General features: G+C 43.2%; 1 protein-coding gene across 1 annotated transcript; it reads left to right on the top strand.

Annotated features, from left to right (window-relative positions):
- The first annotated feature begins 64,692 nt into the window (after nt 1-64,692).
- Nucleotides 64,693-285,624, top strand: LOC126160954 (galactosylgalactosylxylosylprotein 3-beta-glucuronosyltransferase P-like). Its single transcript, XM_049916947.1, has 6 exons — nt 64,693-64,833; nt 223,653-223,941; nt 227,523-227,680; nt 264,844-265,020; nt 265,274-265,387; nt 284,940-285,624. Exons 1-6 carry the CDS (start codon nt 64,693-64,695, stop codon nt 285,045-285,047), a joined length of 987 nt encoding a protein of 328 aa, XP_049772904.1. The 3' UTR covers nt 285,048-285,624.
- Nucleotides 285,625-288,358: the final 2,734 nt, after the last annotated feature.

Below are 288,358 nucleotides of genomic sequence, written 5' to 3'. Positions count from 1 at the left end.
AGTTGTTTGGAGTACTCAGTATTGCGACGTGCCTGGTTTGGTATGACACAAACAGTGCCAGTTGGTGATGACATATTACTAGCAACGGAATTTTAATTCAATCTGCCACCTGCCAATGAGTGTTGGCGTGAAGATGACACAAAAAAGCAACTTATTTGACTACATTCAACAAGGACTCATGCTGAAAACTAATGGAAATGACAAACAAATAAAATAACACCGAAATAGAAAAAATGGAAAATTGCGCTAAGCAACATTAAATTACGCCAAACAGTTCTTCCATGAAGACTATTTACACACTGTACCTTCTCTTCCCGCAGCAGTTCTCTTGTATCTTCGTACTCTAACAGGTTAATATCGGTCGTTGCGATAGTTCCTGCGGCATTGTTTTGAGCTGAGTCCGCAGCGGTTGTGTATCAATTCCTGTTTGAATTTTCTCTCCGTGACCCCTGCGATGGATTAGGTGGCCTCAATTCCACATATTCGCTACGTTGGTCATTCCGTTGACCTTGACCATTGTATGTCCTGCTATTCCTTTCTGTTGGACCTTAGAATCCTGGTTCGAGTTCTGTTGCTTTCTTCAGTTTCTGTTTCGTCGGTAGTTGTTGTTGTTGTTATGATTATGATTTCCTCGTCTTCTTCTGTTTTCCCTTGGTGGCTGGTTATTCCCACTGAAGTTTGAATTTTGGTTTCGATTCGATCGATGTTTTCCCCCATTTCGTCCATCGTCATTTCTCTCTGGCAAATCTGGCCAGTTACGGTCATTATTTCTACTTCTTTTCCGCAAGTTGTGAATTTCATTCACGTACTCGAGTTCGCACAGTGCACTCCTGAACGCTTCGATTGAATAGCTGCATCTACCTATGAGCAGTTACTGGTACCGTAAAGGTAATTTAATGTAGCAGTGCCTTATAATTTCCTTGGGACTGTAGGGTTGATCCAAGAGTCGCTTCTTCTTGACCAGGGATACGAAGAATTTGACAGGACTGCGGAATCAGTTCTTTCCTAACATTATCTCCTGTTTTATCCTTTCCTGTGTGTCTTGTGACTAATATGTGCTAAGGAATGCGTCCTTAAATTCTTGGTAGGCGCGACAACTCTCCGTAACTCTGCGCATATCTTCTGCACTCGACCCTTCGAAGAAACCACGGATAAACTGGAGCTTGTACTTCAGTGGCCAAGATTCTAGTAGAACGTGATCGTACTGTGCCATCCAGGTCTTTGGATGTAACGCGTTGTTTGCCTGCTTGTAGACTTGAAAATTCTGGATGGTCAAGAAAAGTTTGTATCGAAAGGTTCGACGTATCCGCCGTACGAATTTTCCCTCTCGTCTGCAGCGCGTGATTCCATGTATCCGTGGCCCAACGATCCTCGTTGGGCCTGCTATAGTATCCCTTCGTGTTGTCAGATTCACGTAATAACGTTTCTGACCTCCGTAGACGTGTACAACTGTTTTTCGGCTCGGTCCCTGACATGCTGCGTGTTACCGACGGAGCGTGTTCTACTACGCGTTTCGCCGCGGCAGGAGCTTATTGCTGCTGCATTCGCCCTTGAGCAGGGGGTGTGTCCTCATATAGCGGTTCGGAGAATCGCAAAACATTTTCATCACTTCTGTAACGATCTCGATGGCGCTCAGCCGGACGAGATTGTGTTTGCAATTGCCAGACCCGCTCATGTGCCTGCCAAACGTCCTTTGCCAACTCGTTTTGTTGCGCGGCGACTCGGTTCTGCTGCTCTTTAACTTCAGAGATTTCGACTTGTTTGATTTCTATCTGTTCGATTCGCTTCGCAGCCTCACTCATTTTTTCCTGCGTTTCTTGAACTATTTTTTTTGCCTTGCTTTTGGAGAGTTGTAAGTGCCTTTTTTGTCTTACACACTTCAGTTCCTGCCAGTTTAGCTTGTTCTTTGGCCACTGATGCGTACTCTCCCGTTACTTGCGCTACCAATCGCACTGTTTTGGCATCGCGCTTCGCCTGGTCCGCGACCTCACGTGTTTCTACTGTCGTTTTCTTGACATTCTCTGGCTCTTCTTGGATTTCTGCAATCTCTTTCTTGACTGCATGTATATCGTCTGTGACCGTTCTTATGACTAATTTGTGTCTTTCCTCCTCTTCCTCCCGTCTCTTTTTCTCTGCCTCTTGTCTCTTCCTTTCTGCCTCTTGCATGAATTGCATGAGCCTCAAACTGAGATCCACCGCTAACACTTCCAGGACTAGATGAACGAGATTCTACCATTCTGTGACGTTTCGTTCGTGATTCTGGTCTACCAGTCTCACTGATGGTGCGTCTGGTACCAGCAGCACCTACATTTCGTTCTGCTGCGGTCTCCCGTTCCCTTTCGTTACCTGACTGAGACATGTCGTCATACTCTGCAGGTTCTACGTTCGACATTTCTGTCCGGTCTGCAACTGCATTTGCCTGAGAATCCCGTGTAATATCTGCCTGTTCACCTCCAATAATCTGACTTGGATCCATGGTTAACAAAACACAATTACTTCTGCTACTCTGTAGCAAACGTGCCTTGCTTCTGGTAAGCATGGACTCTAATTCTGACCCAAACGAATTTAAGCACTACACATTCCTGTGCCACGCAGAATCTGCTCTAAATTACGCTCCTGTGAGCTACTCCTAATTTCTGACAACGAATTCAAACAACAGCACGCTTGTCTATGCCCACAAACGAAAATTTCAATCCTAACAAATCAGCACAACGCCGTTCGTCGTCAGAAACAAACAACCAAGTGACGCAGAAGTCACAACCACTACATGAAAATACACACTTTCTCGAGTCTCGCTCAAGGTGCGTCAGGTTGTGACAAAATCTTTAATAATTTTCTGTATACGAAAAATAGGTGAGAAAGAAACATGTCCTCTCATACGATCACCATGATTTGAAACGTTTCGTTACTGCAGAATAAGTGAACAATAATATGCCATGTCGTTTGACAGAAGAAACAAAATTTTTACTCATGTAAATATTAGTTTAGGTAGTATTTCTGTGTTTTGTTAATTGGTATTTATGTATGTATGTCAGCAGATTTAAGTTTTTTATGTTTGTGTAATTGTATGTGGGTAATGTTTTGTTTGATTTTTAGGTGGTAACTAAAGCCACAGACATTTCAATTTTTTTAACATAGGAGTCACAAGCGTATGGGAACCATATTAACAATTTTAGGTCAGAGTGAACCTTCAGTAAGCAACTATTGCATGCTATATGGGCACTTTTTGCTTTTATGATTTCCACTTAGTAATCAGACTTTTTTGATTTTCACTTTGCTTATAATTATATCTCATCCAGGATTATACTTGTCCTGATTGTGGACATTTGTACTGTTTATAGGTATGTTCTGAACTGTTCATTCAGTGCGAGGGTTTTCTGTACACTATAGCTAAGCTTGACAGGAAGCAGCCGTGTCCTGCATGTGATGTTATTTTACAGAATGAATCAGGACGAATGAATGTAAAACCACAAGAATTAGTCCAGAATGACTAAAGGGTCCAGTTTTCGGCATGAAGGGATGCTACATTATTTCTGATGGGATCATAAGCAATAAAAGCTCAAATAATCGTAAATGAAAAGAAAAAATGTAAATGTAAGTCACATCTTGTGTAAATGCTTATGAACTGCAGAAATTAATATACTTATAGTGCTTCTCTTTCATCGTGTACAGTGTACGGACTGAACGATGTGTAAGAACACTCTACTCGAGTGCTGAACTATGTGTGTGATGCAAACGACAGAAACCGCGTAATCACAGAAATCAAGTGACTGATACAGTTATCAGTGAGTTAAGTACTTAGTCGAGTAATGCTTCACCGCACACATCCATCCCTCTACAATTGTGCGTTACGAAAGAGACACTCGAATGTGTCACATGAGTGGAAACCAGCTGTGTTTCCTCATGAGGCGGACAGCGTCAGTTAAAAATAACGTATCTCAAGGCTGCGACGTCATGTCCACCAACTACGAAAACTAAAAGCACTAGAACTCGACAAGTACGTTATGAACGCTCTCCACAGTGTCTACAGACGGTACCGGATGCCCTACGACCCTAATACACTCCTGGAAATTGAAATAAGAACACCGTGAATTCATTGTCCCAGGAAGGGGAAACTTTATTGACACATTCCTGGGGTCAGATACATCACATGATCACACTGACAGAACCACAGGTACATAGACACAGGCAACAGAGCATGCACAATGTCGGCACTAGTACAGTGTATATCCACCTTTCGCAGCAATGCAGGCTGCTATTCTCCCATGGAGACGATCGTAGAGATGCTGGATGTAGTCCTGTGGAACGGCTTGCCATGCCATTTCCACCTGGCGCCTCAGTTGGACCAGCGTTCGTGCTGGACGTGCAGACCGCGTGAGACGACGCTTCATCCAGTCCCAAACATGCTCAATGGGGGACAGATCCGGAGATCTTGCTGGCCAGGGTAGTTGACTTACACCTTCTAGAGCACGTTGGGTGGCACGGGATACATGCGGACGTGCATTGTCCTGTTGGAACAGCAAGTTCCCTTGCCGGTCTAGGAATGGTAGAACGATGGGTTCGATGACGGTTTGGATGTACCGTCCACTATTCAGTGTCCCCTCGACGATCACCAGTGGTGTACGGCCAGTGTAGGAGATCGCTCCCCACACCATGATGGCAGGTGTTGGCCCTGTGTGCCTCGGTCGTATGCAGTCCTGATTGTGGCGCTCACCTGCACGGCGCCAAACACGCATACGACCATCATTGGCACCAAGGCAGAAGCGACTCTCATCGCTGAAGACGACACGTCTCCATTCGTCCCTCCATTCACGCCTGTCGCGACACCACTGGAGGCGGGCTGCACGATGTTGGGGCGTGAGCGGAAGACGGCCTAACGGTGTGCGGGACCGTAGCCCAGCTTCATGGAGACGGTTGCGAATGGTCCTCGCCGATAGCCCAGGAGCAACAGTGTCCCTAATTTGCTGGGAAGTGGCGGTGCGGTCCCCTACGGCACTGCGTAGGATCCTACGATCTTGGCGTGCAGCCGTGCGTCGCTGTGGTCCTGTCCCTGGTCGACGGGCACGTGCACCTTCCGCCGACCACTGGCGACAACATCGATGTACTGTGGAGACCTCACGCCCCACGTGTTGAGCAATTCGGCGGTACGTCCACCCGGCCTCCCGCATGCCCACTATACGCCCTCGCTCAAAGTCCGTCAACTGCACATACGGTTCACGTCCACGCTGTCGCGGCAGGCTACCAGTGTTAAAGACTGCGATGGAGCTCCGTATGCCACGGCAAACTGGCTGACACTGACGGCGGCGGTGCACAAATGCAGCGCAGCTAGCGCCATTCGACGGCCAACACCGCGGTTCCTGGTGTGTCCGCTGTGCCGTGCGTGTGATCATTGCTTGTACAGCCCTCTCGCAGTGTCCGGAGCAAGTATGGTGGGTCTGACACACCGGTGTCAATGTGTTCTTTTTTCCATTTCCAGGAGTGTATGTATGAAACTTTGTCTGAAACACCTCTTCATATTACATACGAGAACATTTATTCACATACGAGAATAGCTGTGGAATGAACGCAGACTAAGAAAACTTCTATACAGCTAAACCACCATTGCTGATAAGATATTAATCTTGTGTCCGGTGCTGTTTCATGTATTGCGGCAACAGTCATGGCAACAAAATGGGTGTGCAGAACCAGACCAGCTGATCGCCTCTGGGGGCGGAGTCAGGCGCAACAGCTGATTGCCGAGGGTGGCCTGTTCCTGACCTCGAAGCTTTGCACTGCACCGGCCAACCACACGTCGAACCACTGACCTCTGTTCCCAGTGCACTGCACCCACACCGCCGCCACCAACGCAACTAACAAAGAATGCATTCACGAAGTTAGCCGGCTGCGGTGGCCGTGCGGTTCTAGGCGCTCCAGTCCGGAACCGCGCTGCTGCTACGGTCGCAGGTTCGAATCCTGCCTCGGGCATGGGTGTGTGTGATGTCCTTAGGTTAGTTAGGTTTAAGTAGTTCTAAGTTCTAGGGGAGTGATGACCACAGCAGTTGAGTCCCATAGTGCTCAGAGCCATTTGAACCATTCACGGAGTTAGTTTGCAAAAACTTCACACTTCTGCTAACATTATCGGTATGAACTGTTTACAAAACCTTTTTTGGTAAAGACATGAATTCATTTACGCTTCTGATATGTAAAAGACAATTTTGGAAACGAATGTTATAATGTTCTTTATACAACAAATATGTTTTTGTAAATTTTGTAATCAAAGCGCAATAAATTAGATTTCTTTCTGTATTCTTAGTAACTGGAATAACGTAACCTGTAAAGGACTTGGTAATTATTAAATAAAATTCAGTTATTCGCAGTCTGAAGACTCTGGGTAGGTTTTCTAATAGTACCCAGTTTTTCCCGTTGCCTGTAACCCGAATGGGGGAGTCAGTCAATATCTTTCTGGGAATGTAAATTTCCCAGACTGTTTTCGATAACTGTAATGTATAAAGGGGACAAAAGCCAAGAATATAGTGTCCATGTAAACCCAAATAACTATGCAAAGAATGTATATAACTAATAATATCAAATGTCATGTGGTATCTAACCAACTTTTAAAAACTTTGAACACTGGAATAATGTAAAAATATCAACCATTGTCAACGTTCTGAAAATGAGATGATACAAGCTGTAAAGTGTCTCTTTCACAAGTGTGAACAATGTGGTCAATTGTGACAGTGCATAACCAGTATTAGTGGAATTACTGCCCACAAAAAAGATGTGCATTTTTGGGACAATAATCCCAGTGGACCAGTGTACTGGTTGCCCAAGGGAGAACAATATTTATTCATATGGAATTACGAACAGGGCAGTGAATAAAGACTTTTATGATTCGAGCGTATAAATTTCAGAGAAAACATTTATCAGTCAACGCAATTGTATTTAAAAATAGTATCGATTTATTCTGTATATTATTCTTTGTTCTATGTTAAAACATTCATAACTGTGGAACAGTCGATTGATTTGGTGTAATTACTTAACTGGTATTGTTCTTGGATGATGATAGACACAATTGTACTTATGTTGCATTTTGGTTAAATATATGTGTTTATTTGCTCTTAAAAGCTTTATTTATTTATCTTTATCATTCCTACATGTTAGGAAACTAATGGCTTATTTTTCCAGAGTATCAGAACGCGCAATACAGCGCGAGCCTGTGCTTGATTGTTGTCGCCCATTTGCATGGCCACAAGACTTTATTTGTATACTGCCAGTATTAATCTACGCAGACCCGCAGAAATAACTTACAAAATTTATATTTTAATTATATTTTTAACTTTGTGGCATTTTAATTTAGTTTCTAAAGATTAATAGCAGTTCTCATTAAATTCTCGAATTGTTGCATAACGGCTAAATCTCAACTATGTAAATCCACAGGAAGAAATTAACTTACTCCGAAATGATCAGTGATAAATAAGCCCCCACAATACTATTTCTCTGTGTGAGCCTATAACATTAAGGCAGTATTAATTTCAATGCAAAAAGAACATGAGATATTTTGTTAACAAATGTCCTAGTAGAGTACTTCACACAGCTCTTTATATGTTTCATATTGCGGGCATTAAACCATCAAGTAATATTTCCATAAAGAATCTGGGTCATTTGTCTGTGAAAAACTGTGCTGTCAGTTTAGTGTGTGTGTGTGTGTGTGTGTGTGTGTGTGTGTGCAACTATATGTACATGTGGCTACAAACATACACTTCAATGAACTGCGCACGTATACACAATTAAAGCACACCACTTGACATACATACAACAACATATGTATTAAAAACAACACACTCTATAGAATGTAGTGAAACAAGTGACAAGATAACCAGCACAGAATAAGAAAACATCATTATTGAACTGAATGGCAAGGCTGTAAACGAGTCACAAGTAGCAAATTAATTTAATAATTATTTCTTTAACGTAAAAGAAAGCATAAGGAAAACAGTTCAAAGGAAAAATCACAGAAATATCGTGAAAAAGTAACTCCCATACAACTCCCATATGAATATGTCACCATCTCTCCTCCTGAAATTAAGAAAAAATATATATTCTCTAAAAAATAAAAGTTCATCTGGTTTTGGTAGTGTTTCCAATAGAGTACTAAATATTTGTTTCCATATAATAAGCCCAATCTTATCTCAAATATGTAATGCATAAGTAAGTCAATGCATGTTCTTAAACCCCTCTTTAAGAAAGGTTATAGGAGAGAAGTCAATAACTACCAACCTGTTTCACTGCTGATATAATTTTCCAAAATTTTTGAGAATGTGATGTATTCGAGAACAGTATCTCACCTTAGCAACAATAATATCACTCATCAGGTTTTCCAAGCATGACATAATAAAATGGCGCTGGCTTGTATTTTTTATGACCTGTGTAAGGCATTTGACTAGATAAACTGAAGCTTTATGGAATTGATGGTACAGCCAACAAAGGACGATGCCATATCTAACCAAATGATGCAAAAGAGTGTCTTAGTAATTCAACCAATACAGTCTGGGGACATAATTTTGGTTCCCCAACGCTCAGTCTTAGGTCCACTATTACTCCTCATATATGTAAACAATCTTCTGTCCAATATACAACAAGCAGAATTAGTTCTTTTTGCAGATGGCACTCGAATTTTAATCACTCCATACATACATATAGAAATGGTAAACAAAGTTCTTATAAATATTATTGACTGATTTTCTGCTAATGGTCACACCCTCAGTTTCAGAAAGGCACAACATATTCAGTTCTACACGCCTACTGCTACTACTCCAACAATAAGTGTAACATATGATGAGGGTGGAAACTTGAGAATTCTTTGGTGTCCATGTTTATGAGAATTTAAATTGAAAAAGGCATGTTTTGAAACTCATAAAACAACTTAATTCAGCCACATTTTTTCACCTAGAATCACTGCAAACTTGGGGAGGGACAAATCAGTAAGTTGAAATATTTTACGTATTTTCATTCAACAATGTCATGTAGAATAATGTTCAGAGGAACTCATCTTTATGAAAGAATGTCTACATTGTGCAAAAATAAATAATAATATGTGGTGTACACCCAAATGTGGTTAAGAATAACATGTGGAGCTCAGTCACGTTTATTTTGTATACATCTGTTTAAGGAGTTTGGCATTCTGACTACTGTTTCACAGTATATTTATTCCCCCTTAAGTTTTTTGTAAAGTAAGTACTTCACTACAGTTGAAAAGGAACAATGATATACATAATTACAATACCAGAAGGAAGAGGGACATTCATTACTCCACATTAAGGTTGTCGAATCAAGGCCCCGGGAGTAGACAACATTCCATTAGAACTACTGACGGCCTTGGGAGAGCCAGTCCTGACAAAACTCTAGCATCTGGTGAGCGAGATGTATGAGACAGGCGAAATACCCTCAGACTTCAAGAAGAATATAATAATATCGATCCCAAAGAAAGCAGGTGCTGAAAGATGTGAAAAATTACCGAACAATCAGTCTAATAAGTCACGGATGCGTATTCTCTACAGACGAATGGAAAAACTGGTAAAAGCTGACCTCGGGGAAGATCAGTTTGGATTCCGTAGAAATGTTGGAACACGTGAGGCAATACTGACCCTACGACTTATCTTAGAAGCTAGATTAAGGAAATGCAAACCTACGTTTCTAGCATTTGTAGATTTAGAGAAAGCTTTTGACAATGTTGACTGGAATACTGTCTTTCAAATTCTGAACGTGGCAGGGGTAAAATACAGGGAGCGAAAGGCTATTTACAATTTGTACAGAAACCAGATGGCAGTTATAAGAGTCGACGGGCACGAAAGGGAAGCAGTGGTTGGGAAGGGAGTGAGACAGGGTTGTAGCCTATCCCCGATGTTATTCAATCTGTATATTGAGCAAGCAGTGAAGGAAACAAAAGAAAAATTCGGAGTAGGTATTAAAATCCATGGAGAAGAAATAAAAACTTTGAAGTTCACAGATGACATTGTAATTCTGTCAGAGACAGCACAGCATCTGGAAGAGCAGCTGAACGGAATGGACAGTGTCTTGAAAGGAGGATATAAGATGAACATCAACAAAAGCAAAACGAGGATAATGGTATGTAGTCGAATTAAGTCGGGTGATGCTGAGGGAATTAGATTAGGAAATGAGACACTTAAAGTAGTAAAGGAGTTTTGCTATTTGGGGAGCAAAATAACTGATGATGGTCGAAGTAGAGAGGATATAAAATGTAGACTGGCAATGGCAAGGAAAGCGTTTCTGAAGAAGAGAAATTTGTTAACATCGAGTATTGATTTAGGTGCCAGGAAGTCGTTTCTGAAAGTATTTGTATGGAGTGTACCCATGTATGGAAGTGAAACATGAACGATAACTAGTTTGGACAAGAAGAGAATAGATGCTTTCGAAATGTGGTGCTGTAGAAGAATGCGGAAGATTAGATGGGTAGATCATATAACTAATGAGGAGGTATTGAATAGGATTGGGGAGAAGAGAAGTTTGTGGCACAACTTAACTAGAAGAAGGGATCGGTTGGTAGGACATGTTCTGAGGCATCAAGGCATCACCGATTTAGTATTGGGGGGCAGCGTGGAGGGTAGAAATCGTAGAGGGAGACCAAGAGATGAATACACTAAACAGATTCAGAAGGATGTAGGTTGCAGTAGGTACTGGGAGATGAAGAAAATTGCACAGGACAGAGTAGCATGGAGAGCTGCATCAAACCAGTCTCAGGACTGAAGACCACAACAACAACAACAACAAAGTTGTCTTTAGCAAAACAAAAAAAGGTGCACAATGCTGCAAAAAATTTTTGATAACTTACACAGTTGTATAAAATAGGTCACAAACAGCAAAGTAAAATCTGAAAACATACTGAAATAGTCTCTCCTTGACAACTCCTGATGTTTCATGGAAGAAGTTCTATTACCGTAATGTGTAAAAGGTGGTGGATAGTAATTACTACTAATTCACATGTGTATATATATATATATATATATATATATATATATATATATATATATATACATATATATATATATATATATACACTCCTGGAAATGGAAAAAAGAACACATTGACACCGGTGTGTCAGACCCACCATACTTGCTCCGGACACTGCGAGAGGGCTGTACAAGCAATGATCACACGCACGGCACAGCGGACACACCAGGAACCGCGGTGTTGGCCGTCGAATGGCGCTAGCTGCGCAGCATTTGTGCACCGCCGCCGTCAGTGTCAGCCAGTTTGCCGTGGCATACGGAGCTCCATCGCAATCTTTAACACTGGTAGCATGCCGCGACAGCGTGGACGTGAACCGTATGTGCAGTTGACGGACTTTGAGCGAGGGCGTATAGTGGGCATGCGGGAGGCCGGGTGGACGTACCGCCGAATTGCTCAACACGTGGGGCGTGAGGTCTCCACAGTACATCGATGTTGTCGCCAGTGGTCGGCGGAAGGTGCACGTGCCCGTCGACCTGGGACCGGACCGCAGCGACGCACGGATGCACGCCCAGACCGTAGGATCCTACGCAGTGCCATAGGGGACCGCACCGCCACTTCCCAGCAAATTAGGGACACTGTTGCTCCTGGGGTATCGGCGAGGACCATTCGCAACCGTCTCCATGAAGCTGGGCTACGGTCCCGCACACCGTTAGGCCGTCTTCCGCTCACGCCCCAACATCGTGCAGCCCGCCTCCAGTGGTGTCGCGACAGGCGTGAATGGAGGGACGAATGGAGACGTGTCGTCTTCAGCGATGAGAGTCGCTTCTGCCTTGGTGCCAATGATGGTCGTATGCGTGTTTTGCGCCGTGCAGGTGAGCGCCACAATCAGGACTGCATACGACCGAGGCACACAGGGCCAACACCCGGCATCATGGTGTGGGGAGCGATCTCCTACACTGGCCGTACACCACTGGTGATCGTCGAGGGGACACTGAATAGTGCACGGTACATCCAAACCGTCATCGAACCCATCGTTCTACCATTCCTAGACCGGCAAGGGAACTTGCTGTTCCAACAGCACAGCGGACACAGTTCCAATGCACGTCCGCATGTATCCTGTGCCACCCAACGTGCTCTAGAAGGTGTAAGTCAACTACCCTGGCCAGCAAGATCTCCGGATCTGTCCCCCATTGAGCATGTTTGGGACTGGATGAAGCGTCGTCTCACGCGGTCTGCACGTCCAGCACGAACGCTGGTCCAACTGAGGCGCCAGGTGGAAATGGCATGGCAAGCCGTTCCACAGGACTACATCCAGCATCTCTACGATCGTCTGCATGGGAGAATAGCAGCCTGCATTGCTGCGAAAGGTGGATATACACTGTACTAGTGCCGACATTGTGCATGCTCTGTTGCCTGTCTCTATGTGCCTGTGGTTCTGTCAGTGTGATCATGTGATGTATCTGACCCCAGGAATGTGTCAAAAAAGTTTCCCCTTCCTGGGACAATGAATTCACGGTGTTCTTATTTCAATTTCCAGGAGTATATATATATATATATATATATATATATATATATATATATATATATATATATATATATATAAGGTAACCCTATGTACAAATTAATTTCCATTGTGATTGTAAAATGACTCATTCCACATCATTACAATCATGCAAAATAATCCGAGGGTCATGTAACTAACTAACTCTCTTCTTTCACCTTGCAACATTCATTTCCAACACCTTGTCTTTATTGTCAATTCTTGCGCCACTTTTACCCAAAAAAATTATGCCTAAATTTTTATTTATGCTCACACCTAGAATGGCAAGAAATGCATGGTTAAATAATTCTCCATCAATATGTACACCAAAAACTACCTGGTTTATCCCTGTAACTGGCAATTGAACTGTGTCTTTGTTTTTAATGCGTTCATAAAAATTCTCTGAGATCTCACGTATGGAACTCTGAATGTCCACCAAAGCAGTACTAAACACCTCTTCCACTTTAATATTTACTACTGGCGGACTTTTCTCTGTAAAACTAAGTTTCAGTTCCGTCTCAGTCAAAAATTCTCTTCTGCCTTATGCATACAGTCTTTAACCAAGGTGCAGATCTGTTTTTCAGTAAATGGTTCAATCTCATTATCTACCACCTTTTCAAAACTTCCTAGCAACATAATACCCGTATTTTTCTTCCTCCCATTCCTCTGAAACTAACATCTGGTGAAACCCTGCCAAGTCACCCAATCCTTGGTCTCATAATCACACTAATCTTCTTCCAAGCACCAACAGCTTAATTTACTATCTTCTTAATAATCAAAAAGGTTTCGATCTCACCATCATAATCCCCACAATTTGCCATATTATTTACTTCACAGGCTCACCCATTCTACAACCTATACATCCTCTTTTTATCATATGCATCTGTTCTTCCCCCAATAATTTAAAATATTATCCCCATCAAATACTTCCTTAAATTTTCCATTATCTTCAATATTCTCTTCACCTGGCTTCCTTATCCCACTATCATAACAGTCTTCTTAAGCAATCAGTCTTCTGGTGACCATTTCTGAAAGCATTTACCCCTGGTCGCCCAGCCACTAGCATCAAAATCACTATCTATCTTATCCTCCCAAGTTTCATGGCTTTCATGATCCATATAATTAAACATCTGGTGATCACCAAGATCCAATAAATGTACCTGCACAACCTTTTCATTCACACTATTTGCAGCATAATTCAATTCATTAATATTTAATGTGTCCCTCATAGGTTCTACCACAAAATATCATCTGCAGCTACAATCTGCACAACTGACAGTCCATCACCTAAAACACATGAAACCACTCTATGCTCTTGATTAATCTCAACTGCACTGCAGGAGCATGCACCTTCATGTGCATCTCGACCCACAAAAATGCCAGATTCAGGCTCTGCTGCCTACACATAATTAACTTTTACTGAAGTAGATCTAATTTCACCTAATTAAAAATTACGAGTATTGTTTTTGCTATTCACATTCCCACTTATAACACTACAGCACTCATTTATTTGTTCATACACCGAAGTTTATTCTGATTCTAAGTCATTATGTACTAGAGATCCCAAAACCACTCAATCTTCTTCAAAGTTATTGACATTTCCATCATCTTCATCAAATAGACACCCAATATTAATTTCTTCATCATGATTCCCTGATTCTTTACAAAAATTCCGTTATTTAATTTTTCTTGTATCATGCTGCTCAAATAGATCCCCCCATAAATCGTTATCATCCAGAATTGCCTCCATTCCACAAATTCTTTCTTCCTTCATTATTTTATTTCTATTATTGTTATAAAACCCCCTGCTATTATGCCTATTTACTATTATCCTGTCTCCAGGTCCTGTTTCTTACATTATTCGTTGTCCCAAATTGCATCTGAGTTGGAACAGATTTTACGTTCCCAAATCCTTTCGATGCTGTTTTTGTCTATCCAGTTTAATTATCATTGCCCAAATTTTCTTGCACTAGTCTTGGTTAATTTCTGTAATTGTTCTTCTATCGACTCTCCTCGTTTCTGTTACCTTCATTAAATCTTATCCTATTTTCACTCATACTCTCACCCTGATTCCTATTTCTATTCTAATACTCCTGGCTCTTACCCCAATTCCTATCATACCCATTATCTTGGTTATTTCTTTGACTGTCACGCTGACAATTGCCTCTGCAGTTGGACCTATGGTACACTGCCTGATCCATCTTCTCTATAATATCCAAGAAGCTTTCAACTGAATGAGTAGGACAATGTAATGTTTCTGATAACTTCGTTTTTAATGTGGAAATGTCAGTGAGCAATCCGCATAATCTACCCAAACGTAATAACTTTCTCTGTTCCTCTTGGCAAAACTCTCTCATAGTGAATTTGGCTCCCCTGTACTCTGATCCGTTAAGAAACTCATTCTGCAGCAGTTGCTCCAATAGCTGTTTAAAAATAGTTACTCAGAAACATCTTATGGCACAACTTGCTCAGTGCTTTGATTTGCCCATTTCTGAGCAGAACCTTCTAGCAATCGTTTAACAAATGTTATTTTACTCTGTTCACTCATCCCTTTCACAAGCAGTCTTTCAAGCTCGAGACAATCCTTGAGCTCAAGACTTGTTTTCACTTGTCAGGGTGCTGGGTTTGGATAACGGTATCAGAGGTGATCCCACTTTATAAGAATCACTGCTTAATTCTAAATTAGTTACCCTAATCCGTAAATTGCTAACTTTACTATTATTTACAGCAGCTACGTTTTCGATCACCTTCCTTATATTTCCAGCTGCACATGTGAATTCACCAATCTATGAAAGTTTTGTCTCCTCATTTTGATTCATCTCAATCAGAGCTTCCTTGTCACATCATCCCTAGAGTTACAAATTTGCCTGTCTGAATGTCTCACACCTTTACTCAGCCTCAGCTGCCTCAATCCTGGAAAGTAGTCTTTGTTTTAGTTCCCTGAGCTTTAAATTCCACATTCGATTGTTTAATTACCCAATTTAATTCTCAAAAGCACCCGCAGAACAACCTAAATGTAAATTTTACAGTTCAAATTCTCCATATATTTCTCCATATCATTTTTCATATTACTTTCTTACTTACTCATCAAATGTTCAATTTTCCTGTCCAAACTGTAAATTTTGTTCTTTAGTCACTGTTCAGTTTCCTCAACTGGCTCATGGTTGAACTAAATATTGCATTTAGCGAAACCTCCCCTGGTTCCTACTGCCTCTTTAGGTCCGCAGGCTGATTCTAATTTCCTTCTCCATTGCTGAGATTACAATAACGCACCTGTTACTCAGCGTAACGTGGTGGTGTTGCATGAACTCTGTTGGTGCTGCTGCTACAGACTGCTCTGAGGCATAGAGATGCATTGCGTGCTTGTGGCACTGATGTTAACTGTTCGCCGCGTCTCATCACTGCTGGTCGACCATCAGTGACACAGTCTGGAGCAAGTTGTGTCTGCTGCTGTTGCTGGCTGGCCTTTCAGCGCTTGACGATCACTGTGCGCTGATGCTGACTACTGGTCACTGTTGTTCCAAACACAAACCTGCTCTGCCTACCGAATTAAATTATTGTAAACTAATCCAATAATTGTTTCGCTATATTTGACATTACGGTCTGTCCTTAAAAATGTTTTTGAAATAATAATATTTTAAATGATGATTGCCGATTGAAACTATTCGTGGGTTTCAGATGCTGATTGAAACTGTTTATTGGTTTCAGAGTCCTGCAGTCGAAGTACACTATTTTGTGTGTGTATGGGTATGTGCTGTGGACTGGATATCCTCCAGGTCTGCTTTTCGTTTTATGGAATAATTCCACTTTAGGCTGCGTCCTGCGACCGAACCGCCGAACCTTTCCATCAGTAAATGGGGTATGTTCTCAACTGACTCGGTTGTTTTAACCCCCTCCACTGACGGAATGACCCGCTTCCTAATTCCGTATGTATAAAACCAATACGGACTTGTAGCTGTCACGCCTTTGCGCTTACTGCTACGTATTTTAACTGTAAATAGCTCAGTCCTAATGGTAAGAGGTAGTAGTGAATTCACGTTGTTAGTGTTTGAATACAGCACAGCTGCCACAAGCTCAGCTCACTTTTACTCCACTCCTACCCTCGCCATTGCACCACATTAACTAGGTGCTACGTGGACCTTGCTAAATTCACTTGCGTATACATTTTTGACCATTACTCGCCAGTATTTACCTAATGATTAGTACACTCCTAACCGGACTATTTCCCTAAGATCTATGATGATTGAACAGGTGCGATCCACGGCCTACAGTGCCCTACAGTTCACACAGTAACACTGCCTACCTGACCCACTTAACTTGGTAGTGAGCTTATGTATCCAATCACCACTGCTAGCAGCAGTGGATAATCCTATCAGCACGACGAGAGCAGCAGACTTACCGTCGAATCCTCCTTATCGTCGAATCTGAAGGAGCAAAAGAATAAATCAATTTTTGGCTCGTTTCAAAGTGAAATGGCTTGAGTTGAATTTAAACTTAATTCTGAATATTACTATTTCTGATCATTCTAGATGATTCTACAAAGCAAATACTCTCTCAATTTCTGTGAGTTGGCTTGGTAATTACTACCAAGACAGGTTATGCAACTTGGGTTAACAAAATTCTATCCTTCAACTTATTTAATGATTTTGGATATTACTCTTTGGACAATTGATACAGAATTTGTTAAGTGACTTTACTTGAAAGGTTACTCAGAAAAATTTAAGTAACTATAAATAGGCGACTCATTCTGGTGTGACCATTGCTCTTTTCAACATTCTTATACGCTAAAGTATTCTACAACCAAAAGAATTGTAAATGAAAGAGGCGATGGTGGCCTCAGTCTGATTTCACTATACTATGTTTGAGGTTACTACACTTTACAATGAACAACATGCGTCGTAATTTTACTCATTACTATATTCTGTCCTCTGCACTTGCATAAAAGAAAACTGCTATTCTCCTTTTACATGTATACAAAGTTCGACTTAACAATTGCAAGCAGTCTTGCCTTTGGTAGACGTGTCGGTGCTGGTGGTGAGATGCATGTGGCTAACGCAGCTCTTCACGCCTCATGCCCTTAGTGGCGGCTGGAACTACGAGCTGTAGCACTCGTATAAGCTACTGCACGTCCGCCATAAAATCTGGGCGCAGGAACTCTTACAATCAGCCCCAGTGGCATAGAGGCGGCTTCAACAACCATTCGTCGCCTTTTACTCCAAAAACGGCGACGATATTCGCCTCTTCTCTGTTGCACAATCACTTTTGCGTGAGCACAGTTATGCATGTCCAATCACGTCAACACTCCCCAGACCATTCCATTGTTCAGTCCCTGTGTCTCCAGCTACCCCTAGCTACACTCATATCACCAAGAGTGGGGGCGTTCCCCTACCACCTTTTTACCGAAATCATTTAGTATTTAAGAATATTTATATTAATTACCCTGGAGTTCATACCAGTCATAATGATTTACTACTTGCGCTTTACAACATTAAATTATACAGTAATAACTTATAATTACCAAGAAAAAGAATACATTTGACTCCGAGAGCTTAGTGCATTGTCTGACAGGTAGCGCTAATTCCCAGTTTCGCCAATAGATGGCATCAGGGTGCACTCCCTGGCAGTCTCACACAATCGCGCCCGTTTCCGACGCGCGGGCTCCAAATTACTGTCAGCCCACCATCATTTCAGTTCCGTTACAGTTTCCGAATAACTATTACCTGCAGCTCGTATGTACTAGGAAAGGATGGCTCAGCATTTGGAATCCAAATAAAGAGAATCTTACACTAGTAATAAAACAACTCGGAGGTTTTTTTCTCCCACTACACACAGGAATATCAGTTTAGCAAACGTGTGGATGTCTTTACAGTTAACTCCAAAACGGAATATTATGGCTGGGAACAGAGTGGATAGTGTATTTCACCCTGTGAAAAAGCCAACAAACAGTATTTACAACGTGTTCCACTGCACACCCTGCACACCACTTCCATGCAGTATCAGTAAGTGAGTAACTTGCAGAACAGCTGGTGTTTGGTGTTTTAACAGTGTTCTGCAGTTTGTACAATTGGGTAATAGCCGTTAAGCACGATTAATGTGTTATGTACACGAAAAAGGAAATCGGAAAGGGAAGACACTGATGTCAAGAAACCGCAAACCGCAGTAAATGAAGAAGACAACTGGCATAAAGGAAAAATATGAACTGAAATTGGAAAAAGAAGAAGCAAATGCCCAAGCAAGGTTAACATATTCCTTCAAACACAGCATATGAAGAGACCTGGAGGATATTAGCATTTACTATAAACAACAATGGTAAGTAGTCATAGGACGGAGTACTGTTCGAAAATGTCAGAATCGAGACTGTATACTGCTTATGGGGTGCATGGAAAATCTGTTTACAAAGCTCCATTCACATCTGGATCTGCTAACAATGCATATAAAAGGGGTGGGCTAGGTGTTTTACACCTAGCAACACAACATTCATTTGCAGAGTGTAAAACTTATGGAATAACAACATTTAGCGGTAATTCGTTTGCAAAAATTGTTAACTTCAAGTTCTATGTAGCTATTTGACGTTGGAAGCGGAAGTGGTCTACAGCCATGTTCCAACGGGGGCAAAATACCAGTCATTTAATATGTGATTTCATGTACACGACTCATCTGGAATGTGTACTCTTTCCTAACCCTCATGCTCCATGCTGGCAACCCCGAGCGTGCATGATGTGTTTAGTGCGTACGCCTATGACCGACCACACTCAGGCCCAGTTTCTTACGAAGCTGCAATATGCTACGAGACTGCACGTGTGATCTCTCAACAGTGCGAATGCTGTGACAGTATTCGAGTTCCTGAAATGATGCATGTGCGCGCTAGAGGCAAGTTAGCTGCTCCATACTTCGGAATACCGTCGTGCTTTTTGCAGATCCGAGCCTTTCACCAGCACCCATACGAGTAATTTCGTGAACTCGAATCACGCAGAGGCGTTCGCGTTATTGAGAGATCACACGTCAGTTCTTGCAATTTATGTAGTGTCGTGAGAAACAGCCTGTGTGTAGTCGGTCATAGGCATTAGCGTAAATACATCATGCACGATCGGGCTTGCCAGCGTGCAGCATGGAGATTAGGGAAGAGTATACATTTCAGATGACGTGCGTAATCAAATCATATATTAAATGATAGGCGTTTTATCATATTCAGAGAGGCCTGCATTGGAATATGTCAGCAGCCTGCTACGGATCATTTTCCTTCACATGTCGTATAGCCACGTAAAACTTTAAGTTAACAATTTTTGCAAACAAAGAACCGTTAAAACATTTATGTTGCCAGTTGTGCAACACCCAGTCCGTCACGTTTAGATGCAATGTAACCAATCCTTTAAAGCAGCTCTTGATGTGACTGGGGCTTCAGAAACATATTTTCTGTGCATCCTATAATGCAGCTTCCAGCACCTGTTTGCTTGTATGCCTGCGAGAGTGGAAGCTGTATTGGAGGCTAAGGGTGGGCCAACACCATATTAAATTCCAGCATTACCGATGAAGGGCCCCAAGAGTTTGTAAGTCATTTTCAGCAAGGTCTCCGGTTAGTTTTGATCACATAGTGTATGAGGACGAAAACAACTTGATGATGTGCACTGTGTCCTCATACCTCGAGTTTTTTTGTTACTAGTGCAGTGTGATTTCGAAGATAGTCTTTATATGGATTCCTAATGCTGTGCTATTCTCTAGCAATACATGTGCGGTACAAGTACCGTGTATTTGGGATCGTCAGATATTTGAATATAATGTAAAGTAGAATGATTCCATAAAACAAAAAACAGTCCCAAGGGGTATGGGTTAGAGTATCTGTTTCGCAGCACACACACACACACACACACACACACACACACACACACACAGCTACACGAGATAGCTTAATTAGTTCGCAAGTGCATCCATATTTAGAAGACAAGACCAGAAGAACATGCGACCAGAAGTGTTACCATCCCTGTCTACAAATAGAACTTTCTTTCCTACCAGTTCCAATAATCACCTTAAGAAAAAAACCGTTAGTCATTCATATTATACTGCTGTACTAAAACGTTTTCTTATGTTTGGCTTACACACGTAGAAATACAATGATAGATTAACGTGGGATTTAAAACAACACTAAATACGTACAAGTGAAGGTTGACTTGTATAGAATTACATACATTGCTGGTAATCAGGAGCTATAACTGGTAATAAAACTATGCTAGATACGTCTATAGTTTTAATTGTTTTAATGCGGTAACTGATTACACAAACTACCAGAACATAGATACACATAGTTGTACTATAGACAATCTGTTGATGGAATTCTATGTTGTTCTGCTGGATGACTGTATATTTGTCGCCGGCAAATAAAACTGCAGTTTCTGTATTAGATGTATGTGCTGTACAAGCCCTTGGTTTTTAATGAAACGTTTGTTAATGGCTGGAGCGAGTTGACGACAGGATACTCCACCTGGAAATTCCATGGAGAACTATAAGTTCATCTACGATCAAATCGATTCACAAGCTACGTTACTGGGGTCAAATGCTTACTGTAGAGTCAAGACTGGATAAGACAATGATACGGGGAAATATGTTTGTTATCTACACCTACATCTACATGGATACTCTGCAAATCAGATTTAAGTACCTGGCAGAGGGTTCATCGAACCACCTTCACAATTCTCTATTATTCCAATGTGGTACAGCGCGCGGAAAGAACGAAAACCTATATCTTTCCATACGAGCACTGATTTCCCTTATTTTATTGTGGTGATCGTTTCTCCCTATGTAGGTCGGTGTCAACAAAATATTTTCGTATTCGGAGGAGAAATTTGGTGATTGGAATTTCGTGAGAAGATTCTGTCGCAACGAAAAACGCCTTTCTTTTTATGATGTCCAGCCCAAATCCTGTATCATTTCTGTGACACTCTCATCCATATTTCGCGATAATACAGAACTTGCTGCCCTTCTTTGAACTTTTTCGATGTACTCCGTCAGTCCTACCTGGTAAGGATCCCACACCGCGCAGCAGTATTCTAAAAGAGGACGGATAAGAGTAGTGTAGGCAGTCTCCTTAGTAAATCTGTTACATTTTCTAAGCCTCCTGTCAACATGGGCAGTATGGCTGGAGGAAACACCACCTTCCCAGCCGTTTTGTTTGGTAGTGTTAAGAGTAAGGACAAAGTCTAGTAAGAGGAGTGCAAAGACTAGAACATCCTTACAGGCCTAACTGTGTTGATGGCAAAGATACGCATTTCTAAAGGGGTCAGTTTGTTGAGCAGACTTAAAGCATTACCTATTAAGTGCTTAATAAGCTAGTAACATGACCATGGCATCACTTTTCGATGTGTTAGCTTAGTGTTCCAATGCTACAAAAGATAAAATTATAGGTGTGAATGTGATACGGTTCTATCAGGCTACACTAACGTCAATATACAATCATAAAATGCGCTAGAATAGCTGTCATGTTCGATTCAATCTATAATTATTTATCATTTGTATAAAACGTATGGGTTTTGTTTGTCAGCCTGGAATACATAATAGGTTGAATCCATAAACGTAGGATACGATTATGGTGTGAAAATATGTTGGAAGTCTATTTTTTCATTTTACTCTGGAGCTGGTAAACCAACCCAGTGTTTACATGTTATGGGAGTCTGGTCCGAGCCTCCGAGAGTTGGTTCAAATGGTTCAAATGGCTCTGAGCACTATGGGACTCAACTGCTGTGGTCATAAGTCCCCTAGAACTTAGAACTACTTAAACCTAACTAACCTAAAGACAGCACACAACACCCAGCCATCACGAGGCAGAGAAAATCCCTGACCCCGCCGGGAATCGAACCCGGGAACTCGGGCGTCTCCGAGAGTCGTCAGGAGTGAGCCGGACAGGATGCAATGGTGAGGATCTAGTTATGCTCGAGAACGTAAGTAAACATTACTGATAGCGACACTTTTATTGGGCAATAATGCAAGATTGTCTTGGTAAGCGCTGCACCACAGCCAGGCCGGTGGAGCAGCTCCTCGTCAGCAGTGGATGGCCGGCATGCACTCGACTTGCAGTATGACCAGTGCAGTGAAACGTCGGGTCGTGGCTGTTGGGTCATGAGGTGGCCGTGGATCTTTGGACTCTCCGGCTCTACGTATCGATCTCCAAAGTGAACTCGTTGACGACGAAGATTTGCGTTCAGGAGTCAGGCGCCAGGTACACCTGCAGTACTCACTGGCTCACAGCGGTCGGCTCTCAGCTCCCGTTCTGGAGACAGGAGCTGTCAGCATCGGCGTCTGCCGAAGGAGCGGGATGAGCAGCAGCAGTGCCCATCTGTCGAACGAAGAGTACGCGAAGGAACTTGCCCCCCTACTTGCAGCGGTGTACCGTAGGTCTCTAAAAGAGCGTAGCGTTCCAAAGGATTGGAAAAGGGCACAGGTCATCCCCGTTTCCAAGAAGGGACGTCGAACAGATGTGCAGAACTATAGACCTATATCTCTAACGTCGATCAGTTGCAGAATTTTGGAACACGTATTATATTCGAGTATAATGACTTTTCTGGAGACTAGAAATCTACTCTGTAGGAATCAGCATGGGTTTCGAAAAAGACGATCGTGTGAAACCCAGCTCGCGCTATTCGTCCACGAGCCATAGACACGGGCCATAGACGGGTAGATGCCGTGTTTCTTGACTTCCGCAAGGCGTTCGATACAGTTCCCCACAGTCGTTTAATGAACAAAGTAAGAGCATATGGACTATCATACCAATTGTGTGATTGGATTGAAGAGTTCCTAGATAACAGAACGCGGAATGTCATTTTCAATGGAGAGAAGTCTTCCGAAATAAGAGTGATTTCAGGTGTGCCGCAGGGGAGTGTCGTAGGACCGTTGCTATTCACAATATACATAAATGACCTTGTGGATGACATCAGAATTTCACTGAAGCTTTTTGCGGATGATGCTGTGGTATATCGAGAGGCTGTAACAATGGAGAATTGTACTGAAATGCAGGAGGATCTGCAACGAATTGACGCATGGTGGCAATTGAATCTCAATGTAGACAAGTGTAATGTGCTGCGAATACATAGAAAGAAAGATCCTTTACCATTTAGCTACAACATAGCAGGTCAGCAACTGGAAGCAGTTAATTCCATAAATTATCTGGGAGTACGCATTAGGAGTGATTTAAAATGGAATGATCATATAAAGTTGATCGTCGGTAAAGCAGATGCCAGACTGAGATTCATTGGAAGAATCCTAAGGAAATGCAATCCGAAAACAAAGGAAGTAGGTTACAGTACGCTTCTTCGTCCACTGCTTGAATACTGCTCAACGGAGAGCAGCGCGCTTCGTTACAGGATCGTTTAGTAATCGCGAAAGCGTTACGGAGATGATAGATAAACTCCAGTGGAAGACTCTGCAGGAGAGACGCTCAGTAGCTCGGTGCGGGCTTTTGTTGAAGTTTCGAGAACATACCTTCACCGAAGAGTCAAGTAGTATATTGCTCCCTCCTACGTATATATCGCGGAGAGACCATGAGGATAAAATCGTAGAGATTAGAACCCACACAGAGGCATACCGACAATCCTTCTTTCCACGAACAATACGAGACTGGAATAGAAGGGAGATCCGATAGAGGTACTCAAGGTACCCTCCGCCACACACCGTCAGGTGGCTTGCGGAGTATGGATGTAGATGTAGATGTAGATGACAGACGGCGTCCAGGTTACGTGGATCAAGCCTCCAGCAAAGACCTGCAGGGTAATGGCGGCCTCCACGCCCAATCATTGTGCAGCTTTCAGCAGCAGCGCCCTTCAAACTACATTTGTGGTTCAATAGATGATCGAAGACAGTTAGGCGTGCCGAGGGTCGACCTCCATAGCCTCCATTCAACTCGCTAGGGCTGAGACTACGTACTGGGCAGTTGGCAATCAGCCCTCAGCAATCCATCGTTTGTTGATGATGATAAACATAAGGCTGGAATTCTAAACCTAGCTTTCAATATCTCGTTTACGGTAGAGCACCTTCCCCCTTTCAATTACCGAACAAACGCAAGGATGGCTGACAGAGTGTTTAGTGTGTCTGGGATTGCAAAACAGTTAAGATCCTTAGATGCCAGGAATGCATCTGGCCCAGACGGTATCCCCGTAAGATTTTATGTTGACTATACTACAAATATAGCACGATTCTTCTCCATCATCTCTCAGAGATCACTGGAACAGCGGAAAGTTCAACGGGACTGGAAGAAGGCCGAGGTCATAGCAATCTATAAAAAGGGTAGACAATCAGATGCACATAATTACCGGCCTATTTCACTGACATCGATTTATTGTAGAATCATGGAACATATTTTGTGTTTAGATATAATGACCTTTCTAGAATCTGAGAAGCTCATCTGCAGAAACCAGAAAGGTTTTAGGAAACAGCGGTCACTCGAGACACAACTGGCCCTCTTTGTGCATGATATACAACAGGCTCTAGATACCGGTTCCCACGCTGATGCCGTATTCCTCGACATTCGAAAGACGGTCGACTCAGTTTCGCACTGTCGCTTGCTCCAAAAAGTGTGCGCTTACGGTCTATCCGATGACATATGCGGTTGGATAGAAAGTTTTCTAACAGACAGACAGCGGTATGTCATTCTGAATGGGGAGACTTCAACAGAGCAGGCCGGAGTGGCCGAGCGGTCCTAGGCGCTATAGTCTGGAACCGAGCGACCGCTAAGGTCACAGGTTCGAATCCTGCCTTGGGCATGGGTGTGTGTGATGTCCTTAGGTTGTGTTCGGTTTAAGTAGTTCTAAGTTATAGGGGACTGATGACCTCAGAAGTTAAGTCCCATAGTGCTCAGAGTCATTTGAACCATTTGAACTTCAACAGAAACAAGCGTAATAGATCCGCTGCTTTACACGATTTATATAAACGATCTGGTTGATGGTATTGACGGCGGCATTAGACTGTTTGCCGATGATACTGTAGTGTACAGAAAGTAGTATCCCACGAAAGTTGTGAACAAATCAATGAGGATTTGCAGAAAATAAATGAGTGGTGTAACGACTGGCAGTTATCTCTCAATATTAGTAAATGTAATCTACTGCTTATACCAAAGCGAAACTCCCCATTAATGTACGAGAACAAAATAAATGCCCAGTCTTTGAAATCGGTAACATCCGTCAAGTATCTGGGTGTGACTATTCGAAATGATCTCAAATGGAACGATGAGATTACACAAGTAACGGGAAAGGCGAAATCTATTTTGCGGTTTATTGGTAGAATCCTGAAGCGATACCGTCCTTCAAAAAATGAAATGGCTTACAGTACGTTAGTTCGTCCAGTCTTAGAGTATTGTTCGTCTGCATGGGACCCTTACCAGTTGGATCAGATTCAAGAGATTCAGAAGGTCCAAAGAAGAGCTGCAAGATTCATGACTGGTACATTTAGCCATCGCGAGAGTGTTACAAATCTCATAGAAACGTTGAAGCGGGACGTACTTGCAGATAGAAGACGCACTAAACTTAAGGGCCAGCTCACTAAATTCCAAAATCCGATCTTCGCCGAGGATGTAGTGCATATGTTATTACCAACAAATTTCAAAAAAAAGGGAAATTAGAGCTCGTACTGAGGCGTTCAGACAGTCGTTTTTCCCTCGCGCGATCCGCGAGTGGAACAGAGGGGGGGGGGGGAGGGGGGGGGAATATGACTTTGGTGCGAATAGTGCCCTCCGCCACACACCACTAGGTGGCTAGCAGAGTATATATCTAGATGTAGACGTAGAAGAAGGGGTGGGGTATTTATGTTGGCGCTTACCAAGTGCTCTGCGGCATTGGGGATAGGTATGATATCATGTGTCCTGGTTTTCCCTCGCTGTCAGCTCTCCTACTGACTTCAAAATTTGGCAGGTTCACCTTTCAGAGTCTCTTTACTGCTGACTGGTACCTGAGTACTCATTGTTGAGCTGTATCTAGCCTTCCTTACGACACTGCTCTGTCACTAGTATGATGCTGTCTCTCGGTTTCCATCACGTCATTTTGAATTTTGAATTTGACAGTGTGTTATCTAACATAATGAGGGTATCGGACAAGAATATCGTATTGTTAGCAATTGGTAGAACACAGAAAAAACTAATTTTATTAAAACTTACAGTAACAGAATTCTTGTAAATGAAATAATAAAACGGCCACCAGCCTAATTAGGCATAATAATATGGAAACTGTGGTGTCACCGCCAGACACCACACTTGCTAGGTGGTAGCCTTTAAATCGGCCGCGGTCCGCTAGTATACGTCGGACCCGCGTGTCGCCACTGTCAGTGATTGCAGACCGAGCGCCGCCACACGGCAGGTCTAGAGAGAGTCCTAGCACTCGCCCCAGTTGTACAGCCGACTTTGCTAGCGAAGCTACACTGACAAATACGCTCTCATTTGCCGAGACGATAGTTAGCATTGCCTTCAGCTATGTCATTTGCTACGATCTAGCAACGCGCCAATCACATTTGTTATTTTTCTATGGATGCCTGTACCGTCAGACCGATGTTCACCAATTATGAATTAAAGTTAAGTATTCCAGAAGCTATGTACTATTTTTGGCTACTATAATTCCTTGTCGTTTTCCAGACCTCACGCCAGCCTGCGTGAGCTTAAATGCGTGCCTTTCGGCTACCCGTCCTAGTGGATTGGCTGTCGGGTCAGTCCACTACAGTTGGCGACGAGTGTAAAAACGGTCTTCTTCTTTATAATTGCTTAAATTACTTGTCATGGCTTCGCCACAATCTCCAGATGTACTGTCCGAATTTTATCGCTTGCAGAATCAGCAGACGCAGGCCTTATTGGATGCCCTTGGACAGCTCGTCCAGGGTCAACGTGTGATGCAAAACGATGCGGCCGCCGCCGCTCCACCGCTACCTCAGCCACAACACGCAGTTGCACCACCTTTTCGTCCTTTTGATGCTGCACTGGAAAGCTGGACGGAGTGGTCACGCCAATTTGGATTCCATCTCGCCGCCTACAGAATTCAAGGTATTGAGCGGCAGCCTTTTTTGCTTGCTTGTGTAGTGGTGCAGACGTACCGTGTGATAGTGAAATTATTTCCCCAACGCGACGTAGCAACTCTGTCCTATAAAGAAATTTTGTCTGCATTAGATGCCTATTTCAAAGAATCAGTTAATGTAGTTGCCAAACGGTATACATTCTTTTGTAGAAAACGTACGGCCGGTGAAACTAATAGGGAGTGGGTTGCAACTTTGCAAGGCCTTACAAGGGATTGTGCTTTTGAGTGTGAATGTGGACTCCCTTATTCAGATACAATGGTAGGTGATGCAATTGCACACAACGTTTCTGATGTTCGTATAAGAGAACAGATTTTCAAACTAGTCAATCCCTCCCTTCAACAAGACATATTAGATCGGCAGGACACACTTGACTTTGTTCAGGAATCATTTGAAACTTCGCCAGCCGTGAGTCACGTTAACTGGCCCGCTGGGCGAGCTGCACGGAACAGTAAACAGCCCTCACGCCCGTCCGCGCAGCCACGTGTGCCGTGCCAGCATGCAAATGCAGTGAAATCATGCCTGCGGTGTGCTACTAGACATTCGCATGAGAATTGCCCGTCACGCCAAGCTAATTGCTTTTTCTGTTATAAAAAAGGACATGTTCAGAGTGTTTGCCAGAAAAAGCTTAGATCAGACACTCAAAACCATTCTAGGCTCTTTGCTTCGCGTCGAAATCGAACCAAGGATACTCAGGCTCGTGAACCTTCGCCCATGGACATTTGTGTAGTTCATTCCACTCCGCCCATTGCTACTCTCTCTAATAGTGACTGTGTTCGTCCCACACAAAGTGTGCGTCGACGTCGACGGAAATCCCGTCACGTCGCAAGTGATTCTGTACCAGTGTCTGTTCATGTTGCACGAGACAGTCGCTCTTGTCGTCAGCAGGACAATAAACTTTTTGTGGACTTGGACATTCATGGCAACATGATACCGTTCCAGCTCAATACCGAAGCTGCGGTTTCAATACTCAATCACGACACGTACAAACAACTGGGCAAACCTCCGTTGCATGCCGCAAATGTTAAGTTAAATAGTTATTCAGGACAGGCAATCCCTGTGTTAGGACAGTGCAGCCTTCTTGCATCATACAAGGGACAAACAAAACTTGTGTCATTTTACGTCCTTCGTTCTTCTGCTGCAGTGAACTTGTTTGGTTTAGATTTATTTCAGTTGTTTAACTTGTCTATTGTAAATCAGGTCCTATCAGTGAACCAGACTATGCCTTCAGCCAGTGTTTCTCGTCTATGTGAAGAGTTTGCAGACTTTTTGCACCGGGCCTTGGTTGCGCTAAGATCTATCAAGCACGTTTGGAAATGAAAGTAAACGCGCAACCGAAATTTTTCCGAGCGCGCAATGTTCCCCACGCATTGCGTGATGAGGTCGCAAGAACATTACACGATTTGGAATCACAAGGTGTGATTGAACGTGTACAGGCTTCTCTCTGGGCCTCACCCTTAATAATTTTGCAAAAACCTTCCGGAAAATTGAGACTTTGTGTGGACTTCAAGGCAACAGTGAATCCACAACTAGTGATTGCAACTTTTCCTTTACCCCGCCCGGAAGATCTTTTTGACAAACTGTGCCCGGGTAAATATTTTTCGAAGTTGGACCTAGCAGATGCGTACTTGCAAATACCGGTGGACGAAGAATCCCAGCGCGTTTTGGTGGTTAACACGCATCTTGGTTTGTATCGATTCAAAAGACTGCCATTCGAGTGTGCATCCGCCCCTGCATTGTTTCAGCAATATTTACAAACTGTTTGTGCGTCGGTCCCTACTGCAGCAAACTATCTGGACGATATTGTGATCTCCGGAAAGACGGAAGAAGAAAATTTAGCCAACCTCCGAACATTATTTCAGGTCTTGCGACAAAATGGTCTTCGCTTGCGGAAGGACAAATGTGTGTTTTTTGCTCAGGACTTACGCTATCTGGGACATGTACTCAATGCCCAAGGCATACATCCTAGTCCAGAGCACCTCCGTGCCATACAAGACTTGCCTTCGCCGCAGAATTTGAAGCAGCTACAGAGTGTGCTGGGTAAAATAAATTACTACCATAAATATGTGCCGCACGCCTCTTCCATTTCAGGTCCGCTTCTTCGCTTACGCCGTAAAGGTGTTCCGTTCGTCTGGACGACGGAATGCGAACGCGCCTTTCGCCAGTTGAAATCGGCATTGCTTTCCAATACTTGCCTTACGCCATTCGATCCCCAGAAACCCCTTTTGTTGATGGTAGATGCATCGGATTTCGGGATCGGTGCTGTGCTTGCGCACAAAGATGGCTCGCATGATCGCCTTATTGCCTTTGCGTCCAAATTGCTCTCATCAGCGCAAAGAAATTATTCACAGATCGAGAAAGAAGGTTTGGCTCTCGTATTTGGTGTTACAAAGTTTCATGATTTCTTGTATGGTCGTCACTTTACCATCATCACAGACCACAAAGCTTTGACATCGCTTTTTCATCCGAACAAGCCTGTACCTCCATGTACAGCGTAGAAATTCATTCGCTGGTCTATTTTCCTCTCGCAGTACGGCTACGATATCTTGTATTGATCCACTGCTAAGCACGGAAACGCTGATGCGTTGTCCCGTTTGCCTGTTGCCGAGGATAGAGCATTCGATTCTTCCGAACTTGCTTGCAGGTTCATTGATGCGGAAACCGATGACGTGGTCGAATCGTTTACGATTGATTTTCGTCGTGTAGCTACAGCTACAGCTGCCGACCCTGTCCTTGCTACCGTTCTGCGTTTTGTTGCTACGCAATGGCCCTTGTCAATGTCACGGATCGCGGGTCCGTTGGTTCGCCGATTTTTTGCTCACAAGGAGAGACTTTTTGTACGACGTGGTGTTTTGCTGTTGTGTTCTGATAATGATCAGTGCAGGTTCGTGGTCCCACGTTCGTTACAGTCCTCTGTCTTACGGCTTCTCCACCAAGGCCACTGGGGTATAGTGAGAACGAAACAACTTGCTCGTCAGCACTGTACTTGGTTCGGAATCGATGCTACGATTACGAAAATGTGCTCTTCTTGCATGGCGTGTGCCGAACAACAATACGAACCACCGCGGAAGTTCTTTGCATGGCAAAGGCAACGCTTACACATCGACTTTGCTGGTCCATTCTGGATGCTCGATGGTTGGTTGTGGTCGATTCCTTCAGTAATTTTCCTTTTGTTGTCCGGATGTCTTCCACGACGTCATCCGCCACCATCCAAGCGTTATCCGCTATCTTTTGCATTGAAGGTCTTCCACAGACAATGGCCCACAATTCATGTCCGCAGAATTTCAGTCATTCTGCAAGGCCACTGGTATTCAACATCTGACGTCCGCGCCGTTTTCGCCTCAGTCAAACGGTGCCACTGAACGTTTGGTCAGCACTTTCAAGTCACAGGTGTTGAAGTTGAAAGAGTCGCATTCTCGGGAGGACGCGTTATTGCTCTTTTTGTCCTCGTATCGCTCTCAGCCCCGAGATGGTCGCTCGCCGGCTGAGTTGCTTCATGGTCGCCCTCATCGAACCTTGATGTCTTTGCTACATCCGCCGCATCAGGTTCCTGTGCAGCGGCAGACACCTGCTTTTGCCCCAGGCGACGTTGTATACTATCGCAACTATTGAGGTTCACGGCGTTGGCTCGCAGGGCGCATTCTTCGCTGCCTCGGCCGCGCTATGTATCTGGTTTTGGGGGCCTCTGGTGAGATGCGTCGGCATCTCAATCAGCTGCGCCTCTGTCGTCGCCTGGGTTCTGCCGCTCCCCGTCTGCTTTCAGCGACGGTGCCGTCCGGTCAGCGCCCTGGGGACCCATCTACTGGCTCGCCTCATCCCCAGGTGTTACCGACGCTGCCTTCCATTTTGCCCCATGGCAACGCGCCGCCGCCGCCGCCGCCTGTTCTCTCGCCGGCGACGCCCGCAGTGGACGCGTCGCTGCAACCGCCGGGTGCCTCCCTGGGTCACGCGCCGCCGATCGCTTCCCGTGACCAGCTGTCCTCCGACATGGAACTCTTGCCCGCTCCGGACCAGATGTCTTCGCCCGTCGGGTGCCCCGACGCGATGGAGGTCGACCCTACGGCCCCTCCTGTCTCTTTACGGGCGCATACACCGCATGTTGGCGTGCACCCTGGACTAGGTTTTCAGGCGTTTCCTAGCTCCCCTCGGACCGAATGGCAGGGTGCGGGTGGCACAGCCTCGCCTGTTGTTAGGCTCCCCACCTCGTCGCATACGTCAACATGGGGTCCTCCCCACGGTGGGCGGAAGCCTTATAACACCGCCGTACGCCGATTTGCGGGGGAGGAATGTGGTGTCACCGCCAGACACCACACTAGCTAGGTGGTAGCCTTTAAATCGGCCGCGGTCCTCTAGTATACGTCGGACCCGCGTGTCGCCACTGTCAGTGATTGCAGACCGTGCGCCGCCACACGGCAGGTCTAGAGAGACGTCCTAGCACTCGCCCCAGTTGTATAGCCGACTTTGCTAGCGAAGCTACAGTGACAAATACGCTCTCATTTGCCGAGACGATACTTAGCATAGCCTTCAGCTACGTCATTTGCTACGACCTAGCAAGGCGCCATTCACATTTGTTGCTTATCTATGGATGTCTGTACCGTCAGACCGATGTTCACCAATTATGAATTAAAGTTAAGTATTCCAGAAGCTATGTACTATTTTTGGCTACTATAATTCCTTGTCATTTTCCAGACCTCACGCCAGCCTGCGTGAGCTTAAACGCGTGCCTTTCGGCTACCCGTCCTAGTGGATTGGCTGTCGGGTCAGTCCACTACAGAAACATTATTTTGAATGAATCTATCTTTGCTTGTGCAAGGCCGACCGCTGTGCCCGAGCGGTTCTAGGCACTTCAGTATGGAACAGTGCGACCGCTACGGTCGCAAGTTCGAATCCTTCCTCGGTCATGGATGTGTGTGATGTCCTTAGGTTGGTTAGGTTTAAGTATTTCTAAGTTCTAGGGGACTGAAGACCTCAGATGTTAAGTCCCATAGTGCTCAGAGCGATTTGAACCATTTTTTACTTGTGCAAAAGAAACTTTCATTACTTCCTTCTCAATGAAGTGCAATGAACCTCTACAGTAACCAGACGAACTACACAGTAAATAGCAGTAGTTACGAGTAGCATGTATAAGCAATCACAGAAATAATCAGAAACTTTATCCCTGTTAACCACAATCTCCACACCTACCTTTCAATAATGTAACACAAAAATTGTTCTCAAAGACAACGCAAGACTAAATAGCACCTGACAAAAGTTCAAGTTTGATTAACACACAAAAGCACATCACAAAAGTAACAATATAGCAGTATTCACATACTTTTTATGTGTACTCTTTTAGATAACCACTTCTGGTTCCTTTAGTTGGAAAATAACTATTCATTTGATTTTCTTTCTAACATAAAAGATTGGAATTGAGGCCCACAAACTATCCCTTCTTTATAAAAGTAAACTATACACACTTTTCAGAAAATAGTTTGCATTATGATACCAGCTTAGTTACTTCCCCACTTAAGATCTTTTATCTTGCAAAATTTTGAAACAATTTGCACAACTACGACTTCAAGTAGAAAATTACACTTTGAAACGTCCCCTTAGAAAAATTTATACAAGACTGTGCTTAAACTGACACACAATATTTTTATCGCGACGCAATCTGACTTTCAAAAATCCCTACAAAAGAATGGCCCTGACTAACATTAATCTATAACTTTCACAAATCACTTACCTCACCAAAAATCTTCGTTACTCGACCGAGCGAGGTGGCGCAGTGGTTAGCACACTGGACTCGCATTCGGGAGGACGACGGTTCAATCCCGTCTCCGGCCATCCTGATTTAGGTTTTCCGTGATTTCCCTAAATCGTCTCAGGCAAATGCCGGGATGGTTCCTTTGAAAGGGCACGGCCGATTTCCTTCCCCATCCTTCCCTCACCCGAGCTTACGCTCCGTCTCTAATGACCTCGTTGTCGACGGGACGTTAAACACTAATTTCCTCCTCCTCCTCCGTTACTCGAACTACTGCAATACAGCGAGCGCCACTACTGCCAGCTAAATAACAGATTCAAACTACGGAAGGCACTAACTACTAGTAGCAAATGAAAGATTTTAATAGAGAACAAACATTGTATTTAGCTTAATAGTCATAATACACTCTTGGAAATTGAAATAAGAACACCGTGAATTCATTGTCCCAGGAAGGGGAAACTTTATTGACACATTCCTGGGGTCAGATACATCACATGATCACACTGACAGAACCACAGGCACATAGAGACAGGCAACAGAGCATGCACAATGTCGGCACTAGTACAGTGTATATCCACCTTTCGCAGCAATGCAGGCTGCTATTCTCCCATGCAGACGATCGTAGAGATGCTGGATGTAGTCCTGTGGAACGGCTTGCCATGCCATTTCCACCTGGCGCCTCAGTTGGACCAGCGTTCGTGCTGGACGTGCATACCGCGTGAGACGACGCTTCATCCAGTCCCAAACATGCTCAATGGGGGACAGATCCGGAGATCTTGCTGGCCAGGGTAGTTGACTTACACCTTCTAGAGCACGTTGGGTGGCACGGGATACATGCGGACGTGCATTGTCCTGTTGGAACAGCGAGTTCCCTTGCCGGTCTAGGAATGGTAGAACGATGGGTTCGATGACGGTTTGGATGTACCGTGCACTATTCAGTGTCCCCTCGACGATCACCAGTGGTGTACGGCCAGTGTAGGAGATCGCTCCCCACACCATGATGGCGGGTGTTGGCCCTGTGTGCCTCGGTCGTATGCAGTCCTGATTGTGGCGCTCACCTGCACGGCGCCAAACACGCATACGACCATCATTGGCACCAAGGCAGAAGCGACTCTCATCGCTGAAGACGACACGTCTCCGTTCGTCCCTCCATTCACGCCTGTCGCGACACCACTGGAGGCGGGCTGCACGATGTTGGGGCGTGAGCGGAAGACGGCCTAACGGTGTGCGGGACCGTAGCCCAGCTTCATGGAGACGGTTGCGAATGGTCCTCGCCGATACCCCAGGAGCAACAGTGTCCCTAATTTGCTGGGAAGTGGCGGTGCGGTCCCCTACGGCACTGCGTAGGATCCTACGGTCTTGGCGTGCATCCGTGCGTCGCTGCGGTCCGGTCCCAGGTCGACGGGCACGTGCACCTTCCGCCGACCACTGGCGACAACATCGATGTACTGTGGAGACCTCACGCCCCACGTGTTGAGCAATTCGGCGGTACGTCCACCCGGCCTCCCGCATGCCCACTATACGCCCTCGCTCAAAGTCCGTCAGCTGCTCATACGGTTCACGTCCACGCTGTCGCGGCATGCTACCAGTGTTAAAGACTGCGATGGAGCTCCGTATGCCACGGCAAACTGGCTGACACTGACGGCGGCGGTGCACAAATGCTGCGCAGCTAGCGCCATTCGACGGCCAACACCGCGGTTCCTGGTGTGTCCGCTGTGCCGTGCGTGTGATCATTGCTTGTACAGCCCTCTCGCAGTGTCCGGAGCATGTATGGTGGGCCTGACACACCGGTGTCAATGTGTTCTTTTTTTCATTTCCAGGAGTGTATATATAGCAGGCATGTCAAGAGTCAGCACTGTCTTTCCGTTGGAAGGACAACACTACTTCTTCAAGACTGCATGGAAATCCACTACTTCCGTGTGCATTGTCTTTTACTGCTCAGACTTTGAGAAAAGAAACGGCCGTTTTACGGTGATAGAAGATCAGGACTGTGTTTATGGACCGTGAGAAAATTTTAACTTTTGACCAACATTGTATCAATACGTGTATGCATTTGATTTCTTTGTTATTGTAATTGTGAATTTTTTTTTTCAAATCTGTATTGGCCAGTGCCCAAAACAATTTGTAAAATTTTTTGTGTGGAGCATGGGGGCTATGTAAGTAGGCTGTTTATGTTTTCTTATTGGCAACGTTACGTAGCGCTCTGCGTGCTAGTTTGCATTGTTGTCTGCCATTGTAGTGTTGCGCAGCGGCAGCTGGATGTTAACAGCGCATAGCGTTGGGCAGTTGGAGGTGAGCCGCCAGCAGTGGTGGATGTGGGGAGAGAGATGGCGGAGTTTTGAAATTTGTTATACTGGATATTATGAACTGCTATATATACTGTATTATGACTATTAAGGTAAATACAATGTTTGTTCTCTATTAAAATCTTTCATTTGCTACTAGTAGTTAGTGCCTTCCGTAGTTTGAATCTGTTATTTAGCTGGCAGTAGTGGCGCTCGCTGTATTGCAGTAGTTCGAGTAACGAAGATTTTTGGTGAGGTAAGTGATTTGTGAAAGGTATAGATTAATGTTAGTCAGGGCCATTCTTTTGTAGGGATTTTTGAAAGTCAGATTGCGTTGCGCTAAAAAAATATTGTGTGTCATTTTAAGCACAGTCCTGTATAAATTGTTCAAAGGGGACGTTTCAACTTTGAATAGCGTCAGAACCTAGTGCTTTATAATATCACTTGTGAAGCAAGTGATTTTCGCTGACAACTTTTTATGTAGCTGACTTTAAAACACTGGCACTTGTAAAATATAAACAAACTAGAACACATTAGAGATTTTCATAGATTCAGTAATCACTGAAATTAATAATCTAACTACTCACTCCTATGTATTTTTGCATTCAGAGGTATGCATTGTTAAATAACACAGATGATTATCAGTTTTTCACACACAGGACGCTCGGATATTAGTATTATGAGGAGAGGACCTTGATAGGTACCATGAAAGGAAACAATTCATAGTTTGAACACAAAGTTTAGTATTATTTGCATTATTATTGCAAATTAATTCACACAAATACTCTGGTTCGTACTGTTATAGAGTTCTAACCTCTCGGATCTGATGAAGTGGTGGCGCAATAGTGGTGGCGAGCCCGTGGCGGCTACCAGGTCTCTCCTTCGGCGATAATATGCTCTATTAAATTCTTCTTGGTGACATGAATACCATTTTAGAGCCATTTCCAATGCGAGACCACCATTTTACAACCGCAATTACACCCGAGGCCATTCCATCTCTAATCAGGTACTGGATGCCTCGCTCGGCACCTGCCCTGTTCACTCATCGGATGCTGGCTACTGACTCCTCACTGTGCCCTCTCGCTTGCCACCCAGAATGAGCGCCATTTCCACCTTTGGCGCGCGCCAACTCACCTCCGTTGCGGAGGGGAAGACTATGTCTTTTTCATTATACAATGCAAAGTTCCTAAGTATGAACCAGTTTTTTTACATTATTATTTCATTTATATAAACAAACCTGTTTTAGAAAGTCTCATTATTTAAATATGCAGTTACAATTCTATAAAACATACACTCCTGGAAATTGAATTAAGAACACCGCGAATTCATTGTCCCAGGAAGGGGAAACTTTATTGACACATTCCTGGGGTCAGATACATCACATGATCACACTGACAGAACCACAGGCACATAGACACAGGCAACAGAGCATGCACAATGTCGGCACTAGTACAGTGTATATCCACCTTTCGCAGCAATGCAGGCTGCTATTCTCCCATGGAGACGATCGTAGAGATGCTGGATGTAGTCCTGTGGAACGGCTTGCCATGCCATTTCCACCTGGCGCCTCAGTTGGACCAGCGTTCGTGCTGGACGTGCATACCGCGTGAGACGACGCTTCATCCAGTCCCAAACATGCTCAATGGGGGACAGATCCGGAGATCTTGCTGGCCAGGGTAGTTGACTTACACCTTCTTGAGCACGTTGGGTGGCACGGGATACATGCGGACGTGCATTGTCCTGTTGGAACAGCAAGTTCCCTTGCCGGTCTAGGAATGGTAGAACGATGGGTTCGATGACGGTTTGGATGTACCGTGCACTATTCAGTGTCCCCTCGACGATCACCAGTGGTGTACGGCCAGTGTAGGAGATTGCTCCCCACACCATGATGCCGGGTGTTGGCCCTGTGTGCCTCGGTCGTATGCAGTCCTGATTGTGGCGCTCACCTGCACGGCGTCAAACACGCATACGACCATCATTGGCACCAAGGCAGAAGCGACTCTCATCGCTGAAGACGACACGTCTCCATTCGTCCCTCCATTCACGCCTGTCGCGACACCACTGGAGGCGGGCTGCACGATGTTGGGGCGTGAGCGGAAGACGGCCTAACGGTGTGCGGGACCGTAGCCCAGCTTCATGGAGACGGTTGCGAATGGTCCTCGCCGATACCCCAGGAGCAACAGTGTCCCTAATTTGCTGGGAAGTGGCGGTGCGGTCCCCTACGGCACTGCGTAGGATCCTACGGTCTTGGCGTGTATCCGTGCGTCGCTGCGGTCCGGTCCCAGGTCGACGGGCACGTGCACCTTCCGCCGACCACTGGCGACAACATCGATGTACTGTGGAGACCTCACGCCCCACGTGTTGAGCAATTCGGCGGTACGTCCACCCGGCCTCCCGCATGCCCACTATACGCCCTCGCTCAAAGTCCGTCAACTGCACATACGGTTCACGTCCACGCTGTCGCGGCATGCTACCAGTGTTAAAGACTGCGATGGAGCTCCGTATGCCACGGCAAACTGGCTGACACTGACGGCGGCGGTGCACAAATGCTGCGCAGCTAGCGCCATTCGACGGCCAACACCGCGGTTCCTGGTGTGTCCGCTGTGCCGTGCGTGTGATCATTGCTTGTACAGCCCTCTCGCAGTGTCCGGAGCAAGTATGGTGGGTCTGACACACCGGTGTCAATGTGTTCTTTTTTCCATTTCCAGGAGTGTATTTCGTAAAACTCTACTTCCTTACAGTAAGTCAATTATATTAAGCAGTAAAGAAAAAACACTTTACAATTCACATCATTAATTACACTGAACAAACTTACCTAAATTCAAAATCTACTCAGTAAAAAACTCTCAGGAAGACAGGTAAAACTCGTAGGAAATGTAGTAGTCAAATGTTACGAATGGGTAAACCAACGTGAATATGATTCCCCAGTGGGTGATTAGGAGGTAATCATTGCTAGGACTCTTGACATTACAGATAAAGAAGGTTAGGTCTTAAGGAAAGCAAAATGGCAACAAACCTTTCTTACCCTAAACAGCTGGAGTGCTTCTATCAGCATCATATGCTGGCAGGAAATGATCCCCATTTCTGCAGCGGTCCGGAGCAGAATCTAAGTTCACAGCCGTCAACTTACTACTTTCAAGAAATTCTACATGGAGAGGATGACTCCATGCTGTTGCCAATGTGATGGGCAAGAATTACTGTTGAATTCACGAAAAAGCAATAGAAAGCCTTTCCCTCCTATAGCAAACATGACACGCATTAATAAGTTCGTAGTTGAAACTTCCTGGCAGATTAAAACTGTGTGCCCGACCGAGACTCGAACTCGGGACCTTTGCCTTTCGCGGGCAAGTGCTCTACCAACTGAGCTACCGAAGCACGACTCACGTCCGGTACTCACAGCTTTACTTCTGCCAGTACCTCGTCTCCTACCTTCCAAACTTTACAGAAGCTCTCCTGCGAACCTTGCAGAACTAGCACTCCTGAAAGAAAGGATATTGCGGAGACATGGCTTAGCCACAGCCTGGGGGATGTTTCCAGAATGAGATTTTCACTCTGCAGCAGAGTGTGCGCTGATATGAAACTTCCTGGCAGATTAAAACTGTGTGCCCGACCGAGACTCGAACTCGGGACCTTTGCCTTTCGCGAGCAAGTGCTCTACCAACTGAGCTACCGAAGCACGACTCACGCCCGGTACTCACAGCTTTACTTCTGCCAGTACCTCGTCTCCTACCTTTCAAACTTTACAGAAGCTCTCCTGCGAACCTTGCAGAACTAGCACTCCTGAAAGAAAGGATATTGCGGAGACATGGCTAGTTCTGCAAGGTTCGCAGGAGAGCTTCTGTAAAGTTTGGAAGGTAGGAGACGAGGTACTGGCAGAAGTACAGCTGTGAGTACCGGGCGTGAGTTGTGCTTCGGTAGCTCAGTTGGTAGAGCACTTGCCCGCGAAAGGCAAAGGTCCCGAGTTCGAGTCTCGGTCGGGCACACAGTTTTAATCTGCCAGGAAGTTTCATATCAGCGCACACTCCGCTGCAGAGTAAAAATCTCATTCTGGAAGTTCGTAGTTGTTACTGGAGAAAGAGTGTCTTCATGAGTGGTCACCCTTAAAGCCAGAAACACTGTCCGGAGCGACACAGGACTATCGGCTGAACCATGTTTTCAGAGTGAACACAGCTGACTCTTCCACGCTGGTCGAACGCTGCCGTGGAGTAAAAGTTTTCGACACCCACAGAATTTTTAAAACGAAGTGTCCTTTTCAACGTCAGTTTGTTTCGCCGTCTGCGGACCTGAGATGCAGCTATCGCTAATTTCCCCACCTCGTATTCTGGCGCTGCATTCCACGAACCTCTTGGCACTCAAATCTTTGTTCCCAGTTTTGATTTTCGTTGCTTAAGTTCCCGTTTCTATTTCCCCTTTGAAAATTATTGTTACCACGCAGTGACAGTTATTTCTGTTATGATTATTATAATTATTGTGGATATTACTATTATTGCCGTTCTGATACCCATTTCCCTTTCTACTGTTCCAGTTATGTGACTTAAATTCCAACGCCTGCTCAAGTTTCTCAAAGAAATCTAAAAATTCATCAATGGAATTTCTCGGATGGTGGACAAGATCCCATCGTAAATATTTCGGTAAGCGTTTCTTGAGCGTTGTAATCTCCGTCAACACTCCCAGCGGACGATTTGCGATGCCTCAAACTTATAGAGTACACGCACAGAAAAATTCCTCGTGGATCCACTTCCGTATGTGAAAGTTGGTCCGTTTAAGAACTCATTTTGAAGTTGTGTTTGCTTCACTTCAGTCCAGAATTTGTTCAGGAAACAATTTTCAGATACCTCATATGTAGTAAATGAAGCACTCATTGAATTTGCCCATGATTGTGTATTGCCCTCTAGATGTATTTTCGTTAATTTAATCTTTGCCTCCTCTGATATTCCTCTCACAAAACCATCTCTTCACGCAGCAAGAAAATCAACTGGACGGTACTTTCACCGTTTGTAAAACTGTCGTTTCTGAACTAACCCATGGAGCAACTATCACAGAAGAAGACTGATTTGCTGCTAAAGAGTTTAATTCTTCCGTCATATCTTTAAACTGCTGTTCTTGACGTACAGCTTTTTTTTCATCTTCACTGAAAATGTTCTCTGTTAGTAAGCACCTCCTTCACACATTGTGTTGCTCTACTTGGGAAATTGTTGACAGACTTACTGGTCATGTCCTCAAGTGCATTTTGCCTCAGCACACAACTCTTAACATCACCACCCAGAGCGTTCTGCATTTTTACCAACTTTTCACAGAAAATTTTTCTACAGTTTAGACTCTAGTGCTAACCAGCCCAACCTCCTCAGAAATTTTGCCTTTCTCAGCCCTTATAGCTTCTAATCCTGAATCAATCATCCCTTTTATATCAGATTTAATTTTCTTCAGCTCAGTTTTTGCTGTTTCTGCTACAGCTGTCTCTGCTGATCCTATCTTTGTTTTTCTTGAAGCATCTCTGTACCCAATATCCCCATTTTACAGATCAAATTTGTCAGACTCTCCCTTAACCATGCCACTGAATCATCCGCAATTACCTCTCCCTTCTGTGACGTCGGACTACTACCGATATCGTCTGTGTTAACGCTACCATGTTCAGATTTTGCAATAACTGGGCCACACACATTATCTGATCCACACACACACACACACACACACGCTGTGGCGGTTCCAGGCGCTTCAGTCCGGAACCACGCTGCTGCTACGGTCGTAGGGTCGAATCCTGCCTCGGGCATGGATGTGTGTGATGTCCTTAGGTTAGTTAGGTTTAAGTAGTTCTAAGTCTAGGGGACTGATGACCTCAGATGTTAAGTTCCATAGTGCTTGGAGCCATTTTTGAACTTAATCATTGGAACCTGCATCACTGACGATGACCAGGTGGGTGCACACAAATTAACACTATCGGATCATGTACTTAACTTACCGGTCATGCTGGCTTCTTCTGCTGCTGCATGAAGTGTCGATACGATGAATTCGAAGTCGCCGTGGCCGCCACTGCAGCTATGCCGCCGTCGAGGTCTCCGCTGCTGCTGGCGACTGCAGACTCGAATTCAGCACGCCTGTGCGTAGCCATTAGGTTCGTTGGAGCAAAGCTAACAAAACCGAGTGCAACCGCTTTCAGACTGTCTTTAGTGCACATGTGCAGCTTCGTGACAGTTTCGACCGTCAGAAGCCTGTGGATTTACTCGAACGCATATTTCACGTGTTTCGTTGTCCGAGCACTTGTTGCGCTAGTTGATACCTCTACACTCTTCGCGTTGCGCAAATGTTTCTGATGTAAATAATGAATCAGTGCAACAGGTATGTATTTTTGTCATGCTTTGCACTACGCGTTTCGAAATGGTTCAAATGGCTCTAAGCACTATGGGACTTAACATCTGAGGTCATCAGTTCCCTAGACTTAGAACCACTTAAACCTAACTAACCTAAGTACATCACACACATCCATGCTCGAGGCAGGATTCGAACCTACGACCGCAGCAGCGGCGCGGTTCCGGACTGAATCGCCTAGAACCGTTCGGCCACAGCGGTCGGCTACGCGTTTCGAGAATTTTATTCTAACTGTCAAGTGAAAATATTTAATGAAGTATTTTGTGTGCTGTTTCTGTGTGTTTTGTACCTCTCTTCCACTGTATTTTGTCGTCCATTTGAGGTTAAGGTATCTTACTGCGTTTACTATATTATGCTGAGAAATACACACACACACACACACACACACACACACACTTTGTGAAATTTCACAAGTGGTATGAGTGATGCTGTGCATGTGTCGTATTTTCTGAATAATGGAGAAAGCACAGTATCTTATAACCACAAAAGGAGGCTATTTGCATGGCACGCAGCACAACACACAAATACTAATGTAAATATTTGATCATGACAATGAGAAAGTCTCCAAATGCGTGTTGCGAAGCATTAAAAAAAATACGTAAGAGGTGCAATGTTTCATTATTTAAAGAATAAATGAAAATCGGAGGCTTTCCCACAGCAGAAACTATTATGAAGAATGAAATTGAGGCAAACTTTTCTGCTTCCAGCTTGTGTTCGGCACTTCTTGGAGAACCAATGATACAAAATGTTAATTGAAGACGTCTGTAATTATTCCTGACACCTCTTGTCTCATTAACATCCTGTTTTCTTCTACATATTTTGTTTATATGCATATGATGCAAAAATTTGATCAGTATGTTAACGATTTTGATAACATAAATTTTGCGGCTGGTTGATAATACATTGTAGTTGATTAGTACCAACTGTAAGGGTCTACGGGTTGCACGCAGCTGTATGGTACGTAACGCGTGCTCGCCAGCCAACCTGTTTGGAATGCTAACAATTAGCTTGGTCAGTGCACATGCGTCCGGCCGCAGTGCGACACAGGGGGTAAGCCAATGGCCGCTGTCCGCAGTGAGCAGTATTAACTAGCGTGGCCTTGGGAGCGAATATGTCTCTTTTCTTAGGTCACCAAGGAGCCTTTCGATACGACTGTAATTAGGACGTTAACACAGTGATGATGGGTGTGCATAGCGTGTGTGTTTTATAATCAGCCTTTGTTACTAACACTGTTTAAACTTACTTCTCGGTGTTCGCGTATTGCCATACCTCAAGGACCCACCGCTTACAAATCTTGACAAATATTTCATCTAATTATCATCTGGGGCAAAAAAAAACAAACAACCCCCTTATAGAAGTGGCGTCAGCATGGGGATAATATGGAAAATTTACAGTCCTGAAGAGGTGCAGCAACAGCATGAACGTCTTCCGACTCTGTGGGGACATCCAACGCTGCATTTCAGGTTGGCTAGAATACGAAAGGCAGTGATGGATTTTTATTTTACATTTTAGTGACTCATTGGCGTTAAGTTAGACGAAATGTCGCAATCCAGTTAGAGTAAAGTTGTCGATCTACAAACTGTTATTAACGAACTGCAAGAAGAGTTTCGGCAATTAAAAGCAGAAAGAAGCGAGCGTAACATTCCGAAAGACTTGTCAAATGATAGTTCGTGCAGTACAGGTACAACTACAATCAATAATTTTTCATTATTGCCGTCAGTACCAGTGTTTAGTGGGAAACCCGAAGATGATGTTAAAATGTTTTTTCGTAAACTTGAAGGTGCCGCCCTGTTAGGATCATGGACAGATTCCGATAAGCTAGTGGTTGCCAAATTAAGAATTCAGTGAGCAGCACAAGATTTCATTAGAGCGGAGCCTACTTGCGTGAAAACAGAAGATTACAATGAGTTTAGAGAGATTGTCGTTCAGAGATTTAAACGTAAAAACGAGGTTAGGTTTTACAGAGAGCAGCTTCACAGTTTGCGAATGCGACGAGACGAATCTATCAAGCAGTTTGCCGACAGAATTCGAAACATCAATGCTCAAACGTATGAGTTAGCAGAAGATGAAAATGAAAATCGCATTCAGTTGTTTGAAGCAGACCAGAGAGCCTTGGACACATTCATTCATGGGTTGCACAGAGAGGAAGTAAGCAAAGCTGTTCGATTGGCACAATGTAAAACGTTTGAGGAAGCAGTAGAATCAGCTGTTGGTTTCGTTGAAGCACTAAGACGACCGAATGAGACGCAGAAACAAGAATGCAGTGTTTTCGATACAACAGTACAATGGTACAGATGTTATAAACTGGATCACAAGCGTACGGATTGCAAAGAGAATCGAATCTGCTATCACAGTGGGAAGCAGAATCATGTTTCGAGAGATTACCGCAAAAAGAAGAAAGGTAATGCGAACAACAGACAATCTGCCAGATCTTTAAACGAGGATGGGGATGTATGGTCCACCACTCTGTCCGCCCCTTGCGAGAAACAGTGATTCCTGTTAGTTCCAGCGAAAATCAGACCGAAAATGACTTCGTTCAAAATGGTTCAAATGGCTCTGAACACTATGGGACTTAACACCTGAGGTCATCAGTCCCATAGAACTTAGAACTACTTAAACCTAACTAACCTTAGAACATCACACACATCCATTCCCGAGGCAGGATTCGAACCTGCGGCTGTAGCAGTCGCGCGGTTCCAGACTGAAGCGCCTAGAACCGCTCGGCCACTCCAGTTGGCAAATGACTTCGTGATAGGTGCTGTATATCGTGGGAAAAATATCAAACTACTTATTGACACAGGAGCACAGACCTCATTAATATTGTGTGGCATAGATAAACGGGATAAATTGAAACCGCCACTATTAAAAGTGCGAGGGTTAAACGGAGGAAAACTACGTAACTATGGAGAAGTTGACGTAGAATTAATTCTTGGCCATGGCCAAGATGAAGGTGAAAATAAAGATAAATATGCAGCAAGGGTGCAAGTGGTTTCAAATAACGAAACGTGTTACGAAGGTGTACTTGCATTTGATTTCTTGTCCATTAACGAGGCAGAGATATTTGTCGCAGAAAGAAAGTTCAGACTAGGCCGTAGCAACTAAAACTTAGGAAATCGTTCTTCAGATCGTACTCAAAGGAGCAGCAATACTAACGTCGTGGGAATGGACCGCCCAAACGATGCATCAGTTCAAACCGTCAGAGTCGATGTTAAAATTGATCAGCCGCAGAAAATTCCCAAGGGAGCAGGAAAGACAATCTACATTGAAGTCAAGGCTCCCCGGTGCTAGGAAGGATCTTTGTTATTAATTGAGCGATCCGAGAAAAGTGAGTTACTGGATACAGTGCATTATTATGTTGCTAGAAGTATAGGTGCCGCTACAATGGTGAGACAGTATATCGCAAAAGTCTCGGTTGCAATAACGAATATGAGCAATGAGGATGTTGTTTTGCCACGAGGAACGAAAGCTGCTGAAGTGTCGAGTGTAAGTAAAATTAATGTAATACAGATTCCAGATGAGGTAACAAATGCGGCAGTTATAAACAGAGACTTCTGTAACAGTACTGCAAAATTGCAATGAGGAGACGAAGTTAATAATGAACTGAAGCGTAAGATTTGGAAGAAGGGAGAACATTTGACAGCTGATGAACGGAGGATTTTAGCGCCTGTTTTGTTGGAGTATGCAGATTTATTCCGAGAATGTGCAAATTTACCTGTCACTCATTTAGTTCAGCATCGTATTCATACAGGGAGTGCAGCCCTAATCACACAGAAACCTCACTGAATAGCATTCAGTCATTGAGAGTTGGTAGAAGAAATGGTTAACGAACAATTATAAGCCGGAATTATAAAACCAAGAGATCCTTCAGACCCACCGTGGGGTTCGCCTATTGCAATTGTAAAGAAGAAATCAATTTCTGGAGAACCACATCTTTGAATGCTGTGACCACACCCAAATTTATTCCTTACCAAATTTAGTGGAAACCTTAGATTCCTTGGGCAGATGTCGAATTTTTTCAGTATGTGATTTAACAAGTGGTTATCACCAGTTAACAGTGCATCCAGATGATCAAGCAAAAACTTCATTTGTAACAGCAACAGGAGTATACAAGTATCTTCGTATGCCGTTTGGACTTCGTAATGCTCCAGCTACATTTCAACGCCTGATGGATTTAGTTTTACGAGGGCTCACCCCAATACAAGCACTTGTTTACCTTTATGATATAATAATTTTTGGTGAGAACATGAAGCAGCATACTGAGCGACTACAAGCTGTTTTTGAGCATATAATAAGCGCAAACCTGTCTTTATCAATAGATAAATGTCATTTTCCACAAAGGAAAGTTAACTATCTTGGTCATGTTATAACCAGTGAAGGTGTTCGACCTGCTCCAAAATGAATTGAAGATGTAAAGAATTTTCCTGAAGCACAGAATTTGAAAGAACTACAATCATTCTTGGGATCGTCAAATATCTACAGACGATTTATAGCCGGTTGTGCGAATATAGCACTTCCAATGACACAGTTACAGAAGAAAGGAGGCACATTTAATTGGTCAACAGAGTGCAAAATGCCAATGGAAGAACTTAAAACTGCTCTAACCACAGCCCCAGTGTTAGCCTATCCAGATTTCAGTTAACCTTTTATTTCATCAACAGATGCATCCAGTTTTGTCTTGGGTGCAAACTTGTCTCAGGAAGTTGATGGTCATGAACATTCAATCTCATTTGCTTCCAGACAATTAAACAAAGCAAATTGTAATTATACTATTACTGAGAAGGAGCTTTGTGCTTTGGTTTTTGGTATAACACATAACTGATGTTTCTTAAGAGGAAGAGAATTTACAGTTATTACAGATCATGCCAAACTTAAATGGTTATTGAGCTTAAAGTATCCAAGTTCCAGATTAACAAGATGGGCATTAAGACTGAGTGAGTACCAATTTAAGGTTATCACCGACCTGGTAAACAATATGTGAATGCTGATGCGATTAGTCTAAAAGTCAATGTTTGTGTTGTATTTGTATTTTTTATTGGTCCTGTTGTCTACATGTTACAATAAAGCGAGATGAAGAGTTAAAGGCAGCTCAAGAAGAAGATCCACAATGCAAATTACAGAAAAATGATCAACGTTTTGTTGAAATAGATGGATTATTGTACAAAATCACTAGTAAAGGAAACCGCCTAGTTATTCCAGAAACCATAAAAGTGCAAATCATGAGAGAACAACATGATTCTTTATTATCAGGGTATTGCAGTAAAAAAGCAACAAACATTAAAATAGCTCAAATGTTTTGGTGGCTGAGCCGCAAAGCTGACGTTTTAGAGTTTGTTTCACAATGTGATTCCTGTAACAGACGGAATAATGTAGGAAAAATTTGAGCACCATTGCAAGAACTGCCAGGGACAAGTGAAACATTTGAACAAGTAGGACTAGATATCATAGGACCGTTGCCTCAGACTAAAGATAGAAACACATATTGACAATGTTAAATCATTTCTCTAGATACCTTCTTATGATACCAATACCTGATCAGAGCGCTGGGACTATAGCTAAAGTTTTTGTAAAAGAATGGATTCTTAAGTTTGGATCATCATTAAGTATAATTAGTGATCCAGGAATGAATTTTATGAGTGAACTACTTAAACAGACTCCCAAGCTCATGCAAATAACTCAGTCAAGGACTACCCCAGCACACCCTGAAGGAAATGGAAGAGTCGAACGAGTCCACAGAGCAATTATTAAAATGGTTAGCCATTACGTGGGCAGCAAACACGACAGTTGGGATGTCTGTTTACCGTACTTGGTAAGTTGTTATAATGCCAAAAAGCAGAGCTCAACTGGCCTAAGTCCATATGAGATCGTCTACAGAAGAAGAATGCATTCACCCTTGGACTTTGGACGATCGACTGCTGGAGTCAGCAATGAACACGTAAGGGATCTAGCACGCAAACTAAAGGAAGTATGGAGCGTAGTGAAACAGCGAAATCATCAATCCTTTCTTCAGCAAGTAAGACAACACGACCGCCAAGCAGCAGTGCCACAGTATCGAGTTGGAGATCTTGTGTATCTCAGCAATGTGGTGTTAAAGAAGAGTCAAGTCAAAAAGTTTAAGAAGTTTTGGAAAGGACCATATCCAATCTTGGAGGTGCTGTCGCCAGTCACTCTTAAGCTCCAACTGCCCTTTCGTTCCATTGTCGTTCATGTCACTCGTGTAAAGCCATTTCTGGGTATATTTCCTGTAGTATCGCAAGACGACAAGAACCGACCTAGAGGCAGACCTGCTGTTCTCAAACCCAGGAAGCGAGAATCGCAAGGTCGCAGTCCAGACTTCGAGGCCAAGGCATTGCTACGTTCCGAGCGATCCAGTTCCAGACACCCCTACAATCTGCGCAAACGTGTGTAGTGTGTGAGAGTGCAATGGATGTGTTTATTTCAGCCATGTGCTTATGTGAATGTGTTGTGAAAATTTAGCATTGAAGCTATTGCAAGAGTGCACAAGTGAAACTGAACCTTTTATTCCCTATGTTACCACAAGAAACTTATTTATTTTATGTTCATTGTTAACTCTAGTGTTTAGAACTAATTAAACATGTTCATTTTTATTCTAATGTTTGCTATGATAGCGTATTCTACTAATGTTATAGTAGTAGTACCACAGAGTACAGGTGGTCTGTTTGAACCACTATCAGACATAGTAGTTTCAACAAGAGATGCAAAACTTGTCCTTAAGTACAATTTGAGTGAAATTCAGCAACAGTTAAATCCTGTAAAGAAGCAAATTGATCTAATTCGTTCTGTTAAGGGTATTGATACAATTTTGGAAATGGGGTACATCTTGGTATAATAACTGAATCACAGTCACAATGCAGGTAGAGTCTACATTTGCCAATTATGATCAAGAGATTTACTGTTTTTTAAAGCTTTTGCCACATAAAACTTTAATTAGGTGTAAATGTGCCTGGTTTGATTTTGAAGGGAGTATCCTTCGTACTGTATTTGGTACTTTAACTAATCGAGATCTACTGGAAGTTAAACGTAAAGTATTAGCTCTTGAACAACAGTCCAGTACAGATTCAGCTAACCTATCTAATGAAATTATCATATTAAAGAATACGCAAAGAACCGTTACTAACCACACAGTTTTCATTGAACAGATTGTAAAGCAATTTATCTCACATTTCCACGTAATTCGTAATGAAACGAACGCAAATATCCACGAACTATTCCAAGGATTAAATGCAGTGAGTGCACACTTAGATTTAAACACTCTTTTGTTAAGGATTACTGATAGTTTATCAAATGCTAGAATTAGTGCCCTCAACTTAAGAACAGCCTTAGAAAGTAGTTCAAATGACTGAGCAGTGTACTACTACATCGTGAACAATTTTTACAGATCCTTCTATCAATTGAGCGAGGGCTAGATGCAACCTATACTATGATTTACCCTGTTAACTCTTACAATTTATACGATTACCACAAGTTAACCACCACACACTCTTAAATGACTGAAGATGAATTAACTGTTATTGTCTCTATATCCACTGCTAGATCAAAGCATAATTTTGAAATGTATAAGACTTATACTTACCCTGTGAAATGGAGACAGACAGGTATTGATGTAAAGTACTACCGAATGAATATCTACTGATCAGCAAGGATCGAAGATATTTTGTGTTCCTAAATGAAAATGATTTGCATATATGTAGACGTAGTAATAAGTTAATTTACCATGAATCGGTAGTATTCTTAGATAGTAGAGTGTACATCTGTGAGAAACAATTGTTTATGAATCATCCCCCAAGAGATGATTGCCCTAGAATTTTAACACTTCTTTATCATCCATTTCTTAAACGATGTTCTGAAGGTATAATTTTCTCATTTAACTCCACCTTTGATGTCACATATACATCTAAAACTTATGATACACCTGAGCTACCCTTTACACTTAAATTGAGTAATTGTGGATTAATCTTGAATGCCTCACATTGTGATTCATCATGTGAACTATTTGATATGCCTAGTATATTACCAACTACATTTTATGCAACGGGACATTTGCCATTAACGAGAATGTTATCTGTTTATTACAATGACTCATACATATTAACATATGGAAAGCATTCCTTATCATGTTTTTCTGAATACAATAATTTACTTAAGGATATCCATGAAAATTTGATTTCTTCCAATAATGAGTTACACTTCGTTGAAGCACCAAATAGAATTAAGCCCTTCGATTCATCAAATAATGTTAATGCATACTTGATTGTCAGCATTGTGTTTTTATTGCTTTTATTAATTTGTCTTTTGTCAACAGAATTTGTCATGTATGAAATTGTCATCCTGAAGGCACGCTTCTCTGTACCGAATGTTACTGTGTCTGCAAATGAAATACGTATTGTAATGCCTTCTGATGCCACGAATGGCGAAGTAGATTCATAACGCCCAGGAGGTCGTTGTGAGCCACCTGTGGTTGCTCTTTTTCTCTGGGGAGAGTGATGTAAGGGTCTATGGGTTGCACGCAGCCATACGGTACGCAACACGCACTCGCCAGCCGACCTGTCTGGAATGCTGACAATTTGCTTGGTCAGTACACGTTCACCTAGCCGCAGTGTGACACAGGGAGTAAGCCACTGGCCACCTTCCGCAGCACGCCGTATTTAATACCGTGGCCTCGGGCGCGAATATCTCTCTCTTCTTAGCTCACCATGGAGGCTTTCGATACGACCGTAATTAGGATGTCAGACACAGTGCACATCTTTTATAATCAGCCTTTGTTAGTAAAATTGTTTAAACTTACTTCTAGTGTTCGTGTATTGCCGTACCTCAAGGACCCACCGCTTACAAATCCTGACAAAATATTCGTGTATCCATCATCTGGGGCAACAAAACAAACAACCCCCTTATACAATGTTAATAATCAACAAGGTAGTAAACGCCCAAACTTTACAAATGTCAGAAATTATTTAATTTGAAGAAAAATTATCGTTGGTATAATCGAGAGTGGCGGTATTGTATTCACCGGTTAAGAATCTGGTATACAGTTTGTAAGGTGGCATCATTTTGAGCGACATTACAGCTACCACTCCGGAAGTATAAACATCGAGACAGGAAACCATTAACGATACTGACATCGGCTAGGGATCTTAATTTGTAGCAGAATATCTGCACGTTGGGCGATAGTGAAGCGGACGGAGATGGGAGGCTGGCAGGAGAACGGGGAAGACACAAGCGTGGCAAGCAGGCCTGAGAACTGAAGACAACAGCGCCCGTAAGCTACTCTGGAAACCCCAGACGGGAGGACCGCGGCTTAGTGGGAGCCACGTGGCCGAGGACAAGGAGAAGACACAGGGGCTCGCTCACAAAACGCGTGGCGGTGTGTAGGTGGTTTTCCCAACGGCTGGAGCGGAAGCTTCTGGAACAGTCTGGAAGCTTCTAGAAGCTTCGGTCGGTTGCAAAAATGAGATTGGTCGGCGCTCGGAAACGAACTCCTTCCAGCAACATGATTGGCCACACCCATTAAAAGGGGGAAGAAAAAAGAACAGGAGCTACGAAAGAGCGTAGCGACTGAGAAACACTTGTTCCTGGAGCATCGAGGACAGAGGTTGATCCTGGCGAGGTGAGCGACCTCGTTACTGGGACAGAGTACTTGTAGCGAGAGCTTGAGGATCGTCTGGTGTTCCATGGCAGCCGTGGAGGTGCCCACGGAAGCTTTTGGTGAAGTATAATTTATGTTATCTCGCTGAGCCGAGAACCTTTGCAGCGATAAGCGTCAGATCGCTGTAGTGGTCGTGCGAGGGAAGTAAAGCAAATTGCTGAGGCTTCACGTTGCTACTCGCGAGTGTAGTTCTAAATACAATTGCAATTGCCATAGCTGATGTCAGTATTCCGCGCTTGAATTAACGACCGCGATTATATATCACAGGAGAGTGCCAGACAGAGCGATTGCCAAATGTGAATAGGCAGAACTATAATGTTGCTCGTACTGTGAAATCTTGAATAGAGTGAAATGCAGAAGAGTAAAGAATTTAACACTACTGAGTGTATCATTTCATAGCTAGTACTTTCCTTTGTCATTTTTATTATGTCCTTATTTGTGTATTTCATGTTTGCAACCACCTGGTGGAGGCAGTGTTTGTAGGTCAGCACATCTGAACATTCTAGCGTATGTTGAGGATATGGTTAGAAACTAATCAGATTTGCATACGACTAGTTAACGTCACATATAGAGCAAAGGATAAGCTTACCCTTCTGGAGAGCGTATAAGTGTCAGGGCGACAAATTAGCTTTATAAAATCCGTTGTGCAAAATTTTTCACTTATACGTTCGGCTTCAGGCTTAACCATCAGCAGAAAAGAGCAAAACAGAAGCGGTAGCTTACAAGTTAATTTCATAAATATATGTGTAACAGCACAGCATGTTAATTTCCACCTGTACCACCTCGCCTCTAAAGCGAGCAAACTTAATGTGCTCGTGTCATTTGTACAGTTCCTTTAAAAGGCTAGGATGGAACTTCTTATCTTCAACGATAATGCTACGAGACTGAACAGAGAAAGCTCTGCGCATGCGCGCCGTAATCTCTTTGGGGCAGGCTTATTAAAGGCTTTGGAGTCAGTCAGAATAATTTCCTCTGACCAGTCGAAACTAGTTGCAACCGTCCATTGGCTGCAACTTGAATATCATTCACCCAGTCACAAACCACAGTAACTGGGAGAATGACTGCGTCAAACGTATACGCGTGGTTGCAACGGTTGCAACCGTATCTCGAAACAACGTACCTTCTTTCTTGAAATTCCGTGGCTAACTTCCCCACGTCCAACTATTGCTAGCGATCCTCACCCATGCGTGGAGCATTGTCTGTCCTTCTAGGCGACAGTCCGTGGCCAAAATTCCCAGTCTGGGAGTTCGGTCCTTTGCTGACGCTCCTGTCTCGCCTGCAGCTGCCGCCGTGGTCCGCCCTGAGCCACAGGCCCGCTAGCGCGCAGTCGTACATAAAAAATAACTCATCTCGTAGCAATTCTGGGGACCGAGTAGCTCCCTTAACTACGTGTAACGTCACATGGCGGTCTGTAGCGCGCATTCCGTTCTGCGATTGTAAAAACTTCTCAAGAAGTAGCGTCTTTGATAAATAATCAAAACCTCCTTGGTCCCGGGTTAGAACCCCACCGCTGCTCAAATTTTGAATAAAAATCATCAGGAATGGTAGCCGAAGACTTCCGGCATAGGATGTTACCCTCATTCTGCCAACTGCCTTATCAAAGAGGACGGAGAAGCAGACAGAGGTTCAGGGCACTCTCTTGCCCTTGGGTTGGGACACTGAACCTAAAGGCGGAAGAATCACCAACGTTCAATGGCATGAGGATGCAGAAGGGAATGGAAGCCACTGCATTAAAGATACATAGTGTGACTCCACGGAACATATAGCCTGTAACTGAAAAAGTGTCGTGGTGACTCCTCCATTGGCAAAAGATTCTAGGCTAGTCCATCACTTGGATTTCCGTGAGGGGACTGTCAAGGGAGAAGTAACCGCGAGAAAAAGATTGAGTAATCAATGAAAGGATAACGTTCTACGAGTTGGGGCGTGGAATGTCAGAAGCTTGAACGTAGTATGGAAGCAGGAACATCTGAAAAGGAAAATGCAAAGGCTCAACCTACATATAGTAGTGGTCAGTGAAGTGAAATGGGAAGAAGACAAGGATTTCTGGGCAGATGACTGTAGAGTAATATCAACAGCAGCAGCAAAATAGTACAACAGGAGTAGGATTAGTTATGAACAGGAAGACTGTGCAGAAAGTAAGTTACTGTGAACAGATCAGTGAAGGGGTTGTTCTTCTCAGAATCGACACCAAACCAATACCAACAATAGTTCATGTATACATGCCAATGTCGCAAGCAGAAGATGAAGACACAGAGAAAGTATACCAAGATATTCAACGGGTAATTTAGTAGATAAAAGAAGATGGAAATCTAATATTCATTGGGGACTGGAATGCCGTTGTAGCGAAAGCAGTAGAATAAAGGGTCACGGGAGAATATGGGCTTGGGTCAAGGGGAAAGGAGAAAGACTAATTGAGTTCTGTAATAAATTTCAGCAAGTAAAAGCGAATACTCTGTTCAAGAATCACGAGAGGAGGAGGTATACTTGGAAAAGGCCGGGATGCACGGGAAGGTTTCAGTTAGATTACATCACGGTCAGACAGAGATGCCGAAATCAGGTACTGGACTGTAAGGAGTATCCAGGAGCAAATATAGATTCAGATCATAATTTGGTAATGATGAAGAGTAGGCTGCAGTTCTACATATCTACATATATACTCCGCTAGCCAGCAAGCGGTGTGTGGCGGAGAGCACTATTCGCGCCAAAGTCATATTTCCCCCCGTCTGTTCCACTCGCGGATCGCGCGAGGGAAAAACGATTGTCTGAACGCCTCAGTTCGCGTTCTAATTTCCCTTATCTTTGAATGGTGATCATTCCGCGATTTGAAACTCGGTGGTAATAATATATGCTCTACATCCTCGGTGAATATCGGATTTCGGAATTTAGTGAGCAGCCCCTTCCGTTTAAAGCGTCGTTCAAGAAACTAGTGAGGAAGAATCGATGAACAAACAAGTGGGATATGGAAAATTGGAAATTTGTCGTAAGAACGATGAGACTAAACTGATGATGTCATCGGTCCCTAGGCTTACGCACTACTTAATCTAACTTAAACTAACTTACGCTAAGGACAACACACACACCCATGCTCGAGGGAGGACTCGAACCTCCGACGGGGGGAGCCGCGCGAACCGTGACAAGAGGCCCTAGATCATTTGGGGGGGGGGGGGACATGGCAACAAAACGATTATTCACGTTGGTGTGTAAAATGTGTGAGATTGGCATTGTACCATCAGGATTTCGGGAAAAAATATTTCACACAATTTCGACGACTGCAAGAATTATCGCACAGTCAGTTTAACTGCTCGTGAATCCAAGATGCTCACAAGAATGGTACACAGAAGAATAGGAAAGGAGATTGAGGATATGTTAGATGACGATCGGTTTGGCTATAGAAAAGGCAAAAGCCCCAGAGGGACAGTTCTGACGTTGTGACTAATAATGGAAGCAAGACTGCACAAAAATCAAGACATGTTCATAGGATTTATCGCCTTCAAGAAAGTGTTCGACAGTGTAAAATGGTGCAAGACGTTCGAAATCCTGAGGAAAACAGGGGTAAGCTATAGGGACGAATTGGTGATATACATATGTACAAGAACCAAATAAGAGTGGAAGACAAAGAACGAAGTGCATTGATTAAAAAGATGTAAGACAGGGATGTAGTCTTTCTCCCCTACTGTTCAGTCTACACGTCGGAAATAAAAAAGTTTCCAGAATGGGATTAAAATTCAAGGTGAAAGGATGTCAGTGATAAGATTCGCTGATGGCATTGCTATCCTGAGTGAAAATTAAGAAGAATTACAGGACATAATGAATGGAATGAACATTCTAATGAGTACAGAATATGGATTGAGAATAAATCGGAGAAAGACAAAAGAAATCAGAAGTAGCGAAAAATGGAACGCCGGGAAACTTAACAACAGGATTAGTGATCACGAAGTACACGAAGTTATGGAATTCTGCTACCTAGGCAAGAAAATGACCTATGACGGATGGAGCGAGGAGAACATAAAAAGTAGACTAGCTCTGAAAAAAGGGCATTCCAGGGCAAGAAAAGTCTGTTAGAACCAAACTTAGGTGCTAACTTGAGGAAGAAATTTCAGAGAAAGTACATTTGGAGCACAGCATTGTATGGCAGTGAGCCGTGGACTGTGGGAAAACCGGATCAGAAGAGAACAGAAGCATCTGAGATGTGGTGCTACAGAAGCATGTTGAAATTAGATAGACTGATAAGGTAAGGAATGAGAAGGTTCTCCTCAAAATCGGCGAGGAAAGCAATATACGAAAATCACTGACAAGAAGAAGGATGTTTGTTTAGATATCACAGAATAACTGGCATATACTAGAGGGATAAGGAACGGGTAAAATTGTAGAGGAAGACAGAGATTGGGATACATCCAGCACAAAACTGAGGACTGGCTGCAGTTGCTACTCTGAGATGAAAAGGTTGGCACAGGAGAAGAGCTCTTGGCGGGCCGTATCAAACAAGTCAGAAGACTGGTGACTCAAAAATGAGTAAATGAATAAATAAATAAACAAATAAAAATAAAATGTAGGTGTCACTAGGCTGAAGAACCGACCAAAAAACGTCGTAGGGTCCTGCGTATAATAGGGTAGAACACTCCTGAATTAATCTTCTGTTGGTAGTGTACTTCAGAAGTTCATGGATTTGCACTAGAGGGCACTACTCTATTGGTCATGGTCCGTCACTTTAGAGGTTTAGTAATCTAATCACCTGATCTATGTCAGTGGCTTATTTGTTCACTTTCAAATGCAATAAAGTTTGGTATTCACATAAAATTCGGTTTTTCTTGCTTTACCTGCGGGCTTAAAAATCGCTCAAACGCTTGAGAATTCTTTTTCATGGTAAAAACTGCTAAAGCACTTCACAGGCGCAGCGTGATATCCGAAAACTAGATTCCTATAATCCTATTGTCTCCCTCTGGTCATCAACCCCTGTACGCTGCTGCGCCTTCACAAACACATCGGTGCGTCCCCGCACCTACGCAAACTACGTCATATCCAACGCAACTTCAGCCAGCACCCTCCCCCGTACCCTTATATTTATCCCTCCTACCAACTTTAACGCTTCCCCACGTATCCCAGATCACATCGGGGCTCCTGTCACCTTCTCCCTCTCCATCCATCCCCCCTCCCTTTCCTCTTGTAAACACTACCGTACCCACACAACACACTACTCCTCACCCTCTGTCTTTCCCACAAACTATATTCCCCACTATCCACCTCAGTTCCTATTTTACATCTCCAACGTTTACCTTTCTGAGAGACCCCAACTTTTTACCCATACTCTTCCACCCTATGGAGCATACTCTCTTCTCTGACAATACTTCTTACCCTGTGCAGGTCCTATAGATTTTAAGTGAAAGTGCAGTGTTTCGGTGTTTTTTTATTTATTTTTTATCAGAAGAATTTAACCTTCCTGAGATGTCTTTTTAAAATTCATATATTTTAATTTTTTTAACCAGCGGTCTTTCATTTTTAATTTAAAATATAAAAACAGCCCCATATTCTGTTACTAATTCTCATTACAATTTTTTTTTAATTCGCTTGGCTGAAAAGGGGAATTTTGTATCGCTGACAACTCCCCCCCTCTCCCCTACCCATATGGGATGAGTGGGATGAAATAACAATAGAGTAAAGAAAAAGAGAAAAGTGCAGCGTGACTGCAGATAGGAGGAAAAGGGGCGCGACTATCGAGGTGCGGGGGAGATTAATACCTCTGAGACACGTGACGAAATTAGTACAAAACAAAAGCTATTAGCTTGCAGGACGATCTAAAGCTCGAAAAACCCGAAGTTTCTCGATATGTGACGTGAGTCGCGTTCAAGCGCAATACCCTGTGTTACCTTAGTGATTGTATGATGGTCCAGGGTGTGTGGGTGCACCGCACTGAACGCTGCTGCTGACAAGGCGACCGCAGCTAACCGTCATCACCGATTTGGTCTAAATTTATGGTATGTGCAGGGTTTCGTCAGAAACGAAAGTGACAGAGGTGGCTGCTCTAGGTAGCAAAGCGTTTAGAAAATACAGCATTTCTGACGCTGTTCGGATGAGGTATGAGTTATTTATGTTAGCATAGTTTCTAGGTAGCGGTTGGCACGTAAGGGATTGAGTACAGAACGAGTCGTCATGTGGAAATAATTTTTTTTTTTTTGCAAATAAACCGTAACATTGCTCAATATATGATCTGTATTAAATATTTTCATAACAGGCATGAAAAGGAAAGGCAAAGGAAAAACTAGACCTACTAATAAATTTTGAAGAAAGAAATGCGGAGGTCGTTCACTTGCCAACTCTCGACCGAGTAATGTGAATTTTTCGAATATATTGTAAGAAGACAGTGAGAATATTCTTTTACTGCAGAAACCTTAAAACAGCCATTTGATTATGAGAATCCGGCGATTATAATGTGTGCAAGCTGTGGAGAAAATTAGTGTTTTCCCTGTTTTTACGAAGAATATTGTCCCAGCACGTATCAATCATCAACTGCAAAACAATAAAAGAATCTAATTTTATACATAAAGGTCTTGTTTACGCCTTATAATCTCTTCGTAAAGGTTTATGTGGTATTGCAAAATTTCCTTTCCGTTTACTTGTCATGACTTTTACGAAAATACCTATTAGAAAGTACATATATTGAACATTATTTCGGTTCATTTTTGGTGTAAGTAACGAAAACTTTTGAATTAAAAACAGTATTTGCCTAGGGAGTCGACCACAGGACCTTTGAATTACAGTTCTGTGCTCCTTACGCTGCGGCATACGTTACATGGAATCTGTGCTAACATAAATAACTCATGCATCGGCCGACCCACACCAGAAATACTATTTCTTTCTAAACCCTTGGCCATCCGGAGCTCCCACTTTCGTCACTGTCGTTTCTGACAAACCCCTGTATACACTATAAATTTGGATGAAATCAGTGACGACGAATAGGTGGGGTCCCCTTGTGAGACAGGTGCATGATCAGGAGTGCCGCAGGGAAGTGTGATAGGACCACTGTTAGTTCAAATGGTTCAAACGGCTCTGAGCACTATGGAGCTTGACTTCTGAGGTTATCAGTACCCTAGAACTTAGAACTACTTAAACCTAACTAACCTAAGAACATGCCCGAGGCAGGATTCGAACCTGCGGCCGTAGCAGTCGCGCGGTCCCAGACTGTAGCGTCTAGATTCGTCGGCCACTCCGGCGAGCCGCTGTTAATGATTATATACATAAATGATATTGCTAACAGGGTGGGCAGCAATCTGAGCTTGTTTGCTGCCCATACTGTGGTGTGCGGAAAGGTGTCGAAGTTGAGTGGCTGACCTGTAAAAAATTTCTTGTTGATGTTACGAATGGGAGGTAGCCGCAAATGTAGAAAAATGTAAGTTAATGAGCATTAGTGGGAGAAACATCCCTGTAACGTTCGGATACAGCATTAGTAGTGTCCTGCTTGACACAGTCACGTCGTTTAAATATACGGGCGTAACGTTGAAAAGCGATATGAAGTTGAACGAGCATGTGAAGATTGTGGTAGGTAAGGTGGATGTTCGACTACGGTAAATCTGGAGAATTTTTGGAAAGTATGGTTCATCCGTAAAGGACACCGCATGTCCAATGTTAGAGCGACTCATTGTTGAGTACCGCTCGAGTGTTTAGAATTCGCACCAGGTCGACTGGAGGAAGACACTGAAGCAGTTGAGAGGTCGTCAGCTTTCCGACCGGTCACTGAAATGTTTGTGCCCTTTCTGCAGTCTCGACAATTACAGAAAGGGAGTAAACATTTCAGTGACCAGATGGAAAGTTCATCATTTTGACAAAAAAAAAAAAAAATGGCACGAGGGAGCTGTGAAGTGGTAAGACTGGGTTACCGTCGCAGATAAATGTAATGAAAAGAGATACAACATAGATGTCTCGCTGAAACGAAAACAACACATAAACGGGTGTGAATTACGTTACCACAAAGGAATTCAGGAGTCAAGACTTCCAAAACGGAACGGAACTTCAAAAACATTGAAAACATACGAAGGTTGGAACTTTAATAGTGGTGACTATTTATTTACAGCTTGTAAAAAAATAGATACGTGTTTCAACGTTTTACTGACCTTCAGAGTAGTCACCAGCATTGTGTATAACCCGTTGCCAGCGATATGGAAGTCGTATGATACTCTTAGCACTGCCAGTTGTGTTGACAGTTCGAGTGGCGCGGTCTATTGCCCGACGAATTTGTAGCAGTTCTGAAGTGAATGCCGTGAAGTGTTTCTTCAGTTTAGAAATCGAGTTGAACTCACGAGGGCTTAAGTCAGGGGAGTGCAGTAGGTGGTACAGCACTTAGTAGCCCCTTCAGTCAAACAAATCAGTAACAGCTTGCACTGTACGTGCTTGAGCATTGTCCTGCAAAATGATGGTCAGGTCCCGCAGAAAGTGTCATCTCTTCTGTCTCTGTGCTGTTGTTCATTTTTGGAAAGCAACGTACAACCAGCTTCGAGACAGAAGAGACGATACTTTCTGCCGGACCTGACCATCATTTTGCAGGACAATGCTGAAGCACGTACAGTGCGAGCTGTTGCTGATTTGTTTGACTGATGGGGCTGCTGAGTGTCGCACCACCTACTGCACTCCCCTGACTTAAGCCCTCGTAAGTTCAACTAGATTTCTAAACTGAAGGAAACACTTCACGGCATTCACTTCAGCACTGCTTCAAATTCGTCAGGATATAGACCGCCTCACTTGAACTGTCAACACAACTGGCACTGTTGAGAGTGTCCTACGACTTCCACATCGCTGGCAACGGGCTATACACAATGCTGGTGACTACTTTGAAGGTCAGTAAAACTTTCAAACACGTATCTATTTTTTTCAAGCTGTAAATAAATAATTTATTAATTAATTATTCAAAAACAGTCGTAATCGCATTTATAATTATTATACCGCCAACCGGTTTCAACCCGACGTAAGGGTCATCTTCTGGGCGTTTACACCATTGGTCGACTGCTGGTGGTGTCACTCCTGTCTACGTAACGGCAGGAAACTTATGTAGACAGGAGTGACATCAGCAGTAGTCGACCAGTGGTGTAAACGCCCAGAAGATGACCCCTACGTCGGGTTGAAACCGTTTGGCGGTATAATAATAATAATAAATGCGATTAAGACTGTTTTTGAATAATTGATTAATCATACTAACCGCTGCTTCATCTCCACAACCATGTTGTCCAAAAATCTATGTAAATAAATAGTTGCCACTACTAAAGTTCCAACCCTCGTATATTTTGACAGAGCACAGAAAAAACTGGGTGAGTGTGAAACTGTTGCGTTCATTTGCTGCAGCTTCTGTGACAAACTGTTATGCTTTCGTCGTTTATTTCGAAGTGATCACATTCACATTCATATGAACACCTGAATCAGGCAACGAGGCATATCTCACTCACTTATCAGTCATAAAAATTAGGTGCGTCGATAAGAGATTCATGTCATATCACACAGGTACTGTCACCAAGGCCGTGTATGACGCAGCAGATGTTTTTCCTGGTAGAGGATTCTGTTGACTTATCACCTTATCGTCAAACGTTTGCCGCTCCCGTTCGAAAGCCAATTCCTTTCGGCTGCTAAACGAGTAGTCGTGCAGAATCAACTGTCGTTATAGTTGCTTACCTGAAACCTCGCTGTTGCGAACGTATGTTACACCACGACACATCACGACACAGGCACAAATTTGAATAAAGCGAACAACGGAAAAGGAATTGGCGTAAGGAAGCTTTGAACACAGCTGGCCTGCATTGCAATCCAACACTGTAACCACTTATGCACGACGCCATTTCTTTTGCACGTTGCTCTGTATTGTACTTCTTCTTCTTGGACCGTTCACTGTTTCTATTACGCATTTTTTTCACCGTTCAGTACACTTTCTTTTTGTTTTCATGCTTGACCTGCTGTGCACTGGGTTCTCGTACTACTAAATCTGGAGGGGTGTGATAGGGACTTTCTCTTGCAAGGTTCACAGTATCTTGCAGTGTAAAATATTTAGGCGTCTACGTCAATGCAGTCAAAAGATACGGCCATTTACGCTTCGACCATAGATACTAGTAGACTGGCCTTGCTGTGCAGAAGCTATAGGGCTGGTGTGGCTCCAACATAAACCACGTCACTGTTAGCAAAACGTGGCGGGATTTCAAATCAGCAGTCTGCCATCCTATGTTTATATCGTATTTTACCCACATTTCTCAATTGACTGCCAAACGCTTCCAACAAAAATTACTTTTTTATTTGCGAAAAATTATGTCATAACTACATTTGACCTGGATTTGTTGACAGTACAATTTATAAAATGTAACAAATACATCGAACGCCCCTCTGGTGGGCAGCGGGACGAAATTACTACAAAGTATCAATTAAAGTAAAATGTCATTAAAATTCTTTTAAACAGTGAGAGTGGGCTTGTGCCAAAACTTTAAGCATTTGATTTGCCGCGTTTTCAGCTCTAGTCACTTATAAATGAAAATTGGATATGGGAATTATGTCAACTATAGGTGCCAAAATTGTCGACTTTAGGAGCAGGTCCATTTTAGAGTATCAATTTTAGGTGCACTTCAAAGGTTCAGTTCCTAATATTTTTACAAAAGTTTAAACTATCAGTTTAAAAAAATGATATTTTACATGAAAGGTGAGACTTCGAAGTTTCAGAAAATAATTTTGGAGCCTACATTTATTTAATAGTATTAGAAGGTAGAAAAAAAATTATCTTCATGTGTCAACTATAGGTGCTCTTACCTTATTATAATCTCACTTGTATATACAAAAAGGCGCGTATGTACCGATGGCTTAAAGTTTTTCCGTTTCAGGGCCTGTATCCAAAGCTGCCTTCGGTTTTCATCCTTAGGGAACCCATGAGTAAGAACGAGAAACGGTTATACTTACTTCTGTAACCGAATTATCCCAGATACTTTCCAAAATGTAATATGAGTCTGACTTTACAGGCATCACTTTCAACACTTTAATTTACGTGATACTCTATTTCAAGTGTAAAAAACATATAAAAGTCACTTCAGCAGACTTCAATAAGCGCATCTGCACTATCATAGAAACACTTAGACGTGAAATGTAATGCCATTTTCCCCAACAAAACGCTGAGTACAGCCATAAGCGCAACACGAAACAACCATGTTTTGCCAAAATTCACGTGACTTTAGCTCAGAGATGTTGGAGCCACGAAAATGACGTCAGGGCCAGTCTATTATATTTATGGTTGAAGCATTAACGTCACATATTTTAATACCTTGGCAGTATGGATATCGACAGCAGGCAAAAATGGATGAAATTATACAGGGTGTTACAAAAAGGTACGGCCAAACTTTCAGGAAACATTCCTCACACACAAAGAAAGAAAATATGTTATGTGGAAATGTGGCCGGAAATGCTTACTTTCCATGTTAGAGCTCATTTTATTACTTCTCTTCAAATCACATTAATCATGGAATGGAAACACACAGCAACAGAACGTACCAGCGTGACTTCAAACACTTTGTTATAGGAAATGTTCAAAATGTCTTCCGTTAGCGAGGATACATGCATCCACCCTCCGTCGCATGGAATACCTGATGCGCTGATGCATCCCTGGAGAATGGCGTATTGTATCACAGCCGTCCAAAATACGAGCATGAAGAGTCTCTACATTTGGTACCGGGGTTGCGTAGACAAGAGCTTTCAAATGCCCGCATAAATGAAAGTCAAGAGGATTGAGGTCAGGAGAGCGTGGAGGCCATGGAATTGGTCTGCCTCTACCAACCCATTGGTCACCGAATCTGTTTTTGAGAAGCATACGAACACTTTGACTGAAATGTGCAGGAGCTCCATGGTGCATGAACCACATGCTGTGTCGCACTTGTAAAGGCACATGTTCTAGCAGCACAGGTAGAGTATCCCATATGAAATCACGATAACGTGCTCCATTGAGCGTAGGTGGAAGAACATGGGGCCCAATCAAGACATCACCAACAATGCCTGCCCAAATGTTCACAGAAAATCTGTATTGATGATGTGATTGCACAATTGCGTGAGGATTCTCGTCAGCCCACACATGTTGATTGTGAAAATTTACAATTTGATCACGTTGGAATGAAGCCTCATCCGTAAAGAGAACATTTGCACTGAAATGAGGATTGACACATTGTTGGATGAACCATTCGCAGAAGTGTACCCGTGGAGGCCAATCAGCTGCTGATAGTGCCTGCACACGCTGTACATGGTACAGAAACAACTGGTTCTCCCGTAGCACTCTCCATACAGTGACGTGGTCAACGTTACCTTGTACAGCAGCAACTTCTCTGACGCTGACATTCGGGTTATCGTCAACTGCACGAAGAATTGCCTCGTCCTTTGCAGGTGTCCTCGTCGTTCTAGGTCTTCACCAGTCGTGAGTCATAGGCTGGAATGTTCTGTGCTCCCTAAGACGCCGATAAATTGCTTCGAACGACTTCTTGTCGGGACACCTTCGTTCTGGAAATCTGTCTCGATACAAACGTACCGCGCCATGGCTATTGACCCGTGCTAATCCATACATCAAATGGGCATCTGCCAACTCCACATTTGTAAACATTGCACTGACTGCAAAACCACGTTTGTGATGAACACTAACCTGTTGATGCTACGTACTGATGTGCTTGATGCTAGTACTGTAGAGCAATGAATCGCATGTCAACACAAGCACCAAAGTCAACATTACCTTCCTTCAATTAGGCCAACTGGCGGTGATTCGAGGAAGTACAGTACATACTGACGAAACTAAAATGAGCTCTAACATGGAAATTAAGCATTTCCGGACACATGTCCACATAACATGTTTTCTTTATTTGTGTGTGAGGAATGTTTCCTGAAAGTTTGGCCGTATATTTTTGTAACACCCTGTAGATTCCCGAGATGGATGAACTACTCATGTAAATCGTCATGTTTATACGGAACGCTCGGTGCTTGAGATCTAATCGCAACTACGCTGATTTCTTAGTTTTATAACGGATGTGCGCAGACGTCGCTGTGCAGATACACACGCGGCGCGGCATGTGATAAGGAGGCAGGGAGTCGCGCCGGCGCGGCACGTGTGGCTGTGGGCAGCGCAGTGGCAGTCGCCGCCATGGACGCCGCCGGCCCCCAGCGCCAGCAGCCGCGGGTCGTCCTCCGGCTGCCCCCCTGCTGGCTGCTCACCGCCGCCCTGCTGTCGCTGCTGCTGCTGCTCGCCTACTACTGCTCAGGATGGAGCAGGGCGGCCCTGCAGGTAGGCAGGCAGGGGCCACAGCGCCTCCGCGGCTGGCCGCTCACACGACTGATAGCTAGTGGCCGTGCGTGCACCTGTACCACGGGCGTGTGGACATTTGCCACCCCGGACATTTGCCACGATTTTGCCTGCTCCGAAGAGTTGGGTCCCTTGTCTTCCCCCCCCCCCCCCTCCTCCTCCTCCTCCTCACCGCTTACTGAGCCTTTCACTGGTTTACTTAACATAGAACCAGAATCTCTTTGGAGTTTCCGCCACATTTCTGGAGAGAGTTTCGTTGTGGAAACTATTAAATGCATCTCGCATTGAAATCCGCACCAAATTTCGAGCCTCAGTAAAACTTCGCCAATCTGGGAGATTTTGCGTTCGTCTAAATTATACTTGTCTTTTGCGGTGCTCCTGCAGCAGCTTTCTGTCGTGTTTTGTGTGCCATGGGGGATCAGTTCCGTCTCTTATTAATTTATTTGGTATGAATCTCTCGTGTGCTGTTAATACTATTACTCTGAACTTAAGCCACATATGGTCTTCACTTACGTAGTTTGGGAGGATTGGAGACTGTCTCTTAGAAAGACGTCAACCGAATTTTTGGTTGCTCTTATAAATAGATATATTTCGCGTTTTGTTTTGGTGAATTTTTTTGTTACGGAATTGAGCCTCACTACGACTGTCTGTTCACTAATCCCTGTATCCGTCGTGATGCTCAGGATTATTTGTGGCTAAGAGGTCAAGTATGTTTTCGTAACCATTTACAAAAAATGGTTTAAATGGCTCTGAGCACTATGGGACTTAACTTCTGAGGTCATCAGTCCCCTAGAACTTAGAACTACTTAAAACTAACTAACCTAAGGCCATCACACACATACATGCCCGAGGCAGGATTCGAACCTGCAACCGTAGCGGACGTGCGGTTCCAGACTGTAGCGCCTAGAACCGCTCGGCCACCATGGCCGGCAACCATTTACAATCTGAATCGCCTCGTGAACTAATTGTTCAAAATAATATTTAAAAAAAGCATTTAGAACAATTACAGAAGTTGTTTTCTATCTACAATAGGGTCTGAAAATGAATTTTTGGTCAACATACGGAAGGTAGATTGAAGTCACTGCCAACTATAATTGTAAGAGTAGGCTACATATTTGTGATGAGACTCAAGTTTTCTTTGAACTGTTCAGCAGTTGTTTCATCTCAGACCAGGGGTCGGTAAAAGGAGCCAGTTATTAATTTATTCCAGTTGTCGAATATAACCTCTGCCCATACTAATTCACGTGAACTATCTACTTCAATGTAGCTTGTGACCTGAAACACACATTACATTATTTTCCTTAAATTGTGCTTCTTGTTTCTGCTGTAGTGCAGATCATTACAATTACGGCTTTTCCCTCCAAAACCTAGGATGCTTTCTCTGTGATCCTGTAAATACCAGAACTAAACAATGTAGAACAACAACGTACGTTACAAGCATAGCGTTCTGTATTACTTCATTTCCATATTTCTAACATTTTAAAAACGTACGCCGACTTCAGATGGCATGTCAATCATAGATGTTCTTATCTCTATTTAGTGAACGTATTTTCAGTCATGTTTTGAACATCGTCCCCCTGCACTTTATTGACTAATGTTTCACCGCAAGGAATATCGCATTTTAGAGAGTGAATTAATTTGGAGTATGTCGTTCTTCTTTTCAAACATTCACATACCCATTTCTTCTTTCCTTGTTATCTTTTGGGCACGCAGTTGTAGTAATTAAAGTAACCACAAATGCAGTGATGAAAAAGAAATGATTAGCATGCATTCACATTCTCTTTACATCGTTCCTTTCTTGTTGCTCCCATGGCGATGGACTGTTTCTATCACAATCAGTAAGCGTGAAAGCAAGGTACCGTACAGACAGGGGAATCTATATTTATATTTGGTAGAACTAATTACATACTGACATAATCGTCGGTATTGTTTTCCTTTCCCAAAAGTTATAAATATTTCGATTTCGAAAAAGAAGTCCAGTATTTGGTCAAGATGTCGAAGAAGAAGGTCCCTTACGCCCTTACGTACTGGTTGCATCGAGTAAGATGGGGAGTCGGCAGTTTGAAAGCGGACAGAAGAAGTACGAGGAAGGGCGTCTCTTACCTTCGCTACCTGGCGAAGGAGCAAGTGTGGCAAATGTCCGGCGTGGTAAATGTCCGACGTGGCAAATGTCCGGCATTCGTACCACGCATGCAAACAGCGTACACTACTTACAACTGTCTTACTTCTGTCACGCCTCTGAACTGTCAACTTCTACACTGATGAGCCAAATCATTATGACCACCTACTTAACAGCTTGTTTGTCCGTCTTTGGAACGAAATACATCGCTGATCCTCGTATATACATCTACATCTACATCTACATTTATACCCCGCAAGCCACCCAACGGTGTGTGGCAGAGGGCACTTTACGTGCCACTGTCATTACCTCCCTTTCCTGTTCCAGTCGCGTATGGTTCGCGGGAAGAACAACTGCCGGAAAGCCTCCGTGCGCGCTCGAATCCCTTTAATTTTACTTTCGTGATCTCCTCGGGAGGTATAAGTAGGGGAAAGCAATATATTCGATACCTCTCGAAAACTGGACAGCAAGCTACACCGCGATGCAGAGTCTGCCACTTGAGTTTGCTAAACATCTCTGTAACGCTATCACGCTTACCAAGTAACCCTGTGACGAAACGCGCCGCTCTTCTTTGGATCTTCTCTATCTCCTCTGTCAACCTGACCTGGTACAGATCCCACACTGCTGAGCAATACTCAAGTATAGGTCGAACGAGTGTTTTGCAAGCCACCTCCTTTGTTGATGGACTACATTTTCTAAGGACCCTCCCAATGAATCTCAACCTGACACCGGTCTTACCAACAATTAATTTTATATGATCATTCCACTTCAAATTGTTCCGTACGTATACTCACAGATATTTTACAGAAGTAACTGCTACCAGTGTTTGTTCCGCTATCATATAATCATACAATAAAGGATCCTTCTTTCTATGTATTCGCAATACATTAAATTTGTCTATGTTAAGGGTCAGTTGCCACTCCCTGTATCAAGTGTCTATCCCCTGCAGATCTTCCTGCATTTCGCTGCAACTTTCTAATGCTCCAACTTCTCTGCATACTACAGCATCATCCGCGAAAAGCCGCATCGAACTTCGCGACACTATCTACTAGGTCATTTATATATATTGAGAAAAAAATGGTCCCATAACATTCCCCTGTGGGATCCGACCTTTTATTGGAAGGTTTGTGCAGGGATGCAGCACTAGACGTCTACGCACCATTCATGTAATTCGCGTAAATAACGGGGCGCTGATTTGCATACTCGGTGTTGTGGACTGACAAGACAGCCAGTCCACAGTGACGGGTAACCGAAAGGCACACGTCTGAAACAGGATACTTAATGAATGCTATAAAGAAAAGTACGTAGCTCCTCGAATACTTAACTTTATTCCATCATTGTGGTACATCGCTCTTGACGATACAATTGAGAGTCTTTAAATACAAGCACTGTTAGGCTAATGGCGCCTTGCTAGGTCGTAGCCATGGACTTAGCTGAAGGCTATTCTAACTGTCTCCCGGCAAATAAGAGAAAGGCTTCGTCAGTGTAGTCGCTAGCAAAGTCGTCGTACAACTGGGCGAGTGCTAGTACGTCTCTCTAGACCTACCGTGTGGTGGCGCTAGGTCTGCAAGCACTGACAGTGGCGACACGCGGGTCCGACATGTACTAATGGACCGCGGCCGATTTAAAGCTACCACCTAGCAAGTGTGGTGTCTGGCGGTGACACCACACTCGGCAATGGCGCGCAATTGCGACGCGGATGGGTCCCATTGGATTTACATCAGGCGAATTTTGTCGCCAAGACATCAACATGAGTTCACTGTAGTGCTCCTCAAACCACAATAGCACGAGATACGGACAATTATACCGCTGAAAGATGAATCTCCGACGGTGAAGACATTAAGCATGAAGGGATGCAGGTGGTTCGCAGCTATCACCGTGTCTTCCATTACTACCACAGGTCCCATGCAAGTGCAGGACAATGCCTCCTATACTGCTCCCACCAGCCTGCGTCAGTGGTGCGCTGACGTTTGTGGAGACGATCGTCGACCCAGTGTATCAAAAATGTGATTTATCTGAAGAATCGATACGTTTCCATTGATCGATGGCCAGATCTCGATGGTACAGTGTCCACTGCAATCGCAATTGACGATGTTGGGTCAACATGTCAGCACGTAGGGATGCTCTGCTGTGGAGTTCATCTACATCTACATCTACATGGATATTCTGCAAATCACATTTAAGTGCCTGGCAGAGGGTTCATCGAACCACCTTCACAATTCTCTATTATTCCAATCTCGTATAGCGCGCGGAAAGAATGAACACCTATATCTTTCCGTACGAGCTCTGATTTCCCTTATTTTATCGTGGTGATCATTCCTCCCTATGTAGATCGGTGTCAACAAAATATTTTCGCACTCGGAGGAGAAAGTTGGTGATTGGAATTTCGTGAGAAGATTCCGCCGCAACGAAAAACGCCTTTCTTTTATCGATTTCCAGCCCAAATCCTGTATTATTTCTGTGACACTCTCTCCCATATTTGACGATAATACAAAACGTGCTGCCTTTCTTTGAACTTTTTCGATGTACTCCGTCAGTCCTATCTGGTAAGGATCCCACACCGTGCAGCAGTATTCTAAAAGAGGACGGACAAGCGTAGTGTAGGCAGTTTCCTTATCAGGTCTGTTACATTTTTTAAGTGTTCTGTCAATAAAACGCAGTCTTTGGTTAGCCTTCCCCACAACATTTTCTATGTGTTCCTTCCAGTTTAAGTTGTTCGTAACTGTAATACCTAGGTATTTTGTTGAATTTACAGATTTTAGATTAGACTGATTTATCGTGTAACCGATGTTTAACGAGTTCCTTTTAGCACCCATGTGGATCAACTCACACTTTTCGTTATTGAGGGTCAACTGCCACTTTTCGCGCATTCAGATATTCTATCTAAATCGTTTTTCAGTTTGTTTTGACCTTATGATGACTTTATTAGTCGATAAACGACAGCGTCAACTGCAAGCAACCGAAGACGGCTACTCAGATTGTCTCCCAAATCGTTTATATAGATAAGTAACAGCAAAGGGCCTATAACATTAACTTGGGGAACGCCAAAAGTCACTTCCGTTTTACTCGATGACTTTCCGTCAGTTACTATGAACTGTGACCTCTCTGACAGGAAATAACAAATCCAGTCACATAACTGAGACGATATTCCATAAGCACGCAATTTCAATACGAGCTGCTTGTGTGGTACAGTGCCAAAAGCCTTCTGGAAATCCAGAAATACGGAATCGATCTGAAATCCCTTGTCAATAGTACTCAGCACTTCATGTGATTAAAGAGCTAGTTGTGTTTCACAGGAACGATGTTTTCTAAACCCATGTACACTGTGTGTCAGTAGACCGTTTTCTGCGAGGTTGGTTCAAATGGCTCTGAGCACTATGCGACTTAACTTCTGAGGTCATCAGTCGCCTAGAACTTAGAACTAATTAAACCTAACTAACCTAAGGACATCACACACATCCATGCCCGAGGCAGGATTCGAACCTGCGACCGTAGCGGTCGCTCGGCTCCAGACTGTAGCGCCCAGAACCGCACGGCCACTCTGGCCGGCTTCTGCGAGGTAATTCATTATGTTTGAACACAATATATGTTCTAAAATCCTGGAGCATATCGACGTTAACGATATGGGCCTGTTATTTAGTGGATTACTCCTACTACCTTTCTTCAGTATTGGTGTGACCTGTGCAACTTTCCAGTCTTTGGGTACGGATCTTTCGTATATGATTGTTAAGTATGGAGCTATGCATAAGCATACTCCGAAAAGAACCTAATTGGTATACAGTCTGGACCAGAAGCCTTGCTTTTATTAAGTGATTTAAGTTGCTTCACTACTCCGAGGATATTGACTTCTTCGTTACTCTAGCTGTTCTCGATTCGAATTCTGGAATATTTACTTAGTCTTCTTTTGTGAAGGCATTTCGGAAGGCTGTGTTTAGTAACTCTGCTTCGGTAGCACTGTCTTCGTTGGTATTTCCATTGCTATCGTGCAGAGAAGGCATTGGTTGTTTGTTGCCACTAACATACTTCTCATACGACCAAAATCGCTTTGGAGGTAAGATAGATCACCATCTATCTTACTTTACAGAGCAGACAAGTCTCCAAACACTAGATTCTGTGAAAAGTCGTTGACGTTCAGTCACTTAGCGCCTAGTGGTAGTTTCACTGCCCCTCTACCTCTTTCTATAGATTCTGACGACAGTAGCACGTGAAAATTCGACCAGATGCGCCGTTTTCGAGATACTGGTTCAAAGGCTCTGCATAATAATAATGTCCTTTGTCAAAGTCGCTTATCTCAATGAATTTCCCCATTTGTAGCCGATATCTTCGCTAGGGTGTCCACTTTCCCCGTCCGTGTCTGCTCCACTTACATAATCTTGTTACCATGTCATGTGCCCACAACGCCACCAGGTGGCGTTCAACATTATGTTTTGGCTTATCAGTGTATACTATTGATGAAACTGTAAACCGTCCTGTCTGTTTTTCTGTTTGAACACGCTCATCTCCAAAACTATAGACGAATTTTCACAGGGTGTTCACAGGAACTTGTGGATAGCTTCGGACAGCGTATAGGATTTTGTAACCTTTCACCTCTCTAATCTGCCTACTGGATTGCTATATATATGACCGTGATCGAATATGCATAATGAAATTTTACAGTGAATAAAGCTATCGTTACCGAAGGAAAATAACACCGGTTAGTTGAAGGAAAATCTACAAAAGTCTCTTCTAAAAGAAGAATCTATTCTACACTTAAGCTAAATACTGATGATAATTTTAAAATGGGTGGGATATAGTGCAATCGTTCACGAATCGCACTGGGGGGGGGGGGGGGTGGGGGGTGAAAGGGTACCACGTAATACTTACTACAAAAATCACTGATATACAAAGAAAACGGTGGTTAGATACGAAGGGAATAATAAAACGGTCGCCAGCTCGGTATGGCAATGAATTTCCAGAATCTTGAGAAAGTTAATGGCAAAGAAATTTAAGCAAATAGTCACTGGCCTGGCAACAGAAGGTTGTCACGCTTTTCCAAAGCACAAAAGTTCACGATAAAATAAATGAATCTGAAAGCACTGAGTCTGCGGTTATTTATTATGAAATACTCCATTTTGAAAGTGAAAGTAAATGGAGTTACTGGTAAAATAAATGAGTGGCTTAACTTTAACGTTGTTATGTAAAAAAATAGCTTTTAGTAACCTCAGTGTAATGTAATGCAAAATTTAGAAAAGGGCAAGTAATCTACTTTTAATTATTGAAAGATTGAATTGAATTTACTTTAAGCAAAAGAGCAACTGATTTTACTTTTAAAATAAAAACAATAAAATACATACCAAGCCAGGAGAAGTCACTCGCTAAGCTAAATGCAGAATAAATGAAATTGCGCACTCTTAATTTGTGCTGTATCTTTAGTTGTCAGTTTTGCCAACGAAATTTTACGTTACTTTAAGTTAATGAAGTTAATACTAAAATTTGCAAATTTGTTTAGTCTCTGTCATGCAATACAAGAACGAACACTTACTGAGGCAGAAAATTTAGACTGAAACTGGTCATTAGTAAACACAGAAAACTGGCAGTAAACAGTTATTCAGTTTTCATACTCTTACGACACTCGGTGATTGCATGGAAAGGAGAAGGGACCCTGCTTGGTAATAATGTCTGAGGACAATGACAACGCAGGTGCCCTACAAGTTTTAATAATTGCAAGTTATTATTCAAGTAATTCAAACTTTCTGGACGAAATCAACTGGGCAAAGCCTCTACAGTATTATATCTGTCACTTGACACTCTTATCATGTTGTCGGTGTGCGGACACGAAGAATGTAGCCGACGACAATGCTGAGCTGCCATTGTTGCTGCTGTTGCCGTTCGACGAGAAGCCCGAGTCGTGGCCAGAGCGACGGACAATTACGGGACAGGCAACAGTTAGAATTGCGGCTTCCTCCGCCAATCCACTCCTACCGTGCTCTCAATGCCCGCGGGTTAACGAATCAGGCGCGTCTGCGCTGCCGCGGGAATAGCTGCACAAAGCGTCGGCGGCAGCGCCCAACGAATACTTCCGCACTCTTTCATGACTCAAGCTGCTACCTCCTCTCTGCTCGCAGCGCGACAGAGAGTCTCCACACGCAAAGACAAACAACGACGCAGGTACTACCATTTCGTCGTTGCTATCGATACACTGAAATAACGTTCCCTTGGCTATTGCCCAGCAATTTACAATGTTTTCATTATAATTACAATCAATTATATACAATCAGAAATAAATACGCTGTTACATCGATTACCTATTAAAAATTGTTTCTGTGATACAGCTTACAGCTTCAGAATCAGTTTCAGTACAAGTTATCAACGGATATTAAATGGCGAAAGTTTAGGATGGTACAGAAGGTATTTTATGTGCATTTGAGGTGTTACAATTTATTTAATCAGAATAGAATCACGCAAAAAGGTATAGTGACTTAATGTTTAATCTAAAATCGTCAGCTCAGCTTACAAGGAAAGAACACTAAGTGCCATCGCCCGATTTCCCAGAGCCGGCCGGAATGGAACAGTGGTTCCAGGCGCTTCAGTCTGGAACCGCGCGACAGCTACGATCGCAGGTTCGAATCCTGCCTCGGGCATGAATGTGTGTGATGTTCTTAGGTTGGTTAGGTTTAAGTAGTTCTACGTTCTAGGGGACTGAAGACCTCAGATGTTACGTCCCATTGTGCTCAGAGCCATTTGAACCATTTGAACCGATTTCCCAGAAACTTCGCTCAGTGGAAGAGCGGTCAAAACAGGCAAACACATGCGCCGGCTTATCTATATACACGATGGTCCATTGATAGTGACCGGGCCAAATATCTCAAGAAATAAGCATCAAACTAAAAAACTACAAAGAACGAAACTTGTCTAGCTTGAAGGGAGAAACCAGATGGCGCTATGGTTGGCCCGCTAGATGGCGCTGCCATAGGTCAAACGGATATCAGCTGCGTTTTTTTAAATACGAACCCCCATTTTTTTACAAATTCGTGTAGTACGTAAAGAAATACGAATGTTTTGGTTGGACCACTTTTTTCGCTTTGTGATAGATGGCGCTGTAATAGACACAGACGTATAAGTACGTGGCATCACGTAACATTCCGCCAGTGCGGACGTTATTTGCTTCGTGATACATTACCCGTGTTAAAATGGACCGTTTACCAATTGTGGAAAAGGTCGCTATCGTGTTGATGTATGGCTATTGTGATCAAAATGCTCAACGGGCGTGTGCTATGTGTGCTGCTCTGTATCCTGGATGACATCATCCAAGAGTCCGGACCATTCGCCGGATAGTTACGTTATTTAAGGAAACAGGAAGTGTTCAGCCACATGTGATACGTCAACCAAGACCTGCAACAAATGATGATGCCCAAGTAGGTGTTTTAGCTGCTGTCGCGGCTAATACGCACATCAGTAGCTGCAAACTGCGCGAGAACCGGGAATCTTTGTATTCAGAAACCTATTGGTTTGAGCAGCGTCGACTCCAGGCGTTTGTGTGCGCCGGACGCCAGCGACGAGGAGACTGGACCTTCCTCCGCAAGTTGCGCCGCAGAAAACAAGATCGTCATACAAACAATCCACGACCTGCCACTATTGAGATCCCACTCTGGATGTATTATTGACTACGGATTCTTTAATTTTTAATTAAGAGTCACTGTTTCGTTAGTTACCTTACGCTTATGGTTATGGTAATTGTTTTCTCACGCTGGAAGATTTCGTTTTATAGATGTGATTTTACTCTTAAACCTTTTATACTGGCTTTTACACAGTTGTATGTTTTACTTTCCCAGGCTAGGAGCTTCACAATATTTATATTTGCACTTTTTACGTGGATTTTAAGTATGGATCTAATTCCACGTATAGTATGACAGTACATGTTTTATTGTCAGACGCTCGTCGTGTCATGTGAACTAATTTTAATTAATGACAATGCAGTTTAACCATTATATTTGAGATACTGGTTAATCATTTACCCTAGCTATAGTGCCCTCTGCTGGCCTCAGTTTTTTGTATAAATACCAGACGCATTCTGACCATTACCAGCACTTACTATGTACCTGCATATCTAGTTTGACGTTGATGCAACATCAGAATATTTTATGGTATGTATGGCTGGTATATACGTCTGTTAATCATGTTCAAAAGTGTGTCAAATCTTATGGGACTTAACTGCTAAGGTCATCAGTCCCTAAGCTTACACACCAATTAATCTACATTATCCTAAGGACAAACACACATACCCATGCCGAGGGAGGACTCGAACCTCCGCCGGGACCAGCTGCACATTCCATGATTGCAGCGCCCCAGACCGCGCGGCGGTTAATCATGTAAACACTCTTTATCTTTCTTATCTAGTACCAGGCCTTTTATAGATTTAGCAACAGCAAACTGAACTTAGTCGGTTGCACACTATTTTTGTTTGTAACAGATCTGAAGATGGCAGTAGCCGAAACTGGTAATAGTGAAGTGTAAATGTTTGTTCGATCAAGACGGACCTGTAAAATAAAGTATCAAAATATGATCACGGACTCATTTTCAGATTAGGTCTTCAACTGATGTTTTACACTCCGTGCAGTAATCTTCTACGGACATGGGTAGATCAAAGAAAAAAAATTAAAAATAAAATAAAGACAACAATCAGGTTTCGAACACGGGGCGCTAAAATGTGAAACAGCGGCGGTAGATGCTGATACACCTATTCGTGTGAAGTACTTAAGTGTTGAAAGGCACTCGAAAAAAACATGACTGTCGTTTTCTCAGATATCTCTATATCTATCTCTAGATAAGCCGAGACACGCACTGGTTTATTCTGACTTCTAATTCCACCTAGCGAAGTTTCTGGGAAATCGGGTTATGGCATTTTCCCTGTTTTCCTCGTTAGTAGTTCAGACCGTTAGTCATCAGGACGTAGGATACCAAAGAACCAATAGATGGCGCTGTTAGTTTCGTGGTACAGTAAACAACCAATATATGGCGCGGTTAGTTTTCTTCTTTAACAGCTCAGTGACAGATGTATTTTTGGAAGTTTACGTCAGTGGAAAAATTAACCGTCACAGTCTTATGATTATCACTACATATCAACATTGAATCAGTTGGCCGGGTTCTACGAATAACTTTTGTGTGTCAAAAATTTAACAACATTTCTTTTACTCCTTCCTATAGGTTTTACTTAAAGTCTTTGCTAGCAGAAACGAATTTATTAGGTTTACTTTGCTGTTTTGGTGCCTACTAATTACATTTTTATTTCGTTTCATTTACTAACCAAAAATACCTAGAAAACCTGTAACACTAACGTGCCGTAAACACGCTAATGTTACCCTCTGAGAGGATTTCGAAGTTTGACCGCGTGTGTGTCTAGTGGACAAAGGTATCGGACTATAATTTCGATTTTAGTGAAATAACAGAAAACCAAACGGGCTTTAATCTTGGGAGTCAACGAAAGTGGTAAAATCATAAATGAATGAAAAAAATGAACGGTCGCCAGCCCGATTAGGCACATTAATTTGGAAATATATATATTTGAGAAAACTGAATATTAGTTATTGAAGTTAATTTTGTTGAGATTTTCCTTTGAATAGCAAACAGTATACAAACTGACACAGTGCGCTGTGTACTGTGTGTAGCAGCAGTTGTCAATAACAAACACACACACCCATAAATTATGGGGAGCAATATTGCACCAAGCTCATACTAATGGCGCCCACATTCAAGAGCTTTACTTAATCAAATACTGGAACGTAACTGCATGTGGTGCAGAACTGAAATTGAACATGAGGGACTTCTATCTTGACTCATATGAAAAACACAAATAAACGTGAACAAAATCATAAATACACTGTTTAAGCTCCTCTGCATGTAGCAGCTTTCCTTAGTAACAGTAGTATTTCAATTTTTTCTTAATAGTTGGAGAATATGATGGTGACCCATAAACTAGTATAGTTTCACTAATCAAAGCTCTTTGATTATTACAGTAGTGAAGATTAACTCTAAAAGCTAATCATTCACTTCACTTGGGGTAGTTCATACATTACTTTGCAAGACAATAAAATACAACACTGGGTTTAATTAACTTCAAAAAAGAAACCTTTCATAATGGCTACCAAAAATACACCTTCTTTAAAATCGTGCGTAATTTTTCTTCTAACAATACTATCGTAAATCTTTTAATTAAAGACTTATATGTACCTGAGCTTTAATTATCTGTGAAACAGGTATTCTTTGCAATAATGTTTACACAATATTGCACTGTAATCCTACAAGACTATGTTTTATAATAAACTAACGATATTTTAACAAAAGCTTATCCAACTTCATTTTTGTGGTTTTAGCTTTTAACTATTACTATTCCTTTTACTTCAGATAAAAAATCACTTTTAAAGACATGATTGCGAGAATTACTCATCAGGATACTCTGTCTTAGCAGCACTTAGGTGTGGACCCTGCGTAGGTTTGTGATCAGGGTTGAAAATATGGTTCCGGACAGGAATTTATGTTTTACCTGATTATTATTGAAACAACACACAAATTAACTGGTCCATGCCAATATACATTACTTAACTGAATGTATGAAGTTTGTGAAGCAGTGGTGAAGATTGATGCCAGGCGACATAGCGGCTAACTGTACGAACTCTACGAACGCTCTATAAAATCTCTTCTTGGCATCAGATTTTCAGCAGATTAGAGCCATTCCATTACGCCGTGAATAACAAATAATAGCCACATCCACATCCCAGGCAAATCCCTTATAATGCAGCTTCCAATTGTCTGTCTTAGCATCGAAGTGTACCGTGCTAAGGTTAGCCATATACTGCGACTGCGTGTCGTTCACACAAAGGAGCGGTTCAGTTCGACCGCCAAACCCACCTTTTAAATCGCGCCATGCCACTTCCGTTGCGGATAGACTTCCCTACAGCGTTTACATATTACAAATACAAGTGCTCTAAGCATGAACCAGCTCTTAACGAACATGCTTCTTTCATAAACATATTCATATTATAATAATTTAAAATTTCAACATGTTGTTGTTGTTGTTATTGTGGTCTTCAGTCCTGAGACTGGTTTGATGCAGCTCTCCATGCTACTCTATCCTGTGCAAGCTTCTTCATCTCCCAGTACCTACTGCAACCTACATCCTTCTGAAGCTGCTTAGTGTATTCATCTCTTGGTCTCCCTCTACGATTTTTACCCTCCACGCTGCCCTCCAGGACTAAATTGGTGATCCCTTGATGCCTCAGAACATGTCCTACCAAAAGATCCCTTCTTATAGTCAAGTTGTGCCACAAATTTGCTTCTCCTCAATTCCATTCAATACCTCCTCATTAGTTATGTGACCTACCCATCTAATCTTCAAGATTCTTCTGTAGCACCACATTTGGAAAGTTTCTATTCTCTTCTTGTCTCAACTATTTATCGTCCACGTTTCAGTTCCATACATGGCTACACTCCATACAAATACTTTCAGAAACGACTTCCTGACATTTAAATCTATACTCGACGTTAACAAATTTCTCTTCTTCAGAAAAGCTTTCCTTGCTATTGCCAGTCTACATTTTATATCCTCTCTACTTCGGCCATCATCAGTTATTTTGCTCCCCAAATAGCAAAACTCCTTTACTACTTTAAGTGTCTCATTTCCTAATCTAATTCCCTCAGCATCACCCAACTTAATTCGGCTACATTCCATTATCCTCTTTATGCTTTTGCTGATGTTCATCTTATATCCTCCTTTCAAGACACTGTCCATTCCGTTCAACTGCTCTTCCAAGTCCTTTGCTGTCTCTGACAGAATTACGTCATCGGCGAACCTCAAAGTTTTTATTTTTTCTCCGTGGAATTTAATACCTACTCCGAATTTTTCTTTTGTTTCCTTTACTGCTTGCTCAATATACAGACTGAATAAAATGGGGGATAGCTTACAACCCTGTCTCACACCCTTCCCAACCACTGCTTCCCTCTCATGCCCCTCGACTCTTATAGCTGCCATCCTGTTTCTGTACAAATTGTAAATAACGTTTCGCTCCCTGTATTTGACCCCTGCCACCTTCAGAATTTGAAAGAGAGGATTCCAATAAACATTGTCAAAAGCTTTGTCTAAGTCTACAAATGTTAGAAATGTAGGTTTGCCTTTCCTTAAACTATCTCGTAAGATAAGTCGCAGGATCAGTATTGCCTCACGTGTTCCAAAATTTCTATGGAATCCAAACTGATCTTCCCCGAGGTCGGCTTCTACCAGTTTTTCCATTCGTCTGTAAAGAATTGGCGTTAGTATTTTGCAGCTGTGACTTATTAAACTGGTAGTTCGGTAATTTTCACAACTGTCAACACCTGCTTTCTTTGGGATTGGAATTATTATATTCTTCTTGAAGTCTGAGGGTATTTCGCTTGTCTCATACATCTTGCTCACCAGATGGTAGAGTTTTGTCAGGACTGGCTCTCCCAAGGCCATCAGTAGTTCTAATGGAATGTTGTCTACTCCCGGGGCCTTGTTTCGACTTAGATCTTTCAGTGCTCTGTCAAACTCTTCACGCAGTATAATTTTAAGTAGCGTGTATAAAAGGTCGCTATGTGTAAGGTGCGTGAAGCATACTTTGAATGTATCCTGATGGCTAAAACAGCCACGCGCACTTTGAATAAGAAGATGCTATCTGACATGGAAATCAACGTGAAAGATTGAGTCGCCACCAACATTAGCCACATCGACAAATAAGATGTTGGGCTGAGTCGGAAAGTTAATTAATCTGTTCATAAAAAACTCTTAAAAGAACATTCATTGCAAAGTCACTCACAAAGAATGCGATGTAATTATTATTATGGTCCAGGCGTTGTTCCCGTGAATCAAATATTAAAGCAAAGTAAAAAGTGCGTGGACAGTGTGCGTAAGAGCAGCTTGCAGCAACACTCCTGGAAACAAGATCTATTCTAAAGCATTAGTTTTAAATAAAAAGGGAACACTAATCTGTGACCTGTGCGCATTGAAGCGCCATGGATGGGCTAACAAGGAAACTACAAGGTAAACTGCGTAGGTAACAAAGACGTAACATCGGTACACAGGATAAGATTGACGGCAAAACTATTTATTCCTTAAAACAATGAGGTACTGCATCTATACAGCTACTGTTGCCTGTTAACTAGATACAATTTCTTGTGAAACGGTACACGATTCACAACATACTCGTATGCCCACGTGGATTGCGGAGACACAATTTCTACATGCCGTGGCCAAGTTTTAACAACTTTAAACCACGCAGTCGCAAACAATTAACATTTTTCAGAAAGCACTTGTGAATATACAAAGGGTAATGATGGTGACCAACAAACTCTAACATTAAACCAGAAGGATGCTTCCAACTGACATACGGTAAAAGAGACAAAGAAAATTCGTGAAGAGGCAGAATTATTAAGGTTCAGGAAAGATTAGAAGGTATACAGACGCAGTTGCAGGCAGACAAATATTCTCACTAAACCGAGGGCGCAATTCTTACATATGCAACCCCTTTGTGTTACGTTCTTCTTATGGATCAAAGTCTGCATTGGGAATCAAACTGGGAGTCTGCAAAAGCCTTGCATTCCTTGCTGCGACAAGGTTAACCAATCTTTATAAGACGAGACACGAAACCAAAAGCTAAAAGCTCCCCTCCCGCTACGAGCTAGGCTGCATACCCTCGGCGCGCTGGAAGCAGACTGTCCGTCGCCCACACTCCAACGTCTCCCACGCGAACCCGTGTCCAGGAAAACCCAGAGATAGGCTTCTGCCACCAACCAAACACCGGTAACTTTCACACAAGGGGAGCAAACCTGTTTGCCTACCTGAAAACTGCAAGGGTTGACCATTCTGTACGACTACGGCTGATTCTCTGCAGCAGACTAAACCACTGTATAACAAAATGAAACACACCCACATTCATTCGCTCACGCATGACAGAGAGTTCTGTATCATTGGAAAACAAATAAAATGATAATTCAAGGGGACTACAGGACCCTTTCATCACCCCAGAGGTCCCGGAGAAGACAGTGCCGTGAATTTTCTGGCCATGCTAGGAGATTCGCCAATAGTCTTCGAAACAAACATAACTCAAGAAACAATTAAGGCACCAGGCAAGCCGCGCGGGATTGGCCGAGCGGTCTGAGGCGCTGCAGTCATAGACTGTGCGGTTGATCCCGGCGGAGGTTCGAGTCCTCCCTCGGGCATGGGTCTGTGTGTGTGTGTCCTTAGGATAATTTAGGTTAAGTAGAGTGTAGGCTTAGGTACTGATGACCTTAGAAGTTAAGTCCCGTAAGATTTCACACACATTTGAACATTTTTTTTTGCAACATGCAAACAGCAGCTCAAAAGAAACGACTTATCTACAATATTTAAATGAATTTTGGATGACTTTAGTTAGTAGTTGTGACCTCATGTGGTCCGCAAAGCAAAGAATTAAGATAAATGAAATGTATGGTGTTGGAAGTTGACATCATATCATCCAACGTATTGCAATAACTAAGAAGAGATACCATCTTAAAAATTGCTTTAAACAGATATTAAAAGTGATAATTATTAGGTGATCAGAACCTGTCTCCTGATCATCTTGCTCAATGCTAGAGCCAAATTACAAGCATTTCAAATAAAATGTTGAAGAGAAAACATAAAATGTATGTGACAACAGAGATCTCTGTCAGTCATCAAAGTAACATTGGAAATTAAATTGTTTAACGATATTCAACACAACATTATAATTAACACAGAAACATACATAAAAGGTACACAAAATAAACAGGTTTACAAAAAAAAAATTACGAGATTAAAGTCGTGAATGCACGGTTATAACGATATTCAACACAAAAGCATAATTAATGCAGAAACATTCATAAAAGGTACACAAAATATACAGGTTTGAAAAGAAAACACAATACTACAAGGTTAAACTCGTGAGTGCACGGCTAGACAAGAGAATATTACATAGATGTTTTGAAAGCATGACGTCGCAACTTTCGTTGCCACTTTGTTTATCATCATAGCTAGTTTCACGCCGCACCACACTAAAGACATACCCGCGTCGATAGATTATCTCAAGACAATCATAGATCCATATTATGCGGCGAACAACACAAAAAAAAACACTTGCGCTTCACTGATCGTGCGGTGACATAACCCCTGAATCCACTAGAGCGCACACCGTCGTCCCACAGAGTGCAGGACCTCATTGGTAGAGCGCCTCCCGTCTACATAGCTGTCAGCACGCATGACTGTCTATTCGTCACGCGTACTCGGCAGTTTCGAACCTCGCGGAAGTACTTCGTCGTGGCCGGAGTCAATTCTTCCGGTAGGACATCTCAGCACACCGTGGTCGTTTGACGTTCCTTCCAGAGGGAGGCAAAAAACTAGCTCTTCTGTTAGCACCGCCCTCGGCAAGTAAGGAACGTCGACCACGACTGCATTTCTTCCGAACGTAAGGGTACGTGACTTCAGTCTTCATACCATCGTCATCATCGTTTGCCCACAGCTCAGTTGGTAGATCCATGCAATGTTTGTCACGACATTCTCGCGCAAGGAAGGCACTAATAAGCTCTTCTTCGTGCCTTCCCTCAGCAAGCAGGGAACGTCCACTTCAGGTGATATTTGGTAGCAGTCAGCTGGACAGTTCTGTACTTGTCACATGGGCACACCCCCGTGCCGTGAAACTCAGCAAAACCATCTTCCTGAGATGGTAACGTCTCAATGGACCAGGAGCCATGCCGTCGTCAGACCGTATTAATGTTTTTGGGTCGTGCCTCGGTCTCTGCCCAAATCTCGCTTGTGTGTGCGCGAGCGGCGCTCTTCTGCGTCACGCTATTCCAGCGCCGCGCCGGTGCCTGTGGCCCGGATTAGAGAGCCTGTATAAGGAGAGAGTGGCCAACCGGATGATACGGCGGCCATTTTTCTGCCAAACTGCGGGCGGGACTTTTGAATGGCCAGTAGTGGAGTAGTGGAGTACACACTCACCGAATCAAATGCACAAGACAATATGGCGAAATCATTCGTTAATTGCCTTTCTTTACAGCTATACTATACTCATAGTAGCCTAGTACCTACAGCACAGGAAAATTTTATACAGCGTCTGTAAAAATATTCGTTACTTGCATTTATCTCCTTTAAAGTTCGTTTACTAGACATACTGCAATGAAAGTAACGCAAATAAAAAAATATATAGTGTTTAGCATTTGTTTTGTATCGGAAGTGCATAACGCTAAAGATTTAACGTACCTGTATTACGTCAGATAAATGAAAGTCATAAGCAGTTGTTTATTTGTGACATGCAAAAAGTGTGAGACGTATTAGTACGTCTCGTCACGTCTGCAAACTTTTTGCGTGTCACAAGTGAACAACTGCTTGCGACTTTCTTTGAATACCTCTCGTAGATAACAAACGAAAAAGATTACAAAAATCAGATAATGTTAAATGTAAGCTATTGTAATAACGACCAAATATAACAAGAAAACTACCGTATCCCTTCTACCCCACAGTAAGTAGGCCTATTAAAAACTGTCTTCAAGAGTACCTACAATTATTTACTACGAATAATGTTTCAGCAACCACGACAACTGCGGAAAACGTGCTTACAACTTGCCTGCGTCAACAGTCGGGCAATAATACTGAACCCAAAATAAAGTCTAGTGTTCTGATTCGGAACAGCCAAATGCAGTACAACCTGGCATCGTTTACGAACGTCTGCAGAACGAATTACAGATGTCAAAAACAATACTGTACAATTACTAACGTGTTTACTTCAAACATGTAGACCTACCGACTTCATCACAAAACGCTTCATTATTTCAACTCGTATTTAAGATCGGAAACGCTAATTACGTACTAAAAAACGATATGCAACTAAATCGAACATGCATGCACAACGCATAACAAGTCTCTCAATAATACAAATACCTTTTAATCGTTTCCAAAAGTCCTCTGAACTTCAATTCAATTCAAAAGCACGGCGAACATAGGAAGCGCGAGAGACGTTAGGCAGAAAAATGGCGCCAAAGCTAATCAACCAATCACGGACAACTTCACCTACGGCCACTCTCTCTGTATACAGGCTCTCTTGCCCGGATCAGCGACCAGGGCGACGCCCTGAATCGCCACGCTCTCTGCGCCGGCCAACAGTCTGGGGTTGGGGGTAAACCGGCATCCGCCCCCCTCTGGCGTGGAAACAGCTGTGACCGCTCGCCACACCACTAGCTCGCGGTTGATAGCAAGGCTCTGCAACACCTGCCGTTGTACCAAGTCCCGTACTTTCTGATGCGCAGGCACACCAGGCGACATGGCGATGTTGCGCCAACTTAATAGCTGCACTCACAGAGCCTTTCACATAATATGAGGCATATATTACCAAAAAAAAAAAAAAAAATCTGCGGAAATTCCTACTGCTGACTAATACATGAAAAATTGCCCGAAACTGATTTTACAAAGCGGACCTTCTTCATAATCTAAAAAAAAAAGAAAACTTATATGACGAATTATTAAGCATTAGGATTGGTTTTAACGATAAAGACAAATGAATTTAACTCTTAGGATATTACACTACTGGCCATTAAAATTGCTACACCACGAAGATGACGTGCTACAGACGCGAAATTTAACCGACAGGAAGAAGATGCTGTGATATGCAAATGATTAGCTTTTCAGAGCATTCGCACAAGGTTGGCTCCGGTGGCGACACCTACAACGTGCTGACATGAGGAAAGTTTCCAACCGATTTCTCATACACAAACAGCAGTTGACCGGCGTTGCCAATGAAACGTTGTTGTGATGTCTCGTGTAAGGAGCAGAAATCCGTACCATCACGTTTCCGACTTTGATAAAGGTCGTGTTGTAGCCTATCGCGATTGCGGTTTATCGTATTGCGACATTACTGCTCGTGTTGGTCGAGATGAAATGACTGTTAGCAGAATATGAAATCGGTGGGTTCAGGAGGGTAATACGGAACGCCGTGCTGGATCCCAACGGCCTCGTATCACTAGCAGTCGAGATGACAGGCATCTTATCCGCATGGCTGTAACGGATCGTTCAGCCACGTCTCGATCCCTGAGTCAATAGATGGGGACGTTTGCAAGACAACAACCATCTGCACGAACAGTTCGACGACGTTTGCAGCAGCATGGACTATCAGCTCGGAGACCATAGCTATAGTTACCCATGCCGCTGCATCACAGACAGGAGCGCTTGCGGTGGTTTACTCAACGACGAACCTGGGTGCACGAATGGAAAAACGTCATTTTTCCGGATGAATACTGGTTCTGTTTACAGAATCATGATGGTCGTATCAGTGTTTGGCGACATCGCGGTGAACGCACATTGGAAGGGTGTATTCGTCATGATCACCCTTTGTGATGGTATGGGGTGCCATTGGTTACACGTCTCGGTCACCTCTTGTTCGCATTGACGGCACTTTGAACAGTGGACGTTACATTTCAGATGTGTTACGACCCGTGGTTCTACCCTTCATTCGATCCCTGCGAAACTCTACATTTCAGCAGGATAATGCACGACCGCATGTTGCAGGTCCTGTACGGGCTTTTCTGGATACAGAAAATGTTCGACTGCTGCCCTGGCCAGCACATTCTCCAGATCTCTCCCCAATTGAAAACGTCTGGTCAGTGGTGGTCGAGCAACTGCGTCGTCCCAATACGCCAGTCACTACTCTTGACGAACCGTGGTTTCGTGTTGAAGCTGCATGGGCAGCTGTACCTGTACACGCCATTCAAGCTGTGTTTGACTCAATGCCCAGGGGTATCAAGGCCGTTATTGCGGCCAGAGGTGGTTGTTATGGGTACTGATTTCTCAGTATCTATGCACCCAAATTGCGTGAAAATGTAATCACATATCAGTTCTAGTATAATATATTTGTCCAATGAATACCCGTTTATCATCTGCATTTCTTCTTGGTGTAGCAATTTTAATGGCCTGTAGTGTATCTGAGTTCCCTTCACAAGAGTGACATGATACTCATAATTTAAACAACGAAGATACTTCTTATATCACATAGATACAACATTACATACGTTGAGACAATGGTTCAGGACAGGTTTTGTACAAGATTTGGTAAGGAGCTAGAGTACATCTGGTGACACAACTAACTGCAAATACAAAACTTTATCTACTTCTAACTACATTCCCACACACAATCTACAGAATTTGTACCACTCACCACAAACATATAGTATCAAAACGATCTCCACTCATAAAAATGTATTTTTTCGATACCTATACTGCTATTTTTTGACTTCTTCTCCATGGTTTGTAGTACACGTTTGCTCATCTGTGAAAAATTTCTGTGACATCTTTTGTATGAACATTTCACAATAGAAGTTATGGTTAATGAGAAACAGAAGGTTCATACAAGTCACACCTGGAATTATATCGTGTTAATATGTAGGCATCGGATTGATCTAAACGGAATTAGTGGGCATAAAACAGAAGTCAGTATCACTTTATCATATACGTAAACACATAAAAGATTGTCAAAAAAAAATCAAATCATTTGCCCATGGCCATAATTTCTCATCTTACTGATTTTCATACGATGCTCACAACCATTGGACCATTACTCACCACGTGTCACCGGGGATCGTCACATACCTTCAAGTTATTTCACACTTATGGGTTGTTACCTTGATTATTTACCAAATATAAAATAGCATTCTTTTAAAACGTGTTTCGATATTCATCTTCCTACTACCTCGTAGTAGGTGGTGGTAAATTACAACTTCCAATCAACTTATAATGTGGCATCACTGAAAATCAAACACCATTAGTCTCACTTCATACACAAATCCATCAACCTACAAGTCGTAAAATTGTCTCATAAGCATTGCAGTACAGCTGCAAATCTCACAAAGTCATCCTCACATAGAAGGAATAAATACACAACAATTGGAATTAATCATAAACAACCACTTTACGACCATTTACTCGCCACACCACCGAACTCGATACCTTTTCACTCATGAGAAAGAAAATTATCTTACTGTGAGAGAAAGCGCCTCATCTGATCCTCATAACCAGTCATACTCTGATGTTATCAAATTACACAACACTACGCTTTTCTGCTGAAAAGAAGATACAACATTAAACATATTGGGGAACCCTTCACAATTCATAGGAAATAATGCACTTTAATTTTACCCACATGAGAAATGAATCAAAAATATAGGGGAAACACGTCGTTCCGATCTCAGAGGTGCATGATTATCTACTTCTTACTCAATATATGGTTTTACATTGGAGATGTGGTGCAGGTCCTTCGACTTGCGAGAGTGGAATGTTTCTACTTCAAGTGCGTTCGGATGTGGAATCCGCTTGTTTCTGTACGGCCCATTGAATAAGGAAAAGAACTTCTTTGGTAACCCAGCACGTTTATTTGAGAGCTTGTGCGATCGTACAAGTACTTTCTGGTCTACGTGAAAAGCTATGTTCCACACTTTCTTTTTGCATGCTCTTACCCGAGCCGCTGCAGCACTCTTTATATTTTTCAGGGCGAGCTCCACAATTGCAGATCGCCGTAACCTGAGTTCCACTGGCCAGGGAACCACCTCTTTTATCTTACTCGGAGGCTCCTTCTTTTTCAGGACTAGAATCAGTGGAAGCATCGTCGAGGTATTTGGTAATTGATTCAATATATTCTGGAAACCGGATAGTTTCGTGTCCCACGTCTGGTGGTCACGGTGGCAGTATAACAGACATAATTTTCCAATTTCTTTCATCCACCTTTTACAGGGATTTGCTGAAGGGCAGAAAAGGGATATAAAGATCGGCTTAATCCGCTTTCTCCGAAGCATATACTCCCTGTGACGTGGCCTAAATTGCTACCCCTTGACCGAGATCACACGCTTCACAATGCCAACCTCCCACAAGAAGTGGTTAGCGCACGCGGCGGCTATGGCCTTCCCGGTGGCATTACGCAGCGGGGTGAGGCAGACGAATTTTGACGGCAGCTCTAGCGCCACGAACATGTACTGAAACCCGTTCCTGGAGCGCGCCAGTGGACCGAGTAGATCTACTACCGAGAGTAAAATGAATGATCGGGTGCATTGGTGCGGTAAACGACACAGTGGGCGGCTTGGCTCGCTGACAGGGCCTGCATACCCTAATTACTTTACGGATACGCCGAAGCATATTATTAAAATATCAGCTTCTCCAAGCATTTCCGTGCACCAAAGTGACCGTAATTCAGATGCACGTACCACACGAGCTTATTTACCAATTCCTCGGGCAACGATAACAGCCACCTGGAGTCATCCTGGGCTCGCCTCTTAAATCAGACGCCGTTCCGTACAGTATAATACTGCCTGATGGCCGCGCGAGTTTATGGCTCTGAGCACTATGGGACTCAACTGCTGAGGTCATTAGTCCCCTAGAACTTAGAACTAGTTAAACCTAACTAACCTAAGGACATCACAAACATCCATGCCCGAGGCAGGATTCGAACCTGCGACCGTAGCGGTCTTGCGGTTCCAGACTGCAGCGCCTTTAACCGCACGGCCACTTCGGCCGGCGCGCGAGTTTAATCGTGCCATTTCTCCTTGATGTCACGTAAAACTACGTCCTTATCTTGCTTCGCCCCGATATTACCTAGTGTTTCAGTGACATAATTTTCAAACGACACGTTTTGCAGGTATAAAACACTAAAATTGTTTTCATCTATTGCGCCATCGTCAGTATGGGTGAGCCCGATAGGCATCCAAGACAGAGCATCAGCAATGATGTTACTGTGCCCCGGAAAATATTCTATCGTGAAATGGTATTCCTGGAGAAATACCGTCCACCGTCCTAGCCTACCGTGATTAATCTTGGCGCCAATTAAGAATTGTAACGCTCTGTGGTCGCTGTACACCCTAGTCTTGCGCCCGAACAAATAGTAGCGGAATTTCATGAACGCCCAGACAATCGCCAGGGCTTCAAGCTCTGTGAGAGAATTGTTCCGTTCACTGCACAAGAGCAGACGGCTGGCGAACTAGAAAGATCGTTTAGCCTTGTCGCAGCAAGTAATGCAAGGCTTTTGCTGATTGCCAGTTTGATTCCCAATGCAGACTTTGATCCGTAAGCAGAACGTAACACAAATGGGTTGCATATGTAAGAATTGCGTCCTTGGTTTAGTGTGAATGTTTGTCTGCCTGTAACTGCGTCTAATCTTTCCTGAACCTTAATAATTTTGCCTCTTCGCGAATTTTCTTTGTCTCATTTGCCTTGTGTCCATCGGAAGCCATCCACGTGGTTTAATATTAGAGTCTGTTGGTCCACCGCCATTACGCTTTGTATATTCACATGTGTTTTCCGAAAAATGTTAATTGTTGGCTACTGCGTGGTTTAATGTTATTAAAACTTGGTCACGGCACGTAGAAATTGTGTCTCCCCAGTCCACGTGGGCATACGAGTGTGTTGCGATTCGTGTACCGTTTCACAAGAAATTATACTTAGTTACCAGGCAACAGCAGTTTTACGAGGTGCGACAGTAAAGTAATGAGACTGATGTGAAAAAAATGTTGCTTATCGTTTTAGTCAAGTTTAGTGTTGTCTCCTTCAGAGTAGTTCCCTTCTGATTGCACACACTTTTTCCAGCGCTTCTGCCATTGATGGTAATATTTCTGGAACTCATCTTCTGTAATATCCTCCAAGACCCTGGTCACAGCTTATTGGACATCTCGTGTTGTTTGAAAATGGTGTCGCTTGACCGCCGTTTTGACTCTTGGAAATAGAGACAAGTCGAACGCAGCGATATCTGGTGAATAACGTGGCTGTGGTAGTACTGAAATTTGTTTTGAGGTCAAAATTTGCTGTACTGACAGGGCAGTATGGGATGGCGCATTATCGTGATGCAGAATCCAATTATCAGCAATGTTGGCACGGACACGAAGAACTCTTTCACGAAATCTTTCTAAAATTTATTTGTAGTAATATTGGTTAACTGTTTTTCCAGGAGGCACCCATTCTTTATGAACAATTCCCTTGGAATGAAAGAGCACACAAGCATGCATTTCACTTTTGACTTTGACATGAGAGCTTTTTTTGGTCTGGGTGATCCCTTTGAGCACCATTGCGAACTTTGGCGTTTTGTCTCTGGATCGTACTGAAAAAACCAACTTTCATCACCAGTGATAACACGGCTCAACAATACTGGATTGATTTCCGTTTGCTCTAACAGATCGGCTGCCACATTTTTCCGTGTTTCTCGCTGTTGTGGTGTGAGATTTTTGGGGACCATTTTTGCACACATCTTTCTCATACCAAGATCTTCAGTTATTACTAGACAAACCGTTTCTCGATTGATGTTCAGTTCTTCTGAAATCATTTTCATGGATAATCCTCAATCATATCGTATGAGTTCACGCATCCTGGCCAAGTTGACATCCGTTCGTGAGGTTGATGGTCGTCCACTGTGGTATTCATCTTCAACATTCGTTCTGCCTTCACTAAACATTTTATGCCGACGTAAAACTTGAGCTCTTGACATAAACTCCTCTACAAAAGCCTTCTGAAACTTACAGTAAGTTGTCGCGTTTTCACCCAATTTAACGCAAAAAGAAACGGCATACCGTTGTGCAATATTATGCGGTTCCATTTCTGCGACGAGAGACACAAACACGTGTTAACTTATTACAGCACAACTCATGACTGAGCAGTTGCATCGATGTGCTGCTTGGACTAGAAGCAGCTTACAGACCAAGGTCAAAGATATTGTGCCTGCACAAGCCGGCAGGGTTGCCACATCTTGCAAAGAAAATCAGTCTCATTACTTTATTGTCGCACCTCGTATAGATGCAGTACCTCAATGCTTTAAGGAATAAATAATTTTCCCGGCCAGTGCGGCCGAACGGTTCTAGGCGCTTCAGTCTGGAACCGCGCGACTGCTACATGCAGGTTCGAATCCTGCCTCAGGCATGGATGTGTGTGATGTCCTTAGGTTAGTTAGGTTTAAGTAGTTCTCAGTTGTAGGGGACTGATGACCTCCGATGTTAAGTCCCATAGTGCTCAGAGCCATTTCAACCATTTTGAACCAATAAATAATTTTGCAGCCAATCTTATCCTTGTAGCGATGTTATGTCTCTGTTACCTACGCAATTTACCTTGTAGTTTCCTTGTTAGCGCATTCAATGATTAGTGTTCCCTTTTTATTTAAAACTAATGCTTTAGAATAGATCTTGTTTTCAGGAGTGTTGCTGCAAGCTGCTCTTATGCACAGTGTCCACGCAGTTTTCACTTTATTTTAATATCTGATTCACGGGAACAATGCCTGGATACAGCGCATTCTTTGTGAGTGACTTTGCAATGAATGTTCTTTTATGAATTTTTTTTATGAACAAATTAATTAACTTTCCGACTCAGCCCAACTTCTTATTTGTCGATGTGGCTAGAGTTGGTGGCAACCCAATCTTTTACGTTGATTCCAATGTCAGATAGCATTTTCTTATTCAAAGTGCGCGTGGCTGTTTTAGACATCATGATACATTCAAAGTGAGCTTCACGCACCTTACACATAGCGACGTTTTATACACGCTACTTACATCATATTTCCCATTTCATGTTCATCTACATACTCTTCCATTTCCATAATTTTGTCCTCAAGTACATCACCTTTGTATAGATCCTCTATATACTCCATCCACCTATCTGCTTTCCCTTCTTTGCTTAGAACTGGGTTTCCATCTGAGCTCTTGATATTCATATGAGTGGTCCTCTTTTCTCCAAAGGTCTCTCTGTAACTTTCCTGTAGGCAGTATCTATCTTACCCCTAGTGATATATGCCTCTACATCCTTACATTTGTCCTCTAGCCATCCCTGCTTAGCCATTTTGCACATTCTGTCGATCTCATTTTTGAGACGTTTGTATTCCTATTTGCCTGATACATTTACTGCATTTTTATGTTTTCTCCTTTCATCAATTCTTCTCTTTCCCAAGGATTTCTACTAGTCCTTGTCTTTTTACCTACTTGATCCTCTGCTGCGTTCACTATTCCATGTCTCTAAGCTACCCATTCTTCATCTACTGTATTTTTCTCCCCCATTCTTGTCAATCGTTCCCTAACGCTCTCCCTGAAACTCTGTACAACCTATGGTTCCTTCAGTTTATCCAGGTCCCATCTCCTTACATTCCCACCTTTTTGCAGTTTCTTCAGTTTGATTCTACAGTTCATAACGAATAGATTGTGGTCAGCGTCCACATCTGCCCCTTGAAATGTCTTACAATTTAAAACCTGGTTCCTAAATCTCTGTCTTACCGTTATATAATCTATCTGTAATCTTCCGGTGTCTTCCGGTGTCTTCCACGTATAAAATCTTCTTTCATGATTCTTAAACCAAGTGTTAGCCATGATTAAAGTCTGCTCTGTGCAAAATTCTACCACGTGGCTTCCTCTTTTATTCATTTCCCCAGTCCATATTCCCCTACTATTTTTCCTTGTCTTCCTTTTCCTGCTATTCCAGTCCCCCATCGTTATTAAATTTTCATCTCCCTTAACTATCTGAAAAATTTCTTTTATCGCATTGTACATTTCTTCAATCTCTTCATCGTCTGCGGAGCTAGTTGGCATATAAACTTGTGCTACTGTGGTAGGCGCGGGCTTCGTGTGTATCTTGGTTACAATGATGCATTCACTATACCGTTCGTAGTAGTTTATCCGCAATTCTATTTGTTTTATTCATTATTAAACCTACTCCTGAATTTATAACCCTATATTCACCTGACGAGAAGTCGTGTCCCTCCATCCAACGAACTTCACTAATTCCCACTATATCCAACTTTAACCAATCCATTTCCCTTTTTAAATTTTCTAACCTACCTGCCCAATTAAGGGATCTGATATTCCACGCTCCAGTCTGTAGAACGCCAGTTTTCTTTCTCCTGATAAAGACGTCCTCCTGAATAGTCCCCGCCCGGAGATCAGCATGGGGGAGTATTTTACCCCTTGAATATTTTACCCAAGAAGATGCCATCATCGTGTCACCATACAGTAATGCTGCATGTCCTAGGGGAAAATCACGGCTGTATTTTCCCCTTGAGTTCAGCCGTTCGTAGTACCAGCACATCAAGGCCGTTTTGGTTAGTGTTATAAGGCCAGATGAGTCAGTCATCCAGACTGTTGCCCCTGAAACTACTGAAAAGGCTGCTGCCCCTCTTCAGGAACCACACGTTTGTCTGGCCTCTCAACAGATACACCTCCGTTGTAGTTGCACCTACGGTATGGCATTCTGTATCGCTGAGGCACGCAAGCCGTCCCACCAACGGCAAGTTCCATAGTTCATGTGGGGGGGGGGGGGACATATTCTTTTGCTTTTTTCATGTATACATTACAGAACTCTAATTTTCTTGCCATAGATCAAGGAGTTTAAACAACACAGAATACACACTTCATAAATTGCAGGTACATAGTTACATAATACAAACCTACTTCTAATCGATATAAGTGTTACAAATGGCCTAGTCTTTCTAAGTACACTACAGCGGCTAAGAGAGAGAGGACTGTGCCGTTTCAGGGAACCAATGAAGACCGTGAGGCGAGACTTGTTGCTCATCGGGTACATCAGACTTTAAATAGCACTTTTAGAAAACTCCTTCAGAAGAGAGGCGCGACGCAGCTCTGATAGACAGCGTTATGCAGTTTCTCGCTCCTCAGAACCCTTTCGTCACAGAATCTTGAACGTAACATCTTAGGAGCGGAAAGTTTGACGGAAAGTGGTACAGGAGAGGGAATTTTTATGCGCTGTATCTCACTTAATCGTAACAGTTCACCATTTCGCTTTAAACGTGTGCAATTACCGGTGACTTTATGTTAAGCCATGGCGTAAAAAAGCACGATACCAGACGCTGCGTGTTGTTGGCGTGAAGCTTAAGCCGTCTCTATACAGAAAGTGCATTGGCACGTTGAGTGTTGAGTGTGCCAAGATTCTGACGTCATAGCGTGGAACGAGCACTCTGGGGAGTCTTTCCGGACGTGCAGATCATTATCTAGCGCGCTAGATACTCTGAACGTAGATTTGAACGTACGCCAATGAGACGGACGAACGCCGCCTTCGTCACACGACACAATCTCAGTTCACTACAAAGCCGCGAGACGCCATATTGCCTTTCAGTTGAAGCCCGTATGTATACAGGGTGTTTCCGTAAGAGCGTGCAAAAATTTAACAGGATATAGTGAATGCTCCGCTGAACAATTTGAGTTAGGGAACATGAGGTTGGAGAAGTCAGCTTAAGGAGACGTGGAAGTAAAATTGACTACCGCTTTGTCTAGCATCACTGTTTTCCAGCTTATTTACAAGTAATAGGCGTGCAAGTTAACATGTACTGTGCTGTTTATTTACACGTACATTCTTCATTTACTGCAAGAAAACAAGGAAGACCAGGCTGATTACTAGGAAGTCATGACACAGATTTTGTTTACTTTACTTGTCGATAAGGTGGCTATGTTGTATTGTATTTATAGTGTCCAATGGCAGAACGTGCTATGAATCAACGACAGACCCAATCATTAGTCACAGCTATCCAGGGGCGTACAGTATAGTACGATGGAGAAGTACCGGTAGAGTATTTCTTGGTTGCTTGATTGGATGGGGAGGTACTATTACATAGATCTGATGCTAACAACTACCGCCCAATCTCACTTCTGACAGCTTTATCCAGAATTCTTGAAAAAGTAATGTATTCAAGAGTAGCATCACATATTTGTAAAAATGAAGTACTAACAAAATGTCAGTTTGGTTTTCAGAAAGGCTTTTCAACAGAAAATGATATATATGCTTTCACTGATCAAATATTAAATGCATTGAATAACGGAACATCACCCATTGCGATACCTTGTGATCTCTCAAAGGCTTCTTATTGAGTGAATCACGAAATTCTTCTTGATAAGCTTAAATTTTGCGGAGTGAGTGGGACAGTGCACAAATGGTTTAATTCATACTTAACTGGAAGAATGCAGAAGGTTGAAATTAATAGTACAGACAGTCTGCAAAAACCAGCAGAGCCCTGTAACTGGAGAGCTATCAAGAATGGTGTCCCAAAGGGTTCAGTCTTGGGTCCTTTATTGTTCTTAATATATATTAACGACTTGCCACTCTGTATTCAGGAGGATGCAAAGCTAGTTCTTTTTGCTGATGAAACGAGTATAGTAGTCACACCAAACAAGCAAGAATCAGCTGAGGAAATTGCAAATAATGTCTTTCAGAAAATTATTAAGTGGCTCTCTACAAATGGACTCTCACAAAATTTTCAGAAAACACAATTTATACAATTCTGTACGGTAAATGGCATAACACCATTGATAAATGTAGACTGTGAACTGAAATCTGTTACTAAGGCAGAATATTCAAATTTTTTGGGTGTGTGCATTGATGAGAAATTGAATTGGAAGAAACACATGGATGATCTGCTGAAACGGTTAGGTTGAGCTACTTACACTATTAGGGTTACTGCAAATTTTGGTTGATAAACATATCAGTAAAGTAGCCTACTATGCCTATCTTCATTTAGTGCTTTCATATGGCATCATATTTTGGGGCAATTCGTCATTAAAACAGAAAGTATTGCACAAAAGCGTGTAATCAGAACAATAGCTGTAGCCCACCCAAGATCACCTTGCAGACATTTATTTAAGGAACTCGGGATATTCACAGTATCTTCGATATACATATATTGCATAAGGCGGAATTCCTCGTCCTATGTTCGTAAATACTGAAGTTTTTATTTTTGTACACTACAGACAGATCACCGTGACTGACATGGACTAGGGAGGAAATACACCATCTAATAGCGCTAACATAGCAATTTCAGGAACTGTGTGATCTGCGAGACAGATATAGCCGACAACTGCCTCTGGAGCGCGCTGCGGTTGCCTATACCACTTTGAGGACCACCTACCGTATGCACAAGTCGCGTCGTTTCTGAGCGTTCAGCAACGGGTTGGACTCAGTACGCTTAGTGCTGGCGTCCACAAAGCACGGTCTGTGTGCCTAAGGCTTCAGTGTCGGCTGCTCTTCGAATGGCCAGCTGTGCAGCGTTTCCTGCCGCGTCAGTGAAGCAAACAAGCTCCTCATTCATGTCCCCTATCATACTACATAAACCGTTACCTACAAAGAAGCTTTACGAGTCAAAAAGAAGTCCCGTGCACAGTTATAAACAAATATCCAGGCAACAGCGACTTTCTCATCTAGTGAAGAAACACAGACGTAAGTTGACAATCCATGCACTCTTAAGCCTGATATAAACCAGTTGTCGTTTGACAGGTAGCTGACTGCACGTCTATCGCCATCATAGCACCACTGGGAGCCTGGCACTGCCGACCAGCACTGTGTGGTCGCTTCCGCTGCCCTTCGCTGCCTTATGCGTTGTGCCAGCTATTACTCGCCGATATGCGGATGACTCTTAGCTCCAAGTGCCTTATGATGTGTGATGAAAGTAGCTGAAAGATGGGCAGACTGAGGCTGTGCACTCCTAGTAAACTTTCGAAAACTGTCGGACACAGCAGGATTATACGCAGTCAGTCGCGTGCATTCGAGAGTCCCTTGACGGAATTCACTGGTGTCCAAAATTATTTATTTATTTTATTTATTTATGCATTTATTTTACCTGGCAAGATTAGGGCCTTCAGGCCCTCTCTTACACCTAACCAGGCATACTCAGGTTCAACAAATTTCAGTTTCTACAGAACATTAAGGACATATAACATGTTATACAGTATTAATGTTACAGAAAAAAATTAGAGATTATAAAAGTAGTACAATGATAATTATAACAATCAAAAAATAATTATAACAATCAAGAATAAGAATAATAGTAATGACTCTGTATAGGAAAGTAAACATATTTTTTTCTTTTATGAATGTCAGTCCTATTACTAGTTGGGAATTTTCTCGTTATATTCTTGCAGCTTGTGAGTTATTCTCATCAAGAAGAGACATAAGACGATAGAATGGGGTGAAAGAGATATAGAAGAGGTAGATAGGTTAGAGGAAGAGAAGTAGAAAGGTAAAATTCGAAGCTATGATGGAGAGGAGAAAGAAAAAGATGAGAGGGGCACAACAACGGTGGCTATACCGTCCCTAATATGTAAGTCTTGAGTTCCCTCTTGAATGTTGAGTGGTTCTGGATAAGACGCAGATCACAGGGGAGCGCGTTCCATAGTCGTATGGCTGAGATGGAGAATGACACGGAGAAAGATTTTGTGTTATGTAAAGGTACAGCCAAGATGCTAAACGTATCCAAAATTAAATCAACAAACGAAAATTTTGCGATGTTGCGTTTATTTTGGCACAAAACAATATAAACAGGTGATAGCAAAGTAGAAACAATGTAAAGAATACAGAACTTAGAAACCTGCAATATGCATTATGGTAGATAAAAATGTACTTAATTTTTTCCAACTTAACAGATTTTCACGTACATTCCGATAGCTGGTGAATGTGCTCAGTATGGGGTGTGACCACCACTGGCAGCAATACAGGCCTGACAACACCGGGTCATGCTGCGAATGATGACATCAATCTCACGTTGAGGCAGTAACGCCCATTCTTCCTGCAGAGCTGCTCGTAAGTCTTGAAGAGTGGCTGGTGGGTGCTGACGTAATGCAGCCCGTCTCCCTAGTGCACGCCAGACATGCACTATGGGGTTCAAACCGGGAGGGCTAGCAGACCACGCCATGCGTGTAATATCTTCCGTTTCCAAGAAAACATGTGCTCTATGAGTTCGAGCATTAACGTCCATCAGTACGAAGTCCGGGCCCGCGGCACATCGTAACAACTGCTCAAAAGGTCCAAGATTTCGTCACGATACCTGATAGCAGTTAAACCTTGCCGATTCACCTGTAGAGCTTCATGAAGGTGTATTTGAGGGGTCAACATAATCCCTGCCCACACCATTAGGGATCTTCCTCGACATCGGTCCTTTTCCACAATGTTTGGGTTCAGAAATCGTGTTGCATGTGCGCTCCGGATGCGAATCCGTCGGGAATCACTCTCCACATCAAATCGGGGCTCATCTGCGATAACAACATTGGCCCACTGCTCGACCGCCCAAGTGGCATGTTGATGACTCGATTCTAGACATTCCCTTCTGTGAAGACGCGTCTGAGGTACAGACACAGCAGGACTCCGACAATAAGGGCCATTCTCCTGAAGCCTTCTGTAAGCCGTTTGCCTCGATACAACATGTCCGAGAAAGAACACAACGATTCACATTCGGCCATTGGGCTATATCAGTTTGCGACTATCCTGCTCCCATTTTTGCTATGGTCTTCCACCGCAGAGGATTTGGTAGGCATCTTCTGTGTGTCATACTGCTCCGTTTGTGGCTGTGTACACAACGATTGTAGATATGGGACTACACGGCAAACACTACTGCGTTTGATAGGTGCCCTGACGTCATCGTTCCATTGTTTATCCATCTTCCGTGCAGAACACGATCGTACGGGCACTCGTTGACAGTCTGAGTGATTATCGTGAGTTAGACACAAGACAGGGAAACAGCGGTTTGTTGCTTTAATTTTGGACAGCAGCGTATTTTGAGGGAGAGAAGAGAACTGATGAGCGCCTCACTTCCCTTGGGTAAAGTGGTGGAGCGATCTGCAGCTGTCCTACGAATCACCGAAAAATCAGTGATAAGAACCTATAAGGAGAAATGTGCGGAAGAAGAAAAGCGTTAGTCATCAAAACTGATGACACTTGAGAAGAAAAGGCGCTTCGGGAGGAGGATCACAAACATTTACAGAAAGGTGCGATTCGTTGTGCAGTGTATTACTCGAAGAAGGATTATGCGACATTCAAACAGCTACATCATACCTTGTAGCAGCGGACTTTTTTCAAGGTAGTAAATCGTCCTTGTTAACGCTTGTGAAAATCTTTGGATTCACTATAAATACAGCCAGAGGCTACCTCTTTATTACGGAATTAGCAGAGGCAATATTTCACGATTTCGCTTGGCTTAATGAAACACGGGTGAATGAAGGTCACAGTTGAAAAAAAGGATGGGCAGACGATGCCATCCTTGGTAGTATGGCAGTTCCAATCATCATAGCAAATAGAATAATTGTAGTACACGCCAGAAATTTAAGAAATTTCATTCCTAATTATCTGCTGTTATTCAGCTGAAACAAGACCTCTGGTTACCACAGACAGGTGAACCACAATACTTTCAACACTTTCGTGAAACGGCTTGAGGATTCTGTGCTTTGAAACTTAACGAAAAACTCCGTTACTGTTGTGGATGACTTTCGATATCATTCGGTTATAAAAGATAAGGCGCCCACAAAGCCAACGAAGAGAAAATATATTGTTTTCTGTCTAGAGAAACGTAATATACGGTTTGACAGTAAGTGAAAAGGGGCAGAATTGTTACAACTTGTGTCGGAACACAATCCAAATAATCCAGTTCCAGTACAGTAGGACTACTTTGGGCTCAGGCAAAACGTCATATCTTTATAACAGCAAAAAAAAAAATTATGTTGACTGAAATGGCACACCTCTTGAAGGAGACGACTGAAGAACTGAGACAAGAAGACCAACAAAAAGTGCCAATGGCGTCTGCCTAAAGATAGTGGTTAATGCAACAACACCGTAACCGTTGTATCTTAAGCGTCAGGTGCCAGCTAGTTTAACCTTCAGATTGTAGTGAGCTTTTACCACACGAAAAAATGTAGCCATCGATCTTCTCTAATACGCCAGGATTCGCACGCTAACACACAATTTCGAAGTAGTCAATCGTGCTATCCTTACTCAAAAATACTATTCGAAAAAATTGTGTGCGCTATCGACAAGGTGACAATCGGCGTAAAAAATGAGCTACCACAAATAATATCCAGTGTGTTTTAAATCAATGGCACATCAACACAAACCATCAAAAGTGAATAAAATTGCTATTTCGTAGGTCATTTGTTTGTGAGAAGAAACTGAAGGTAATCGTGTTATCACTTTAGTTCAATGTGGCGTAGAACTTTACATAAAATGTAGAGTTTAGTGAATTTAGTCGTTCACGGGCCTCCAACATTTAATTGCGCGAATAACTTTAATTCTTGTTATTTTTCAACAGTGAAGCGGGTCGCTTAAGAAACACCAAAACAAAAGAGAATTAGGGTCTACATGCGGCAACATGGAAACAAAGAGTATTGATATAGACCAATAAAAGTTAATTACACATAATTAGTCAATAAATTAAGGCATTTTGAGACTCTACACGAGGGTGCAGTTTTTACCGAAGCCACTTCACACAAATGCTTAAGCAGCTCGCGGTTACCTTTCGTATTCCGTTCTCGCATCCTACTCCTCCACTTCTGGTTTCAGTCTGGCTCCAAAAAGAACCTTCCATTTGATGCGCAGTCCTCGTCAACAGTTCCACGACTTACACTGGTGGACTCCTTGCTTAATCGACGCCTCTCACTCGGTCTTCTTTCGCGATAGCCGGGTCTCCACCCGTTCACGCTCACCGCCCCCAAGTGAGGGCCAACTTCTCTCGCTTCTCTATCAGTGTAATCTTTGGTCTACGAACGCATTGTTGTCATCGTACATTTATCTAATATAACTCTGCTTCTCTTGCATATTACAGTATTTTACAGTTCTTTTCAGCTTACTAGAAGAAAACTAATTTCTTTCTCCACATATAGACGTGTGGAAATGAGAGACTGTATAGTCACATACAGGAGTTTTGACATCAAAATCTAAGTTGTATTGGCATAATGATGTCTAACATACCCCGAGGTCCAGGTTCGCTCCGTATTTAACGCATGTTTAGTTATAAATAACTAAAACTGGTATTTTTTAACTTGCAGAAAACATTTGCCTCGATATGGCACCAACGTTTTAAACAAAAGTACAGTTATATGCAGTATCAAATGAAACTTATGACTACGTTCAGCATTTCTTGGTAGGGAGTATGCAGCGAGTAATTTTGGATAGAGAGTCATCGAAAAAGTTAGAAGTTACTACACATGTATCCAGGGGAATTTTGACGGGACCCTTGCTGTTCGTGTTGTACATTAACGACCTGTCAGACAACATTAAAGCCGGTCTCACGGTTTTCGTAAATTTTGCAGTTATCTATGAACAATTACGGTCTGAAAATAAGCAGCACAAATATTCAGATCTTGATAATATTTCAAAGTGGTGCAAATATTATAGACTTGCTTTAAATGTTCAGAAATTTGATACGCTCCTCACAAAGAAAACTGTTTATACCAGAGTCAGTCGTGGGCATAACAGGTGGCAGACCTCGACTCATTGGTAGGATGCTGGGGATATCAAGTCAATCTACAAACAACACTGCTCAAAAATTACTTGTTGGTGCCATCTGAGAATACTGCTCGAATGTGTGAGACCCATACTAAGTAGCACTAACTGGAGATACTGACCGTAAGCGAATTTGGGCACCATAAATAGTCACAGGTTTGTTTGACTCACGGAAGGATGCCACGGAATAGACGAAAAACTTGAAGTTGTGGATTCTTGGAAATAGACGTGCTACATTCCTACTTAAAAGATTTGTAGAACCACTATCAATAGAGGAATCTAGTGCCCACAAGGTATCGCTTTAGTGGGGATCGTGAAGACAGAGTTAAACTAACTTGCAGCACAGAAAACGGCATTTACGCAGACATTCTTCCCGAGCTTCACACTCGACTGCATAGGGAAAAAGCCCTAACTTGTACTACGATGCTAAGCAACCCTATGCCATACACTTCATATATACAGGGTGTAAATTTTAAGTTGACAAACCAGAATAACTCGAAAAATAAGTTTCACACGAAAAAATGTGCAGATTCCAAAGTTGATTATTTTCGAGGGAGCCATCTGCTGGTGTTAAAATTAGCCCGCCACCCCAGCCACCTGGGGGTGGGGCGGGAGGCAACTTTAAAATTTCAAATGGGAACCCCCATTTTTTATTGCAGAATCAGATTCTACATAAAAAAGCTACGTACATTTTGTTTTAAACATTTGTTTTGATTCTTGGTAGTTGGCGCTGTAATTCAAGAAAATCCATGTTCTCATTGTTGCGTGGAAAATGGTTACGGATAGATAAAAAATACTTATTTGCTTCGTAAACTTCGATTCGCTAAAACTAAAACTGTCCCTCTCTCCCCACTGGGTGGCGTTTGAGATAGAGGAATTAGAGTTTTACAAATGTTGACCCAAATATTAATATGAATATTTGGGTCAACAACCCTCTATATTAATATTTGGGTGAATATTTGTAAAACTCTAATTCCTCTACCTCAAACCCCACCCCATGGGGAGAGAGGGACAGTTTTAGTTTTAGCGAATCGAAGTTTACGAAGTAAATAAATACTTTTTATCTCTCCGTAACCATTTTCCACGCAAGAATGAGAACATGGATTTTCTTGAATTACAACGCCAACTACCAAGAATCAAAGCAAATGTTTGAAACAAAATGTACGTAGTTTTTTATGTAGAATCTGATTCTGCAATAAAAAATGGGGGTTCCTATTTGAAATTTTAAAGTTGCTTCCCGCCCCACCCCCAGGTGGCTGGGGTGGTGGGCTAATTTTAGCACGAGCAGATGTCTCCCTCGCAAATAATCAACTTTGAAATCTGCACATTTTTTCGTGTGAAGCTTATTTTTCGACTTATTCTGGTTTGTCGACTTAAAATTTACACGCTGGTACATACGTAGAATGTCCCTTCTAAGAGCATTTTATTTGGTGTTTCGCCAGATATTAGCGATTTCGTTTTTGCAATGAGTAACTGGAGTCAGGTCAAACAGTTACTGTTCCTCACGTCTTTCATGTGACGCCCAGTGTCAACAGACAGCGTCCGCTTGTTTGCAATTACAAACAAAATGATTTTTAAATCGGAATTTTACGTGCCCATTCGATAGAGCGCTCCAAAATTAGTGTAGTGCTACGCTTGGTTTAGCGATATGTATTAACAGGGAAAGTAAAACACGAAAGCTAAACAGCAATCCAACGGGGACTCACAAGGGGAACTCCCCAGGTTTAGTCATAAGTTGGCCCAGTGCATAGCCCGTCAAAATCTGAACACATTAAGCTTAAAAACAGGAATAACTGTGAGAAAAAGCAAAATAAAAAGTGACGGTCTAAGAAAAAGAGGTGCAATAATGAGCAATCTGAAAACGTAATAGCGGAGTGGATAAATGGTCATGGAATTGGACTACCAAGCTGGCGAGTCGTGTTCAAAACTCTTCCGCACCACTTACTTTTTGTTTTCTGTCACAACATTATGAACTGTCCGTCCGGTCATTGAAATATTTACTTTCTTTCTGCAGTCTTGGCACTTGTGGCATTATAAAATGCTTACAGAATATGTATGGATCATATAGTAAGCATACGTTACCGTCGCAAGTTAATGTGATGAATAGTGAGAGCAGGCGAGATACCACATTGACGTCACATAGGAAATAAGCGGGTGTTTCAACGAAGGAATTCAAGAGACAAGACTTCCAAAATGGAACGCAACTTCAAAAACGTTAAGAACGTGTGTTTTGACCGAGCACAGAGAAACTATGTGATCGTGAAACTGTTTCTTGCAGTTTATGTGAAAAACTGCTATTTTTTCATCATTTGCTTGGAAGTGATCACATTCACATTCATACGAACACCTGTATCGGGCAAGGAGGCATATCTCACTCACTTACCAGTTGTGCGTCGATAAGAGATTCTTATCGTATGACACACGTACCGTCACTAATGCCGTATAAGACACACCTGACGTGTTTCCTGGTGGAGGATTCGCTTGACTTGTCGCCTTATCATCAAACTTTCGCGGTTCCCATTCGAAAGCCGCTTCAAAAATGGTTCAAATGGCTCTTAGCACTATGCGACTTAAGTGATTGTGATAATAAACAGACAAGCGGACGAACCGCGTTCTAATCTTCCTCGTACCAATTTCATGTTCTGTATTGTTTTTTTCGCTGTTCCCTTTATTCAAATTTGTGTCTGTGATGTGGAGTAATGTCCGTCTTCTACAGCGAGGTTTAAGGTAGGAACCTGTAATGATAGTTGGTTCTGCACAACTACCTGATTAGGAGTCGAAAGGAAATGGCTTCGCCAGCCGGTGTGGCCGAGCGGTTCTAGGCGCTACAGTATGGAACCGCGCGACCGCTGCGGTAGCAGGTTCGAATCCTGCCTCGGGCATGGATGTGTGTGATGTCCTTAGGTTAGTTAGGTTTAATTAGTTCTAAGTTCTAGGCGACTGATGACCTCAGAAGTTAAGTCGCATAGTGCTCAAAGCCAAAATAAATTCGATCGGCTGTATTATGTAAGACACAGTAGTTCAAGCAGTAATTTCGTGCATTTTATCTGCGTTGTATGTCAGTCATAAAAAATGTCAGAGGGCGTAGACACTCAGGAATGTGAATTCGTCATTACTCTAATATATGTGCTACGGATGTCAATACAAAAGAAATGCACACTATTTTTTTAAAATTCATCTTTTATTCTACATGTTTGAAAGTTTGACAGTGTGTAGATACATCCTTTAGGAACAATATTTTCATTTCTCCACATAATTTCCATCCCTCTCAACTCCATTACGCCATCTTGGAACCAGCGCCTGTATACCCGCACGGACCAACCTGTTGGAGCCACTGTTTCGCAGCGTGCACAAGGGAGTCATCATCTTCAAACCTTGTTCCACGAAGAGAGCCAGTTTCCCAAAGAGATGAGCCAGGTCAGGACTGTAAGGCGGGTGTTTCAGTGTTGTCCATCCGAGTTCTGTGATCGCTTCCATGGTTTTTTGACTGACATGTGGCCATGCATTGTCGTGCAACAGCAAAACATCCTGCTTTTGCCGATGTGGTCGAACACGACTCAGTCGAGCTTGAAGTTTCTTCAATATCGTCATATAGCAACAGAATTTATGGTGGCTCCACTTGGCATGATGTCCACAAGCAAGAGTCCTTCGGAATCGAAAAGCACTCACTGTAGCCATAACTTTTCCAGCAGAAGGTGTGGTTTTGAATTTTTTTTTTCCTTGGGTGACTTTGCATGATGCCACTCCATTGATTGCCTCTTCGTCTCTGGTGAAAAGTGATGGAGCCATGTTTTATCACCTGTCACAAATCTTCTAAGAAATTCATCTCCACCATTCTTGTAATGTTCCAAAAGTTCGCTGCATACCGTTTTTCTTGTTTCTTTGTGAGCCACTGTCAACATCCTGGGAACCCACCTGGCTCAAACCTTTTTCAACGCCAACACTTTCCGTATTCTGCAAACACTTCCTTCCCCTATCCCAACATAGCGTGACAATTCGTTCACATTGATGCGTCTGTCAGCAGTCACCAGTTCGTTAACTCTCTGCACATTGTCTGGAGTGTGTGCAGTACGAGGCCTGCCGCTGCGTGGACAATCCTCAATATTGCTGTGCCCGCTTTCATCACATAACCTGCTTGCCCCCCTACTAACTGTACTGCGATCGACAGCAGCATCTCCATATACGTTTTTGAACCTCTTGTGGATGTTTCACATTGTCTCATTTTCACAGCACAGGAATACTGTGACAGCACGTTGGTTCTGACGAACGTCAAGTGTAGCAGCCATCTTGAAGACATGCTGTGACGGCGCCACTCACGGGAACAGGTTGAACTAAGTTTGAAAACAAGCGGGACGGATGTATCTACACACTGTAAGACTTTCACACATGCAGAATGAAAACTGTATTTTTACAAAAATAGTGTGCATTTCTTTTAGAGTGACCCTCGTACATACACTCCTGGAAATTGAAATAAGAACACCGTGAATTCATTGTCCCAGGAAGGGGAAACTTTATTGACACATTCCTGGGGTCAGATACATCACATGATCACACTGACAGAACTACAGGCACATAGACACAGGCAACAGAGCATGCACAATGTCGGCACTAGTACAGTGTATATCCACCTTTCGCAGCAATGCAGGCTGCTATTCTCCCATGGAGACGATCGTAGAGATGCTGGATGTAGTCCTGTGGAACGGCTTGCCATGCCATTTCCACCTGGCGCCTCAGTTGGACCAGCGTTCGTGCTGGACGTGCAGACCGCGTGAGACGACGCTTCATCCAGTCCCAAACATGCTCAATGGGGGACAGATCCGGAGATCTTGCTGGTCAGGGTAGTTGACTTACACCTTCTAGAGCACGTTGGGTGGCACGGGATACATGCGGACGTGCATTGTCCTGTTGGATCAGCAAGTTCCCTTGCCGGTCTAGGAATGGTAGAACGATGGGTTCGATGACGGTTTGGATGTACCGTGCACTATTCAGTGTCCCCTCGACGATCACCAGTGGTGTACGGCCAGTGTAGGAGATCGCTCCCCACACCATGATGCCGGGTGTTGGCCCTGTGTGCCTCGGTCGTATGCAGTCCTGATTGTGGCGCTCACCTGCACGGCGCCAAACACGCATACGACCATCATTGGCACCAAGGCAGAAGCGACTCTCATCGCTGAAGACGACACGTCTCCATTCGTCCCTCCATTCACGCCTGTCGCGACACCACTGGAGGCGGGCTGCACGATGTTGGGGCGTGAGCGGAAGACGGCCTAACGGTGTGCGGGACCGTAGCCCAGCTTCATGGAGACGGTTGCGAATGGTCCTCGCCGATACCCCAGGAGCAACAGTGTCCCTAATTTGCTGGGAAGTGGCGGTGCGGTCCCCTACGGCACTGCGTAGGATCCTACGGTCTTGGCGTGCATCCGTGCGTCGCTGCGGTCCGGTCCCAGGTCGACGGGCACGTGCACCTTCCGCCGACCACTGGCGACAACATCGATGTACTGTGGAGACCTCACGCCCCACGTGTTGAGCAATTTGGCGGTACGTCCACCCGGCCTCCCGCATGCCCACTATACGCCCTCGCTCAAAGTCCGTCAACTGCACATACGGTTCACGTCCACGCTGTCGCGGCATGCTACCAGTGTTAAAGACTGCGATGGAGCTCCGTATGCCACGGCAAACTGGCTGACACTGACGGCGGCAGTGCACAAATGCTGCGCAGCTAGCGCCATTCGACGGCCAACACCGCGGTTCCTGGTGTGTCCGCTGTGCCGTGCGTGTGATCATTGCTTGTACAGCCCTCTCGCAGTGTCCGGAGCAAGTATGGTGGGTCTGACACACCGGTGTCAATGTGTTCTTTTTTCCATTTCCAGGAGTGTGCATGCAGAAATCTAGAAGTAATTCCCACAATTACCAGTGCAGTAGCGCATCATTGTTGGTGCACTTTACAGGAGTAGCCTTCATTTACTGCCTTTGCCTTTTAATGTATAGTTTGACTGCTTCTACAGCCCTGCGGGATTTACTGAATACAATACAGGAACGAACGAATGAATGAATGCAACACCTGTAAATGTTATGTAAACTTACAATCAACTTACATGCAGACATTTCGTCTTACAACTGCAGCGTGTCTTCCCAAGCTGAAAACGGTTCCTGAACTTTCTGCCTGTGCATCTGCAGTTGCTAGCATGAAAGCGCGTCCACGTGAACGAGTCTGCAAATTAACCACTAATATTCCAGCCAGGTAAAACCGAACATTCAAAGGGTGACCGTACCTACTGACCGAGCAAGGCGGCATAGTGGTTAGCACACTGGACTCGCATTCTGGAGGACGTCGGTTCAAACCCGCGTCCGGGCATCCTGAATTAGGTTTCCCGTGATGTCCCTAAATCGCTTCAGGCAAATGCCAGGACTGTTTCTTCGAAAGGGAAATGGCGCCATCCTTCCCCATCCATCCCTAATACGATGGGGCCGATGACCTCACTGTGTGCTTCCTTCCCGCAAATCAACCAACCAACGTACCTGCTGACGGCAACAGGTCCATACACACACATACATACATACATACATGTATCCTTGATCCATAGATCGTGAATATGACATTTCGTAATGATGTGGAACGTGTCACTTTAACATAAGTTTTCTTTACACAAAATAATTAATTACTTAATTTTTTTTACAGTTACTACTTCATATCTAAGAATTCATCTATGGAGTAGAAGGAGCTGTCATTCAGAAATTCTTTTAATTTACTTTTAAATGTTGGTTGGCTATCTGTCAGACTTTTAATACTATTTGGCAAAGGACCAAAGATTTTTGTGGCAGCATAATTCACCCCTTTCTGTGCCAAAGTGAGATTTAATGCAGAATAGTGAATAACATCCTTTCTTCTAGTGTTGTAGCTATGCACTTCGCTGTTATTTTTGAATTGGGATGGGTTATTAATGACAAATTACATAAGTGAATATATGTATATCGAAGGTACTATGAACATCCTGAGTTCCTTAAATAAATGTCTGCAAGGTGATCTTGGGTGGGCTCCAGCTATTATTCTGATTACATGTTTTTGTGCAATGAATACTTCTTCTCTTAATGACGAATTGCTCCAAAATATGATGCCATATGAAAGCAGAAAATGAAAATAAGCATAGTAGGCTAATTTACTGATATGTTTATCACCAAAATTTGCAATAACCCTAATAGCTTAAGTAGCTGAACCTAACTGTTTCAGCAGATTATCAATGTGTTTCTTCCAATTCCATTTCTCATCAATGCACACACCCAAGAAATTTGAATATTCTGCCTTAGTAACAGATTTCCGTTCACAGTCTACATTTATCAATGGTGTTATGCCATTTACCGTACAGAATTGTATAAATTGTGTTTTCTCAAAATTTTGTGAGAGTCCATTTGGATAAAACCACTTAATAATTTTCTGAAAGACATTATTTGCAACTTCCACAGCTTATTCTTGCTTGTTGGGTGTGATTACTGTACTTGTATCATCAGCAAAAAGAACTAACTTTGCATCTTCATAAATATAGAGTGGCAAGTTGTAAATATATATTAAGAACAATAAGGGTCCCAAGACTGAGCCCTGTGGGACACCATTCATGATACCTTTCCAGTTAGAGGACTCTGCTGGATTTGTAGGAAATCTGTACTGTTAATTTCAACCTTCTGCATTCTTCCAGTTTAGTATGAATTAAACCATTTGTGCACTATCCCACTCATACCACAATACTTAAGCTTATCTAGAAGAATTTCATGATTCACACAATCAAAAGCCTTTAAGAGATCACAAAATATCCCAATGGGTGATGTTCCATTATTCATTGCATTTAATATTTGATCAGTGAAAGCATATATAACATTTTCTGTTGAAAAGCCTTTCTGAAAAACAAATTGACATTTTGTTAGTACTTCATTTTTACAAATATGTGATGCTACTCTTGAATCATTACATTTTCAAGAATTTTGGATAAAGCTGTCAGAAGTGAGATTGGGCGATAGTTATTAGCATCAGATCTATCCTCTTTTTTATGCAATGGTTTAACAATAGCATATTTCAGTCTTTCTGGAAAAATTCCCTGTTTCAGTGAGGTACTACACATGTGGCTGAGAATCCTACTTACATGTTGGGAACAAGCTTTTAGAACTGTGTTGGAAATGCCATCAATTCCATGTGAACTTTTACATTTGAGTGAATTTATTATTTTCCTAATTTCAGTAGGAGAGGTGGATTGAATTTCAGTTTAATCAAATTGCGTAGGTACTGCCACTTACATATACTGCCCTGCATTTTCTAATGGATAGCTGGAACCTATTTTCTCAGCAACACTTAAAAAATGATTATTAAAAATGTTTTCCACTTCTGACTTCTTGTTAACAAACTTTTCATTGTGTTTGATAGACATACAGTCTTCCCGTGCTCTTGGTTGCCCTGTTTCCCTTTTCACAATATTCCAAATTGTTTTAATTTTATTATCAAATGTGCTAATCTCAGACATAATACATATACTTCTGGAATTTTTAAGATATTTTCTTAATACAGTGCAGTAGTTTTTATAATGTTTCATTGTTTCGGGATCAATACTTCTCCTAGCTATAAGATACATTTCCCTTTTCTGTTTACAAGATAATTTTATCCCTTTAGTAAGCCATGGCTTTTTATATGGTTTCTTACAATTATATTTCACTGTTTTCTTAGGGAAACTGTTTTCAAATATACTCACAAAGGTATCATGAAATAGGTTAAATTTTAAATTAGCATCATGTTCCCTGTGCATCTTATCCCAGTCTAACGGTTGCAAGCTTTCCATAAAATTTTGAAGTGTTAAATCGTTAATGGAATGCACTATTTTGGAGGACGGTTTTGCATTACAGTATGGAGCTATATCATATACTGTGACTAGCTGTGAATCATGATGAGACAGACCATTCTTTACAGAAAAAGTTTTTATTTGACTAAATTTGTCTTTGTCTATGAAAACATTATCTATCAGTGTGCTGCTTTCCTGTACCACCCGAGTAGGAGAATCAATAGCTGATGTCAAACTGAAAGAGCCAAGTAATACTTCAAGGCCAAGCTTTCTATCTGACTCATTCAGAAAATCTATGTTGAAATCCTCACAAACAATAATTTGCTTTCCTTTGTCTGACAGGTAGCACAACAAAGAATTCATATTTTTCAAAAATAGTTGAAAATTTACGAATGCGGAGCTATACACGGATACAATTATAAACGTGCCTTTATTTACTTTAAGCTCACATGCACATGCATCTATGCTTTTCTCTATGCAAAATTTTTTAGTTTCCAAATTTTTCACACTATGACTGATTTTAACATATGTGGCAACTCTTTCTCTCTCCATAGTATGTCTACTTACATGAGCTGAAGGCTTATATCCACCTACATTTACCATTTCCATACCTGTGACTATATGATGTACAGACAGGCATAGTACATCTATTCCACCTTCAGCCCTACATCATTCTGGAGTTCACAAGTAGAACTGTCAAATTAAGGCAAGACTGGGAGGTAAATATCTTTCAGCAGGCGGGAAAAATACTAGAAATGGAGGCATACAGTTGCTCGTAGCTCTTTTCGTCAAGAAATGATCTCACACAGTGATTTCTGTGACAAAATGTGGGGAATACTACTTACGTTAGCGCGCGACCAAGGTTTTGCTTGCCACAACTCGGGTTGCGTGCAACCGAATCGTCCGCTGCACATGCAAGGATCACACCGAATCCTGACTGGTTATTGTGGAACGTGTAGGTACTACACTTTTCTAATTGAACTGTCTGATGAACAAATAAATAACCGCAATGGAAACGCTAACGTCAACTACTGCCATTATAATATCCCCAAAGGATTATTTTAAAAAATATTGCTCGCTTTTGGCGTGAGGTCAAAGTGATAATTTATGTTCAGTGACAGAGCTGCTCTTGGCGCGTAATTGTTACACTGCCACAGTTCAACTGTCCATTAGGTCGGTGCCTGAAGGCCATTATATTTTCTCTCATCGTTATTTCGTTATCAGCTCATTTGCAAAAATTGTTCTTTCCATCCTTAGGAAGGAGAAAAGGGAGTGTAGGTTTTGTCGTTACATCTTTCACATAAATAGTTCAAAATGTTTATAGACGTACGTATAACAGTTCTGTGTATCACGCATATTTGCGTTAAATATTTTTTAGAGTCTTGAAAATATCATGGTTAGCAAGCATATCAGTGAAGTATTTGTTACGTCTTGTATTCATGATATTTTGCATTAAACTCGTACGTGGCTTCCAAAAATTGTTCAGTTAGTGAAGGAGAACTATAATCCAGACCAAATACAGACGTATAAAATATTATAACCTCATTACTTTAATAAAACGCGAAAATCAAAGAGCAAAATACTTTGGAGCAAAAACATGGATGATTATAAAATCAAGAGAACACATAAACAAAGCTGTTGTTAGCTCGTCCGTCACGTAGGCACGAAGACAGTCCTCACTTTCAGTTACTTGTTTGACTACTTGCGTCTCCACAAGTATTTTGTTACACTGATTCACCGTTTACAAGTTTGGTTTTACTATTAGGCCGTAATTGTCTTTGGTCAATGGTTTTATGTTAGAGTTAACCAATTTCGTTCAGACTCACCACTCCGTCTTGTCCTGAGGGAAACAAGGACAAAAATCCAGGAGAGCCCTTCAACCACTGTTCAACTGATTCTACATGATGCGAGGGTTCATTGTTATGGAATTTGTTTTTAAATAATGTTCTCCGCATTTAAACAGCTTCTTTTTGTTTTGACATATACAATAACCATGTTCCTTTTTCTTTACTTGAGTTAGTGGAGGAGTTGCCATTACACAGAATAACCTCAAGAAAGGATTCAGTTGTCAATGGTTGGGTAAGGTCGTTTTATCATTTTACAAGATTTTCTTTAGTGCTGGTATGACTTCGAGGTAACATGCGTATATGTTGTAGTAGTCGGCAGTCAGTGGCTGGCTGGATAACGTGAAATATTCATAATAAAACGTTGGAAATAAGCAAGATAAAAACCTCTTCAAAGAAAGCTCAGGTTAAAACGTTACTGTTAGAAGCAGAGGACAGGTTCCTTCGACTTCTTTTAAACTAACTCCCCACTGTAGCTGGTTTTGATTCGGTAGAAGCAGTCAGTAGTACATAAAATTATTTCTGAAAAACATTATCTTTGATAATTTCATCATTATTGCGCAGATGACAGTCCGATGAAGTTAAGCCTAGTTTCATCATGTCTCTGAAATACCACCCACAGACCTACAAACGCAATCAGTGAGAACCTTAACAGTGCAGTTTACAACATTTCATAACCAAACTTTTTTAAAATAACGTATAGCACCCATAGGTTGCAATTTCAACAATATTAGTTGGTAAGCGCTTTCTACGACTATCAGTTATGTACAGAACAGTTCCAGTTATGTAGAGAGTGCATGCTCAGGAAATTCTACGATATATGTTGCCCACAGCACAAGTTTACGCCGTGTTCGTTATCACCGTCACAGACCTTATTCAAGATCCATGAGTTTTCACGAAGCAGTGGCACCACCAAGTATTTCAAGAGTAGATGGATTACCTGTCAACTGATTACATACCAAGAATAGTTTGTCCACCACTGAATCACTCTGTAATGTGCGGATTCGAATAAAGCTCTTTCATCACAAACCAGTCTATGAGATGACATTGCGTTTCATTTTATTTTTGTTTAAATTACTCCCGAATCACAGCCGAATTCAGTAGGACATATGACTCCGAAGAGGCTGCCCCCCCCCCCCCCCCCTTCCGAATCACACGTGAAGTCAGTCGAACATTTGACTCTGAACAGTAAATTAAAACGTGATAATTGATGTGTTGGCAGAAGAGCCAACACCGCGTTGCTAGAGGAGGCCGAAATGCACGCGTTAAAGCTCACGCAGGCTGGCGTGAGGTCTGGAAAATGACAAGGAATTATTGTAGCCAAAAATAGTACATAGCTTCTGGAATACTTAACTTTAATCCACAATTGGTGAACATCGCTCTTGTTGATACATTATATAATCTCAATATAAACTGGCCATGGCGCCTTGCTAGGTCGTAGCAAATGACGTAGCTGAAGGCTATGCTAACTATCGTCTCGGCAAATGAGAGCGTATTTGTCAGTGTAGCTTCGCTAGCAAAGTCGGCTGTACAACTGGGACGAGTGCTAGGACGTCTCACTAGACCTGCCGTGTGGCGGCGCTCGGCCTGCCGGTCTGCAATCACTGACAGTGGCGACACGCGGGTCCGACGTATACTACCGGAACGCGGCCGATTTAAAGGCTACCACCTAGCAAGTGTGGTGTCCGGCGGTGACACCACAATAATACTATCTGTTCCATGAAACAGTAGTATGACATTTCTGCTTGAGTGTGAATAGTAAGTAAAAACATAGTAATACTATTTATTTCATAAGCAGTAAAATGACATTAGTTGCAGGTCCACCACAGTCAAGTGACGTTTTACCTCTTTGTATACACGTTGCTTGAGCAAGTCGCTATTTTCGTTGGAAGAGTGTACCTTATTATACTTTGATCAACGTATAACCATTACTACATCCACCAAGTTTTATTCCTAACAGATACAACATGTCTAACCGGAAACAACGAAAGAAATCACTAAAACAGGACCATGGCCAAATACACAGATGTCCACAAGAAAATCTGGGCTTGTTTAATCATCCAATATTCAGTTTGTCTCCTTCTCATTGTCATTGTCCAGCGTAAGAGATTTTGAATCATTTTTTACCAATAATTTTTCCATATCTTGTTTACTGCAAAGGTCTTAAACTTACTTATAACTTGGTTGCTAATTTTAATATGCATTATCTAATTAACTCCCAAAATTGTGCAAGAAATTGACTCCACCTCTATGACAAGAATTTAATTCTAGAACATTCCTCCTTTTAAATCTTCTGTATTTTCTTCAATACCTATAAACACTGTGACTAGAATCATTGGCAAAGTGAGTAAGATTTGTTTGTAAATTTGGAAATTTTTGGTAAGGTCTTATGGGACCAAACTGCTGAGATCGTAGGTCCCTAAGCTTACACACTACTTAATCCAACTTAAACTAACTTACTCTAAATGCGACACACACACACACACACCCATGCCCGAGGGAGGATTCGAACCTCACACAGGGCGAGCCACGCGGACCGTGACAAGACGCCCCAGACCGTGCGGCTACTCCGCGCGGCATTTGTTTGTCACTCTTCTACGGATACATAAAATCATCAACTGATTAACTTACAAAAACATAATTAGTGTCTTACTAAGTTTTTTCATTGAAATATGCCTCATTTTTCAACGTGAGAATTCTTTTCAAACACATACATATTTTGTTAATAAACGTATATACTAAAGAAAATGCATACATATTACATTATTCTCATAGTCCACTTTCGTTGGATAATAGTTATGCATATCTTTCCTCCTTTGAATTAAACTCTTCCTTAAAAATTATGCATATATTGCTGTGTAAGTTCTTGACATGTAAAACATATTACCTACATTTATATGACTATTTGTTTACATGTTTCTTCGTATCTTTATTGGGTATAAAGTACATTAATTCTATTTTCCTCCCCTCTCTCGGACAAATAAGTATGTAGGCACCAGTAGTATGTACCCTTGTAAACACAAAAAGGCCTGTATACATTTATCAGGTCTCGTTCCTCTTGTGAAAAGGAGTGTCTTAAGAAGGCTTCTTGTCAACAGTCTTGGTCATGTTCAGCACTGAAGCTGACACTAATGTTAATTATTAATAAAATCAACCTCAGCTGTATTATTACACATATAATGTGTTTCAACTGGTTTTGTTCACTGCACATCTTCACGTTTCTGAGTTGTCATGACTTTAGCACAACTCAGCAACCTAAAGATGTTCAAAAAATGAATCTAACCATAACACAATGAAATGCATAATAATAGAGCTGAGGTAGTTTTCGCCAATCATTAACATTAATGTCAGGTGTGGCGCTCAAAGTGATAAAGATAGTTTCCTTTCTACCTCACTGGGCAAAATGAGCAGCCCTTTCAGTTCAATGGAGAAGACTGAAACTGGTAATCTGAAGATGTTGAATACACAAAACTGGTCACAACACCATAAATGTGTAAAAATACAACTGACGTGGTTTTTTATTAATCATTAATCATCATCTTATAATAATAATGTTTTGTTTCTTTGGTATGCTTTGTCATTCAGGGTAATTACTGTTTGTTGTACTTTCTCTTCCTACGAACTTGCATCTCTGAATGTCTGCAGAAGTAAATTTATCCACTCATTTTAGAATCAGTTCTGCAGATGTACATTTTGTAGAAGTGTGTGGAAGGTTGTTCATAATTGTTTCAAAAGACTTCACGACGTCAGTCCATGTCATTTGCTTGTTATGGTAGTACGTTCTGATGAACCTGTTTAGCTCTCTGGACATGCCATCAACAGAATTTGCTTCCAGGTGGTACTTTGATGTGAGTACCTGCCAGATCTGATTAGATTCTAGAATATTTCTCCAACGAAAGCTAGTGGAAGTGTTTAAGGTTTCAGACGGTAATAGCAGTGGCTTTACTACTTGTGGTACGTAGTTGTCTATCAGCATTCGTGTTATCGGTGCACTTGTAACTGTTTTCATGGACTACAGCTTTAAGTCTTTTGTAAATAAATCTCAGAATGGTACAGGGCACTTTACTCCAAATGTGTTCATGAAACAGGTCCATAAGCATCAACAGATACGATTTTTAAAAGTCATACAGATAGGACAGCGTGTAATTGGCCGTTACAACACGTGTTTGGAAGTTTTATTTTCTGACGTACTGTACAAGTCTTCAACAACCTCTGGAGTCTCCAATGCATGTTCAGAAAGTGACAGTAATTTCATATTTCCTTGGCATATTTCACTATGCCAAAGTGCCTACATGCATAGTGTAAATACCAGATCAACTTGTCCTCTTAATCAGCCAAAATGCATATGCACCGTTGGTCAGACTGCGGATTCTGTCAGTAAAGGAAAACTTCCTTTTCTCTTGTATTGTGTTCTGGGAACTTTGGATTTGGATTTCGCTGTAATTGTTTTTAGACATTGTTCCACCTTGGCTCTGTGTTTTGCAACTGCTGTAGCTTCCTTTGCATGCTTTGTGGTTCTTCAGTGGATACAAGAGCGAGGATCAAATGCAGTTCGTGGACAGAGAATTTAGATATTAATTTATTCTACGTCTAATGTCAAATAGTAATACATAACGTTGTTGCTAACAGTACATTTGAATTTTGGAATTTATACTGAGACAAAGGTTTGCAATTCAGTTAGTCTTCAATTCAATAAGTATTCAATAGACGACGAGCCCTGACGGCTATGAAAGTCTGTAAATACCACAAAATGGAACTCACACAAAATGGGCTCTGTGCATCGATGTTTGAACGTAAGTAGGCCCGCTGCTGGGACTCCGGAGAGGAGATGCTTGCATATCACTGGTAGCGGCAAAAGCGTTCGTCGCAGCGCCCTCATGTCGCGATGGCGGCTGTAGGATAGCTTCAATATTTTTCCATCAGTATATTTTCAGTCTTATTTAACCTTAGGCAAACTAAAATATTAATCGTCACAACCATTCTACAAGTCATTCTTTCAAACAATTCTCATTTATTTTTCCGAATTAGTTGTACATTTCAAATGGAAGACATGTTTCGATCTCTCTCAGTCATCTTCACATACTGTATATGTACACTCATGGAAATGGAAAAAAGAACACATTGACACCGGTGTGTCAGACCCACCATACTTGCTCCGGACACTGCGAGAGGGCTGTACAAGCAATGATCACACGCACGGCACAGCGGACACACCAGGAACCGCGGTGTTGGCCGTCGAATGGCGCTAGCTGCGCAGCATTTGTGCACCGCCGCCGTCAGTGTCAGCCAGTTTGACGTGGCATACGGAGCTCCATCGCAGTCTTTAACACTGGTAGCATGCCGCGACAGCGTGGACGTGAACCGTATGTGCAGTTGACGGACTTTGAGCGAGGGCGTATAGTGGGCATGCGGGAGGCCGGGTGGACGTACCGCCGAATTGCTCAACACGTGGAGCGTGAGGTCTCCACAGTACATCGATGTTGTCGCCAGTGGTCGGCGGAAGGTGCACGTGCCCGTCGACCTGGGACCGGACCGCAGCGACGCACGGATGCACGCCAAGACCGTAGGATCCTACGCAGTGCCGTAGGGGACCGCACCGCCACTTCCCAGCAAATTAGGGACACTGTTGCTCCTGGGGTATCGGCGAGGACCATTCGCAACCGTCTCCATGAAGCTGGGCTACGGTCCCGCACACCGTTAGGCCGTCTTCCGCTCACGCCCCAACATCGTACAGCCCGCCTCCAGTGGTGTCGCGACAGGCGTGAATGGAGGGACGAATGGAGACGTGTCGTCTTCAGCGATGAGAGTCGCTTCTGCCTTGGTGCCACTGATGGTCGTATGCGTGTTTGGCGCCGTGCAGGTGAGCGCCACAATCAGGACTGCATACGACCGAAGCACACAGGGCCAACACCCGGCATCATGGTGTGGGGAGCGATCTCCTACACTGGCCGTACACCACTGGTGATCGTCGAGGGGACACTGAATAGTGCACGGTACATCCAAACCGTCATCGAACCCATCGTTCTACCATTCCTAGACCGGCAAGGGAACTTGCTGTTCCAACAGGACAATGCACGTCCGCATGTATCCCGTGCCACCCAACGTGCTCTAGAAGGTGTAAGTCAACTACCCTGGCCAGCAAGATCTCCGGATCTGTCCCCCATTGAGCATGTTTGGGACTGGATGAAGCGTCGTCTCACGCGGTCTGCACGTCCAGCACGAACGCTGGTCCAACTGAGGCGCCAGGTGGAAATGGCATGGCAAGCCGTTCCACAGGACTACATCCAGCATCTCTACGATCGTGTCCATGGGAGAATAGCAGCCTGCATTGCTGCGAAAGGTGGATATACACTGTACTAGTGCCGACATTGTGCATGCTCTGTTGCCTGAGTCTATGTGCCTGTGGTTCTGTTAGTGTGATCATGTGATGTATCTGACCCCAGGAATGTGTCAATAAAGTTTCCCCTTCCTGGGACAATGAATTCACGGTGTTCTTATTTCAATTTCCAGGAGTGTAGTTGCGTCAGCAGCCCTTTCAGTCTGTTGCGGAACCTCTCATCTGACGGCCTATGGCTTGAAGATCTGCATAATCCGGAGGTAATCATACGTCTTAGCTGCAGGTGAACACCGGTCGAGGTGTATACGTTGGACTGATTTATTGGCAGCGCACTCCCACACTGACGAAGTTATCTAGGAAGTACGTGACCTTGCAGTTACTTAAATAACACTTCCGACAGTATCGGTTTATTACTTCGTGTGCCGATTAGGACTGTGAAAGTAACTATTAAATTCTGTGACATCATCTCAGTTTTGGGTCTATGGACCGAAAACTAAAAAAATGTTCAAATGTGTGTGAAATCTTATGGGACTTAACTTCTAAGGTCATCAGTCCCTAAGCTTACACACTAATTAACCAAAATTATCCTATGGACAAACGCACACACCCATGCCCGAGGGAGGACTCGAACCTCCGCCGAGACCAGCCGCACGGTCAATGACTGCAGCGCTTGAGACCGCTCGGCTAATCCCGCGCGGCGAACGAAAACTGAATGTAATATCTCTTGTAGCTTCTTTTTCGGTTAGTCGAGACACACATCCATGAAAATGAGTAGTTGTATTGTATTGTATGTGAACCGAGGGCCTAGAAACGACGGAGAGGCTCTATCCCCGCCGCAGCCGCAGTGGTCCACAACCCCACGAGGACTACCGCAGTCCACTTCACCCCACCGCCGCCCCACACCGAACAGCTCTCTCAGGGCTATTGTGCGGTTCGGCCCCCGGTGGACTCCTCCAGGGAACGTCTCACACCAGACGAGTGTAACTCCTATGTTTGCGTGGTAGAGTAATGGTGCTGCACGCGTACGTGGAGAACTTGTTTGTGCAGCAATCGCCGACATAGTGTAGCTGAGGCGGAATAAAGGGAACCAGCCCGCATTCGCCGACGCAGATGGATAACCGCCTAAAAACCATCCACAGACTGGCCGGCTCACTTCACCTCGACACAAATCCGCCGGGCGGATTCGGGCCGAGGAGCAGACGCTCCTTCCCGATCCGGAAAGCCGTGCGTTAGACCGCACAGCTAACCGGGCGGGCTAAAGTATTAGTTGTTCGTTACTTGTTACTTTAGTTACTAATTGTCATTATGTTTAAATGGTTTTTCTGAAATTTGTTGTCATTCCTCCTCTGACTGACAAGGTGAAGGCCTGAGACACTGCCGGCCGCTGTGGCCGAGCGGTTATAGGCGCTTCAGTCCGGAACCGCGCTGTTGCTACGGTCGCAGGTTCGAATCCTGCCTCGGGTATAGATGTGTGTGATGTCCTTAGGTTAGTTAGGTTTAAGTAGTTCTAAGTGTAGGGGACTGATGACCTAAGATGTTAAGTCCCATAGTGTTTGGAGCCATTTGAACCATCTTGGCCTGAGACACTGCCAACCGATTCGGCTCATATTTGGCATGTCGCTTGTGCACAACCTAAAATGAAAGACTCTTAAGATATTTTGGCTCAACAGCCCTCCGTTTTTGAGAAAACTACCCCTAAAGTTCATGACATTCACTCGACTCACAACTAACTAGATCTGAACTGAAAACTGAGCATTTTTTGTTGACATATATGGATTTGTCAAACGTACATTTTTCTAGAAATTGCGAAAAGGAACTTTTTAGACTTCTGCTTTGTACCCATAAACTGTTCACTGAGAACGCCACTGGTGGAGCGATTAAGGCATGGAGGAAGGTGGATGTCCAAACTGAAGAATGTGGCCCGAGTTTGACCAGTACCAAAGGATATAGCCATGAGAATAAGCCGTCGCAATATCTTTTAAGTGAAATTTGACTGTCTCTCACGACAGAAGCTGGTGGATTAAACCTCACCTGATGTCAGTTTTAAATCGCAAGTTTCATACGTGTGCGCCACCTTTAAGCTGTGGACAAAGGCGCCTATTAGTTTCAAGGTCCGTTTACTGAATGCGAACACTCATGTTCATCTGAACCGTAAACCCTTCCGTAGATGTGCAGCACTCTCTGGACGGATTTTATCATTCAAGGCAGTTCTTAATAGAATTCAAATGAAACTCCCGGATTAAAATACGACAAAAGTGAAAGATATATATCAGACATTAATGTGAGATAAGAATAAAAACATAAAAGAACAGAAATACGACTAGAAGGAGATCTGGAAAAATGTAAGTCACCGGGAAGAGACGTGGTACACGGCGGTGAATATAAAAATATCGACCCATTCCAAATTTCACGCCGTCCACCTGAGTCGCCGTTGTGTGCTTCTTGCAGCTTAGCGGATACTGTGAACACAGATTTGTGTGTGAACAGCTAATGGGACATCCGGCAAACCATTCGGCGGAAGTTAGCTTGTGTGTCCAGGCTAGCACTAGACAACATCACGCCAGCAGACCTGCTGCATCCGCATGGAGATGCATATCCCAAAACGAAAATAAATTCCGCCATTTGGATTGTAGGGTATACCATCCATACGTCCTGGCAGCAGATACCAAATGTAAGGAAGACTTTTGGGTTTAACTTACCTCGCAGCATCACAAACTAACCAAGACGAAGAAATTTTACACTTATGTTAAATTTTTAAAAATACACAATTGTGTAACAGGTAGTAACAACGTTTGATTCAACATTAGCACGCATTAATTAAATAGTGTTTTTTCTCTCCCTCGTTATTTTGGTATCATTTAAATGTCTAGTCAATAATAATAGGATAGAAGTGGTTTATATGTCACATCACATACAAATAAAAAAAGGGAAATGTAAGCATAATAAGAAAGGATGCAATTCTATTCATTTTACAACGTGGACCTCCTTTTCACAATCTTCCAGTCATTTATTTGTCCTATGTGAAGACTTTTAACTACTATTTATGTGTCACTTACGTGTATATATTATTCTTAATCTGGCTGCGGAGCGTGGGACCTGTGCTCAATTCCCATTTACATTCTGAAGGCTTTCTTTATATTTGCCTTTTTCCGTTTCGGAATTGTTAGGCATTTCTCAAACGACTTGGATTAGTAAAGAATTAAAAATTTAATCCTGATTGCTTTTCAATGACTCTTTCACTCACTGTGCTACGTGTATTCAATTCCTTCCAACAACTGGATCGATGCTACTTGTCACATAAACTTTCGAATTAAATATATTCGTAGCATCAACAACATCTAACGAATTCGATATTACAGTGTCTGTATTATTCTGAATTACATGCATGCGTGCATGTCCAAAGGAACTTCGCATCGTAGTTCGGAATAACTCAGACGCTGCAATATCGCATCTATCCGCCGACACCGGGCAAGCGACTTTCAAGTAAAAATGTCTCCCTTTTATGCGAATATACATAAAGGATGTACTAGCACAAGTTGTAAATAACATAGGGAAGCTTCTGTTTGGCCGCGAGTCGTGCTCGGGTAGTCAAATGGGGCCTTTAACAGCGGAATAGCTCAAACCTGTTTACGTCCCGACTGCGAAGCGCTCGAGAAAGAAGCGGTGTTTACACCAGCGGTACTTGCGTGTGTTACTTGTTGAAACGATAGCAATGGCACATATGTTTCGAAGAACTGCGGTACAGTTTACGATCTTTAATGAATACGCACGACCGAAAAGATTCGAAATTGAATGTTTCTTGAGAAATGAGGTGCATATTAATTACACGGAGCTCATTGGAGTTCATTTATCAGTCGTGAGAAGCATTGTTTATGTCTAGGTTGTCGATGTCGCAGTGTATGAAACGATTACAAGATCGGCCGGACGAGTATTCGAGTTTCGACACTCTGATGGACATATTAGCGACGTGTCAGCGGTTTCGTGCGGTCCTCGGCATGTGCACGATTCAAATCTTCGAGCTGACGTTGAAAGTACCTCAGTCACTGATAATTGAATCACTCCAGCAATATGGCAAAGTAATTAGTCATACAGCCAAGCGCCGGCCAAGTTTTAGCAGGTATCCAGTGTACAACGGTGTTCACCGGGTGAGATTCACCCTTACAAACCATGTGCTCTCCTATTTAAATATAGGCGGGTGTAGAGCCATCATCATCTATGTTGGCCAACCCCAGCAGAGTACGTATAAGATGTCATCTGCCCTGTGTAGAGTGTTACCTCGCTAGCTAGAATAGGTTACGATGTAACTCTACGTAAATAGTGTTATTATTCAGTGAAATGTTTCAAATGGCTCTAAGCACTATGGGACTTAACATCTGAGGTCATCAGTCCTACTTCAGTCTGGAACCGCGCGACCGCTACGGTCGCAGGTTCGAATCCTGCCTCGGGCATGGATGTGTGTGATGTCCTTAGGTTAGTTAGGTTTAAGCAGTTCTAAGTTCTAGGGGACTGATGACCTCAGCAGTTAAGTCCCATAGTGGTCAGAGCCATCATCAGTCCTACGCAAAACGGAGACTGAACTAACAATCTAACAGTGTTAAAATCTCCAGGAACCGTATCACAGACAAAGTGTAACGACTTTTTAACTTAGCAATAATGTTCACATTGTGGAAAGTAGCTCTTGCGGAGTCGTATAGCGGCCAGATATCTGCTAGGGTAAGCCATTTCTGGACTCCGCCGTCGCAGCTGACCAATCTCTGCTTTGCTGCCGTTTCTCGATCTGGATATCTACAACATATATACATAAATGCTCAATCAACAATTACGACATGATTACATTAAAACCCTTCACATTTCTTCTCTCTAAGTCACGTGACGTAGCACGTATGTGGAGGCGAACGACGTCTTCTAATGCACGTCAGATCTGACACAGTAAGGCGTGTTCTGGATGCGGTGGCGAAGGAGATCTTCGATCTGAGTGCATGAAGAGGAGACTCGTGCAACAGCCGTGTACCGCAAGTCTCTAGAGGAACGGAAGGTTCCAAATGATTGGAAAAGACCACAGGTTTTCAAGAAGGGTCGTCGAGCAGATGCGCAAAACTATAGGCCTATATCTCTGACATCGATCTATTGTAGACTTTTAGAACATGTTTTTTGCTCCCGTATCATGTCGGTTTTGGAAACCCAGAATCTACTCTGTAGGAATCAACATGGATTCCGGAAACAGCGATCATGTGAGACCCAATTCGATTTATTTGTTCTTGAGACCCAGAAAATATTAGATACAGGCTCCCAGGTAAATGCCATTTTCCTTGACTTCCGGAAGGCGTTCGATACAGTTCCGCACTGTCACCTGATAAACAAAGTAAGAGCCTACGGAATATCAGACCAGCTGTGTGGTTGGATTGAAGAGTTTTTAGCAAACAGAATACAGCATGTTGTTCTCAATGGAGAGACGTGTACAGGCGTTAAAGTAACCTCTGGCGTGCCACAGGGGAGTGTTATGGCACCATTGCTTTTCACAATATATATAAATGACCTAGTAGATAGTGTCGAAAGTTCCATGCGGCTTTTCGCGGATGAAGCTGTAGTATACATAGAAGTTGCAGCATTAGAAAATTGTAGCGAAATGCAGGAAGATCTGCAGCGGATAGGCACTTGGTGCAGGGAGTGGCAACTGACCGTTAACATAGACAAATGTAATGTATTGCGAATATATAGAAAGAAGGATCCTTTATTGTATGATTATATGGTAGCGTAACAAACACTGGTAGCAGTTACTTCTGTAAAATATCTGGGAGTATGCGTACGGAACGATTTGAAGTGGAATGATAATATAAAATTAATTGTTGGTAAGGCGGGTGCCAGGTTGAGATTCATTGGGAGAGTCCTTAGAAAATGTAATCCATCAACTAAGGAGGTGGCTTACAAAACACTCGTTCGACCTATACTTGAGTATTGCTCATCAGTGTGGGATCCGTACCAGGTCGGGTTGACAGACGAGATAGAGAAAATCCAACGAAGAGCGGCGCGTTTCGTCACAGAGTTATTTGCTAAGCGTGATAGCGTTACGGAGATGTTTAGAAAAGTCAAGTGGCAGACTCTGGAAGAGAGGCACTCTGCATCGCGGTGTAGCTTGTTGTCCAGGTTTCGAGAGGGTGCGTTTCTGGATGAGGTATCGAATATATTGCTTCCCCCTACTTGTACCTCCCGAGGAGATCACGAATGGAAAATTAGAGAGATTCGAGCGCGCACGGAGGCTTTCCGGCAGTCGTTGTTCCCGCGAACCATACGCGACTGGAACAGGAAAGGAAGGTAATGACAGTGGCACGTAAAGTGCCCTCCGCCACACACCGTTGGGCGGCTTGCGGAGTATAAATGTAGATGTAGATGTACCCAGCGGGGACCTACGAAGCAGGCGACCCCCACGTCGCTACCACTGACATACGCACCGCGAGAAGGTGACGTGAGGACGAAGCGTGTATTCGAAACAACACCGCAGGTGACGGTGGGGCCATCAGACTGAGATGGCTCCTACACCACTCCAGCCCCAGACGTTGCAGGTGATAGATCTCGAGGACGACGACACACCAAACGACATGGAAACTGAATTGGAGAGGTCCACTGACACTGCGGCAACAGTGATGCAACAGGGGCAGCAGGATTCAGCAGCACAGGAGGTCGAGATCAAGACGCGTAAACAACGCCCACCGAAGCGTCGCAAGAAGTGCCGCCTCGATTCTGAAGATTAGTCCCTCTTCATACTGAGATACCTGACGACTCTGGCAATATGGACCTGTCTGACATGCACCAACAGCCATTGGATGTTGCTGAACAAGTGCATTCGGACAGTGAAAGGATGTCGTATCGTTCCGACGATCCGTCCCCTCAGGCGTCCATCGACCCTACACTGGCAGAGGATGCTGCTGCGGAGAGTTCACGAGCGCGACGTACCAGTACAGCCCCCAGCGTACCGAGCGAGGTGGCGCAGTGGTTAGCACACTGTATTCGCATTCGGGAGGACGACGGTTCAATCCCGTCTCCAGCCATCCTGATTTAGGTTTTCCGTGATTTCCCTAAATCGTTTCAGGCAAATGCCGGGATGGTTCCTTTCAAAGGGCACGGCCGATTTCCTTCCCCATCCTTCCCTAACCCGAGCTAGCGCTCCGTCTCTACTGACCTCGTTGTCGACGGGACGTTAAACAACACTAACCAGCCCCCAGCGTAGTGGGGACCGACTGGGCTCAGCAGGTCGGCGATATCACCGGTGTGACTCCTCTCCTTGGTGGAGAAACGCATCCTTCTTCCACAACTGAGCGCAGCTGATGCCACGGGAGGATGTCGGACGGGCAGCCTTCTGAGGACGCGTAATGACACCACCGACTTCGCAGATTTTCGTGAGTTCGCCACGGGCGGCTCTGAGGATGAAGATACCGACTTCGCCTAGGCCAGATGCCGGCCGAGTACAATCCGCCAGTGACGGAACGACAACGAACAGAGGGCTACTCGGAAGACAGAAGAGCAACTCTCGCCCACTTGGTTATAGATCATCTTCCGGGGGTACCTTAGACCGTTAACGTCGTTTAGTGAACTCTTAGAAGTGAACAGACAGTTGTAGTAAATTTAATTTGCTACGTACTGTCAGGTTTACCTACGATTATTTGCAGTTAGCCTTTTTTGTGTTATATTACATGTAGCGTCGTAGACTTAATCATTCAACAAGTCACAAAGATAAATAAACGTTTTTAACTCATTTGTGTGACTTTGTTTCTAATTTGTTGGAGTTTTGAACCACCTTCGTTGTCCTATCCTGATACCTGACCCTGGGGTATAGCTGTGTGACAGGGAGAAATTATCTTGGCGGTGTACTGCACCTGAAGTCGTTTCACGAACTCACAAACTCGGCCTATCGTAACAGTGGCAATTCGGTGTCCACAGCAGTACCGACGAGGCCTCTACAAAATTGGCGACGAGGGTTTACAAAACATGCTGTATGGGTCAGATGTGGATATATTCATGGTGCAGGAAATCTGTACTAATGCGTTCAAGGAAGTGCACTGCTGTATCTCTTACACCACGCCGCACTCAAACACCGACAGTGGAACGATGTATTGGTCCGAGAGGGGATCCCAGTTCGCGACCTGGCCTATATACCTTCGTCACGGGGACTGGCGATATCAGTTCATTGGATCTGTATTGTCAACATTTACGCCACGTGCGGCACACAAAACAGACAAGCACGCTCGAAATATTAATGAAAAGAGATCGTGCCCTTATTTACCGACAGATTCGGTCATTTACTGATGGGTGTTGGCCCAAAGGGATCAAACTCCACATTACAGTACTTGTCATGGACTACAAGCGATATGCCGGGAAATGGACTTATCCGGCACATGTAATAGAATACATGGGAATCGCGAGGGATATACGGTTTTTAAGGTTTTTAATAGTCATTCGGCAAGCCGACTTGTTCGGATACATGTTTCTGTTGGCCTACGAGATAAGGTTGACGATGCTGAACGATGGCCCACTGCCTTTACCGACCATCTACCATACCTGTGCACCACCTCCCTTCCTAAACAACATGTCTGGAGAAGCCGTGGCACATGGAAACACTATTCGTCACTGTTAGCGGACCCGAATGTCGTCAGCGAGTTGAGGACGTATGGGCGACCGGCCAAAGCCGTATTCCAACTTACGTCTCGGTGCTTCACTAGTGGCTAATACAGTGTGACAATTATTGAACTATATGAAAAAACGCAAATTGGTCAGTAACTACGGATTGCACTCACTTTATCCAACATCTACACGTCACTACAGACATTCGGATTTAGATTATGTCATGTTCGATATGCTGCCGTCAATGGCAATGATGTGGCGCAGATGAATAGCGAAATTCTGCATGACCCTCTGAACTGTTGGAACATCGATGCTGCCGATGACCTCCTGAATAGTTTTCAGCTCAGCAATGGTTTTGGGGTTATTGATGCACATATTATCTTTAGTATAGCCCCACAAAAACGAGTCGCATGTGTTGAGATCCGGAGACTATGGCGGCCAATCGAGGCCCATGCCAGTGGCCTCTGGCTACCCCAGAGCCAGAATGGGGTCCCGAAAGTGCTCCTCCATGACATGAAACACTCTACTGCTTCGAGGGGGTCCATCTCCGTCTTGTATGAACCACCTTTTGTCAAAATCAGGGTCACTTTGGATAATGGGGATGAAATCTTGTTGCAAAACCATCACGTACCGTTCGGTAATCACTGTGCCAACAAGGAATATCGCACACATTATTCCGTGACTGGACACTGTACATCGTGCAGTTATCCGTTGTGGGCGAAGAGACTTCTCGATCGCGAAATGTGAATCCTCAGTCCCCAAACGCGCCATTTATTTACGAACCGATCCAAACTAAAATGGGCTTCGTCGCTAAACCAAACCATGCATGTGAATACTAATTTCCAACATGCCCCGCGGCCAACCGTGAAGTTTGAATGTCCTAACGCAAACTGTACAGAAGTTATGACGATTTTATTTTGTATAGTTCAATAATTGTCACCCTGTATGCACCAAAACGATGATACGAATAGCTCTTATACAATACGGTTCGGATAAGACGAGATAGATAAGGCACACTCTTGATTGTTATTGCATGATGCTTCGTCAGTTGTCATTTCAAGATCCGTCTCCAGAACATCATGTTAAGTTCATCGTGTCAAGGCAAGCGCCTTATCGATCACGCGACGTCGACTGGAAGGCATCCCGATCCGCGCAAGGTGTCTAGACAACATCTCTGTGGAACGCACCTCGATGCATCATGTGTCGCGACAATACATATCTCACCGCCGATCATTAGTCACAGTGCTCCATGACTGAGACGGACGTCATCTGCTTACGCAAAAGGACACTGAGCTTGGATTTTCGGAGCATTTCCGTCACCTCTTTGTCGATGGACCGACAGACCACCGGGTGGTATTGGACGTATTGCATCAGTTGCGAATAAGACTGAAAGAAGTGGATGACGCTACACTGTTAGAGTCAGTTACAGAAGATGAAATAATGGGGACACTGAAGATAATAACAATAATAATAATGTTGTGTGATGAGGGCCTCCCGTTGGGTAGACCGTTCGCCTGGTGCAAGTCTTTCGATTTGACGCCACTTCGGCGACTTGCGCTCAAGAAAGCAGCGGCACGTAAATCACCAGTGTCGGGTGGGATAACGTTAGAATTTTATCGAGAATTCGTGGAAATAATAATGGCACATGGATGTCAATGTACAGTGAGCTGATGCTCCCAGACTTGGGAGTGCTGCCGGATTTTATGTCGGGCTCACTCTTCCCAGTTCAGAGCGTAAGAGAAGTCGCATTGCCAATCAATATCGGCCGCTCACCTTCCTCAATATTGACTGCGAAATCTTTTGCACGACATCTAGCGTCTCGTCTTAAAGTGGTGATATCGAGGGCTATCTTCCCTGATCAGACATTCCTAGGGGTGCGAGGGAACAGCCTCTCGTCTGTAAGTGAATGTCGTGACGTCGTGGCACTTGCAGAAACGTGTCGAATGCGAGCAACTCTAACGTCAGTGGACTATAATCGTGTACCCCACAGGGTAAAACATGATTTTTTATCGTCAGTTATGAGCCGCAAGGCGGTTACACTGGTCTTCATCTCCGTACTTACGGGACTGATCAGAGAAGAAACATCAGTGGTGATGGTAGACGGACGGGAGGCTGGCTCAGTTCTCATTAACAGTCCTGCCCGACAATGGTACAGTGGTGCTTTTTGCGGTAGCACTCGAGTCGCTTATACATGTTAAACGACGCTCTCTCGCTGGAATAGCGCTACTTGAGACCCCATTCATCTGTCGCGTTTATGCGGTCGACCTGATACTTCTTGTCCGCTCCGGATATAAAGTGCGTTAGGCTTTTGAGGATCTCGGTACTACGGGATGGTAGTGTCGTTAAGACGATGAAGTCCAAAATACCACACAATGGACGAGGCCTGGAAGACGTGTCGGGACCGTTTGAGACGGTGGAAACGCTGCGGTGCTTAGGGATCACATTTATTCGTTCTTTGCGGCGGTCAGTGGCGGCGAGAAATCGGCGGCTGTGTCAGAATGTTCGATTGTCCATATGCAACAATTCCTTAAGAGCCCTCGACGTTGCCCAACGAGCAGCGCATAACAACGTTCGCCTCGCCTCACTACTGCCACATTTAGCGCAGATCCTACAAATACCGACGGATATCGCGGACCGTCTCATGGCTGCCGTTGCGTTTTTTTTTTTTTGGTCATCAGTCTACTGACTGGCTTGATGCGGCCCGCCACGAATGCCTTTCCTGTGCTAACCTCTTCATCTCAGAGTAGCACTTGCAACCTACGTCCTCAATTATTTGCTTGACGTATTCCAATCTCTGTCTTCCTCTACAGTTTTTGCCCTCTACAGCTCCCTCTAGTACCATGGAAGTCATTCCCTCATGTCTTAGCAGATGTCCTATCATCCTGTCCCTTCTCCTTATCAGTGTTTTCCACATATTCCTTTCCTCTCCGATTCTGCGTAGAACCTCCTCATTCCTTACCTTATCAGTCCACCTAATTTTCAACATTCGTCTATAGCACCACGTCTCAAATGCTTCGATTCTCTTCTGTTCCGGTTTTCTCACAGTCCATGTTTCACTACCATACAATGCTGTACTCCAGACGTACATCCTCAGAAATTTCTTCCTCAAATTAAGGCCGGTATTTGATATTAGTACACTTCTCTTGGCCAGAAATGCCTTTTTTGCCATAGCGACTCTGCTTTTGATGTCCTCCTTGCTCCGTCCGTCATTGGTTATTTTACTGCCTAGGTAGCATAATTCCTTAACTTCATTAACTTCGTGACCATCAATCCTGATGTTAAGTTTCTCGCTGTTCTCATTTCTACTACTTCTCATTACCTTCGTCTTTCTCCGATTTACTCTCAAACCATACTGTGTACTCATTAGACTGTTCATTCCGTTCAGCAGATCATTTAATTCTTCTTCACTTTCACTCAGGATAGCAATGTCATCAGCGAATCGTATCATTGATATCCTTTCACCTTGTATTTTTATTCCACTCCTGAACCTTTCTTTTATTTCCATCATTGCTTCCTCGATGTACAGATTGAAGAGTAGGGGCGAAGGCTACAGCCTTGTCTTACACCCTTCTTAATACGAGCACTTCGTTCCTGATCGTCCACTCATTATTCCCTCTTGGTTGTTGCACATATTGTATATGACCCGTCTCTCCCTATAGCTTACCCCTATTTTTTTTCAGAATCTCGAACAGCTTGCACCATTTTATATTGTCGAACGCTTTTTCCAGGTCGACAAATCCTATGAAAGTGTCTTGATTTTTCTTTAGCCTTGCTTCCATTATTAGCCGTAACGTCAGAATTGCCACTCTCGTCCCTTTACTTTTCCTAAAGCCAAACTGAACGTCACCTAGCGCATCCTCAATTTTCTTTTCCATTCTTCTGTACATTATTCTTGTAAGCAGCTTCGATGCATGAGCTGTTAAGCTGATTGTGCGATAATTCTCGCACATGTCAGCTCTTGCCGTCTTCGGAATTGTGTGGATGATGCTTTTCCGAAAGTCAGATGGTATGTCGCCAGACTCATATATTCTACACACCAACGTGAATAGTCGTTTTGTTGCCACTTCCCCCAATGATTTTAGAAATTCTGATGGAATGTTATCTATCCCTTCTGCCTTATTTGACCGTAAGTCCTCCAAAGCTCTTTTAAATTCCGATTCTAATACTGGATCTCCTATCTCTTCTAAATCGACTCCTGTTTCTTCTTCTATCACATCAGACAAATCTTCACCCTCATAGAGGCTTTCAATGTATTCTTTCCACCTATCTGCTCTTTCCTCTGCATTTAACAGTGGAATTCCCGTTGCACTCTTAATGTTACCACCGTTGCTTTTAATGTCACCAAAGATTGTTTTGACTTTCCTGTATGCTGAGTCTGTCCTTCCGACAATCCTATCTTTTTCGATGTCTTCACATTTTTCCTGCAGCCATTTCGTCTTAGCTTCCCTGCACTTCCTATTTATTTCATTCCTCAGCGACTTGTATTTCTGTATTCCTGATTTTCCCGGAACATGTTTGTACTTCCTCCTTTCTTCAATCAACTGAAGTATTTCTTCTGTTACCCATGGTTTCTTCGCAGCTACCTTCTTTGTACATATGTTTTTCTTCCCAACTTCTGTGATGGCCCTTTTTAGAGATGTCCATTCCTCTTTAACTTTACTGCTTACTGCGCTATTCCTTATTGCTGTATCTATAGCGTTAGAGAACTTCAAACGTATCTCGTCATACCTTAGTACTTCCGTATCCCACTTCTTCGCTTATTGATTCTTCCTGACTAATGTCTTGAACTTCAGCTTACTCTTCATCACTACTATATTGTGATCTGAGTGTATATCTGCTCCTGGGTACGCCTTACAATCCAGTATCTGATTTCGTAATCTCTGTCTGACCATGATGTAATCTAATTGAAATATTCCCGTATCTCCCGGCCTTTTCCAAGTATACCTCCTCCTCTTGTGATTCTTGAACAGGGTATTCGCTATTACTAGCTGAAACTTGTTACAGAACTCAATTAATCTTTCTCCTCTTTCATTCCTTGTCCCAAGCCCACATTCTCCTGTAACCTTTTCTTCTACTCCTTCCCCTACAACTGCATTCCAGTCGCCCATGACTATTAAATTTTCGTCCCCCTTTACATACTGCATTACAGGCCGTTGGGTACTGTGTCAGTACTGAGATGTTATTTAAGATCAACGTTAACCCTACTATTCCGGAACGGTGTCTTCAAACTTACGAACGTGCGCATCAAATCTTTGGCAATTTATCTGCGAGCAATGGTACGGAATTGGCAGCAGCGGAAACACATCAGTACATCAGCTGTGATAAATGAACTTCATACGCCGTCGTTCGAACCTCCGATAGCGGTAGTCAACATCTCGCCTTCACTTGCACACGTAGACTCACTTTTTGTGCCGGCCGCGGTGGCCGAGCGGTTCTAGGCTCTTCAGTCCGGAACCGCGCGACTGCTACGGTCGCAGGTTCGAATCCTGCCTCGGGCATGGATGTGTGTGATGTCCTTAGGTTAGTTAGGTTTAAGTAGTTCTAAGTCCTAGGGGACTGATGACCTCCGATGTTAAGTCCCATAGTGCTCAGAGCCATTTGAACCATTTTTTTCATTTTTTGTCGATTATAGTTACGTTCGTCCGGAAGTATCTTCCATGAGAACACCCACGGGTCAGGTGATCTATCGCTAGCTGATGAGACACCAAGGCCTCAACGTCATGGAAATCAAACATCCAACGACAGACTGGCGGCATATCTGGATCGCAGTGCATACGCCATTGCTGTCAACGGCAGCTCGATCTACGTGACATATCTTCATCAACCGTCGTAAAATTATCGCACGGAGCCGCTTGTACGCCATTCATGTAGCTGATTCTCCCTTTTACGTAACCTGTGGTTTGTTGGACACGGAAGAAAATGGCTTAGTGTGGCGCGCGGCAAGGGACGTTTGGATGTTGACGCGTCGCATACTGGCCTTCGTTTGGCGCACCAGTGACACAGAAGCCACATCAGAAGCATATTTTTTACCAGACACGACATTATTTCGCAAACATAAGACGCATGCGGTCAACTGGATCGCTGGAAATGCGACGCAATACATCTTTTAGCGAGATGCATTGTCTGTGGTGATTTACTGGATATACCTACAAGAATAACATGAGCTCGTACGTTGTCTTAAAATACAGAAATTACTTTACCATCTATCTAGGAAGCGTATTTCACGATCCACCCGACAGCTGGGGTGTCCTAGGAATGAGGCGACCGGTGGGACCGAAGGTTTAAAGACGATAATCTAGTCGGGTTATGCGTGTTGACATATTGCACACTGAAAAGATTTTATGCCCCCTGCTATTGGCGCCTTATGTGATTGGGCAATGTTTGAGAGGCCTTACGAACGTTGGTACACTGTTACAACGACATACATATTGTTCCGACAAACGGTAGATACCCAAAACAGGGGTGCCGCCCCATTGGCGGGGATAAGTAATTTCACCCGGTTGGATGCAAGATTTAATGATGCATCAATGCGTGCTGCTAGGAATGTGATAGAGATAACTGTTATCTTTTGACTCTTGCCCGTGACGAGAATTGTCGCTTGTCTTTCCTTTTCAATGTATTTCAAACATAAAATAAAGCAGTATAAATAAAAAAAACCGCCTTACTTCCTACCTGGAGAGTAAACGCTTTGTTTCATAAGAACAGGGGGGGGGGGGGGGGAGTGGTCTAGCGATAAGCGGGAAATTCGGGATCGAGACCCAGTCCGGCACAAATTTTCTGTGTCGCCATTCCGTTAACGCAGTAGATTCAGAAGGATGTAGGGTGCAGTAGTTACTCGGAGATAAGAAGCTTCCACAAGACAGAGTGGCATGGAGAGTCTCTGGACTGAAGACCACAACAACAACATTCTGTTAACACAGCTGGTGATTATCCGTATTCGCAACTGCGAACACATCTAATGTATATAGCGAATGCAGTCTTCGCACAACTGTATCTTTCCTTCCGAAGATTCCAAGGGGAATAAAACTTGGTTTATATTTTAAAGCACATCTTTCTTAGGAATTAAATTTGATGCTTATCACGCATACGATAACATTGATAAATCGATGCTGTAAGCTCGTCACAAATTGTATTGTGAATCGTTATAGCTTCTGATCGGATGTACAGTTCCCACTGGGCTTTCAGAAGCGGAATGTAAGCTTGAAGCTTCGACAGATTAGATTAGATTCAGTTTTCGTTCCATAGACCCAAAAATGAAATGATTCTCTTGGAAGTCGAACTGTTTTCCTTTTTTTTTGACTCTCACCCATGACCAGAATTGTCTCTTGTCTTCCCTTTTCAATATATTAAAAAAATAAAATAAAGCAGTATAAATAAAAAAACTACCTTTCTTTCTAGAAAATTAAAGGCTAAGGTGACACCTCGCGAAAAATGTTCAGAAAGTATAACATAAAAAAGATAAAACATTTGATTCTTACCACCCTGATCATTTGTCAGGAGATTGTCAAAATAGGTGAACACAATGAACACAATACAGTAAACTTGAACAACTAAAATTTACAGAATTAATATGCTGTCAGAATGAAACGTTGTTATGCACTATTAATAAGTTTATCATACACAAAATACCTAATCTTGATTGTTGTGACAAAGTGCTGCCAAAACTGAAATCTAATAGACATTTTTACTTAAGCTGGCCTAACAGTCTCTGTTAAGATATTCATCTATAGAGCAGAGGGAGTTGCCTATCAAAAAGTCTTTCAAACTCTGTTTAAACCTTTCTTTATCTGAAACCAAGTTTTTAGTGGTTGCTGGCAATTATTGAAAAAGTGTGTTCCTGAATACAGGACCCGTTTTTTGACCAAGGTACGTGATTTTAGGCCTTTATGCAGATTGTTCTTCTTCCTAGTATTTATACTATATATTAAGCTATTGGTTGTAAATAGAGATATATTACTTGTATGAAATTTCGCTAAGGAATAAATATACTGAGAAGCAACGGCTAGAATACAAAGTTCCTTGAACAGGTTCCTACATGATGTTCTTCAATTTTAATCACAAATGATGAGTTATCCCAGAATATGATCCCATATGACGTAATAGAATGAAAATAAGCAAAGTATGCAAGTTTTTTTATATTTACATCATCTACGTCTGACATCATTCTCACTGCAAATACAGATTTGTTTAGTTGCTTAAGCAGTTTTGTGATATGCCCTTCCCAATTGAATTTATTATGAGTTATAATCTCAGAAATTTAACACTGCCAACCTCTTCGATCTGCATGTCTTCATATGTTATACACATGCTGGGAGGAATCTCTTACAGGTTCTGAACTGCATGTGGAGGGTATTTTCAAAGTTTAATGACAGTGAATTAGCTTTAAACCATTTATTAATGTCTGTGAAAATTTGATTAGCAGCTACTTCTAAATCTGTACTTGACTTGCTACTTATTGCAAAGTTTGTATCATTTCTAAAGAAAACAAACTTAGCATCTGACAATGTAATGGACAAGAGGTCATTAATGTACACAAGAAAAAGCAATGGACCCAAGATGTAACCTTGAGGAGCACCACATGTATTTAATTCCCAGTTAGATGATGACTGATTGCTTACTCCACAGGTATTACGCAATGACACACTTTGTTTCCTGTTAGTTAGATAAGACTCAAACCATTTTGCAGCACTGCCTGTAACCCCATAATATTCTTATTTACCTAAGAGAATGCTGTGGTTAACACAGTCAAAGGCTTTTGACAGGTCACTGAAAATGCCAGTAGCCTCTAATATACACTACTGGCCATTAAAATTGATACACCAAAAAGAAATGCAGATGATAAATGGGTATTCATTGGACAAATATATTATACTAGAACTGACATGTGATTTCATTTTCACGCAATTTGGTTGCACAGATCCTGAGAAATCAGTACCCAGAACAACCACCTCTGGCCGTAATAACGGCTTTGATACGCCTGGGCATTGAGTCAAACAGTGCTTGGATGGCGTGTACAGGTACAGCTGCCCATGCAGCTTCAACATGATACCACAGTTCATCAAGAGTAGTGACTGGCGTATTGTGACAAGCCAGTTGCTTGTCCACCATTGACCAGACGTTTTCAATTGGTGAGAGATCTGGAGAACGTGCTGGCCAGGGCAGCAGACGATCATTTTATGTATTCAGAAAGGTCCGTACAGGACCTGCAACATGCGGTCGTGCATTGTCCTGCTGAAATGTAGGGTTTCGCAGGGATCGAACGAAGGGTAGAGCCACGGCTCTTAACACATCTGAAATGTAACGCCCACTGTTCAAAGTGCCGTCAATGTGAACAAGAGGTGACAGAGACGTGTAACCAATGGCACCCCGTACCATCACGCCGGGTGATACGCCAGTATGGCGATGACGAATACACGCTTCCAGTGTGCGTTCACCGCGATGTCGCCAAACACGGATGCGACCATCATGATGCTGTGAACAGAACCTGGATTCATCTGAAAAAATGACGTTTTGCCATTCGTGCACACAGGTTCGTCGTTGAGTACACCATCGCAGGCGCTCCTGTCTGTGATCCAGCGTCAAGGGTAACCGCAGCCATGTTCTCCGAGCTGATAGTCCATGCTGCTGCAAACGTTCGTGCAGATGGTTGTTGTCTTGCAAGCGTCCCCATCCGTTGACTGAGGGATTGAGACGTGGCTGCACGATGCGGTACAGCCATGCGGATAAGATGCCTGTCATCTCGACTGTTAGTGATACGAGGCCATTGGGATCCAGCACGGCGTTCTGTATTACCCTCCTGAACCCACCGATTCCATATTATGCTAACAGTCATTGGATCTCAACCAACGCGAGCAGCAATGTCACGATACGATAAACCGCAATCGCTATAGGCTACAATGCGACCTTTATCAAAGTCGGAACGTGATGGTACGCATTTCTCGTCCTTACACGAGGCACCACAACAACGTTTCACCAGGCAACGCCTATCAACTGCTGTTTGTGTATGAGAAATCGGTTGGAAACTTTCCTCATGTCAGCTCGTTGTAGGTGTCGCCACCGGCGCCAACCTTGTGTAAATGCTCTGAAACGCTAATCATTTGCATATCACACCATCTTCTTCCTGTCGGTTAAATTTAGTGTCTGTAGCGCGTTATCTTCGTGGTGTAGCAATTTTAATGGCCAGTTGTGTACTTGTCTTACTATCTTGAACCTTTAACATAAGAGTATAGCTCGTAAAAAGTAGTTTATGATAGCATGTTGAATTAAGTACATTCTCACTGTAAGTGTAAATAGGTTTCTCTATATCAGAACCCTTAAGAAATCCAATTTGTGACTGGGAAAATACATTATTTGCAGTCAGATACGTAAGGAGACGCTTGAACACAACTTTTTCAGATATTTTTGAGAAATCCGGCAAAAGTGAAATTGGTATATAGTTTGATGGTGTCTCTTTATCCCCATTCTTGTAACTTCAGCGTATTTTAACCAGTCTGGAAGTGTTCCGCTGATGTGAAGCTGATTGTACAGATAACGTAAGATAGAACTCAACTCACATGAGCTCTCTTTGATTAACTTCGTTGATATGTTATCATACCCATTAGAACACTTAGATTTTAAGGATTTTATGACGGATGTTACTTCTTTCGGAGATGTGAGTGTCATTTTCATTTTACTTAAGTTATTTTTAAAGGCTGGTCTCTGATACTCCATTACACTGTTCACCGCACCTGATAACCACAAGCTGTCAGTAACAGAAATGAAGTAGCTGCTTAAGAGGTTTCAACACTAAATGCACTTGTTACCAAAGTCTCATTTACGAGGGTAGAACTTAAATAGTGGCAACCATTTTTTTACAACCGATACAAAAGAGTTACATGTTTGCACCTGTTACTGTCTTGCAAAGTAGTCACCTGCGTTGTGTAGAAACAGTTGCCAGCGATGTGGAAGTCATAGTATACGTTAGCAGAGCATGTTCTGTTGATGGAGCGGTCCACTGCCTGTCGAATCTCTGGAACAGTTCTGAAGCGAATGCGACGAAGTGCTTCCTTCATCTTCGGAACCAAACCGACGTCACAAGGATTTAGGTCCGGGGAGTATGGTGGATGGTACAGTATTTCCCAGTCCCATCGACCGAACAGTGCAGCCACAGCTTGCGCTGTATGCGCCCGCGCATTGTCGTGCAAAATGATGGGTGGATTGCGCAGAAAGTGTCGCCGCTTCTTTCGCAAAGCAGGTCGACGGTAATGCTCTAAAAACGAACAGTAATACTGTGCACTGACGGTCTGCCGTGAAGAACGTAATGCGTTAGGATAACACCATCACAGTCGCACACGAGAATCACCATAACTTTAGACCGCTCCATTCGCGCCATCAACAGAACAGGTTTTGCTAACGGTATACTACGCCTTCCACATCGGTGGCAACGGGTTCTACACAACTCTGGGGACTACTTTGAAGGGTAGTAACAGGTGCAAACATGTAACTCTTTTGTATCAGTTGCGCATAAATGGTTGCCACTATTTATGTACCAACCCTCGTATTTTTAGAGCGATCTGTTCCTCTTCCTCTTTGGCCCCACCTATCTCTGTTTTCACTATATCCCATACAGTTTTTATTTTGTTGCCTATTGTGTTAACATTTTCTGCTGATTTCTGGACTACTTGCTTCAATATTTTGCAGTATTCTATGTGCTGCATTACAATGCTAACATACGAGCTGTTCCTAAATAGTAGATACAGTCTCCTTTTTGTCCCACATGATATCTTTGTTCCTTTTGTAATCCATGTTTTATTTATTGACTTGTGTGTGATTTGAGTTACCTTTAGGGGAAAACAATTTTCAAAAGTGGAGATAACTTTTAAAGCTTTTAACTTGGCGACACAACGAAAAATCACATGGGTGAGTAGCAGGTGTGCAATTCCGAGGTATTACTTCCACAGTAAATTTGTAAATTGAATTTATCTACTTAAAGTATTTTGAGAAAGTGAAGCAGTCATATTTTAAGAGGGTGACCAAACGACTGCCGCTTCTATACCCCGTGGAGCAAATTAATCATTAGTTTCTTACAAGCAGGGGAAAACTTTAGGCCACAGCTCTCCAGACGCTGTCATGGAATATGGCGCCTCGTACAAATGCGTTATTTTATGAACGTTACCAACTGTGGGAAGAGTTAGTTTTTCCACCTCGTTGCGAGAACGTGCGCCGAATGCTCGTCTTCGCGGCACTCTTATACGGAATTGTTTTCATACAATGAGGCTTAAAAGTTTTTTCTTCACTAATGAAAGTCGCCTCAGAAATTTACTTGGTTAGTTTTTTATTATTTCTTGTATTAGCTGCTCCCGGCAACATACTGCAGTGGCTCGGTCTGCTTAAATGAAAAAGAAATAAAAAGAGAAAGCACACGTTTCTAATATACACTCCTGGAAATGGAAAAAAGAACACATTGACACCGGTGTGTCAGACCCACCATACTTGCTCCGGACACTGCGAGAGGGCTGTACAAGCAATGATCACACGCACGGCACAGCGGACACACCAGGAACCGCGGTGTTGGCCGTCGAATGGCGCTAGCTGCGCAGCATTTGTGCACCGCCGCCGTCAGTGTCAGCCAGTTTGCCGTGGCATACGGAGCTCCATCGCAGTCTTTAACACTGGTAGCATGCCGCGGCAGCGTGGACGTGAACCGTATGTGCAGTTGACGGACTTTGAGCGAGGGCGTATAGTGGGCATGCGGGAGGCCGGGTGGACGTACCGCCGAATTGCTCAACACGTGGGGCGTGATGTCTCCACAGTACATCGGTGTTGTCGCCAGTGGTCGGCGGAAGGTGCACGTGCCCGTCGACCTGGGACCGGACCGCAGCGACGCACGGATGCACGCCAAGACCGTAGGATCCTACGCAGTGCCGTAGGGGACCGCACCGCCACTTCCCAGCAACTTAGGGACACTGTTGCTCCTGGGGTATCGTCGAGGACCATTCGCAACCGTCTCCATGAAGCTGGGCTACGGTCCCGCACACCGTTAGGCCGTCTTCCGCTCACGCCCCAACATCGTGCAGCCCGCCTCCAGTGGTGTCGCGACAGGCGTGAATGGAGGGACGAATGGAGACGTGTCGTCTTCAGCGATGAGAGTCGCTTCTGCCTTGGTGCCAATGATGGTCGTATGCGTGTTTGGCGCCGTGCAGGTGAGCGCCACAATCAGGACTGCATACGACCGAGGCACACAGGGCCAACACCCGGCATCATGGTGTGGGGAGCGATCTCCTACACTGGCCGTACACCACTGGTGATCGTCGAGGGGACACTGAATAGTGCACGGTACATCCAAACCGTCATCGAACCCATCGTTCTACCATTCCTAGACCGGCAAGGGAACTTGCTGTTCCAACAGGACAATGCACGTCCGCATGTATCCCGTGCCACCCAACGTGCTCTAGAAGGTGTAAGTCAACTACCCTGGCCAGCAAGATCTCCGGATCTGTCCCCCATTGATCATGTTTGGGACTGGATGAAGCGTCGTCTCACGCGGTCTGCACGTCCAGCACGAACGCTGGTCCAACTGAGGCGCCAGGTGGAAATGGCATGGCAAGCCGTTCCACAGGACTACATCCAGCATCTCTACGATCGTCTCCATGGGAGAATAGCAGCCTGCATTGCTGCGAAAGGTGGATATACACTGTACTAGTGCCGACATTGTGCATGCTCTGTTGCCTGTGTCTATGTGCCTGTGGTTCTGTCAGTGTGATCATGTGATATATCTGACCCCAGGAATGTGTCAATAAAGTTTCCCCTTCCTGGGACAATGAATTCACGGTGTTCTTATTTCAATTTCCAGGAGTGTATATGGGAATTGCATATACGTTCTAATCTCCTTCTTCCCCTCCCACGTGCCTCTCTCCATCTCCACCTTCCCCTCTCTTTGACCGTCTCCTCCTTCTTTCCCCTCTCTCTGTCCTCCACTTGCTGCCCCTTTCATGTCCATCTTCTTCTCTCCCTCTCTCTCCATTTCCTACTGCCCCGTCCCTCTATCTACTCCTTTCCGCTCTTTATGTCCGTTTCCTCTCATTCCTTTTTCCAACTCCTCTCCCCACGACTTCTTTATTGTTAATTCAAATTCTAATTCTGTGGTAGTATTCTAATCATAAGCCGATTACTCATAAATACAAATTTCCTGCTGGGTAACAACGTTTCGGTATTATATATTACACGCGCGCACACACACACACACACACACACACACACACACACACACACACATAATGTTCATTAGAGTACTGTGTAAAAATGTAAAATAACCTGGTCAAGAACTTTTCGAAGTTTTTGGTAATAACGTTCCCCCTTTATTTTTTACATATTTATTCTTTTATATATTAAAAACAAACATACGCGCGTATTCAAATGCAATAGTGAGTCAAAACTTAGAAGCAATCGTTCAAGAATTTTCGGAGATATCAAATTCTGAACAAGCGGTCATTTACATTTTCATTTACGCTGTAATGTCTTTAAAAATAAAATAAAATAAAATAAAATAAAATAAAGAGCGACACACCACGAAGGAACAAGTAACCACTTGTTTGTCTATATATGTAAATCACATCTACCGATTTACGTCCCATCCGGATAATTCCTTCGTTGTGTGTTTTGTTTTTTCGTTAGCGTGTAGATAGATGGAGATGTTCGTTTGTTCAAAATCTTAAATCTCCGAAAGTTCTTCACCGATTATTTTGGAATTTTTCAACAAGGTTGCATTCGATTAAGTACGTGTTTCCATATGCCTACTGGAGCACCATGTGTATATATGGGAATGGAACACAGATCCTCCGTTTCCGTGTCAGACGCTTGGTTCGCTAAGCCAGCGGCCGTTTCGTTTAACAGATGAAGCAGAAGTGGAAAGAGATTCTTCACTCGATATCCTGGGAAATATATGTTTATGGACCCCATACGTGCTAACGAAAAATACTGTTTTTAATTATCTATGTATCCCGTCAGTTTTGTGTCGGTTGCGTGTCATGAAATTTAGGACTAGCTTTCTCAAAAACGGCTGCTTTTGAGTGAAATTATTTTAAAGTCTTTCGTTTTATGTAGTATGCAAGTGGCTTGCCACGTATGAGCCGAATCGGTTGTCCGTGTCCGCTTGTGAGTATGACTGTCGACACAAATCACACTTTTCCGTTCGAAGGCCACACGAACCGTTGCCTACACGTCGGTGCTTATATACTCGCATATGACTCGCTCTGGGTTGCATACACGCTGTAGCAACGTCCTCAAACAGAAACTCTTTGATTGCCTCTTAGCCTCTTATTTATTGTCTGCCACTTCTCTGGAAAAAAAGAACAAAAAATTTATTTCTCTTTCGCTGCGTGATGATTTCAATCCACATTGATCAAATATTCTAAATTATATCATAGCTCTTCTAGTACGAATAGTTCAACGAGTTGCTATAAAATGTAACTAGTTTCTCGGCCTAGCTAACAACACAGTTTATTTTACAGTCGACCTAAGCTGTTTGTAAGTAAGCATGTAGGTCGAACTAACTGATGTCGGAGACGTGCAGTTGCGGCAAAAGCCACTCATCTAAATCTACATACATACTCCGCAATCCAACATACGGTGCGTGGCGGGGGTTACCTCGTACCACAACTAGCATCTTCTCTCCCTGTTCCACTCCCAAACACAACGAGGGAAAAATGACTGCCTATATGCCTCTGTACGAGCCCTAATCTCTATTATCTTATCTTTGTGGTCTTTCCGCGAAATGTAAGTTGGCGGCAGTAAAACTGTACTGCAGTCAGCCTCAAATACTGGTTCTCTGAATTTCCTCAGCAGCGATTCACGAAAAGAACGCCTCCTTTCCTCTAGAGACTCCCACCCGAGTTCCTGAAGCATTTCCGTAGCACTCGCGTGATGATCAAACCTACCAGTAACAAATCTAGCAGCCCGCCTCTGAACTGCTTCTGTGTCCTTCCTCAATCCGACCTGATAGGGACCCCAAACGCTCGAACAGTACTCAAGAATAGGTCGTATTAGTGTTTTATAAACGGTCTCCTTTACAGATGAACCACATCTTCCCAAAATTCTACCAATGAACCGAAGACGACTATCCGCCTTCCCCACAACTGCCATTACATGCTTGTCCCACTTCATATCGCTCTGCAATGTTATGCCCAAATATTAATCGACGTTACTGTGTCAAGCACTACACTACTAATCGTGTATTCAAACATTACGGGATTCTTTTTCCTATTCATCTGCATTAATTTACATTTATCTATATTTATAATTAGCTGCCATTCTTTACACCAGTCACAAATCCTGTCCAAGTCATCTTGTATCCTCCTACAGTCACTCAACGACGACACCTTCCCGTACACCACAGCATCATCAGCAAACAGCCGCACATCGCTATCACCTCCGATGAACACTCACCATCGACGACAACGTACTGGCTTCTATTACTTAGGAAGTCTTCGAGCCACTCACATACTTGGGAACCAATCCCATATGCTCGTACCTTAGTTAGGAGTCTGCAGTGGGGCACCGAGTCAAACGTTTTCCGGAAGTCAAGGAATATGGCATCCGTCTGATACCCTTCATCCATGGTTCGCATGTGAAAAAAGGGCGAGTTGCGTTTCGCAGGAGCGATGCTTTCTAAAGCCGTGCTGATGCATGGACAGCAACTTCTCTGTCTCAAGGAAATTCATTATATTCGAACTGATGTTCGAGAATCCTGCAACAAACCGATGTTAACGATATTGGTCTGTAATTTTGAGGATCCGTCCTTCTACCCTTCTTATATGCAGGTGTCACCTGCGCTTTTTTCCAGTCGCTCGGGGCTTTACGTTGGGCAAGAGATTCGCGATAAATGCAAGCTAAGTAAGGAGCAATTGCAGTAGAGTAGTCTCTGTAAAACCTAATTGGAATCCCATCAGGACCTGGCGATTTATTTATCTTTAACCCACTCAGCTGCTTCACAATCCCAGGGATGTCTATCACTATGTCCTCCATACGGGAATCTGTACGAGACTCAAACGGCGGTATGTTTGTACGATCCTCCTGCGTGAAAGATTTCTCAAATGCTAAATTTAAAATTTCAGCTTTCGTTTTGCTGTCTTCCGTTGCCAGGCCAGACTGATCAGTGAGTGACTGGATGGAAGCCTTCGACCCGCTTACCGATTTTACGTAAGACCATAATTTCCTTGGGTTTTCAGCAAGATCTTTTGCTAAGGTATGACGGTGGTAGTGGTTGTATGCTTCGCGCATCGCTCTGTTTACAGCAGCACGAATCTCTACTAACTTTTGCCTGTCCTCACTCTCCCGATCTTTCTTGTACCGCGAGTGCAACTGTCTTTGCTTCCTGAGCATTCTCCGAATTGCGCTGTTAAACCACGGTGGGACTTTTCCGTGCGTAACCCACTTTTTCAGCACATACTTGTCCAATGCGTGATTTAGAATGCGTTTAAAATTTGCCCATAATTCTTCCACGTCCATCGTACTGGAAGTAAATGAAGTCGATTCATTTACTAAGCGGGATGCTAAAAACTGCTTATCTGCTCTTTCTAGTAAGAATACTCTCCTAGCCTTCTTGACCGACTTTTTAACTTTCGTAACCATAGTCGTAATGACAACATCATGATCACTAATCCCTGTCTCAACACTGACACCGTCGATGAGGTCTGGTCTGTTCGTGGCTACCAGATCTAAAATATTTCCATTACGTGTTGGCTGTCGACTTAGCTGCTCAAGACAGTTTTGGGATAATGTGTTCCAAAGTAATTCACACGACGGCTTGTCTGCACCACCTGTAATGAATCCATAGGCATCCCAGTCTATACTAGGTAGGTTGAAGTCGCCTCCGACTAAAATAGCATGATCCGGGTACTTCTGCGATACAGAATGTAGACTCCCTTTGAATGATTCTAGAACTGTCACGGTGGAACCTGGTGGCCGGTAATAACACCCCACAATTAACTTTATTTCCCCTAGCCCTGTTAAACGTGTCCAGATAACTTCACAATCACACTCTACTTCGAATTCAGTAGACACAATATTTTTGTCAACTGCAATGAAGAGACCACCTGCTACGGCGTCTAATCTGTCTTTCCGATACACGCTCCAACCCTCACTAAATACTTCAGAACTTCCTATCTCAGGGTTCAGCCAGGTCTCAATCCCGAGAATAATTTGTGCACCACACGCTTCCTGGAGGGCAGTAAATTCAGGAACTTTATTCGGAACACTCTACTGCTGGCGCACGGCGTGTGAATTCACAGGATGCGTGATAAACCAGTTTGGGATTAAGGAACTGGAAGCTTACGAATAGTGACCACTCTGGCCGAGCCGGACACGAACAGCATGGAATCTTCGTGAGTGATATAATGTATTCGGTACTCCGTGTCATTAATGCCTAGACACGTTGAAAATAAAAAATTGAACGAATTGGAAAATTACTGAGTTGGCACGAACTGAGTGCGGGGAGACAAGCGGATAACGAGACGTTGGTGTCGCTCCGACTCGTCTGACAGTAAGGATGCGGAGGAACGCAGAAGCTACCGACTCGGCCGGGGCTGGCCACGGTCTGGGTGCAGCAGTGGAAACACGAGGGCAATGAAATCATTCAAGAAGCAACGAACAGGTACTTAGAGATTCGTCGTATATTCGTTACTCAGATGCGAGTCCATTTCGTATCCAACAGCTCCATCCTCGATATTTTTCAAAACATCAAATGCGTCTTAATACTGTTGTTGTCGTGGTCTTCAGTCCAAAGGCTAGTTTGATGCAGCTCTCCAAGCTACTCTATCCTATATAATCCACTTCAGGTCCGTAGAACTACTGCAACTCACATCCATTTGAACTTTCTTACTGCACTTGTCTCTTCATTTATCCCTGCAATTCGCCCCACTCCTCCCCGCCCCTTTCTACCTTCAGTACTGAAGTGACGATTCGTTGATGTTACGCGATCTATCCACATAACCTTCATCATTCCTCTGTAGCAACACATTTCAAAAGTGTCTATTCTCTTCTTCTCTGAACAGCGTACCACCCACGTTTGATTTCCGTACAAGGCTACACTCCAGACAAATGACATAAAAGATACTTATATTTGATGTTAACAAATTTGTCTTCTTCAAAAACGCTTTTCTTGCCATCGCCAGACTACATTTTACGTCCTCTATACTTCGGCCAGCATAAGTTATTTTGCTACCCAAAACGCAAAACCCTTCTACTGCTTCAAGTGCCTCGAACACTAATGTAATTCACTTAGCATCGCCAGATGTAATTCGACTACATTCCTTTATCCTTCTTTTACTTATGTTAATATTCATCTCACATTCCTCTTTCAAGACACTGCCCATTCTGTTCTGTTGCACTTCCCAATCCTTTGCTGTCTTTGATAGCCTCACAATCTCGTCCTTTACTATTTCCTGAATTACAGTTTGAATAACATCGGGGATAGGCTACAATTCTGTCTCTTTCACTTCTCAACCACTAGTTCCCTTTCATGACATTCGACTCTTATAACTGGCGCGTAGTTTCTGCATAAGTTGTGTATAAACTTTCGCTCCCTATATATAACCTTTGCTACCTTCATAATTTCAAAGAGTATGTTCAGTAAACATTGTCAAAATCTTTCTCTAAGTCTATAAAAGCTGAAAACGTAGGTTTGCCCTTCTTTAACCTACCTTCTAACGTAAGTCGCAGGGTCAGCATTTCCCCGCGTTTTCCAAAATTTCTCCGGAACCCAACCTGACTTTCTCCGATGTAGGATTCTACCAGTTCAAACTTTTTTTGTCTAATTCATGTCAGTATTTTCCATCCATGACTTACTAAACTGATAGTACGGTGTTATACACGCCTGTCAGCACATGATTTATTTGGAACTGAAATAATTATATTCTACTTGAAATTTGGGAGTATTTCCCCCGTGTCATATATCTTACTCATCACATGGAATAGTTTTGTCACGGTTGGCTTTACCAACGATGTCAGTAGTTCTGACGGTTTGTTGTCTACTCCAGGATCGTTGTTTCGGCTCAGGTCTCTCAGTGCTCCGCGGGATTCTTCTCGCAGTAACATATGTCCCATCTCACCTTCATGTACTTCCTCTTCCCTTCCTATAGTACTGCCATTAAGTTCATTTCCCTTGTACAGCCGTTCTCTATATTCCTTCCACCTTTCATATTTTCCCCTTTTTTGCTTTGTACTGTTTTTCCATCTGAGCTCTTGATATCTATACAACTGCTCCTCTTTTTTCCAATATTCCTGCAGGCAGTATCTACCTTTCCACTAGTTATACGTGCCTACAGCCATCCCTACTTGCCCATTTTGCACTTCCTGCCAATCTCATTCAGAAGTCTGTAACGCTTTCGCCTGCTTCATTTGCTGAATTTTTATATTTTCTCCTTTCAGCAATTAAAATCAATACCTCCTGTGACATCCCAGGATTTCTACTAGACATTGTACTGTATTTTCACCTATTATATCCCTGGACACTCCTTAAATGTCTCAACAATGACCCGACTTTCTCCCCAGGACATGCTCCCGTCACAGCCGACCAAATAGCCCACCAGCTTCTCAAGAATGGGAAACCCGACACCAAAATCAGGAAGTCGGAGACCAAAATAGACAGAATTGAACAACAACAAAATTCAACTCTGACCACCCCTCTCACAATGGCAGATCTGGACAAAGCCATAGCGAAAGGCTTTTTTTCCAATATTCCTGCAGGCAGTATCTACCTTTCCACTAGTTATACGTGCCTACAGCCATCCCTACTTGCCCATTTTGCACTTCCTGCCAATCTCATTCAGATTGGGATTTTTGTTGAACAGATTAAACACTTTGGTCCCAACGTTAAACAATGGCTACTGAAACTGTTTAACAATTGCATGGAAACATGTCAGATTCCCACAATCTGGAGGAAGGCTAAAGTTATTGCCATTTTAAAACCAGGCAAAAATGCTGATGACCCCAGAAATTTCCGACCCGTATCACTTCTCTGCCATATCTTTAAAATCTTTGAAAGAATACTCCATGATCGCCTCTCCAGTGCCATAGAACCCTACCTAATCCCCCAACAAGCAGGTTTCCGCCCAGGGAAAAGCACTACATCTCAGGTAATTAACCTCACGCAGCTGATTGAAGACGGCTATGAGAACCGGAAAATAACCGGTGTCGCCTTTATAGACTTGACAGCTGCATATGACACCGTCAACATACGTCTGCTAATGAAGAAGCTGTATGCCATTACCAGGCACTTTAAATTCACATCCACAGTTAGAAGTCTGTTAGAGAACCGTAGGTTCTCTGTGGAATTCCAAGTGATGCATTGCAGGTGGCGGGCCCAGAAAAATGGTCTCCCTCAGGGCAGCGTACTGGCGCCCTTACTTTTTAACATATACACCAATGATCAACCACTGCCAGCTGGTACGGAAAACTATATCTACGCCGATGACCGTGCTATGGCCGTACAGGGTGACTCCTTTGAGGATGTTGAGACAAAGGTCACGGATGCGCTAGACATGCTCTGTCAGTACTACGCCGACAATCAATTCAAGCCGAACCCTATCAAAACACAAGTTTGCGCCTTCCATGTCCGTAACAAGCAGGCATCCCGTAAGCTGCGTGTCTTCTGGAAGGACACACTCCTCGAACACTGCGTCAACCCCAAATACCTAGGAGTAACCCTAGACAGGGCTCTGACGTATAAACAGCACTGTATTAACACCAAAATGAAGGCGAGCGGCAGAAATAATATTCTTCGGAAAATAACGAACTCCTCCTGGGGCGCAAAGCCAGAGGTAGTGAGGACCACAGCACTAGCAGTGCGCTTCCCAGCAGGCGAATATGCAAGCAGTGTCTGGTACAACTCGACCCACGCTAAACAGGTCGACATTGCTCTGAACGAGACCTACAGTCTCGTCACTGGATGTCTGAAACCGACGCCAACAGACAAGCTCTACCATCTTGCTGGGGTTGCACCTCCTGCAGTGCGAAGAGAAGCGGCAGCCTGTAGTGAAAGAGCGAGGGCTGAGATGGTAGAGAGCCACCTCCTCCACAAAACTCAGCCAGCCACCAAACGCTTGAAATCTAGACGCAGTTTTCTCAGAACAACCGAAGATTTTAGCGACCAACGTAGATCTAGGGTGGAGAGATGGAAGCGGTCGGGAGAAGGGCACTGGATGGAACCAAAGGAAGAATTGGCACCAGGTTACGATGAGGACTGGGTGGTCTGGAGATAATTAAACAGGCTACGCACTAACACTGCACGGTCAAGAGATAGCCTTCTGAAGTGGGGATATTCTACTACATCTAATCTCTGCGACTGTGGAGAGGTGCAGACGACCCAGCACATGTATAACTGCCCTGAATGTCCTTCACACTTCACTTCAGAGGATCTGATGTTGGCAACCCCAAATGCTGTCGACGTAGCCCGCTTATGGGCCAAATGCCTATAACATTTTGTTTCTGTGCACACATATTTGTATATATATTTATATATATATTTTTTTTCATATGCCTGTAATTAATTTTTTCTGTGTGCTATTCATTTTTTTGTATTCCTGTATCCATGGTGCTTCTGACATGAATAAAAAAAAACCTATAATATCCTCTGCTGCCATCACCATTTCACCACTCAAAGATACCCATTCGTCTTCTGCTGTGTTCCATTGCACTATTTTAGTTAATCTTTGCCTAAATCTTCCTCTGAAACTCTTACCAAACTCTGGTTCTTTCAGCTTATCCAGGTCCCACCTCCTTAATTTTCTAAATTTATGCAAATTCTTCACTTTTAACCTACTGTTCATAAGCAATAAATTATGGTCATAATCCAGATCTATCTCTGGAAATCTGTTACACTCTGAGATATGGTTGCTAAATCTCTGTCTTACCATTATATAGTCAATGTGAAACCTTCCAGTGTCTCCAGGTCTCTTCGACATATACAACCTTTTTCATGATTCCAAAACCTAGCTTTTACTCTGCCGAAAATTCTACCACGCGGTTTCCTCTTTCAGTCCTTTCCTCCAGTCCATATTCACCAACTATTTTCCCTTCTCTTCCATTTCCAGTTCCACATTACAATTAAATTTTCCTCTGTCTTAACTATCAGAAGAATTTGTTTTAGTTCATAATAAACTTTTTTCGATGTCTTCATCATCTGCGGAGCTATTTGTACTATTGTAGTTGGTGTTGGCTTCTCGGCTATCTTTGCTACGATAATGCTTTCTCTATGCTGCTCACACTAGCTTACCAGTAGTACTATTTTTTCATACTATATTCTATCGAAACTCGCATTATTTCTATTTGAATTTGTATTTATAACATTGTACTCAACTGAGCTGAAGTCATTTTCATCCTGCCACCAAACTTCACTAATTCCTTCTATACCTAACTTCAACCCATCCATTTCCCTATTAAAACTTTCTACCCTGTCTGCCCGTTTAAGGGACCTAACATACCACGCTCTGATCCGTAGAATACCAGTTTTGTTTCTCCTGATGATGACATCCTCCTGAGTAGTCCCCACCCGGAGATCAAAATGGAGGACTATTTTACCAGGTTACCTTCCATTCAGAAGGCTGCTGCACGCAGCGACTGTTATATTTACTTGTAAATAATAGATTTCAGCTATCAGTCGTCCTTTTGAAATTTTATTGGCAGATCTAGATTTCAGCTAGAAACTAGCCATTCTCAATGCTAAGAATACAACAGGTATATAGTTAGATGATGTCATAAAAAAGTTGCAATTAATGACTTATATGGTTTGTATATTACATACCACTACCATTTTTGATCAATGCATGTAATGCCTGTTGGTCGGGCTTCGTCCGCAGTTCATTGAATACTAATGTTTAAGGAAGGCGGGCTGTGTGGAGAACACATCGGTTGGTTACATGGCGCCATATATTTTACCTCGATAATATTTCATCCAAGAGGATGATATCATCGTTTCACCTTACAGTAGGTCTGAATGCCCTTGGGAAAAATAACGACTGTAGTTTCCCCTTTTCTTCAACAGTTTGCAGTACCAGCCCAGGAAGAGACCATGTTGGCTGACTTTAAAAGGCCAGATCAGACAATCATCCAGACTGTTGCACCTACAGCTACCGAAAAGGCCCCTTTCCCTATTCAGGAACCACACGTTTGTCTGGCCTCTCAAGATATACTCCTACGTCGTAGTTGCTTGTATGATATGGCTATCTGTATCGCTAAGGCCTGTTAGTCACTCACTTCGGCAAAGTCTCTCGTTCGTGCGGCAATTCTTAATACTACTATAACAAAGATTAGGCTTTTCAATACTTATCTATGAAAAGTAACACCTCCATCTGTGACGTACTTAGGTCTGCTTCTGTAGCTACAACAAATATTCTGCTGTCAATAATAAATAAATGTACAAAGACAGGGAAAATCCGAGAAATATTAAAGTTTAGGTCTTAGCGCATAATACGACCAAACAAGCAGATACGCGCGTGTTACATTACAGTATCAGTTGCTGACAAGCGCAGATAGCCACATTTACTCCAAAGATATGATATGGCGAGTTGGTACGAAACGCAGACTGTATTTCAGATTGCCAGTTCCTTGTGTAAACAATGGCAACTGAACATGTTGATAGATAGTCGCATTGTAGGCACATATCCTCATTTCGGTTTGCCTCTCGGTACGCCACGATATGCCGAGGCGCAAACCTGCGACCACAGTGAAATGAAGGACACTGTGTGTGTTGTAGTATAATAACAGAAAAAAGAAGAAAGAAATAATAATTGGAATTATACTAGACTTAGCACTCACGGTAATTTCTTTTCCGTTTTTTGGTGCAGGTTGGACAGAGAGAGAGAGCAGATTTTGTGAACTGTGTTACGTCGATTCTCGACTGTGTTCAGGAGGTATGGTGTTTGATTACGCAAAGGTAGTTTGAACCTGGACTGCCTTCACGCAATCTGATTCTTCGATACAAAAACCAAAGGGACCTAGCTGAATATTGAAACGGAAATGTAAGAACAAAAGTGGGCTATGGTAATGGTTATCAAATCTGAGCTGAGATTGAATATATTAGTAGCCTCCGGAAAACAACCAAGATACCGCTACAAAGAGCTGGCCTGTAACATAGTTTGCATACAAAGAAGAACACTGAGGTTATTTAAAGAAAAGAATAGAAAGAAAAAGATTTCATTATAACACATCAATATATTCTGAAATATTCCATATTACTAAGCATGAACAAATAACCAAGGAATATAAAACTTACATTTAGTATTTCTTTCGCACATTCCGTGCTACGACAATGTCCTCTCTTGTCGGTCCAATATTTCTTAAAATTAGTTCTCCTGGCGTGCGCGTGAATATTACATACCGTTGTTCGAAAATTTACATTTGCTGGTTCACTAAAATGATATAAGTTGTAGCGATGCTACATTGCACTTCTTAACACGTCAGCAACGAAACAGTAAAAGGTAACCAAGTCTCTAGAACAATTCATAACAAAAGACAAAATTTTTATGAATCATATGTTTCGTATCTTATTAGGATCGAGCGTTGCGGCAATTATTTGCATATCTGCGCGCGGCGGATCATACTGTTTATTTGAAGCAGTTAATGCTGGACTCGCGTCTTTGTGTAGACGCACATTACAAAAACATTTCTTTTCCTAACATTTGCGCTGTGATGCGTAACATTTTACCAACTACAGCTCGATGGCTGTTCTTCTCTTTTATGACAAATATTTTATATACAGAGCATCCGAAACCCAATAATATTACAGTGTGTGTGTGTTTGTCCATTTGCCTCTACCAGTCATTTGTCACGTCTGTCCTCTACAAATATGCCCAACTGCAAGCGTCAGCTACCACAATGTCAATCGAGTATATCCGAGAAGTAAAGACACATGGACACACGGTGTTATGAAGTGCAATCCAAGGATTGGCCTACATGGAACAAGGGGGAGTGGGAGACTGGGGGGAGTGCACATTATTCGCACCGGTAGAGTGAGGAATTTTGAGGATCCAGTGACACACGCAGTGATAGGCCAATTAAAAGTGGTGTCTTTCTGCAGTGTCCGGGAATCGAAAGCTGATCAACTACATGGGAAGCAACCATCCTGACCTTTACTCCACCACTATCGATGTGTCGGCTTCCCGCCTACCGCAAGAGGCCGAGGGTGGTTGCAGCGTAGGTACTTCGCGGTACACTTTGCATCTAGAGCACTGAGTCAGAAGCCACAATGTTGTCAGACCATCACATCGCCACCGCTCGTGAGTTTCCAAGTTCCTTCATTTTACGATCAAGAACGTACATTCGCATGCTTCTCCAGAAAGAGTATTAAACAGGATGTTCCAGCATTCTAATACGTAACCGCCGTAAGTCAGTTACCGAGCCGGCCGCGGTGGTCTAGCGGTTCTAGGCGCTCAGTCCGGAACCGCGCGACTGCTACGGTTGCAGGTTCGAATCCTGCCTCGGGCATGGATGTGTGTGATGTCCTTAGGTTAGTTAGGTTTAAGTAGTTCTAAGTTCTAGGGGACTAATGACCAAAGATGTTAAGTCCCATAGTGCTCAGAGCCATTTGAACCATTCAGTTACCGAGCAATGGCGAAAACGACGGTCATACCTACATTATAAATGTCTTTCGTCTTATTTCACATACAAATAAATAGAATTCGTAAAAAACCATACAAATTACTAACATTTCTGAAGAATCACACTTGTACCAGAAATAAAACAGAAAATTTCTCGTCTTTAAGTCAGTGACTGAAGTATCGCCATTCTAAAATTATGTCTTCGCTCTCCAAATTCTGCTCATATTCCAAGCCGGTCTTTCTATTCCTCGTCGTTATCTCATCTGAAACAAAAACAATCAACAGGTAGCTCTGTAATCAACACAAATGCGACACATGTATTTTTACCTCTAATCTTCCCTACACTCGCTCCACCCTGCCGCCGAAACCTCCCTCACCCTCCTTCCCCCCTTACTTCTACATCTACATCTACATCTACATCTACACTGATACTCCGCAAGACACCTTACGGTGAGCGGCGGAGTGTACCATGCACCACCACTAGTCATTTCCTTTCCTGTTCGACTCTGAAACGGTACGAGTGGAAAATGACTGTCTATATGCCTCTCTATGAGGCCTAATTTCTCGTACCTTATCTTCGTGGTCCTGAAACGCAGTGCATTTTGGAAATAGTCGAATCATTCGGCAGTCAGCTTCAAATGGCGGTTCTCCTAATTTTCTCGATGTGTTCCTCGAAAACAATGTTGCATTCCCCCCAGAGATCCTCATTTGAGTTCCTGAAGCATCTCTGTAACACTTACATGTTGTTCGAACCTACCAGTAACAAATCGCTTCGGTACCTTCCTTTAATCCGACATGATACGGATCCCCAACATTCGAGCAGTACTCAAGAATAGGTCGCACCACCGTCCTATAGGCACTCTCTTACTGATGATCCACAGTTTCCTAGAAATCTCCCAATAAACCGATGTCGGCTATTCGCTTTTCCTACCACAATCCTCACACGCTCGTCCCATTTCATATCGCTTTGCAACGTGACGCCCAGATATTTAAACGATGTGACTGCATCAAGCAGGACACTACTAATTCTGTATCCGAACATTACAAGTTTGTTTGTCCTACTTATCCGCATGACATTTTCCCACATTTGGAGCTTGCTGCCATTCATCGCATCAACTAGAAATTTTGTCTAAATCGTTTTATATCCTAGTACATTCGATCTACTTCGACACCTTACCGTAAAACACAGTGTCATCAGCAAACAACTGCAGATTGCTCCCCACCCTGTCAGCCAAATCATTTATGTACATTGGTGTCCAAAATTAAGCAACAAACTGGTTTTTTCCCCCTATGTCTAATCCACGATATAATCATACATACTGTCAACAGATGTCGTTACGATCGTGTTCCGGACGAAAGATGGTATTTTGATCAACGACAGCCACGCCAGCAATGACATCAGGGCACCTATCAAGCACGTTAGTGTGAATTTTAAAATTTTCCCGGCGAATTGACTGTTCAAACAAATTTCGGACTTGCAGCCGGTCGTCGATCAATATTTCGCACGATATTTCAACTGGGCACCTGCCATTCATCTTCAGGTGGGCCGTCGCAGTCTGAAGATGACTGGCAGGTGCCCAGTTGAAATATCGTGCGAAATATTGAACGACGACTCACGACGCAGTGTGCGACGGCTCACCTGAAGATGGCTGGCAGGTGCCCAGTTGAAATATCGTGCGAAGTATTGAACGACGACCGGCTGCAAGCCCGAAATTTGCTTGAACAAGCACGTTGGTGTTTGCAGGGCAGTCCTACATCCACAGTCGCTGTGATCACACTCACAGACGGTGTAGTATGGCACAAAGAAGACGCCTACTAGACTTTATGTTGTGGGGGCCATAAGAGGAATGGAAGCAGGACAGTTGCAAACTGATGAGACCAGATGGCTTACTGTGAATCGTTCTGTTATTTCTCGGATGAGGCGACAGTTTATAGAGACCGAAACTGTATCCCGGAGACCAGAACAGAGCATCAGAAAGAGTGAAGGGCTGTGGGCTGTGGGTGTAAGGGCACGACGGTACGGCCTTAGTACCGCACTGGAAGTGTTGCATCGAGGCGTACGGTGTACAGAAGGCTTCAGCAGCAGAGTGGCCTTCTGTCTGTTTATCTCTGGCGTGTCTCCACAGCAGGGAACATCTAGAGTGGTGCCTCAACATGCCATCTGGACGGTCGAAAGGTGGGCCAATGTTTATTTCACAGACGAGTCCCGATTTGGTCTTGAGAGTTATTCTCCACGGATTCGCATCTGGAGGGAACGTGGAACACGATTTCGGGACCAAAACATTGTGTAAAGAGACCGATATTGAGGTGGATCCCTAATGGTGGGGTAGGGATTATGTTTACATTCGAAGACCTTGTAAGTAGGCTGTTTATGTTTTCTTTATGTAAGTAGCCTGTTTATGTTTTCTTATTGGCAACGTTACGTAGCGCTCTATATGAAAATCACTGGCTGTGCTGTGTGCAGTCTGTGGCTAGTTTGCATTGTTGTCTGCCATTGTAGTGTTGGGCAGCGGCAGCTGGATGTGAACAGCGCGTAGCGTTGCGCAGTTGGAGGTGAGCCGCCAGCAGTGGTGGATGTGGGGAGAGAGATGGCGGAGTTTTGAAATTTATTAGACTGGAGGTTCAAATGGTTCAAATGGCTCTGAGCACTATGGGACTCAACATCTTAGGTCATAAGTCCCCTAGAACTTAGAACTACTTAAACCTAACTAACCTAAGGACAACACACACACCCATGCCCGAGGCAGGATTCGAACCTGCGACCGTAGCAGTCCCGCAGTTCCGGACTGCAGCGCCAGAACCGCTAGACCACCGCGGCCGGCAGACTGGAGGTCATGAACTGCTATATATATTATGACTATTAAGGTAAATACATTGTTTGTTCTCTACAAAAATCTTTCATTTGCTAACTATGCCTATCAGTAGTTAGTGCTTTCCGTAGTTTGAATCTTTTATTTAGCTGGCAGTAGTGGCGCTCGCTGTATTGCAGTAGTTCGAGTAACGAAGATTTTTGTGAGGTAAGTGATTTGTGAAAGGTACAGGTTAATGTTAGTCAGGGCCACTCCTTTGTAGGGATTTCTGAAAGTCAGATTGCGTTGCGCTAAAAAAATATTGTGTGTCAGTTTAAGCACAGTCATGTATAATTTGTTCTAAGGGGACGTTTCAACCTCTTCATGAAATTGTGCGGATGAATCAGCAAAGTTTAATTGTTGTCAGGTACCGTTAGGAGATCTTGGGATCCCACGTGCGGTCGTTACGAGTCGCTGCGGGCCCACCCAGACTTCGTATTGATTGACGATAATGTTCGACCTCATAGAGCACTGGTGGTTGATTCTTTTTTGGAAACGGAAGATATTGCACCCATGGCGTGGCCTGCTCGCTTTGTCGATTTGAATCCCTTAGAGCATGTCTGGGATGCACTATGGGGACTGGTTGCATCACATCAGCATCCACCAAACACACTCCAAGACCAGTGAGCAGCTCTACAGGAATAATGGGCATTATCGCCTGAACATGAGATTGATGAGATCATTCACAGCATGCCCCTTCATTGTCAGGCCTGTATTGGTACCAGAGATGGTCACATCCCATACTGAGCTCATTAACCATTTGTCAGAAGGTGTTTGTAAATCTGTTAAGATGGAGAAAAATTGAAGAACATTTTTGTTTACCATTATGCATGTCGCAATTGATTACGTTCTGTATTCTTTACATTGTTTCCACTTTACTATCGCCTGTTTATACTGTTCTGTGGCAAAATAAATGCAACCTTGCAAAATTTCCGTTTGTTGCTTTAATTTTGGACACTATTGTACATGGAGAATAATAGTGGTCTTATCACACTTCATTGGGGCACTCCTGAAGATACCCATGTGCCTGATGAAAACTCGTCGTCGAGGACAACATATTGGGTTCTACAATTTAAAAAGTCCTCGAACCACTCATATCTGTGAACCTGTTGCATATGCTCGTACCTTCTTTAGCAGCCTGCAATGGAGCACAGTTTCAAGTGCTTTCCGGAAATTTATAGATATGGAATCTGCCTGTTACGCTTCATCCATAGTTTTCAGTATATCATATGAAAAAAGTAGAAGCTGAGTTTCGCACGAGCTATTTTCTAAAACCGTGCTGATTCGTGGACATACGCTTCTCAGCCTCAAAGAAAGTTATTACATTCGGACTGAGAATGTGTTCAAGGATTCTGCAGCAAACCGATCTTAGGGATATTGGTCTGCAACTTTGCGGGTCCGTTCTATTGCCCTTCTCGTACACAGAAGTGACCCGCACATTTTCCAGTCGCTTGGAGCCTTGCGCGGGCCGAGAGTTTCGCGATAAATTCAAGCTAGATAAGGGGCCAGTATCGTAGGGCACTCTATGAAAAACCGAATTGGAATTCCATCGGGACCTTCTGACATTTTATTTTCAATTCCTTCAGTTGTTTCTCTACACCTTGGGTGCTAATTACTATGCCGTCCTTGAAGGTGTTTGTCCGATGGTCAAATGACGGTATGTTTGTATCAGTCCCCTGCACGAACGATTCTTTGAACGAGAAATTCAGAACATCGGTTTCCTTTTTGCTGTCTTCGACTGACACACCAGACTGGTCAACAAGTGACTGGATGGAAACCTTAGACCCATTTAGCGATTTTACATACGACCAGAATTTTCTCAAGTTCTCTACCAGGTCTTTGGTTAAGGTATGACAGTGGTGGTAGTTGTACGTCTTATGCATAGATCCCTTCAAAGACGCACGAATCTCTATTAACTTTCGCTTGTCGTCATTTGCGCATTCACTTCTGAACCAAAAGTGCAACAGCCTCTGCTTCCTCAGCAATTTCCGAATATAGTCATGAAACTTTGGCGGATCTTTTCCGTTGTTAATCTATTTACTTGGCACATAATTCTGCAGGCCAGGTTGGGGCGGGTGAAGAAATCGGCCGTGGCAGAGCACGCACTGAGTGAGACCGACCACGTAATAAAATTCGCCGACACGGAAGTTCTGGCTGTAGAGAAGCACTATCACACCCGCTTGTTCGCAGAATCTGTAGAAATACAAAAACACGCGAACAGCTTCAACAAGAAAGAGGAAAGCCTTAAGGTAAACGGAACCTGCCTTCCTGTACTGCAGCGAACGACTGTCGCAGGTAGTAAGAGGAGAACCGCACCGCCGGCCGGTGTGGCCGTGCGGTTAAAGGCGCTTCAGTCTGGAACCGCGTGACCGCTACGGTCGCAGGTTCGAATCCTGCCTCGGGCATGGATGTGTGTGATGTCCTTAGGTTAGTTAGGTTTAAGTAGTTCTAAGTTCTAGGGGACTTATGACCACAGATGTTGAGTCCCATAGTGCTCAGAGCCAATAAAGAACCGCACCGGAAATGACCGTGGAGAGGCCCTCGGACGTTGGCGCGCCAGGTACATACAGTCTGCGGCCGTGAGCTCGGCTGCAGTTCACCACCGGCAATGGAGGGTGAAGCTTTGACAATGCCAGCCACTCGTGCTGGTAAAACCTCAGTAAAATCATCAGATGAACGTTGGCCGAAGGACCCGAAACAGAAGCCAATAGGCAGTTTGTCATCAAGTGGCCACGAAAGCCTTAACAATTTTGGATTTACAATCTGCTTAAGCTTTGCACATAATTCCTCTACGTCCACTTAGTGGAAGTACAAGATGTCAGCTCACTAAGTGAGCTGCTAGCAGCTGCTTATCTCCTCTTCCTAGCAGAAACATTCTCCTAGCCTTCTTAAGTGATTTGTTAACTTCCGTAACCATAGCTGCTATAAAGACATACTGATCGTTAATCCCCGTTCCTATAATGGCGTTGTCGGTAACGTGCGGCCTATTTGTAGCTGCAAGGTCTAAGATATTTCCGTCGCGCACGGACTGTCGAACTAGCACACACACATACACACACACACACACACACACACACAAGTAAATTTGTTGTGTGCACTCCGTGAAACAGAATTCTATATAATTTGCTTTATGTGGTAAGTAAACCCTTGAACATTTATAACACATACTCAAGTTGAGAAATAAAAATATAAAACTGTAGATTATTCAGTTCGACACAGCAAGGAAACACGTCTTTATATATGGGTACGAGTTCAGACAGGTTACTCAAATTAGTGTAGCGATAATATAATATACTTTTCTCAGTAGTGGCTTTTCATTGAAATTCAGTATGTGTGATTAAACGTCAGACATGAGTTTTCCGGAAATATTTCACTAGAAGGCGAGACATGCTAGCATTGCAATCAATCGTGTCACTTTAGAGCTCGAAGTGGAGCCTTCAGATTCTGCAGCCAGGCTTACGCCAGTTAATTATCCTAGCACGCCAGACTATTCAGGGTCCAGCATGAGTTTCAAATGCTTTAGAGGGAACGGAATATAAAAGGAAAGCTCCGAGTCAGTGTGGAATTCACCATTTAAATCTCACATTAAAAGTCGAATAACGTCCACATTATTAAATATAACTTCAACTACGTGTGGAAACGAAGTAGGTCGAAATCAACCCTAGAAGTCCGTTTGATACACGTTTCCCTATATACTGGCGACTTACAACAGTTTGGAGAGGATTATCATGTGATTTTCTTAAGGTGTTCTTTGTCTGGTGTCATTTCACTTGTTCAGGACTGACGCTCTGTTATCGGTGTGATCTCTCGTACAGAGATATGCTGAAGCCAACTTAATACCTTGGCTTTCCCGATTGAGGCGTCATGGAATAATTTAGAAGATTTATGATTTTATTCGTAGCTCTTACTTTCTCAACAACTGTAGTCTATATGTTTCAGAAGAAAATTGAGCCCCTACTTGCACGAACAAGAAAGTTGTTCCGCTTCACCAGTTTCAACGGATTAATTTATCATATATGGTTCATATGGCTCTAAGCACTATGAGACTTAACAACTGAGGCCATAAGTCCCCTAGACTTAGAACTACTTAAGCCTAACCAACCTAAGGACATCACACACGTCCATGCCAGAGGAAGGATTCGAACCTGCGACACTAGCAGCAGCGCGATTCCGGACTGAAGCGCCTAGAACCGCTTGGCACCAGAGGCCGGCGATTAATTTACTGTCTTCAGAAGTCCAAAAAGTATGGGGTATAATAATCACTAAGACTTGGCCATATGTGAAGTGCAAGAAGTGTATTACAAAAACTTATTTAATATTTGGTTTGCAGACGTCAATACATTCGTCACAGAAGCATTGTGCCATGATATGTCGAAATATGTACACACTGTATGTGACAGTTATAAACACAGGTTGATAATTTATAGCGAATGAATGGCATTTTTGTACAGAGTGAAGATGTGCAAGCAGCAAGGAACATATTAAAAGCATGTAAAAAGTATAGCTGGGTTGTAAGAAGGAAGTTATACATTACACAGATGAAAAAAGTGACCTACAGTTCCACATAAGCTGTCGCTTACATCAATATCTGAAAAAAATTGATTTTCTTCGGTATTTATTTTGTCATCAGTCTTCTGACTGGTTTGATGCGGCCCTCCACGAATTCCTCACTACGTCCTCAATTATTTGCTGGATGTATTCCAATCTCTGTCTTCCTCATCCTGTCCCTTCTCCTTATCAGTGTTTTCCACATATTCCTTTCCTCTCCGATTCCGCGCAGAACCCCCTCATTCCTTACATTATCAGTCCACCAAATTTTCAACATTCCTCTGTAGCACCACATCTCAAATTCTTCGATTCTCTTCTGGCCCGGTTTCCCCACAGTCCATGTTTCATTACCATATAACGCTGACGTACATTCTCAGCAATTTATTCCTCAAATTAAGGCCGATATTAGTAGACTTCTCTTGGCCAGGAATGCTCTTTTTGCCATTGCTAGTCTGCTTTTGATGTCCTCCTTGCTCCGTTCGTCACTGGTTATTTTACTGCCTAGCTAGCTGAATTCCTTAACTTCATCTACTTCGTGACTATCAATCGTGATGGTAAGTTTCTCGCGGTTCTCATTTCTACTACTTCTCATTACCTTCATCTCTCTTCGATTTACACTTAATCCATATTTTGCACTCATTAAACTGTTCATTCCGTTCAGCAGATCATGAATTCTTCTTCACTTTCACTCAGGATAGCAATGTCATCAGCGAATCGTATCACTGATATCCTTTCACCTTGAATTTTAATTCCACTCCTGAATCTTCCTTTTGTTTCCATCATTGCTTCCTAAATGTACAGCTTGAACAGTAGGGGTGTGAAGCTACATCCTTGTCTTACACCCTTTTTAATACGAGCATTCCTTCTTGGTCGTCCACTCTTATTATTTCCTTTTGGCTGTTGTACATATTGTATATGACCCGTCTCTCCCTATAGCTTACCCCTACGTTTTTCAGAATTTCGATCATCTTGAACCATTTTACACTGTTGAACGCTTTTTCCAGGTCGACATATGCTACGAACGTGTCTTGATTTTTCTTTATCTTGCTTCCATTATTGACCGCAACGTCAGAATTACGTCACTCGTGCCTTTACCTTTCCTAAAGCCAAACTGATCGTCATCTACTGCATCCTCAATTTTCTTTTCCATTCTTCTGTTTATTATTCTTCTAAGCAACTTGGATGCATAAACTATTAAGCTGATTGTGTGATAATTCACACACGTGTCAGCTCTTTCCGTCTTCGGAACTGTGTGGATGTTGCTTTTTCCGAAAGACAGAGGGCATGTCGCCATACTCATACATTCTACACACCAGTGTGAAAAGTCGTTTTGTTGCCACTTCCCCCAATGAGTTTAGAAGTTCTGATGGAATGTTATCAATCCCTTCCAGGTTATTTGATCTTAAGTCCTCCAAAGCTCCTTTAAATTCTGAATCTAATACTGGATCCCCTACCTCTTCTAAATCAACACCCGTTTCTTCTTCTATCACATCAGACAAATCATCCCCCTCATAGAGACTTTCAATGTATTCTTTCCACCTATCCGCTCTCTTCTTTGCATTTAACAGTGGTATTCCCGTTACACGCTTAATGTTATCACACTTGCTTTTAATGCCACCGAAGCTGGTTTTGACTTTCCTGTAAGCTGAGTCTGTCCTTCCGACAATCATTTCTTTTTCGATTTCCTGCAACCATTTCGTCTTAGCTTCCCTGCACTTCCTATTTCTTTCATTCCTCAGCGATTTGTATTTCTGTAATCCTGAGTTTCCCGGAACATTTTTGTACTTCCTCCTTTCATCGATCAATTGAAGTATTTTTTTCTGTTATCCATGGTTTCTTCGCAGTTACCTTCTTTGTACCTACGTTTTCCTTCCCAACTTCTGTGATGGCCCTTTTTAGAGGTGTCCATTCCTCTTCAACTGTACTGCCTACTGAGCTATTCCTTATTGCTGTATCCCGGGTTGGATTCCCGGCGGGGTCAGGGATTTTCTCTGCCTCGTGATGACTGTGTGTTGTGTGATGTCCTTAGGTTAGTTAGGTTTAAGTAGTTCTAAGTTCTAGGGGACTGATGACCATAGCTGTTAAGTCCCATAGTGCTCAAAGCCATTTGAACCTTATTGCTGTATCTACAGCCTTAGAGAACTTCAACCGTATCTCGTCATTCCTTAGTGCTTCCGTATCCCACTTCTTTGCGTATTGATTCTTCCTGATTAATGTCTTAAACTTCAGCCTACTCTTCATCAGTACTATATTGTGATCTGAGTGTATATCTGCTCCTGGGTACGCCTTACAATCCAGTATCTGATTTCGGAATATTTGTCTGACCATGAGGTAATGTAACTGAAATCTTCCCGTATCACCCGGCCTTTTCCAAGTATACCTCATCCTCTTGTGATTCTTGAACAGAGTATTCGCTGTTACTATCTGAAAATTCTTACAGAACTCAATTAGACTTTCTCCTCTCTCATTCCTAGTTCCAAGCCCATATTCTCCTTTAACCTTTTCTTTTACTCCTTCCCGTACAACTGCATTCCAGTCCCCTATGACTATTAGATTTTCATCCCCCTACATACTGTATTACCCTTTCAATATCCTCATACACTTTCTTTATCTCTTCATCTTCAGTTTGCGACGTCAGCATGTATACCTGAACTATCGTTGTCCGTGTTGGTTTGCTGTCGATTCTGATAAGAACAACCCTGACACTGAACTGTTCACAGTAACACTCTCTCTGCCCTAGCTTCCTAGTCATAACGAAGGCTACTCCAGTAATACCATTTTCTGCTGCTGTTGATATTATCCTATACTCATCTGACCAGAAATCCCTGTCTTCTTTCCACTTCACTTCACTTACTCCTACTATAGCTAGACTGAGCCTTTGCATTTCCCTTTTCAGATTTTCTACTTTTCCTATCACGTTCAAGCTTCTGACATTCCACGTCCCGACTCGTTGAACATTATCCTTTCGTTGATTATTCAATCTGTTTCTCATGGTAACCTCCCCCTTGGCAGTCCCCTCCCGGAGATCCGAATGGGGGACTATTCCAGAATCTTTTGCCAATGGAGAGATCATCAAGACACTTCTTCAATTACAGGCCATAGGTCCTGTGGATACACATTACTTGTCTTTAATGCAGTCGTTTTCATTGCCTTCTGCATTATCATACCGTTGATCATTGCAGATTTATCAGTCCTTAGGGGCAGTTTCCCACCCCTAGGACAAGAGAGTGTCCTGAACCTCTGTCCGCTCCTCCGCCCTCTTACAAGGCCATTGACAGAATGAGGGTGACTTCTTATGGCGGAAGTCTTCGGCAGCGAATGCTGATTATGAATCAAAATTTAAGTAGCGGCAGGATTCGTTTCTTAAGACACGCTATACAACGAAAAATGTGTATAGTTTTCAGTACAAGCTGACAATTCAACAGATGACACAGGTCTGCAAAAAAATATTTTTTGAAAGTTGTCTGAAATTTGATAACTGACTTTTTTGTACTTTTCACCACTGATTTCAAAAATGCAATCAATTTTTTTCTATCACGTCAGGTTTTCTCACAAAAAAGAGAGTATTTCTGGGTATAATAACAAAATTTAAGCAATTTATCACATTTATTCCAACGATATAAAATTTTATTTTATTTATAAATCATGTTATAAACTAGATTTCCAGTACACTTCCATTTTTCTTTAAGCTCATAAGTCATTATACTAGCGCTTTCGCTTTCTGTCGTAGCTTCTTTTATTGCTCTTCTCATCATCCAGCAGTTGTGTGCTATCATGTTGATGTTCCATCTCCCTTGATATTTTCTTTCCATTTCTTCGATGTCTTCGTGGAATCTGCTCTTCACCTACATCACCAAGGTTTGCAGGGAATTAGTCAAGATGTGGGGAGCATATTTTATTTTGAAACGTGCCATCATTGGAAAACACCAGTAAGAAATATCCTTTTTGTTTTTCAAACTGAAGCATCGTACGTTTCAAAGAATAAAAATAGCAGTCATCACTATGATTTGTGGGCTCCCTCCAAAACACTGATATTCCAAAACTTAAGGACTGCTTTTTACGTTGAAACCATTGCCTCATTTCTTCAACACACACTGAACAAACTTTGTGTAGGGCCCAAGGCTTATCTTGATCGCCTAACTTTACACCAAAATAGGCGAAATATATTTTTTCAACAAAATCGGAAATGTTTCTTTGTTGCTTTTTAACGGTATAGTTACCACAAATGTAGCAGAAACAATCTGGCGAGTTCATACATCCTGTGGTAGCCATTGTCCATTGTCCATAAAACAACTCCACAACACAAGAAAACAGTCACTACTTTAAAGCACTAGTAACAACAACACGTGAACAGCACAGAGTGAAGAGCTACTGTGAATTGAAGGACAATAGCAGAAGCTCACTGCTCGGTGATGGCGGGGAAGGGGTAACGCGACATAGAGGCACTGACATGAAAATACTGCTGGTTTCACCTAATTACTCTTCATTTTACGTATATCTAGTACGAAAACTGCTAAATAATAGTTTATGGAGATCCTAAAAACCAGAATTCAAACTCACTAGAGTGCTGAAATATCGAAAAAAGCTAGAACTAGACAAGCAGTTTGTGAAATAACTGCACATGATGGAATTTTTCAAATACTTTTCCCGAAATCAGCGTTGAAAACACTATAAAAATCAATTAAATAATTTGAAACAATTTTTATGCCGCAGCCCTGTGTGATTAGTATTCAGGCCGGAATGTTTATACGAGTGTTGCCCAAAAAGTAATGCACCGCATTTTTTCCCTTCAGTTATTCTTGATTGAACATAATGAGCATTACACAAAGGAAATAATTGTGTTTCATCTACACACCCTATTTTTCCACGTAATCTCCATCCCGTTCTATGGCCTTCCTCCAGCGCGAAACATGGGCGTATATGTCGGTACCAATTCTTGTCCTAGTGGCGGAGACAGTGCTTCAATGTGTGAATCACCTCCTCATCGTCCTCAAAATGTCTTCCACGAATAGCATTCTTTAATGGCCCAAAGAAGTGGAAGTCCGAGGGCATTTGGTCAGGGCTGCAGGGTGGATGGGTAACACTGTCCAACCCTGTTTTGCTATGTTTTTAGCTGTTCTCAGACTTGTCTGGGGCCGAGCGTTATCGTGTTGCAGCAAAACATCTCCTGGGTTGCTGTGGCGCCGAAGTCGCCGGAAGCGCGTCTTGAGTTTTGCTAAAGTGTTGACATATGCTTCTGAATTAATGATACCGCTTCTTGGCATCACATCAATGAGAATCAGACCTTCACAGTCACAGAACACGATGATCATTACCTTACCTGCAGAAGCAGTAGCTTTGAATTTTTTTTCTGTGTGGAGTGGGAATGACGCCATTCCGTCGACTGTCGTTTTGTTTCGGGCTCTAAATGGTGAATCCAGGTTGTAACGCCGGAAATGCATATCCTCCTATTTCCATCTATTGTACTATAATTTTATTTCCTGTTTTGTTACTTCAAGATATGACATTTCTGTCTCTTTATATATTGTAATTGTTTTACTGTTTATATATATATATGCATTTATGTCGATGTATAATTGGTTGTTTTGTAAATATTATTTGTATTTTTACGCTGGGTCTTGCCTAGGGAAAACTGCTATCGAACGATTACATCGATAGGTCGTGTGAAGAATCAAAGTGTGTAGGATCTTTGGTAGTGTTAACTCTGCCGCGTGGAGCGCGGGCTGAGCAGAGGGTCTGGCTGGAGTAGCGAGTGGAGCAGGTGTGTTGTGTGAAGCTCCCGCGAGTTGCCGCGCTTTCGGGGTTTGGCAGCATGTAATTGCGCTCGACTTGCGATGATAGTTTCTGACATGGTGTCGCGGACGGGAAGCATTAGCTGGCGCACATCAAGAGCCCGTTTCGTCTGGTGACCGTGTCGAGAAGAAGGCGCGCCATCATCCAGCTTCTGCAACAGCGACGGCCGACAATGAGTGACTGTCGCCACCTCCTCTATCGACGGCTTCAAACCTTCAATCAACCAACAGGAAGACTGGAAGCACGTAAAGTTTTAGAACTGTATGGCAGACCTCAGCTTTTCAAACTGTACCATTTTCGTAACTATAATTACAGCAACTTAGCATGAACATTTGTTGCTCATTGTCCGAATTGCATTACAAAGCAGGGTCCCTTCCTTTTCCGGAATGAACCCGAGTGTCGTTGAAATTCAAACGCCAGCATTAAATTAATATTTTAGTATTTCACTGCTTTAATTTCAAAGTTCAGTTAAAGTATTCATATCTGGCTACAATATTTAGATTACACAAGCACGAATTAAGAGTGCGAGTTTTGTTACCGTATTTTAGCTTACCTGTGACTGCAGCTCAGCTTGGTACGTACTAAATTTTACTATTGTTAATTGTTCAGAATCATTTAATTCAAGTTCAAAGTTAAATCTCTTATTTCTAAATTGCGTAGATTCAAGTAGCTTTTGAAATGATTGTTGAGGTCGTCCAAGACTAACCGTATTTTACTGAATTTCGATGTGCTTCAGAAAGAAAGCTCACTATTAACTTCAGTCACTAAATTAACTTTCGATTTTCCAGTTTTATTAATTCTTTTGCTAAATTAAGTCAGAGTGTAGCGAAATGTATTACTTCTGACAAACTTTCAGTTTTCACACTACACGTGTCAACCTTCAGTTGCCACGCTTGTAGTGCTAATTATATGTGTTACTATAGTTACTATAGTAATTGTCCTTAGGACTGGCGACCGTAATTTCCCCCAAATCTCAAATACCTAATTACCGCTAGTTAATTGTTAACGTAACGGCCGCACATTTACTTTCTTTATTAACTTTACCCCTTTTCAAAATTAATTTCCACCAGTTTCATTAGCATTTTTCCTTTCATTTAGATGTAACCCTTTCCTCCCTCTTTACCGACAGATTAACTTCGGTGACGATTGCTTTTCCCATATTTCCATTAGGTACACGCGGTTTAATTTTTCACCGTCATTACGGTCGATAAGTGAGGGGGAGGTTACAAGGTTTCATCACCTACCACAATCCGAGACAAGGAGGCCTCCCCCTTCAGCTTCAAAACATTGCAACAAATCAAGACAAATGTTGTTTCTGAGCGATTTGTGATTCACCGTTAGACATCGCTCGACCCATCTTGCACGCACTTTTGAATATCCAAGAGTACGTATAGTTGCATCCACACTCCCTTTTCTGATTGACAGATGCAGTGCCAACTGCCGAGTCGTAATGCGTCTGTCATCGTGAATGACGTCAGCTCGCTGCAACATGTCACGTGTGACATCCGTGGATGGTCTCCCCGACCGCTGCAAATCGTGGAGCTCCGCCGAACCGCCTTGTGATGACCTCACCGCCGGCCGGTGTGGCCGAGCGGTTCTAGGCGCTTCAGTGTGGAACCGCATGACCACTACGGTCGCAGGTTCGAATTCTGCCTCGGGCATGGGTGTGTGTGATGTCCTTAGGTTAGTTAGGCTTAAGTGGTTCTAAGTTCTAGGGGACTGATGACCACAGATGTTAAGTCCCATAGTGCTCAGAGCCATTTGACCTCACCCTCCGTGCCCAGCGACTCACCGTACTTCTGTCGACAGCAGATGCCCGCTAGACTTTGCACAAGCGTTTGTGAATATTGGCTCAAATGGCTCTGAGCACTATGCGACTTAACTTCTGAGGTCATCAGTCCCCTAGAACTTAGAATTAATTAAACCTAACTATCCTAAGGACAACACACACATCCACGCTCGAGGCAGGATTCGAACCTGCGACCGTAGCGCCTAGAACCGCACGGCCACCCCGGCCTGCTGTTTGTGAATATTCCCCACAGTTTCTCTCTCCAGTGAGAAATTCAATAACGGTACGTTGCTTGTAACGTACATCACCAACAGACGCCATTTTGAAACTGTCTTCGAGTTACGCTGTCTGTTGCAGGTGACGGAAACTTGGCGCGCTCACTCAGGAGACTTCAGATAATACATACGTAACGTTTCGCATTCGTAGCACTGTTTTCGGCAGGGAAGAAAAATGCGGTGCATTACTTTCTGGGCAACCCTCTTGTATTTCGAATTGTTCTAAGAGTTTGATTTTGTAGCCCTTGTTAATTATATGCAAGAATCCCTGTTTGTGCAACAGAAGACTGAATTTTATTCTGAACTTTCAGAAAATTCAGTGTCAGATGGTTATACTCTTTTGCTTTTCACACAGTGGTTTCTCTGAACATTTGAATTCTTGGCACAGAATGGTAACTTTTGACTTTCTAGGATTGTAGGCATCCAAAGGGAGTGTTTCAAATGTAACACTTAGTTTTAAAACTTTTTCCACTGTATTCAGTAATGTGATGTACAATCGTGCGCTCATTGCGTTCGTAGAACAGACCACCAACCAGTCACGCTTGTCATTGCAGGAGTCGTTTGGTAGCGGAACAATGTCGGAGAACAGCCAGGAGAGAGAGAGAGAGAGAGAGAGAGAGAGAGAGAGAGAGAGAGAGAGGCGTCATGACTCACTGAGAGCCACAGCCAGAGAGAGAGAGAGAGGGAGAGAGAGAGAGAGAGAGATCCTGTTTCGGTGCAACGTCCAGGTCGCGTCCTACAACCAACAGGTGATCTTGCTCCCACTTTGTTATTAGACACTCAGACGTTGCATGTGGAAAGTTGTCAGTCAGCGTAATTTATGGGAACAAGCAACCATCGGCTGATGCTATGATTTTACTTGACGCGTAGGCCAGAATAGTCGATATGTGAGTACCGAGAGCAAAATTTGAGGAGGATTTTTTTAGAAAGAATAAAAATTCCTGATGCCCCTAGACGGGTGAGGCGATCTGCAAATCATTTCCCCTTCCGCAGGATATGGAGTAATCCTAGCTGGAGACTTAATTGCTAGCTATGACAGACCAATCTGCCAAACTGGACTGTTGAGTTTACAGAAATGTTATGAAGTTTTTATGGAAAGCGTTTTCTTTTCACTTTCACTGATCCGGAGCTCAGCTGGTGGCGAAGCCCTGGGAGACGAGTGTCCAATGGCCACGGAGCTGAGGAGGGTGGCGCAGCAGTAAGGCGAAGCCGGCACTGCCCACAGAAGCTGGGCGGCAGGCAGGAGAGGCAGCTACAACTGCTTTTCTCTAATACTTGTGCGACAAATATTAGAGGCAACCCTGGGAGACATTAAAAATACTGTCGGTTCGGTTACTGGGGCTAAAAGAGCCCTTAGCGTACAAATAAAATCTAGAATCATTATCCCCTCTATAATGAGCTGCATTACGTCTATATTCTGTAGCGAACTGGGGAAACATTTCAGCAATAATGATGATAAGCACAAATATTTAAACAGGTAAACATGAGGAAATAATATTAATCTGTGACAGTGTACACCACCATATTGAAAAGTTTGTCAAACTTGATATTTGAAAAACGTAATAAAGTACTTAACATATTTATTGCAAAGAATGAACTATAATGAATTATCCCTAATAATTTACCATTCATGGTGCAAGGTAAGCTTACATAACAACTAAGTTTGTGTAACTAGGAAGGTTAAAAAATGGTTCAAATGGCTCTGAACACTATGGGAATTAACATCTGAAGTCATCAGTCCCCTATAACTTAGAACTACTTAAACCTAACTAACCTAAGGACATCACACACATCCATGCCCGAGGCAGGATTCTAACATGTGACCGTAGCAGTCACGCGGTTCCAGACTGAAGCGCCTAGAACTAGGAAGGACTTAAAGCATGTACGTCACTATGTATTGTTCATTTACCAGAGGGATTGAGGGCAGCCGAAATAAACAGTAATAAGGCAGGTTGTTTAAGATGTAAAAGTGGTCTATGTTACTGAGTTCGGACTACAATAGGGCGCGCCGTTGGATCACTGAACAAGCCGCTAATCAGTCAGAGGGTCCCGGTAGGACAGTTTGTGACGGAACAGAATCTGGAAATAGGTGTGAGGGAAGAGAGAGGAAGGGGAGAGACGTCTTGCTGAGACCAGATGCACCGAGCGCCTCTGGGCCGACATTCTGATCGCGTCGCTGCGGCCAGCACTTCATTCTCTTACCACGCATCTTAATGGTTGGTCGACGTTGAGCAGGGTAATTAGCCTGTCAGAATCACCCTTTTCCAGAATGAACCGGTTTTATGCTTGCGATTCTGGCTGGACCCGCCGAGTAGGGCACGAGAGGTAGGCGAGTGCATTGGCTTAGAATTTAAATGTAAAGAAAAACTTTTATATTTCCAATAAAACAAGGTCGATACCGTTACAGTGGTGGCGGCTTGGACAGGCTCATGACCGTGGCTACAAGTTTCTACATACTTTTAGGCGTACGTCATAACTGCTATAAGAACATGAAGTATTCGTGGCATGGGTTTGATTATAAATAACTTTCTGCCTCCAGTCACGATTTTCTTTTATTTATCTTTTTCCCTACTCGTTTCGGGAAATGATTCCCATTTTCAAGTGTGTGTTTCTTTGTATTATGCCATTTTTTTCGTGTTGTTTTCGATGTGTAATGTTCTGCTTTGTTTTGTTGACTTTGTTGCAATATATACATTTATAAAAAACCATTGTCTTAGAGTCGCAGGCTTCCAAAAAACAATTTGTAATGGACAAAATCAGATTATGTGTGGTATAACAGGCAAAACTGTAATTTGTGGATTCGAAGTATGGCTAATTGTTACTAACGTCCTTGGTGTCTAGAGCGTGTCTCTCTTCCTCTAGCTTGTGAGAAGGCAATATAACACACAGTAGAGTCAAACTACTATTTTTAATAGAACAGGTATCACCTACTCCTTATTAACCTAAGACACACTATTCCATATCCATCCATTCTCATGAAAAGACACCATATCTTTTCCCAACATCTCCCTCTTTCTGCTTTGAAAAGTTTATGCTGACTGTGTTAAGCGTTCCCCAACTGCATCATTATGCGTGAGTGTAAGTAAATGTAATGAGCATGATTTCAAGGATCAGAGGTTCAATGTGGGCTTTGAAAAAACATACTGAAACAGTTTTTGAATGTACAGAGTAAAATAAACTCTATACATAGACTTTTTTAAGATTGGTATTCCACAATGCAACAAAATTAGAAACACGATCTCTCAAGCTTGGTTTGTGAAACGTCCATAAGCATAGAATAACTGTTAAATCAAATGGTTGCATCAGTTACTCATAACTGCTTTCAATACTGCGGAAGAGGCCTGCAAGGGTGAAGGACATACAATAAAAACAATTACAAATTTCATGAGGAGCGAAAGTGTTTTCTGTAACCTTGTTCAAGTGCAAAAATCCCCCAGCTGCTCCTTGGAGGAGTACAATAAACAGTGAATACTGAGAGTGCTGAATAGTGGGACGGCACATCGCTGCCTTGTAATAGCCGATAAGGCTCGGAGCTCAGAGCCGCGCATGGCATTTAATCTGACATCAACAAACAGATATTTCCTGATAAAAGGCTGGCAGTGCGTCACTACGGTGGAAGGAGAGGGGCACACTCCTTATCGGAGCTGTACTGTTTCCTTATTCAGGGGCGTGCGTGTCCGAGTTTTGTGCTGCATGTGGCGTGGTAACTCGACAGGCTCGTGCAGCTGCGTTGCCTGCGGCGTAAGAATGGGAAAGAAAGAAATTATTACGTTAGAAACTAGGGTTCGAAGAGATTGATCACATGCTCGCTTCATAATCGGTTTTTTAGAAGTCCACAGGGAACAGATGGTTACGCGTGAAGGTTGCCAGAGTTTATAAGTTGGAGAATTATAGACTGTCGAGTGTAGGGTGAGGAGAAAGAAGCCCGCTTCTAATGCCAGACTGGTGGAAACTAGTACTGGCAGAACTCGTACAAGGTAAGCGTAATGCTGCAGTATGTAACGATGGGGAAGGTTGTAGACGCAATCCTGCTTGAGGTAGAAGAAGAGAAAAATAGCAGAGTGTCAGTGGTGTGAATTAGGCTAATGAAACAAATAGGGTGGGACAAAAACTGACTGGGTAGAGACCGATTGGGGCTGCCCTAACAATACTAAAAAAAACACAGAGCGGCAAAACAGCGGAATATTTCTCCCACTCAGTAGTTCGAGGAACGGCACCACTGAATGTATTGTCCTCCACACGTTGCAGAATTGCTACAGGGACTTTGCAAAACATGGGTTTCAAGTTCTACTCAAGAACTTTGAAATTTAGCATTGTGGAAAAGCTTTGTAAACCCTTTAGCCAACATCGTTATTAAAAAACGTTCACTTCCAAAGGAAGGAAATTACACTACTGGCCATTAAAATTTCTACACCACGAAGATGATGTGCTACAGACGCGAAATTTAACCGACAGGAAGAAGATGCTGTGATATGCAAATGATTAGCTTTTCAGAGCATTCGCACAAGGTTGGCGCCGGTGGCGATACCTACAATGTGCTGACATGAGGAAAGTTTCCAACCTATTTTTCATACACAAACAGCAGTTGACTGGCGTCGCCTGGCGAAAAGTTGTTGTGATGCCGCGTGTAAGGAGGAGAAATGTGTACTATCACGTTTCCGACTTTGACAAAGGTCGGATTGTGGCCTATCGCGATTGCGGTTTATCGTTGCAGCTCGCGTTGGTCGAGATCCAATGACTGTTAGCAGAAAATGGAATCGGTGGGTTCAGGAGGGTAATATGGAACGCCGTGCTGGATCCCAACGGCCTCGTATCACTAGCAGTCGAGATGACAGGCATCATAACCGCATGGCTATAACGGATCGTGCAGCCACGTCTCGATCCCTGAGTCAACAGATGGGGACGTTTGCAAGACAACAACTATCTGCACGAACAGTTCGACGACGTTTGCAGCAGCATGGACTATCAGCTCGGAGACCATGGCCGCGGTTACCCTTGACGCTGGATCACAGACAGGAGCACCTGCGATAGTGTACTCAACGACGAACCTGGGTGCACGAATGACAAAACGTCATTTGTTTCGGATGAATCCAGGTTCTGTTTACAGCACAATGATGGTCGTATCCGTGTTTGGCGACATCGCGGTGAACGCACATTGGGAGTGTGCATTCTTCAACGCCATACTGGCGTATCACCCGGCGTGAACGGTATGGGGTGCCATTGGTTACACGTCTCGGTCACCTCTTGTCAGCAATGACGGCAGTTTGAACAGTGGACGTTACATTTCAGATGTGTTACGACCTGTGGCTCTACCCTTCATTCGATCCCTGCGAAACACTACATTTCAGCAGGATAATGCACGACTGCATGTTGCAGGTCCTGTACGGGCCTTTCTGGATACAGAAAATGTTCGACTGCTGCCCTGGCCAGCACATTCTCCAGATCTCTCACCAATTGTAAACGTCTGATCAATGGTGGCCCAGCAACTGGCTCGTCACAATACGCCAGTCACTACTCTTGATGAACTGTGTTATCGTGTTGAAGCTGCATGGGCAGCTGTACCTGTACACGCCATTCAAGCTCTGTTTGACTCAATGCCCAGGGGTATCAAGGCCGTTATTACGGCCAGAGGTGGTTGTTCTGGGTACTGATTTCTCAGGATCTATGCACCGAAATCGAGTGAAAATGTAATGATATGTCAGTTCTAGTATAATATATTTGTCCATTGAATACCCGTTTATCATCTGCATTTCTTCTTGGTGTAGCAATTTTAATGGCCAGTAGTGTATAATATAAAAATACACTGCCGGAAAAAATACAGCATCAGTAAGGAGTTTTGTGGCATAAGTGAAAATTGATAGACGTGTTTCTACATCTGAAAGATGATGTCTATTCAATTTCCGCGCCAGTCACATAAGAGTGGCGCTAGTAGCCCCAACGTTGGCAAGCAAAACAGGTTTGCTTTAAGGGGCTCCGGAAAGGCTCAAAATCATGAAAAGCTCAATTTTTACTTTTTTGCGTTTTCTGAATCTGCAGATTATTACCTTTTAATAGATATATAATTTATTCAATTCCGAAGACTACAACTATTTTTAATTTTTTTTAAATGGGTTCTACATGGGCGTGACCCAGTGTGGCGCTGTGCGAGATGTTAATTACCTTGGTGACGGTGATTCTAAAAGTTTCAAACATGTTCAAGGACTGAAGCCCTATGGTGATGATGTTGTAGTGTAGAAATTTGAGTGTATTGGACACGTACAGAAGCGAATGGGAACAAGACTTCGGCGACTGAAAGCTGCGTACAAAAAACAAAAACTCAGTGATGGTAAAGGGTTGGATGGTAAGGGAAGGTTAACTGACAGTGTAATTGACAAAATACAGAACTATTATGGAATGGCTATTAGGCAAAATACACAAAGTGTCGACGAAATGAAGAAGGCTGTTTGGGCTCTTTTTTTTTTCATGCTTCTTCAACCGATGAAAATCCCCAACATAGCTTGTGTCCCAAAGAAGAAGACAGTTGGTGTAAATATAACAAAGGATTGCTAACTGGTGAAGTGTACACTCATAAGCATAGTCTGCCTCATGCAATAATGGAGGTGATAAAACCTATTTTCAGAGACTTAGCAGCACCTGAACTGTTGAAAAAGTGTATTCACGGAAAAACTGAAAACCCCAATGAAAGTGTAAATAGTGTTATATGGTCGAGAATCCCCAAGACTGTATTTGTTGAAATAGAAACACTTCACTTTGGTGTGTATGATGCTGTTGCGACTTTCAATAATGGCAACATTGTAAGGTGCAAGGTATTTAGAAATATGGGAATGAAGATAGGTTATAACATGGTACGAGCGATGCTTGCTTTAGACAAGGAACGCCTTCGGGCTGCAGACAGGGCTGTAAAGAGTCTAGAAATACAAGCAAGAGTAAACAGGAGGAGGAACAAGAGGAAGCTGGAGGAGGAGTTTGCAGAGGATGAAGGTAATCCATCCTATGGACCTGGAATGCACTAAAAAGTTAATCCAATCTTTGTCGCTCGATTCCCAAAACTTTTATTTTCTCATACTAATTACATGTTTTCTAAGGATCTTCCAAACATATTTGTTTCAAACTTTCAATAAATGTTACACAGTACCTTCTGCATAATTTAACACAGCCTTTTTCCTAAAAACTGTATATTTTTGAATATATAAATAAAAAATTGCAAAAAAATGTTGTGAATTTTCATTACAATTGAAAAAAATCATCTTTAATAACTGAACTTAAATTTTGTAAAATCCCTGTGTTAAGTTGTAGCCCATATTCCAATAAATAATCTGTAAAAAGTTCAACTTCCTACCTCAAATACTTTGTGAGGAAAGATGTAATTTATAAGCGTTATTTTAACATAGCAAGTATAGGTCGTTCCGGAGCCCCCTTAAATATACTCTGCAGCGGTAGTGAGCATTAGTTGCCGTTGAGGTTGGACGTGGTGAGTTGATGTTAGTCAAGAACGCCTTTAAGGCGACAAAGACGCCATTATCAACAACTCACTTTGTTTGAAGAGCTTGTGTATTAGGGCTACGAGAGGCCGAAAGTTCCTTCTGCGATGTTGCAGAATGACTTAGCAGGAATGTAGCCGCTGTACATCGTTTCGGGCAGCCGAGGTCACGAGAAAGTTCGGTAGCAAGAAGCCAGGCTTGGGACATCTTCTTGGCACTGCTGAGAGGTAAGCCGTCTTGTTCGGCGTACGGCTCTGGCGCATCGTACTCTGTCTGCAGCAGCAATCTGAGCCGCAGTTGGCACCACAGTGAAACAACGGACTGTTAAAAATCGGTTACCTGGAGGACAGTTCTTTGGCACACGGCGAGTAGCGTGCATCCCACTCACCCCATTTGCGACTTCTCTGGTGTCAAGCAGAGCTCATTGGAAGGCAGGTTGGAGGTCTGTTGTATTTTCCGACGGGAGATAGTTCTACCTCGGTGCCAGTGATAGCCGAGTGCTGTTTAGAAGGATGCCAGTTGAGGGCTCACAACCAACCTGTCTGCGTGCCAGACGTAATGGACCTACACGTGGAGCTATGGTCTGAGGTGCGAAGTTGTGTGTCATCAGGAGCACTCTAGTGGTTATCCCACGCACCCTGAGTGAAAATTTGCAAGTCAGTTTTGTGGTTCGACCTGTTGTGCTGCCATTCCCGAACAGCGTTCAAGGGCATCTTTTCCAACAGGATAACGCTCGCCACCAAAGCGCTGTTGTGACCCAACATGCAGTACAGAGAGTCGGCATGTTGTCTTGGCCTGCTCGCTCAGCAGATGTGTCTCCCATCGCGGACATATGGGACATCATCGGATGATAACTCCAGCGTCATCCACTAACAGCGTTAATCTTCCCTGTCCTGACCAACCACGTGCAGCAGGCATCGAACTCCATCCCACAAACTGACATCTGGAACCTGTACAACACAAAGCAAGCACGTTTGTATGCTTGTTTCTAACATACTGGCGGTTACATCGGTTATTCATGTACCAGCATTTCACATTTGCAATGGCTCATCTCATGTGTACATTGACTTGCGATCTTGCAATGTTAGTCACTTAAATACATTACTAGAAGAAATTATTCTCAAAATTTCATTACTACTCATTAAATATTTTTTGGTGTTGCACTTCTTCCCCGTCAGTGCATAGTACAATAACAACACAATAAAATGTAAAAACTCTGAAGAGCGCCCCTCATAACCACAAAATAGATAAACTAAAAATTCCGACACCACAAAAATTTCATAACGTAGCTTATCAACTTTACAGCAATTGGCACAAAAAGGTTGGGCTTCTACAATTTAATTACATGAAATAAATTTCACAATGATCTCATAAGAACAACGACAGTAGGAAATACAAGGAGAAGAAAACCACAGATCTAAAATAACGTGAAAGTTGCATGAAAGCGGCAACAGACACTCAGAATTAGAAGCTAGTCACACTCCCGAAAGAAAACTTAAATCAGACTGTTTTATTATATAAAATAAAACAGAAAATGAAACTTCCTGGCAGATTAAAACTGCGTTCCGTTCCGAGACCTGAACACGGGACTTTTGCCTTGCGCGGACAAGTGCTCTACCATCTTTTTATTTTTTATTTATCTTATTTTTTTATTTTTTGCATTTTGTTCGTTGTTAATTGTTGTGTTTGGTCGTTGCGGACGTCACATGACTTCCGTTCAAGTTCGTTTGTTGATCCTTCCACTAATTTTTCTTTTTTTTTAATTACAGAGGCTAACCGGCTCTCTGACCGAACACGCTGAGCTACCGTGCCGGCTTTTTTATTTTATTCGGTATCGTTCGTTGCGTTTGGTCTGCGTGGACGTCACAAGACATCCATTCACGTTGATCGTTGATTCCTTTACTCAGTTTTTTTTTAATTACAGTGGGCGAGCAGTCCTCTGATTCAACAAGGTTCAACACAATTAGGGCCTTTTCTTGGCACACACATGTTTGGATTTCGAAGCGAGGAGTGGGTTAGAAACCATGCACGGCATAGCGGAAACCCTTCAAATTCCCACACGTGCCTCTAGAGCGGAAGCCTATTCTCATCAGTTGTGCTCGGAGAAATAGCATCGAATTCACGGGAAACCTCGTTTATCTACTACAATGCTCAAGAGACTCAGCAGTTTCACATGATAAACGTGTTTGTACATCTGTTTTGCCTAGCTAAAACATTTTGTGTACCAGTGAGGTAAAAAACATTCCTACAGCGTTTCTTATTATTAAAAAGTTCAGTTGTGAACAAAACCACCACATCCTATAATTACTTATTACTTTAGTTACCACATGTCTTCGGGTCATTGTCAAACAATTTGTCACTTATAGATAAATTCCTAATCACACGAGATAAAAGAAAAGAGAGAAAGAAAGTGCATAGAATCGAATGTGAAGCCAGAAAGACTGAAAATTACGAAACGTCACACCAAACGTGGATCTCAGTTGTTCTCAAACCACATACCCACTGGCATGAGCTCCCGGAGGACAAGTTAAATCTCTACCAAAAGATCATGTTAGGAAGAAAAAATTGAAAACACACATCCACAAGTAACGCAACGTACAAGCATCACAAAGCTGGTATGGGATTACTGATAGTAAAAATTTGAGTAGGGACGACTTTTTTAATCAACAATAAAAACTCCCAATACACCTTAGACATGCGAGATTACCTGCACAGTAGTTTCTCTTCTGAATTCCCAGGACATTGTCCACTGATAATTCTTCCAGCTTTAGCGATAAATTCATACCCTAATAGCAAGAAAATGTGTTATGAGCCTCTGTTCACGATTCAGCTAGCAATTTTAGCTTCTGGTTTATTCGGTTATTACGAGTATATAGAATGTTTGCAGGTGTTTATCGAAATATGATAATCACTAGATCAATGATAATATGGCGGATAGATACGTCATGTAGTCCTTCTGAATATTTAGTTTTTGATCGCATTTGATAAAATGTTTACAGAAAAGACCGATTCTTTGTACCAAAAAGCAACTAATCGTAACGCTGCATATGAAATTGAATACTTCAAGACATTATTAGAATCATCCATTTTAACAAGGAGTCTTCACAAAGATTTTCTCAATTGATTCAGCTGTGAGCTCATGGTCAAACATGGTATATTCCATTAACCAAAAACTTCTTTACCGTGGTTCACAAAACTTTATTCTTTCTCTATAACCTAGATTTCGGGTTGTAAGCCGATTTTCTAGTACACAATTGATTCCAAAGGTAGCAGCCAAGCAAAGATAAATACATATCCACTTTTTAATCTACCAGTTCTGGACCTCTACTCTAAAACGTATTTCTGTTGACTATTCTGATACAGTTAAATTTTTATTGTATAGCTTAAGACGTTCATTAGGATGGCATTTATAATAATTATGACTAAACAGATACTGGCTGGAATAGAGGTGTAATATGTGATCAAAAGAATCCGGACACCAGGCTGAAAATGATTTAAAAGTTCGTGGCCCCCTCCATCGGTAATGCTGGAATTCAATATGGTGGTGGCCCACTCTTAACCTTGATGACAGCTTCCACTCTCGCAGGCATACGTTCAATTAGTGCTGGATGGTTTCTTGGGGAATCGCAGCCCATTATTCACGGTGTGCTGCACTGAGGAGCGGTATCGATGTCCGGCGGTGAGGCCTGCCACGAAGTCGGCGTTCCAAAACATCCCAAAGGTGTTCCATAGGATTCAGGTCAGGACTCCATGCAGACCAGTCCATTACAGGGATGTTATTGTCGTGTAACCAATGCACCACAGGCTGTGCACTATGAACAGATGCTCGATGGTGTTGAAAGTTGCACTCGCCATCCCCGAATTGCTCTTCAACAGTGGGAAGCAAGAAGGTGCTTAAAACATCAATGTAGGCCTGTGCTGTGATAGTGCGCTGCAAAACAACAATTGGTGGAAGCTCCATCCATGAAAAACACGACCACACCATAACACCACCGCCTCTGAATTTTACTGTTGGCACTACACACGTTGGCAGATGACGTTCACTGGGCATTCGCCATACCCACACATACCGCCTGATCGCCACATTATGTACCATTATTCGTCACTCCACACAGCGTTTTTTCCCTTTCCAATCGTCCAATGTTGACACTCCTTACACCAAGCGAGGCGTCGTTTGGCATTTGCAGGCGTGATTTGTGGCTTATGAGTAACCGCTCGACCATGAAATCCAAGTTTTCTCACCTCCCGCCTGACTGTTACACTACTTGCAGTGGATCCTGATGCAGTTTGGAATTCCTGTGTGATGGTCTGGATAGATGTCTGCCTATTACACATTACCACCCTCTTCAACTGCCGGCAATCTCCGTCAGTCTACTGGTGAGGTCGGCCTGTACGCTTTTGTTCTGTACATGTCCCTTCACGTTTCCACTCCACTACCACCTCGGAAACAGTGGACCTAGGGATGTTTAGGAGTGTGGAAATCTCTCGTACAGACGTATGACACAAGTGACATCCAATCATGTGACCACGTTCGAAGTCCGTAAGTTCCACGGAGCGCTCCATTCTGCTCTCTCGCGATGTCTGATAACTACTGAGGTAGCTTATATGGAATACCCGGCAGTAGGTGGCAGCATAATGCACCTAATATGAAAAACGTATGTTTCTATCGGTGTCCGGTTACATTTTATCACACAGCATGTGTGCACTAGTGTGCACTAGTGTTCATGAATGAAGCCACCAAGGTTCTTCTCCTGTGTAGAACTTGTAACTTTATCTAAAATGGATTAATAACTGAAGTGAGTCCGCTCATTGAATAACAAATGTCGAAAAAAATACAACCATTTTCTTTCAATTTCTGGTATTTCTATTACATAGTTGTGCTTCTGATTTGAGCGATGTTCAGCAAAGGATGAATCTGGCTGGTTTAATCTCGAGCTTCTATTGCCTTCTGTGAGCCTAGTACACACAGACCTCCCAGTATGTCTTGTACAGAAGGACCGACACTTTTGGCAGATGATCTTATAAACCCCACGTTTCATCATAGCCATTGTCCATCCTCTGAGTTAAAGCAACATCTAATTAAAGTCTGTGAGACATAAAAAACACAGAGAGACCCTTTGCATTTAAAATGTTGCTTATCCTATTAGAAATTGTACATGTAACAGGTAAATTGCACCATTTCCTTTTTTCGTCTATGTTTCTCAACAAATACAAAAGGGAATTGCCTTAATTCATCAGTTTTCTATTGACAATATTATTATTTATTTCCTAGATTGCAGCTTACTGGTAGAAAAGAGCAATAATAAATTAGAAATTTACCAGAATGACTCCTTTACTGATACATTCATGCCAGTTCCCTCACTGCACCCAACAACTTATGAACATGTAGCATGACACCGTGTGCACTGATAAAGCGGTAATTTAAAAGATAAAAAACATCAAAGATAATTTTGCTGTTGCTAATGATAATTATGGTGATGGTACTGTCTCTGAACACTTACACGCCATAGGGAACTTAGTATTTCTACTCCAGCATCCAGAGGTATAGATTTCCGACGTTTTTGATTAAATCAGTGACGTGTTCCACCGAGCCCAATAGTACAATTCTTAAGACACTGGATTAGGACTTGATGAACCCGCTTATAATCCCTATTGAACAATCCGTTCAGTTTTTCGTAGTTTTTCTAAACCAGTTCAGACAGATACTGTAGCAGCAAGAAGACGACCACGGGGAAGATCAGTTTTCATTTCGGATAACTGTCGAGTCATGTTAGAAGAATATACATACATACATATATATATATATATATATATATATATATATATATATATATATATATATATATATATATATATATATATATACTACTGGTATTCATTGGACAAATATACTATACTAGATCTGACATGTGATTACATTTTCACGCAAATTGGGTGCATAGATCCTGAGAAATCAGTACCCAGAACAACCACCTCTGGCCGTAATAACGGCCTGGATACGTCTGGGCATTGAGTCAAGCAGAGCTTGGATGGCGGGGGATGCATCTTCAACACGATACCACTGTTCATCAAGAGTACTGACTGGCGTATTGTGACGAGCCTGTTGCTGGGTCACCATTGATCAGACGTTTTCAGTTGGTGAGAGATCTGGAGAATCTGCTGGCCAGGGCAGCAGTCGAACATTTTCTGTATCCAGTAAGGCACGTACAGGACCTGCAACATGCGGTTGTGCATTATCCTGCTGAAATGTAGGGTTTCCCAGGGATCGAATGAAGTGTAGAACCACGGGTCGTAACACATCTGAAATGTAACGTCCACTGTTCAAACTGCCGTCAATGCGGACAAGAGGTGACCGAGACGTGTAACCAATGGCACCCCATATCGTTCACGCCGGGTGATACGCCAATATGGCGATGAAGAATGCACACTTCCAATGTGCGTTCACCGCGATGTCGTCAAACACGGATACGACCATCATTGTGCTGTAAACAGAACCTGGATTCATCCGAAAAAATGACGTTTTGTCATTCATGCACGCAGGTTCGTCGTTGAGTACACTATCGCAGGTGCTCCTGTCTGTGATGCAGCGTCAAGGGTAACCGCGGCCATGGTCTCCGAGCTGATAGTCCATGCTGCTGCAAACGTCGTCGAACTGTTCGTGCAGATGGTTGTTGTCTTGCAAACGTCCCCATCTGTTGACTCAGGGATCGAGACGTGGCTGCACGATCCGTTATAGCCATGCGGATATGATGCCTGTCATCTCGACTGCTAGTGATACGAGGCCGTTGGGATCCAGCACGGCGTTCCATATTACCCTCCTGAACCCACCGATTCCATTTTCTGCTAACAGTCATTGGATCTCGACCAACGCGAGCAGCAATGTCGCGATACGATGAACCGCAATCGCGATAGGCTACAATCCGACCTTTATCAAAGTCGGAGACATGATGGTACACATTTCTCCTCCTTACACGAGCAATCACAACAACGTTTCACCAGGCAACGTTGGTCAACTGCTGTTTGTGTGTGAGAAATCGGTTGGAAACTTTCCTCATGTCAGCACGTTGTATGTGTCGCCACCGGCACCAACCTTGTATGAATGCTCAGAAAAGCTAATCATTTGCGTATCACAGCATCTTCTTCCTGTTGGTTAAATTTCGTGTCTGTAGCACGTCATCTTCGTGGTGCAATAATTTTAATGGCCAGTAGTGTATACGGTATCTGTAGCTTTACAGGTAGCTTTTGACAAAGATGAGCGAAATATGCTCTGTGAAATTCTGAATTAACAGCGATGAAATACAGGCAAAGAAAAGATATCTACAATTTGTACAGGAACTGTAATGCACTTACATAAGACAAATGACATGTAAGGGAAGCAGTGGTTGAGTGGAGTGTGAGACAGGGTTATAGGCTATTACCAATGTTATTCTATCTGAATGAGCAAGCATTGAAGGAGACCTAGGAAAAGTTAGGAAAGAGAATTAAAACCCAAGGAGAAGAAATAAAATGTCTGAACGTTGCCGATGGCACTGAAGTTCTATCAGATACTGTAAAGAACTTGGAAAAGCAATTGAACGAAATGGATGATGTTTTGAAAACAGTTTATAAGTAAAAGAAAGGGTAACGGAATGTAGTCGAATGAATTTAGGCAATGGTGAGAGAATTAGGTGAGGTATTGATGCAAGCTGTCACTTGCTTTAAGCACAAATATATGTGTGAGTGACGCCAAATGTTATTATTTTTATAGAGAGCAGAGTATTATCTTCTTAATAACCCTCTGATTGTGAGCTCCACCCTTAATTTTATATATGAATTAATGAATTTACTCATGGCACTTCTATTGTCTATGCCTATGGTCACTATCAGACTCAAATTAATTATCACATTTACTAATTTAATAAGATTGAACTCTGGACTGCTGGTTTACCCAGGTATCGCCACAACGAAACGAAAACAGCGAATAGTAGAGGAAGTTTGAATGAGAACAGTGGGATATTTAAATTTATAAAATAATGACGAGTTTTATACATCGTTTTGCAGCTACAAGTAGCTGATAAATCTTAAATAAAAACGACAAACAAATCAGAAATGTAATGGTGCTCGGAAAAGGCATACATTAGCGTGGAAACTATACAAATTCTGCAGTGAAATAATTCCTTTTACAACCCAATCTGAATTTGTTTACATGAATCCTCTCTTAGGCCAATTCAAATGGAATCAACTACGACCAAATATATTACAAACTTTCGTTCACCTGAGAGCAGGGAGCTGTGAATAACATTTAACAACGCTACTCCGGTGCAGCAATAATTTACCCCATTCATTTTGATTCAGGCGGAAAGCAGAAAACATCTACATCTACATATACATACACTCCGCTAGCCACCAAGCGGTGTGTGGCGGAGGGCACAATTCGCGCCAAAGTCATATTTCCCCCCTCTGTTCCTCTCGCGGATCGGGCGAGAGAAAAACGACTGTTTGAACGCCTCAGTACGAGCTCTAATTTCCCTTATCTTTGAATGGCGATCATTGGGCTATTTGAAGTTAGTGATAATAATGTAAGCTCTACATCCTTTGCGAAGATCGGATTTTGAAATTTAGTGAGCAGCCTCTTCCGTTTAGCGCGTGGTCTATCTGCAAGTGTGTCCCACTTCAAACTTTCTATGAGATTTGTAACGCTCTCGCGATGGCTAAGTGTACCAGTCACGAATCTTGCAGCTTTTCTTTGGACTTTCTCAATCTCTTGAATCCGACACAACTGGTAAGGGTTCCATGCAGACAAACAATACTCTAAGACTGGAGGAACTAACGTATTGTAAGCTATTTCCTTTGTTGAAGGACTGCATCGCTTCAGGATTCTGCCAATAAACCGCAGTCTAGAGTTCGCCTTACCCTTTACTTACATGATCTAATATTTCCATTTGAGATCATTTCGCCGCGCTGGATTAGCCGAGCGGTCTAAGGAGCTGCAGTCATGGACTGTGCGGCTGATCCCGGCGGAGATTCGAGTCCTCCATCGGGCATGGGTGTGTGTGTTTGTCCTTAGGATAGTTTAGGTTGAGTAGTGTGTACGCTTAGGGACTGATAAGCTTAGCTGTTGAGTCCCACAAGATTTCACACACATCTGAACATCATCAGATCATTTCGAATAGTCACACCCAGATACTTGACAGATGTTACCGCAGTAGGTTACACTTACTAATATTGAGAGATAAATGCCAGTCATTACACCACTCATTTATTTTCTGCAAATCCTCATTTATTCGTTCACAACTTTCGTGTGACACTACTTTCCTGTAGACTACAGCATCATCGGCAAACAGTCTAATGCCGCTGTCAATACCACCAACCAGACCGTTAATGTAAATCGTAAAAAGCAGCGGACCTATTACGCTTGTTTCTGTTGAAGTCTCCCCATTCAGGGCGACATACTGCTTTCTGTCTGTTAGAAAACTTTCTATTCAACCACATATGTCATCGGATAGACCGTAAGCGCGCACTTTTTGGAGCAAGCGGCAGTGCGGAAATGAGTCGAAGGCCTTTCGAAAGTCGAGGAATGTGGCATCAACCTGGGAGCCGGTATCTAGAGCCTGTTGTATATCATGCACAAGGAGGGCAAACTTTGTCTCGCATGACCGCTGTTTCCTAAAACCGTGCTGGTTTCTGGAGATGAGCTTCTAACAGTTTAGAAAGGTCATTATGTCTGAACACAAAATATGTTCCATGACTGTACAACAAATCGATGCCAGTAAAATTGGCCAGTAATTATGTGTATTCGATTTTCTATCCTTTTTATAGACTGCTACGACCTGGGCCTTCTTCTTGTCCCATGTAACTTCCCGCTGTTTCAATGATCTCTGATAGGTGATGGATAAGAATGGTGCTATATGTGTAGCATAATCAACATAAAATCTTACGGCATCTACGGATCTTCACTGTTTTACAATCCCAGATACACTAAACACTATGTCAGCCATCTTTGCGTTTGTTCGATAATTGAAAGGGGGAATGGTGCTGCAGAACTCTACCGTAAACGATTTTTTGAAAGCTAGGTTTAGAATTTCGGCCTTCTGTTTATCGTCATCCGTTACATTTCCCGTACTGTCAGCAAGAGGAGGTATTGAATTATCTGTAGCGTTCACAGATTTTACGTACGAGCAAAAGTTTTATGGTATTATTTTTAGAATCTGTAGATAAAATACTGCTTTCAAATTCGTTAAAAGCATCTCTCATTGACCTTTCGACAGCTGCTTTCACTTCGCATAATTTCTGATTGTCAGCGGGGCAGCGACTACGCTTAAAACGACTGTGCAAAATTCTCTGCTTTCTCAGCAACTTCCTAATATGTTTGTTGAACCAAAGTGAATCCTTTCCCTCCACTATATTTTTGCTAGGCACATATTTCTCTAGCATGTGGTGGACAGTAGCTTTAAATTCCGACCAAAGGTGCTCGATATCTTTGTGTCCCTCGGTGAATGCTTCGAGCTGACTATGAAGGTATTCATTAATGACACTTTTATTTACTTTCCCAAACAAGAAAACTCTACGCTGTTTCTTTGGTTTTTTGCAGCTTCCACTGACATAGCAGCCACAATGACATTATGGTCACTAATACCTTATTCTAGATTAACTTCCTCGAAAAGATCATGTCTGTGGACGACAGTCAATGGACGACAGATTAAAATCTCTACCTATAACAACGCTGTTGGTGCAATGTGCAGCTGTAATGTTCCTACTCGTCCACGAAAATTTGCAAATTACAGGGTCTGGCATTCTGATTATCACAACGTAGGAAACTTCCCTATCAGAGCAATAAAATACTGGCAGAGTTCAGTGTCATGTGTACCCGTCTGCTGGTATGGCCAAATAAATTTGATTCATAGGCACGACTGCATGTGATGGAATTGTCAAACGTCAAACAGCTTACTCAGGATGAATACGTTCACCCTCATGGCACATCATACGTCCGAGACGATTTGCAGTTGCAGTTCCACTGCCTGTAAAGTTGGAAACTGCCATTGGCCCTTAGTCCACCGCAATATGAAGGCCACAAGTCTCAACCAATAGGGAAAGACCTGACGTTCTCCACCATGCGAGGACCAGAAGACGAAGAAAACCTAGAATTACAAGCACTTTCCACCAAGCCTCGGTATGGGAGCCGAATTTTCAAAAGCGAAACAGCCTTCGCATTGCAGAAACCAATCGAACTACACTCTATTCATTGAATCTCCATTCTTGATTGTTCTGTTCGCCTGGTAGCCAGTCCAGACACAGCACTGGGGTTGCACACTAGGGGTGGAAGCCTCTACTTTGCATATCCTGAGAGGAACCAATCAGTGGCGTCTAATCTCTCTTGTCTGAAAAAAGAAGATTTTAGGCTAGGGAAGCGTCATTCTTATGGTAAGCAAGGCCATATTTTTGCAAAAAGCATCTACCTAGATGGGACCAAAGTCCATCATGTATGGAGAGATCTAACTTTCTGGCCTGACAATTTTCAGTTTCTGAAAGATAGCTTTTAAGCTTCCTAGGTGGTTGTGAATATGAAATATATGTTTTTGCCTCTCGCTAAGGAAACTTGGCAACTTCTTGGCATCAGGGGGTTACAGTCTTGCCTCCTCTAAACACGTACACCAGCCACTCTGTCTGTATTGTCCCAGTTTCTAACATGAGAATGTACAGAGTTTTATGACCTTCCCACGATTTGAACAAAAGCTCAGTTTACAGAATTGTCTCCACCCACTTTCCACCATGTGAGAAAAAAATGCGTACTTAAACATCAACACGCCTCGGGCGTGGACAGCCCAGCGGGCTCGCAAGATACACCCATCGGTATCGGGGCCATGATCCAAATCACGCCAAGATCCACTCCCGATCGCAGATCAACTTCTGTGCCATCAATGTTGTCTCCTCGCTGCGAATGGTGGGACAGACCGTAGATACGCCTCACTGGCGCTACATTCCAACATGAATTCTGAGAAGAATCGTGTCACCAAGACATGTGCAATTATTTCTGAACCAAAAATGCAATTTTCACCATCTTCCAACACATACCTCTGCTGTGGTGTGACAAGCTATTAATACAGCAAGTATTAAACCAACCAGTTTTACTGTAAACCCAAGAATTTTCCGCAGAGAAATCGACAAATTTCTGATCACGAAATACTTTTCTATATGTTATACGTGAGAGGATAGTGGTACGTCTCAAATTTGGAGTAAATTATCAAATTACAAATGCTGTACAGAAAACTACGGCCGGCCGCGGTGGCCGTGCGGTTCTGGCGCTGCAGTCCGGAACCGCGGGACTGCTACGGCCGCAGGTTCGAATCCTGCCTCGGGCATGGGTGTGTGTGATGTCCTTAGGTTAGTTAGGTTTAAGTAGTTCTAAGTTCTAGGGGACTTATGACCTAAGATGTTGAGTCCCATAGTGCTCAGAGCCATTTAGAAAACTACGAACACCAGACTCATTGATGAGACGTCACAAGTTATAATAATATATCATCCAAAAAGTGTAAGTGCAAACAAATAAAGAATAATGCACTAAATGAATTCATAAATGAATCGGAAACAATTGAATCTCAAACGATATTCAAGTTAATGTTGCCCGTACCGATACTATAGCGCCTTTGTTCTGTGCTGAGACCACAGCGGCCAACTTTTAATTTCTACGTGGACTTCTGCTGTGGTTTCTGTTTGAGGGGTAAGGTTGTCTGATTTCCATTAGGTCATTATGGTGATCACGCTGTGGACTTCGCCTATGAATCCCTCTATTATTTCTTGCTTGCCTTGAATTCAAGACCGGCTCCATGAAGTGGTCAGAATTTTGGAATTCCCTCCTGCTATTATTTCTGTTTTCTTGAAAATTACCACCGCATGTCCCCCGTCTGCTCCTATAATTTCACATAGGCTCATTATTAAATCCTTGGCGTTGATATTGGTTTCTTGTTTCCCTGCTTCTATTTGTATTTGGTCCGTCATTATTTCCGTCAGATGTACCTTGCGAATTTCTTCCATTATGTCTTCTTCGGTAGCTCGCCTTTTGTGTTTCCTTGACAAAGTCCAACTCTTGAAGAACGTTTTTAAACGACTCCATTGCGTCGTTAGATTTTCCAATGAGCACTTCCTGGTAAGTTAATGGCAATTTCATGTAGCAGTGCCGCACTATCTCCTTATTACTATACGGTTCGTCCAGATGACGATTCTTGTTGACAAGCGTTTCGAAAAACTTTACCGGACTGCGATATCCCTATGCTTCAGAATCCTTCCCTAACATAATCTCCTGTTTAATCCTTTCTTGAATGTCCTGTGACTAGTATAGGTCTTTAGCAAAGGCTCTCTGAATTTGCTGCAGCTGCGGCAGCTTGCTGCAACGCTACACATGTGCTCTGCTATCGAACTTTCCAGATATTCACAGACAAATTACAATTTGTATATTAGTGGCCACGACTCGGGTGGTACCCTATCATACTGAGCAATCCATGACTTGGAATGTAACGAATTTTGTTCTCTTCGTAAACCTGAAAATTTTTATTTGACAGAAAAAGTTTTAAGTAGAAATATTCATAATTTTGCGTCTCTGCGCTTTCTCTAATTTCTGGAGCGCAAGTGCCCAAGATTTCGTGGCCGACCAATCCGTGAATGCTGTTGTACTCTCGTCTCGTGTCATCAGAGACGTGTAGGAATGTTTTCGTGCGTCCGAGTCCCGTGCAGTTGTGTTCCGGCTCGGTACTTCGGTGAACAACGCGCCACTGACCGCGCGCGCTCGGCCGAGCGCCGTACCCTGTTTAGCGGGCGTTGCTGCCGTGTACCGACCTGTGCCGCGGATGCGGCTACGGGTTGAGGTGCAAAATTTTCTCTCTGACATTCCTGATGACCAACGAACTCACGCCGACCTGCTGTTGCTTCTGGCTGAATTTATATCCCAGTGACCCATTCCCACATTTGTCTTATATTATCCGCCAGCTCATTCTGCTGGGTAGTGAGACGTGATTGCTTGTCTTTGATTGCAAACATTTCTTCCTGGTCTTTTTATCTATTCCCTATCCATGCTTTCTAAGACCAGAAATAGCATTCTTAGTCACTCTCCCTTCGACTTTTGACAGCGCTGCCTGATCTCGCGCAATTTGGGCATTTTTTTTTTTTCACGTGTCCTGTGGTACTAATCTAGCTGTCCTTGCCTTACGTTTGGACACTGCCGCTACTTCGCAGGTCTCATCTGATGTTTTCCTAATGTCCTCAACCTCTACCTTTGTACCATTAACTTGATTCCTGACCTGATTTACGTTTTTGACAAAAATTATCAGTCTTGCGTTGAATTTCCTTAATTTCTTCCAAGACTTCGTCTTGTCTCTTTCCCTCCTCGTCTAGTGGCCTCTGAATTTTCTTAATTTTATTAATGAGCATCTCCCATCTTTGGTCTTCTTCCTACCGTCTCTTTTCTTCCCTTTCCTGTCGCCTCTTCTCTGCCTCTTGCATAAATTGAATGATCGATTCTAATTGCGCACTTCCAGTAACGTACCAAGGACTAGACGCACGCGATTCACTTGCTTTATGACGCCTTGCCCACGAAATCGGACAGTTACTATCCCAGACTGTACCTCTTTCCGTATTTACAGAAGCTACATAACCTGTCACCCCGGCATTGTTTTCACTTTCATTTCCTGAGTGAACCAAAACCTCATCATCGGAATGTTCTCCACTTGACATTTGTGGCCTGTTTGCAGACAGATTTAAATAAACTTCTTCCACCGTTCTATCTTGTTCTGCATCAATGGATGACTTGTGTTCCATTTTGGAAGACAGAATTGCGCAGGCTTTCTCGCTATACAGATTACCTTTGCTTCTGGTAAGCATTCAAATCGACTACTACTTCCGCAAGTTTCCCACTCTAACGCATCACGCGCTACAACTCTACTCTTATCTTCTTTTAAATAATGCACATATTTATCCATACTAAAATGTCATAAACATCACCCTGATTAAATCTGTTCCACAAAAGCTTGCACTACGCTGTTAGCAACGAGACAACATCAGACAAAAAGTGACGTAGAAGTCACTGACAAGACACAACGAGGAAAATCAATGACACATACAGTACCTACACTGAAATCAAATTCCTACAGCATACTACAGATTTCTGAGATACAATGCTTAGCGACAAACCAGGGCCTGAATGTTCTCAGCGCATCATAGTCTCACTTTGAAAAAAGAAAAAAAGATGCGCTTCTTCTGCAAGATAATACAATAACTACCTCACAAAAGTGCAGTGCTTCAGGTTCTTGGCCAAGGAACGCCGACTGCAAGACGTCGCTTGCTTTAATCATATATATATGTCTCAATGACGCTATATTCTTTACATAAAGAAAAGTGTTAAATATTGAATAACCTTCAGATCGTGAGCTAAACCGTTAATTTTTATATATGAATTAGTGAATTTACTCATGGCTCTTTTGTTGCCTATGCCTACCGTCACTTTCAGAACTCAAAGTAATAATCAAATTAGCTAACTTGATAAGAGAGATTCTTAAATTGTTGGTGTACCTATGTATCGCCACACTGAAATAAAAACAGTGTACAGTAGAGGGAATTTGACTGAGAACAGTGGCGTATTTAAGTTTGCAAAATAATGACGGTTTTATTAATCTTTTTGTAACTACAACTGGTTTATGAATCTTAGTCAATAACGACAAACACAAATCAGAAAAGGAAAGGTGTTTGGAAGAGCATACATTGGCGGTGGAAGCTATACAAATTCTCCCCTGAATTAATCTCTTGTACAACCCAGTCTGAATTTTGTTTACACGAATCCGCTGTGATGTCCAACTCTATTCAAATAGAATTAACTACGTCCAAGTATACCACAAACTACGGTTCACCCGAGTACAAGAAGCTGTGAATATCAATTAACACGACTCCGCTGGTGCAGTAGTATCGTACGCTTTCACCTTGATTCAGACGGCAGCTGAAAACAGCCTGCAGTGGGCGAGGAGCGGGGCTCAGCGACAGCTGTAATGTTCTGATGCATCCACGAAAATCTGGAAATGATTCGGTCTAGCGTTCTGATTATGAAAACGCAGGAAGCTTTCGTGTCAGAGCCCTTAAATCCTGGTAGGTTACAGTGTGTGTTCGCTGGTCTGGCTAAATCAATTTGATTCACAGGTGCGACTGTGTGTGCTGGAATTGTCAAACGTCAGACGGCCGACTCAGGACGAGTAAGTTCACCCTCGTGGCACATGATATGTCTGAGATGATGCGCAGTTGCACTGTCTGTACAGTTGGAAACTTTGTCCACCACAAGAAACAGATCACAAGTCTCACCCACAAGTGAAAGATCTGAAGTTCTCCATTAGGTGTGGACCTGAAGTCGAAGAAAACCAAGAATTACAACCACTATCCGTCAAGCCCTGGTGCGAGAGCCGAATTAGCAAAAAGTAAACAGCCCCCACATTACACAAACCAATCGAACTACCCTCTAATCATTGAATCTCCACTTTGAATGTTCTGTTTGCCTGCTAGCCAATCCAGACACAGCACTGGGATGCCACAATGGGGCAGCAAGTCTCCACTTTGCATATCCTGAGACGAGCCAATCAGCAACTCATAATCCCTCTTGTCTGAAAAAAGAAGATTTTAAACTAGGCAGGTGTCGTTCTCATGGTAAGCATAGCCAAGTTTTGGCAAAAAGAAAAAACATTTACGTAGATGGGACTACAGTCCCTCATATATGGAGAGATCTAACTTTCTGGGCCGACAATTTTCAGTTTCTGAAAGAAGTACAAAATTGTTAAGGCTTTCGTGGCCACTTGTTGACAAACTGCCTATTGGCTTCTGTCTCGGGTTCTTCGGCCGACGTTCATATAATGATTTTTCTGACGTTTCGCCAGCACGAGTGGCTGGCATTGTCAAAGCTTCACCCTCCATTGCCGATGGTGAACTGGAGCCGAGCTCGCGGGCGCAGACTATGTGTACCTGGCGCGCCAACGTCCGAGGGCTTCTCTGCGGTCATTTCCGGTGCGGTTCTCCTCTTGCTCCCTGCGACGGTCGTTCGCTGCAGTACGGGAAGCCAGGATCCGTTTACCTTAAGGCTTTCCTCTTTCTTGTTCAAACTGTTCGCGTGTTTTTGTATTTCTACTGCTTCTCTGAACAAGCGCGTGTGATAGTGCTTCTCTACAGTCAGAACTTCCGTGTCGGCGAATTTTATTACGTGGTCGGTCTCATTCAGTGCGTGCTCTGCCACGGCCGATTTCTCCACCTGCCCCAACCTGCAATGTCGCTTATGCTCTTTGATCCTGGTGTTGATGGATCGTCCAGTCATTCCGACATAAACTTTTCCGCATGTGCATGGTATACGATATATTCCCGACATTGCAAGTGGGTCTCTTTTCTCCTTCGCCGATCTAAGACACTCTTTGATCTTCCTTGTCGGTTTGAAAATCGTCTTTACGCCATGTTTGCGCAATATACTGCCGATTCTGTCCGTCACTCTGGGAATGTATGGCAGTAAGGCCGTACCCGACATTTCTTTTTCTGGTTCATTACTTCGCCAAGTGTTTTGCTCTGTTACACTTCTAATATAATTTGTGCAGTACCCATTGCTCCTCAGGACATTTTCCAGTTGTTGCATTTCTCGTTTGAGGTGTTGCGGCTCACATATTCGTCCTGCTCTCGTTACGAGTGTACTAATCATGCCTCTTTTCTGGCTCGGGTGGTGGTTTGACAGTTTGTGCAGGTATCGGTCCGTGTGTGTCGGTTTTCGATACACGCTGTGTCCCAGGTTTTCGCCGTCCCTTGTGACCAGCACATCTAGAAATGGCAGTTTCTTGTCCTTTTCTACTTCCATGGTAAATGTTATGTTGGCATGGAGGCTGTTCAAGTGTCTTAGGAAGTCACCGAGCTGTTCTTCACCGTGGCTCCACACCACGAAAGTATCATCGACGTACCTGTACCACACCTTAGGTTTGCAAGTCGCCGAGTCCAGTGCCTGTGCTTCGAATTGTTCCATGAAGAAGTTGGCCACCACTGGACTGAGAGGAATACCCATGGCGACGCCTTCCAGCTGTTCGTAGAAATCTCCATTCCACCTGAAATAGCTCGTGGTGAGACATGCATGGAAGAGCTTCCTGATGTCCTGCGGGAAAATGGAACCGATGTGCTCCAGAGCGTCACTGAGTGGCACTTTCGTAAATAACGAAACAACATCAAAGCTGACCAAGATGTCGTTTGGTGCAAGTTTCAGTTTCTTCAGCTTCTCAATGAAAGAAGGTTGTTAAGCTTCCCAGACACTTCTGCCTATGGAATATATGCTTTTATCGTGCGATAAAAGAACCTGGCGACTTCCTGGCATCAGAGGTTTGCGGTCTTGCCTTCACTAAATGCTTATACCATGCATTCTGTCTGTATCATTCGAGCTTCTAATATGAGAGTGCACGGAGTATTATGTCCCTCCCACGGTTTGCACAATAGCTCAGTTTACAGCAGTCTCTCTGAAATGGCTTCCTCCACCCACTTTCCACCATCTGGCTGCCTTCACGATGGACTGTCACCTGGTCCAGATAAAATGTTTTGTGAAGAAGCGCCCTTCCGTCCGACCCTAAGTGGACGGAGAGGGCATTCGCCAGAAGTTCCCCTGCAGGTAAGATCCACTGAGCACTGTCACCCAGAATCACCCACATGTCCAGGTCGCTACGCTCAACATTTATGGCCCCCAGTTCACCTATCTCTCTGCTGTCTAACGCCTCTACTACAGCCCCTTGGGTACACTTTCTTTACAGGCTACACACGCAGGTGTAAGAACTTTCTACCAACAGTTTTCCACACAAAAAAGTAAAAAACCACACATAGTAAATGTAGTAATGGGGGACATCGAGATCACGACCTAAAATATGAATGTTAATCTGATTGACAGTGATGTTAAATGAGAAACAGGCATGCCACATCTCCACAATACACCAATAATAATAAACGAGCCTTCTCAGCAAAGTAACTGACTGTAGCTGAAGGAGAGTGTATACTGAGAATAGCAAGACAAACATTTCTGAAAAAGAGAAATTTGTTAATATCGAATATCCACTGATGAACCAAAACACTATGACCACCTGAAAGTCTCTTCGGGTTTGCTGCCGGATCCTAAAATCAACTTGACTCGATATTTCGGCGATCCAACTGTTCGCCATCTTCAGGAAATGCTGCTTCTGCTGATGAGTCCCGCTGAGAACTGACGCAAGATTGCAATTCGACGTCCTATATAGGCCACCGTGCAGTACACGGCGCATGCGCCGCCCATCACGGTTTCTGCCTTACAAAACAGGGAGGTGGCGCCGCCCTTAGTGAAACACTGCTGGCAGCGATATATCGCAATCCATGCCGCACCCCCGGGTTCGATTCCCGGCGGGGTCAGGGATTTTCTCTGCCTCGTGATGGCTGGGTGTTGTGTGCTGTCCTTAGGTTAGTTAGGTTTAAGTAGTTCTAAGTCCTAGGGGACTTATGACCACAGCAGTTGAGTCCCATAGTGCTCAGAGCCATTTGAACCATCCATGCCGCACCGAAGAACGTTCAGTTTTGATGCGAGATAATACGGGATTCCACGTTTTGCTAAGAGGAAACCCATTGTCTCTGTTGATTAAAGTATCAGCCAACTTAATTTCAATCGCCTCTTTATAGACACTATTCCAAAAACCGGAAATGTTGGCAATCACAACAGTTTCCTCAAATTTCATTTTGTGTCCCTCATTTAGACAGTGTTCTGCTACGGCCGATGTTACCGGCTGTTGTAGCCTCGTGTGACGGCGATGTTCCACACACCTGTCATGCACTGTGCGAATAGAACGGCCAACGTAAGCTTTCCCACATTGACACGGGATTTTGTACACTCCGGGTTTCCTAAGTCCCAAATCATCCTTCACAGAGCCGAGAAGAGCCCTAATCTTAGAAGGTGGACGGAACACACTCTTAAGGTTAAAATTCCTTAAAATTCCTCCAATCTTAAACTATAAGCCTCCAGCATAAGGAAGAAAGGTCACAGACCTATGTTCCTCTTCGTACGCCTCCGGAGATGGTCCAAATTCCATAGCCCGACGAATCGGTTTCTCGGTGTATCCATTTTCAAATGCTCAAGTTCTTGGGTTAAGCTGTCTGCGTCGGAAATGGCATAAACGTTCTTCGGTGCGGCATGGATTGCGATATATCGCTGCCAGCAGTGTTTCACTAAGGGCGGCGCCACCTCCCTGTTTTGTAAGGCAGAAACCGTGATGGGCGGCGCATGCGCCGTGTACTGAACAGTGGCCTATATAGGACGTCGAATTGCAATCTTGCGTCAGTTCTCAGCGGGACTCATCAGCAGAAGCAGCATTTCCTGAAGATGGCGAACAGTTGAATCGCCGAAATATCGAGTCAAGTTGATTTTAGGATCCGGCAGCAAACCCGAAGAGACTTTCAAGACTTATTACGCCGGGAAAGCCTACGTGATCACACTATGACCACCTGTTTACTAGCTCGCTTGTCCATCTTTTGAAGGTTGTGAAGGCATGTGGCATTAGCTTTCTATGCACAGCTTATGTAAATCGCAAAAATAACGGGCCGCTGATTTGCGTGGGCGGTGATGGTGCTAGATAGCGTGTCAGATGGGTTCCATAGGATTTACATCAAGCGACTTTGGTCGCTGAGACATCATCTCATTTTTGCTACACTAGGTCGACGGTCGATGGTCACTGCAATGCTCCTACTGTTGGCTCCGAGACACTGACAGCTGTGTGCTCAAAGATGACATCGATCTCGGGGAAGACATCAAGCATGAAAGGATACAGGCGGTTCGCAGCTATCAGCATGTCTTCGATTACTACCACAGCTCTTAAAAGTGCAGGAGAATGTCTCCCACAGCATAGTACTGCTCCCACCAGCCGGCGTCTATGGCGTGTTGCACGTTTCGAACCGCTGTTCAGCTCGATAACAACGTTTATGGAGACGACCATCGACCTAGTGTAGCAAAAATGAGATTCGTCCAAAGAACATGTAACGGAACTGAAATGATGGTGGGCTGACAGTAATTTGGAGCCCGCGCGTCGGAAACGGGCGCGCTTGTGTGAGACTGCCAGGGAGTGCACCCTGATGCCATCTATTGGCGAAACTGGGAATTAGCGCTACCTGTCAGACAATGCACTAAGCTCTCGGAGTCAAATGTATTCTTTTTCTTGGTAATTATAAGTTATTACTGTATAATTTAATGTTGTAAAGCGCTAGTAGTAAATCATTATGATTGGTATGAACTCCAGGGTAATAAATATAAATATTCTTAAATACTAAATGATTTCGGTAAAAAGGTGATAGGGGAACGCCCCCACTCTTGGTGATACGAGTGTAGCTAGGTGTAGCTGGAGACACAGGGACTGAACAATGCAATGGCCTGGGGAGTGTTGACGTGATCGGACGTGCGTAACTGTGCTCACGCAAAAGTGATTGTGCAACAGAGAAGAGGCTAATATCGTCGCCGTTTGTGGAGTAGAACGCGACGAATGGTTGTTGAAGCCGCCTCTATACCACTGGGGCTGATTGTAAGAGTTCCTGTGCCCAGATTTTATGGCGGACGTGCAGTAGCTTATACGAGCGCTACAGCTCGTAGTTCGAGCCGCCATTAAGGGCATGAGGCGTGAAGAGCTGCGTTAGCCACATGCATCTCACCACCAGCACCGACACGTCTACCCAAGGCAAGACTGCTTGCAATTGTTAAGTCGAACTTTGTATACATGTAAAAGGAGAATACCAGTTTTCTTTTATGCAAGTGCAGAGGACAGAATATAGTAATGAATAAAATTACGACGCATGTTGTTCATTGCAAAGTGTAGTAACCTCAAACATAGTATAGTGAAATCAGACTGAGGCCACCATCGCCTCTTTCATTTACAGTTCTTTTGGTTGTAGAATACTTTAGCGTATAAGAATGTTGAAAAGAGCAATGGTCACACCAGAATGAGTCGCCTATTTATAGTTACTTAAATTTTTCTGAGTAACCTTTCAAGTAAAGTCACTTAACTAATTCTGTATCAGTTGTCCAAAGAGTAAGATCCAAAATCATTAAATAAGTTGAAGGATAGAATTTTGTTAACTGAAGTTGCATAAACTGTCTTGGTAGTAATTACCAAGCCAACTCACAGAAATTGAGAGAGTATTTGCTTTGTAGAATCATCTAGAATGATCAGAAATAGTAATATTCAGAATTAAGTTTAAATTCAACTCAAGTCATTTCATTTTGAAACGAGCCAAAAATTGATTTATTCTTTTGCTCCTTCAGAGCTGGCGACCATAGTTATAAGTATTTTCAGGAGGATTCGACGGTAAGTCTGCTGCTCTCGTCGTGCTGATAGGATTATCCACTGCTGCTAGCAGCGGTGATTGGATACATAAGCTCACTACCAAGTTAAGTGGGTCAGGTAGGCAGTGTTACCGTGTGAACTGTAGGGCACTGTAGGCCGTGGATCGAACCCGTTCAATCATCACAGCTCTTAGGGAAATAGTCCGGTTAGGAGTGTACTAATCATTAGGTAAATACTGGCGAGTAACGGTCAAAAATGTATACGCAAGTGAATTTAGCAAGGTCCACATAGCACCTAGTTAATGTGGTGCAATGGCGAGGGTAGGAGTGGAGTAAAAGTGAGCTGAGCTTGTGGCAGCTGTGCTGTATTCAAATATTAACAACATGAATTCACTACTACCTCTTACCATTAGGACTGAGCTATTTACAGTTAAAATACGTAGCAGTAAGCGCAAAGGCGTGACAGCTACAAGTCCGTATTGGTTTTATACATACGGAATTAGGAAGCGGGTCATTCCGTCAGTGGAGGGGGTTAAAACAACTGAGTCAGTTGAGAACATACCCCATTTACTGATGGAAAGATTCGGCGGTTCGGTCGCAAACAGATGCGTTTCCATTGAACTACGGTCGAACTCCGATGGGCCCGTGCTTACTGCAGTTTAAACTGACGATGTCGTTGCGTCAACATGTGAACATGTATGGGTTGTCATGTTCAAAAAAGTGCGATGAACGATTTATTTGTAAACACTTGTGCGTGCACCAGCATTGTGCTCTTTTGGCAGAGATGCCACAGATCACCATATAACACTACTTTGCAAAGTGGACAAGCCACGTTCTGTGAAGAACGTCCAACCATTTAGTGCCTAGTGGTAGTTTCACTGTTCTTCCTCTTTCCGTAGATCCCCACGACGGTAGCCCGTGAACATTCGACCAGCTTCGCCATTTTCGAGATGCTCTTTCACAACTCTGCGCAATAGTAATTTGCCCCTTGTCAAAGGTGCTTATCTCAGTGGATTTCCCCCATTTGCAGCCCATATCTTCGCTAGGGTGCTCTCCCGTCCGTGTCTGCTCCGCTAACATACCTTTTTTACCACGTCGCGTGTCCACATCACCAGGCTGCATCGAGCGTCGCATTGGGCAGTGGTAATAATGTTCTGGCTCATCAATGTACATTCAAATGTTAAGAAGTCTTTTCTGAAGGTATTTGTCTGGAGTGTAGCCTTTTACGGACTGAAACATGGACTATTACAAGGCAATAGAAGCTTTTCAAATGTTGTACTTCAGAAGAATAGTTAAGACCGGATCGGAAGATCGAAGAACTAAAGAGAAGACACTGAATCGTACTGGGGAAAAAAGATTTATGACGCAACTTGACTCGACAGCTGCGGGGCACAGTAGTATAAGAGCGCAAATGATCAGTTTTCTCATCGACCCATTGTTGTCCAAAATAATGGACATTTTAACCATTCTCTGACCTCGAGCGTCTTCCCAACAGTCTGGAAGCGGGGACTCATAAAGCCATTACCCAAGAAGGAATATGCCAAATAACCTTCCGACTACAGCACCATTTGAACTGTACAAGCGTTATCCAAGGCTTTAGAATACGTAGTTCACGAACAGCTTACTAATTATTTAACATCAAATAACCTTTTAGATGGATAATAGTCTAATTGCCGACAACTTCTCTTATAAAAGTGACTGACAAACTGAAACAAGCTGCGGGAAACAATAGTCAACTGTTACCTCCTTTCTGGATTCTAGCAAAGCTTTCGACCCATCGACTTTGACATTCTGCTTGCTAAACTCATAAGTCAAAATTTTCCCATCAAGTGCTGTGTTGTGGTTACATCTTTGGCCGTATCTGCGCGTTAGATGACGTCTCACACCAGCACAAAAATGTGCATGTACTACACACTCCGACGTTGCTGAAGGGGAACATCCTCAAGCAATCCTGGAAGATGACTCAGCAGAAAGCTAAGGTATCTCCGTCCATTAAGTTGTGGTGGAAGAATGTGTGGCCCAATGATTTGACCGCCTAGTACCCCTAACCACACATTCAGTGAGACACGTTTCTGATGTGGTGACTCATGAACAGCTTGTGGGTTTATTTCACACCACAAATGTGTATTATGATAGTTAAACACACGAACGCTTGTGAATTCTGCTTCATCTGTAAATAAAATGTTACATGCGAAACGAGAGTCGGCCACAGCCTGCTGTTGGACCCACTGACAAAACATCACTCTAGGAACAAAGTCCGCATCATTGAGTCATTGAACTCGTTGGAGGAGGTAAGGATACAGTAAACTCGGATGTAAAATTCTCCATACACTATTGTGGCTTAGTACAGGCACTTTTGTTGAAATTCTTCTCGTCGAGGTTCCTGGAGAACGCTGTACTGCTTCCAACGCCATATCCTCAACCTCAGGCGCAATGTGAGCCGCGTTCTCTCAGGCGCTGACGGACCCTTGTAAATGTACGACTTTCGGGGTGTCTCCGACCAGGATATGTTTCTTGGTACAAGCGTGCAGCCCCTGTTGTAACTGCGACCAGGACGGTTGCGGGGTAGCAATGACGGAAAACGCGGCGGAACCTGCGGAGAGACCCGCGAACAACAACACAATGGTAGAAGACAGACACGACCAACGAGGGACAGAACGGATACAACCAGACCGAACAACAAAGTCACATGGAAACAAACACATCCACTCGTACACGAACCAGGGAGTAAGCAGTCTAGCGCAAAGCGAGGTGTAAACCGACGTAAGCGAGATTAGACTGACTGGCTGAGGTTTTTTTTTTCCTTTATTTCAGCCGAGTGACACGACAACTAATTCAAGAATAAAATGATACGTACATAAGGAGATAAAAAAAGGGGGACGTAAAACAGAGGAAGGGGAGAAAATGGAGGTAAAAATAGACGGACATGGAGACGTTCATGGGGGACAGTTAAAAAGTCACAAAAAAGTTAAAAAACACTGTTGGAGATTCTTAAAACACAGAGAAGACACTGAATGCGCATGCACAGGTTAAAGGTCGGCCACAGTATTAAAAATACTTCGGAACAACACACTTGAAACCCACTTGGAACACACACGACGAAGAATAAAACTGCCAGGTGGGACCTGCCGAGGGAGAGGTCAGAGAGGATCGAAAAGGAGGGGAGAGCATGGGGCAGCTGGGGAAGCGGCGGCGGGATGAAGAGAAGAGGGGCATCAGTGGGTTCACGAAGAGGCAGGAGACACGTGGGGCGGGAGAGGAAGAGGGAAGATAGGGCAGGAGGGAGTGCAGAGACACTGTAAGGAGGCACAAGAGATGGAGGGGGAGTAGGAGGGGGAAGCCGCTCAGGAGGAGGGAGGGGGAGGAGAGGGAGCCTTGAGGAGGAGGCAGTAAGATGGGGTTAGAGTTGGTAGGAAGTGTAGATGTCAGGGCGAAGCTCATCATCCGGGAGGGGTAGACGGTGGAAGTTGTGTTGGGAAAGGAGATGAAGGGTGTGGAGATGGAGAGAGGGTGGCACACAACGGCAAAGGCGCGGCAACTGGTTAGGGGTGGAGATTGGCTGAGCGAGAGGCCGGCGCTTAAGTACGCTATCGGGGGCGCCGCTATTGGCCGCTGGGACCACGTGTTCCACTGTGGCGCCCTCACACTAAAAGCGGGCCAGGAGGCGTGCGCTGCCACAGCTTATGGGGCGATGGTGCAGAGACCTCTATGGGTCTTCGACGCCCATGACGTCTGGCGCGGATTCAAATTCCGCGGTGCGCGGTACCAGACCTCCCATGCAATGCCATTGGCCCTACTGTACGTGAAATGCATATCCGCATACTCTTCGTTACTGTACGGTTCCATTGTAACTACAACACAGAACATGTGGCACTCCTCAGACGCGACTGATACCCTTCGAGACTGTGTACTGTATCCGTCCTGTACGTTCTGCGTATATGGTGTTGGGGGTTGGGTTGTTTGGGGGAGGAGACCAGACAGCGAGGTCATCGGTCTCATCAGATTAGGGAAGGACGTGGAGAAAAGTCGGCCGTGCTCTTTGAAAGGAACTATCCAGGCATTTAGGGAAATCACGAAAGCCTAAATCAGGATGGCCAGACGCGGGATTGAACCGTCGTCCTCCCGAATGGGAGTCCAGTGTGCTAGCCACTGCGCCATCTCGCTCGGTGTGTATGGTGTAATTCCAACTCTACCTCTGGGCAATGTTCCGTTGTGTAAACAGTGAACATAGGACGGCCTCAAGTGCGCAAGCGGGAAACCAGACGATGCTACAAACAATTCCGTCAGTGGCGGCGTGGAACCATACAGTCGTGATTATCTCGCAGGAGGCTCGTTTGCAGACCTGTGTTTACTGGGGCATTTGTGCTTCTATTATCGTGTACTTTCAGCCGTGTAAGTTTTCGTCATCCTTTTTGATACACCCTATGTGTGAGCCATATTGCAAAAACAGGGCATATCCCCACATTCCAGTTACAGCACAGATTAAAACATCAGATCATCATCCAGTGGCCGCGATTGTGGTACCAGGTGAAGACATAAGAGTGACAAAGATATATCAATTCTATGACGAGCAAGCGGTGATAATAGAAATAATGACTGTCTTAGGAAAACTTTACATAACTAATCAATATTTTCAATACAGTCAAGAGCTACAATCAGATATACAAAAATTAAAACAGCAGAAATACTGGGTAGACTCGACAGACGGATTTTCGTAATGAGCGCAAACGCGAAATCAACATAGCAGAGTAACGGATGAAAGAGGACTCTCCTTCAGGATACAATACAAGAACTTTTCATATCGTGAATAGGCCTGTCAACCCACCGACTTTCCAAAGTCCCCACCTACTTTCCAAAATAATACAGGAAAAGCTTCTAAGCAGTCGCTTGGGGCACCAAAGACCGGTGGTGGTGGTAAGTTCCTATGGTACCAAACAGCTGAAGTCATCGGTCCCTAAGCTTACACACTACTTAACCTAACTTAAACTAACTTACGCTAAGGACAGCACACACACCCATGCCAGAGGGAGGACTCGTACATCCCACGGGGGGAGCCGCCACAGACAGGTATGAGCCTCCTACAGTACGGTTTCAGCAAAGGGAAATCCACGGAGGATGCCATAAATCACTCAATAAATATTGTGAACGCCTCAGACGACAAGTATATTACAGGCATTACGATTGATATAGCTGGGGCGTTTGATAATTTGTGGTGGCCTGCCCTGTTCAAAAGAACGAAAGACATACCCTGTAGACTGTGTCACGTGTCTCTATAACAGTCTACACGATTACTGGACAGACAGGTGCAGTTAGAAGATCCCGGAAATAAAACTGTGAAAGACATCACCAAAGGCAGCCCACAGGGCTCTGTGGTCCAGAATTCTGGGATGTTGGGATGGAGCCATTACTGAACCAAATTCAGAGTATAACAAACACTAGAGGTTGCATCGCTTACGCAGACGATCTGCTAGTTATAGTACCTGCAAACACAAGGACTAAATTAGATGAAAATAGTAGGATGGTTCTTAAAAGACTAAGCAGCTGTTACGTTGAAAAAAAAGTAACGACATCAGCACACAAAACAATTTATATGTTACCAAAATGAACATTATCAAGAAAGACAAATCCCACAATAAGAGTGAAAGATCAATCTGTAGAAAGGAAAGAAGTATATACACTCCTGGAAATTGAAATAAGAACACCGTGAATTCATTGTCCCAGGAAGGGGAAACTTTATTGACACATTCCTGGGGTCAGATACATCACATGATCACACTGACAGAACCACAGGCACATAGACACAGGCAACAGAGCATGCACAATGTCGGCACTAGTACAGTGTATATCCACCTTTCGCAGCAATGCAGGCTGCTATTCTCTCATGGAGACGATCGTAGAGATGCTGGATGTAGTCCTGTGGAACGGCTTGCCATGCCATTTCCACCTGGCGCCTCAGTTGGACCAGCGTTCGTGCTGGACGTGCAGACCGCGTGAGACGACGCTTCATCCAGCGCCAAACATGCTCAATGGGGGACAGATCCGGAGATCTTGCTGGCCAGGGTAGTTGACTTACACCTTCTAGAGCACGTTGGGTGGCACGGGATACATGCGGACGTGCATTGTCCTGTTGGAACAGCAAGTTCCCTTGCCGGTCTAGGAATGGTAGAACGATGGGTTCGATGACGGTTTGGATGTACCGTGCACTATTCAGTGTCCCCTCGACGATCACCAGTGGTGTACGGCCAGTGTAGGAGATCGCTCCCCACACCATGATGCCGGGTGTTGGCCCTGTGTGCCTCGGTCGTATGCAGTCCTGATTGTGGCGCTCACCTGCACGGCGCCAAACACGCATACGACCATCATTGGCACCAAGGCAGAAGCGACTCTCATCGCTGAAGACGACACGTCTCCATTCGTCCCTCCATTCACGCCTGTCGCGACACCACTGGAGGCGGGCTGCACGATGTTGGGGCGTGAGCGGAAGACGGCCTAACGGTGTGCGGGACCGTAGCCCAGCTTCATGGAGACGGTTGCGAATGGTCCTCGCCGATACCCCAGGAGCAACAGTGTCCCTAATTTGCTGGGAAGTGGCGGTGCGGTCCCCTACGGCACTGCGTAGGATCCTACGGTCTTGGCGTGCATCCGTGCGTCGCTGCGGTCCGGTCCCAGGTCGACGGGCACGTGCACCTTCCGCCGACCACTGGCGACAACATCGATGTACTGTGGAGTTCTCACGCCCCACGTGTTGTGCAATTCGGCGGTACGTCCACCCGGCCTCCCGCATGCCCACCATACGCCTTCGATCAAAGTCCGTCAACTGCACATACGGTTCACGTCCACGCTGTCGCGGCATGCCACCAGTGTTAAAGACTGCGATGGAGCTCCGTATGCCACGGCAAACTGGCTGACACTGACGGCGGCGGTGCACAAATGCTGCGCAGCTAGCGCCATTCGACGGCCAACACCGCGGTTCCTGGTGTGTCCGCTGTGCCGTGCGTGTGATCATTGCTTGTACAGCCCTCTCGCAGTGTCCGGAGCAAGTATGGTGGGTCTGACACACCGGTGTCAATGTGTTCTTTTTTCCATTTCCAGGAGTGTATTTACTGTCAGTTTTGTGTGTTTGCTAATGACCAGTCTCAATCTACATTTTGCCACCTCAGTAACTGTTCACTCTTGCATTGCAATCTGGAGTAATAACTTCACTCACTTAAAGTAAAATTTCACTGGCAAAGCTAATAACTAATGATACAGTAGAAATTTAGAGTGCCCAATTTCATTTATTCTGTATTTAGCTTAGCGAGTAGCTTCTGTTGACTTGGTGCGTATTTTATTGTTCTGATGTTCACGAGGCCTCGTGATGCGGCATAGTCCGCTCTTGTAAGCGGACTCAACGTTACACATAAGCCACGTCCGGTCACGTCTGCCTCGCTGGTAACAAGAATTTCCAAGCCTACATCTCACTTGAGTTTTGATTCTATTTTCTATCATTCGCGACAGAACTTGGGGATAATTCTGGGCCATCATTTCGACTAAGCTGAACAAACAATAGCTGTCTGTAAGAAGGTGTCAATGTCACTTCATTCACCATAAAAATACAAAAATATATTTGCTGTCAGGCTTAAAAACAAGATCTAGAATCACTAATATTCCCCACACTCGATTATGAAGGACACTATTCTCCAAAGATTTTCCCACAAAAGGTCACACAGGTCAGATCTGGCGATGAATATTCACGTACGATACATATGTGATGTACGCGTTTTCGACCATGTCACTCCTGCCTATGCACAATTATTATGGCTACGTGCTTATGAATCTAGAAAGTACTCTATCTCTGCTCTATCGTCTTCTCAACCATTGCAGCCCTTCTTATTTATTTTCATCTCTTACACTATTATATGAAGAGCACGGCAGAAAAACTCATTCTCAACAAAGTAAAATCCTCTCTGTACCATAACACCGCTTTGTTCTCCAAATCATTTTCTGCATCACGAACGCGACTTTGGAACAATCTTCCGAAAAATATCAAAGAAATTAAATTCTTTTCACACTTCAAAAGATAACTAAGAGCCCACTTTCTATCACAACAGCCATCTCTCCCATGTGCTAGTCTGCAGCCCACTCTCACCAATCCCCCTTCCGCCACCACTTTTCCCACTCTCTTGTCAATAGAATTCTCCATTTATGTCCTGTTCTTTCCTAACAATCACTGCCACTGTCTTTTCAATCTTCTCCTCTTTCTTCATCTCTTCTTCTTCTGGTAATACAGCCGGCCGGTGTGGCCGTGCGGTTCTAAGCGCTTCAGTTTGGAACCGCGTGTCCGCTACGATTGCACGTTCGAATCCTGCCTCGGGCATGGATGTGTGTGATGTCCTTAGGTTAGTTAGGTTTAAGTAGTTCTAAGTTCTAGGGGACTGATGACCTCAGAAGTTAAGTCCCATAGTGCTCAGAGCCATTTGAACCATTTTTCTGGTAATCCAAACAAGGCTTCAAATGTGTTAAAGTAATCTGTATGTTGCGCTGAGAAGCAGAAGGACCCAATGCACATCATTGTCGATTTTGAGAGTGAAGCGTGTATGTCTGCTGGTGACACCTGCTGATGTTATAGTCAACCAGCTTTATCAGTGCTGTACATCTGCGAAAAGCTGTCTCACCGATTTATCTGGTATTCGCTTCCACATGGGCCGAAAGTGTTAATTTTCATTGTTGACTGGTAGCGCTCACACCTATTTCTTCATAGAAGCTGGAAACTCTAGAAGGAGTGCCGAGTCATAACCTCCCTTTCCTTTTTCAGCATTCTAGTCTGTGAAATGGACGCTCAGGATTTTAGACCGTTAAGAGTTTTACCAAAGTCACTACCAAATCAAACGTTTATGCTCGTGGTAACAATAAAAATTTCAGAAATTTTACGATGATGAAGTTTTCAACAGGTTGCTATGAACTGTTTTTTAAAGCAACATTCTTCATTGGAGTTATGAGAAGCCACGATTTTCTTCAACTCACTTCAAGGGAGGCCAAAATTAGTTATTTTTCTTACAGTTTGTTGATACTTTGCAAAGTCTAGAACTCAAATAAGTTGGTGGAAGGCAAAAATCAGCCTTGAAACACAAAGACTTGAGAAAACTGTTGTACCCAGGCCGCTGAAACTTGGCACTCGATGGAGACATTTCAAATTGACACTGTAACAGTTCAAGTGAAGAACCGAAAGGCGCTAGGCGGGGACGCGATCTAGCCGTAGCCCAGAAATCGCTGCCGTTCGTGACGTCAAATCTCACATGTTGCCAGCTTTGTTTGGCGTTGACATAAATAATTTGCATTTTGTATGGTTTCTAGCGTATGCTTGCATTGTAAATTTCTTTGTTTGACTGTGGTCTGGAAAATTCTGATACTTCGAAAATGTCACCGCAAAGATTTCGTTCTTCTAATGACAATCCTTTCTTCGATGTGTGTACCTAATCAGTTAGGCACTGGGGTTACTAAAGAGAACTCTTGAATTTTACGATCAGGAGGAATATTACGTAATTATCCAGATAATGTTATGAGACGAAATTTCAAATTAGATTTAGGATTATCCACGTTAATTCACAAAATTCTCATATATAGGTAAGTGACAACAGTATCTTTTTGACTGTTGTGTATTTTGCAATTAATGAGAAACTGGAATCAGAGCATAAAAGACAGAAAATGTACCACACCCACACACAAATTTGACTCATCTCAAAATTTCACGGCCCTCTTTATCATTATTTTCAGTAAGCACAATCTCTGGCTTGAGGTTCAGATAAAAATGTCTGGTTCAAATGGCTCTGTGCACTATGGGACTTAACATCTATGGTCATCAGTCCCCTAGTACTTGGAACTACTTAAACCTAACTAACCTAAGGGCAGCACACAACACCCTGCCATCACGAGGCAGAGAAAATCCCTGACCCCGCCGGGAATCGAACCCGGGAACCCGGGCGTGGGAAGCGAGAACGCTACCGCACGACCACGAGATGCGGGCAAAAAATGTCTGGTCACTTCAAACATGAAATCTAGTTGTCACTGTAAGTGTATGTGTTTCAAATTTGATCTATACCTCCGCCAGCGAAACTTTCCACTTGACAGTTCACATTATGTAGGCCTACGTCAGGTTAGGTTGACTCTACTGCAATAGCGATATTGTGACAGGAGTCTACACAGGGTGATTTTTTCCACCGGGTACAAACTCTAGGGATTGATCGATGAGAAGATACGGTACAAAAAAGGCCTAGTGAACTTATGTCCGGAAATGCAAGGTTCCCATGCAAGGGATCATTTATTCAGTATTACTTTGTTACAGAGATCGCGGTCTAATACGCGTTGTACCACGCAGTCACAGTTATAGTAGGCATGGTTTCCTCCTAGACGGCGGTACTATTCCTCATATGTCATGCCTTAATATTCTCTCCTGCAATTGTAATTGTTAATGTTGTGCCCGATTCACTTCTCTTGCTCACTCACCTTGTAGCGTTTTACGCAACGGTTCCGTATTAGAATAGAGAGCTTACCGACATGGTGTTTACTTACGGAAAAGCAAATGGAAACGGGCGGCCCCTTTTCATAAAGGATGGGGCCCCTCCACGCCCACACCAACGTGGTGACCAAACCAAAAGTTCTACTGTCACCTCCGTAAACATGTTAGTTTTTGAATCAGGCGTCACAGGATGCGGGCTGATGTTATCCATGCGTCTGAGTAAGATTACTCATTAACATGGTCCATCAGGAGATAGAAGTGGTCGAAAACGATTGAAGGGTAGCGGTTGTAAGGGCAGAGGAAAAAAAGTGCCAAGGCAAGAGCCAAGGGAAAAAAACCTCTGCGACAGTAGGACGGGTAGTAAGGGCAGTAGCGGCTTGCTAGCTTCGACAGAGCATGCAAGGTGCGGTTATGTTAGTTCTCGAGGTATCGTGCATCGTTACCTTTGTCGTTGCTGGAGCTTGTTGCGGCGCTTGCTGCAGTTGCTGCGTCCCTGCAACAGTTCAAGGTCGTTGTAGATTAGTGGGCGATCGCTCATAGATCGGCTCACGGACGGTGTAGGGGGTGTGTGTGGCTGGTTTGCGTGCTGTGTACAGTACTGCTTCCCTGCGGTTGCCTGTTTTTCGGCTGGTCGCACATCTGGGTTTCCAGTAGTAACTGTGTTGCAGGGGCTCGCCAGTACTGTCGTGTTAGCGTTCTATGGACCATAGATGTTTAGTTCCTAGCCAGTAATGTCTTTTGTCTGTTATGCTTCCATCTATGGTTGTGGTCGTAGTTACCCAGAGAAAGGATAAACGGGTTGCGCGAATGTCTCGTGTTATTGTACAGTCGCGTGGAGAGTTTTTGGAATACCTGCAAGATAGTATCTAGCCGGTATTCCTGGTGAAGGTCCGCGATGCGTGTGTAGCGCGGAGCGTTGCTTATGATTTTGAGTACTTTGTTCTGTATGAGTTGCAGACGGCGCAGGCGAGTTGGCGCAGCGTATCCCCAGACAGGGGCTGCGTACGTCATCAGGGGTCTGATTAGTGTCATGTACATGGACCTAGACACCCTCCTGTTCAGTGTGCTACGCCTGTTAAGCATAGGGTAGAGTTGTTTGAGCCTCGCGTTAGCTTTGTTGGTCACGTGTTGAATGTGGTCCCCCCAGAGTAGTTTCCTGTCCAGCCAGACACCGAGGTATTTGACCTTCTCGCGGAAACGTATTGGGCGTGTGTGTAGTGTTATTGGGTTGCAGTGCTGATGTTTGCGCAGTTGCTTCGGTCTTCTAGTGAACAGAACGGCCTCGCACTTGTCGACGTTTACTCTAACACGCCATTTCACCAGCCAAGGCTCCGCCGTTCTGAGTGCAGTCTGTAGTCGTGAGTTAATGTTAGACGGCTTCCAATCTTGCGGAAGGATGGCAGTGTCATCCGCGTAGATTGCTACCGTCGTGTTATGTGTAGCTGGGAGGTCGTTAATGTAGAGGTTAAACAGTAAGGGCCCCAGGATACTTCCTTGGGGGACTCCTGCCTGTATACCATGTCGTGTCGATTGTTTGCCCTGCACATCGGTGTTGAAACTCCTGTCTGTGAGGTATGAAACGGGCGGCGGGCAGCAAGGCCGTATTAGGAGACCTATCCCCGTCGACGACAACAACAGCATTCAATGTTTGCAACACTGTTCCGCCGTTTGTCTGAGACAGGGTCGTTTCAGGAGACAAGAAATAATGAAGGACGTACCCGAAATGTTCGGATACCAGACTTGGAGGAAAACGTGATTAACACTGTGGAAGGCGACTGCCATCTCAGTACGAGGCAGCTGGCCCGCCAGTGCAGGGTAAGCCAGACGACCATGTGGAACGTTGTCTGTGGTAACTGTTACCACCCTTTTCACTTGCAGGGCTTACTAGCGACAGACTTTTCACTTAGAGAGCAGTTTTGTCACTAGTTTCTTCACCAGGCAACAGCAATTCCGGGATTTGTATCACCCATCCTATTCACAGATGAAGCCACCTTTACCCGGAGTGTAATCTTCAACTTTCATAGCATCCGTCTATGGGATAGTATGCAGAACCCCCATGATACGGTGACAGCGGATCATTAGCATCGGTCCAGCCGGAATGAGGGGGCCGGTAAAATTGGTGACTGCATTTTGGGACCAGTCTTCCTTCCACGTCGCGTAACAGGCCGAAACTATTGGCGTTTCTTGCGGGTGACTTTGCCTCCTCTGCTGGAAGAAGTGCCACTGAAGAGTTAAAGGGTTATGTTGCTGCTACATTATGGTGTCCCAGCCCACTTCGTCGTTAACGTCCGGAGACATCTCAGCCGTGTCTTCCCTGGTCGTTGGGTAGGACGAGAGGGTCCAGTTGCATGGCCTGCTCGTTCATCGAATTGCAACCAGTGCGGTTTCTGGTTATGGGGCCACCTCAAAAGTATCGTGTATGCAGAGCCCATTCCAGATGTGGAGACACTGGAGCAGCGTATTCATGCTGACTTTGATGCAGCTTGGACGATATGAACGTGTGAGTCAGAACATGCTACGGCGCGTAGACGCATTTGTTGAAGCACGCGGAAACTCTTTTTAACACATACTGTAACTGTGGCTGTATCCTACAGCTTGTATTAGACTACAGTCTCTGTAACAATTTATGATTGAATAAATGACTCGAACATGGAAAACATGCATTTTCGGACGTAAGTTCAGTAGACCTTTCTTGTCCTGTATCAAATCATCGATCAATCCCTATAGTTTGTACACGGTGGAACAAATTACCCGTCGGTCAGTGTGGTCGAGCGGTTCTAGGCACTGCAGTCTGGAACCGCAGGACCGCTACGGTCGCAGGTTCGAATCCTGCCTCGGGCATGGATGTGTGTGATGTCCTTAGGTTAGTTAGGATTATGTAGTTCTAAGTTCTAGAGGACTAATGACCTCAGAAGTTAATGCCATAGTGCTCAGAGCCATTTGAACCATTTGAACAAATTACCCTGTATACACATAGTATACGATACAGTTTTCTGTTCCATCTCTTTAAAGTTAGATTTTAGCGTAATGTTGTACACAGGGTGTTCGGAAATTCCCGTTACAAACTTCTAGGACTTGCAGAGGGGAGTGAGTACATAATACAGTATTTTGAATAGCAACCCATGTCCAGAAAAGTACCATTTCCGTTTTACGATGGTTTCAATGCAGGTGCTTAACTCATCCACTCCTGCTTGAGGAATTTGAATTACGCACGACGCAGTACAATTAATTCGAAAGGAAACATAACGAAACATCCATTTATTACTTAAGCACATTTGTTTGCATAAAAACTTAAACATTACGTGTTTACGTCGTTGTTCCAAAACAACTGCATGCTGTACTTTCCCGGACCTGAGTTCGTATTCAAAATATTGTATACTCACTCCCCTCTACAAGTTTCTAGCGGGTATTTCCGAACACCCTCTAGAACTGGTCTTTTAGTTGCTATCAGAATGGCAGCAAATAAACAACCGCATGATAATGCAGATATAAGCATAAAAAGTCACACGCTTTCGATAACCGAGCAAAGAAATATAGGAAATAAACATTTGATGATGACCGATATCTTGAAGACAATAAGTGCATAGTTTACCAAATAAATAATAAGCAAGGTTGTAACATCTCGCTCAATGTTTTACACTGAACAGGTAAAGAAACTGGTACACCTGCCTAATATAGTGAAGGTCCCCCCCCCCCTCCCCGAGCAAGCAGAAGTGCCACAACACGACGTGGCATGGTCTCGAGTAATGTCTGAAGTAGCGCTCGAGGGAACTGACACCATGGATCCTGCAGGGATGTCCCTAAATCCTTGCCGAGCGGTTCTAGGCGCTACAGTCTGGAACCGCGCGACCGCTACGGTCGCAGGTTCGAATCCTGCCTCGGGCATGGATGTGTGTGATGTCCTTAGGTTAGTTAGGTTTAAGTATTTCTAAGTTCTAGGGGACTGATGACCTCAGAAGTTAAGTCCCATAGTGCTCAGAGCCATTTGAACCATTTGAACCCAAATCCTTGAGTGCGGCGTGGTGGAGGTCTCTTCTGAACAGCACGTTGCAGTGCACCCCAGATATGCTCAGTAATGTTCATGTCTGAGGAATTTGGTTGGCAGCGGAAGTGTTTAAACTCAGAAGAATATTCCAGGTGTCACTCTGTAGCAATTCTGGACGTGTGGGGTGTCGCATTGTCCTGCTCGAATTGCCCAAGCCCGTCGGAATGCACAATGGACATGGATGGATGCTGATGATCAGGCAGGATGTTTACATACGTGTCAACTGTTGGAGTCGTATCTGGACGTATCAAAGATCCCATATCACTCCAACTGCACACGCCCATATCATTACAGAGCCTCTTCCAACTTGAACAGTCTCCTGCTGACATGCAGGGTCCAAGGATTCATGAGATTGTCTCCATACCCGTACACGTCCATCCACTCGATACAAATTGAAACGAGACTCGTCCGACCAGGCAACATGTTTCCGGTCATCAACAGTCCTATGAAGGGTGTTGGCGGGCCCAGGCAAGGCGTAAAGCTTTGTGTCGTGCAGTCATCACGGGTACATGAGTGCGGCTTCGGCTCCGTAAGTCCGTATCGATGATGTTTCGTTGAATAGTGCGCACGCTGACACTTGTTGATGGCCCAGCATTGAAATCTGCAGAAATTTGCGGAAGGCTTGCACTTCTGTCAAGTTGAACGATTCTTTTCATGGTCGTTGGTCCCGTTCTTCCAAGATCTTTTTCTGGTCGCTGCCATATCGGAGATTTGATATTTTACCGGATTCCTAATGTTCACAGTACACTCGTGAAATGGTCGAACGGAAAACCCCCACTTCATCGCTACCTCGGAGATGCTGTGTCCCATCGCTCGTGGGCCGACTATAACACAATGTTCAAACTCATTTAAATCTTGACAATCTGCCATTGTAACAGCAGTAACCGATCTAACAACTGCGCCAGACACAGGTTGTCTTCTATAGGCTTTGCCGACCGAAGCGCCGTATTCTGACTGTTTACATGTCTGTATTTGAGCACGCATGCCTGTACCAGTCTCTTCGGCGCTTCCGTGTATAATGACAATGATGCAAAAAGTAAGCCATATTCGTAAATTTTCACTCGCCAATTTATGGTGAGAATGTCGCAATTCTATTTACCTCCTCATCGTCACTGTTGTCAGAATCAACGCCTCGACAGTTTTCATTGCTGTCGTCACCAAGACAAATCATTAGTTGTTCATGGTCAATCCACAAGATCTTCAAATGTTCAAATGTGTGTGAAATCTTATGGGACTTAACTGCTAAGGTCATCAGTCCCTAAGCTTACACACTACTTAACCTAAACTATCCTAAGGACAAACACACACACCCATGCCAGAGGGAGGACCCTATCCTCCGCCGGGACCAGCCGCACAGTCCACGACTGCAGCGCCCCGACCGCTCGGCTAATTCCGCGCGGCCGCAAGATCTTCGCACAACAGTCTCTCCACCTCTATTATTGCAAAGGACTTGTTACTGTTCCTTACGTACATATTCACATCACTCCATAGTAAATGTATAAAATAGCTGAGATGTCTGTCATATGGTGGCAGCAGTAGTACACTATGATGCTGTTGCTTTGAGATTTCGTTCACTATGTAAGTGGGCTTATTTCCTTTAACAAACGACTGTATAACAGAAGCTTTGTCCTACTCATATTGGCAGTAGTAGATCGTGCCTCTAACAATAGCACCACAATAACTTCTTTGCGATCGTTTGTGGTTGGGGCTATGTTCAGTATCACTGAATGATCTGGGGCACTGTCCATTACAATTGCTGTATGGGCAGGAATCCCGAACCACTCAACAAATCGTGTATTGTCCATCTGTGCATGGCAGTTACCTGTGTGTTTGGGACGGAGCGAGGTGGCGCAGTGGTTAGCACACTGGACCCGTATTCGGCAGGACGACAGTTCAATTCCCCGTGATTTCCCTAAATCGCTCCAGGCAAATGCCGGGATGATTCCATTGAAAGGGGACGGCAGATTCCGTTCCCATCCTTGACAGAATCCAAGCTTCTGCTCCTTCTCTAATGACCTCGATGACGATGGCACGTTAAACCCAATATTCTTTTTTTTGTCTTTTTGGACCGAAAAAACGTGCATCAAGAACAAGATCACTGGAAGAGCCTGCATGGACCACAATTAATCTAGATCCTGTTCCTGTCGGCTGATGATCGCTACTGCTTGCATTAATCCAGTATTAACCCGCGTATCATCAAGCCATGTAATCGAATGAATGTCCTCGCCCATGATTTTGTGCAACATTATGCATCGATTCGTGACAATATGGGCCTTTTTAACGGGACTTGGCGCCCGTCTAGCGGTTTGTAACAGACACCCATACTTTCCGAGACAATTTTTAGTAATGTTTTCCCACCGCTGAAAAGTTCACTTTCTTTTAACGACGCTAAGAACTTTGCTGTCGTAGGATACTATTTCCTGCTGTAGTAAGCATAAAACTGTCCGCGAACCACATCAGTCCGCAAACAATCTAAGTCGGTGACAGGGTGAGGCTGCATTTTCTTTTTTCCAGGGGTTGCTAAAAATGTATTATCTGAGTCACACGGCTCGGCATCGTTAGGGCTCACGTCTACGCCTTTCATCTTTTGCAATAGTACTACCTTACTTACCATTGTTCTTACACTAATTCCAAGAGCTTTTGATGTTCAGCATTTTTTATACGAAATATAGATCTTGAGATAGCTTGAGAAACAACTCAGACCTACGAGATTGGTGGTTTGCTTACAAAATTTGATTCCCAAAAGGGTCTATTTTTGTCAAAACTTTATGCCTGTGCCTTGGGCTCTCATGGTTCTCAATGCCTCATGTTCTTAATGCCCTTTATTATTATTATTAGTGTCAATTATTACACGATCCAGTAACATTAATATCACCACCTCCAAGTTTTCGAAGTCAACGTGAAACAACCACTCACAGACGGCAGGTGACAGCACTAGCAGTGGAGTGTACGTAAAGAACGTCAAGGGCACGCGGAAAACAGCCCGGTCATCGTAATGTGGAGCGATTTATCGGACGTCCAGAAAAGCATTGTCATTGGCTTTCGGGCCACAGGTTGAAGCATTTCCGAAACGGCTAAGTCTATAAACTGTTCGGATGGAGTCGTGCTTAAAGGATACCGTGCATGAAAAAATGGCCCTCTTCTTAACCTGTGCTGATACACCACGAGCCATAGATAACGGGGGAGAGGGGGGGGGGGGGGAACGATGGCTACAGGAATGTGTATGGCCAAAGAGAGGTGCAACTTTCGAGCAGCTGACGGCCCCGATGAACTGAAGGACTACCAACACTGTCTCCTCAAGAACCGTTCAGCAAACGTAGCTGTATGGGTCTCCACAGCGGGCGTCAAGTTCGTGCACACGTAATGACTGCTCCTCATTGGCGCCGAAGGCTTGAATTTACAGTCCATTGAGGAGCAACAGGTGACCTTTTCAGATGAATCACGTTTTACACTACATGGGACAGATTGCCGTTGGCATGTAGGGCCGTGTAACAGTATTCAGAAGGGTCGACGCCGGAGGATGGAGGGTTGTGCTCTGGGGGATGTTTTCGTGGCATTCCATGGATGATATCGTCATTCTAGAAGGCACAATAAATCAACACAAGTATGCATTTGTCCCTGGGGAGCATTTCCAACCCTACATGCAGTTTGCTCTTTCCTCAAGACGATGGCATCTACCAGGCGGACAAAGCAACATGTCACACAGCTCGAAGTCTACGTGCGTGGTTCGAAGAGCAGCAGGATCAGTTTACCTTACTCACCAGTTCATCGAAGTCCCCGAATCTAAACCCAGTTGAGAATGTGTGGGACGACCTCGATTGGGGTAGCTCACCATATCACAGCTGGCCACGGCACCGCAGTCGTCATGGCCCCATATTCCTGTCGGTATGTGCCAGAACCTCATTCACTACCTTCTTGTACGTGCGCGCTGGAAAGGTTGTCGCACAGGTTTTTCACAGGTGGTCACATTAATGTGACTGGACAGTATTTTATTGTTGTTACCTCATCATAGTTATTATTATTATCATTATTAACATTATTGTTATTCTTGCGAATTTTATAATATTTTTGGTGTGTGTTACTCTTGGCAACGGCCTTGCCGTAGTGGATCCACCAGGTTTCCGTGAGATCACCGAAGTTAAGCGCTGTCGGGCGTGGTCGGCATTTGGATGGGTGACCATCCAGGCCACCCTGCGCTGTTGCCATTTTTCAGGGTGCACTCAGCCTCGTGATGCCAACTGAGGAGCTACTCGACCGAATAGTAGCGGCTTCGGTCAAGAACACCGTCATAACGACCGGGAGAGCGGTGTGCTGACCCCACGCCCCTCCTATCCGCATCCTCCTCTGAGGATGACACAGCGGTCGGATGGTCCCGGTAGGCCACTCGTGGCCTGAAGACGGAGTGAGTGTGTTACTATTGATCCATTGCAATAAAGGGCCTTAAGGACCTAATTCGGTAAGGCTAAATAAGTAATAAATTAATAGATGAAGGGATCAGTTGATACGGCAGATGCTGAAGCATCTAGGAACCAAGAGCTGGGTAACAGGGGGAAGTGTGGGGGGAAAAAGCTTTAGAGGGAGACCAAGGCTCGGAAACAGTAAGCAGCTTCAAATGGATGGGAGTTACAGTGGTTGTACAGAGGTGGACAGTCCTGCACAGCATAGACTAACATTGAGAGATGTGCTGCGCCAAGATCAACTACAGGCGCGGATTTGGGAAATTCTTGTAAATTTGACGCAGCTGTGGCTGGAAGGCAGTAGTTAAGGGACCGATTGGCACATAGGATGGTAGCAGCAGGCGATGTTGATATTCTGCAAGCGGTTCTGCGAAGCATGTTTACGACGCCGCTCGGAGGCGGGAAGACTCGGCCCGGCGGGCACTGTATACAGATGTGAAGTAATCAGGGCAGCACAGGGCACCGACGTACTGTGAAAAACACATACGCTGGAGTTACAACAGTGCCTAGTGGCCAAAGTGAGCAGTGTGTACAGGATGGCGGCCAATCAAGGAATATTTTAGGGTATTATTTAAAAAAAATTATTTCAAAGGCCCAGTGGAATCTTTACTTCTCTCAGAGTAATTCACGTCATGTCTACGTGACACAAGTCGCTTGCCTTTCAAAATCGAGGCGTTTCTGTCCAGTTAAGGCTGGTGACAGGAGACGCTCTGAGCCCTCTGCTGGAACTGCTAGCGAATTCACGCCATTGATTTAGCCAATAGCGTGCACGCGACACCGATCACGTGTGTGGATGCTTGTGTGGATGCTGGAGTCTTCTGCGGTGCAGAACACACTTGCTTCGCTCTCTTGTAATCCAGACCTCGAGCAGAACAGACGTCTTTTTGGAAAACAGAGCCTCTGGCTTTGCTTTTGACGGCCGGCCACCAACGTCAGTTAACAAGAACCGCTTGACTTTCCGTTGCCCATTTTAATTAATTGTTCGACCTCCTAGACCGGCCTAAACTTGCTAACTTCCGACCCTAGGCGCGCCCTTTGTAGTCCGTATATTGAAATATATCATCTTTATTGTACTTAATTCCATGTTTTGTCATTTAACGGCAGCCCTGGATGCCCACTATCAAATCCTGACCGCTCGACCTCCTGCACACTGCCGCCACGAGGCATATTTGATAACCTTCTTGCCCCTTCCGTGCCATTTTATACACTAACATTGGTGTCAGAAGTCTCTCTCCCCATGTCCAAACCACATACTCTTTTACTATTGGTGTCAGAAGTGGGATGTAACAATTATATCTCCCCTTGCCGGCACGAAATCTTTTACTTGACGAAATCTGACGTTGTAATTGATGTGTTGGCAGATGTGCCAACACCTTGTAGTTAGAGGAGGCCGAAATGCACGCTATAATCTAACGCAGACTGGCGTGAGGTCTGGAACAGGATACGTAATGAATGCTATAAAGAAAAGTACGTAGCTGCTGGAATACTTAACTTCAATCCATCATTTGTATACAGCATTCTTGATGATACAAGTGAGACTCTCTCTAGAAATGGTTAATGGCGCCTTGATAGGTCGTAGTCATGGACTTAGCTGAAGGCTATTCTAACTGTCTCTCGGCAAATGAGAGAAAGGCTTCGTCAGTGTAGTCGCTAGCAAAGTCGTCGTACAACTGGGGCGAGTGCTAGTACGTCTCTCTAGACCTGCCGTGTGGTGGCGCTCGGTCTGCAATTACTGACAGTGGCGACACGCGGGTCCGACATGTACTAATGGACCGCGGCCGATTTAAAGCTACCACCTAGCAAGTGTGGTGTCTGGCGGTCACACCACAGTAATTATTAAAGAGCACTCCACTTGTCCCCTCTACAGGAACTATGTCAGAGGCGTGGGGAAAAGACGAGTCAATAAGCGAGAGGCGTTGTAATATGTCGGAACGACCGAGAGGTATGGTTTGGGAGAGAGAGATGACTCACGCCGAAGCGTGCAGGGAAACACGGGCAAGTGTGTCACCGGCTTTATTACATTGAAGGTACACAGCGGGCTTTGCGATGATCTCGGCGATGGCGCCACGTACCGCGCGTGGGTCAGCGCCAACGCGAGTACCGGAGTCTGCAGCATTGGCGTGCGGTTGCCCAGCCTTGCGGATGTAGCGATCCTACTCACGCCGTGGCTAAGCGGCCGCCGCGCACGTGAACTGTGACCTTGACCGGGAACACAGTGTGCTGCTCCCTCAAGCGTGACCAGTGGACCCTGGGTAGAGTACCGAAGGGAACCAGCCGGCCGACGTCGTTGTAGTGAGCCTTAGGAGCTCCGCCCAGGGCAGCTCTTTCACTGCCCGCAGACAGCTCTGCACCCTCGGTGCCTATTCTGTATCTTTCCACTGTTGTGCCGATCGTTTCGGTACTCAAGAGCACCGAACGGTCTAGTACTCGAATTAGAGCCGCTGCGCTATTCAGTATGCATTTCGGAAGCGATACCGTTCGAGTCGCGCAAGCCAATCAAAAGTAAACGGCCGCAGATCCGCGTATGCTCACTGCAGCGCGCACAGCGCCACGAACACAAAGCAGCTAGCAGGCGACACAGGCGCGCTATTCTTCGAAGTACCGAAAAGATAGGTATTTGACTGTACAGGGTGATTCAAAAAGAATACCACAACTTTAAAAATGTGTACTTAATGAAAGAAACATAATATAACCTTCTGTTATACATCATTACAAAGAGTATTCAAAAGGTTTTTCTTTCACTCAAAAACAAGTTCAGAGATGTTCAATATGGCCCCCTCCAGACACTCGAGCAATATCAACCCGATGCTCCAACTCGTTCCACACTCTCTGTAGCATATCAGGCGTAACAGTTTGGATAGCTGCTGTTATTTCTCGTTTCAAATCATCAATGGTGGCTGGGAGAGGTGGCCGAAACACCATATCCTTAACATACCCCCATAAGAAAAAATCGCAGGGGGTAAGATCAGGGCTTCTTGGAGGCCAGTGATGAAGTGCTCTGTCACGGGCTGCCTGGCGGCCGATCCATCGCCTCGGGTAGTTGACGTTCAGGTTTCATAACTAACCTTTTTCGTAGGACTCTCCATACAGTTGATTGTGGAATTTGCAGCTCTCTGCTAGCTCTGCGAGTCGATTTTCCTGGGCTGCGAACAAAGGCTTGCTGGATGCGTGCTACATTTTCATCACTCGTTCTCGGCCGTCCAGAACTTTTCCCTTTGCACAAACACCCAATCTCTGTAAACTGTTTATACCAACGTTTAAGACACCACCTATCAGGAGGTTTAACACCATACTTCGTTCGAAATGCACGCTGAACAACTGTCGTCGATTCACTTCTGCCGTACTCAATAACACAAAAAGCTTTCTGTTGAGCGGTCGCCATCTTAGCATTAACTGACGCTGACGCCTAGTCAACAGCGCCTCAAGCGAACAAATGTACAACTAAATGAAACTTTATAGCTCCCTTAATTCGCCGACAGATAGTGCTTAGCTCTGCCTTTTGTCGTTGCAGAGTTTTAAATTCCTAAAGTTGTGGTATTCTTTTTGAATCACCCTGTATTTTGCAGATTGTTGTAAATGCCGAATTATGTCATCTTATTCTCATTCACACTGACATCGTGTTTTGGATTTTACGTTTCGGAAAATAAGTTAGGAATAGTGTGTAGTACCACATTGTACTAATACATCTACAAAGACACCCGAAAAATTGATTCTGAGAGTTTCAACGAATAAGAAGATAAACAGAATGTGGTTATAACTCGCTCCAAGACATCCAAATGGTTAAGTAGCCCACTTCCCTATATGATACGTCAGCGATTTGGGTATTAAAAACAAACTTGAAAAAACGCATTTTCGAGAGCTCCTGCAGTTCGTCGAAGTTTATAACATGCATCTCGTGAATTAAAATGTTTCGTATATGGTGCTACAGTCTAAAAATATTACGGCGGATATCTTTCATCTGTGTCTACTGTTGTTGTGGATTCGATCGCAGATAAATACTTTTGACAGGCAAGATTATGAAGATGACTGCTGCTAGTTACATTACCAGTATTTTAAGTTGTGCTCTTAGATTCCTGTCTAACCGCATACTCGGAAATCGCTACATATTCGGAAAAAATGCTAAATTATTTCGGACAAGCAAAAATATGAAGGTCACTGTCGGTTGTTTCTCTCAGAGAAATTTCATATTTCGATTTTTTAATACACAGAAATCACGAAATCATTACTGAGGAAGAGCGCTCTTACATGTAAGTAATAACAAATATTCCAGAAAAATCTTCACTAACACAAGTAACATTGTCTTAGAACGTGTTGCATATATGAAGAGGAAAAAAAAAATTTCGTACCTCATCCGTGCTCGAACCCAGGTCCATTTTCTTTTTAATGCCCGCGCGCTAACTACTTAGCCACACCAAACATCAGTCAGGTAAAGCTAATGTATTGTACTACTAGGGTGAGGAAGGTAGGCTGACTTCGTTACCAAACGGTGCTGCGTAAGCCATTAAGTCATAGTTTGGAAGATTTCCAATGTCAGGCTTCACATAACTGATTTCCATTGTTACTTGAAAGTTGTAAACACGTTTCAGTAATTGCTAACTAAACCATTTGTGGGAAAAAGTACACAAAGTCACTAGTAACGTCAGTTCACACTCATATAATATACGTAAGCAGAGCCGATGTCGTGATATTTAATGATCTTTTAACTCTTATTTGTATAAAAAATAATACGTATTTTGAGAGAATATTGACCGAAACTTTTTTCTTTGATGTAATAATTCACAGAAACAACCTAAGATAACCATATCTCTAACAAAGGAAAATAGTCTATTCTGAACTCCCTTTCCAACCGGATGCGTCCTCTGGTGATTCTTTAGTAACAAAATCACTAAATCCAACGCTAAAACCAATAAATATGTTTAAAATAACAAATTATATGTGTATATAAACCACAGCTCACCGATCGACAGAGCCACACAGAAATCCAAAACCTCTCGGTACAATTGTCGTAAAATAGGTGGGAGGACCGTTCGGTAACAGGTCTCAGAAGCTTACTGAATAGGACATTTCGACAAAGAACCGAAAATGACGTCACTACCGAAACTAACCTACTACACCGATCGGTATGAACGATACAGAATAGGACCCTGGAGGCCGCGAGTTCGCACCCCGGCCATAACCCCGAGGCCGACAGATTGCAGTTCGCCGGACGACGCCACCCAGGCAGCGGAGGCGAGCAGCGCTCTCGCTCCTCACTACGGTGCAGCTGTAAGGTGCGGCGCGCCCCGCCACACCAATGAGGCGTCCGTGCAGCGGAGGTTGGAGGTAGCTTCACCGGGCCGGCTGGCTGCCGATGCCCATCACCAAAAGGTCGTCGTGGTTGGCCTGCAACTGAAACAATCGTCATTCTATACGATTCTAGACCGGACAAAATGGCGACATGACTGCCTGATTGGAGCTTCCGGGCTCTCTTATTTATACGCCCGCATCTCGTGGTCGTGCGGTAGCGTTCTCGCTTCCCACGCTCGGGTTCCCGGGTTCGATTCCCGGCGGGGTCAGGGATTTTCAATGCCTCGTGATGGCTGGGTGTTGTGTGCTGTCCTTAGGTTAGTTAGGTTTAAGTAGTTCTAAGTTCTAGGGGACTGATGACCTTAGATGTTAAGTCCCATAGTGCTCAGAGCCATTTGAACCATTTCTTATTTATACGTCTTTTCCCTACATCTCTGTCGTACTTCCTCTGGAGGAGACACGTGAAATGCTCGTTAATAATTACAACGTCAGCTTTCCTCAGCCCGCTTCGGCCGCTGCACACAGGCCACTAGGTGCTGTAGTAACTGCAACGTACGTGTATTTCGCAGTACATCAGTGCCCTGTGTTACCCTGATTACCTCACACTTGTATACAGTGCCCACCGGCTTGTCCCTTCCCCACTCTGGGTGGTGTCATAAACCTGCCTTGCAGAATCATTTGCAAAACATCAACATCGTCGGCACCTGGCCGAGGTGCCAATCGGTCCTTCAACTACTGCCTCCCAGCTACAGCTGCGCCAAATTAACAAGAATTCCCCAAATCCACACCTGTACTTATTCGTGGCGCGCAGCTGTATCTAACGAGTCTTCGGACTGAAGACGGAAACAGCGACAAGCACAGTAACTCTTCGAGCAGCCCTGCGGTATTCCGCCTTTGTTGACTCCCATTTGGACGAGACGCCCGCTGTGTTGCAGGTGCAAGAGCTGGCTCGTCAGATGGGCTGCTCGCCGGCAACTCAGGCTGCCGCCACGACGCCGCCAACTCTGGCTGCCGCCACGACGCCGCCGCCCCCGCAGCGCACCGTGTACGTCATCACCCCCACGTACCGCCGGCCCGAGCAGCTGGCCGAGCTGACGCGCCTGGCGCAGACGCTGATGCACGTGCCCGCGCTGCACTGGCTCGTCGTCGAAGAGGAGGCCCCCACCACAACACTGGTCTCCGAGCTGCTCGCCTCGACCGGTATCCCCTACGACCACCTCGTCGGTGAGTACTGAGCACTGTTCCCAGTACCGCTAGCTGTGGGCTACTCCTGTATACGAGATTGGGCGAATTTCAACTTCAGATGTGTCAATTGTCGGCAAGGGCGTCTGCAGTAATTTTTCTGGGCTTGGAGGGGTGAAGGGTTCAAGACTCTATGATTGTCATTTTGTCATTTTTGATAAAAGTGAAGTGGGCCCTGTTCGGACGTGTCAAGCTACAAGAACTATGAAGGTACTATGAAAGTAAACGATGTAGATGACAGAGAATTGATCGTTACCCATTCAATATTTATATTTTTATGTGTAGATTACCTTGATACTTGAGAGGTTAAGCCGATCTTTTTTTCCCTGGTGCCATGTCCCGCACTGACGCAGGGTCGGCATTGTTAGGAACGGATTTGGCAAGTTCAGTAATAAGGGGTGGCTGGATGCCCTTTCTGCCGCCTCCCCATACCCCCCGGGACGGAATTAGTGTACCCCAGCTGTCTGCATCTAGCGTAATTTATGGAATAGTGCGAATGTGTTCAGATGTCGGCGATTCGCGTAACTGAGGCGGAACGTGGGGACCAGACCGGTATTCACCTGGCGGGATGTGGAAAACCGCCTAAACACCACATCCAGGCTGGCCGGCACACCGGCCCTCGTCGTTAATCCGCCGGGCGGATTCGATCCGGGGCCGGCGCGCCTACCCAAGTCCAGGAAGCAGCGCGTTAGCGCTTTCGGCTATCCTGGCGGGTACTTGAGAGATTAAGCCGATACCTTGATGAAATACAAGATTCAACATATTGCCGAATGTACTGAGTTAACGACAATCACCCGACAGCAATATGCACATATACGGATGGCAGTAGTACCGCGTACACAAGGTGTTTAAGAGCTATCATTTGTACATATTTGGCTCACGTGAAAAGGTTTCCGACGCGATCATGACCACACGACGGGAATTAACAGTCGTTATGGGACATTCCATTTCGGAAATCGTTAGGGAATTCAATGTTCCGTGATCCTAAGTGTCAATAGTTTGCCAAAAATAGCACATTTTAGGCATTAGCTCTCACCACGAACTAAGCAGAGGCCGAGGGCAGTAGCGTTTCCGTAAGTTGTCAGTGTTAACAGACAAGCAATACTGTGTGAAATACTCTGAACTGCCACGGAAACTGGCATAGGCAAGCGTATTCAAATACAAAGATATACACTCCTGGAAATTGAAAAAAGAACACATTGACACCGGTGTGTCAGACCCACCATACTTGCTCCGGACACTGCGAGAGGGCTGTACAAGTAATGATCACACGCACGGCACAGCGGACACACCAGGAACCGCGGTGTTGGCCGTCGAATGGCGCTAGCTGCGCAGCATTTGTGCACCGCCGCCGTCAGTGTCAGCCAGTTCGCCGTGGCATACGGAGCTCCATCGCAGTCTTTAACACTGGTAGCATGCCGCGACAGCGTGGACGTGAACCGTATGTGCAGTTGACGGACTTTGAGCGAGGGCGTATAGTGGGCATGCGGGAGGCCGGGTGGACGTACCGCCGAATTGCTCAACACGTGGGGCGTGAGGTCTCCACAGTACATCGATGTTGTCGCCAGTGATCGGCGGAAGGTGCACGTGCCCGTCGACCTGGGACCGGACCGCAGCGGCGCACGGATGCACGCCAAGACCGTAGGATCCTACGGAGTGCCGTAGGGGACCGCACCGCCACTTCCCAGCAAATTAGGGACACTGTTGCTCCTGGGGTATCGGCGAGGACCATTCGCAACCGTCTCCATGAAGCTGGGCTACGGTCCCGCACACCGTTAGGCCGTCTTCCGCTCACGCCCCAACATCGTGCAGCCCGCCTCCAGTGGTGTCGCGACAGGCGTGAATGGAGGGGCGAATGGAGACGTGTCGTCTTCAGCGATGAGAGTCGCTTCTGCCTTGGTGCCAATGATGGTCGTATGCGTGTTTGGCGCCGTGCAGGTGAGCGCCACAATCAGGACTGCATACGACCGAGGCACACAGGGCCAACACCCGGCATCATGGTGTGGGGAGCGATCTCCTACACTGGCCGTACACCACTGGTGATCGTCGAGGGGACACTGAATAGTGCACGGTACATCAAAACCGTCATCGAACCCATCGTTCTACCATTCCTAGACCGGCAAGGGAACTTGCTGTTCCAACAGGACAATGCACGTCCGCATGTATCTCGTGCCACCCAACGTGCTCTAGAAGGTGTAAGTCAACTACCCTGGCCAGCAAGATCTCCGGATCTGTACCCCATTGAGCATGTTTGGGACTGGATGAAGCGTCGTCTCACGCGGTCTGCACGTCCAGCACGAACGCTGGTCCAACTGAGGTGCCAGGTGGTAATGGCATGGCAAGCCGTTCCACAGGACTACATCCAGCATCTGTACGATCGTCTCCATGGGCGAATACCAGCCTGCATTGCTGCGAAAGATGGATATACACTGTACTAGTGCCGACATTGTGCATGCTCTGTTGCCTGTGTCTATGTGCCTGTGGTTCTGTCAGTGTGATCATGTGATGTATCTGACCCCAGGAATGTGTCAATAAAGTTTCCCCTTCCTGGGACAATGAATTCACGGTGTTCTTATTTCAATTTCCAGGAGTGTATGTAAACAGGCAGAATACGACGCAGCGATCGGCAACGCCTATGCAAGACAACAAGTGTCTGGCGCAGTTAGATCGGTTACTGCTGCTACAATGGCAGGTTATCAAGATTTAAGTGAGTATGAACGTGGTTTTATAGTCGGTGCACGAGCGATGAGACACAGCATCTCCAAAGCAGCGATGAAGTGGAGGTTTTCCCGTACGACTATTTCTCGAATGTATCGTGAATATCAGGAAACCGATACAATATCAGATCTCCGACATCGCTGCGGCCGGAAAAAGATACTGCAAGAACGGGACCAACGACGACTGAAGAGAATCGTTCAACGTGACAGAAGTGCAACTCTTCCGCAAATTGCTGCAGTTTTCAATGCTGGGCCATCAACAAGTATCAGCGTACGAACCATTCAACGAAATTTTCAATGTGATAGGGCCTGCAGCTGCGATGAATTTCTTGAAAGATTTCATGAAACCTTCAGGTGCCATTCTCTTTATTTTATTTACGGCTGTACAATTTGGCTTTAGGCCATTTTCAAGTATTTTATGGATGATTTTTACAATTAAATTATGCCTTGTATGTCGTTGTTCCTATGACTCCATGTTACGCTTCTAAAATAAATCCGAAACGTTTTACACTATTTTAGGAGCACATTACTTTCGAACAGTTGTTGCAGTCGTACAATTGTACACAAAATAAAGAGAATGGTAGCTGAAGACATCATGAAACCTTCAAAAAACAAAAAAACAAAAAACGTTCAGCGAAACATCATCGATATGGGCTTTCAGTCACGTACGCTTGATGACTGCACGACACAAAGCTTTACGTCTCGCCTGGGCCCGTCAACACCGACATTGTACCAGCGTACCAGTTTCTTTGACTTTCAATGATGTCTGCAAGGTGATGCACATCTGTGTGCCACTTGTTATTTGTACCTCTATTCGTTCTGATTTTCTATTTATTTCCTTCACAGGGCCAATGCCAGAGGAGTATAAGAACAAAACAGGAACGAAAGCGCGTGGAGTTTCACAACGCAATAGAGGACTGCAGTGGATAAGAGCGAATGCAACAACAGGGGTCTTGTATTTTGGTGATGATGATAACGCGTACAACATTCGGTTATTTGAAGAAGTAAGAAATGACATCTTTTCCATCGAAACTAGTAAAAAATGACTTGTTTGATGTTACTGTTGCTTGGAAATTATTTATGATCTTAAAATCGTTTTATAGCTCTAGTAGCTTACTTATAGTTTCTAAAGATTTAATTCTGAAAAACAACAACCTGCATAATTTTGTTAAACAGAACAATAGAAAAAGCAGCCTAGTGACAACTAATTACTTTCTTTCATATATAAGGAGTGCATAAAGCGTTATTATTGATCTGAAAATGTTTTTCGTCACTTGTGTACATTCTCGTTCTCTCTCCATGGAACGCACACTCTTCATCAGTATAACTAGAAAGTGTGTTCAGAAATAAGCTATTTGCAATTTACACGTCATCTGAATAAGAGTCGCTGTACACATCATCCAACATACACGCCCTCAGAAAAGAGACATAATTGTTAGAGGTGATAGCAGAGAACAGTTTTCAAGGTGTTGTATTCATGTTTAAGCTAACGGGACTGGATATCATGAAATGTGTATGCACAGTCATATAATTTCTGAATGAATGTGGAGGGGTGGGATTACTGGTACTGGCAGCTCGAACGTTAGGCACGTAATGGGACCCCTTAGGGATATGGCTACTATGGAGGACAAGCAATCCAGTGTGCGCTATGTTTGCATACCGGGGGCAATGAGTTCAGATGTGTAACGGGTGCTTTCGGATGCCATGAAGAGCGCAGGGTATAGCCAGTTGCAGGTGGGAACTCAAATTGGTAATAACTGTGTGTGTCAAAAAAATGGTTCAAATGGCTCTGAGCACTATGGAACTTAACATCTGAGGTCATCAGTCCCCTAGAACTTAGAACTACTTAAACCTAACTAGCCTAAGGACATCACACACATCCATGCCCGAGGCAGGATTCGAACCTGCGACCGTAGTAGTCGCGCGGTTCCGGACTGAAGCGCCTAGAACCGCTCGGCCACCGCGACCGACAACTGTGTGTGTCGCTTTGGATCAGAATTGATTCTCTCTGGTTTTGGCCAGCTAGCTGAAATAGCCAGTCTTGCTTGTGTGGTGGAGGACGAGCTCACCATGTGTAGCATCGTCGACAGAACCAGCTGTGGTCCTTTGGTGCAGAGCCGAGTGGAGTGTCTGAATCAGAGACTCAAACGGTTCTGCGGCCGTGTAGGCTGCAGATTTCTCAACTTGCGCCATAGGGCGGAGGGTTTCCGGGTTCTGTTAAATATGTCAGGAGTCCACCACACGCAAGAAGCGGCTGTACGGTAGTGTGGGCGGTATGGAGGGGACTAGAAGGATTTTTAGGTTAGAGGATCTCGCGAAAGTGAAGAAAGATTTTCAGTTTCAAAGGGTGTAGGACGAACACAGGAAGAGGGTAGACATAGGAACACTCTATATTGTAGTTGTGTTGGGAAAGAACCAGACCTCCAAGCACTAATAGAAAGATACTGAAAGCTGGATAAAAGCCGAAATTTTTAGAAGAGACTTAACTGTATTCAGGAATGTTTATTGCTGTCAGAAATAGTTTACCTTGTAGTAATCGAACTGGATATTTTTTGTGAGTTAGAATGGGTAGAGGTTATACTTGACAACCGGAATAAATCAGTAATTGTTCAAAGAGAACTTGAGTGTCATTTCAAATAGGTAGTCAACTCATACATTTATAGCTGGTGGTGACTTCATCCACTCTCGATATGCTGCGAAAATACATGTTTAACGTCGGCGGTAGGCATAAGAGTCGTCCAAAATCGCCCTGAACGCTTTTTTAGAAAATAATTTTGAACAAATGGTTCAGAAGTCCAGTCTACATCTACATCTGCATCTAAGTGATTACTCTGCTGTTCACAATAAAGCGCATGGCAGAGGGTTCAATGAACCACCTTCAAGCTGTCTCTCTACCGTTCCATTCTCGAACGGTGTGCGGGAGAAACGAGACTTAAATTTTTCTGTGCGAGCCCTGATCTCACTTATTTTATCGTGATGATCGTTTCTCCCTATGTAGATGTGTGCCAACAGAATGTTTTCGCAATCGGAGGAGAAAACTGCTGATTGAAATTTCATGAGAAGATCCCGTCGCAGCGAAAAACGCCTTTGTTTTAATGATTGCCATTCCAATTCACATATCATGTCTGTGGCACTATCTCCCCTATTTCGCGATAATACAAAACGAGCTGCCCTTCTGCAAATGATTGCGAAAAGATACTTGACCTCTTAACAACAAATAATCCTAACCAAATAGGGAGCAGCAAGACAGACACACGTATTAGTGACCACTAGGTTATTGTAGGTAGACTGAATACCGTAACATCCAAATCCACCCAAAATAAACGTAAAATACATCTACTTAAAAAAAAACAGACCAAAATTCGCTTCATACATTCCTAAGAGACAATCTGCACTACTTCCAATCTGACAATGTAAGTGTAGACCAGATACGGTTTAAATTCAAAGAAATAGTATCGACGGCAATTGAGAGATATAACCAAATAAATTAATAAGAGGTGGTACTGATCCCCCATTGTACGTAAATAAGGTCAGAACACTATTGCAGAAGCAAAGAGAAAAGTATGCCAAATTAAAAGAACGCAAAATCCCCTAGATTGCCGCAGTTTTACAGACGCTCTAAATTTCGCGCGAACTTTAATGCAAGATGCGTTTCATAGTTTACACAATGAAATTCTGTCTCGAAATATGGCAGAAAACCTTAAGAGATTTTGGTCGCCTGGGAAGTACACCAGCGGCAAGACGCAGTCAGTACCTTCACAGCACGTTAACGATGATGATGTTATTGACGACAATGTCACTGAAGCAGAATTACTAAAGACGGTTTTCCGAAATACCTTCTCGATAGAAGACGAAGTAAATGCTCCAGAATTCGAATCAGGAACAACTGCCAATAAGAGTAACTTAGAAGTAAATACCCACGGTGTAGCGAAGAGACTTAAAACACTTAAGGGGCTCCAGAACGCCCTATACTTGCAATGTTAAAATAATGCTTATAAATTACATCTTTCCTCACAAAGTATTTGGTCTCGCGGTTAAGGCGCTCAGTCCGGAACCGCGGGACTGCTACGGTCGCAGGTTCGAATCCTGCCTCGGGCATGGATGTGTGTGATGTCCTTAGGTTAGTTAGGTTTAAGTAGTTCTAAGTTCTAGGGGACTGATGACCACAGTAGTTAAGTCCCGTAGTGCTCAGAGCCATTTGAACCATTTTTTTTTCACAAAGTATTTGAAGTCGGAAGTTGAACTTTTTACAGATTATTTATTGGAATATGGGCTACAACTTAACACAGGGATTTTACAAAATTTTAGTTCAGTTATTAAAGATGATTTTTTTTCAATTGTAATGAAAATTCACAACACTTTTTTGCAATTTTTTATTTATATATTCAAAAATATACTGTTTTTTGGAAAAAGGCTGTGTTAAATTATGCAGAAGGTACTGTGTAACATTTACTGAAAGTTTGAAACAAACATGTTTGGAAGATCCTTAGAAAACATGTAATTAGTATGAGAAAATAAAAGTTTTGGGAATCGAGCGACAAAGATTGGATTAACTTTTTAGTGCATTCCAGGTCCATAGGATGGATTATCTTCATCCTCTGCAAACTCCTCCTCCAGCTTCCTCTTGTTCCTCCTCCTGTTTACTCTTGCTTGTATTTCTAGACTCTTTACGGCCCTGTCTGCAGCCCGAAGGCGTTCCTTGTCTAAAGCAAGCATCGCTCGTACCATGTTAGAACCTATCTTCATTCCCATATTTCTAAATACCTTGCACCTTACAATGTTGCCATCATTGAAAGTCGCAACAGCATCATACACACCAAAGTGAAGTGTTTCTATTCCAACAAATACAGTCTTGGGGATTCTCGACCATATAACACTATTTACACTTTCATTGGGGTTTTGAGTTTTTCCGTGAATACACTTTTTCAACAGCGATATATATTGAACCATCACAGGTTAGCCACAACACATACTTTATCTCACATCACTAAAATGTACCTGATGAACACGGACGTTAATAATAACACCATTTGACAGCAGTTTAACAGCGCCACAGTGGATCACGCCCATGTAGAACACATTTCAAAAAAAATTTAAAAATAGTTGTAGTCTTCGGAATTGAATAAATTATATATCTATTAAAAGGTAATAGTCTGCAGATTCAGAAAATGCAAAAAAGTAAAAATTGAACTTTTCATGATTTTGAGCCTTTCCGGAGCCCCTTAAAAAGGCAAGGCTTCTGGTCCAGATTGTATAGCAATTAGGTTCCTTTCAGAGCATGCTTGTACGATGGATCCACACTTAGCAATCAAATAGAACCAGTCGCTCGTAGAAAAATCCGTGCAGAAAGACTGGAAAGTTGCACAAGTCACACCTTTAACAAAGACAGGAAATATGAGTAATCCACTAAAATACAGACCAGTATCACTAACGCAGGATTTTGGAACATATGCTGTGCTCGAACATTATGAATCACCTTTAGGAAAAATATTTATTGACAAACAGCCAACACTGATCAGAAAATATCTTATTCGTGATACACAACTAACTATTTATTCCCACGAAGTAATGAGTGCTATTGACAGGGCATGTCAAACTGATTCCATATTTTTAGATTTCCAGAAGTCTTTTGACACAGTTCCTCACAAACGACTTCTAATTAAATTGCGTACCAATGGAGTATCGTCTCAGTTGTGTAACTCGATTCGTTGTTTCCTGTCAGACAGATAGGTCACAGTTAGCAATAACTGATGGAAAGTCATCGAACAAAACAGAAATAATATCGGGCGTCCCCCAACAATTTGTTAGAGGTCCTCAGTTGTTCCTGATTTTCATAAACTATTTAGGAGACAATCTGAGCAGCTCTCTTTGATTGTTTGGAGATGACGCTGTAGTTTTCCATCAGGTAAAGTCATCAGATGATCAAAACGAATTACAAAATGATTTATACGAGATGTCTGTATGTTGCACAAAGTGGTAATTGACTCCAAATCATGAAAAGTGTAAAGTCATCCACATGAGCGCTGAAAGGTGTTGTTTAAACTTCTGTTTCACGATAAATCACACAAATCTAAAGGCTGTAAACTCAACTAGATACTTACGGGTTACAGTTGCGAATAACTTAAACTGGAACTATCACACAGAAAATGTTGTGGGTAAAGCAAACTGCGATTTATTGGCGGAACACTTAGAAAATGCAACAGGTCTACTTAAAGAGACTGCCTACATTACGCTTGCCTGCCTTCTTCTGTAATATTGCTGGACGATGTGGGATCCGCATCAGATGGGGCTGACGGGGGACACAGGAAAAGTTGAAAGAAGGGAAGCTCGTTTTGTATTATCGTGAAACTTTGGAGAGAGTGCCACGGCCATGATTCAGGACTTGGTGTGGATGTTATTAATACAAAGGCGTTTTTCGTTGCGGTTAAATCTTTTCAAGAGATTTCTATCACCAGCTTTCTCCTCCGAATGTGAAAATATTTTATTCACGCCGACATGCATAGGGAGAAACGAGTATTACAGTAAAATAAGGGAAATAAGAGCTCGAAAGGAAAGATATAAGTGTTGGTTTTTTCCGCCCGCTGTTTGAGAGTGGAGTGGTTCAAATGGTTCAAATGGCTCTGAGCACTATGGGACTTAACATCTGAAGTCATCAGTCCCCTAGAACTTAGAACTACTTAAACCTAACTAACCTAAGGACATCACACACATCCATGCCCGGGGCAGGATTCGAACCTGCGACCGTAGCGGTCGCGCGGTTCCAGACTGAATCGCCTAGAACCGCTCGGCCACACTGGCCGGCTGAGAGTGGAGTAATAGAGATTTAGTGTGCAGGTGGTTCGATGAACTTACTGCCAGGCACTGAAGTGTGATTTGCAGAGTAGCCATGTAGATGCAGATGTCAGATACAGAAATTCGTCTTCAACTCTGAGAAGTGTAGTGTGACTGTATCACGAAAGCGGCAATAGTGTAGCAATCAGCCAGATCATTCGCTGTAACGCAGAACAACTTGCATGCTGAGGAACACAGTAGTTAGCTATCTGTGGTAAAAGGAAAATGCATTTATGCTTTGATGGAGAAAGAGAACAAATGATTAATCCTTACAGCTCTATTTGTGCATTTTCTACGAACAGTTGGGCTTCTGCTACTGAGAATTGGGGTAGACAGACTAATCCACTGCAAAATGTGTGATTGCCAGATACCACATTCACTAACAGAGGACCACACCAAACAGAAAACGTGGAGTGCGTTGCAGTTTCTGACAAGGTACTATCAAAGTGAATCAGGGGTTTTTCGTACATACTGACAGCAAATGAAATGAGGCAACAAACTGTTGTGACTTGGCAAGACAGCCAAGCCACTATGATAGGTAGCCGAAAAGCACGCGTTTAAGCTCACGCAGGCTGGCGTGAGGTCTGGAACATTTAAGGAAGTTAGGCTTTAGCAAAAAAGGTCGTAGCTGTTGCAATACTTAACTTTAATCCATAATTGGTGAACATCGGTCTGACGGTACATGCATCACAAGATAAATAGAAAATGATAATGGCGCCTTGCTAGGTCGTAGCAAATGACGTAGCTGAAGGCTATGCTAACTATCGTCTCGGCAAATGAGAGCGTAATTTGTCAGTGAACCATCTCTAGCAAAGACGGCTGTACAACTGGTCCGAGTGCTAGGACGTCTCTAGACCTGCCGTGTGGCGGCGCTCGGTCTGCAATCACTGATAGTGGCGACACGCGGGTCCGTCGTATACTAGCGGACCGCGGCCGATTTAAAGGCTACCACCTAGCAAGTGTGGTGTCTGGCAGTGACACCACATTCCTGCCCCGCAAATCGGCGAAAGGTTGTGTTACAATGCTTCCGCCCGCCGTGGGGATGACCCCATGTTGACGTATGCGACGAGGTGGGGAGCCTAACAACAGGTGAGGCTGTGCCACCCGCACCCTGCCATTCGGTCCGAGGGGAGCTAGGAAACGCCTGAAAACCTAGTCCAGGGTGCACGCCAACATGCGGTGTACGCGCCCGTAGAGAGACAGGAGGGGCCGAAGGGTCGACCTCCATCGGGTCGGAGCATCCGACGGGCGAAGACGGCAGATGGTCCGGAGCGGGCAAAAGTTCCGTGGCGGAGGACAACTGGTCACGGGAAGCGATCGGCGGCGCGTGACCCAGGGAGGCGCCCGGCGGCTGCAGCGACGCGTCCACTGCGGGCGTCGCCGGCGAGAGAACAGGCGGCGGCGGCGGTGGCGGCGCGTCGCCATGGGGCAAAATGGAAGGCAGCATCGGTAACACCTGGGGCTGAGGCGAGCCAGTAGATGGGTCCCCAGGGCGCTGACCGGACGGCACCGTCGCTGAAAGCAGACGGGGAGCGGCAGATCCCGTGCGACGACAGAGGCGCAGCTGATTGAGATGCCGACGCACCTCACCAGAGGCCCCCAAAACCAGATAGATCGCGCGGCCGAGGCAGCGAAGAATGCGCCCTTCGAGCCAACGCCGTGAACCTCGATAGTTGCGATAGTATACAACGTCGCCTGGCTGCCGCTGCACAGGAACCTGATGCGGCGGATGTAGCAAAGACATCAAGGTTCGATGAGGGCGACCGGGGAGCAACTCAACCGGCGAGCGACCATCTCGGGGCTGAGAGCGATACGAGGACAAAAAGATCAATAACGCGTCCTCCCGAGAAGGCGACTCTTTCAACATCAACATCTGTGACTTGAAAGTCCGGACCAAACGTTCAGCGGCACCGTTTGACTGTGGCGAAAACGGCGCGGACGTCAGATGTTGAATACCATTGGCCTTGCAGAATGACTGAAATTCTGTGGACATGAATTGTGGGTCATTGTCGGTAACAATAGTCTGTGGAAGACCTTCAATGCAAAAGATAGCGGACAACGCTTGAATGGTGGCAGAAGACGTCGTGGAAGACATCCGGACAACAAAAGGAAAATTACTGAATGAATCGACCAGAACCAACCACCGAGCATTCCAGAATGGACCAGCAAAATCGATGTGTAAGCGTTGCCAAGGGAAAGACGCTTTTGGCCAAGCAACGAATTTCCGCGGTGGTGCGGATTGTTGTTCGGCACACGCCATGTAAGAAGAGCACATATTCGTAATCGCAGCATCGATTCCGAACCAAGTACAGTGCTGACGAGCAAGTTGTTTCGTTCGCACTATACCCCAATGTCCTTGGTGGAGAAGCCGTAAGACAGAGGACTGTAACGAACGCGGGACCATGACCCTGGACTGATCATTATCAGAACGCAACAGCAAAACACCATGTCGTACAAAAAGTCTCTCCTTGTGAGCAAAAAATCGGCGAACCAACGGATCTCCGATCCGTGACTTTGACAAGGGCCATTGCGTAGCAACAAAACGCAGAACGGTAGCAAGGACAGGTTCGGCAGCTGTGGCCGTAGCTACACGACGAAAATCAATCGGAAACGAATCGACCACGTCATCGGTTTCCGAATCAATGAACATGCAAGCAAGTTCGGAGGAATCGAATGCTCTATCCGCAGCAACAGGCAAACGGGACAACGCATCGGCGTTTCCGTGCTTAGCAGTTGACCAATACAAGATATCGTAGCGGTACTGCGAGAGGAAAACAGACCAGCGAATGAATTTCTGCGCTGTACGTGGAGGTACAGGCTTGGACGGATGAAAAAGCGATGTCAAAAGTTTGTGGTCGGTGATGATGGTAAAGTGACGACCATACAACAAATCATGAAACTTTGTAACACCAAATACGAGAGCCAATGCTTCTTTCTCGATCTGTGAATAATTTCTTTGCGCAGACGAGAGCAATTTGGACGCAAAGGCAATAGGGCGATCGTGCGAACCATCTTTGTGCGCAAGCACAGCACCGATCCCGAAATCCGATGCATCCACCATCAACAAAAGGGGCTTCCGGGGATCGAATGGCGTAAGGCAAGTGTTGGAAAGCAACGCCGATTTCAACTGGCGAAAGGCGCGTTCGCATTCCGTCGTCCAGACGAACGGAACACCTTTACGGCGTAAGCGATGAAGCGGAGCTGAAATGGAAGAGGCGTGGCGCACATAGCGATGATAATAAATTATTTTTCCCAGCACACTCTGTAGCTGCTTCAAATTCTGCGGCGAAGGCAAGTCTTGTATGGCACGGAGGTGGTCTGGACTGGGATGTATGCCTTGGACATTGAGTACGTGTCCCAGATAGGGTAAGTCACGAACAAAAAACACACATTTGTCCTTCCGCAAGCGAAGACCATTTTGTCGCAAGACCTGAAATAATGTTCTGAGATTGGCTAAATGTTCTTCTTCCGTCTTTCCGGAGATCGCAATATCGTCCAGATAGTTTGCTGCAGTAGGGACCGACGCACAAACAGTTTGTAGATATTGCTGAAACAATGCAGGGGCGGATGCACACCCGAATGGCAGTCGTTTGAATCGGTACAAACCAAGATGCGTGTTAACCACCAAAACGAGCTGGAATTCTTCGTCCACCGGTATTTGCAAGTATGCATCTGCTAGGTCCAACTTCGAAAAATATTTACCCGGGCACAGTTTGTCAAAAAGATCTTCCGGGCGGGGTAAAGGAAAACTTGCTATCACTAGTTGTGGTTCACTGTTGCCTTGAAGTCCACACAAAGTCTCAGTTTTCCGGATGGTTTTTGCAAAATTACTAAGGGTGATGCCCAGAGAGAAGCCTACACACGTTCAATCACACTTTGTGATTCCAAATCGTGTGCGACCTCATCACGCAATGCGTGGGGAACATTGCGCGCTCGGAAAAATTTCGGTTGCGCGTTTACTTTCATTTCCAAACGTGCTTGATAGTTCTTAGCGCAACCAAGGCCCGGTGCAAAAATGTCTGCAAATTCTTCACATAGACGAGAAACACTGTCTGAAGGCACAGTCTGGTTCACTGATAGGACCTGATTTATTATAGACAAGTTAAACAACTGAAATAAATCTAAACCAAACAAGTTCACTGCAGAAGAAGAACAAAGTATGTAAAATGACACAAGTTTTGTTTGTCCCTTGTATGTTGCAAGAAGGCTGCACTGTCCTAACACAGGGATCGCCTGTCCGGAATAACTAGTTAGCTTAACATTTGCGGCACGCAATGGAGGTGTGCCCAGCTATTTGTACGTGTCGTGATTGAGAAGTGAAACTGCAGCTCCGGTATCGAGGTGGAACGGTATCACTTTGCCGTTAAAGTCCAAATCAACAAAAAGTTTATTATCCTGCTGACGACAAGAGCGACTGTCTCGTGCAACGTGAACTGACACTGGTACAGAATCACTTGCGACTTGACGGGATTTCCGGCGATGGCGACGCACACTATTTGTGGAACGAACACAGTCACTGTTAGAGAGAGTAGCACTGGGCGGAGTGGAATGTACTACATGAATTTCCAAGGGCGAAGTTTCACGAGCCTGAGTATCCTTGGTTCGATTTCGATTCCAGCGCGAAGCAAAGGGCCTGGAATGGTTTTGAGCTTCCGATTTGAGCTTTTTCTGGCAAACACTCTAAACATATCCTTTTTTATTACAGAAAAAGCAAATAGCTTGGCGTGACGGGCAATTCTCACGCGAATGTCTAGTAGCACACCGCAGGCATGATTTCACTGCATTTGCTTGCCAGCGTGGGACACGTGGCTGAGAGCCAGGCGGCATTGGCGTGTCCGGGTGCGAGGACTGTTTACTGTTCCGTGCAGCTCGCCTGGCGGGCTGATTAACGTGACACACAGGTGGCGAATTTTCAAATTATTCCTGAGCAAAGTCAAGTGTGTCCTGCCGATCCAATATGTCCATCACTTGTTGAAGGGAGGGATTGACTAGTTTCAAAATCTATTCCCGTATACGAACATCAAAAATGTTCTGTGCAATTGCATCACGCACCATAGTATCTGAATAAGGGAGTCCACATTCACACTCAAAAGCACAATCCCTAGTAAGGTCTTGCAAGGTTGCAACCCACTCCCTATTAGTCTGACCTGCCGTACGTTTTGTACGAAAGAAGCTATACCTTTTTGCAACTACATTGACTGATTCTTTGAAATATGCATCTAACGCAGACAAAATTTCGTCGTAGGACAGAGTTGCAACGTCGCGTCGGGGAAATAATTTCACTATCACACGGTACGTTTGCACCCCTACACATGATAATAAGAAAGGCTGCTGCTCGTTACCTTGAATTCTGTAGGCGGCGAGATGGAATCAAACTGACGTGACCACTCCGTCCAGCTCTCCAGTGCTGCATCAAAAGGACGAAAAGGTGGTGCAACTGTGTGTTGTGGCTGCGTGAGCGGTGGAGCGGCGACTGCCGCATCGTTTGGCATTGCACGTTGACCCTGGACGAGCTGTCCAAGGGCATCCAATAAGGCCTGCGTCTGCTGATTCTGCAAGCGATAAAATTCGGACAGTACATCTGTAGATTGTGGCGAAGCCATGACACAAGTAAATCAATACAAACGCAAAATTCTCGTCGCCAATCCTCGGCGCCAAACTGTTGTGACTTGGCAAGACAGCCAAGCCACTATGATAGGTAGCCGAAAAGCACGCGTTTAAGCTCACGCAGGCTGGCGTGAGGTCTGGAACATTTAAGGAAGTTAGGCTTTAGCAAAAAAGGTCGTAGCTGTTGCAATACTTAACTTTAATCCATAATTGGTGAACATCGGTCTGACGGTACATGCATCACAAGATAAATAGAAAATGATAATGGCGCCTTGCTAGGTCGTAGCAAATGACGTAGCTGAAGGCTATGCTAACTATCGTCTCGGCAAATGAGAGCGTAATTTGTCAGTGAACCATCTCTAGCAAAGACGGCTGTACAACTGGTCCGAGTGCTAGGACGTCTCTAGACCTGCCGTGTGGCGGCGCTCGGTCTGCAATCACTGATAGTGGCGACACGCGGGTCCGTCGTATACTAGCGGACCGCGGCCGATTTAAAGGCTACCACCTAGCAAGTGTGGTGTCTGGCGGTGACACCACACAAACCTTATTGCGTAGTTTCAAAGTCACGTTCGTTTTGAGCCCTTAAAAGGATCAGTGAAACTACCTAACAAAGTACTAAGCAGATAACATCACAGTCCAAAACAAAGTAGTGTAGCATGTTGAGATATGATATTTTCTTCCATGAGAATGCTTGTCCCCACACAGTTGCTGCAAAACAATATATTGGCGCGTTACTCTGTGCGTGCAGTGCGCTGTAGTAGACAGTATCGCTAGCTGGCGTGCTCCTTGTCGCTGGTTCAAAGCCAACCACCAGCAACTATTTTTTGTTTAGTATTTCTGATTTCTGAAAGTATTATGAAATATCTTATATCTCTAACGTTTGTATATCTAGAATATTTGATGACCGTATAAACACATTTTGGAACATTCGATGTTTGGATAAATAACTGCACTCTCTCTCCGAGAAATCAGATCTGTTCTGGCTGTATGTTGGTGTCAGTAATAAATATGCTTTCAGTGCTAAGTGTTGTACTCCATTGAAGAACTTATCTTCGGATTGTGGTTTGGACGTCACATTGTTTGGTAGAGACGACGAGTACTTAAAAACATCTACATCAACATGGCTCCAATTTGTCAACATCAGAGTCGTAGCTTATAAGTCAGGAACCGGAATACGAGCGGTGCATCATTCCTACGATACGAATATTCAGGATACAAATGATTTAACAACAGTAGTAAATCAGCGTCACATCAGGTATCTGCAGAGTTTTCCAGAGGCGCTGCCAAGAACCCGATGAAATGGTGAAATGGCCGAAAAATTCGGCCGAGTCGCCAGTTACTACAGCTAAGATGACTTAATGTGTTTGGCACAGCCCAGATCAGCAATGATTCGGGAACCACGAAGAGAAGTTTATTAACTACGACAAGCTCCTGGCTGATCCTAAGAAAACATTTGATTATAATGAATAGCAAGGCTGCTTAGCATAAAAAAATTGGAGAACACGGCTTAGTGTATTGAGGAACCAGCACAATGATACAGACGGAATGTTTTGGTCCTTTGCAACAGTCCAAATATGACAGAAGCAGACAAAATCTCACATCTGACGAAAGAAATCCCAGAAGACATCTACGAAGCTCTTCTGGTAAAGGACGCCATAACAACGTAATAATTTGTCAAGTTGCGCCAGCACATCGAGGAAATGCAATCGAGTCGGAAGAAAGATGTATGATCGACTCCATAACGTGGTCTCTATGAGGGTCATGGAGGACCACCATGAACTCGCCTCTCTCATAGGCTAGATAGTAAGAGAAGAGAGACATAATTGTATGGCAGCCAGGAAAGTCGAACCGAGTGCACAAGACATAGCAGCCATCAATGTGGACTCCATACGTCAGGAGATAACAGACAGTGTCGAGAAAGAGATGTATCGACCTTTGGAACCAACCTCCACCACCTGTCGAACGCACCGTGAAAAACGGATTCGGTCAGCTCGGACTTAACGCCACAGTCGCCAATGACAATACAGCATCCGACGAAGACAGGTTCAACCAACTCCTCGACCAAGTAACATGCTCCCCATGGGGACAGCCATTGGAGGACGGAAGTCAACAGGCCAGCCTATTCGGGAAACATTGTGCACTACGGCCCTATTGACGCCAATAGACTGCAGACGATTACAGTCGACCTGTGGGCCGAAGATCATCGCCATATCCTGGAGGATGTCACTCCCCAACACGCCGTAACCATTCCACATCACCGTTCAGAGGTGCCAACTGCTAGCCTAGACATCGAAATTAGGAAAAATAAACGAGACGACCATCTATGGAGGTGAGGCCGCCACAGATGAAAAACTCCTCCATGGACGACATTTACCAAGATGACATGAAATCTCTTTGGCGTCATCAATCAGTCCGGGCGCTATTTGGCTCAGGGGCTCCTTTTTCTGTAATGCCGAATGCTTATCGCCGCCGACTGAGAAAGACAATATTCCGTGATACTAAGGCGACTGTGCTGAATGTCGGAAATGGAAAATACGCCCAGCCGAGAGGAACATGTATTGCAAGAATAACTATCAATGGCAGAACACAGCCCTTTGGATCTGTCGTTTTAAAAGGAAGTAGTCATGATATTATTCTGGAATGGGACTTCTTGCAGGCATCACAAGCATCATAGAGTGCAGAAGATCAGTGCTTGCTCCAGACAGAAGAACCTGTTTCAACAAGCACTCATAACGAAACTGACATGGGTGTTTGCCACTGAAGACGTTTTTATAACATCATCCTCTACGAGAAGAATGCCAGTCGTCAATCGAGGTGCACAGTTAAACTGTGAAACATTTTTCGATTACAAGAAGCTACACAGGCTCACAAACCAAATATACATGGCTGCGACTATCATAACACTGGTCAACACTCATTTTCTTGCCAAGGATATTTGAGTGGCTTTAGGATGGGTTAGTGGTGCTGAGGACGAATATAGCAACCATTTATGCAGTTTGGCTCTAGTTTTTGAGATAATGCATGATTTATTCAAAAAATTAGAAAAAATTGCTAATACTGAACTCGAGTGCTACAAACTACAATGAAAAAAGAAAATAATCTTTATAAATAGCTTCTATGAAAACCTGATAGGCATTTGCCCACGTATAAAACATAATTGAAAAGTTTCTCTATAAGTATATCATTTTCTGTCCATGACGAACCGCTTCCTGCACGCTTTCCTTTTATAGGTCTCTTCAGAACAGTCACGTTGCAGATTCCAGCAATAATTTGCCATCATATGCCTGTCCCATCTTCCTTTATATCTTTCCTCTATTCTTTTCATATCTTGATGGAACCGCTCTCCTTGTTCCTCACTGAAATCACCTAGATTACGAGGAAATCGATCCAAGTGGCTGTGAAGGAAGTGCAATTTTATGCTCATGTTAGCTCCTAAGTTTTGAAAGTTAGTGAGCATGTTTTTGACCAGTTCCTCGTAATTGGGAGCTTTATGATTGCCCAAAAAACATTTTACAACAGCGACAAAACTGTTCCAGGCCGATGCTTCAGTGACAGTCATGACACTTGTAAAATTGGTATCGTTGATGAGCCTGCGAATTTGAGGACCATCAAATATTCCTGCCTTAAGTTTTTCACTACTGAGTCCAGGGAACGTATTGCAGATGTATGTGAAGCAATTACTATTTCTGTCTAAAGCTTTGGTGAATTGCTTCATTAGTCCTAACTTAATATGTAATGGTGGAAGAACAATCTTGTCCCTACTAACTAGAGGTTAATTAATGATGTTTGCTTCACCAACAGCCATATGTTCCCTTGGAGGCTATGTTTTCTGCTTCCAATGTTCGTGCTTTGCCCTACTATCCCACATGCAGATAAAACATGGGTGCTTTGTGTATCCACTTTGTTGTCCAAGCAAGAAGTTCACCATTTTCAAATCAACACAAATCAACCACTGGTGCTGCATATACTGAATTTTCTGCAGAACCATCTTGATGTTAGCATATGCTTCACAAAGTTTTGTTGAGTGGGCAATTGGAATAGATGCGTAACGATTGCCATTGTGTAGGAGCACACATTTTAAACTTCTAGTGGAACTGTCTATGAAGAGACGCCAGTCCTCTGGTCTATATTCCGGCAGCCCCAATTCAAGTAAAAGTCCAGGTATATTGCTGCAATACACTATAACCTCTTCTTGGTTGAAGTATGGAAGAAGGTTTTCTTCTCTCGTCCGGTAAGCTGTTATTTTAACACTTGGATGAAGACAGTTCTTTTCCTTAAGCCTGGATGCTAAGAGTTCTGATGCTTGCTTTGAAAGATTGAGTTCTCGTATCAAGTCACTGAGCTCCTTCTGGTCGAACTGCTGGGGTTGTGTCTCACGTCCTTCGTATTCCGAACCACTACTTGTACATTCCTCGCCGTGCACCTCGTCATCTGATGATGTTAGCGTGGGTAATGTTGTGAAGGTTGGTAGAGGAACATCGTTGCTGTGCACCACCGGTCTTCTTGCTGACTCCAAATCGGGATATTCCCACTTTCGTTTTTTGAACCTATTAAAACCTTTCACATTAACAATGCAAAAATAGCAATCATCTGTATGGTTCTTCTGCTCTCGCCATACCATAGGCACTCCGAAGTTTAAGCTTTTCCTTTTTCGTTTTGTCCACTGCCGTAAGCACTCCACACAGCATTTACAAACTTTATGGGGTGCCCACGCCTTGTCTTGATCTCCAAGTTTAATTCCGAAACATGCCAGATACGCTTCCTTCACAAAAGGAGTGATATTCTTCCTGTTCTTTTGAAGAACGTATTCACCACAAATGTAGCAGAACTCATCTGGATGGTTCACGCAAAGACGGAGTGAAGAACTCATGTTTTCCTAAAACAAAATTGCACAAATACTACATATTATGCAGAACTTTCTTGTATTTGCATGTCAATCACATCCAACAAACATCATTAATTGTTTTGTGTGAAATGAATACTCACCTCTTATTTGCTACGTCACGATGAAAAGGTTCTATCTCCTTGAAGCTGCACTGCACATGTGTGTGACTTTCGACCATCGCCATTTTTCTTGTTTACACTGAACGCTACCTATCGGCTGTTGCGGGGATTACCTCGGCCAACAAATGAATGTCGAGTACCGCCGAATTCAAATCTGCACAACCCTCAATATCTTCAACACAAGCATCGCACAACAGGACTGAACACATGCTGACAGTGTGATGTTTGCATGATGTAATCCTCAACCACACAGATGCACTCCCTGAGCACAATTGTTTAATAAAGATAGTACAATATCACTAATTAAAAAACAGGTAGCAAATACATTACACCATATATGGACCCTGCAGTCGATATTATCCACATGAAACTCTCATTTCCACAAATAACCTATATCTCAAAAACCAGAGCCAATTTGGAAAAAGTACAAATATACTCGGAATGAGTATCATAACAATATCCCATTTTCGTTCAAACTTCCCTGGCAACGAAAAAAAAATTTATTTTGTAGAGCTGTATAATCATTATAGATGGTCAAGGATAACTTTGGATCACTAATTATCATGATCAACCAAAACTCATCCGTAAAGGTATGTGTGTAAGGACAGCCAAACTATTTCAGGAAGGGCATATTAGTGTCATCAACGAAGAATCGTGTCTGCTACCATTTCAAGGAGCTAGGCATTTTAACTGTGCCGTCACAATACAAATTTTCCATAGTGAACGTCGTCATAAATAATCCATCACAATTTGAGAAGGACAGTGATCTACATACCTAAAAGACTAGATGGAAAATTCACGTTTATTACCCGATGTTGAAGCTGTCAATGGCTCAGAGAGGAGTTCAATATGCAGTAATAAAAAGTTCCGATCATTTGCCCTATAACATACGAGGGTTGCCCGGAATGTAATGCACCGCATTTTTTTCTCAGCCGAAAACAATGCTACGAATGCGGAACGTTACGTATGTATTATCTGAAGTCTTCTGAGTGCGCGCGTTTAGTTTCTGTCACTTCCGGCAGATAGCGTAGCTGCAAGACAGCTCAAAATGGCGTCTGTAGGTGATCTACGTTTCAAGCACTGTGCTGCCATTGAATTTCTCAGTGCATAGGAAGAAACTGTAGTGAATATTCACAGACGCTTGTGCAAAGTCGATGGAGCATCTGCTGACGACATAAGTACAGTTAGTTGCTGGGCACGGAGGGTGGGGTCATCGAAAGGCGATATGGCGGAGTTCCACGATTTGAAGCTGTCGGAGAGACCATCCACGGCTCACGGCTGTCATACCTGATATGTTGCAGCTAGCTTCCACTTGTTTGGGCCATTAAAGGATGCCATTCGTGGAAGACATTTTGAGGACTGTGAGAAGGTGATTGGTACTGACAGGGCATACACGCCCTTGTTTAGAGCTAGGGGAAGGCCGTAGAACCGGATGGAGATTACGTGGAAAAATACGGTGAGCAGATAAAACACTATTATTTTGTGTGTGTAATTCTCATTACGTTCAATAAAGAACTGTTGAAGCAAAAACTGCGGTGCCTTACTTTCTGGACAGCTCTCGTAAAATGGATGACAGAGAGCGAACCAAGTTTTAAATCTAATTTACAAACATTTCTCACTACACAAGGAAGGACACTGTTGTCGAACTGCCAATAGGATCTGCGACGGTCGAGGAACAATGTCGGCTGGTAATTATGACCGTTCTGCTTCAATTTTCGGATAACTTGAATTCCGGACTGGAGAAAAAATACAAAACACGGCATTAACAACGACAATTATCCAGCAGTTAGCCAACATTCATATAGAGCTTCGCCAGTTGAACGGCAGAAGTGGAGAAGATGCTACAGGATGTCGTCATTGAGCCTTCTGAGAAGCCTCAGTCCTCTCCTTTGTACATGAGAAGACGAAGGACGGCTCATGGCTCTTACGTGTCGACTAGCGAAGGCCGAACAAAATAACGAAGAAAGATGTGCGTTGCCAAGCATTTTTGACACCCTGTACTGCTTGAAAGAGGGAAATTACTTCTCTACAATGAACATGCAGAATGCTGCTGGTAAAAAGAGATTGACGAGGCTGATCGGGAAAAAACTATCTTCAAAACGTCTGGCGACCTCTATGAGTTCAGAGTTATGCCGTTTTCACTTTGTAGCATTCCAGCCACCTCCGAACGTATGATGGAGAACGTGCTTCGACACCTTAAGTGGACGACGTGTCTTTGCTGTCCAGATGACATTGTTTTTATAGAACACATTTGAAGAATATCAACGCTGACTGACAACAGTGTTGAAACGTGCTCATTCTGTAGGTCCCCTTCTGAATCCGAGATAGTATACCTTCTTCTACCAAGAAATAAAAATCTTCGGGCACTTAGTAAATGGCACTGGAGTCTGCCCCGATCCAGAGATTTTAGATCAGTGACACATGTTGGTGACTTCTCGGTACATTGGCGTGATGTGAGAAGTTTTCTCGGAATCTGCTCATACTACAGGCGACTCGTAAAGGACTTACTTACTAAGGCAAGTCCATTACAAGAAGTACTGCAGGGTGACGCCAAATTTCCTGGAATGAGGCGCAAGAAAGTCCTTTTCTTGTCCTTAAGAAAGCACTAACATCTTCTTCAGTTCTAGTGTTGTATGGCGATAATGTCGCGACAAAACTTCAATCCGGCGCTAGTGGATTTGCAGCTGCAATAACTGCAGTTGTTTGGGACATTGACTAGTTCCAATTACATTTATCAGGCAAAATATTCACTGCTGTGGCGGATCACCTTTCTCTCCTCGATGCGTTAGCGGAACAGAGGCGCGCAGCCGAGTATAAATAGGTGTTGTTTTCTAACGAGATTCATTCAAGTGTGGCAGCTCTCCTGGACGGCGGCGCGTGCCACACTGCCGGGCTACACACAGCAACAGATGGGGCGACAGCGTCCCAGTCCACGGCGGGTCGTTGGTTCGACCTTCTGAGGCCGACGCGGGGTCTGCAGCCAGCCAGGGCGGGCTATCTTGAAAGATCCGTCAGGTGGACGGGCATGATGTGTACCTGGGCTTCAGGAGCAAGACGCCACAGTGATACACGAAAGCGGACGCGAACACGAGACATCTGAGTGCGTTTCAAGAAATCCTTTAGCGGAACACAGAAGTGTGGAAGAAACCTCACTCACCGCTGCATTGAATGACATTGCTGCTGAACAGAAAGAAGATCCAGCATTGCTGAAAACGATAGAGGCCTTGAACATGGAGGAACTGAACAAAAGATAATTCCAACAAATAAACAGAAAATTTTATAATAGCAACTGTGATATGATGGAGCGGAAATGATCGCTAGTCATCCCAGATCATCCGCAGCCGGCTATCCTACAGTGTTTCTAGTACGCTCCAATATCTGGTCACCTGGGATTTGTGGACTCTAGACCAAATCATATGCAGGTATACTGGCGAGGTCTCTACCGATCCATTAGACACTATGTGAGCCACTGTAAGCCACGGAAGCATGTGCTGAGGCATCTTCTACCAACACTGCCTCCTACAGCGCCTTTCCATCGAACTAGTATCCACTTTTGGGGGAATGTTTCCGAAGTCTTCAAAGGGGAATCAGTGGATAACAGCCTGCAATGACCACCCGACCAACTATGCTGTCACCAAAGTAGAGCCGACTGGTAGAGTTCCAGAAGTTACGAAGTTCGTTGTAGAAGACATCATTTGGAAGCATGTAATACCCCGTGTGACGATCTCGGCTCGAGGCAAAGTTTTCTAGTAGAGACATCGCCCACAGGATGACAACTGCCTACCATCCAAGGACGACCTGACTCACAAACGGTTTGATAAGGCGTTGGCAGACATGCTCGCAGTGTACGTCGGTGTATCAGAAAGAGTGGGATACGATACTGCCAGTCATGACGTTCGCATGCAACACAGCGCCGCAAGACGCCACAGGCTTTGCAGGGTTGTTTCTGCTCCACTGTCGTGAGGCCGAAACGACAGTGGATTCACTGTTCCCGTTTCAACTGGACGATGCAGGGGACGACTGCGTGAAACACCTCATCACTAGAACTGAAGGCGCAAGGCAAGTGGCTCGCAAGCGGAGACAGGACGCCCACGAGAAAGGCCGACAGCGGTATAACGCCAAGCATTACTAAGTGAGGTACAGCTCATGATACATTTTATGGATTTTTACGTCTGTGCGGAACGTGGAATTACAATATAAGTTACTAAAGCGTAATTTTGGACTGTATCGTATTCTTCGTCGCTTGTCAGGTATCACCCATTATGTCGAGGATTGTGATCCTTCATATGGAGACAAAAGCGCTGATCCGTTGACCGTAACTTTCGTAAGAAGGCCTTCTGCAGTCCAGGAGCACAGAGCGACGATACAAGGTTCGAGAAGAGTGAAGACTCATTGGACTTTTTTTTTCATTTAACCACATGCGAAACCCACCGCCTTGATAACTATGGTGGGTCGTTAGCTTACTGATTTCAGTATGTATGCAGCAAGTCATGGTCTCTTAGCCGTTGCGGCTACTCACAAATGGTTTGTTTGCGAGTAGCTGCACCGTTTCCGTCCCTAGCCACGAGGAGGCGGGCCAGATCTATGCTATCACATGCTGCATGCTGCGTGCGTGGTTTGCTGTTTCATTTACAAAGTATTATCATGTTAATAATATTTAGTATAAATATAAAACTAAATGAAATATACAGATGATATGAACATAGTGAGTTAGAAAGGAACAATATTACTTTACAATAATAGAATAAAAAGAAAAATATTTACATTTATTGAGAGTTGCCTATAGTTGCTTTGACCTTGTAGCTTAGAAGCTTGATTAAAAACAGGTAAACATTTCTAATACAGACTGCATTGTCTACTTCAATAAGGGGCAGAGGCACTACAGTATTATGATTGGTCTACATTGGTCTACATACACCCTTGTCTTATATGATACTATTTTAGAGCATTCAAAGTAATACTTAATAATGTACTCATACTGGTATTAACCAAGGCCTATCACTCTCTCTTACGACTGATGAAACTAATAACATGTGAACATAACGATGTATAAATATTGAGATTGGTTATTGCAACTAGTTTCGAGCAGTTACTAATATTTACACAAATTTACTGTTAGTTATACAATTAGTCTTCTATAGGGTCCTGACCCCATCTAGTTAAAACTGCATTAAAAAGATATAAAACATAGAAGGCTCTAAGCAGTACAAGTATTTATAAGATATAAAACATAAAAGGCTCTAAGCAGTGCAATTATATGTAACGCCCATAACAGCGGGCACAGGCCCTTCAAATGTAGCTACTTTGGGATTATAGTTATTGCATACATTGTTTAAAATATTTGCACTCCATTCCTGTTTTGGGGCATCACAAATTTAAAGGGCAGAGGCACTACAGTATTATTATTGGTCTACATTGGTCTACATACACCCTTGTCTTATATTGTACTGTTTTAGAACATTTAAAGTAATACTGGTATTAACCAACGCCTGTCACACTCTCTTACAACTGATAAAACTAATAACATGTGAACATAACGATGTATAAATTTTGAGATTGGTTATTGCAACTAGTTTCGAGCAGTTACTAATATTTACACAAATTTACTGATAGTTATACAATTAGTCTTCTGTAGGGTCCTGACCCAATCTAGTTAAAGTGCATTAAAAAGGTGTAAAACATAAAAGGCGGGAATTTGGCTCTAGGTAGTGCAAGTATATGTAAGATATAAACATAAAAGCTCTAAGCAGTGCAACTATATACAACACGCATAACACTGGGCACAGGCCCTTCAAATGTAGCTACTTTGGGATTATAGTTATTGCATACATTGTTCAAAGTATTTACACTCCATTCCTGTTTTGGAGCATCACAAATTTAAACAAATTTACTGATAGTTATACAACCAGTCTTCTATAGGGTCCTGACACCATCTAGTTAAAATTGCATTAAAAAGATATAAAACATAGAAGGCTCTAAACAGTACAATTATATATAACACCCATAACAGCAGGCTCAGGCCCTTCGAATGTAGCTACTTTGGGATTGTAGTTACTGCACACATTATCCAAAGTATTTTCACTCCCTTCCTCTATTGGGGCATTAAAATTTACTGATAATTATACAATTTGTCTTCTATAAGGTCCTGACCCCATCTAGTTAAAACTGCATTAAAGGATATACAACGTAAAAGGCTCTAAGCAGTACAATTATATATAATACCCATAAAAGCGGGCACAGGCCCTTCAAATGTAACTACTTTGGGATTATAGTTATTGCACACGTTGTTTAACGTATTTGCATTCTCTTCCTGTATTGGGGCATCACAAATTTACACAAATTTACTGATAGTTATACAATTAGTCATTTATAGGGTCCAGACCCCATCTAGTTAAAGCTGCATTAAAAAGATACAAAACATAAAAGGCTCTCAGCAGTAAAATTATATATAATGCACATAACAGCAGGCACAGGCCCTTCAAGTGTAGCTACTTTAGGATATAGTATAATTTCCAAGGGTGTAGTGGGTACTAACAACTTCAGACATTTCCAGATCTCTGTTTTGTGTCTGATTCCAGTCATTTCTAGTGTGGAGTTTTCATATAGCTAAAAAACCTTCATAATTACTACCAGGCTAGATACTTCAATTCAGTCTCATTCTAGATCCACTTCACTTTGTGTATCACTTTCAGAATTAGTATCAGTGCTTGCTTCTGTAGTGTAATTTAGGCCTTGTGTACCATGATGTACCTGTCTCCTACCATTGGGATTCTGCCTTCTAAAAAAGGTCATACATTTCTGTAGAGACCTTGTCTGTTATGTCATTGAGTGTGTTCCATGTGTCTTGGTTGCGTATTTTTTGTTTTATATCTGTGTCATCTAGTGCTTGCCGTACATGCGAAAGGGTGTTACACGTAAGTGCGACATGTTCAGGGGTCCCCAAGTCCCCACAGACACACATGTCACTCTCGACTAATCCAACACGTGTTAGATGTACTGGTTATGGCCCATGACCCGTTAAAAAGTGGACCATCCCACGGCTTGGATCCACATGTGTCAACCTCAGCCTCTCCTCAATATCTGGAAAGAAGGAGTAGACGCGACGACCCTTATCCGAGGAGTCCCATTCCCTTTGCCATGTTACATTACGCCATTTTTTAAGTCCCAGTCTGTCCCTGATCTCTTCCCCAGTTATCTCCCGCACCTTATCTCCTCTTCCTTTTTGAAGCCAATAGGAGGCAGCCCTATATTTTATTGTGATGTCAATGGGGTAGATTCCCATGACCACCCACAGAGCTTCCGCAGATGTCGTGCTGAAAGCGCCAGTCATTCTCAATAGCGTACTTCTCTGTCCTCTTCTAATAAGAGTTTTATTGGTTTGCAGCACTAATCGGTGTGCCCAAGTACTTGTTGCAAAGCATGCTATGGCCTCGAACATTGCTATGTGATATGTCCGTAGTACCTTTAGAGGCAATCTGTACTGCGTCGAATTCAACCTGGCCAACTTACGCATGATTTTGCTGGCTTTATCTATTGTGAGTTTCATGTGTTCACTGAAATTTTGCTTTTCATCTAAGTGTAGGCCGAGGTAACGCGCAACTTGTTTTCTCTGTATGTTAACATCGTTTAGTTTCAGAATCGGATTTTTCTGCAGTACTCCTTTGAGTAGGATGTAAACTGTTTTGTTTGCAGCAATACGAAGTTTATTTTTTTTTACACCAATCGTCGATTTTCATGAGGAGTTGCGTGCCGTTTCGTTCGAGTGCAGCTCGTGAGTTCGCCGACGTCAGAAGTAGGAGATCGTCAGCATAAGCAACTACCCCTCTTACACAGTGATCTTGGGCCATAATATCCAAGAGGGGCTCAAAGACGATGTCCCAAAAAATCGGGCCGCATATCGAGTCTTGTGGGCAGCCTTTACTAATGCGTTTCACTACCTTTCTGGTGCCTCCTCTCCACTCCACTACTCTATTGCGACAATAGTCTAGTAGACTGTTATATAAAGATGTAGGTAGCTGAATCTCTCTGAGGCGAGCAAACAGTGATGGCCACCATAGATTGTCAAAGGCTCCAGCTACATCAATAAGTATAGCCATCACGTACTTGTCAGGAGTGCTATTCGTAATTTGTAGTGCTTGATTGATAGCATCGTCTATGCACTTCTCCTCTCTGAAGCCATCCTGGAAAGGTGTAAGGCCGGTAAGACGTCTTTGTGACTGTAGCCTATCACACAATAGCCTTTCCTGCACCTTAGCCAGTGTGTTTAATAAGCATATAGGACGGTATGTTTTAGGATCAGTCGGGTCCTTGTCCTCAGACGTTTTTATAATGACCGCCTCAGCTGTTTCCCACAAATGTGGGATTCTACCTATGCTTAAAGCATCATTAAACAATTTTGTGAGAAATGGCGTAATTTGAGTGACTGCCTGTTTTATTGTTTCTGGAAAGATTTTATCTGGGCCAGGTGCTTTACCACTCTTAAGTTTTTTGATTGCTATTGCGACTTCTTCTTGTGAAAATGACAAAGTAATTCTGTCACTTATGTAAATTTCCCTCATTTTCCGACTAAGATCTAAGTGACACTGTTCATCCTGTGTGTGGTCGTCATCTGGCAGCAGTCTGCTTAAAAGATACTCAGCCGAAATCCGCCACCCCTCCGTCATGGTGCCATCAGATTGTTTTAATGTTGAGAGTACAGTCGGTGCCCTTAGGCGTTCTGACTGAAGATTATACGGCTGCCCCCATATGTCTTTTTGTAATTCTGTTTTAACAAAGTTTGTCCAATGTTTGTTCCTGGTTTTGTGTAATTCCTCTTTATACTTCTGTCTTGCATTTCTCATTGGACAGTCGCAAAGCTTCGACGGGAGGGTCTAACTTGATGGTGAAGAGGATGTAACAACGCGGCTAGAACGCAAGGATCCATTAGCGCCGCCATACCAGGTGGTGTAGTCGGCTCCAATGAGGACTTCTCTAGCAGTGGGTCGTAGTTTTGCAAGAGAGAAAGAGGAACGCCCTGAGAAATGGGGCACGCAGTGTGGCGTGGTGGATAATGTTGCTCACTGACGTACTACAGTTCGCCAGTGGCTGAGATTTTCCTCGTCACCGATAGAGCGTAAACATTAATATGTTTGCTTTTCAATCTTGTTTTGCACCTGAAAACTTTTCATGTAGCGCGACGTTCAAGGATAATGATGATGTCATACATACTCTTTCCATTTAGTTATCAATGACAACAGCATACAAATGGTTCAAATGGCTCTGAGCACTATGGGACTTAACAGCTATGGTCATCAGTCCCCTAGAACTTAGAACTACTTAAACCTAACTAACCTAAGGACAGCACACAACACCCAGCCATCACGAGGCAGAGAAAATCCCTGACCCCGCCGGGAATCGAACCCGGGAACCCGTGCGTGGGAAGCGAGAACGCTACCGCACGACCACGAGATGCGGGCCAACAGCATACACATAGAGATGAAAAACAATGGTGTCTTTGTCACACTAATACCCAAAAAAGGAAATAGGAATAATCCGCTCAATTACTGACCCATATCACTAACGTCGATTAGCAGTAGGTTTTTGGAACGTATACTGTGTTGGAACATTATGAATTACATCGAAGAAAACGATTTATTGACACCTAGTCACCATGGATTCAGAAAATATCGTTCTTGTGAAACAAAATTAGCTCTTTATACACATGAAGTAATGAGTGCTATCGATAGGCGATGTCAAATTGATTCCATATTTTTAGATTTCCAGAGAGCTTTCGACACCGTTCCTAACAAGCGTCTTCTAATCAAATTGCGTGCCTATAGAATATCGCCTCAGTTGTGCAACTGGATTCGTGATTTCTTGTCAGAAAGGTAACAGTTCGTAGTAATAGACGGAAAGTCATCGAGTAAAACAGAAGTAATATCCAGCGTTCCCCAAGGAAGTGTTATAGGCTCTCTATTGTTCCTGATCTACACTCATGCTCATAAATTTAGGATAATTGCAGAATGTGGTGCCACACACAAAACTGGCGCTAACAACATAGGCACATAGGGAACACACACGACACAGATCTGTAAGTCCACGGTATTGGTGATAAGTTGAGAAATCCGTCCCGAAACACATGTGCTACAAAACACCTCTGTTTCCTGCGCATGTACCCCGACATCAATATGGGGTATGATCACCATGCACACGTACACAGGTCGCAAAACGGGTTGGCAGACTCTGGATCAGGTGGTCGAGTAGCTGCTGGGGTATAGCATCCCATTCTTGTACCAGTGCGTGTTGGAGCTCCTGAAGTGTCGTACGGATTTGAAGACATTAGGGATACGGCGACCGAAAGCATCCCAGACGTGCTCGATGGGGTTTAGGTCTGGAGAACAGGCAGGCCACTCCATTCGCCTGACATCTTCTGTTTAAAGGTACTCCTCCACAATGGCAGCTCAGTGGAGTCGTGCATTATCATACATCAGGAGAAAGGTGGGGCCCACTGTACCCCTGAAACGGAGGACATGCTGGTGCAAAATGACGTCCCAATACACCTGACCTGTTACAGTTCCTCTGTCAAAGACATGCAGGGGTGTACGTACACCAATCATAGTCCCACATCACACCTTCAAACCACGACCTCCGTAAGGTCCCTTTCAAGGGCATCAAGGGGTTGGTATCTGGTTCCTGATTCACGCCAGATGAAAACCCGACGATAATCATTGTTTAGACTATACCTGGACTCGTCCGTGATCATAATCTGGGACCACTGTTCCAGTGACCATGTGCTGTGTTCTTGACACCAGTCTTTACGGGCACCTTGCAGGTCTCCGGGTGAATAAACCATGTCTGTTCAGTCGTTTGTAGACTGTGTGTCTGGAAACAACTGTTCCAGTGGCTGCGGTAAGGTCCCGAGCAAGGCTACCTGCAGTACTCCGTGGCCGTCTGCGGGCACTGATGGTGAGATATCCGTCTTCTTGTGGTGTTGTACACTGTGGACGTCCCGTACTGTGGCGCCTGGACACTTTTCCTGTCTGCTGGAATCGCTGCCATAATCTTGAGATCACACTTTGTGCCACACGGAGGGCCCGTGCTACGACCTGCTGTGTTTGCCCAGCCTCCAGTCGCCCTAGTATTCTACCCCTCACAACGTCATCAATATGTCTTCTTTGCGCCATTTTCAACACACACTCACCATTAGCACGTCTGAAAACGTCTGCACACTTACTCGCTGCACCGTACTCTGACATGCACCAACTCACCTCGTCGTATGTGGACTGCTGCCAGCGCCACCGTGCGACGACCGCAGGTCAAATGCACCGCATGGTCATACCCCGAGGTGATTTAAACCCACAAACCGCCCACCAGAGCGTTGTTTCACCATGTATCAGCATTATCCTTAATTTATGAGCATGAGTGTATATAAACGACCTAAGTGACAATCTGAGTAGCCTTCATAGATTGTTTGCAGATGATGTTCTCATTTACCGTCTTGTAAAGTCATCAGATGACCAAATGAATTGCAAAACGATTTAGATAAGATATCTGTATGGTGCAAAAAGTGTCAATTGACCCTGAATAAAGAAAAGAGTGAAGTTATTCACATGAGTACTAAAAGAAATCTGCTAAATTTCTATTATGCAATAAGTCACACAAAGCTGAAGGCTGTAAATTCAACTAAATACTTAGCGATTACAGTTACAAATAACCTAAATTGGAACGATGACATAGATAATGTTGTGGGTAGAGAAAACCAAAGACTGCGTTTCATTGGCAGAACACTTAGAAGGTGCAACAGGTCTACTAAAGAGACTACGCTTGTCCGCCCTGTTCTGGAGTACTGGTGTGCTGTGTGGGATCCGCGTCAGGTTGGACTGACGGATGACATCGAAAAAGTACAAAGAAGGGCAGCTCGCAGCTCGTTTTGTATTATCCGAAATAGAGGAGATAGTGCCACAGACATGATACATGAATTGGAGTGGCAATCATTGAAATAAAGCCGTTTTTCGTTGCGACGGGCTCTTCTCATGAAATTTCAATCACTAGTTTTCTCTTTCGATTGCGAAAACATCCCGTTGGCACCCACCTACATAGGGAGAAATGATCATCAAGATAAAATAAGAGAAATCAGGTCCCGCACAGAAAAATGGAAGTCTCGTTTTCCCCGCTCACCGTTCGAGAGTGGAACGCTAGAGAGACAGCTTGAAGGTGGTTCATTGAACTCTCTGCCAGGCACTTTACTGTGAATATCAGAGTTATCACGTAGATGTAGATGAAAAGAGGTTCACTGGTTTTAATAAAAGGAACATGTTGGAGAATCACCACATCAAATGGGTTTACTACGTAGTGTGAAAAGAATCACTGAAATATCTGTGTTAAGCAAGACTTTTCTTACACCAGCTGTTGTGCAGCTATATGATTCCTATCTACTGCCCTTCTGTAATCACTGATTGAGGAATCGTGTCAACGTTATGGTTGTGTAAACAGAGTACATGACTACGGCCTTCGAAGTCTTGTCTCGTTCAACACATTTGCTTTGATTGCGCCTAACGAGGAGAGCGTGGCGAGTGCCATCACCCGATTTCCCAGAAAGAGATGTCAAGATAAGCGAACGCGTTTCTCGGTTTATCAGTAGATACTCGACCATTTCTGAAGAAAAAAAACGATGGTCAGAATTTTCCGATGTATTTTCCTGCACTTTGTGTGCATTTTACCGTGCACTGTCGTCCGACGAAGTGCTGGCACAGTGGTTAGCGTCGTGTTTTTTTTTTTTTTTTTTTTTTAATTGCACCTTCTGTTCGAAACCTGACTATTACTTTTATGTTGGTTTTTCTTTTACATTGTTACTTTCATTATACTATTATTTTTATATTTGTTTTTAATTTGTATACCCACGTCTATAGAAGATTACTACACGAATGTTTCCCAATGTATATTGATATAGCGTTGTCCTTATCCGTCTACCAACTTTAAGTTAGATGAATGAACTAAAGAAAAAATAAGAAATCTAGCTAAAATTGTTTTCGGTGAAATTTCTGTTGTGTAACCGGATTCATAATAAATTGCAAGCTCCAGTTTTCGGGAAAGTAATCCGTTATGCATGGTTTTCCGCGAAATTATTGCCAGTGGACGAAATCTTCAGCAATGTCAACGGCGTTTCTTTCCCGAGTGAGAAGAAACGTCACTGTTGCAAACCTATCTTTGCGCGATGCTCGTGATGTTCAGAATATCTGTGTTTCGAATGTTTCTAGGATCGGTATCATCCAAGGGAAAACACCAAATCTTCCTGAAGAGTAAACATATCAATATAATATGAGGATTAATATAAGAACTGATATAAGAATGAAATATCAGAATATGAGAATTAGAAAAGATTGTAACCCCTAAACACACCGTACAGCCACATATACAATAAATATATGAAACTTGTTTGAAATCTGGTTGTAATTATACAATTACTATAACGCTCTTGCATGTTCCAATTTGATAAGAAACGCTCGTGTGGTGACCTTCTACGGATATGGGTAGATAAATGAATAGAATAAAAATAACACCCTTGCATCTTCCAATTTGGTAAGAAACGCTCGTGTGGTGACCTTCTACGGATATGGGTAGATAAATGAATAGAAAAAAATAACATAAAATAAATAAAAACAATAATCGGCTGTCGAACACGGGGCGCAAAATTGAGAAGCCACAACGTTAACCACAGAGACGCCATTTCGTCTTAGCGTATCATGCAGTAAAAGGTACAAAAATTACCTCGACAACTTTGACCGTCTTTTTTTTCCAAAAACGCTCGAGTATCTACAGATAAGTTGAGGCATGCGTTCGTTTGTTTTGACTCCCCTTCCACAGAGTAACGTTCCTGGAAAACCGCATGATGGCAGTTGGCGTGTTCACCTCGTATGTTGACGAAACAGTCGGTGAGCTCAAATGGTTCAAATGGCTCTGAGCACTACGGGACTTAACATCTGAGGTCATCAGTCCCCTAGACTTAGAACTACTTAAACCTAACTAACCTAAGGACATCACACACATCCATGCCCAAGGCAGGATTCGAACCTGCGACCGTAGCAGCAGCGCGGTTCCGAACTGAAGCGCCTAGAACCGCTCGGCCACAGCGGCCGGCTGCTAAGGACGGGAAGAAAGCCAATGTGCACTCCGTGTGCATACCGGGGGAGTCATCCAAGATGTAGAAAGAATCCTTCCGGATGCCATGAAGGGTACAGGGTGCTGCCAACTGCAGGTGGTGGCTCTATAGATCGGAAGAGATTCTCTCTGGTCTCCGGCGGCTATCTGGTGAAGACTGCCAGTCTTGCTAGCGAGGTGAAGGCAGAGCTCACCATCTGCAGCATCGTCGACATGACCGATTGCGGACCTTTGGTACAGAGCCGAGTGGAGGGTCTGAATCAGAGGCTCAGACGGTTCTGCGACCGTGTAGGCTGCAGATACCTCAACTTGCGCCATAGGTCGGGGGGGGGGGGGGGGGGGTTTCGGGTTCCGCTAAATAGGTCAGGTGTCCACTACACACAGGAGGCGGCTACACGGGTACTTCTACATCTACATACATACTCCGCAGTCCACCATACGGTGCGTGGCGGAGGGTACCTCGTACCACAACTAGCATCTTCTCTCCCTGTTCCACTCCCAAACAGAACGAGGGAAAAGTGACTGCCTATATGCCCCTGTACGAGCCCTAGTCTCTGTTATCTTATCTTTGTGGTCTTTCCGCGAAATGTAAGTTGGCGGCAGTAAAATTGTACTGCAGTCAGCCTCAAATGCTGGTTCTCTAAATTTCCTCAGTGGCGATTCACGAAAAGAACGCCTCCTTTCCTCTAGAGACTCACACCCGAGTTCCTGAAGCATTTCGCGAGATGATCAGAACTACCAGTAACAAATCTAGCAGCCCGCCTCTGAATTGCTTCTATGTCCTCCCTCAGTCCGACCTGATAGGGATTCAAAACGCTCGAGCAGTACTCAAGAATAGGTCGTATTAGTGTTTTATAAGCGGTCTCCTTTACAGATGAACCACATCTTCCCAAAATTCTACCAATGAACCGAAGACAACTATCCGCCTTCCCCACAACTGCCATTACATGCTTGTCCCACTTCATATCGCTCTGCAATGTTACGCCCAGATATTTATTTAATCGACGTGACTGTGTCAAGCGCTACACTACTAATGGACTATTCAGACATTACAGGATTCTTTTTCCTATTCATCTGCATTAATTTACATTTATCTATAGTTAGAGTTAGCTGCCATTCTTTACACCAATCGCAAATCCTGTCCATGTCATCTTGTATCCTCCTACAGTCACTCAATGACGACACCTTCCCGTACATCACAGCATCATCAGCAAACAGCTGCACATTGCTATCCACCCTATCCAAAAGATCATTTATGTAGATAGAAAACAACAGCGGACCTACCACACTTCCCTGGGGCACTCCAGATGATACCCTCACATCCGATGAACACACACCATCGAGGATAACGTACTGGGTTCTATTACTTAAGAAGCCTTCGAGCCACTCACATGCTTGGGAACCAATACCATATGCTCGTACCTTAGTTAGGAGTCTGCAGTGGGGCACCGAGTCAAACGCTTTCCAGAAGTCAAGGAATATGGCATCCATTTGATACCCTTCATCCATGGTTCTCAAGATATCATGTGAAAAAAGGGCGAGTTGCGTTTCGCAGGAGCGATGCTTTCTAAAGCCGTGTTGATGCATTAACAGCAATTTCTCTGTCTCAAGGAAATTCATTATATTCGAACTGAGAATATGTTCGAGAATCCTGCAACAAACCGATGTTAAGGATATTGGTCTGTAATTTTGAGGATCCGTACTTCTACCCTTCTTATATACAGGCGTCACCTGCGCTTTTTTCCAGTCGCTCGGGACTTTACGTTGGGCAAGAGTGGGGCTGTATGGCGTGGACTGGGCGGTTTTTCAGGACTCCAGTTTCAAAGGGTACAGGGCAAATAAAAGACGAGAATTGACCAAGCAATAGTCGGTATTGTAGTTGTAAAATGTCGTAGCTGTGTTGGAAAAGTACCAGAGCTTCAAGCGGTGATAGAAAGCACTGAATCTGAAATCGTTATAGGAACAGAAAGCTGGCTAATGACGGAGATAAATTCTGCCGAAATTTTTACAGAGGCGCAAACCGTGTTCAGAAAGGACAGATTAAATAAAGTAGGCGGTGGTGTGTTTGTGTCTGTTGGTAGTAGTTTATCTTGTAGTGAAGTTGAAATAGTTAGGTCCTGCGAATTACTATGGGTAGAGGCTATACTCAAAAGCCGTACCAAAGTAATAATTGGCTCCTTCTACCGACCCGCCGACTCAGATGATATAATAGCTGAACGGTTCAAACAAAACTTGAATCTCATTACAAATAAGTACCCCATTCAAACAGTTATAATTGGTTGAGACTTCAATCTACCCTCGATTTGTCGGCGAAAATACATGTTCAAAGCCGGTGGTACACAGAAAACATCTTCCAAAATTGTACTAAATGCTTTCTCTGAGAATTACTTTGAACAATTAGTTCATGAGCCCACACGAATTGTAAATGGTTGCAAAAACACACTTGACCTCTTAGCCACAAATAACCCTGATCTAATAAGAGAGCATCATGACGGATACAGGGATTAATGAACACAAGGTCATTGTCGCAAGGCTCAAAACTGTATCAACCGAAATCACTAAAAATAAACGCTAAATATCTCTATTTAAAACAGCAGATAAAAATTCGCTTGATGCCTTCCTAAGAGAGAGTTTCTATTCCTTCCAAGCTAATTATTTAAGTGTAGACCATGTATGACTCAAATTCAAAGATACACTATCGACAGCAAGAGATAGATTCACACCGCGTAAGTTATTGATAGACGGGACTGATCCACCATGGTACACAAAACACGTCAGAACACTGTTGCAGAAGCAGCGAAAAAATCATGTCAAATTCAGAAGAACGCAAAATCTCTAAGACTGGTTAAGTTTCACGGAAGCTCGAAATTTGACTTTTTAATAGTTTCCACAATGAAACATTGTCTCAAAACATGGTAGAAAACCCAAAGAGATTCTGGTCGTATGTAAAGTACACCACTGGAAAAAAAACAGTCAATACCGTCACTGCGCGATAGCGATAGAAATGTTGCCGATGATGGTGCCAAGAAAGCGGAGTTACTAAGTATAGTTTTCCGTAATCCCTTCACGAAAGAAGACGAAGTAAATATTCCAGAATTCGAAACCATTACAGCCGTTAGTATGAGTGACATAAAAGTAGATATCTTAGGTGTTGCGAAATAGTTCAAATCACTTAAGAAAGGCAAGCCTTCCGGTTCAGATGGTATACCAATCAGGTTCCTTTCAGAGTATGCAGACACAATAGCGCCTTTCTTAGCAATCATATACAACCGCTTACTTGACGAAAGGTCTGTTCCTAAAGACTGGAAAGTAGCACAGGTAACACCAATATTCAAGAAAGGAAATAGGAGTAACCCACTGAATAACAGACCCATATCACTGACCTCAATTTGCAGTAGGATTTTGGAGTATGTACTGTACTAGAACATTATGAATCACCTTGAAGAAAATGACTTGTTGATACATAACCAAAACGAATTCAGAAAATACCGTTCTTGTGCAACGCAGCTAGCTCTTTCTTCCCATGAAGTAATGAGTGCTGTCGACAAGGGATCTCAGATCGCTTTCATATTTCTAGATTTCCAGAAGGCTTTTGGTACCGTTCCTCACAAGCGACTATTAATCAAATTGCGTGCATATGGAGCATCGTCTCAGTTGTGTGACTGGATTCGTGATTTCCTCTCAGAGAGGTCACAGTTCGTAGTGATAGACGGTAAATCATCGAGTAGAACGTAAGTGATATTTGACGTTCCCCAAGGTAGTGTCATAGGCCCTCTGCTGTTCCTGATTTACATAAATGATCTAGGTGATAATCTGAGCAGCCCCCTTAGATTGTTTGCAGATGACGCTGTAATTTACCGTCTAGTAAAATCATCAGACGATCAATTCCAATCATAAAATGATCTAGAGAGAATTTCTGTATGGTGCGAAAAGTGGCAATTGGCACTAAACAAAGAAAAGTGCGAGGTCATCCACATGGGTAATAAAAGAAATCCCATAAATACGATAAATCGCACAAACCTAAGGACTGTCAATTCGACTAAATACCTAGGAATTACAATTACGAGAGACTTAAATTCGAAAGACCACATAGATAATATTGTGGGGAACGCGAAACAAAGACTGCGCTTTGTTGGCAGAACACTTAGAAGATGCGACAAACCCACTAAAGAGAGAGCTTACATTAAACTTGTCCGTCCTCTGCTGGAATATTGCTGCTCGGTGTGGGATCCTTACCAGGTAGGATTGACGGAGGACATTGAAAAAATGCAAAGAAGGGCAGCACGTTTTGGTTATAGCGCAGAAGGGGTGAGAGAGTCACTGATATGTTACGCGAGTTGGGGTGGCAGTCACTGAAAAAAAGGCGGTTTTCTTTGCGACGAGATCTATTTAGGAAATTTCAATCACCATCTTTCTCTTCCGAATGCGAAAATATTTTGTTGACACCCACCTACGTAGGGAGAAATGATCATCATGATAAAATAAGAGAAATCAGAGCTCGAACGGAAAGATTTAGGTGTTCCTTTTTCCCATGCGCCATTCGAGAGTGGAATGGTAGAGAAGTAGTATGAAAATGGTTCGATGAACCCTCTGCCAGGCACTTAAGTGTGAATTGCAGAGTAACCATGTAGATGTAGATGGTTTAATTTCGCTTATTGAGAGAAAAATTCATTTCTTAGCCTCCTTTCTTTATACAACAAAGTCGCCCACTGCACCTACAATGATCGTACCGATACTTAAATAAACGAGAAAGCTTTTGCCCTAGAATTAGTCACTACTGAAAAAAATGGAATGCGCTACGACCACGTGGGGTGGAAACGTGTTAGGGATATGTTGTTATTCATCTGTGTCTGACTCATTCCTCATACAATTCTAGCACGTGCTTTGTTTTTTCAAGTTAAGAATTCAAATGAGTAAGTATATTCCATAGAGTCAATAAGTTATTACTTAATGCGTCACTCTGCGCAAAAGACAATTGTCCAGCATTAGGGATAATATTCAGACGAACTATGGTTCCGTAAACACACTGTTAGTGAAACAAAATTAAATAACCAGCCACCAGTGGAGACTCTCACAGCGATAGGTTAAGAAATAATCAGGTTACACCAAAACGGAAGATGCAAACGTAGTTTCTGTTCTCAATAGATGGAAAAATGCAGCTGAGTTGGAAAGTGTTGAACGCTAAATGAGATGAGATCATCTCCTGGGGGCAAGGTACGTTGAATGTACCAAAAGTTATCATAAAATGTGGAGACCGCGAAATCGGCATTCCTTGAACTCTAAAAATCGAGTTGTATCTAATGGAACAGTTCGTTCATCGACTGGCACAGCTTGGTCACCACGTTGTGCTCAAACCTCACACCAAGGAAGCGATCTGTTCGTAGTAAGATGTACGTTACCGGAAACACCTAAACCTCCCCATGCTAGAGTTATTGTGATAAGAATGCTCTGAATGCGAGAATGTAAAGGACAACGAACGGTGACAACACTGCGAGGGATACACGTGCGACTAACAACCGTGAAAGCTAGCAAATTTATTCTACTGTTAAGCCTACTCCTCCTAGAGAGTTTGTCACAAGTAAATGCGAAATCATCACAGGAACATTTACCTCTAATGAACAAAGCAGGATAACAAATCTTATTTTACTTACAAGTTAATTAACCATCGCATACAAATTCCTCAAAATGGATGTAATTAATTAATATGAAAGGACTTATACCATCACGTTTAAGAAAGGGATATCTCATTGAACGCACCTCAACTTGATGTACCCAAGGAATAAGCATACTCATCCATCAAGGTCTACAGCACAACTATACCTAAACACCTGCCCCCGCTCTGTGGTAAGGAGCAGCGCTTGACTCTTTTATTGGCAGAGGCATCGACTCGACTAGGCAAAGAAAACGTACAATGGAGTACAATTTTCCGCATTCTCTCCTTCTGAACGAGCAGGAACAACCACAGTGTCACATGATTCGCTTCATGTTATTCTAAAAAGCATCTTTGGGCCTCAAACCAAGAGGAGAGAAGCATAAATCTGGATGTTAGTGGCAATAGGAAAAAGAAACTTCTCTGATAATTCAAAAATATTCACCCATGCTTCCAACTCAAACGGACAAAGAAGAAAAAGAAAGTAGCAGTAGTCACAGAGAAGAGGCTGCTGGATTCAAGGCGAGAAATTTCCTGAAATCAGTAATTAAGTTTCTTCTTATCTCACCTCTTTTTTTTGCGGAACTGTAACTCACTCTGGACAATTTGCTACCATATTTGTCCAATTACCACTCCTCGTGCGGTTATTAAAATTCTGAAACTAGCAGTTGTGTAATTTATGTCGAGGTGTTAACCAAAGCAAGACGTACACCTAATCTTATGAGTAACTGAATCATAGCTTACCTAAATTCTCAATGTTTTCTTCAGTGCCTTTACCCGCTCTTCAGCCACAATCTCTTTGTTTACACCCTTCTTATCCATTCCTCCACTTGTATCTGACAGTTTCACTTGGTCTGTGTTAGAGATGTCTGATTGTAGTCTAATGATACTTTCTGGGATACAATATTTTCTATAATCAGTGTCTTCTACTTTTTATAGATGCGATCTACTGAGAGAGTAGCAATGTGGCCTGTAGGCTTAGTCACAGGTTATGGCATCAGCACACCTGTGGTTGCAGATGGCAAGTTTAAGGGCTTCTATGATGGTTGGATTGGTGGACGCAAGTTTCCTGTTGATATGGCAGGTTTTGCGGTCAGTGTAGAATTCTTGCTGCAGGTAAGGCAAGCTAACATTTCAGTAGCATATAGAGAAAGACAGAAGTTAATTATTTGTAGCAACTGTTTTTGGAAACAAAGAAGTTTTTGAGTATACCTGCGGAAGCTAAATTGCTCAAACGTAACTACATCCTGAGAATAAAAAATAATGTTTGTTTTGTTACTTATCTGCTCCACACTTACGCATTGTTGTACATATACTATAAGAAATGCTAGAGTATTTGTGTAAAAGTTCTATAACTTCTCATTTACAGAGACCAAACGCTTCGATGCCATACAAGGCTGGTTTTGAAGAAGATGGTTTTTTGAAAAGTTTGGCGCCATTTGAGCCCCATGAAATAGAATTAAAAGCCAACAACTGCACCAAGGTAACAGAAAAATATTTGAAACGTCCCCTTGGAACAATTATACAAGACTATGCTTAAACTGACACACAATATTTTTAGCGCAACGCAATCTGACTTTCAAAAATCCCTACAAAAGAATGGCCCTGACTAACATTAACCTATACGTTTCACAAATCACTTACCTCACCAAAAATCTTCGTTACTCGAACTACTGCAATACAGCGAGCGCCACTACTGCCAGCTAAATAAAAGATTCAAACTACGGAAGGCACTAACTACTGATAGGCATAGTTAGCAAATGAAAGATTTTAATAGAGAACAAACAATGTATTTACCTCAATAGTGTTCAAAAGTCATAATATATACAGCAGTTCATGACATCCATTTTTACAAATTTCAAAACTCCGCCATCTCTCTCCTCACATCCACCACTGCTGGCGGCTCACCTCCAACTTCCCAACGCTACGCGCTGTTCACGTCCAGCTGCCCAACACTACAATGGCAGACAACAATGCAAACTAGCCACATACTGCACACAGCACAGCCAGTGATTTTCATACAGAGAGCGCTACGTGGCGGCGGCGTTACCAATATAAGAACCTAAACAGCCTACATATAAGAACCTAAACAGCCTACTTACATATTTAACTATCAAATCCAAAATCATGCAGTACACTGTACTGAAGGATGGACAAAAATATGTGCCTTGCATAGGCCTACTTGATACATTAAAATTTTAATAATAGAGTCTAAAAAGTTTATTGAAGTAATGAACGCTATTAAAATGAGGTGTTTGACATATTTAAATTATTTATATATCTGTTTTTCAGTTTAAGAGAAGACTTACCTTTCACTCTTTTCGTGTGAAGTGTAATACCCTTTTCTAAAAAAAAAAAAAAAAATTGTGTTTTGTATGCGTGTAAAGATTTCGGATATCGATGCAAACGTCAGAGATATCGTGCGTAAATACTCGTGTAATAGAAGAAGGTGCAGCTTTCAAATCTTTTTAGACAGTTGCTAGGAGATGCCTGGCTCTTCCCATTTGTTTTTCCTACTCCAGTTGTTATAATGTAAGCATCGTGGGCTGTAGTGGTGAATGACATCTAATGTAAGGAACTGATTCTGAGCTACCTACCTATTGTATCTTTATTACATCCACCAGATCACATGTTTGTGCCAATAATTATTGTGTTAAATGTTATGGTTCTCAGCTTTTATCGCGGGGAGGAAACAACATTTCGATGTGCCACCAACACGCCACTGGCGTGATTTTATTAATAAGCTATAATGTTAATTCTTGTTTATCACACGACCAGTACCTGCAGTCATTCAGAGGAGAAGTCGGAAAGTTTGTAATCTATCATAACAACATAGAGTGTTTATCAATCCACACTATGCAATTTACATTTTCTAAAATTCCATCGGTCCACAGCCTCAGTTGCGTCGTTCCCAAAACCAACTGGGACAGCTTACAAACTACATTCGGGTAAAGTTTTATTTGAAATATTCGAGTGAGGAGAAATGGAAGCCAGCTCACATTGGCGACATTCATTAAATAACATCTATATTATGAAACTGTAATTGTTTTAATTGTTGTAATTGTTCGCTTCTTTTTCTTTATTGTATGAACAAATAGTGAGGGAAAACCTGAAATTGTAACTGCTCAGACAGAGACAAAAATGAAATGAAATAAGCAAGAAAATATAGAAAGAAACAAATCAAAATTCGGGATCAGAATGAAAGGATTTAAGGTAAGATTAAGTTTTTTATTGCGTAATACTGCTAAAAGTAGGTACTAGGCTGCAAGGTTATGCTATTCTATTTAAATATCTCAGCAGTACACAACTTTTCTATCTCAGGTAGTCGCAACCTTCATAAAATACAATACAGCGAACAGCGACAGACATAACAATACGCAGTGTAGCTGGGCCAAGATTGACAATCTTGTTACAATTCGCAAAAAATGGCGTATTCCAATATCGAAGTGAATGCAGTCAGTATTGTGGTCATTCGACAGCGGCGTTAATATTCTCCATTGTCAGTTAACAGCAGTTATTATAAAAACGGTGTATTGTGGTTCATCAATTTTTCATCATTATGATCAAAACTATAAATTTTGGAAATTTGTGGTAAGTTTCGGTGGGACCAAACTGCTGAGGTCTTCGGTCTCTAGACTTACACACTACTTAATCTAACTTAAACTAACTTACTCTAAGGGCAACACACACATCCATGCCCGAGGGAGGACTCGAACTTCCGACGGGGGGAGCCGCGTGTACCGTGACAAGACGCCCTAGACAGTGCGGCTACCCCGCGCGGCTCAAAACTGTAAAAAAGTAAAAATGTGGGAAATGAATTTTAGTAAAATGTTACGAGATAAAAATGAATTTAAACTTGGAAGATATTAATGCTGCTGTGAGTGAAACCAATATGCATTCTAAACGTGACAAATTTCAGCACGAGCGTCTAGTAAACCCGAAATAGGACAACTTCTGCAAAAGCATTTAGCTGAGATGTACACATTGAAAAACGAAATAAGAATTGATATGTCCACTCCGATTACTAAAGATGAAATGACTATAAATTTCGGTGTAGCAACGAAAAAACCACAACCCAAATTTTAGAAGTTTCATCGAGTGTAGCTAATTTCAGACACACCATAGTATCATTTCTCCAAATGTAGGACGAATACCTCAAGAGAATTAAAATTTGAGACAACATCAAGAAACGTAAGCCACCATGTGTCAAAATTATCAAATGGTCACCAAACTTTGTGTATGAATGTAGACAAACTCTCTGGTGGAAATTCCACACTGCATGACACGGTACATACATTTCAGTCTAAAGTAGAACATTTCACTATAGAAGAGTTTGTTATCAATCATATAGTATAGAGCGGTTTATGAAATCAGTTTATATTTTCTAAAATTCCATCGGTCTGCATCCACCGTTGCTCTCCTTAAAGTTACATTTCGATGACCAGTTACATATCTTTAGGAGTAATTATTCCAAATGAATAACCAACAAAGATAAGCACATTGTTTAATATATTAGTGAAGAGTTAAAGTGAGCTGTGCAATGGTCGGTGAGCGAATACTTTGCAAGCAATGAGGTTGCAGAAACTGAGCAGATTCATGAACTGAATGAACTCAAACAAGCTTTTGGCAAAGATGTGCATGCTTGGCAACAAAATGTGTCTTCATAATTGTGTAATTTGCTAAAGAAACTAAGTGAAGTATAGGAAAGTGTAACAGACTACTCATAAAAGGTCGTACTCACGTGCGAAAGTTACAGTCACGTGAAAACTGAATGAAATTGTGGTAATGGAAATGTGTATGGTGCTCAGTTCCCCACTAATAGCCTGTTGTATAATCGAGGAGCAGTACCTAACTTGTTGGCTGTGTTACTGGACGAGAGTATACTAAAATAACGCCAGTTTCAGGTACACATCCCAGAGAAAAAGACTGATCACCTTCTTGTTTTTCTTAAATCATTTAAACCAGCTTTGCCTAGGTCTTGGATAGACCGACAAACATTTGTGTGATAGGCTAAATACAGTGCGAGGTACCACATGTGCAAACGAAACAGCAGATAACTGTGTCGACTACAAACAGTTTGAAAGCGCTTTCTTAAACAAATTTTGATCTGGCTCGGTACAGGAAAGATTGGGAAAACTAGTTTTTGTACCAAAATCGTTCGGTCCACGTCAAGGTAGCCTAAGACGTTATTTTGAAAAGTATCTAAATATGATTCACTACTGGGACGATCCTGAGTCCAAACGTGATATGTTGCGGATGTTAAAAGTAAAATTGCCGTCTGAGATACGTGAAAATCTTGTACTAGTTCCATAGAGAAATAAAGAGTACTTTATATCTGTGCTCGACTCACTGGATTTAATCCAGGAAGATAGGCGTGGCTCGAGACATAACAGTAATCACCTGGCCCTTTCGTCGCAGTCGCGATACTGTAACTAACCTAATTCGCAGGCAAAAACTTTGTTAATCATGTAGGACTCCTACTCAGCCGACAAAGGTGAATCCGGCTCCCCAGAACTACGCACCGAATTCGCCTACTAAGGAAAGAAAGAACAGATTCCATTTACATCCAGGGTACAATAATGGAACTGGCGAATGAACCTCAATCGTGAAAAAATCTAAGTTTGCAAGAAAGAAGATCAAACTTTTAGGGCAGGTAATATCCTCAAAGGGAATACAACCAGTTTATGGTAAAACCAGCGGAATCAAGAATTTCCCACATTCAAACAGCAAGAAGCAGTGAAAACCATATTTTGTCACTGCTCTTTCTTCTGGCTTTTCGTTATTAAATAGCACTACATCACTAGGTTTATTTAGGAAAAACGCTTTTTGGCTTTGTACGCAGGAATACAACAATGAATAAAAGAAGCACTGGTTAATTCGGATATCCTATGTCATCCTGAGAAGAGGAAAGATTTTTTTGTCGCTGTAATGCCTCATACAAAGGTTTGGGCTCATATCTGTTACAAAGTAATCAAGAACAGGATAAGTATGAAATAAAAGTGATCAGCACATTTCTTGCAGTGGCCATTTTCGCAGCAGCTGTATATAAATTGCAATAAAAATTTCGATGTGCAACATGCAAAAAAAGGCATTTTCCTTGAAACAACTGCAATTTAAAAGTAATCAGCTTTGGAAGCAGCACCTCACTGAATGTAAGTGTTATTATTCTGTGACAGAATTTGAGACACTAACTACTGTGTGGACATTCAAAAAACTTAAATTTCTACATTTATGGTATAAACATAAAGGGATATACGGATCACCAAGCTTTGAGTTTTATGTGTCTTGCCGATTATTATATCCGCACCTAGCGCTCTGGGCATTATCTGTACAAGAATAGTCATCTGTAGTAATTCTCACAGTAAGTAAACAAAACATTGTAGTTGACACAATGTATAGATTGCCCCAAGGTCTAATCGAAAATGCAGGAACACCAGAACAAGTAACAGACTATTGCATTTTACTCATGAGAGACGAAAACTATCGGCAATACTATCATATGTGCAAAACCATGAAAGAATTACAAGAAGCAGATCCACATTGGCACAATGTGAGAACACAGCTGAAACATAATAATTCAAAGAGCTTGAAACAAATATTATACCTTACACCGTAAGATACTGGTCTGTATGAGACAGCCCAACACAAACTCTCGGAGTGTATGCATTCTGTCCGAAAGTGTAGATAAACTTGTTTGGTGCACACATCGTGCCTGACTGCACTGCACTACCACAAAGCGTGTAAGGAAACTTAACCTATTTTGCTACTTTCCAAATATACTACAAACATACATTGATTACTAAGCACATATGTCATCTGCCAAGAAGCAAAATTCATCAGCAAAACTAGTAAGACTGAACCGAGCTCTTTTATACCTAGCTAGGCAGTTGAAATTATAGAATTAAATTGTAGCTATTGACACTGCTAGTTCATACCTGACCATCTTTGAACGTATTAAATACGTGATGGCATTATATGACTTTTTTCCAAATTTCTGATGCTGAATGCTGTTAAATCAGCTATGGCTGCAGTACTTATCAAAAAATTTCAAATGTTTGTATTATCACAATAGGAAGACAAAAGTCACTACTAACAGCCAATGCATCTTACTTCAATGGCAGTAAATGGAGACAATTCTTGCATTAATCGCACTCACTCGTCAAGTGCATCTTGCAAAATCGCAAAATTATGAGGTAGGATATTAGGTTTTACTGAGAACTCACCTCAAATCTTCACAGATGAAACGAAAACAACAGCAAGTGGGCGCTACTTTATGAAGGACCATATGTTATCACATGCTTTCCACACACCGGTTGTTATTTGCTGACAAACCCTAGAACCAATAAGATTCAAGGTTAGTACCAAAACAAAGATTTGAATAAGTTTCAATGTACACAAAACTACTAAATAAAAATTGTGAAATGTAAATACCAGTTACGAGAATATTCGTTGTAGTGTTCGCCGGATGAACTAAAACACATGAAACATCACAGAGCCTGACTTTGTTTGCAGTGAGAATTAAATTTGCAACATCCATGTGTATCAGTGATACAAGATCTGCAGAAGCTGGAGTTACATTTCTCCGTTTGCATATGCAGACACTTATTAATTTGAAGAAGATGTGCAGTAACACCAACTCACTTTTATCTATGTTTTTTCTATGTTTATTATAATGTTAAATATTTTCACCCGTATGGCATAAGGTTGTTTCCTCTGTGTGCAAAAGTGCACATCAGGCTTATGCAATGTTGACTACTTCCTGCGCGTAGCGCATATAAATACCACGACATTCATTCTGTGGAGAGAGTAAAAGAGAGTCATAAAGAGAGAAAAATGAACAAATAGTAAAATTACAGAAAATGACGCCCTGTCAATAAATGAAATCATTATACAAACACATTGCACTGTGTGCCATGTACCATCTACACAAAATACAGTCACAAGCACTTATATAATGTACTAGCCTCTTCACAAACTAAACATTAGTAGTACACTCACAAAATACTGGCAAGCAACATGAATGGTAGTGTACCGCTGACGCGAAACCATAACGTTTAGGCGAAAACTGTTCCTAGGGGTTTCTTTCTTCTGTTCGTTTTGTCTGAGCACTTGTTTCTTTTGTAACTGAATCATTTCTAAAAGTACCAACTTTGCTATCTATTGTTAAGAAAGGAACGCAAATTTTTTATCTGTTGGATATGTATTTATCAGTGTATTTTAACTCCGTATGTACCATAGCAGTGGATCCTTTGAAAATACTGATGCCATGGCACAAATGTTTCATAAATCACGAAGCCTTGGCACTTTTGCATGTGTGCAAGGGGACACAGAGGCTGAAAACCAATAAGACAACACTGTGTTTGTGAGGACCGCTGGGGTTCTGAGTCAATCAAGGCGACAAGCATGGCGCCACATGAGTGACGTCACGCAACCTGCTTCTGACATCAGGTGCAGACTGCGATGTAAGATGCAGGTTGGGAAGGACTGGCAGCCAGTACTGCGTCGCGCACGCAAACTGTCAAGTGCTTGGAGTCAACGCTCCACCTGATAGCATTGTGCTTCTCATATGCCATGCTGATACGTACAGATGGGCTACTCTGCTCCAAGGACTTAATTATGGAGGAACAGTTCACTTATTGAAATTGTTCTTATCGAACAAGTAAAAGAAATGTCTGCGTATATTAACTTTTCTTCTAGATGTTTAAAAGACGAATGACTGCTCACTATGAAACAAGGAATTATAGCTATTCAGGGGCACTGTAATACCTCTTTCTAAAGAAATTATTTTTGTATGTTTGTGTAGATTTCATGTATCGCTAGAAATGTCAGAGAGTTCATGAGAAAATACTTGTGCAATAAAAGAAGACAAGGTCTTCAGATTTTTTAGAAAGCAACTAGGAGAAACCTGAATGTTTGCATTTGTTTTCCTGCTCCTGCTCCAATTGTCGGAATTTAAGCATCGTGGGCTTAGTTGTTAATGATTTCTAATGTAAGGAACTGATTTTGAGCTATCAACGAGTTCTGTCTTCATTTACATTTTCATTTACATCGCATGTTTATGCCAATATTTATTGTCTTTGTGAGTTCTATTATTCAGCTTGTCTCGTGGGGAAGACGCAACATTTCTAAGTGGCATCGATCCGCCATTGGCGTATTTTTATTATTGATTTGGAATGTTCAGTTTTTCTTATCATACGAACAGAGCCTACAGTCATTCAGAGAAGGAGTCCAAGAGTTTATTAGTCAATCACAAATTATATAGCGGTGATCAAACCGCGATACACACTTTACATTTTCTAAAATTCCATGGATCCACATCTTTTGTTGCGCGACTCCCAGAACCAATCAGGAACAACTACAAACTTCATTCTGGTAAAGTTTTATTTGAAATATTTGAGTGAGCGGAGGTGGAATGACATCTCAAAGACGATAGAAAGTTTCGATGAAAAGAAGTTTATTTTCATCACTATAATAATAATAATTCTAGTCGTTATTCTTATTATCATCTGCTGCAGTGGTCATCTGAGGTCCATTGCTTGATAAAGCCCTCCTCTAGACTTTTTCATGCGTTACAGTCTTCACAGATACACCTTCATGCCACTTCTACACGTTACATAATGTCATCTACACACCTTTGTCTTATTGTTAAACCTTTACTCTCTCCTGTCCACTCCATCTCCGTTTGATTTTCACTATCATCATAATTAAATCTTACACTTCAGTCTGGTCCCTGAAATACTTGTTTGTCCTCTAGACCCTCCCAGTAATTCCCAAGAGGCGTCACTCCATCGATTACTGAGCAATATTCAACTTTTTAATAATTTCCTCATAAAAAGTCCATGTGACACTGCCAAAATCTAATACTTGCTACAGATACCGTCTGCAAAATCGGTGCTTCACACACATCCATATTTTACTCATGAAAACTCCGTTTAGTGTACCAAAACCATTCAAGTTCACTTTACCTCACGCATTTATTTCTTTTAGTGTGCATCCTGTCATTGTTTTCAACGGTCCTAAAAACAAAACCCAAATGACTCGTTATATGATTTCCTCAATAATTTGTAGTGTTTTGTCTTTAATGTGTTTGTTATACAGTATCTTACTTTTATTGCCGGCTGAGGTGGCCGAACGGTTCTAGGCGCTACAGTCTGGAACCACGCGACCGCTACGGTCGCAGGTTCGAATCCTGCCTCGGGCATGGATGTGTATGATGTCCTTAGGTTAGTTAGGTTTAAGTAGTTCTAAGTTCTAGGGGACTGATGACCTTAGAAGTTAGGTCCCATAGTGCTCAGAGCCATTTTTTACTTTTATTATTATTGAGTTTCAGGTCCAGTGGCCGCTGGTGCTCATTTTCGTTGGTGGGGCCCAGATAAAAAGTCAATAAACTTTTAACAGAAGTGTTCCAAATTATGTTTTATATGACCTTCGTTTCCTTCATACTGCTCAAAAAGCTTTAGAAAGGTAGTAAATATGGTAATGAGACAGTTATAAATATAATTCACGAAATATAGTAGCTAATAGTGAAGAAAACTGAAGAGCCAAAGAAACTGGTACACCAACCTAATAACGTGTAGGACCCGCACGAGGACGCCGAAGTGCTGCAACACGACGTGACAGGGACTCGACTAAGTCTGAAGTAGTGCTGGAGGGAACTGACACCATGAATCCTGCAGGGCTGTCCATAAATCCATAAAAGTACGAGGGGGCGGAGATATCTTCTGAACAGCATGTTGCAAGGGATCCCAGATATGCCCAATTATGTTCACAACTCGAGAGGTTGGTGGCCAGTTTTTAAAATCAGAGGAGTCTTCCTGGAGCCACACTGTAGTAATTTTGTACGTGTGAAGTGTCGCATTGTTCTGCTGGAATTGTCCAAGTCCGTCGGAAAGCACAGTAGACATGAATGGATGCAAGTGATCAGATAGGATGCTTACGTATTTGTCACCTCTCCGAGTCGTATCTAGACATATCAGGGGTCCCATATCGCTCCAACTGCACATGCCCCCACCATTACAGAGCTCCCACCAGCTTCAACAGTCCCTTGTTGACATGCAGGGTCCATGGATTCATGAAGTTGTCGCCATACACGTACAGAACCATCCGCTCGACACAATTTGAAACGAAACTCGTCCGATCAGGCAACATGTTTCCTGTCATCAACACTCCAATGTCAGTGTTGACGGGCCCAGGCGAGGCGTAAGGCCTTGTGTCGTGCAGTCATCAAGGGTACACGAGTGGGCTTTCGGCTCTGAAAGCCCATATCGACGGTTTCATTGAATGGTTCGCATGCTGTCACTTGTTGATGATCCAGCATTGAAATCTGCAGCAATCTGCGGAGGGGTTGCACTTCAGTCACGATGAATGATTCTCCTCAGGAGTCGTAGGTCCTGTTCTTGTAGGATCTTTTTCCAGTCGCAGTGATGTTGGAGATTTGATATTTTACCGTATTCCTGATATTCACGTTGTATGTATGTGGGTGTTATGTTGACGAATTGCGCAACGGATTGATCTGACAAGTGCCCTTTGGCTCCTGCAAGAAGCAGTCTCCACCCCACACTACTACAGAAGTCAGACAGACGCTCCTAACGTACCAAAAATGCCTGAAAAACTTTCAGCAATAAATATCTTCTGGAGTCGTCTGCTGTAAGGAAAAGACGAAACTAGTGGGATACTTGGGTACTGGAGTACTGCTAGTTAGTGTGAGAAAAACATTAAATGAACAAAAAATATTATTTATTATAAAATCTTAGAAAATCGAGTGAAACTTTTATTTATAAACTGATACACAAATTTCCGGGTTCTTTTCGGAGTAGGAGGTTACCTTTTATGGATAGGAATCCTGTTAATGAAATTTATATACAAAGTGTGGGAAAGCTCTTTTATCCCTTTTCTTTAGGAATATTATTTACTCAGCAGAATGGCTGAGAGCTGCGCCTACTCATCTTGAATAATTATCTGATTGAATTTTTCCAAGTACGGTCGTGACTGTCACGTGAGAAATGTAATGGAGGGACGTGAATGAAGTATGTTATTTCTAATGGAGGAAAGATGGGGCTCGCCTACGCTGTAGCACATAATACAGTGAGCTGCCTGCGTCGTTCGCCGCTGGAAAATAAAAAAAACTATCTCTTTCTATCCGAATTGACCTTCGCCAATCGAACTCTCAATACACCTTGATGAAGTCAAGGACTCCTTATCTGCCACTAGTCTAACTATTGGCGTGGTACATCAGTCAGATAACCAGTCCACCGCGATGCCACTCAATGTTTGCTCACAGACGCTAACTAATACTCTGCCTGTGTTCACACCAAACATTAAGTGTCGTGGCCAACACAGTGAACAAACGCTTAATCGTGAGCGACTCAATATAGAGGATCACTTGGATTCGCTAGCGACAGAGGCACTCTCTCAGTACAGTACGGAGTAGAGACTTTGTTCCTTGCTCTCTGCGTACATGCACTAGCGCACTCGCTCCCGCTATGTGTTCCCGCTACAAGAGCGTCAACGGAACGACTCCTCTCCATGCAAAAAGCGAAAGGGTATATCATCCACTCTCTTTCCCTCTCTCCTCTGGCTCATTGCGTCAGAAATAGTCTGCCAATCAGCGTTACTCTTGCAAACGGGAGAATGGCACTCTGTTTAAGCCAACCAATCTGGAAATATATCGCATCTGAATTAGGCGTTTACTGCCTGCCTGTGAGAACTCTGAAACTGCGCACTAGGTTCGTTAAAAGAATGCGTATGCTGGGGCTCTCCCAAACAATACAGCGGGTTTTGTTTTTAAGGTGAACGCGCAGGCCATTATCCCTTTTCTCTGGAAAATATGTTTTGGTCCCTGGGCCGTCGGCCTGCCGGCGCAGCAGCGTGCTAACTCACCTTCCTACAGGCATCCAGCGGGCTGGGTTGCCTCTGCGCAAAAAAACTCCTGTAGCTGTCGTGTCTTGACTGTTTGTGTACGCCAGTCTCGACTTTTTAATCTCAGTGCGCACTTGCGATTTATTTATTAGATTTGCATGTAATGTAAAATTGACTCTACCCTATTGAGTTTGGGCTCAAATGAAACATCAGGAGACCACGCCACCTTACAACGGTACACTCGTGAAATGGTCGTACGTGAGAATTCCCACTTCATCGCTACCTCAGAGTTGCTGTGTCCCATCTTTTGTGCGCCGACTACAACACCACGTTCAAACTCACGTAAATCTTGATAACCTGCCGTCACAGCAGCAGTAACCGATCTAACAACTGCGCCAGACACTTGTGGTCCTATATAGGCGTTGCCGACTGCAGCGTGATATTCTGGCTATTGACATATGTCTGTATTTGGTGCTTTAGGGTATATACAGCAGTGTTTTAACCAACTGTTGTTGTTGTTGTTGATGTGTGTGTGTGAGTGTGTGTGTGTGTGTGTTCGCTCGGTTTAGGGGTTTGGAGCTGAGTGGCTTCAAACCAAAGTTCTCCAGCTCTCCTCCTGCTGGAGTTCGTATTAGTTCTTGATGTAGGTGTTCCTTTGGTGTGACTGTGGTGTAAAAACAAAAATGGTGTAACTGAGTATGGAAGCATGCGACTTCCTCATTGGGAATGTACTGCGGAGTAAACATTGGGGAGCCTTCTAGCTTTTGCCTTTCGGCCAAGGGAAAAATCTCTGTTGGAAACTTTTGCTGGAAGATTTTCATGTGTGTTTTACCCAACTAATATGTTAATCATTGAGGTGTCTCTCTTTGCAGGTTTCTTATACTGTAGCTGTGCACACCTATTCTTCTGACTGGCAAATGTATCAGTTACTCTATTAAAGTTTGGAATTTCTCTAATTTCCTACTTACAAATGGAGTGAACAGCCAGTAACTTAAGCCTTTCTTGATATATAGTGTTCCTGAGAAAAGTTTTAATTTTTTTTAAAGTGCTGAAATTGCACTGTGTATCTGCTGTTGAAGTGTGTGACGTTATTGCTGCTTGCAAAGTTTTTTTCTTCAAAGAAATGTTCCACAAATGAACTGAACAGATCAAAAACAGTTGTAATATCTCTAAACGTAGCATTGCGATAAGTTACTAACTGCAAATAAAAGGCCTGTAACTTAATGAAAAGGTACTCAATGAAGTAACTGGGGAATTTTCTGTGAATGAAACGAACGTTTTTCAGTCAATAATTTCGAAACTACTAAATACATAAGAGTTTTTAGGTCTTCCTTTCAGTTGATTTGTGACAATGCCTCACACTTCTTCGGCATATGCTGTCTATATTTTGGATAGTTTTCCTGAAGAAGTAAAACATTAATCTTAACAAACTCAATTTCTTGCAGTGTTCACTCGTGTTTTAAAAACAGCATATTCAAAATTACGTAATGCATTGGATATAGTAATAGGTTTTACACACTGCACCTAAACTGTGTTATAGGAAATGTAGACGTGTTTCAGAATCTCACAGAAAAAAATAATAAAAAGAAGGTACAAAAAGTCTGGATTTGTGAAGCAAATTTCCCAAAGCAAAATATTCTATTATTACAATGTCATACCAAGTAGCCTCATCCTCAGTATTATCAAAACATTCCAAAAAGTGCGATTTGTCCTCTTGAACACTATTTACAACGCGACACTGGAAGTTCCATGTAGCTGAAGAAACTGAAGGAATTGTCTTATTTCAGAGCATCCGTTGAAAAAATAATAAAAAAATAAATAAATAAAAAAGAAGCACTTGGACAACAGGTAATGAGGTGAGAAACGACGTGGTAAGTCCAGCAGTGTTTGCAAAGAACAACCTAACAGAATTTATATTCTTACCACAAGCATTTTGAATAACTAATTTAATTTGGTGCACTCAACATTGAACGTAACTGGCATCTGGGAAAGTACTCTGCATCATAGTCTGTACACCACCATGGTTGCTGCTCACTACTGGGGCGCCATCATACGCTTGAGTAATAAGCTTTTCTTTAACACTGTGATTTTCAGACTCCTTTCTAGAACCACACAAAGCCCACATTCCGACCTATCATTAACATTTTCCAAGGAAAGCAATCTTTCAACAGGTTTTTTCCACTTAATATAGGCAATGTAACGACAAACTTATTTTTGTAAGTAATATCACTTGCATCGTCTGCCTGCACAGAACAAAAAGTGATAGCGTTAACCCTACCAGTAACAACGCATTTTCCAATTCACGTAATAACGAATTTCGTTAAATGCTTTTAACTTTTATTAACAACATACTTTTTAAATAGGTACAGACGTACAAGTAAGATATAGATCCTAAGCACAGCTTTTAGCATAATCTTGGCACCACCAAGACATTTTCAGCTACATTTATACAAAGTGAAGGGGTACTTTATGACAACTACAAGAACTTAAAAAAAATTTCGTTAACTTCAGTTGATTTTTATTAACAATATACCAATAAAACTAGGTAGATGTGTAAAAAGGAAGTAAATCTGGAAATACGAATATGACATTTGCTGTAAAAAGTCACCCCCACTTCTAAGATTTACGTATTTGGGTTACGTTTTACCGAAAAATTGAAAACAGTTACGGAATCTAATATAAGAAGTGGTCATCTGACACGCCGTCAAGATTTCCTAGAAGAGGCAACAGCTCTAACAAACTGCTACGGTAAGTTGACTCCCATTTTTCACTGTGAGACCTTAGTGCCATCCCACGAGTTCCACAGAAGTTAAGCTCTCTGATAATCTGTTTAATATGTATCTATGCTTCATAACTAAATCATTACATTTCTGAATGGACGTTTTATACGCTTGATCACTGTGAATAGCATTTTCTAAATGTCGTCCACTTTCCTTGATGTTGTGGTCTTCAGTCCAGAGACTGATTCGATTCAGTTCTCCATTCTATCCTGTGCAAGCTTCTTCATCTCCGAAGAGCTACTGCGACCTACAGCCTTCTGAATCTGCATACTGTATTCATCTCTTGGTCTCCCTCTACTATTTTTATTCCCCACACTTCCCTCTACTACCAAACTGATGGTCCCCTGACGTCTCAGGATGTGTCCCATCAACCGATCCCTTCTTTTAGTCATGTTGTACCACAAATTTCTTGTCTCCCAAATTCTATTCAGTACCTCTTCATTAGTTACGTAATCGACTCATCAAATCTTCAACATTTTTCTTTGGCACCATATTTCGAAATCTTCTATTCTATTTCTGTCTAAATTTATTATCGTCCATGTTTCACTTCCATATATGGCAACACTCCATACAAATATCTTCAGAAGGGACTTCCTAACACTTAAATTCGATGTCAACAAATTTCTCTTTCTTCAGAAATGCTTGTCTTACCATTGGAAATCTACAATACATATCCTCTCTACTCGGCCATTATCAGTTATTTTGCTACTCAAATAGCAAAATTCACTTACCACTTTAAGTGTCTCTTTTCCTAATCTAATTCCCTCAGGATGCCCTGATTTAATTCGAATACATTGCATCATCTATGTTTTGCTTTTGTAGATGGTCGTCTTTTATTTTCCTTTCAAGACACTATCCATTCCTTTCAACTGCTCTTCCAAGTGCTTTCTTGTCTCTGACAGAATTAGAGTGTCATCAGCAAACCTTAGAGTTTTTATTTCTTCTCCCTGAACGTTAATTCCTACTCCAAATTTTTCTTTAGTTTCTTTTACAGCTTGCTCAATACACAGATTGAATAACCTCACGGATAAGGTACAACCCTGTCTCACTCCCTTCTTAACCACTACTTCCCTTTCATACCACTCGATTCTTATAACTGCCTTCTGGTTTCTATACAAGTTGTACATAGCCTTTCCCTCCATGTATATTACTCTTGCCACCATCCGAATTTCAAAGAGAGTATTCCAGTTAACGTTGTCAAAAGCTTTCTTTAAGTCGACAAATATCGTAAACGTAGGTTTTTCTTTGCTTAACCTCTATTCTAAGATAAGTCGTTAGATCAATAATTAATCACGTGTTCCTACATTTCTCCAGTATCCAAACTGACCTTCTCGGAAGTCAGTTTCCACCAGTTTTATCACTCTTTTGAAAATAATTCGTGTTAGTTTTTAGTAATCATGACTTATTTAACTGATCGTTTGCTAATTTTCACACCTGTCAGCAACTGCTTTCTTTGGAACTGGAAGTACTACGTTCTTCTTGCAGTCTGAGGGCATTTTGCCTGTCTCATTCATCTCGCTCAGCAGATGGAAGAGTTTTGACATGGCTAGCTCTTCCACGGCTATCAGTAGTTCTGACGAAATATCGTATAACCCTGGAGACTTGTTTCAACTTAGATCTTTCAGATCTCTGTCAAATTCTTCTCGCATTGCGATACCTCCCATCTCATATTCACCTAAGTCTTCTCCCCTTTCTATAACATTGCCTACGAGGTCATTTCCCTTGTATAACCCTTTATATACTCCTTCCACCTTTCAGCTTTCCTTTCTTTGCTTAAGAGTGGTTTTCAATCTGAGCTCTTGATACTCATACACTTTTCTTTTCCCCAAAGTCGTCTTTAACTTTCCTGTAGGCAGTATCTATCTTTCCCCTAGTGAAATATCCTTCTAAATCCTTACATCTATCTTCTAGCCATTCCTGCTTAGCCATTTTGCTCTTCCTGTCAATCTCATTTTTTAAACGTCTGTATTCCCTTTCTCCTGCTTCATTACTTTATTTTTAAATTTTCTCCTTTCATTAATTAAATTGAATATCTCTTGTGTTATCCAAAGATTTTTGCTAGGTGGTCAGAGTCGACGTCTGCCCCTGGAAATGTTTCACAATTTAAAATCTGGTTCCTAAATCTCTGTCTAACCTTTATGTAATGAATCTGAATCTTCCAGTGGCTCCTGGTCTCTACCATGTATACATCCTTCTTTATGAGTCTTAAACCAAGTATCAGCGATACTCAAATTACGCTGTGTGCAAAACGCTACCAGGTGGGTTTCCCTTCCATTCCTTTCACCCAGTCCATATTCACTTACTATTTCCTTGTCCTCCTTTTCGTACTTTCTAGTTCCAGTATCCCATCACAATTAATTTTTCTTTGTATCTGAATACTTTTTTTTACCTCATCATACGCTTCTTGAATCTCTTCATCATCTGTGGAGCTAGTTGGCATATAACTAATGTGGCAGGTGCGGACTTCATGCATTCACTATGATGTTCATAGTAGCTTACCCAGATTCGTACTTTCTTATTCCTTATGAAACCCAATCTTGCATTACCCCTATTTGACTTTCTATTTATAACCCTGTACTCACCTACCCGAAAGTCCTGTTCCTCCTGCCACTGAACTTCATTATTTCGGACAATATCTAACTTCAATCTATCCATTTCCCTTTTTAAATTTTCTAACATACCTGCCCAGTTAAAGGATCTAACATTCCACTCCCCTATCTGTAGAATACTAGTGAGTAGTCCCCGTCTGGAAATCCGTATGGTGGAATGTTTTACCTCTGGAATATTTTACCCAAGAGAATGCCATCATCATTTAACCATACAGTAGAGCAGCACAGCAAGGCCATTTTGGTTGGTATTACAAGGCCAGATCAAGCATTTATCCAGACTGTTACCCCTGAAACTACTGAAAAGGTTGCTGCCCTTCTTCAGGAACCACATGTTTGTCCGGCCTCTCAACAGATACTCCTCCATTGAGGTTGCACTTATCGTACTGCTACCTATGTCGCTGAGGCACGCAACCCACCCCACCCACAGCAAGATCCACGGTTCATGGGATGGGGGGGCACTTTCCCCATGTTGATCTAATGGATTTAAGTGAACGAATTAAGAACAAGTTTTCTCATCTTTCTTCATTCGTTCATTTAAATGCGTTAGATTCTTACAGCGCACTGTTGCCCTCAATGCTTCATCAGTGCAATGATACAAGCAAAATACCTTTTGTTTCTCTTCATTCACTGTTAACCATGACTTTTTGCAGAACCATATCTTTTAAAAAGTTCTGTTCTTCTTTCCTTCTTTCCAGAAAGTTCTTATCTTCTTTGAGACACTGCAAATCTGTTATTTGCTGTGCACCTAAGCGCTTGATTTCTAGCTTCTCTTCCATAATAAATAAAAGGCTTTTTCAGCTAACAATCTATTTTATTCATTTGAAAATCCCTATAAGAATACTCTAGCTCCTACCACACAGCTACAGATTACGAAACACCACTGAAAGATGGTTCCGTTTGCTGTTTGCAACATTTTCCGTTGACGAATGACAGTAGGGAATTGGGGGGGGGGGGGGTTGAAGAATGCAGTATGGCAAGCGACAGCGTCTACAGGTAGGAGCGTTAATTGATATGAATGAACATTGTGGCTACGGGGCCAAGCTGGCTGGCCTCAAACATTCTGCAGATATGCAGACAGCTGGGCAAGGAGAGGAGAGTGATAGGGTGACAGAAATAGCAGGGTTCAAAGGGTTGCGGGGAAAGAGGGGTATGCCTCAGTTGGGCCATCCATTGGGCCTGGCTGCGCCCGCCTATGCTATGGCAAGGGGACAGATGGTGGGAGGCAAACAGCTCCCCTTCTCACTGATAGCCACATTGTTTCATCTGAATCATTCTCTTATTTTCCTGTTTTCCCCTGCAAAATTTTTGGCTGTTGCAATAAGTCCCTTTATTAAATAATTATCCTTCCACTTAGGATTATACAGTTTTCATAATATGAAATCCAGAACTTGTTAGTGTCTCTCTTTCTTCCTATCTGGCCTGTGGCCTTTATCCAGCCAACACCGAGTTGGGACTGGTACAGTATGCCCCTAAATTGCGGAAAACCAACCATACCCACATGTAGGCTGTTATTTCGAGAGGTCTGTGTATACTGTAACCACACGATTAAATGTGACATCGTGTTGCATAGTGTTTGCACCCTACGTATCTGAGGCCGGATGTGGGAACCGCCCCAGCACTCACGTTGCTTGATGTGCAAAATCACCTAAAACACATCCAGGCTGGGCAGCAAAGTGGTCCTCATAGTCAATCCATGAGATGCATTGAATTCAGGGCCAGCTGGTCTTTCCTTGACCTAGAAGTGGGTGCTTTTATGCACTTGGCTTTCAGTGCACGTAATCTGTTATTATCTGTTACATCTTCCTACTCTTTAGAAAAGTTCTATTTTTCTGTAATTATAATTTTCTGCCTGATACTTTTGTTCTTTTCTAGTTTTGTATCTATTTTCCTCTACACGTAGTGAGTCTACAAAGAATATGCTGAACAGTAATTATTTCATCAAAGATGTTGTAGCATTTGACAGCAAAATCAAATGAAACATTTAGCTGTCATATCTGTAAAATGGCAACTCCAGTTTAATTCTGTTATTAGTAATTATATTCAGCTCATCTGGCAATGAGGTTAACTATAACAGTGTTTGTTTTGTATAGTCAAAGAAATTTCATAGATTTCTCATTTATTTTCACTTCACAGTCCCCCCTTTTTTTCATTGTTTCTTTTAATTTCTCCTCTGACTTTTTGATAACTACTGTGTAGTCCATGACTTTTTGTTCCAGTGTATTTCATGTCCCTCTTCCCCACTCACTTTCTGAGAACCATGTTGTGTGACTACTGCTTTCCATTTCTATCGTAGATAAAGGTATAATGTGATACTGATGAAATCAGAAATTTTAAACTACGAGATACAGGAGTTCTTACAATAATAAGTAAAAGATATCACTGTGAATTACCTTATTATCCTTATCGTCAAATTCTTTCTTAAATTCAGTTCTTTTACATATGCTGTAAGTACTGTTCATGTTTAATTATGATTTCTGTTGCCTTATTAAGTGCTGTAAACTTTTAATTTATATGACAATAGTATCAGTTTTAGTCGCTTGGTCACTACTAGTTAATGAATGTTACGAAACCAGCGATAAACTGACAGTAATTTTGTTGTGTTTTGTAGTAATAAGAAAAGATACATTTCAGATGGAGAAAATATATACACTCTCCTCTTACGTTAATTTCCTAGAACATTGTTCACAACTTCACAGACAGTTTTTGATCGTAGAATATAGAAAAAAGTTATCAGATGTATTACTGGATAGGCGAATCACTTTGTGACAATTTCTTATGGTTGTTTTAGGTACTGGTGTGGCACACTCAGACTAAGAAGAACAAACCATCAGCAGTGCTAGACATGAAAAAATACAATAATACAAATTTGGTACTTCTCAAGAAAGTTATTGTGTAGGGATGTTCAATGAAACATGATAAAAACTTAACAAAAGTGTCATCGAAACTTTAAGACCTGTGATGTGAAATCATTTTCTACTGATTTTCTTAACTGCAAGTCACACTTCATACTCCCATTTAAATACTTTATTTTTGTGCCCAAAGACTAGTACTCAATATTTTCATTCAATATACTCTTCCTTTGATCTTCAGCTGTTAACATGACAACATTATCGTACATTTTTAAGTTTACATTTTAATGCTAAACATATATCTTTCCTCTAAATCAAAGGAAATACTCATTTTAGATATCATCTTCTATATAATCCTTCATTTCTAACATTATTTCTCATATCATTGCTGTAAGAAAGTGCTTTCCATTCTGTAAATTAGGAACCTATATTTAGCTTAAGAAACTTGGAGCTATGATCTGTGAAAATGTGTACAAATATAAACCTGTTTCGACACCAATAAGCTGTCACAGTCTGTAACGACTACTCCATCATTGTTAAAAGTAGAAGTAAGAAAGGAACAGAATATTCTTTTGTGTGTGTCTGTGTGTAAGTGTATGTGTAGGGGAGTAAGAGGGAAATGGGAAGGGGAGAGAGAAAGACACACACAAATGCACACACACACGAATAGAGAGAGAGAGAGAGAGAGAGAGATTGGGGGGGGGGAGGGAGAGAGAGACCCCAAATAAGTAACTGTATTATGTGTACAATATGCTAAGTCAAGGACATGAAGTGCTCATAAATGTATTTTAATTGTAATTATGAGACACTTCAATCACAGAGATCAGACTATTACAGAGAGCAATAATATATATTTATTTGCCTAAAGAAGATATTCTAAAATATCTGTATCATTCAGGTTATCAACATACTCACATTGAGCAAGAAAAGAAACCTGTACCATCCTACTTGTAAGTACCTTTACTATCACTCCAGGACTGTCACACTGGCAGATATTTTATATACTTTGAATGCGATGTGGTTGTGAAATAACAAATTATGTTTTCATGTAATAATTTTCTAAGCTCTGTAACAGTTTTGTAATGATGTCCATTAAGAACACGGAAAGTCTCTTAACTCAATGTTTATTCTATTACTCTACTGCATATCCTTGGAGCTAATTTTCCCTCGTCTACAGAAGTACTGCGTTATTAATAAAATGAATATAAAGTAGATAATTTATCAAACAGCTGTAAAAGCTGATTTGTACTTACTGTGGGAAAGATAGCTGCTTTGAAGAGTACTTATATTGAGAAAGAAGAAACGGGTAGAGAAGAAAATGCGAATGATACTTCAACATTTAATTTTATGCAAAAACATTTCTTGATTACCCACTTCAATTATGCACATAGAAAAGTAAAACAATATGTCAGACTGTAGTATTCTACAAATGAGTGTACTCGTAACTTAGTATCCTATGATGAAACTGAAAGATATATGAACAATAACAATCATACGCAATGGTAAAAACTCTTTTACTTTTAATCGAAAGGAATGAAGGGGACCGCACAAAAGTGGTGCATTGTGGAGCGGAGGGTAAAATAATCTATATCTTTTTCTCAGTTTTAAAGAGCCTGAAAACTATTTTTTACTGTCAGCCAGAAAGCGATGGAGAACATACTGATCATAATTTCCATTCTACAAGTCCACATCACTCATTGTATTCACTGCAAGAACATGTTCATATTTGCTATTTGTTCAATGGGATCAGGAACTATGATTACAAATAAAAGTTTTGAGACATAGCTGGATTTATATATTCAGTAAAAGTTCACATACACGAAATATAATAATATTTCTGATAATAATAATAATGTCCCTATCAGAAACAGCACTATTAACAGTTCAAAGGTGATCTCTATGGGAAGTGCCAAGTAAAATGGCCTATCGCCCTGGCTTGTAGTCACCAAAGTTAATTGCTTGCCTTTAAAGTGGAAAATAATCTCACAACTCGCAATGCAATTTTGTCAACATTAAGGGGGCACACAAACAGTTTCTTCCGTGAAAACTAAGCGTTCCAGCACGGTGTACAGTCCTCACGAGTTCACTTCCAACTTTTTCCGAAAACGATATTGGTAGCTATCCGCCTGTGACGACATCCGAGGCACAGCGTTCGCAGTCATTTGACTGACGCAGACAGGTTGATATCTTGGTCCGAAGTGTCTCTTCTTACTGCCTCACTGGTTGTGTTTCTATATGGCAGCAGCGGACCGCCGAATGGAACATCTGCTGTCAATCACTCTCTGCGCAGGTAGCAGCATTTACATGGCCCCATTCTCGCTCATGTATTAATTAATACCTCCGTTGCTGACTGCATTTGAACTATGCCGGATAGAATTTTTAGAATGGAACCTACAGTCCTTGCAATGATTGTTATCCATCATAATGTCTGGAAACTTGGTACAGCTGTATTATTACACCAATGTAATCGAGTGCTGTAATTAGAGCTTTCTATAACAAATACAAATTATACTTAATCTATTACACAGTGTAATGCTAATTCTGGGGTGTGGGATTTATTAATCCATTTCAGGTAATTTTGGTCCGCTCATATTAGCTCCTAGTTTTGGGAATTCTGGAGCATTTTGTCTACTATTTCGGAATATTCTTCAGCTTCATTATATCCTGAACAAGATTTGACAACTGATAAAAAGCTTGTACAGGCTCCCAATTCAACTTATGTTGTTTCTGAAATAATGATTGTTTATGAGAGTACAGATTCGTGACCCATCAAAAACTCCTTCTAATAACATTTTTATACTGAGAGTAGGAAATGATTGACAAATATATTTGTAGCAATCGCCATTCCTATCTAAAGCTTTAGCCAACGGCTTTATAAACCAAAGTTTAATGTGCAGTGGCGGGAGAATGATTTTTTTACGACCGACCAACGGTTCATGAACGATGTTACCTTCTCCTCTAGTCTGGTTCATTTTCGGCGGCTAGTCTTTCCTGCTCCAATATTCATTTTTCGCAAGACTGTTCCAGAGGAAAGAAAGCAGGGGTATTTACTGTATCCACTTTGCTGACCCAATAAAAAATTCACCATTTTTAAATCTACACGCACTGACCACGAATGTTGATTAAATGAAATTGTCTCTAAAAGAAGTTTACAATTTTGATGTTCTTCCTTTAGAGTAGTTGAACGAACTATCGGGATTGAAATAAATGTATTTCTGTTATACAGTAACATACATTTAAAATTGTTTTTGGGCTACCTAGGAAAAGTCGCCAATCTTTTGGTTGGTATACCGGAAGACCCATTAAATTTAAAAGGCCAGAAATATCACTGCAATGTACGATATCTTTCGTCTAGTTA

This window comes from Schistocerca cancellata, chromosome 2, assembly GCF_023864275.1.
Source record: "Schistocerca cancellata isolate TAMUIC-IGC-003103 chromosome 2, iqSchCanc2.1, whole genome shotgun sequence".
NCBI classification, from domain to species: domain Eukaryota; kingdom Metazoa; phylum Arthropoda; class Insecta; order Orthoptera; family Acrididae; genus Schistocerca; species Schistocerca cancellata.
This window is presented reverse-complemented; position numbering and strand designations above follow the sequence as displayed.

Coding starts and splice junctions, on each gene's coding strand:
- LOC126160954 (XM_049916947.1), top strand. CDS start 64,693: ATGGACGCCGCCGGCCCCCAGCGCCAGCAGCCGCGGGTCGTCCTCCGG. Junction 223,942..227,522: donor CCCCTACGACCACCTCGTCG/GTGAGTACTGAG, acceptor TTTCCTTCACAG/GGCCAATGCCAGAGGAGTAT. Junction 265,388..284,939: donor AAGCCAACAACTGCACCAAG/GTAACAGAAAAA, acceptor TGGTTGTTTTAG/GTACTGGTGTGGCACACTCA.